The sequence below is a fragment of the Triturus cristatus genome, chromosome 12, assembly GCF_964204655.1.
Source record: "Triturus cristatus chromosome 12, aTriCri1.1, whole genome shotgun sequence".
NCBI classification, from domain to species: domain Eukaryota; kingdom Metazoa; phylum Chordata; class Amphibia; order Caudata; family Salamandridae; genus Triturus; species Triturus cristatus.
In genome coordinates, this window is record NC_140595.1 from 30,581,295 (window position 1) to 30,869,652 (window position 288,358).

The 288,358-nt window shown below is 46.8% G+C and overlaps 2 protein-coding genes across 2 annotated transcripts in view; both read left to right on the top strand.

Moving 5' to 3' along the window:
* Nucleotides 1-33,838: 33,838 nt before the first annotated feature.
* SIN3B (SIN3 transcription regulator family member B) lies at nt 33,839-156,168 on the top strand. The gene is made up of 20 exons (XM_085639548.1): nt 33,839-34,254; nt 41,179-41,651; nt 57,998-58,104; nt 61,177-61,330; nt 67,708-67,974; nt 69,571-69,714; nt 69,859-69,981; nt 78,690-78,779; nt 79,465-79,583; nt 84,810-85,020; nt 87,209-87,325; nt 88,342-88,580; nt 93,496-93,679; nt 106,311-106,944; nt 116,321-116,490; nt 117,334-117,507; nt 130,961-131,053; nt 134,989-135,083; nt 138,025-138,229; nt 154,536-156,168. The coding sequence occupies exons 2-20, from the start codon at nt 41,574-41,576 to the stop codon at nt 154,761-154,763; spliced, it is 3,432 nt and encodes a 1,143-aa protein (XP_085495674.1). The 5' UTR covers nt 33,839-34,254; nt 41,179-41,573; the 3' UTR covers nt 154,764-156,168.
* A 126,974-nt stretch (nt 156,169-283,142) lies between these two features.
* Nucleotides 283,143-288,358, top strand: part of F2RL3 (F2R like thrombin or trypsin receptor 3) — a 14,982-nt gene continuing 9,766 nt past the window's right edge. The window contains exon 1 of the mRNA XM_085637493.1: nt 283,143-283,311. Coding sequence (XP_085493619.1) covers nt 283,188-283,311 — 124 coding nt within the window. The 5' untranslated portion in view covers nt 283,143-283,187. The remainder of the gene's footprint in view (nt 283,312-288,358) is intronic.

The window sequence follows — 288,358 nt, forward strand, 5'->3', positions numbered from 1 at the left end:
AGGAAGAGAAAAGATGCTTCGTTGTGGACCAGCAAGGTCCTAGAGACTCCCCAAGCGATGGAGAGTCAGGGCATGTCTGGGGCAACCAGGTAAGCCCAATTAGAAGTAAAGTTGCCTTCACAGAGACCCACCAGTCAACGGACTAGGGATCGCAAAGGGACCTCGAGAGAAAACACAAAGGGCCAGCTCACGGAACACTCGTGGGGTGTAAGCGGGCAATCTTTGGTGCCAATGCTGCTCGGGGTCAGGGCTACAAGTAACCCAAAGCTCAGCTGCAGGAGTCGCTGGAAAGCTGATGCTTCTGCAATTGGTTGCGGTGTCCAGGCGTTCGGGTTGCACGGTCTTCCACGAGGGATACAGGCCTCAGAATTGCTGAGTGCACAGATTGACCTCAGAGACCACGGAAACCCACCTCCTGTGTTGCACAATTCTTCGGAGTTTGGCGGGAGCTTCGGAGGTGCAAACCGGACAGATGCGTCTTTGGTGCCTGCCTTGCAGGGGAGTAACTCCTTTACTCCAAGGGAGATTCTTCAGTCATCTAGTTCAATGTAGATCGTCGAAGTTCCAGGATTCAGTATCAGAGTTTCGTCCAGGTGTAATCTAAAGTCTTGTAGTCAGGGGTTCCTTCTTTATACCCAAGGAAGGGGTTGGACATACTCTGGGGACCCACCTATGGGAGGGTCAGGAAAGAGGGGTGGCTACACCCATTTCCTTTGTCCAGTTTTGCACCAGAGCAGCAGCTGGTAGCCCCTGCAACCGGTTTAAACTGGACTATGCACAGGGACACCAAATGTGCCCTCAGTGCTGAACTTCAAAGCACTCTTGGAGTGCACCCACCCAGCCCCAATACACTAAAGCCTGCCTGGGAGGTGGTGACCCCTCCCTGTGACAGGAAACCTACTGTCCAGGCCTCCCCAGCTGGAGTTTCGTCCAGCAGCAGGAGGGCAGACGCAGACTCGTGTCTGTGGCTAGCAGCATCCATTTTGTGATGCCAGGGCTCTGTTAGCTGGTACCGGGTATACCGGTGCTGTCATGTCTCTCCCTCTAGAAGGGTGGGATCATACTCCCACACCAGTTACTGCTGTGGGGGTATGATTCAAAGGCATTTGACACCAATCACGACATGTGTCCGTGCAGCCATCCCAAAATTAGCATTTACTGTTTGGTTATAATGCACTTAAGAGTATATGGTTTGGCTGCATCAAAAACAACCCCGGAATAAAGGTTCCGAAGGCTGCAGAGGGGCTCTGCTCATGCATGGGCACCCTCTCACATAAAACCCAGCACCCTGCCTTCAGGATTAGTAAGGCCCGTCATAGGGGTGACTGATAGGTTTATATGTGCAGTGATATTGAGAGATATAGTGAACCTATATCTCAGTAAGGGGTGCATGCACCACCTTACCCAGGCTGCTGTAGCAGTTCTGTGGTGTCATTATGGAAGGCTTCCCAGGGGTGGCATAATACATGCTGCAGCCCCTGGTAGGCCTCTGGGGTACCTATGCCCTGGGTACCTAGTATACCATATATTAGGGACTTATAAGGGTACCCCAAAATCCAATCTGGAGTGTACCTAAAGTACTGGGAATCATTTTAGAGAGGAAGCAGCTAGGCAGGGGTCCTGATTAGCAGGGCACCAGCCAGACTAAAGTCGAAAAACAGTGAAACATCAGCAAAAAGTGGGGCTAACTATAAGAAGCAGATCCTACTCTCCTACACAGAGAGACTGCGTCCATCAATCTGAAAGACATGCTTGCTGTGGTGTCGATACCAGGTGTTTTGTCTTCCCATCCCCTCTCATCCTCCTCCTCTTTTCCCCCAGGGTACAAGCCATGGACACCTATTTTCTCTCACGTGTTGGGGGTTGTTCTTAAAGGGTATTGGGGGAATTTTCTTTGCTCCTACAGATTCCAAGATTTGCAAGTCTTATGTTATGTTAAAAGGATGTAATCATCCTCAAAACAATATACCAAAGCAAGGCCAAAATAGACAGGGATGGTAATGTACATAGAGGAAAAGAATAAGAAAGTAGCAAGGACAAAAGCATAGAGGATTTAGTCTGGAAAAAGCCAGTTTTTAAGAAGTATCCTGAACTACATATAATTGGCCAGGATACGCAATTTCAGCAGAATGGCATTCCGCGTGATGGCAGCGAGATAAGTAAAAGAAGCCCCCCTCTTGTTCTTTTGATTCAACAGGTGCCAATAACTGTTCAATTGGCAAACCTAAGGGCCAAGGCTTGTTTATTGAAAGCTAGTAGTAAGAGCCTGCAGCAAACAAGGCTTCATGTGCATGGCGGAGCAGCTTAAAAATGGAACGCTTGTGAACCAGTAACCAATGGAGAGTTTTAAGGGGGATACTATCGCCAATCTGCTAGGAGTATTGCAATTCATGCAGGCAACAAGATCCTGAAAAGTTTTCAAACAAGAAGAAAATGATAGTCCGCCATGCCCACAGTCCAGGAGTCTAATAACAAATGCCCGGATAATGATTTTTTGACACTGAATGGGTATCCAGATGACGATTCAGCACCGGATGCGCAGGAGGCCATTGGATGAACCAAAAACAGAAGCAACCTTGTCTTTCATAGATAAAATGTTACTCAATTAACATCCCTAAGTTCCTGACAGTAGTTTGGGAGTGGAAGCAGGGCCAAGAATATCTGCTCACCATTATTCTGTGCAGATGGAATCTGACTGTAGTGTTGCCAGGTCATGGGTGAGTCTAAGTCTCCCAGTCCCACGGGGGGAGTAGCCGCGACCCCCATGTGCGTGATGAAAGTGGGCTGAACTGGCGTACACCAGTTCAGCGGGGAAAAAGGTCATAAAAAACCCAGGGCTCCGGGTGTGGCTTAGTTATCTGGCCACCACCACACTAAGGTCTCCGTGTGATTATTCGGGCGCGTACGACCAGGCCAAACGACAACACCACACTGGCGGGGAGGTGGCCACGGCCCCAGAGCGTGCCTAGCCACTCGCTCTCCCAGCAGCACCCGGGCAGCCCCACTCACCGCCGTCACCACCGATGTGTCGCTGCTGCCCCGCTGTCATTTTCCGGCCACTGCACAGGAGAACGCGACCCGCAGCCAGCACGCTCCAGAAACCCGACATGAGCAAGACCACCGGAGGAAAGCGTCCTCTACCTCCAGGTACCACTTCCTCCACCTGTCTTGAGTGGCGGAGTCCGCCTCACCTGCCGCAGCACACCCTACTGAAGCTGCACCAGCACTGCAGCACGGAGGGCTCCACTCTGCTATCCCCGACACCACGTGGAGCGCCTGCCTTCCCCGCTGGCACTGACCGCATGGGCCACCACTGCGGCATGCCAAAGAGAGGACAGACTGTCCAAAAGTCCTGCAGCACCATCAGACAGGCCTTCGCTTGGCCCGTGGTAGCCAAGGGATGCTGCATGCCCTACTCAGAGCTCTTCTGTAGACCTCAGCTACAGCCCACAACCCACAGCGATCAGTACCATCAGGGGAGTGCACAAACACAGCCACCTTTATTGCACACTAAGGCCCGTGCCACGGCCCCAGCCACATTTGCATCCAAAGCCTTGACAGCACAGTGCCCTTCTTGGCCACCTACCACTGCGGCCCACCACTCGTCATCATGGCATCAGGCCCGTCACTGGAGCCCTTCACCATCACTGGGCCCCCACCATCCCAAGCAGCGCGATGGAAAGTGTGGGTTGAGCACCTCGAAACGTACTTTGAGGCTGCAGAAATCCCAGCGCCATGCAGACACCCCTTGTTTCTCCACCTGGGAGGAGCCGACATCCACAAGCTTTCCAAAACGGTACGGGAGGCTGGTCCCCCACGAAATTACGCCACCATGCGAGATGCCATCACGGCGCACTTTGAGCCTTACGCCAACCCTGACTATAAGCGGTTTCTCCTCCGCTAAGCACGGCAGCTGCCAGACGAGTCAGTGGACATCTTCTACAGGCGACTGAAGGAGCTAGCCAGCACGTGTACTCTCCCAGACGAAGATGACGAAGTCGGAGAACAGTTCATCCAAAGATGCGCCTCTTCCAAGTTGCGCGAGTGCATCGTGCAAGAACACAACATGCCCATGAGAGACATTTTGACGCTTGGGCGTTCCAAAGAGTTATCCAAAGCCTGTGCAGCCCACATAGACCCCTATTCCTCCACTCCCATCAAAGAGGAACTGATCAATGCCATCCAAACTGAGACGCGCTGGAGCAGACTGAAGTTCACCAAACCATCCCCACACCCGGCCAAGCAAGGCCAACAGAGTAGCATGTGTTGCTGGTGCGGAAGCCCACACCCCCAAAACAGAACTTGCCCTGTGAGTGCAAAACGTGCAGTGCATGTAGTAAACAGAACCACATCTCCAAAGTGTGCAGCTCCTTGCAAAGAAAACGGCCCAAAGGCACACAGAAGCTAGTTTGTGCAGTAGATCTGCACCCAGAAGACACGCCCAGCAGTGACATGGACGAAGATGAAATAGCCACTGTCCACGTGGTGAGAACATTGGATACCCTCAAGGCTACCAGGCAGACCGCACCAATATGCAAGATCGGAGTGCAAGGCCAATCCATCGCCACGCTCATAGACACAGGAGCCACCATCAACCTCATGGCTGCAAACGTATACAGCAGCCTACCAAACCCGCCAGCACTTTGCAGCACCAACGTGCAATTTGCCATCCGCTCACCGCTGAAGATGTGCGGCATTTTTCAAGCAGATCTTTCTCATGACGCCACCCATCAAAGCGTGAAGGTTTACATGTCGCAAGGAGGGTCGGGATTCCTACTTAGCTGCCGCACAGCTCAGGACCTCAACCTAATCCAATTTGCATTTGACGTGCACGCACACGACCTCGACCAACTGCTACAGGACTTTACAAAGCTGTTCAAGGGAATTGGGCGTTTGAAAGGTCCAGCCATCCAGTTGCACACTGATAAGTCAGTAGCTCCAATAGCCCTCAGGCACAGAAGAATTGCTTTTAATCTCAGACCAAAAGTGGAGGCCAAACTCTGACTCCTAGAGGAAGCCAGCATCATGAAACGGGTGGTGTCCCCAATCGTAGTAGCAAAGAAGCCCAAACAGCACGACGCCGTGCACATCTGTGTAGATATGAGAGTCCCGAATTTGGTGATCAAGCGGGAACGCCACTTTACACCGACCGTAGACGACATAATCGATGAGCTGGCAGGCTCCAAATGGTTCTCCAAGATGGATATCCGGTCTGGCTACCATCAGATACCACTACACCCAGACACCCACCCTATTACCACCTTTTCGACTCACACAGGGCTCTGGAGATATAACAGGCTCAACTTCGGCATCTCCAGCACCGCCAAAGTCTTCCAGAACATTGTCAAAGGCGTGCTCCATGGGCTGCAAGGTGTACTCAAAGTGAGCGACGATATCTTGGAGCACGCTCCCACATTAGAAAAACATCTAATTCGCCTCCAGGCCATTTTCTCACATCTCATAGAGAGCGGACTCATGCTGCACCGAGAGAAGTGTGACTTCCTACGGAAAGATATCAGCTTCTTCGGCTACCGGTTCTCCGACAAGGGCATCGGCCCTGACCCCTACAAGGTGAAAGACATCCAAGAAGCATCCGCCCCAGTTTCAGTGTCCGGAGTCCACAGTTTCTTGGGTATGGTGACCTACTGCGGACGGTTCATCAAAAACCTATCAGACCTCACCGCCCCTCTCAGGGAACTGACCAAAGCAACCAGCCAGTGGGTACGGGGACCTGAGCAAGAAGAATCGCTCCAACAGACCAAAGCCGCCCTGTCCGCAGATACCACACTGGTGTACTTCAACCCCAGGAGAGAATTATAACTCGTAGTGGATGCCTGCCCCACCGCCCTAGGCTCAGTCCTAGCCCAGCGACAAGAATGTGGAGAATGGGCTCCGGTGGCCTACGCCAGCCACACACTGACACCAACGGAGCAGTGTTACTCACAAATCGAGCAGGAAGTTTGGGGTTGTCAACGCTTCTACGTCTACTTATACGGCCACCACTTTACTGTCATCACTGACCACAAGCCCCTAATCCCGCTGTTTCAAGGCTCTTCATTACGACCCCCTCCAAGGATAGAGAAATGGATCCTGCAACTGCAAGTATTCCAATTCTCCATCTTGTACCGACTCGGCACCTGAAATCCAGCCGACTTCCTGTCCAGGCATGCCCGGCCGGTCACGCTCCCTGAAGCTGCAAAAGGCTGCAGCCGCGGAAGATTATGTGAGGATGATCGTGGAGGGATCCAGGCCCCTTCCAATCTCCCTGGAAGATGTCATAGAGGCCACAAAGCGTGACGGCTGTTTACAGATCGCCATCCAGGCTGTCACTTCCGGTGACTGGACGACACTACAAACTCCAACAACACTCTGCACGGAGACGGCTCAGTCGATCCTGAAGGCCCTATATCAAGTTCGTCAAGTGCTGTCTCTGACCAACGATGGCTGTCTCCTTAGAGGCCCGCGACTCGTGCTGCCTGAAGACCTTGCACAGAAAGCTGCACTCATGGCGCTCGGAGCCCACAAAGGGGTCGTCAAGTCCAAGAACCAGCTACGAAGCAAGGTCTGGTTCCCAGGCCTGGACCAAAAGGTAGAAGCGATTGTGCAACACTGTCCTGTCTGCCTGGCCTCCAGCCCACCAGATCGGCCAGCACCAGTCATCACATAAGGAGCTCCGAATGTCCAGTGGAAAAGAGTGAGCGCAGACTTCGGTAGTCTCCTCGGAGGGAAACACATCCTAGTCGTAGTGGACGACTACTTGCGCTACCCAGAGGTGGAGATAATAGCAACAACCTCTGCAACAGAGGTAATTCCGAAGCTAGAGAAGCTCATAGCAACACACGGGCTCTTCGGAGAAATTTGTACTGATAATGGACCGCCATTCACCACCTTCGCACTAATGGACTATGCAACATCCCACAATATCAAGCATCGCCGGATAACCCCATGATGGCCCCAAGCCAATGGCGAGGTAGAGCGCCTGATGAGAACCCTCAACAAAACGATACAGATCGCATTGGCAGAGAACCGCATCCCGGAACAGGCATTATACCAGTTCTTAAGAGAATACCGGCTCACACCACACTGCACCACTGGCATCTCTCCGATCAAGCTAAGCTTCGGCAGGACTGTGACGGACACCATCCTGCATCACCCAGTGTAGGAAGAAACACCCAACTCTCTGAATCAATCAGACTCCCGGAGGGTCAGTAACAATGAAGAAGCCTCCCATAAAAGACACGCTTGAGAATGCCCTGTGCTAGTGGGTGACAAAGTACTAGTACAAGACCGCCATCCCGGAGGGAATATCCGACTGCCGTTTGAATTGGACCCGTGGGTAGTAGTGGAAGTCAAAGGCATAAAAGTAACAGCTCAAAGAGGCCAAGAGAGAGAGTGACACGTAACATAGCTCAATTCTAGAAAGTCCCAGAGGACAGTACTGATTAATTCCCGAAGGCTGGCCCGGCAGGAGGGGCGGCTGTGACAAACCCTCAAGGTACCAACAAGGAGTGAGACCTATCACCGAATCCAGATACCCTCGCGGAGAACTTATGTGCAATGTCCTCTCTCAGCACCTCCCAAGATTCAGAGTCTGTTCTCCCCGCTGCCAGCAGTGAGAGTTCTGGAACTAGAGAAGGCGAACAACCAAAAATGCTCTTGCCGACGCCCTCAATGAGGGGAAGCCAAGGACAGTAAGAGTTACGGTTGCACCCGAAGCCATACCAGAAGTATAAAAACTTTGTGTCCAGCTGATCCGAGAGACCGGCAAGTCTGCTGCTGCGAGCAGGTACTGGAGTATCCTGTGATCAAGTAAGAGAATGCCATGATAATTGTATCAGAACTGGGCTACCATGTGAAGTTGTTTAAGTTTTCAGTTATCCCTGTTGGGTTTTGTTGTTGTCATTTCCTGGTGAAGGAGGAATGTAGTGTTGCCAGGTCATGGGTGAGTTCAAGTCTCCCAGTCGCACAAGGGGGGGAGTAGCCGCAACCCCTATGTGCGTGATCAAAGTGGACCGAACTGGCGTATGCCAGTTCAGCGGGGAAAAAGTTAATAAAAAAGCTCAGTTAAGTGCTTTCCCATATTTACTTACATTTTCTACTGTGTATTTGATGTATTGCTGTGGCATTCTGATGTGCTTTGCGTGCTGTTGAGCATTCTTTTCGCTGCTTGGCATCTGCGACGCTTTGCGCTTCTTTGATTCGGCGCTCTGGCGTTTCCGCTGTTTCTTTCGTGTTGGGTGCATGTTTTCACCTCCCCTGACTCGGGCGCTTTGCGCCCGCGTTGTTTCCTGTTACTGTGGAGCGGCGAGAGCGGGGCTAGAGGACGCGCGTATGGTTATCACGCTGTCCTCTTTCTATTGTTAACAGGCGGCCGTTCCGCGTGTGCGCGGCTGCCATTTTCTTTGTTTATCCTGCGCATTTGCCGGCTTGCAGGTTTTGTTTAGCGCTGGTTTGCTCTGTGGCCCACGAGCCTGTCACAGCCCTAACCTACGCCCAAAGGTCCTAATTACGGCTTTGGGCTGTACAATTGTGCATAGGCTTTGCCTAGAGTGGTCATTGGCAAGCCCTCCCTCCACATTTAATTATTTTCAGTTTACAGTTACATTGTATCTGTATTGTTGGCTTGCCTGGGGTTATTCCACTCCCCCCTTATTTTTGCCGGTGGCATTTCACTGGTTTGCAGTGTTCCCTTCCTCCAGTGGGCTATAATTACACTTTCAGTGTTATCATGGATGAGTATTATGAGGAGGAAGGATATTACTATGATGAAGGGGCCTCTGGGTCCATGGAACAGAAGTTGGTTGAGGCACTGGATGTGGGTGTCCAACATTCTGTTAATAAAGCACTGGTCCGCGCTATTGAGCCATTAAAACGACATCTGTGTTCATATGCTGTAAAACAGGGCTGGCTGCCTTCTTCTTCTGGGTGTTCATCCTCGTCCTCTGCAAAAACGGTGAATCCTCAGAAATCTGATTTAGTTAAATTGGCCAAAGCTCTTTCCAGTGATCATTCCTATGGTCAGTCTTCCAAGGATATGCCAGACTCACGTTCTCGCCAGCATGACGATGAGGACACTACTTCTGATACGTCTTCAGATCATGACGTTTCTCCTCCCCCGGCTAAAAAGGCTTGTAAAGAGCATTTTGTTGATGCACCTACTCACCCACAACTCCTTACTTTTGATCCTAATGATATTGTGCATCCTAATTCGTCTTCCTGGCTCCCTTCTGCAGAGGTGGCTGATTATATCCAGTCCCATATTCGCCAGCCTCTAGACAAAGAGGTACGGACGCGTCTGCGTTCTGAATGTCCTCGGCCTGATCTTGCTGATAAATTGGCGGACACGCCTGAGGTAGACCCTTCCATGTTGACTTATCTCAAGAAATACACTAAAGATCCCAAAAAGGGATTTGATAGAGCGTGGAGTTCTGGTCAGGACAAGTTGTTAGACTTGCTTGGTCCCCTCACAAAGATTTTGGAACTGGGTTTCCGGGCTAAGGGGAGTCCGCTTCCGCCATCGATACTGATGAGTTGATTGGTTGGGCTCAGAGAGCCATTTGTCATCTGGGAAACGCCAATTGTGCCATGTCCTGCGAACGCAGGTGTTCCATTCTTTTGAAATTGGATCCAAAATTGGCGGAATTGTCCTCTTCTGAGTCTGGGCCGTTGGCTCAGTGGTTATTGGGCAACCTTTTCTAAAAGAATTGACCAAATTTGTTGCCACTTTCAGTGGTCTAGATAAAGCTCAGTCCTACCTTCGATGAGCTTTTCGCCAGGTTTTTGGACGGGCCTGACGATATAGGGGACAATCGTTCGGCCGTGGCCATAACCAGGGCACTCAGCGTGGTTCTCAGTCCCATTGTGAAGGTTATCAAGACTCCGGATATAACACCAATTCCTCCTTCTATCCCACTCGCAGAGCCCGCAACAGGTTCAGGAAGGGACGTTATGATGGAAATCAAGGAGGACATCACGATTCCTCAGCTGCAGGTGAGCTTGATCTCAGCTTCCGAAGTTTTGTTGGGGGGCAGGAATCAGTTTTTTCTCCCCAATTGGCAACAGATGTCGAGCGATGCTTGGGTTTTGGACACTGTGAAAGGTTACAAGATAGAGTTCTTCAGTTTTCCCATTCAGACTCTTCCTCCTTCGCCCCTAGTTTTTTCCCTCCATGATCAAGCTGTCATTTCCGCGGAAATAGACTCTCTTCTGAAAAAAGGGACCATAGTTCGGACCACCCGTCATCCTCAGGGTTTCTCCAGCAACATCTTTCTAGTTCAAAAGAAAGGGGGTGATTCCAGGCTAGTTCTCAACCTCAAAGACTTCAATGGCTGGGTCGTTTATCGACACTTCAAGATGGAAGGCATCCATCTTCTTCGGGATCTTCTTCAGGAAGGCGACTGGATGGTCCATCTAGATCTGAAGGATGTGTATCTGCCAATTCCCATTTACTTTCCTCATCGTCGGTTTCTGCAATTCCAGTGGCAGGGAGTCTGGTTCGAGTACAAGGTTCTCCCTTTCGGCCTCTCGTCAGCACCTTGGTGCTTCACGAAACTCTTGAGGCCTGTCGTAGAATCTCTGAGAGCCCGGGGTGTTCGTCTGATAATTTATTTGGACGACATTCTCATAATGACTTGTTGCCCTCTCTTGTTAATGACTCATTTGGAGTGGTCAATAGATCTTTTACAGTCACTCGGATTTCTAGTGAATCCACAGAAGTTAGTTTTCATCCCGTCTCAACCGATGGAATTCCTGGGTTTTCTGATCAATTCCCTCACTTGCCAGCTTCTCTTACCGAATCAGAAGATCAGATCTATCAAGAGGGAATTGAGATTGATTTTACACAAACAGATTGTATCATTGAGATCTGTAGCTCGGATACTCGGCCTTCTGGCATCCTCGATCCAAGCTATATTCCCAGGTCCTCTCCACTACCGAGCACTTCAGCGACTCAAAATCCGCCATCTCCAGAAAGGCCTCAGATATTCGGATCACATTCCTCTTTCAGAGGAGGCGAGGTGGGAGATGTTGTAGTGGTTGGAACACATGGAGTCTTGGAATGGTCGAGCCCTGTTCGGAATGTCTCGGGAGGTAGTGATAGAGTCCGACACCAGTCGATGGGGATGGGGAGCCCGTTGCGGTCAGGTAACTACGAGGGGCCGGTGGTCCCAGGAGGAGTTGTCTCTCCATATCAATTGTCTGGAGCTTCTGGCAGGGTCATTTGCGATTTGTTGCCTTTCTCCGCGCATGACGAATTATTGCATTCTTCTCCGCATGGACAATGTGTCAGCGGTTCGGTATGTCAACAAATTAGGGGGGACGAAGTCCAAGATTCTTGCGGAAATCGCCAAGGATTACTGGCACTTTTGTCTTCAGAAGAACATCACGGTGATTGCGGAATATCTTCCTGGGTGCAACAATCTGATTGCAGATTGGAACTCCCGTCATCTTTGGGATTTCAGCGATTGGAGGCTTCATCCTCATGTATTCAGGTTCCTAACTCGAGTTTGGGGTCAGTGCCAGATCGATCTGTTTGCCTCGCGACTCAACAGGCAACTTCCCATGTTTTTCAGTTGGCGTCCGGATCCGGAAGCTCTGGCCACGGATGCATTCCTGCAGGACTGGCCGTCTCACCTGTGTTATGCCTTTCCCCCATTTTTTTTTTTTTTTTAAAACATGTTTTTTATTGCAACATTTTCAGCAACATAACCATCGGGGCAACCGGCACCCCCTACAATCTCCGATCATATTCTTCGGTTTAGCAATGCACACGGCCATTCAGCCCACATCCCGGGGGCTGGGCGGCATATATAGACAGTTAAGCAATTGTAACACAACTATCGCCTCACAGCGGTGCCTGGATCATGCCCCATGGGAGCCTCTGCTTTTCTGTCCCAACAGCTACATTCCTCATCCAACTCAAAATAGCATTACCCTCCCACCTCAGGGAACTCCCCCCCCCTCCCATCCCACCCCCCAACTGCTGCTGTTGTGGGCCACTCCAGTGGTCCCTAACTCTCAGTCGTGCCATCCATCAGGGGGTACATCTATTGTCCTCAGCCTCAAGGACCTCCGTTCTCCTCACGCTCCCGTTCCGCCCGCTCGAGCCGGCAATCCTGCAGGGCCTGCTCGATCTGCTCCCATGCCCTTACCCACTCTAACCCCTTTTCATTGTCCGCCTTAATCGCTTGGCGCCGTCTGACTTCACTCTCGCATCTAGACCATTTTAATAACTCGGAGATCCACCGCCCGATTGATGGGCCCTCCCGGGACTTCCAGTGCCACGTAATCTCTCTCTGAGCCAGCATAAGCCCCAAGTCAATAAATGTACTCGACACTTTTGTCTTTGCTGTGTGAGGGAACCAGAGCAGCAGGCACGCCCCCATATCAAACTCGACCTCCCTGTCCGTCGCAGTATTCAAGATCTCTCCCACCTCAGTCCAGTACGACCCGAGCTTCGGGCACCCCCACAGCATATGTTCTAGTTCAGCTCCCAGTGTGAGGCAGCGCGGGCAAGCGGCCTCCTGTACCTTAAAGTGCCGGCTAATCTTTCCCGGGGTCAAATACGCCCTGTGAATGATGAAGAAGTGCACCTGCTGAAAGCGGGCATTCCCGCTACCCTTCCATGTCCTCCGCAAGATGTGGCTCCAGATCGTGTCCGGAATGGGTTTGCCTATGCTTTCCTCCCACCGCTCCTTCAATGCCGCAAGCGGCTCCAACCCCTCCTGCAGCAGTCTAGCCTGTAGGCATGTCACCGCCTTAATCGTGCCCGCCGCCATTGCCACGTACTGGCAGGTTAGTGCCACAGAGGGCTCCTCCAGCCCCTTTCTCCAGTGTTTTTGTATCGCCGCGCTCACCTCCGCGTGCAGGAGATAACTCCCATCCGGGAGGCCAAACTGCTCCTGCAGGGCCCCGAAGGGGGCTAGCACCCCATCTATATAGAGGTCCCCCACCATCTGCAACCCCAGCTCCTCCCACTCCGCTAGCGGGGACCAGTCGCCTCCATGCGGCAGCGCCGTCAGCATCCCCAGCGGGATCTCCTGTGCATAAGGTCTTACCGTCTTTGCTCTCCGCATGCCCCTCTGCCAGCATAGCCGGAGAGTCCGCTCCTCGATGGACAAATCTCTCAGGTCTAATTTCTGTTGCATGACTATGTAAGACAGGACATGTCTCTGGATGCCCGTCCCTCGTCCCAGCTCCGGGCCCCGGAATACCCTGGCCACATTCTGTGTCAGCACTTGTAGCTGCGCCGCCAGGTAGTATAATTCAAAATCGGGGACCGCCAGTCCCCCTTCTAGTTTAGGCCGCATCAGAACCGTCAGGGCTACCCGTCGCCGTGCCTTTCCCCCATTTGTGATGATCCCCAGGGTCTTGGCTCGCACGAAACATTATCAGTCGGAATTGATTCTGATCCCTCCTCTTTGGAGGGCTCAGGCTTGGTTCCCGGTTCTTCTGGAGATGATTTGTGCAGTGCCGCTCCTTCTTCCCCAGCATTGGAATCTGATGCTGGACCCTCTCGACAACCCGCATCCACTGATACAATCGGGTCAACTCCTTCTAGTGGCATGGCGGCTTTCGGGGATCGCTGGATAATCCCAGGCCTTTCGCGAGACGCTACCAGATTTATCAGTGAGGCTTGGTCTCCCAACACACACAAACGTTATTCCACAGCCTGGAAACAATGGTGTAGTTGGTTCGATCAACGGGAGGTGGATCCCGCTTCAGCAGATATCTCTTTGATCTTGAATTTTCTTGCATCAATTGCTTCTTCCGGTCTTGCTTATAGAACGGTTAATAATTTTCGCTCCGCCATTTCTGCTGGTCATATAATAATCAATGACAAACCTGCTGGTGAGCATCCATTGGTGTGCAAGTTACTCAGGGGTATTAGGTTGGTAAAACCGCCTTGCCCTAAATATGTTGAGTTATGGGATGTTTCTACTGTTTTACAATTCCTGGAGGCTTGGCCCTCCAATACTAATGTTTCCCGGAAACAGCTTTCAGCAAAATTAACTATGTTATTATGTTTAGTTTCTTGTAAGCGCGTCTCGGACATCCGTGCTCTGGATCTTGCAGGTCGTAGATTTTCACCGGACGGTGTCACTTTTGCTATCTCCAGACGCGCTAAGTGTAATACTGCCTCTATTACTTACCTGAGTTTTCCTGATAATCCAAAACTCTGTGTAGTGCAATGTATTAAGGATTATGAGGTAAGTACTGCTGGCTTTCGACAAGATATGCATGGTCAATTGTTGATTGCTTTGCAAAAACCTTTTCGCCCGGTGACCCCGGCTACATTGGCAAGATGGGTGAGATGGCTCATGGATGAGGCAGGAATTGATGTTACAAAATTTGGTGCACATTCAACCCGTGGAGCTATGGCTTCCATAGCATTTTCTATGGGAGTTAGTTTAATGGAGATTATGAAAGCAGCTGATTGGCCAACTGATTCTATGTTTAAGACTTTTTATTATAAACCGATTGTGGATATTGCATCCGTGGGGGTGGCTCAGCTTTGAACAAGCATAATCGGAGCCTCCGGTCCTGACATAGAATTCAAAATTTGCGAACATACGTGACAAGAATTTTCAATTCCATTAAGGACACGGAGGCGAGGATTATCCCACCCATGTTTTTCTATTCTCGTATGGTTGTTTTTCATGTTTATATTATATTCTTTTACTGCATATGGATATTTGTATTATGGATCTGTTCCTTATTTTCACACTCCCTTGTTACTGTAATTTTTCTGCCATGAGGGAATGGTGTATTACGACTCTATCTCCTTTCAGGTTCGGATTCTAAGTAAGGCGTGTTGCCCTGTCTCCATGGACTGTCTTCACAGACGTTGGACTGTGTTCTTCACTTTAACTGTTCTACTCACCAAAGAAAGAGGATGTGGTATTCTCTTGTGGACCTTTTATAGGGGATTCTCTATGCTTTATCAGGTGATACCCAGTGTGTTCATGGGTATTGTAGTGTTTATTTTTCTTTTCTGTAATCTGATTGGCTGCTGAGTTTTTCTTAGTAAAGAAATGAGAAGCATAATCCTCGCCTCCGTGTCCTTAATAGAATTAAAAATTTGCGAACATTCGTGACAAGAATTTTCAATTCTATTAGCTTTTAAACGAATTGCTTTTTGCACATTTAGCGCGCTGTTTTTAAAACTGTATTTTAAATTTACTCTGCATTGTGTCACTGTTGGGAACTGTGCACTGCCTTTCTCTCCTGAGGCGAAAAGCCGGGAGATCTCTTGCTGCAATCTTTCTTTCTTTGGTGTGGGGGACTCGGCTCTTACCTTGTGGGGCAGTGGTGTAGTTCGCTGCTGCTCTTGGGGCCACGCCGCTCTTCCCCTGCTTTCCTCTTGCTGTGCTTTCCGGGCGACCCTCTCTCTGCCGATTCGAGCAGCGGGACAGACGCACTGGGACGGCGGCCATCTTTGGTGAGGCAAGCTTGCTAGTCTGCGGACTAGGCTTGCTGCCTCACGGGCGGGAAGTATTAAGTAAGACGGGGATGGCTCCGCGCAGCGGACGCGCCTTTCCCGCGCCAAAGGAGCGCCTAAGGAAAGCCCGTCTGCGCCCTTCAGCGTCCCGGATGCGGACGGGTTGGGGACCCAAAGACAGTGTGCCACGGGGGAATCAAAGATTACACCGCCTTACAGCTATTAGCCTTAAGACCGCGTACAAATAGAGGCTGCAGTATCCATGACCTCTCCTTTCGGGGTAAATATCCTTGCACTGGCTGTGGGTGGTCATTAAAGGATGGGTGGTCGGAGACAGACCTCGCAAAGCCTGGGCATCATGTAATTTCAACAACGGGGCGGAGTCCAGCTGAACGTTTTTTCAGCTGCGCCCTTTTGAACACTCGGTCTGCAAGCAAACATGCTCAGGATCTGTTTAACTTTCTCTCTGATTTTAATCCCGCCTGCCTTTTCCTGACGGAAACTTGGCTTGGCGAAGCATCAGGCCCAGATGTAGCAAATGCCCTGCCCTCTAATTACTTTATGCTAAGGAAAGACCGGCGCAAAGGCAAAGGATGGGGAGTGGCACTGGTGATAGACAGACGCTTTGAGTGTTCCATCATACCCACTGAAGACATTCTTGGGGTTGAAGCATTGGGTTTTTGTCTAACACTTTCACCCGCTCAATCTTGCGTGGGTTTGTTGGTTTACAGACCCCCGTGTCCTATTGGATCGTTTAACGAGGAGTTGGACGCAGTGATCTCGGTAATGAGTGTTCAATTTATGCACTTCATTCTTCTGGGCGATTTCAACGTTCACTTTGATAATGCGGATGCTGCAGATACTATTAAAATTTTAGATATTACCACTCCTCTTGGCCTATCACCCTATGTAGTGTCGCCCACTCACAACAAAGGGCATACATTGGATCAGATTTTCTCTACCTCTTCTGTTACAGTTGCGCCCCCCCCTTCCAGTGTTATGGTCCCACCACCTACTGGTGACTTTTAATATCCAGTCCAAAACCACTGTGACTATTAGAGCCAACGGGTGCCAACCCCGGATGTCACGTGCCTTCCATCGAGTAACACCGGAAATGATTGATCAGTATCGACTAACTCACCCCTGCTCGCTTACGGGTGACTTAGAAGAGGACCTAGCCCGCTTTCAAGCATGGCTCGTGCAGTGTTTGGAGGCCTTGGCCCCACCTAGGCGGTCTTATAAGAAATCTACGCGAGCGTCTGCCCCATGGTTCACGCCTGTGCTTAATACCAGCAGAAGGCTCTGTAAGAAGGCCGAAAGAGCATGGCGAGCAAACTATCTGGATCCTTTGAGGGAGGCCTATAGGTGTTGCACCAAGGCCTATCATAAGGAAATCTATCTGGCCAAGAAAGCCTACTTTGCTCAAAGGATTGAGGAGGCCGCCAACACCAGCAAAGAAGTCTTCTTGATTGTGAAAGAATATTGGCTGCAAATTGTCCTTCACATCACCAGCCTCCATCACACCTAAGTGTTCTTTTTCGGAACCTTGGGTTTTGCAATTAGCCAGCTTTTTTGCCAATAAAATCAAAAGCATTCAGGCAACTTTTCCATCTTTTGCGCTGGGGGAGTGTCCTGTTGTGAAACCCAGTCCATTGTGTCTGACCCGGGACAGCCCAGTTTGACGAGTTTTCCACCTATTGAGCCTCAAGTCTCACTGGAATTTCTCTCTAAAATGAGATCCGGCTCTCCACTGGACCCCTGTCCCGCTAAGTTTCTAGCTAAAGTGGCTCATGCTATTAACCCTATGGTCAACCCAATTTTAAACTGCTCATTGGAAACGGGGATAGTGCCGCCTGCCTGGAAACAGGCGATGGCCATTCCTCTTCTGAAGAAGCCTTCTCTGGACCCTACCATCCATGCTAACTATCGACCTATCTCTTTGCTCCCTGCCCTGGCTAAAGTGGCAGAAAAGCATGTACAGTCCGTTCTCTCACATTTTGTTGAGTCCCACGGTGTCTTGCACTATACCCAATCCGGTTTCCGCGCGAATATGAGCACGGAAACGGCTCTGTTGGAGGTGGTTGAGGCCATTAAGGAAGTTCAGGACTCCGGGGGGAAGGCACTGCTGGTGTTACTTGATCTCTCGGCGGCGTTTGACACCGTTCCACACGTTCGCCTATTGGCGAGACTTGCGGAGATTGGTGTTGGGGGAACGGTGTTCAGATGGTTTAAGTCCTTTCTGGCCAACCGTCAACAGAGAGTCTGGGCTCCTCCGTACTCGGCGGCAGTGCCGCCCCTGGAAGTGGGAGTTCCTCAGGGGTCAATATTAAGCCCTACTCTCTTTAACATCTATATGTCCCCTTTGGCAGCGCTGGTTGAGTCTTTCGGCGCCCAGATTGTCTCATATGCTGATGACACCCAGCTTCTTTTCACATGTGGAAAAGACATGGACTTCAACGGAGATCGCATTAAAAGCTGCTTGGGTGCGGTTTTTACCTGGTTTCAATGCAACCAGCTTAAATGCAACTCGGATAAATCCGAGGTTCTTTTTTTCGGTTGTCCTCCTGATCCCTGTTGGATGTCCTGGTGGCCGACGGATATGTTTCCCCCTTCCGCTGTGGCCTCGGTGGCTAAAAATCTCGGTGTTAAGATGGACAATTGTCTTACTTTTAAACCACAGAGTATGAGCCTGGTTGGTCAATGCTTTGGGATTCTAAAAATGTTGAGGAAATTTCTTCTTTTCCTATCCATTGCCCATAGGAAAATTACGGTGCTGGCCATGATAGGATCTAGGCTGGACTATGCCAATATCCTTTATCTGAGTCTTCCGAAGTTCCTTCTTTCACGCCTACAGGTAGTGCAGAACTCGGCCACTCGGGCAATCTTTGGCCTCGGCCATCGCTCCCATGCTACGGGACTGTTGGAGTCTCTTCACTAGCTGCCAATTCAGAGGCGCATTGAATTCAAGGCGCTCACTATGGCATTTAAGGCCCTTTATGGCATTGGTCCCCTCTATTTGAGGAAGAGGATCGGTTTTCATCTGCCTGCCAGAGCCCTGCGTTCTGCGTCACTGTCTCTCACCACGGTCCCGGCAATTAGGCATGCCCGGATCGGGGGCGGTCCTTTAAATATCTTGCGCCCCGGGCCTGGAATGCCCTCCCACTGTCCTTAAGAAAGAGTGAGAGCTTAATGGCCTTCAGAAAGAAGCTCAAAACATGGCTGTTCGGCCAATAAGTCTTCTCTTCCCTGCTGGAGCTCTACGGTTATGGGTCTGATAGCGCCGGGACACTCTGCCTGAGTAGCTGAGCGCTTAACATAACCCCAGATAACATAACATAACAACGGAGGCGAGGATTATGCTTCTCATTTTCTTTGTTTTATTATAGCAGCCAATAAAAAACAATCTTTTTTTTTCAACATAAGCAGTGAACCACAAATCCCATGAGCACCTTGTACTCCCTAACCATAGAGACTGAGTCCATATAACATCTAACCGAGGCACACACGTCCTCTTTCTTTGCGAACTGCAACATGTAAGTCCCACATTGTCCATTTAACACCTTCTTGCACGCAGACCGTGATGAAACCTTTCAATAGAACGAAAGAGTCCGAAGACCAACAGGCAAACTTGGGATGCGACGGACCAACTCTTGTCCGATAACTCCGGTGAGGCAACACCATCTTCGCAGAAGAGAATCACTCTCCGTGACAGGTCGAAACCAGATTGAGCGAGCTTCACTTGCCATTGGAATCTGAAACAAAAGAAGAGAAAAAACCTTGTAATAACGGTTATCCCCGAACTATGTGCCAACAGCAAAATCATGCAATAGGGGGGGAAAGAATAATCCATGTAATATCACTAAGAATAAAACATACATTCATCGTACTTTTACTGTTATGAACCATATAAGTAAAAACATAACTGTCGGGTGGGATAATCCTCGCCTCCGTTGTCCTTAATAGAATTTAAAATTCTTGTCACAAATGTTCGCAAATGTTTAATTCTATGTCAGGACCGGAGGCTCCGATTATGCTTGTTTAAAGCCGAGCCACCACTACTGATGCAACATCCACAATTGGTTTGTAATAGAAAGACTTAAATGTAGATTCCGTGGACCAATCGGCCGCATTCATGATGTCAGAAAGGCTCACTCCCAGTGAAAAGGATTTGGAGGCCATTGCACCTCGGACAGAATGGGCACCGAATTTAGATATATCAATGCCCGCCTCATTCATGAGCTAACGCACCCATCTTGATAAGGTAGCAGGAGTCACAGGCCTGAAAGGATTTTGCAATGCAATAAACAATTGACCCTGCATGTCAGAACGAAATTCAGAGGTACTTACCCCGTACGCCTTTAGGCATTGCGCCACACATAATTTGGGATTGTCTGGAAACATTGGAAAGGACACCGAGGTAGAATTGCATTTGGTGCGTCTAGAAATAGTAAAAGTGACCCCCTCCGGGTAGAAACGATGTCCAGCTAGATCTAAAGCCCTGATGTCAGAAACTGTCTTGCAAGAGACTAGACATAAAAGCATAGCCAACTTGGCCGAAAGCTGCTTACGCTGCAGGTACCTGTTTGCCGGCCAAGCTTCTAGGAACCGAAGAACAATTGACACGTCCCATAGGAATTAATATTTTGGACATGGTGGCCTGGCCATCCTAATACCCCTGAGCAATTTACAAACCAAGGGATACTCTCCCACAGGCTTGCCCTCCAGATGAGCATGCCCTGTCGAAATCGCTGATCGAAAGGTATTGACTGTCCTATAAGCAGAGCCCGAGGAAGCTAAAGAGGCTAGGAAATTTACGACCCCGGAGACATCTGCTGTAGTGGGATCAATACCCCGTTGAACACACCAGCTACACCATCTGTTCCATGCTGAGGAATACCGCTTGTGGGTATTAGATGACCATGCCTGGCTGATGAATTCAGCAGCGTCTGCCGAAAGGCCAGGGACGCGCCATCTGTCCTGGAAACTCGCAAAGCCACTAGTGGTAACTGGCCCTTGTCCATTAAGGGGTGAGGAGTCTTGTGAGGGTCCAGCAACAAATTCCATCTGTGAGGGAGAAGGACCGGTACAGCACAAGACATTCCCAATACCATCGGGAACCATGCTTGCGCTCTCCATAAAGGCGTCACTATCACTAATTCCGCCCGTTGTCGCCTGACTTGGGCCAGGACCCTGGTAATCATGACAAAGGGCGGGAACGCCTAACAAAGTATTTCGGGCCATGTCTGGAGAAATGCATCCGAGGCCAGAGCCTCCGGATCTGGGCGCCAGCTGTAGAACCTCGGTAGTTGTTTGTTCAGATGCGATGCAAATAGGTCCAATTGACAAGGACCCCATAGGAGGTTCAGCATCCGGAAAACTCGGGGGTGTAGCCTCCAGTCGCTATAGTCCCATAGGTAACGGGAGTGCCAATCGGCTACCTCGTTCTTGCGCCCCGGGAGATACTGCGCCACCACTGACAGTCTGTGGTGCAGGCAGTGATGCCAAAAATCCTTGGCAATTTCCGCTAGAACACGGGACCTCGTACCCCCAGTTTGTTCACGTATCGCACCGCCGATACGTTGTCCATCCGCAAGAGGATGCAACAATCCGTCTTCTGTGGGGAAAGACTGCGGATGACGAACGACCCTGCTAGTAATTCCAGGCAATTGATATGGAGGGAGAGCTCCCCCGGGACCAGCGCCCCCCCGTCGAGATCGGACCGCAGCGGGCTCCCCAGCCCCACCGGCTGGCGTCCGACTCGATCACCACCTTGGGTTTCGAGCCGAAGATGGCTCTCCCATTTCACGACTCTATGTGATCTAACCACCACAACATCTCCCACCTCGCGTCCTCTGAAAGAGGAATCTGTTCGCCATAACCGAGGCCTTTGCGGAGATGCTGAATCTTCAAGCGTTGGTGCGCGCGGTAGTGAAGGGGGTCTGGGAAGATTGCTTGGATCGAAGAGGCCAGTAACCCCACTACTCGGGCAACTCTCTCTTGATCGCCCTGATCTTGTATGCGGGCAGGAGAAGTTGACAGCTGCGTGAATCCACCTGGAACCCCAGGAACTCTATGGATTGCACAGGGATCAGGACCGACTTCTGGGAGTTTACCACAAAACCCAGGATCTGAAGAAGAAGGATGGCCCATTCTAAATGCGTGACCGCCAGCTGAGGGGACTGCGCCATGAGAATGATGTTGTCTAGATAGACGATCAGACGCACCCCTCGCGCGCACAGGAATTTCACGACCGGTCGCAGGAGTTTCGTGAAGCACCAGGGTGCTGACGAAAGACCAAAGGGAAGGACCGTGTATTCGTAACACACCCCTTGCCAGAGAAACTGGAGGAAACGCCGATGCGGGGCGAAGATGGGAACGGACAAGTACGCGTCTTTTAGATCCAACCGGACCATCCAGTCCCCTTCCTGCAATAGATCGCGTAACAAGTGGATGCCCTCCATTTTGAAATGGCGGTAGACAATCCACCCATTGAACTCTTTGAGATTCAGGACTAACCTGGACCCGCCCCCTTTCTTCTCGACCAGGAATACATTGCTGAGAAATCCCTGAGGGTGACATTGTGTGATCGCAATCGCCCCCTTTTGCAGAAGGGCACTTATCTCTTCTGAGATAAAAGTCTGATCTAGTTGGGAAAAACACTGGGGAGGGGGGCGGAGAGATTGAGAAGGTGTCTTGTACATCTCCAGCTTGTACCCTTGCACCGTCTCTAAGATCCAAGGATCTTGTGAGAGGGCGTGCCATTGTTGCAGAAATAGTTGAACACGACCCCCCAAAACCACTTCTGAATATGGAATAATTCTCACCTGTAGATCCTGTCTCTTGGTGGTTTCCATGGTTGCCCCCAAAACATCCCCTGCGGAACCGGTTCCTGCCTCTGCGAGATGGGTAGAAGTTTGGGTTGTTTGAGTTGTCGTGGTAACCACCTCTGTGGTGTTGTTGGCCACGGGGGCGCCTTGGTTGCTTCCTCGGCCGAATGACCGCCCTCGACTTCGTCCGGCCCTGGTGAAACCCAGTTTAAAGGCTTTACGCAAAGACTCCTGAGCCTTGTCTAAACCACTAAAAGTGGCCACCAACTTGGTTAATTCTTTTAGAAACGGCTGGCCGAAGAGGAGACCCTGAGCCACCGGACCTGCCTCTGACGAGGAAAGTTCTGCCAACTTAGGGTCCAGCTTGAGCAGAATAGATCGTCTCCTCTCGCTGGACATGGCGCAATTGGCGTTGCCTAACAGGCACACCGCCCTTTGCGCCCAACCAATGCGGGCATCCGGACTAATCGGAGTCCCGGCTTCTTTGGCCTGATACCTCATTTCTAGGATCTTCATTAGGGGCCCTGAGAGATCCAATAACTTATCTTGGCATGACCGCCAAGCGCGGTCTATGCCTTTCTAAGGGTCCTTTACATATTTTTTGAGGTATGTAAGCATCGTCGGATCTACTTCCGGTGTTTCCGCGACCCGCGACGCCAGATCCGGTCTGGGACCCTCTGAACGCAGCCGGGCCCTGACATCTTTATCGAAAGGCTGGCGGAGATGGGACTGGACATAATCCGCCACTTCCCGCGGCGGGAGCCACGCCGTGGAGTTGGGGTGGATGATGTCTGTTGGCTCAAAGGTCAACACTTTGGGCGGTGATGGTTCCACATGGTGCTCCTTCCTGAGTTTCTTCGCGGGCTTTGGGCACATCTCCTCACCTGAATCTGTATCCGTGTTGGGGGAGGGTGAGGTATCACCTCGATCGCCCTGGGTAGACTCCGAGGGATCCGCTTTGGAGACATATGCATGGTCATTGGCAAAAGCTTTGGAAAGCCTTGCAAAATCCTCTGCGTGAGGGTTGGCCGCTTTGGCCTCTTTAGCCTTCTTGCGCCCGGACGCGGCCAGGAGCCATCCCTGCTGAATGGCATACTTATTGAGGTGCCGCTTAAGGGGAGCAATAGCCCGCACCAGGGCAGAATTCAGGGATTGCTGTACACCAGCGTCCAGGGCCTCCACAAGGTCCTGTTCAAAGGAGCCGGACGGCTCTTCATAGCACTCATCGTCCTCAAAGCAGTATTCCATGTTAAACTGTGTGTGATACTGTTGAACTGCTTTAATAACTACTGAGGAGTATGGGAGGAGAGGCACAATCCCAGGCAAGCCAGGCAATCAGCCAAAATGAAAAATTCAGGAGTGGAGGGAGGGCCTGCCTATACAAATGAACCTCTCTAGGCAGTGCCTATGCTTATATATATATATATATATTACCTACTGGCGGTCGCCAGTAGGTAGTTATAGTTAGGACCCCTTTTCCATAGGAAAACCTCAACATTCTATTTTGAATAACTTTGGCGCTGGTCGATGAATCCTCGCGAATTTCTCAAAATAGGTGGGGCGCTACGCTCCGCTCCTACCCTGAAAGTCTCGGGGGGATCCGTCAAGCGGGGGCTGAGATAAAAGGGGGGTCCCAAAACGCGTTTTCCCCATGCATTTTTCCATAGGACCTTTAGAACGAGCTACAGCCCGAACGGCTGAACAGAATTACTCGAAATTTGGCAGAGAGGTAGTCCCTAGGTCAAGGAAGTGCCTTTTGTAGGTTTGGTGTAAATCTGTTCAGTAGATTCTGAGAAAATAGCCTTTAAATCAATATATATATCTGAGCCCGCTTACGGTACGCTTACCGTACGCTTACCGTAAGCGTACGGTGGCGTGCGCGAGCGCGATTCTGATTGGCTCTTAGATCTTAGTAAACATTCGAATCGGCCGAAACCAGGAAGCGGCGGCCGCCATTTTGTGTATTTCACTCAGAAAAAAAAGAGTGAAAACAAGAAAAGGGGGCAATGAGGAGAGTTACAGACCCCCTTACATTTGTGAGGGGGTCAAAGAAGGACTGTAAAGTACAAAGAAAACATTTATTGATTTTAAAAAAAATCACGGGGTACGCGTACGGTAAGCTTACGGTAAGCGTACGGTAGAAAAAAAAAAAAAAAAAAAATGAAAATCAGATTTAAGTGTTTAGATATTAGGGGGCTCTAAAAAGAGCCGTTGTGTTTATGAAATGATTTTTTAGTGGTACCTACAAGTAAGTACCGATGCAGAGTCTAAGGTTCAAAAGGAAGACTCTGTTCCCTTCATCATTGAAGTGCACACCATCTCCTCTATAAATGTCTTGCATGTCATAACGCAAGTTGTTGTGGTAAATGGCACCCATACCATAGTCACGGAGGAAAGCAGAAACAGATTTGTTGACGTGCTTTCTTGCTTTGTCATCGCACCGCGTGCCCACCGTGCGTGCACGGCACTAACTGCGTAAAGTGGGCGCGCGGTGCGCGAAGCGCACCGCGTGCTCACTGTGAGCGCACGGTGCGCGAAGCGCACCGTGCGCGCACGGAACGAACTGCGTTAAGTGGGCGCGCACGCCACGAATGGCGTAAAGTAACTTAGCATTTAAAAAACCGTACAAATTCACTGAAAAAACCATAGGTTTCACACACGTTATAGTTAGGAATTAGCATTTAAAAAACCTTGCAAATTCACTGAAAAAACCATAGGTTTCACACATGTTATAGTTAGCGGAAATTTTACTGATAAAAAACCAATGAAATTCCCCCGTTATAGTTAGTGCAGGCAACTATAACTCACGCGACCGCAATCTTCTGCTGATGACATATGTGTCTTTATGAAAAAAAAATATTTGTAATATATGTATAGCTAAAAATGTATGGAAGAAGACATGGGCAAATAAGTGTCTAAATACAGTATTAGCATCAGCAGAGGATTGCGGTCGCGTGAGTTATAGTTGCCTGCACTAACTATAACGGGGGAATTTCATTGGTTTTTTATCAGTAAAATTTCCGCTAACTATAACATGTGTGAAACCTATGGTTTTTTCAGTGAATATATATATATATATATATATATACGTATTCAAATACGAGTGGTTTCCCGCTCTGATCGCTAACAAAGCGATTGCGGGGAAGTTTAGGCACTCAAAATGGCCGCCGCGCATGCGCGGAGGCAGCCTCCCAACAACAATAGAAATGGGACTTAGCGCGATACGAACGCGCAGTCCCTCAGCCCCAAAACTCCTGCTCCACTGGTCTAGAGACTCGGGCGACACGCGCCCTGTCGGGGAGGCTGACGCGCTCCCCTCCGATCGCGCCTCGAGCGGAGGCGGCACAGCGGTGAAAGCGAACAAGCGGGCTCAAGCTGCGGTACCATCAAGCTCAGGTACGCGTCAGCAGCGAGCCCGCCAGAGCGTTAAACGCGCGAAAAAACAAGCGCAGGCAATCTTAATACCACAGAAATAATAACAGCAATAACCATGAATAACATCCTCTAACCCACGCATAAGTGCGCAAACAAATCGCGGTGCCCTCACCCATACACCACATGCAAACACAAGTTGTAAGCGAGAGGCACTTAACTGGCTGCGGAGCAGCAAAGAAAGAGGACGTGTGTGCCTCGGTTAGATGTTATATGGACTCAGTCTCTATGGTTAGGGAGTACAAGGTGCGCATGGGATTTGTGGTTCACTGCTTATGTTTAATAAAAAAGATTGTTAGGTCTCGCCTTGCTATCGCGTAAGCGATCGCAAAGCGAGACTATAGTAAGGGGCATTTAAAAGTGCTCCGAAAAGCGGATTGCATGGCGAGCACGTGCAAAATTACGCGCATCGTGCCGCCATGCAATCCGTTTGGCATCGCACTTCAAAGCGCCCGCTCCCCCGCCTGGAATGCGCTTCCCCGCCCCCGCCAAGCGCGCGCACCACGCTCCGCCGGGCTTGTCCTACTTGGCTGCACACGACTGGAATTCCATGCCCTCTGCTGTCAACCCTGTCTCTGACTTTCCGTAAACAGCCCAGAACTTGGCTCTTCTCGCTGCCGGTTTAACGAGGCTCTTTGTTGATTTCCTCTTTAGGCTTCCGAGGGCAGTACAACCATGTTGGGTAACAATTGAACTAAAAAACATAATTTTGTTCACCATCGCATTCAGTTCAAATACTCCTCATTCCTAGTCGGCTGCTCTTGTTTTCCACTCTCTGCATTCCACCCAAGCGCCATCCTCCTCATCCTGCAGTGACGCCCTCTTTTCCCAATGTTTGTACAAGAGAGCTCTCTGCAGTGGCCGGGCCTGCACATAGCCCCGTGCACTGACAGGACTGCACGTTAACAGCAGTGTGTGTGCGCGCCGTTTTACACACGCACTAAGGAAAGGTTGTCACATTAACAGATGTATGCCCTGCATAAAGAGCTTACGTCCATCCCTGCACACAGGCATCTTCGACACAGGATGCCCTGTGAGTGGGTGCCGTGTGCACTTCAAGCCCTGTGCAATGGCAGCCTTACAAATAAAGATGTTCTCTGAGAACGCTCTGTTGGCAGTCCTACACAGAGAAAGAACCCTGTGAGTCGGCAGCCCTAGGGAGGGCAGCTCTTGTGCAGTCAGCCCTCCTAGTACACGTGCGCTCTGACAGGCACGTGCACAGGTAAACTGGGCACCAACCGCCAAGCTGATTCTCTGCGCATACAGTCCTAGTGAGCAGCCGTGCCTTTTTTTTTTTAAGGCAGATTTATATAGCTCTAACTCGACCCAAAGGTATTGGAGCGCTTTACATGAGCACCGGTTGCGTTACACATTCAGGCACGGGGAGATTAAGGGATTTGCCCAGAATCACAGGATGTGGACGCGACCCCGAGGCTCGAACCCTGGTTTCCAGCATCAAAGTCGGCAATCTAGCCGATGGACCACACCCTCTTCTGTAGCCATGCAGAACTTCATTATGCAGCAGAGAAGCCACATGCTGTCCACCAAGGCCTGAATCCGCTCTGTTCTGTAGGTGTGAACACTGCCAGTTCGGTCTACTGCCAACCCTGAACACTGGCAACCACAAAGTAGCCCATTTCTCAGACCGGTATGCAGTGCTCTGCCGCCTACCTGACACTCCTCACTTTTGCATACTACAAGGCTTTTTTTTTTTTGTTTGCATATTTATTTAGCGCGAACTCGACCCGAAGGTATTGGAGCGCTTTACATAGCACCGTATTTACATTACACATTCAGGCACGGGGAGATTAAGTGATTTGCCCAGAATCACAGGATATGGACGCGACCTCGAGGCTAGAACCCTGGTTTCCTGCACCAGAGGCAGCCAGCCCTGTGCTCTGCATGTTATCTATATATGGTACCAGTCCCACAGAGTGTCAGACCAGAATTCAGCCCAGTGCCTGCTTCCGATGTGCACTGCCAGCCCTGTGTTTCCCCTCACCAAGCACTGCCACCTTGCCCTCTGCCAGCTCAACGTCTAGACTCTAGAGTGGCTGTATCAGGCACGCGCCGAACTGCACTAAACATGATATTGTCAAAGTGAATAGTATAGAAGTGTCAAGAGAAACGACACATCGGGGTGCTGCCAAAAGGAACAAAGAAACAAGGCTAAGAGGGATCAATCTCGTTTATTTTGACTCAAGAAACAATTAATTTTCCCGGTAACAACTTATTTCTTATAAGAAACTATATTCATCATAATTTATCAGGGACGAATATCTCTTGGTGAACATCAGAGCACTTCAACACAAAATATATACAAATTTGCACAAACATGAAGCAAAACAACAACCTCTATTTACAATTTCATTAAATCATATGAAATGCAAATACACATACAATTTATGTACACAACAAACTATCAAATATCAATTCCCCTAATCATGGTTCCAAATCAATGGATACTAGTTATTTATAGTAATACATTTGGAGGAAATCCTTTTTGGCATCCGAGGTGTTACTCCTCTCCTATTGTTTTATGTGTCTGCCAAACAAAGATAATTCTTGAATCAACACACTTAGTGGATTCCTCCTACGTCAAAATGTCGACGCGTTCGCGTTTCAGCCTCCAACTATTTGGCCTCTTCAGGACGGGGATATCAAGCTATCTACAAAAGTGGTATGATAAAATGACAATGAATAAATAAATAACAACAACTAATATATGTCACAAGCTGTCCCAGATTAGCCCATGCAGTGCTCGAAAGGGCCACGCATGAAGGACTCAGCGGAAACACCGGGACACCACCTTAATCCCAGAAAAAACTGAAATGTGAAGTTTACTGGTTCAAACCCGGCTAAGTGCGACAGCGAAAATTTATAAGGAGTTGGGTGCGGGAGCGGTGGTGAAAAACCACCTAGAGAACGCGAGACCCACCACCACTCAAGGCACTCCCAGAATGATTAGTACCTGGTTCAAGTCTGGGCGGGTATTGCAGGGGCAGTACGTCAAACAAAGTCTTCTCAGTGTCTCAAAAGAGTTCGAATAATGCCTTGTACAGGTCCGGCTGGACCTCTCATATGGCGTAACGTAACTTCAATATCTTTTACATCTAAAGTGGAGTATACAATAAAACCACTTGGGTAAGAATGTACACTGAGTGCGTCAGAGAGCGTCTAAACTCATGTAGCGCGTAAGAAAGGGAAAATGGAGGTTACCTGGTCCATAGCCTCAGTATGAAAGAATCGCCATACGTCTTAATCAACAAGTTTCGGGGTCGCTTTAAAATTCTTCCACTCGATCCCCTCTCACTCACCCACTGGAGGAAACAACAAAGACAGGTCTAATTTCACTGTCTGCTCCAATGCTCACTAATGTTACACCCACAGATTCTACTGTTACCTTGATATATAGGTAAGGTGCGCTCAAACTAGTCGACTTATACAAAACATCTATACTCATGACGCTATTGCACTTGTGCTCTAAAACACTGACTCGAAACTATTCACGGGGTAGTATTATTAAAAATCCACTATCAGTCCTCCTCAGCACAAAGCCAAACGGCAACGGTCATACACACTTACATCTATACTCATGACGCTATTGCACTTGTGCTCATAGACACTGACTCGAAGCTATTAACGGGGTAGTATTATAACAATCAACTATCAGCCCTCCTCCGCACATAACCACACGACAACGGTCATACACACTTAACTGGTACGGGCTCGCGTACACGCCTCTGAATCCGCCGCTTCAATTTCACCAAATGAGACCGCACGGGTGACTGCGAAGGCGGATTGTTTATAAGCGTGTGCTTACGTGGGTGCGCCGCGAGCAGCGTGACGGAGACACGAAAGTGAGAGAGGACTGTTCTCCACCCAGGAGTAAAAGCGTCCCGTCTACCATCTTACACATCTCCGCGCTCATGTCAATTACATAGTTGGACGCAATAAAGAACAAATCGAAGCGCATGTCATGGCTCGGAATCTTATAAAAAAATGCTGGGAAAAAAATGCTGGGAAAAGAAGAGAGAGGGGACGGTACACACGTATTCCCTAATTCGTAGCCTGTTTGGAAATACACGCCTCACCGTGCTCATAGTTGAAAATACCGTAAAAATAAAAATGAATATAAAAAAAGTTCACACTTCGGTTATCTGCCACCATATGGCCAAGTGGCAGCAAGTGTCTCGCAGCGAAAGGGGACAGCATATGGGGGTCCCCATTCCCCTCCCACCTTTAGGTCACTGCATGAGCCAACCAGCAGGCTTACATTCTCAACATGTTTCTAGGTTAACGACACGTGTTATACTTGTTGTTCAAGCTAAATAAGCATCTTCCTAGCTTTCTTAACTGGAAATCTTAGATCAGAGCCCATAGTTCATCTCTCTCGTTAAGGCCCTTTATCACAGTGTGGTATCTTTCAATGAGGCGAGCTTCTATTCGGTTCAATCTCATCTCAAGTTCTCCCTTATTGTTTGCCTTAACTACAGCTAAGACTGTCCATTCAATGTCATTCTCGTTGTGACCTGCTTCGACATAGTGCTGTACCAGCGGTGCTCCCTGTGTTCTACACCGAATACGCGATTTGTGTTGTAAAATTCGCGATTTTACCATCTGTGTCGTCTGCCCGATGTACATTTTCCCACACGGACAGGTTATCGCATATACCACATTTTTGGTATTGCAATTGGAGAATGTTTGCATCACGTGTTCTTTGTCGTTAATCTGCAAACTTTTGGTATCAGTTGTATAGGTGCAGGCCACGCAGTTGTTACAGCGATAGTGACCTGTCACAGCCGGTAAACCCAATAGGGATCTGGTGTCATTTCTCTGCATTGGCTCCCTCATGGCTCTCACAAGATATTGCCGCAGGTTTTTGCCTTTCTTGAAGGCGAAGAGTGGTTTGGGTATGTTGAACTGTTCGATCAGCCTCCAATTTCTCTGAATGATTTTTTTAACTTTATTTGCTTTGGGGTTAAATGTAAGTACACAAGTCATGCATTCCTTATTCTCGTGTTTTTTTGGTATTAGTAGGTTCTCCCTCGGTGTAAACCAAGCCCTTTTAAGAGCTGCTCGGACCAATTTTTTCGGGTATCCTCTCGCACATAATTTCTCCTGTAATGTATTGGCATTCTCAAAATAGTCGTTCTTATTAGTACAATTTCGTCTAATTCTAAGAAACTGACCATAGGGCAGATTTTCTTTCAGGCTTCTAGGATGACCAGAGGAGAATTCTAAAAGGGTGTTTCTATCTGTAGGTTTCGTATACAGACTAACTTCCAGGTCTCCTTCGTTATCATAGATCCATACATCCAAAAAACTAATCTTAGTATTATTGACATCTTTTGTGAAATTTAAATCCGGTGTACGATTGTTCAGCCAATTATGGAAACAATCCAATTCTTCTGAGTTCCCACTCCAAATGAGAAAAATGTCGTCAATGAAACGGACCCATTTATTGATGTTATTAAAGAAGGGAGTGGTTTCATTGAAGATATATCGTTTCTCAAATTGGTCCATCACAAGGTTCGCTATTTCGGGCGCAAAACAGCAACCCATAGCCACGCCCTTTATTTGGAGGAACAACTCATTTTTAAATGCAAAGAAATTGTTTTTCAGACAGAGTTTAGCCAATTCTATTAGAAATTCTGTAGGTACTTGAAATGGTCTAGTTCTTTGATTGAGAATCAATTCCATCACTATGATGGCCTCATCTTGAGGTATGTTCGTGTATAGGCTTTCTATATCAAAAGAGACCAACAATTGTTGGTCTATATTGAAAGCCACATGTTCGATTTTAGAGATGAGGTCCATCGTATCCCTGACATACGCCTGCGTAGTACTCACAAATGGTTTGAGGAAGGTGTCTATGTACTTCGCCAGGGGTTCTAATATCGATCCACAAGAGGAGATAATAGGGCGACCTGGAGGGTTAATGGCATTCTTGTGTACTTTTGGGAGTATATAAATCAAAGGCATTTTTTGTTTGGTGGTATTTAAGTATTCATACTCCTTTTTGCATAAAAACCCGCTTTCTAGGGCTTTGGTCGTAAGATGTAGAATTTTAGCTTTTAGTGCCCTAGTCGGGTTATCAAGGACTTTTCGGTAATGCGAAGCATTGTTAAGTTGTCTATACACTTCACTGTCGTAGTCATCTTTATCCCAAACCACAATTCCACCTCCCTTATCAGCTGGTTTTATCACTGTTAAGGGATTATTCATAAGGTTTCTAAGTGCCTGATGTTCGAATTTAGAGAAATTATGTTTGAATGTAAGGCGCTTGCTGTTTAAGTTGTCAATTTCTTTAAGTACCTGATTTTCGAAAAACAGTATCTCATCGGGAATCATCTCACTCTCTGGGCAAAAGGAGGATTTGTTCTTAAGTCCACTAATATTGTATTCCTGCATTTCCTCAGTTTGGGAGAAGAATACTTTCAACCGGATCTTTCGTAAAAATTGTAGTATTTCGGTTTTTGTTTCTACTGGGTCTTGGAGGGCTACTGGAACAAAAGACAATCCCTTTTCCAGAACCCTCATTTCCCAGGGTGTTAGCGTGTGTTTAGATAGATTGTAAATAGGCATCAACAAGGTATTAGACTTCTCTACAAAATCATTATTGGTGCCTTCACTACCGTCTAGCGTCTGTACACTCGCTGGCGTGTTCGGAAGAAATTCTGTTCTGGCACTGGCTGATGCATGGGTGCCCTCCATCCCCCTCGAAATCCTCTCCCCCTGCGAGTGCCTCTGTCTAAAAAAGGTTGGGGAGCACTGGGGTATTGGTAGAATGACTGGTAGGGGTGATAGTAAGTTCCTGTTCCTTGGTCTGAGTCAGAAGATGAATCTGAAAACGTTACAAACCTAGCACGTGACCTCCCCTTATAGGGTAAATTTAAGGAGCTTGGATTATTGTTTTTAAAAAAATCTTCTTTACATCGGGGTGCTGCAGCACAATGACGAGCTACGCGATTCAAACAACTATGGTCATGCAAATAAGGCATTTATGCACTGTCTGTGTGCTTGTAAAAAGAGGCAGCTCCAAAGGTAATCTGTGGAAGTCTTTAATGAGCATCAAAGAGCGGCCAGTAGCCCTGGCAGGGATCAGCAACTGCCACCGTTCCAAAGGAAACATTCGAATACCACTTTTCTAATTCATGAACGTTCTAACATTCTATTCCCCTGGCATTAAGAACCCAGCCCCTTGGATGGGTGGGCACGAGAAGCGGCAGCCGGAAGGTGTTGGAGCAGCAGGCAGATCAGTGAATGGTCTGATCAGAGGAGTGGCTTCCCTCCCCTGCCCTGGATCCGGGCTGCCGATCCTTTCCTTGCCTCTCAGGAGCCAAGCAGGGTCAGATTGGATCACAATTTGGCCAGGGCACTGTCAAAACAAGCATTTGCAATGCAATAGGTCTCACATTTACGCAGGTTTAAGCTATTGGCATTGTAAATGACAATGCATTTTATTTATGTTTTGAAAACCAAAACATAAATAAAGGGCATTCTCATTTACAATGCCAATAGCTCAAACTGCGTAAATGCGAGACCTATTGCATTGCAAATGCTTGTTTTTATTGGCTGCTATAATAAAGCAAAGAAAATGAGAGGCATAATCGGAGCCTCCGGTCCTGACATAGAATTGAAAATTCTTGTCACGCATGTTCGCAAATTTTGAATCCTTCAATATAAAACCGTAACGTGAAATAAAACCATTCTGGGCTTGCAGGTTCAGCAGAACTGAGGCACCATTTACAGCCTCATAAACCCAGCTATGCCAGCATTCTCAATTACTGTTACCCCACAAGCTGTCCTTTGTAACTATCCATGTAACGACATACGTCTAATGTAAAGCGCTTTGGCACATTTGATTAATGTTCGTGCCATATAAAAACGCATAAATAAATAATCAAGCAAATATATAAATAGTTGTCATGGGTGTCAAAGCATAGCACTGACTAATTATGTGAAACTGAAACCACAGTCGGCACTCTACACTACTGTCTTTTAAAGAGGACAGACAAATTGGAGCTGTGTACAACAAATTAGGTAGGACGAATCCTACTCCCTAAGCGGTGGGACGTATGGTGGCCTTGGATTGGTGGCGAGGATTTGTATGCGCTTGCCCATTGGCCGGCAGGATGTTCCGGAGAGCGCACGTGCCACCGGCACAGAGTGCCAATTGACCCCTATCAGTGGGTGTTTGTCTGACCTTACAGGTCACACTCAGACTGTCGGTACCTAAGGGGCCCCAGCGACGGGAAGACCCCGGCAGCGCAACTTGTTCTAGCGTCTACCCTCTTCCTCATAGCCGGTCATTCTGGCTAGACTCCGTCGCAGCACGCCATCCGGCGCCGGGAGCCACCCGGGCTCACTGACGTCATCAGCAGGCGTCACCTCCTGCGTCCCCACTCCAGTCACACAGCTCCGATCTCCGGAGCACAGAGGCTTGTCGCCGGCCCGGGCACCCGTCAGCGCCGTCGCACCGTGGACACAGGGGCCCGCCCTCCGCCTGGACGTCATCAACCGCTGCAGCCTAGCTCGGGCCACTGCAGGGGGGTGAGTGTGACCCCTTCGGGCCACAGGGCTCGGCTGTCACCGCTGGTCCCGGGGAGGCTGGAGCTCGGTGCTGTCCAGACCTGCAGGTCCCAGAGCCGTGGTGCTGAAAGGAAGGGCTGGCTGGAAATGGAGCCAGTGTTACTCCCAGGGGGCTCCTTACTTGTAGGGTGTCCACCGACACCCCACGTCGTCACGCACACTGTCCAGCCCTGGGCTGACTCTTGATAACCTAGTGCTTCATGGGCATTGTAGTCTTGATATGTTTCTATTGACCTGATCAGTGTGAATTACAGGTGAGCTGCCAGCTCCGTGTTTTGGTGGCACATGCAAGCACTGCCTGCTTATTGGCCCAGGCCACTTTGTAAGTATGGGGCTGAAAGTCCCAACACCTCATTTTAAAGGAAGATGTGAAGGTCCCTGGCAGGGTGCTAAAGACAATAAGTCCAGCTCTGACTGAAAGCCTTGTTGACTCCATATCATGCATGAAACATGCAGCTAATCCTGGCACTTCGGCCGACTGCACTTTCCATGCTGGGGTTTTCAGCCCCGTTAATGCAAAACTACACGTTTTTAGAATGCAACGTGCTATTTAAACAGTTAATCGTGGCTCAGTGGTGAATGAGACGGGGCCACTCTGCACCTACAGACAAGGAAGTGTTAGCTGTCAGGGCTTTCAGTGGAATGAAAAAAGTGGGAGATGTCTAAAAGGTGCGTGGTCTGCGTAATTAAGGGCATGGCTTTAACATTGTAACACTTTATGTAATTCCCATTGCATACCATTCGACAGGTATTTTGGTTCCTCTCGGATATTTTGTATTGCATCCAGATATATAACACAGCTGACATAAATCTCTGCCCCGGATATGAAGCACTATGTATAACGCACTTTCTTTTTTTAACAGCTTACAGTCTCCTATTGCTTGCTAACTCCAAAAGCCATCTTCCACTATACTCCTAAATCTTGCTTGGAAAATTGACCGTAGCTTAGTCCTGCTTGATTTCTCTACTTTCTTCATAGTGACCTCCTTTCTACCTTTCATTCTCTTTATACTTGTTTCTGAGAATTGTCTTCCCTCTGTTAAATGCCTGCCTGCCTTCATCCTTCTTAATAGAAATTCAGCATTTTTTTATAACTCATTTCATAGATCAAAACCTCTCTTCTTACCCTATCCCTGCAATCTAACATTGCCTAATGTTCAGCAGACTTTCAATCTCACCAACTATTCACCTGAAACCACATAGACCCCACTAATGACTACACCTACCTGGTATTAATATACCGCAAAGCAACTGGAGTAAATGCATGCAACTTTTCTTTAGAGCACATGATTAATCGCACTAACCAGCAATAACGACTAGTTTAACCACTAACCTTGGGTTTCTGTGTAGTGTGCTACTTGCCGTAAAGCGCTTCCAACGCCTTCTCCGGGGTAGTAAGCGCTATATAAATCCCAATACAATTACAATACATCTAACACCAGCCAGAACTATTGCCTTTGCCAATGGTTGTTAGCTGTTTAAAATAATGATTTTGTTGTAAATACTTTTGAAAATGTTTCAATTTTTTTAAATTGAGACTGTGAATTAAACATTACTGAGGGCTGTTGAAGGGGTAGTGATCTTCAGAGTGTCTCAGTCACTTCAGTTATGTTATCTCCATGTTGGCAATCTTGGCCTGTTCTAAACATCTAGAGGCGACCTAAATCAAAGCATTCACTTAACAAGACTAATATGCTACACACATTTTTTTTTTTTTTTTTACAACACAACATCCTGGAAACAGCTTATTTAATCTTGCATTCCTTAACAGTGTTAAACATGTGAAATATGATCGGAAACCAAGTCGATGACCTGGATTACCATAACGTTATTTACATTCATCGCGGAGATATGTTTCAGTGTTTTCGCTAACAAGATTAAGGACCTCAATAAAGGGCCCGATAAGGACCCGTTTCAGTGTCTGTTTTTAATTGCTACTGGGTCTGAGACCCGCATAGACCCAGCCCACTTAAAGCTCTGGTCAGGGTCCACTTCTGCCAAGTGACTCTGTCAGACGTGACACCTTCAACCATTTCTTGATTTTTATATTAAACAGCAACTGGCATTCTTGGATTTTAAAGCCCTAAGTGGTAATGGTACAAGGAAAACCACAAGTCCCAAAGGGCAGAGTGTGCTTAGCTAGAAACGTTTCACATACAGCATGTTGCCACTATGATGGTTCTATAACATCCTTTGTTGCCAAGTTGCGGGATGACAAGTTTGACAAAGCTCTGGCACTACAGCCAATAATGCTTTGCATGCTGTTACAATTGGAAACTACTCTTAGCACGTTAATGGCGAAACTACACATCCCAAATAGCCCGTGGATGTAGTGCCAGGATTTTATGTAGATGTCGCAGGACTAGAGGCTACGTAGCAACAGGACACAGATGTAAAGGTGCTGGTTCCTGTCTTGGTCCACTGTTGAAAAACCTCTTCAGCTTTGTTGCATTCAAATATTCGTCTTGGAAAAGTATTGTCACATGGTAATTTGATCAATTTTGAAATCTATTGAATGTGCCTTGTCCCCAATTCGAATTTAGTCTTTTTGGGGTATTTGATTTTTATTTGGAGGTAAAACACCCTTTCTGGCAGTCTCTAGATTCAGCTACTTTGCTGCCAAGTGGCACAATGTCATGTCTGACTCCCAACATTGGTCCTGGTTTTTAGGTCTCGCCTGGCTATCGCGTAAGCCATCGCTCAGCGAGACTTATGTAGGGGCTTCAGAAAATGCTCCCAAAGGCTTCCCAGGCGGATCGGGTGGCGGTTACGCGAGCAACCACGCGCATTCCATTTGCCACCAGCTACTTCCTGCGCGTGCGCCGCCTCACGCATTCAGAGAGATTTAGTAAGGGGCACAAGACCGTAGGAATGCGGTTTATGGCCAGTGCATGTGAGGCATTCAAGCGCGAAGCTGGCATCTGGCATGGACTTGAAAGCAGCCATGGACTTGAAAGCAGCAGACTGCTTTCGCCAGCGCGCGCTCGGCCTCACTTCCTGCATCCCCTCTTACAACAATGAACTTTCGTTATAACTCACACCCCATATACTCGTTCCCTCCCACCCTTCCTTTGATGTCCGCTTTTCTTGTTGTTTACAAACCACGCCGCACACTGCTGCACGCCGCACACTGCTGCACGCCGCACACTGCCGCACGCCGCACACTGCTGCATTACACACTGCTGCATTACACACTGCTGCACACTGCTACACGAAACACTGCTGCACGCCACACACTGCTGCACGCCACACACTGCTGCACGCCACACACTGCTGCACGCCTCACACGGCTGCACGCCTCACACGGCTGCACGCCGCACACGGCTGCACGCCACACACTGCTGCATGCCACTGCACGCCGCACACTGCTGCACGTCGGACACTGCTGCACGCCGGACACTGCTGCACGCCGGACACTGCTGCACGCCACACACTGCTGCACGCCACACACTGCTGCACGCCGCACAATGCTACACGAAACACTGCTGCACGCCACACACTGCTGCATGCCACACACTGCTGCATGCCATACACTGCTGCACGCCGCACACTGCTGCATTACTCACTGCTGCATGCTGCACGCCGCACACTGCTGCACGCCACACACTGCTGCACGCCACACACTGCTGCACGCCACACACTGCTGCACGCCACACACTGCTGCACGCCATACACTGCTGCATGCCATACACTGCTGCACGCCGCACACTGCTGCATTACTCACTGCTGCATGCTGCACGCCGCACACTGCTGAACGCCGCACACCGCTGCACGCCGCTGCACGCCACACAGTGCTGCATGCCTCACACTGCTACACAAAACACTGCTGCATGCCACACGCTGCTGCACGCTGCACGCTGCTGCACGCCACACACTGCTGCATGCCGCTGCACGCCGCACACTGCTGCACGCCGCACACTGCTGCACGCCACACACTGCTGCACACCACACACTGCTGCACGCCACACACTGCTGCACACCACACACTGCTGCACACCACACACTGCTGCACGCCGCACACTGCTGCACGCCACACACTGCTGCACACTGCTGCATTACTCACTGCTGCACACTGCTGCATTACTCACTGCTGCATGCTGCACGCCGCACACTGCTGCACGCCACACAGTGCTGCATGCCTCACACTTCTACACGAAACACTGCTGCACGCCGCACACTGCTGCACTCCACACACTGCTTTTATGCGAGTTTATGCTACTGACATTGTAAATGACAATGCCTTTTATTTGTTTTAAAACCAAAACATAAATAAAAGGCATTGTAATTTTACAATGCCAATAGCTCAAACTCTTATAAATGCGAGACCTATTGCATTGCAAATGCTTGTTTAATTAACTGAGGGTTGCACTTTCGAGCGTTCAGTGCCACTTTTGACACCGGAAGTTGGAGCTAATTGGCAGCTATACCACTCTTGGCAGTGTCCTAGGAATTAAAACGTCCATACCCTTTTCACCTCTGATTGAATGGATACTTGATTTCTGAACTACCACCGTCACTGCATGCCATGATTCTTGAACCTCCTGTTTTGTAGAGTAGAGTAGAGTAGGGTTGGGTCCAAGGTGCTGGTACCACATGCAGTTATTTGCAGGTTCTGTCTTCAAACCTGTTCCTTACCTGCTCTCACTCAGGTCAGCTCTGAGACCATTTGTAGTGAACAGCGACATAAATAGCCCAGAGTAATAGCTCGCCTCCACACCTTTTTGTTTTAGTGCACAGGGAGGCACCCAAGCTTTGGAGCAGTAGACATATGTGGTTGAAAAAGAACCATTCTCGGAATGTATAACCTAATAAAATCACTCAAACATTTCCGCTCTGCCTTTTAATTTAGAATTGCAGGATAGAGTTGCTGTTTCGTGGCCCATTTTACAACTGTGACAGGTGAAGGCCATAAACACAGCTTCTGTGTATGTAACTATCACAAAGTACCTTCACTGCTATGCTAAGCTGATTTGCAAATCAAAGCAAGGTAGCACTGATAGGTTTCTAGTAACTCAGAACATGTTTTGCAGGGAAATGGAGACGAGGCCAAAAGAAACTCCCTCTGATCAGGATGCTTGAGTAGATTTACCTCTTCCATTTGGGTCTGTGGTCCAACCAGAGGTACTCCTGTGTTCTTTTCCAACAGGTGTAGATTGTCATGCTGTCAGAAAAACACTTCAAACTGGCACAAATATCCTCTCCCAAGCCAAACATTTCAAAGAGAGACACCGTCGCTGACCAAAAGTAAAACTGCACTGCATTTTCTTTGCCTACTACCTGCACCACCAAGCGGCGGCTGCACAATGCTTCCTACTATCAGGATTCACTGTGCCTCGGGTAGGTACAGAGGCAGACCATTTGGTGCTCAGTGCTGTACGGGGGGCTTTGCCTGCACTGGGGAACTTATTCTTGCCTATTGGCCCATTTGGTGAACTGGCATTTTCCCGATTTCTCAAATGGGGGGGGGGGGGTGGACTTTTGTGCTCTGACTTCCTTGGCTTCCAGTGCCTCCTCTTGAAACTCTGCTGGGGCTAAGTGATGATTTTGGGATTGCTCGAATGTCGAGCTTTTAGGTTAGTTGTCTCCAGTGGATTTCGGTACTAGAATGGAGATCTGTCAGTGGATCTCGCTTCCCATGTGGGTTTAGCCACAAAAATATCTGTTGGATGTCCATTGCAACAAGGATCTAACTGCATAGCTTTAAACCTCCGCAAGGCAGCAATATGCATCGTATTCTGTTAGTGGCACTTGTCCTGCAGTTTAGGATGTTGTGCAGTGATGAGTTAAAGACTCCGTTACAAAGAGACGGGAATTCTAATCCTGGCGTCCCCACTCGTTGTGATCTTTGACAGATAAGTTTCTCCCTTTTGTGTCTAACCCTTCTGCCAAGATTGTGAGTGCTTTGAATTTAGATTTATAGCACACTTGCATATAGATTATATGTTGCTGTTTTTCAAATCCACTTGTTAAAGCCACATTTTGCCAAATGAAGATCTGGCTTAGTGGCAGGTGCCAAGTGTACAGCACTCCCTTTTGCTATAGTCTTTGCCATTATTCTGTACCTCTGAGCTTATCATACTAATTGCTTTTTTAGTTCCTAATTGCAATCTCCTGGCTGCAGGGTATTCGTAGGAAGATCACTCCATCATCAAGGCCCAAACAATGTTTTCGGAAGTTCACAAAGTATTGAAAAAGTATTTTTTTCTTTGTTGCATTCGGTCAAAGCACACACGACAGGCTTTGACGTGCTCCAGTCTCCACTCCCATCGCCTCGTTATCAGTGACCCGAAGTTATCCTGGATTTGTATCCATTGCTTTATTGTTCCTTCCTCTGACTTCCTTTTTTTAGCAGTGTGAAATAGCTGCAAAGTGGATTGTATGCAACACAAAAAATAATTTGCTGAAACTAATCGAGAAGAGTTGTAATGTATTGTTGAAGAGGACGTCAAGAAACTTGTGTACGCTCGCGTTTAAGTATCTTACAGCATAATATACGGACCTTTATTTTAGACCCCTGCGCATAATTGGTTGATCTTTTGTGGAGATCTCTTTAAATTATAAGGAAAGCTGAAGCGACACGTATGCACATTGGGGAGGTGTGTATTCCTTCTGTAGGATGCCTGTGTGCAGACACATTTTAATGTAGGTTCGGCAATGAATGTTGTAGTGAGTAATCCCATGTTGAATTTGTTTTCTCACTGACAATCTCATCCTGGCATATGGTTTGCCTACTTCCCATTTCATTGAAAGTCATAAACATATCTGGGCTTCACATTTAATAAATTATTTCTTCCTCTCCAAAAGCAGATTTGGCGACTGCTTTAGACTAAGGGAGAGAAAAACTCCAAGTGACATTAATGCATTTTCTTTTTTGCTTTCTTTTAGCGTTTGGTCACCAAGCTCAATCTGCAACCCGTTCAATGAAGGAACCGGACATTAAGCTTTACAGTGAGGTCCTGCAGCAGAGTTGCATTGAACTCCACCGCCTTGGGTCTCTGGGGTTTTGTGAGCAACACCAGTGGCAACATCGATTGTCTAGCCTTCAGTTGTTAAAGTTGCAAGATCAATGGTTTCTTCTCACAAAGCTGATACGTCCCTTCAATGTCAGGAAGCCAGTTCCGGTTGAAGTTTGTTCCAAGCACCCTCTGACTATGTGAGACGCAGAACTGTACTTGCCTGTGAACTCCTGTGAGGTGAGGGGTTCCTTCTCACCAGTGTCTTGAGTTCTGCAGACTCGCCACGCAGCGGATGCGCCCTGTGGATTTGGTGACTGCTCCAACATGGCGAGTGGAGGTGGCAGCGGCTGTAAGCTGAGCTCAAACAGTTGGAGCAAGCCACAAGAGAAGCTACCGGTGCATGTAAGTATCACTGAGAGTGGAAAGGATTGACCTTTCTCACCTTGCCCCACCGGGCAGCATTGTCTAGAAGCCAGGATTAATTTCTATAAACATAATGAAGCTTGTTCCATGTATGTTTATGTATAATCATCCTCTAGACTATTCTTCATAAATATACTTTGTGTCTACCGGAATGGACGAATTCTATGATATTGTTTTATTATGTTTTTTGGGTCCATGCGGAGTTTTAAAATTATCTGAAAGTGCTTTGACCTAGACAGTGTGGTGCTATTAATCTTACTGACAAACCAATTATTCAGCCCTGATAGCGGAGGATGTGGCACTATATATATGTTAGGAGCTCCACTGTGTCTGCAAATGGAATGACCGAATCCTTGCTTACACCAAAATACTTTCAAGGTACAATTTAAATCTCATTTGGACTTCAAACATGAAGCAAATATGTTTGTGAGGTTTCCTAGATAAGAAAAAATTACTTGAGTCTTCCTTGTAACATCATTTTGAAGGACGTTTTTGAGAGCTCTGGTGCCACTATGATAACAAGGACACTGAATTGTCCAGTGGAAGAGCTTGCCAGGGACCTGGGGCGACCCTACAAAGCACTAACAGATTATTTTCGAACTACTCTTCATTCTAGATTCAAATTGATGATATGAGAAGATCATATTCGGCTGCTTTTCTGAAGAAAAAATGTAATACATATTTTCTGCAGTGCTTTTCACAGTGTCCATTGACTTTCAGTTCCCAGACAGCCTTACAAATATAGTTAGAAAATGTTGTGATGCGAGAGATCAGGGAAGTTGCAAAAGGCTGTGGCCACTGTGAAATTGGACTAGCTGCCATGCAATAGAATTTTCAGTGTTGTGTTGGTGAAGCAAAATGCAAAATTATTTGCAATGTAGAAACTTGTACTGTAGTTTATAAACCGGGCCAATGGAATTAAGCGATTATGTGGCCATGACTTTTTTTGGCATCATTATGCATTTGCCACATAATCCATCATCTGCTGCATAATCTGCAGTTTTTAACAAAAAATGTTTCTACCTCAAACGGATCAGAAGTCACTAAAATGTAGCAATATGTTTGCATGTAGTGGAAGGCCCTTTGCAAAGTTTAACGGGTCATCTTTCAGTTGTTTATTTCTGGATTTGGTTGTGCAACTGGTACTAATGAGGTGATATCTTTGCTCATACAGTATTACCATGTGTAAGAATGGCAAAATAATTATTGATATAACAAAAAGCGTTAATTTGCCTTTTATGATGGAATAATTCAATTAACCCTGCCAGATAATTCCAGTGCCCCTGCTTATAAGAACGTGCAAAACTGAAAAATCTATACATGTGTTTGCCGCACCAGAAATGCTTAAAAACATTTAAAGCAACATCTTTTGGCATCTTCAGTTTGTGATGTCAGTATTTAAATTATATTTTCTTGCTACTCACAACAACTCTTGTATATAGTATAGGAAAGTAGGCACTTAGCTTTCAAGAGCTTACCAGTGTAAATCAAGACCAAAACTTCTTCAGAGAATAAGGATGTTCTTGGAAGCTTTACCATCTTATGAGTCAATACAGGCTACCATACAAAGCATTGTTTTCACAGGTCACTCGCAGTTTAGATGCTGACTTATACATTTGGTTCTACCTGGCACAAGTTGTTTTTAGTAGCCAATTATAACATTTAAGATGGGCTCCGATGACTTGACTGTGGGTGTGGATATCATATAGCCTGACATCTATGTACTTATTATTTGGGATCAAGGACAACGCATTTTCATGTTTATTTTGCCCTTGGTACAAGTAGGCCCAACCTCCTGCAGCACACACCCTTTGGCTGCCAGTTTATTGTACCACATTATGGATCAGTCAGGGAGGAGCACTGTCTGCAGTTAATGTAACATTTGTTTCCATAAGTTAATGCTGTTCAAACTTGTTTTTATGGTTCATTAATGCAAAGCCTTTATTGTTAGGGTGAGGACTCTAACCGAAATGTAAGCTCGGACTGCACTGCTGACAGTGGACCTAGTATAAAAATGTGTACACACGTTTGCAAAGTTTAACTACATGAGGCTATGTATAATGCTCCCAGAATGCACTCTGAATAGATGCAAATATTTGCAGAAGCTTGAAATCAAGATTAACGATTCTTTGCTCTCAAAATAAAATGTTTACAAATAAATGCAACTGGGTTAAAACGTTTTGCTAAACTACTGTGAAATGTTAAGTACCATTTATTTGAATCATTTAGTAAAATGTGTTGATGCATGTTAGTATTTTCTAAATATTGATAATGGAAAATCAATGTAACCAGTTTCAACATCATTATGGGAACCATGAAAATAAACGAGCATTGGCAAAGCCAATAGGTCTGATGTTGGTGGTCAGCCGTTTGGTTTTGTCAATGCGTGTCTTGTTTTGACATGGTTTTTGTAAAACTTTACTGTTGTGCGAGCTGCCATTATAGCAAACATTGGCAAAAATATGTTTTGGTCTCAAAAAGCACACACTGCCACAGCAGTTCCTGCTGGCACTGGACAAAACTACTTGGTGTGCCCATATGCTTCTGGTGAAAGAGCGGAATGCTCTCACTCACAGCAAAGCCAGGCGATAGCTACAGAAACTTCATTTTAATAAAAACAAAAGGTCTTGGTTAACGCCAGCCCTAAATAGGGGCCCAATTCTTAGAGAAAGTGACAAAGGTGCACCCATGCTATAGGTCCTTGCATTAGTTCAGATTTACGACTTTCATGAATTCACAATAATTTACAGAAGTAGGGCAGGAAATATTTGTTGACTGCATTTTAGCATGAACAAATATGCATGTGTAGATTTGCTTTGTGAAAATTTGTAGATCACTAACAAGTTCACTTTACTTCAAACCACTTTTTTCCAAATCCTGGAAGATGTTTTTCTTCTGCCCTTGTCAGGAGTAAATTTTAACCTTTTTCTGTATGGGAAAAGGTTGGAGAAGAGAGTTGTGGAAAACCCCTTAAACATGCATGTTTTAGTAGGTTTGCACAGACTCAAAAGGGCATTCCAACCTTGGAACTATTGCTCACTGCTGCCTCCAGCCCCAGTATGTAGGTCTGCGAAAAGGTGGCAAAATAGGATGAGTTGCTAGTATTCCAACTCTATTATGGTCTGAGCCTTGAAATAATCATAGAGGCTATTATCAGAGTTCTTATATAATGTGATTGCTGACGTTTTTCGTCCACTACATGGCCCCAAAGACTCAAGATAATATGAAGCAACAACCTTCCCATGGACAAGTAGATATCTTATTAAATTCCACACCCCTGCTTGACTCCTATTATTGGTGGGTGCCAACATTTACTAGAGTGTCTGGAAATATCTAATATCGCCTCACATTAGGTTTAGGGTCATGTTTTTTTACTGTACTTAATTCACTTGATTTTTACTATTACAGTATACTCTGCTAATTGTGTGGTTTACTGTTTAAATTTCGTTAGTCTTGCCTGAATGGCTATTGTAGAATCTCAGTACATTTTTAGGTCTCGCCTGAGCCAGCGCATGCGCTGCGAGACATTTAGTAAGTGCCTTTTAAAAGTGCTGCCCCACGCTTTTGCTGGCCTACGGCCTGCGGTTACGTGCGCGAGCCCTCGACAGCTTTCAACGCCCGATCAGGTGCCATCTGGCTTTCCTTTATGGCCTTCCTTTGTCGCGCGCACCACTCGCAGGCTCACCTGCTTCCCCTCTCAGTTAACAGCCCTTCCCCCGCCACAGAGTGCGTCTCGCGGCCGCGCGTCTGTATTCCAACACTGCTTCGCTTCATTGTGACTCTACCTTCGCTCTCCACCTCCACAGCCTTTTTTGATCCCTGTGCCTCCTTCCCTGCCCATCTTTCTCTACCTCATTGCCCACCTCTTCTACCCGCGTCCCTATCGCTTGCTGTTGTCCTCTTTCTGGCCTCCGGTTTTCTCACTTTTCCGGGACGGGTTTTTTCCCTCTTGTCCCTTTCCTGGGGAGACCCTCCCTTGCTACTTCGTTAGCTTCTCAGGGCAAGGGTCAGAAGGGAGGAGTGTGCACACCCCACCCCGGGCTTTCATCCACCACTTTAGGGAATATTAGCCGTTAGTAAGCATTGCCAGGGCGTCACTTTCGTCCTCTGCACTCTTCTCCCCCCCCCCCCCTTGTTGTTTTGCGAATTAGGTCACCCTATCTCTCTAGTGTCGTGTATCCTAATTTTGCTGGTGTTAACAGCAGACCTTCTATAACCTTCTCCAAAAACATGCCCAGCCAGACGAAAGAGAGCGGGGATTCTGCAACCCGTGAGCTTTCCCGCGACGTGCGGTGCAAACCTCCAGCCCTGCAGGGGCTTTAAGTGCAGCATTCACCCCACACGCTCCCCACATCCTGTCCACAAAAATTAAAGGTCAATAAATGCGCTGCGCGCACCAGTCTTTAAGAAGGAAGAGAGCGTGGCGGCGTCGCCTTCAGCTCCTCGGGAGATCGCTGTTTTTTCCCCTTACAGCGCGCGCATACCACTCGTAATTTATATTAGGCATGTTTCCTGGGACTTGTTTATTTTTATTGTAGTCCGGCAACGCGTTTGGCTGGGGAAACGGGGCCCAATTACCGTCTCGTCAGTCCACATGCATTGTGTACAGAGAAAGGAGTGCAATAGCTAACAGGTTTACACACTCGCATGTTGACACTGGTGTCGTCCGCGTGGCAGGCACTCTGCTCGCACGTGACTAAGGGGATTGAGAAGATAAGAAATGAATCCATCTCCATATGCTCACTGTTTTTCTTCTAACCATTGGAGGAGCGTCCCGCCACTCACCGCACCGACCAAACCCTGCACAGTGTGTTCTTGTGCAACAGCTCGGGAAAGCACTCTGATCTGCAGGTGAGTCAGTGCCTTTTCTATGTGCTCAAGGACTTCAGGGGCTAGCAGAACCCGAGCCTCCCCTAAATTGGAGGGGTCCATCAGGCTGAGCTGAACTCGGGAACAGGCACTCCCTTTTGGGTCCGGATTTATTTTTCAGTCATCAGACTTTGACCCACAGCAAAAGAGAGAAGTGCATAAAGGGGGAAAAAGAGGGCGTGAAAAACAAGAAAAACACTATAAAGTGATAAACGAAAGTTAAAAGCACCCGCAAGAGTGAGGGGAAAAAAAGACAGGATGTTTTTGGTGGAGGTAGGAAGCATGAGGGGGAATCACGACTAGACAGTCTTTTTATGCGGCTTCCTTGGCATTCTACTGCGGCGGCGGAGGGCTCATGAGAAAAAAATGAGGACATGCAGTTATTTGATTTAATATACTTTAAGTACACTAAAGCCATGACTCCAAATCTTACTCTAACTGATGAAAATGCATAAAATGGCACTTCAGGGTCCGCAGGCCCCACAGAGGCACTCTCGGATAATCTGCCACGGTGTCTTGAAGAGCAGAGCCAACTTATTTTTAGTTGAAAAAAGCCAGACGCCACTTCCTCAGGCAAACTTGCTTTGAATACTTCCCCCACCCTTGACAAACAGCCCGACATTCCCTTCTGCCAGTCCCTTCTCTATGGTGCCACATTTGCCGCATATTACAGCAGACACTTCGAGTGTAAACAAGGGTGTCTGAAAATAAACCAGACGTAATCAGCAGCAGTAGCTTGCAGCATTGTTCTGCCAATGTGAAATTTTTCACATTTTAAAAGCTACAGAGGCAGTAATTAATAAATGCAAATGTGGAATGAATGTCACAATTGAATGAGCACATTAGCTTAAACGCTGCCCCATGCGTGAACTACAACACAATTTGAATAGTTCACAAACACACAAGAGCACGCGTCCTTAAGATACAGTAAAACGGTAATCAAAATTCAGCAGTACAACATTTATTGTAATTCCACTGATTTAAGCGTCAACTGGGCTGTGAGCAGGCAAAACAAGAGATGACATTAAAATGACCACTGCCTTTGCAAAGGCAGGTATTCCCATTCGAGACATTCCGAGTGGGCACACAAAGAACGCAAAGAAGGAAAAGCCCCAGTTGTGCAATATAGAAATCACCCACACTTGTAAGATCAAAGGGTCCCATGCTTATTTCAACAAGAACACAGCAGGAGTGCTTCAACACCACTATACCGCTCGCTATTTGCTCTGTAGACAGTGACGTCTAAGCATTAACCTGGAATCCTCCAGTCCCTCATCTCTCATGCAGCAGAAGCCCCTAGCCTATACTTTTCTCACTTCGCCCACCAAAACCTCCCCTCCTGAAATAAGCCGTCTAGTGATTTTCCACTGCTGCCCGTCAAGTTCTTCCACGACTACTTAGGTAATGGTGCATAATCAATACAATAAGCAGTCCCTGTTCAAGAAAACACAAATCATCCATTTATAATTTCTCCCTTCATTAAAATGAATGGCATTGTCAAGGAAATTAAAATTTGGCTGCCCTAGATCTCTTCTCTGACCCTCTTCTCTGACCCTATCGCTGTTACATTTACAAAGAACATACAATTTCACTTGGTGCCTACAGGAGGAACTGGTGACTGCATCATTTTTGTCGCGGCTCTCTTTCCAGACTGCCTCAAATTTAGACAGGTGAAGCTATTACCAAAAATCCATCCACAGACCTGGAAGACCTCAATAACTTCCGATCTGTAGCAGGCTTGTAGCTAAGCTTTTAGAGAGCGGTGCATATTCAACAACTTAAACATCCCTTTCTTGATAATGACTTCTGATCTGGTTTTACACCTGGTTGCAGCACAGATAGCCATGCCACAAATAATGGATGATGCTCTTTTAGTTACGAACACTGGAGAATCCTGCTTTCTGATACTCTTAAACATGTCTGCTGCTTCTGAAACGTTGAATCAAAAATTCTGCTCAATATACCAGGAGAACACAGACAGAGGAAAAAAGGTATAAAAGCTATTCACTTGGTTACTTTACTGAGCCTGTAAGCAAATTAAAAAATAATCTGAAACTCACTCATACAAAACAACATGTTCTAAGGTGGCATCATGAACGCATCATGGCCTAGACTCTATTTCACCTCAACTTTAATCCTCTTCTTCAGTTAATCTGTGACCTAGGGACACCATACCAACCATATGCTGATGACACCCAGTTCTACTAAAATATGTTCTCTGGATGATAACCAACACTTTGCCATAATCCTTCAGAATATCCAAGACTGGATGCCTTTCCGCCATCTAAAACTGAATCCCAAAAAGATGTCATACGGATCCCCTCATCACAGGTCAGTTTACCATCCAATCTTGGGAACTTGCTTTCTCTATTCTAGAGAACAAACCAGATTCTCAAGGACTCCCGAAAACTAACCTCCCACTTATGAAGGTTGCTCTATATGATGCATCATAGCTAGTTACCAAGGGTAAACGTTTTGACTATAACAAGCCTGTCCAAAGCAATTTCATGACCTTTTCAACACTGCATTCCACAGATGATCCTTTAATTAAGTTACACGTCCAAAAGTTACTGTAAAGAAATATCACGACCCCTCACTCCCCCTCCCCCCCCCTTATTTTTTAAAATAAATAATTACTTTTTACTATAGCCACAAATTTAATGTTGCACGTTTCTTCACTCCAGGCACTGAACATTCTTTCCCCATGTTTGCAAATGTTTTTTTTTTTGCTACAGCAAACAATGGTATATAATAAGGAATAATTAATAAGCATCGGCATAGCCAATAGGTCTCGCCTTTGGGACCTTATAAGTGTTTAGCCATGCAACAGTTGATGTTGCACCAAGAATATTGTGCTGCATATCTAAATACTTATAAGGTCCCAAAAGCAAGACCTATTGGCTTTTCCAATGCTTGTTGAGTTATGCACTGCGGTGTCTTGGCCTTTCTGACAATTCTATCAGGTGGTACAAAAGGGGGTGGTGATGGACGGAGCATCAGAACCAATCAAACACTCACACCCAGTCAACAGATCTGGGTTGGATCCATCACCGTTCTTTAGCCCACTCTGCCACCCCAGTTCAAACATGGCCATATGCAAATCAGTCTGACCCTGTGCCTCATGGGAACAGTCCAGCCCGAACTGCCAAGCCATGCCTTCCCTGGACCGGAAACAAGCTTCCTAGGACCGGTTTCTGGCATTTCAGCCAGGCTTGCTTGAATCCAGTGGCAAAGTGAGCAAGGGACTCACGTCTGAGCATACCCTGCCAACTTATGGCGAACAAAGCGGTACAAAAGGGGGTGGTGATGGACGGAGCATCAGAACCAATCAAACACTCACACCCAGTCAACAGATCTGGTTTGGATCCATCACCGTTCTTTAGCCCACTCTGCCACCCCAGTTCAAACATGGCCATATGCAAATCAGTCTGACCCTGTGCCTCATGGGAACAGTCCAGCCCGAACTGCCAAGCCATGCCTTCCCTGGACTGGAAACAAGCTTCCTAGGACCGGTTTCTGGCATTTCAGCCGTCTTCAGCCAGGCTTGCTTGAATCCAGTGGCAAAGTGAGCAAGGGACTCACGTCTGAGCATACCCTGCCAACTTATGGCGAACAAAGCGGTACAAAAGGGGGTGGTGATGGACGGAGCATCAGAACCAATCAAACTCACACCCAGTCAACAGATCTGGGTTGGATCCATCACCGTTCTTTAGCCCACTCTGCCACCCCAGTTCAAACATGGCCATATGCAAATCAGTCTGACCCTGTGCCTCATGGGAACAGTCCAGCCCGAACTGCCAAGCCATGCCTTCCCTGGACCGGAAACAAGCTTCCTAGGACCGGTTTCTGGCATTTCAGCCAGGCTTGCTTGAATCCAGTGGCAAAGTGAGCAAGGGACTCACGTCTGAGCATACCCTGCCAACTTATGGCGAACAAAGCGGTACAAAAGGGGGTGGTGATGGACGGAGCATCAGAACCAATCAAACACTCACACCCAGTCAACAGATCTGGTTTGGATCCATCACCGTTCTTTAGCCCACTCTGCCACCCCAGTTCAAACATGGCCATATGCAAATCAGTCTGACCCTGTGCCTCATGGGAACAGTCCAGCCCGAACTGCCAAGCCATGCCTTCCCTGGACTGGAAACAAGCTTCCTAGGACCGGTTTCTGGCATTTCAGCCGTCTTCAGCCAGGCTTGCTTGAATCCAGTGGCAAAGTGAGCAAGGGACTCACGTCTGAGCATACCCTGCCAACTTATGGCGAACAAAGCGGTACAAAAGGGGGTGGTGATGGACGGAGCATCAGAACCAATCAAACACTCACACCCAGTCAACAGATCTGGGTTGGATCCATCACCGTTCTTTAGCCCACTCTGCCACCCCAGTTCAAACATGGCCATATGCAAATCAGTCTGACCCTGTGCCTCATGGGAACAGTCCAGCCCGAACTGCCAAGCCATGCCTTCCCTGGACCGGAAACAAGCTTCCTAGGACCGGTTTCTGGCATTTCAGCCAGGCTTGCTTGAATCCAGTGGCAAAGTGAGCAAGGGACTCACGTCTGAGCATACCCTGCCAACTTATGGCGAACAAAGCGGTACAAAAGGGGGTGGTGATGGACGGAGCATCAGAACCAATCAAACACTCACACCCAGTCAACAGATCTGGTTTGGATCCATCACCGTTCTTTAGCCCACTCTGCCACCCCAGTTCAAACATGGCCATATGCAAATCAGTCTGACCCTGTGCCTCATGGGAACAGTCCAGCCCGAACTGCCAAGCCATGCCTTCCCTGGACTGGAAACAAGCTTCCTAGGACCGGTTTCTGGCATTTCAGCCGTCTTCAGCCAGGCTTGCTTGAATCCAGTGGCAAAGTGAGCAAGGGACTCACGTCTGAGCATACCCTGCCAACTTATGGCGAACAAAGCGGTACAAAAGGGGGTGGTGATGGACGGAGCATCAGAACCAATCAAACACTCACACCCAGTCAACAGATCTGGGTTGGATCCATCACCGTTCTTTAGCCCACTCTGCCACCCCAGTTCAAACATGGCCATATGCAAATCAGTCTGACCCTGTGCCTCATGGGAACAGTCCAGCCCGAACTGCCAAGCCATGCCTTCCCTGGACCGGAAACAAGCTTCCTAGGACCGGTTTCTGGCATTTCAGCCGTCTTCAACCAGGCTTGCTTGAATCCAGTGGCAAAGTGAGCAAGGGACTCACGTCTGAGCATACCCTGCCAACTTATGGCGAACAAAGCGGTACAAAAGGGGGTGGTGATGGACGGAGCATCAGAACCAATCAAACACTCACACCCAGTCAACAGATCTGGGTTGGATCCATCACCGCCACTGGATTCAAGCAAGCCTGGCTGAAGACGGCTGAAATGCCAGAAACCGGTCCTAGGAAGCTTGTTTCCGGTCCAGGGAAGGCATGGCTTGGCAGTTCGGGCTGGACTGTTCCCATGAGGCACAGGGTCAGACTGATTTGCATATGGCTATGTCTGAACTGGGGTGGCAGAGTGGGCTAAAGAACGGTGATGGATCAAACCCAGATCTGTTGACTGGATGTGAGTGTTTGATTGGTTCTGATGCTCCGTCCATCACCACCCCCTTTTGTACCGAATTCTATCAGGTTGACTAGAGCATCAAAGATCACTGTAAACATAGTAAAAGTGTTGATTAGTACTTACGTTTTCCAAATCTGCCGGAGCAAAGCCCTGCAATCTCTCGCCCTTTGATAGCAGGTTAGATAACTTTACATGCTTACTTGCGATGCTTCAAATGTATGGGAATGTGCAAGTACGCATTTTGTAAATCCAAGGAGGTCATGTAATCTTCACTGTTCAGCAAGTGGGGAATGTCGGAAAGAGTAATCCTATGGAAAGATTGTTTGCGCAGAAATTTGTGCAGTTTCCTGAGGTCTAGGATGGGTCTCCACTCTCCTTATTTCTTTCGTAGAAGGAAAAAACGGGAGTAGAATCCCATGCTTTCCTGAGAACAAGGAACCCTTTCTATTACACCATTGGCCAGCATTATTAGAGCTTCTTTCCCCAGTAAGTGAAGATTTGGGGTTTGGTTGTCTCAGCACAAACCCTAGGGTATGTCTATAGCTTACTAACTCCAACACCCCTTTGTCCCATTTTATCTTCTTCCATTGGAAGTAGTTGGAGATATTCGCGCCCACATGGGTGGAAGCAGTTGATGTAGCCGGTACCTGGTCCAGGTCACTGTTTGCAGCCTGTATCGCGTGTGTGTGTGGAGGGGTTGCTTCCAGCACGCACCTTGCTTGCTGTTGGTGGTAGCTGTGATGGCAGACGGGCCTATACTGAGATTGAGGTTGATAATGCTGAGGTCGTTAATAGCCCCCTCTGTTGGTAGAGAAACCTCTCCCTCTAGCATCCTGAAATTGCAACTTCTTAAACTGGAGACTGCCAAGAGACCTAGCCGTGCCAGTGTCCCTTTATAGCCAATAAGGTATCATTGATAAGTGTTTCGCCGTCATAAACCATGTCTAGATCTTTATTGGACCTATGGTCTAAAAGATGTAACCTTGAGCCATCCTTGGCATCTCAAGACTGCTGCTCTGGCCAACTGATGGAAACATTTGGAGGCGATGTTGAGAGCACAGTCTATAATTTGTGAGGAAGTACGTTCACCTTTCTGTAAGATCTTTTCTGCCTCTGCCTTCCTGTAGGGTATCGAATCGAGCAGACTGCTGACATCTGACCACCTCTGGCGTTGATGGCGGACATGAGTGAGAATCTCTTCCCTATGTTGTCCAAGCGCAGCCACTGCATTTCTTGTCTGGTGGAGCAGAGATTGGAGCGGAAGGGTTTTTTGTGCACCTTTGTGCTGCTTGCGAGATGAGAGTCCGTCTTGCAATTACTGGTGAGGCAAGCAGGGAATCATCTGTGACTTTGTATTTTTTTTGTCAAGATGAGGTGGTACTGGCTCTACCGTCATGATCTTTATCCCCTCATCCCAGACATGGTCTATAATGGGGATGGCTCTGACAGACGTTCTGGCTTGCTCTTTAAAATCATGAAGCAAGCAGTTCAGACTGCTTAACAGAAGTTGGAAGAAGGAATCGTGCTGCAGCTCGGTCCATCAGATTATGAAAACCCACAATATCGTATGGAGTCTTAAAGATGAGGCGGTGGAGGAGACTGAGTAGGGACTTGGTAGTCATTCCATTTGTCCCACGGAAGTTGAGAGTCCGGGATATTGCTTTCCTCTCTTTCGTCCTCTGAGTAGGAGTGGTCCTCCCTTGGAGGTGTCATCCTGGGTGTTATCAGCAGAGGGATATTCCTTGGCATGGAAGGAGAAGCAGTGTTCATAATGCCACCTAGGAGGGGCATAGTATGACTGATAGTACTTCGCCTCCTGGTATTTCATGTAGAGCTCTGAAGGATAGTGTGCATCCCCAAAAGGCTCGTCATTATTGGACTCTTTTATATCCAATACGTGATTGGGTAGCAAAGGTGAGACATTGCTTGGAGAGGTCACTTCAGGCCTTAAAGCAGTCTTAGTTATTTTTGTAATTTTAATCTTCGTAAACTGGGGCGTTGACGGTGTAGTAGTTCAACTATGTTGTCGACTGTGCTAAAGTTGATGGTGGTGCAGTCGATAGTGGTATTCAGCTGTATTGTTGTAGTCGAGGTCAACTCTGCCTTCGACAGTGACTTAGTGGAGGAGAGCGCCTTGGTCAAAGAAATGGGAGCATTCGCAACTCGACAACAATGGCTTTGTGGACGAGAAGGTGGTGACAGTCACCATTGTCGTCGATACCAGCATTGACTGTGTTCTGAGAGGATTTTTTGAAGTTAACGGTCCTGAGGAGGGAGAACGGTTTTGCTCCCCTTTCCTCACAGATGGAGTAGAGGGTGGTTGGGAGGAGGCCACCCCTGTGGAGATTAGTTTAAGTTTCACCTTTCTCAGAGGGTCCTTCTAATGTACCTTTAAGGCCTTTCCACTCTCCTCAAAAGCTCCATGGTCCTAGGATCTTGACCTTTTGTGGGGTCTGGCATGTGAATCGCTGTCCTCTTCAGAAGAGGTTGATTTTTGGGATTTACACTTCTGTAGCCACAGAAGTACCCTCCTCCTGTCTCAAGGTTTTAGAAAAAAAAGTGCGACAAATCTTGCACTCCTCTATCTGATGGGTAGAAGCAATAGAGATGGTCTCTGTGTGGATCATCCACATGTAGCATTTTCTTCTCACAGAACTTGCAGGATCTGAAGAGTCCTTTCTTAGACATTGTAGATGTAGAAAAGTTGGGATATAGAGGAAAAAAATTGAGCAGAGCTCGGGGAGACTCCCTTTACATAAGGTGCGGTAGAAAATCTGAGGGACTCGACCTCTGTTGGGAATGTTCTAGAGGGTGCAGTCGTCTGATTGCTTATAATTCAAGCTTGGTCCTTTTTTTAAAAAAGGGCATAAGCTATTAAACTGACTTTGCATTGCCATTATAGCCTATGATACTATTACATAGTGCTTTACTGTGGAACTCCCACTTCGACTGTGAATGATTTGAGCATGTGAATCTATGAACGATCCATTGCTGGAGAACGGCCTCTGAACTGGCACCAACGTCTGAGAGGGTCGATCCTCATCATCTGTCTATATAATATATATAAATGTGGGACCCGAGCGACCCCACTTTGTTCTAGTTACACGTTCTTCATGACCAAGGAAGGAAGTCCTCCGAAGAGTATTTGATGGACTGCAATGTGACTAAGGCAGGAGGGAGGTGGCATCGCCTAAAGTGTGCACCTTCTGCTGAAGTAGCTGAGGGTCTGCCTAGTGTCTAGGTGCTTGAGGACACGGACTTCAAGAGAGCGTAGTAAAGAGAGCCGAGTGCTGTAAAGGATATGCCATCTTTCTGCCGTCCTTTGTGAAAACTGCGAGAAGTCTACATGCTTCTGCACATTGGCCCAGTTGGTGCTACAACTGCTTTTGGTGTTTGCATCAGCTCCTGTAGAGTTACAACTACCTTGGTGCTCACATGAGCCCAGTCAGGGCTGCATCTGCCTCAGTCAGCAAGGTCGTCCAAGCAGAGTCACAGCTGCTGAACCAGCAAACTGTATGGTGGTGCCAGGGCAGCCGATTGAAACCAGTCTAACTTGGGCTGCTGTGTATTGCTAGACGTGAGCTGTGCCTGGCTCTGAGTAGCTGTATCTGATCATCGATTGCCTCTGCTAGCAGTGGGATCAGGATGCTGCGCATGCACTAGTTGAGCACAAAGGAGTAAGCAACTGAATTCCTACCTACTTCACCAGCAAGGATCAGAAATTGAGCAAATGGGTGAACTGATTTGCATATTTGACTTGTGGGGCACTAAAATCTGTGCCTAAGCCATAGTCCTGCTTTTACCATACATTACTATGGGATAGTATCATCTAGGGTCAAGCAGGTGGGAGGTAGAACTGAGGGATATAAGGCGTGTATCTCCACAAGAGTAGCGACCAGGACCACTATCCTGTATACTGGATTGAATTGTGTAATATAGAATACTACTGAGAGGTTAAAAAGAAGTACTTTTGCTGCTAAATAGACAAACAATGGGCTGGACATTGAAATTGCTGTGCCTGTTGGTTGATCGAGTTCTTTCCTCACTACCCCTATGAGAAGCATGTGTCTTTACACCCTCGATATGCTTAGAGTCATGTGTGGAAAGGTCTGAACTTGGTCCAATTGGAAGCGTTATAGTAGGATAGGCTTCAGGACACCAGTGGCGGACACCCTCAACTCCCACGGTTGGGCCAGTAGCCCATGTCTTCCTTGTGACCTCCTGAACCAGGTCTGACACCTCCAAATCCTCTATTATGTTTTTCTATAAGCATCAAGATTAAACAAACAACTTGCAAGTACAAATAAGTAATCCTCATAAGTAGTCGTTAGTAGACCAAAAGTAGCAGCCCTCATAATAGCAGAGTATTCTTTTTCTCTATAAATAATTTAAAAACTGGGAATTGCAGGTACTGCCACCGGAAGACTGGCGATGCTTGGGGATAACAGTGAATGACTGCAATACCTCAGTCTAGATTGGGGAAACTTGTGAAACCTCCCCTGATTCTGTGAAGCCTTGAATATATTCTGTGGTCTGGTACATTCTTTAATGGCCACAAGCAATTCATGTGTCATTCTATACAGATTGTGTAAGGTGATGGTGCAACCAGTACAGATGTAAGTGATAAAAAATGGGCAATTAAAAAAGTACAACCGTGGAAACTGTGGCAATAGCAAGAAATTACATTCTAAGAGTCACCCATGGGAAGAAACTATATTGAAAAAAAATGAACAGCTCTGTGGAGCATTCACAACTGTCTCCCTATGATAAGTTAAACTAGCCAGTGCAAAAAAGCCAGCCTCTAGGCTTTGACATAATAGTAGTAAACCATAAAATACTACTTACTTGAAGCCATGCTTTTTTAAATTGATAGGCTAATATTTGGATCCATACTGCATATTCCTTTAGTTATACAGATTGCTTTTAGCTGTTATTTTTAAGCAGTATAAACAACCTGCATCTAACCTTTTTCAAACAATCAATGGCCAGATGTATCAGATGGTGTTACCCATTCTGTTTCTATGAGAATATACTAAAGTATATAAGGCCCCAAGTTTCTTGGCTAATTCCTCAATAGCATTTTAGACCGATGTGCTTCAGCATGTGCTGTGTCCTGTCCAAGGTGCCCATGGCACAGGTAACTAATCTAGAGAACTGATCATTGATAACAGATCTAACAAGTATTCACACAACACAATTCAATAAAAATGTAAGCTCTCGGAGACCCACGATCAGTCAGTACAAGGCTGTTGCAGGACTCAATTAACAGAGCTCAGTCTACTGTAGTCAACTTATTGACTTGGTATATGTGCGCCACAGAGCAAACTTTTTCACCACTAGATTATGATCTCCGCCTGAGCTCCTGGTATAAAACATCCCTTTTATTGAAAGCTGATCCTCTATAGTATAGTGTAGTATGCTGGTCTGCCAGTGCTCTATATGATGAAGTTTCCTTCTGTTAATGCTTCAAAGGGGTAGTGTGGACTCTTGTTTAGCCCAGCACTGCAGGTGCCAGCTAATTTCATACATACCATGACCTCTTTTTGACATCTCAACTTGAAATTCAGATAAGAATCATCTGCCAGCAGATCTCCTGACCATCTATGAAGCATGTTTTTTTCACAATTGTTTTTTTTAAAGAAGCCACTGGTGACTTCCAAAATTTAGAGGTGCGAACATAAGCCTGTGTATGTGGAGTTGCAGGAGAGACAGCACGTTTAGATATTTGTTCTTCTGCGCTTTCCTGGTGCAGTAGATGGGTTTCCTCTACAAATGATTCAAACAGTATCTCTAAGAGAAGTGGGGGTGTGGCAGTGGGCTAGAGCGCCACAAGGCAACGCAGTGCTTTATTAGCCAGTTAATTGTCTCATACTTCTTTCTCCCACTATAGGTAGAAGATGCCTTGTCCTACCTGGACCAAGTAAAGATACGTTTTGGAAGCGACCCGGCCACCTACAATGGGTTTCTGGAAATCATGAAAGAATTTAAATCCCAGAGGTAACAGTGAAGGCAAATGTTTTAAAAACCATTTGGTCAAAAATTTGCTACATAAATTCACAATTGAGCTGTGTTTCCATTTGTGTTAAATTTCCGTCTGTCAGGGCTGCTGTGAAGATGAGCAGAGACAGATTCCGTAGCACTGTGGTTTAGAGCTCTCATTGCTACTGAGGGTGGTGGATACTGTGGAAACAGGACAGTACATTGGCAGGCCTGGAGCAGAGAAGGAAGGTATTTAGCAGTAGGGTTTTCTGATATGGCTGCCGTTGATGTTAGAGTAGAGGTTTTGTTTTTCCAAGGGTTTCATGTATTTACAATCATGGCAACAGTTGCACTTATCTGAGCCGTAGCTTGGAGATCTTGTAACAGATTGAGCCAGGCTCCCTATTAGTCCTAGTGAACCCATGACAGATATCACATTTCATTGAGGCTGCCTTTCAACCAGATTCCAGTGTTTTTATTCTTTTATTTACATCTACATGAGTAAACAATAGACCTTCATTAATCTGAAAATCTGCTCATCCTTCCAGTAGTGAAGTGTGTGTGTTTGTCCTATGAAGGATTGAGCGTGATTGGTATTTCAGACTCCATATTTTGCAGTGCGTAATTGCCTTGCTTTACTTTTCTTCACGTTATGCCGAAAGTAAAATACATGCTCTTGTGTTGTAGTCTTCCAAGGCTCTCTTTTCTTTTGTTCGGTAGTAGTTTTATATTTTGGTTTTTAGTGAATTAGAAGCAGCAGGTAACGGGCGGAGGACATAAGTCTTCGAGTCACTACTCCAATCCACCAGCATGAAGGGGACCTGTAGTACGTAGGTTGTCTTTTCTTGTAGGTAACCAGAGCACATACCTTGGAGTCCATGCCTGGTTCATATGAGTCCACTGTTTTTCTAACCCCTTCTGTGCCAATTCTCCAAGTATGTGCAGGTGGGCTACTATATAAAAGGTTGCCACATGTAGAATCCAAGACCACCGTTGTTTCTTGAGCCTTCACCATGGAGGCACAATGTCCCCTTGGCTTTAATTGTTAGGTACATTTCAGGGAGTCTCTCCGGAAATGTTCTAGAACATCTCTCTGTCCTCATAGGATGGGCTAGGAGCAATCATTATCGGCCTGGGACTATGTTCTTGACTGCAGACATGCAACCCCCACCGGAAAACAAACATATTCGCCCACCTTGATGTGTTTAATCTAATTACCTGCAAGAGAATAGATATGCTCACACCTTACATTCTACCAACTTCTGGGCCATATGTATGTACACGTACTTACCTGAATTTTCCAAAGTGGTAAAGGTAATGCATTTCACACTCTTAGCAGTATCTCCAAGGAGACCACTCTGATCATATTCCCTCAACTGTGTGGAGTGCCCCACTAGGTGGCAGTTGGAGGGGCATTGGATTAGGTAGCTTCCATGGTCGTGGTCCAATCCACACCACTATGGCTTTCTCTTTTTTTATTGATTTTATTTGTTAATACTTCTACAGTAAGTGTCTTACAATCTGAAATAAGGATGCCCATGTTCTAATCCTGCCTTAACACTTGCCCAGATGCGATGCTGTAAGCATGTTGTTATTTCTTTACGTTCACTTTTTACTGTACTTCTGGCTCTGCTTGAAAAACATACAACGTAGAAATGGCTTACTCAGTATTAACTGCTTTTAATGTACTGGGAGGAATTGTCAAAGTTTAGGATCGATTAAGCATTTGCCTAATTGTCAGCATTCCAGCTTAGTCTGTCCAAGCATTGAGAACAGTTTCCTTGACCTGATCTTTCCAACCAATGCAGATATTGGCAGAGTAACATAGCACTTCTGAATGCAATTTGCTGTTCACACTATTTTGTTACAATTAAACCAAGTCGAATTCACAGATTGGAAGCGACCTTGAGGAGGAATGAAGAAATCAAAATGTGTTGATGGACTATGATCTGCACTCTCTATTCCCCTTGCAGTATTGCTGCTGAGGTCTCTGAGCTTTCATGCTGCTACCTCCTGGAACAAGGTGTATTAAAGAATCCCGTCTGAAATCTATAAGGGAACAAACCTATTATGTTATCATACTTTCCTGAAAATTGCAAAGTTGCTTATTCTAAGGAAATAACGTCCCCTAAATTAACCACCCCTGACATGTCCCAGTATTTCTAAATAAGCTTTTTTGTACGTCAAAGATATTGTGCTGAGAAACATTTCTAAACCGAACAGTGGTTGGTATTTTGGCAATGGGGTACGCACCTCCAGATTGTTTGAGAAAGTGAACTAGTCCATTTATGTATTTGCAGAACTGAAATAATAATATTCTCTACAAGGTTCTTTAATTAAGCATGAGGCCTACTTTTACAAGTATGCATGAAGGTGGGCAGGTTTTTGTTTTAAGACCAGACTGGTAAAGTGTACATCTTGACCCCCTGTAGTTTTCAGTGTTAAATTTAAGCTTTTAAGAGTGCCACTTTTCACGTGATGTTAATTATTTAACACTTAAGACAATTGACAGGCGTTGCACATGGTACAGCAATCGATCAGTAACATTTGAAATTCAGAGACACCTTACAGATTAAAGACGGCTGGATATATCTAAATTTGCAATGTTTCTAAAGTGCTAGCAATTATGTTTCAACATTTGTAAGAAAATACCTTGGATTTGTATGAACAAATGCCTTTAAATGTTTGCTGCTAAATTTCTTAAGCTATGGGAATATGGGGTTTTAAATAGATGGTTGTTTAGCTCCAGCCCTGCTAACAGTGTAAGTCTTGAGACCTCTCATACCCCATACCTTCATTAACTGTAAATGGGTTGAACTTCAAAGCAATTTTAGAACATTTGTTTGAGTAGTTCAGGGATGCTTTGAAATGCCCTTGAAATGCAGAACAATACAGTCTGGGACAGTAGAACATTGCTTAAGCTCTAGTTGCAGTATGGGAAGCATTTGCCACTGAGGGAATATTTAAGTTGAATTGCTGTTTTTTCAGTCTCGTTCCATAGTGACCTAATTTGTTACCTGTTTGTAGTGTTTGAAACCGTTCATCTTGTCATATTAGTAATAAAATATATGTCCATGTTTATCTTGCTAGCATTGATACCCCGGGTGTGATCCGGCGTGTCTCGCAGCTCTTTCATGAACACCCAGACCTCATTCTAGGCTTCAATGCCTTCCTTCCTCTTGGGTACAAGATCGAACTGCCAAAGAACGGGAAACTGATCATCCAGACTGCGCTCCCTAATCAGGTTTGCAATAATTTGCTGTGGGTTTAAATGGCATGGGATAAGTGCGTGATATCTGATGTGGGCTCCCATCAATGGTATAACAGATGTTAAACAGTATTTAATGGTGATCATTTGTACATTAAGCACTGCAAATTAAACTGCCTTTTACCATTCTTAGGAGATTTGTCTTAACATGCTGTTCCTCCCATACTGAGCACTGCAGCCTTTGCATTAACCCGCTTAATTATCTTAATAATAAATGTTTAGCTGAGACCCCAACTTCCAATATCTGCATAACATCAAGATTAAATTGTATAGATGTAATTTTTATTATAATCTGAATTTCCTTGAATTTTATAAAAAGCTTTGGATCTCACGCATTAATTAATAATTATAAATATTAAACTTTAACATAAAGCACGGTTAAGTAAATTAAGATGTCTTGTCAAAAGTATACATTAAAAATGTATTGAAAGTTAAAATGGATAATAAAGAAAAAAATCTGAAACAATGAAGTGAATGTTCGTTATGCCCTAATCAACCTTGGTAAACATGCACAACTGTTGCATACATGTTGTTCTCAAGTATCCCTAACTCAGCTGTCGCATTTACTCACATTAATTTGAATTTGCATGCAAATCAAACCAGCTTGGCAACTTGATTTTCATCTGAAAGATTAAAGACTTCACCCTGCTTCTGACTTGAGAAACTGACTAATCTTTAGTCCTCTTGTGAACTAACTCTGGAAACTCCATACTTTCGGGCCTTCCGGCATCAGCACTGTCTCAACCAAAGATGTTTATGGGCGTTGCATTCAGGCTTAACCACAAGTGTCTGACACTTAGTCATATTACTTCAATATTGAGAACCTCACTGACTAACTTTGAAGGACAAAATAGCATGCCTGCCTCAAAAAGCCAGCCACAGTACCACTCTTTACCTAATCCTATGAGACGCAAGCACTCTGAGGAGTGACAGTAATCAAAGGCGTAAAAACCACAGACGGAGAGTGAAGATAGCTGTGCTGCACTGACTCAATATATAAGCCTCTCTGTACAAAATTATGGCTGCTGACTTTCAAAAAATGTTTCATAATCTTTCTCTTCCTCCAATATCTAGAGAAATGTTTTTTTTCTCTCTCATCTGTGCTCTCCCTATTTACTCCCTCGTCTGTCTGATGCATCCTTACACTATTTTCACCACAGCTTTATGTTTTCAGTTATCTTTTTAGAAAGATGCCAAAATGCACTACTTGTGTTGAAAAGTGCTGTGATGCTTGTGAGTCCTGTACATGATTTATAAAGCAAACAAGTCCGATCTAAATATGATTCAATTTCATGTTAATCATGGACAATCCCAGATATTATCGAAAGCATATTCAATGTTAAAAATGTCCATGACTGGAATGGTTTTCCCTTGATGCTTCCACCAAATTGTATAAGGTAATATCCATTTCTAACATAAATACATTGTATACCTCCTTTTCCTTGGTGGATCTTCTAACGTTTTTATTAAACTTTGAGTAGCCATTACATAAATCATATTTTTTTGGGAAAGGCAAAGAGAGTTTCTGTTTTATTTGCAAATCGCAATTGGAGATTTTTTTTTTAGTAGGGTTGTGTCCTCTTTCACTACTAGTGTAGAATATGAGCACCATACATCTCTTTGAAGTTTGAAAAAAGTTCAGGAGAACATCAGAAATACCAGTTATTCTTGTTTTGAAAAGAATGTAAAGAATTTTACCAAGGTACGTTTACTTAATTTTTCACTTTTGACATGTTAAAAAAAAAAAAATGACTTCCTGTGCCTTCAGTGTACAAAGAACAGGTTTAATACCTGTGGACCAATATGGCTTCATACGTGGGCCAAATGCCGCCATGAATATTCGTGGGGCGATTAAGACTCTTTGGAATCAGATATTTCTGCATCTTTTGAAACCAGGACAACGTTAACTCTGTGCTGGGAATGTTTTCTGGCATATTTGAAAAATGTAATTTAGGCTTGATCTGAAGATGAATCTCCTCACTATAAACTCGGGAGATTGCAGACAAGGCAGGTATGTTAAAAAAATCTAGGAATAGAAACCGGCTTGCGGCAAGGGTGCATAGCCGCCACTGATATCTGCATTTGGAATGAAATCACTGGCACAGAGATGCATTTTGAGAAGATAAAATGGAGTTAGGTTTGACGGATCCAAGCAGATTGCATTGTTATATGCAGAGGAGACTGTCTCACAGTCCACATGTCCTGTCTAGGGCATGTGGTCTGTAGCAATTCTCTATCCAGAAATGTGACGATAAGGCCTTTCAGAAGTACTTCTGCACTAGGTTCTCTCTCTCCTCTCTCCTCTCTCTTCTCTCTCTCCTCTCTCTCCCCCCCTTGAATATCCAATGGTGACAGCTGGCTGTAAAGAGAAGACAACCTTGCCTTCAACCCATCGATCACTGCTTGAACTAAACCCCTAGTTATTGCAACTAACTAGATTTAACCTCCTTAATGCCAGATGCCTTCGATCTTCTCTGCCAGATGCTGCCTCCGGTGTTCATACAAACACTGGAGTTGCACCCATTAACATTAGTAGTTCATAGCCATGACGACTTGCATATGTCCTAAGGGTGTACTTGGTATGCCTTGTAAGCCAAATGTGTAGGTTCGTAGTGCAATTAATGGGTATCTATATTCCCACATATATTGCTTGCCTACTTTCAGTTAAGATGACTGTTTAGGATTAGACACTTCATCCCAAAATTTAAAAAAGCACACGTTTTAGCTCTCTAGATTGGTTGATGGACACTCCTTTATAACTAACTGGCATACATAAAGCACATGCTGCACCTTTGTGGGCAGCCCTTAATTTTTAGGTTTTGCCTGTATAGCGTGCACTGGCAGCGAAAGCTATTGTAAATCTTTTTAACAGCTTAAAAAAGGGCTCACAGCCCGCCCCATACTTACCATTACTTACCACTGGATGGCTCCTGCATTGCTCTTATTTCCTTGATTATGATTGGTCAGAGCCTCCTTCTGCTTCCACTCTCTCTTTGGTGCTAGCTGACGTTCGGTTGCACATGGAGCTTGGACCAAGTACAGGTTCCTGTTTTTGCTGGCAGTGTCCTTCCACTGGCTGCAGCTTATACAGGTACTTTTTTTTTGTTTTTTCATTTTAATCAGGCACTCCTTTTGACTGCATGTTTGTAGGCTCCACCTACGCTTCTTAATCCCTTTCACCACCTCTCCCATGCTTGTTGTTTGCTCAGTCCCACCCCACCTACTTCGTTGTTGTCCCCCCCCCCCCATTACTACAAAAAAGCGCTATACTGCCCACGCCATTGGAGCTTTATTTTATTTACTTTAAGACGTCCTTAAAAAAAAAAAAACATCAAGAAAGCCAAATAGCTCACACACGCAGCACCGCAGCATAAAATAATAACAAACATTTATATGGGCAGTGTTGAAATATTACAATGACCAGGCAATCAGTCTCTCTGACATATCACTTTTCAGCAGTTACCTCTCATGAGTTGTTCCTCAAGAAAGGTTAGAGCGTCAGGAAGTTGCATGTTGTTGTTTCAATGTTTACAGCCAATTGCAAATACCTAGCTATTACGAAAGTGTTTTATGACTACAGGGTCCAAGTGGTCAACATTAATGGGTTAAGAAAAATGAAAGGGCATGAGCCCAGGGCACAACAAGGAAAAGTGCATCAGCTATTAGGCAAAAAGGGGGGGGGGTTACTGCAACAGAAACCCACTTTTTCACATACAGGTAGTCCAGAATGCAGCAGCAAGATTTATTGTTCATCTCGCTCCAAGAACACATATGACCCCACATCTGAGGGCACTGCACTGGCTGCCCATCAAAAATAGGATTCTTTTCATGACATTGGTCCTAGAACATAAAGCTCTCCATGCAAAAGGAGCCGTCCATCTGAGGAGGAGGATATGCGCATATGCCACCATCAGACAGCTGCGATCCTCATTCTGCTTTTTAGCCAGGATTCGTAAAAACAGCTGGGTTAAAACAGGTGGAAGATCGTTTTCTTATCTTGGCTCAAAGGCATGGAATAAACTCCCTAGGGAATTTTGTGCCATTTCAGAGCTTCCTTTCTTTAGGAAAAAAAAACCTGGCTGTTCCAACAAAATGAATACCACAAGCACTTTATGGGCAGATGGCAGGATCTCCTATGGTCAGGGCCGGGACACTCCTTGGAGTATGTGCGCGCTATACAAATGCCAATTTATTCATTCATACATCTCAATATTAGTTGAAACAAAATTCCACTTTTCATTGAATTTTGCAGTCATTGCTTATTGTGTAATAATGGTCCGTTGATTTTCTCTTAGTTTAATCTCAAGATTCCTCCAAGACCAGTCCATAGCTTCTGTCCTTAGATGGCATTTTCCTTCTGCTGTTTGTGGTTATTGTTAACCCTGGGCGTAGTTCGTGAAGTAGCACTACGTGAAGCTACGCAAAGTGCACTTCGCACTACGCGAGCTACGCGTAGCACTTCGCGAACTGCGTAGTACCCTGTTCGCACTGTGCAAGATGTCGTTTTCAATGATTGCACAGTGCGGACAAGCAACCGGCACTGTGCAATCATTGAAAACGGCATCTTGCACAGTGCGAGCTGTAGTTTTCTGCTGCTCGAGTAGATTTTTACTCGAGCAGCAGCTTTCACAACGCGGACTGGTAGTTTCTCATCGCGAGCGGTCGCGAGCATACGCGACCAGTCGCAATGAGCAACATGACCTCCTCGCGTTGAGCATCTCGCCGGGAGGTTTATTTTCCACGCTTGCGATCGCCAACTTGATGTTGCTGATCGCGAACGAGGAAAAAGTCTTGCCGGGATGTCATTTTGCTTGCTCGCGGTCGCCAACTTGACGTTGAGGACCGCGAGCAAGCAAAAAATGACCGCTGCACTACGCAACACTACGCTACGCGTGTTTGCACTGTGCTAGGTGCAATTCGCGTAGTGCGAAGTAGCGCAAACTTCGCAATCTACGCTAGCGTAGTGCTTTGCCCAGGCTTAGTTATTGTGCTCTGCCAAACTGTTTGTTTTAGCAAGTCCAGGGTATCTTTTTTTGTTGCAGTTCAGTAATCTTTATTAAAACTTTAGTTCCATATTTGTTCATTCTAGTTAAAATCCTTTTGGCTCATTTTCTCTTTGATTGTCCTTTATGTCACAGAAATCGTTTTATGCATCAAAATGCTTAACTGCTCCAGAGCAAAGGATCTTTTTGCCCAACCTTATCTTTTCAATTTTATTCATAATTTTTTTAATTGAGACTTTCTTCCTGTAGTAATCTGATGTCATCTCAGATGATTAAGTTGGTACTCCTTTTCCTGTTGCTGATGTTCTTAAATGATCTATTAACTTGTTCTCTTGCGATTATGGGTTGAATGAGGAGATCTCCCTTCAGAGATTTACCTTCTGATCCTGCTTTTCCTTTCTCGTCCCATCCCTTCCACTTAACCATGAATAGAGGCAAGTGTGAGGTGGCAGTTGAGAGAGGAGCTGGTTCTTTCATGGTGATTTGCCGTTACAGTTCCCTGTCTGCTGGCCTGTCATATTTCTATTGTTAAGAAGATGTAAAATCGCGGACTACAATCTTGTTTTATGTTTATATTTTGATTGGATGCACTCCTGGCTTGGGGGTCTGCTTTAAGTTAATCACTTTCTGAAGATAAATGTTCATAAAATATCTCATTACACAAATCTTTGAATCAGTTGTCTCCGCTGTAGAGTAGTCATTTCTGTGTGGGTGGGGAGGATGGTGGGGAGCAGAAAATCGTTCTGCGGTAAAGAAAAGGACAGGTCCCTGAGGGCGTGGGACAGACGGAGGCGGTACACACTTAGACGTCATGCACTGAGGACAGACGGTGGTGCGGACAAGGTGGGTGGTAATGGATTGAGGGGCGCTAAGATATTCTGGTTAGGATGTGGTGAGTGTGGAGGGTATGGAATGTAGTGGTACGGGGTGCTCCTGGACACTCACGCTCCAAGGTTGACACTGACGCATGGAACTGATGTGCCTGTTGGGCAGTGAAGTCAGCTCGTAGTCCCGGATTGTAGAGCTATCAGCAGGATTGATATCGGGACGGGCATGCTGGGAGTTGCCGCCGGACCTCCGGGGTTCGGTCAATTGGCTGTGTACAGGATGGATGGCGCCGCTGGAGATATGTCAATTGTAGCCAGCCCGTGAGGTTGTAGGCGTGAGATTGTAAGCCTGTGAAGTGTTATAATAAAGGTTTTGGAACTTTATAAAAAAAAAAAAAAAAAAGGTTGACGATTGTTCCGGGAAGAGGAGGTGGGAAAGCATTCATTGATTACCTAAGACCAGATCATAAAGTTGAATATGCCATCTAAGATCTGTTGTATTTTGTGTTTCATCTGCAAACAGGTGCCTTCCAGTTCGCCTCCAAGCACTTTTCCTGTTGGGGCGCCTGTGAAGCCCATTTGCCCGGAAAACTCCCATAACCACGTCAATGACTCTATGACAGCAATTCGGTCGGAGCAGACCATCAAAGAAGAGAAAGCACCAACCCCACCAGAGGCAGATTCGGTGGAGTTTAATAACGCAATTAGCTATGTTAACAAAATTAAAACCAGATTTCTGGATCGGCCAGAAATATATCGCTCATTCCTGGAAATCCTCCACACCTACCAGGTAATCAAGAATCTAGTCATTGTTAAATTCAGGAGTGGTTCGCTAAGTAATGTACAGTTGTTTGTTTTCTTCAGTAATTAATGTTTTATAAGTGCCTTTGAGTTTTTTTTTTTGTTCGACTCGAAACGTTAACACTTAACAGGAATAGAAAATAAGGAGAGTTACACTACGGCTCTTAGAGTATAGGGCAAACTTCAATAGTAATGCTCAGATACATGAATAACATAACCACAGATTACCACTGGATAGCAACAAGATGTCCTTGCTATTTAAGCATATAAAGTGGTAATTTGGCATATGTGTTTTCCTTTGCAACTTTTCTTTCGTTCTTTTTTCATTTTTTCATTTTTTTTAAAATATATAATATTAACACCAGCAAGAGGGTGGTGGCAACAGAAGCGGAGAGACATTCTCAATTACTTCATATATTAATTTGATTTTAAAGTAAAACCTGCACAACCTCAACCTAGAAGCCGGTTTGTCCTCAAACCCAATCAACAAGGCACTTTGAAAGAAGGCTCTAATGCTTACTAATTTGCTTTTACACGTCGTTATGCGTCGGTGTCTGTTGCAGTGCATTCATTTATTTATCTAAAATTGAAATTACAGCAAGGCTTTCTTTGAAATGTTGAGACTTTAATCTTCCGGTTTATCAGTTGTTGGCAAACAAAGATGTATGTTTATAAGATGCTGATGATTATAAAACAAAGTCCTGTGACATAACCATAATTTCAACACCTTTGTTTGCTCAGACGTTTCTGTAGTTTCTGTAGTAACAATTGAGTTTTAGGATAAAGCGTGATTGAGGTCTGGAAGCATCTCGGAAGGCCTTGTGTGTTTATACCTGTATTCAAGTGCTGCCTCTGTGAAATTAAATTTCAGTTCTAAACATTTGAAAAGCATAACTCCAAAACTGTTATTGTAAAGTTTATTTTATCTTCTCATTTTCTAATCTGAAAACACCCCATGTACCCATCTTTTTCCCCAATAATAGACCTATCCTGCTTCCCTGGTCTCCCTTCCAGATGATTCTGTGTGTCTCATGCACCCCCACTCAGTTTTCCATCCTTTCCTTCTGGAGAGCAAGAAGTTTTCTTTCTGGGTACATGACTACATGACTATAGTTCCTCTCGATTGTCATCCAGAGGTTTGGAGATTCAGACCTCTCTAGGTCGACTGCCTTCTCCATCCCATCTCCTCACGCCTGTCTTCAAAACCCCTTCAGTCATGATCCCCTTCAGCTGCTGTTGATCTTATGGCTGAAGTATTGGCGTGTTGCAGAAGCTGTCTCGCCATTTAAAGCTGAGCAGAGAACCTGAGAGGATCATCTATGGTTCAGGTCAAACAGCATAAAATGTGAGATGTTTATGAACTGAGCTATTGTTTTGTGCTGGTTGAAGATACAGTTTTCCACTGTTAACGCTACCGTATCTTTGCAGATACAACACCTACTTCATGTTGTCTGCGCCCTATTTGGTGGTTTCTTTTCCTTTAGTTGTTCTCTTTTACTAAATTAAAGAGGTGCTTTTTATTTGTATTGATTCTTACATTAACTTTTTTACTTGTTTTTATTTACGCATTCTCCAACATTGCTAGAAAGATCAGCTGAATCCCAAAAGCCGACCCTTTCGGGGTATGTCTGAAGAAGAAGTATTTACTGATGTGGCCAATCTCTTCAGAGGGCAGGAGGACCTCTTATCTGAATTTGGGCAGTTCCTTCCAGAAGCAAAAAGATCTTTGGTAAGGGCAAAGCTGTAAATAGTTTTTTTTTTTTTTACTTGGTGTTTGTCTACAATATCCATATTTCTAAATGAAAATCAAGGTCTACCTGCAGTATGTTGGTCAGTCTCTTCACTTACAAATTCAGACAATGTTTGTCTTTAGTTCACAGGTAACGGTCAGTGTGAAATGAGCAGTGCCCAGAAACATGCATTTGAAAAAAATTTGGAGCAAAGCAAAAAGCGTTCAAGGTCTTTGTTACTCCGTCCAGTCACCTGTCCAGCCAAGGTACTCGTCTGAAAAGACCTTCAATGAAAGCTCTTGTTGTTCTCTCCGGAAACTGTATTTTATGGTGTCTTCAAGGTCCACGTCACAAGTTATGACTTCAAGTCCTGAATTCTCAGTTGACATTCTGAATATTAGGACTGGCCACAATGGCATCCTATTAAATGCACTGTAAAAAAGTATAGACCTATATCCCATAGCTGCATATCATTTTTATGCAGTGAATGAAAGATAAAGGTATCTCCTAGAGCAGTTAGGCTTATCTTTTCTCACAATATTTCCTTTACAAGCAGTCTCCTTAAACAGTATTTTAATAGCTCGCGTTTCAGATTGCTTTAATAGCCCAAATGCCTCCCCTTTCTACGTGCAGCCCTCATACCTTTGTTCAACACATTAAAAGATGCATTTGTGTGCCAAACCAGGGATTCCTTTGCTGCCTAACCCAGGCACTTCAGTCCTTTCGTTATAGATGCTGTTTGGATAAAGTGATTTACTGCAGTCTGTAATCTATAGGGTAACTGTTGTATTGTTGCAGACTTTAAATCAACCTTCTACCCAGTGTTTTAAGTTGTGTTCCGCATGTGATGTGAAAAGTCCAAAATACCATGTTTAATGTAGCCTTCATATCTTATTTCCTTGAAAACGACATAAAAATACTAATATGCTTACTCGTGAAGATTCTGTCCTTAAAAAGAAAGTTCCGCAATATTTGGACAGAGTTTCAGTCCTATGCATTTGGAAATACTTGCTAATAGTTTAGACCACCCCTATGGAGGATAAGAAACTCCGGGTCAGTTCTGTGTGCACTGAAATGAAGATTGAAAGAATCCTCTTAAAAGGAATTGTATGTTCGAGGCATGTGAGCTGTAGATCACATGCTATGCATAGATCACCATCTAGTTTTGGTTCTGGATGTTTGCACTGTGTTTTTGTTCGAAGAAGTCTTTCCAGTCACGAGGTAGGTAACGCCTCCTTTCGGTGATAGGGTGCATGGGCATCGACTCCATCCTTAGATTGTTTTTTTTAGCTGTCTGGTTCGGATGTGTATTGCTGCGCTCCGGTTCAGCACCATTTCTCGGACCCCTTTGACGCGCCATCCATACCCTCGACCGTATTGTTATCGATCGCGGTTCCCCATTCATCGCGTATTATCTCAACTTTAAAATATTTGATCGGAAAACTCGTGGAAGGCCGTCGTGCCTACCCGCAACGACCGCTCTAGCAGTCGATGTAACTGACTTCCTTCAAGTTATGTCCCGGGTTTCATGCTAAATTTCCACGCATCGACTCGAACGAAGTGTTCAACCCTCTGTCTATCCCCAGAACATAACAAGAAAGACTGAGACATGTGCAGATCATTCCGATCGAAAGAGACTCTTCGTGATCGTCGGGCTCGACGTCACGAGATGCATCAGCAAAGCGGCTCTGCACTGGACACCTTCGGAGAGGATACCGACTCCGAACATCTGCCCAGGGAGCCGAAGAAGAAGAACACCTCTCCGTGTCCGAAGCCGACTCAGACATCGAAGAAGAGGAGCAAGATACTCCGGGTCAGCGTACCGTGAGTAAAGACAACCCCTTGCCCCTCCCAACAACCTAAAACAAAGGCTCCAGCCCTTCCTCTGCCTTCGGCCAAGGTTGGCACCGACAAAATGTTTCCGACTTCTGTCGGGGGATGTTTGTCCAAATTGCTCACTGTCTGGAACTCCATCACTTCAGACAAATGGGTACTACAAATTATCCAATATGGCTACTGCCTGGAACTTACAGCCAATCCCCCAAATATCCTTTCAAGACCACATGCAATGTCTCCGGAACATCTCTCACTCTTACATCAAGAGGTTCTCTCTCCTAGAAAAACAAGTTATAGAACCATTTCCATTACAATACCAAGGGACCCGGGTATACTCCCTGTACTTCTTAATTCCCAAAAAGGATGGCTCTCTAAGACCTATATTAGACCTCAGACAACTAAATCTCTACATCCAATCAGACCACTTTCACATGGTCACACTTAAACAGGTTCTCCTGCTCCTTCAGCAAGGCGACTTTCTGTCCACTCTGGATCTAAAGGACGCCTATTTCCATATTCCCATTTACCCAGCTCACCACAAATACATCAGGTTTATGGTCAATAGCCAACATTATCAATTCAAAGTCCTCCCATTCGGAGTAAGTACAGCACCCAGGGTTTTCACAAAGTGTCTAGCAGTAGTCGCGGCTCATCTAAGAAGACATCACATACACGTCTTCCCCTGTCTAGACGACTGGCTAATAAAAGCCAGATCGCAACAGAGCTGCCTACGCCACACTCTAAGAACAGTCCAACTACTTCACGACCTCGGGTTCATTGTAAACCTCACCAAGTCTCATCTCCAACCATCCAACACACAAGTGTATCTAGGAGCCACAATAGACACTCGGAAAGCTCTAGCGTGTCCCAACCCAGTCAGGATCTGCAGCATGCAGACTCTAATATCAAATTTTCAGCCTCAACACTCATTACCAGCTCGAGTGTGCATGCAACTGCTAGGGATGATGGCATCTTGCATTTTAATTGTTCCTTACGCAAGACTCCATATGTGTCCCCTACAGGAATGCTTAGCACAACAGTGGAACCAGGTTCAAGGTCAATTATCAGATCTAGTGTTGGTGGATGGCCGCACCCATCGCTTTGTGCAGTGGTGGAACATACAAAACCTTTCCAAGGGGTGGCCATTCGTCAACCCGGTTCCACATATGGTGCTAACCGCAGACGCATCGCTCACTGGTTGGGGAGCTCTTCTTCAAAACTATACCATTCAGGGCATGTGGACTCGGCAACAGAAACAACTCCACATAAACCATCTAGAACTTTTAGCAATTTTGAAAGCATTGAAAGCCTTTCAACTTCATCTAGTAGGCAAAGTTGTCCTGATTCGCACAGACAACACGACAGCAAGGTACTACATACAAAAACAGGGGGGGACACTCTCCAGCTAGCCCAGAGCAACTGGAGATGGGCCAGATTGCACATCTGCTCAGTCGCCAATGACCGCAGATCCACGAATGGGAACTCCACCCTCAAGTTCTCCTCCCATTTTTCCAAATGTGGGGCTTCCCAGAGATTGAACTGTTCGCCACCAACCTAAACGCAAAATGCCCAAACTTTGCATCCAGGTATCCACACCCATTGTCCAAAGGCAATGCTCTATGGATGAACTGGTCTAGGATATTTGCTTACGCTTTTCCGCCTATCCCATTCATTCCATTAGTGGTTCGGAAGCTCGGACAGCAGTCCCTGACACTAATCCTAGTTGCTGCTACATGGGCCCGTCAACGTTGGTTCACAACCCTGTTGGAGCTCTCAGTAGTTCCTCACCAAAAACACCTTACTCCCAATCTTCTCACTCAGAACAGTGGAGAGATAAGGCATCCAGATCCCAGTCATCTCAACCTTACGATCTGGCACCTGAAATCCTAGAGTTTGGTTATCTTAATCTTCCGCCAGACTGCATGCATATTATCAACGAGGCTAGACGTCCTACCACAAGAGCATGATATGCAGCAAAGTGGAAAAGGTTTGTCATTTACTGTAACAACAATAAAATCAATCCGCTAGATGCTTCAATTCAAAACTTAATTTGCTACCTACTACATCTACAGCGTTCCAATTTAGCGTACACATCTATAAGCTTACATTTTGCTACAATAGCTGCATATCTTCAAAACAGACATTTGTCTCTTTTTAGAGTGCCTGCTATTAAAGCATTTATGAAAGGACTTAAGAGTCATTCCACCCAGACTTCCACCTGCTCCTGTGTGGAATCTCAACACTGTTCTTACAAGGCTCATGGGTCTGCCTTTTGAGCCATTGCACAAATGTGAGCTACAATTTCTCGCATGGAAGGTAGCCTTCCTCATAGCCATGACCTCTCTGAGGAGAGTGGGTGAGCTTCAGGCACAAATCATAGAAGAGACATTTTTACAAACACACCAATACAGAGTGGTTCTAAGGACTAACCCCACATTTTTACCTAACTTAATTTCTACCTTTCATATCAACCAATCTGTTGAGTTGCCTGTGTTCTTCCTTCAACCAGATTCAGTGGCAGAACGTGCTCTTAACACCTTAGATGTCAAAAGAGCATTACTTTACTATATAGAAAGGACAAAAACTTTCAGAAAAACAATTAACTTTTTGTTGCTTTTGCTGCACTACATAAAGGCAATCCAATATCAAAATCAAGTATTGCAAGGTGGATAGTTAATTGCATTCAGATATGCTACATCAAAGCTAAACGCACATTAACAATTCCCCCTAGAGCGCATTCTACCTGCAAATTGGGGGCCTCTATGGCATTCTTAGGAAATATTCCCATAGATGCCATCTGCAGAGCTGCAACATGGTCTACACCAGGGGTGTCAAACTCAAATTCATCAGGGGCCGCATCAGCAGTTTGGTCACCCTCAAAGGGCCGGTTGTATCTGTAGGACTTTGTGTCCACTATTTATTATCATAAATTATTGTCACTGCATTCAATTATTACTGTTTTTTGTAATAATAACTAGCTCTGAAAGCAGAAACATAGTCAGAATAATGGCAAGTAGATATTCAAATGTACAATTATTGTACAATTTATTGAAAAATGATTTTTGGTAACAGACAGGAATTTGTTTTTTTTAAACATACAAATATTGCCAAACACTGTTTATTACACATATGGCAAACACAAGGCATTAACTTTTTAAAAACTTTTCTGACTAGATGGCTGACATCGTTTTCCTGAGGTCAGTCCATCGATGTCTGGCGTTAGGTCTTGTGCTGTAGCAATCCGCAAAACAGCATGGAGGTTATCATCAGTGATGCGTGATCTGAGCTTGGTCTTGTTCAGATTCATGACTGAAAACATCTGTTCACATAGATAGGTGCTCCCAAACATGGACAGAACACGTGCAGCTTGAAGTCGGAGCTGAGGCATCAAAGCAGGGGGGAGGAGACGGTAAAAGTCGTCGACTGTCGCATCCTGGAACTTCGCTTTCAGGCTGCTGTTGCACTGAAGTTCTATTAATTCCATTTGAAGGTGATGTGGTGCACTGTCAACATCGATGTTGAAGGGATTGGCAAAGCTGGTAAAGGTTAAGTTTTGTCCTTTAAAGTCAGAAAAGCGTCGATTGAATTCATCAATCAGCCGATTCACTTTGGTACCCAATCGAGCACATGAAAAAGTACCTGGGAATGAGGTTGAGATGCTCTGGCAGGTAGGAAAGTGGGCAAGACTGTCTTTTTCAAGCTGTGACTTCCATAGGCGCAGTTTCTCCTGGAAAGCTGTTATTGCCTCATACATTGAGGTTATGACTTGTTTGCGGCCCTGCAGCTTCAGATTCAGTTGGGCAAGATGCTCTGTTATGTCACACAACATGGCAAAATCGCACAGCCAGTTTGGATCTGACAGTTCTGACAAGGGCTTCCCTTTACTTTGCATAAAAAGAGTAATTTCTTCCAAAAGCTCAAAAAATCTCTTGAGAACGGAGCTCCTACTCAGCCACCTTACTTCTGTATGGTATGGCACATCTGTATGTATGCCCACCTCCTTCAAAAAATGTTGGAACTGACGATGATTCAGACCCCGTGCACGCAGAAAATTCACTGTTTTCGTGACTGTGGACATTATGTTATCCAGTTGCAGAACCTTGCCACACAGAGCTCCTTGGTGGATAATGCAGTGATAAGTTATCAGCGGCGTGTGGCAATTACTTTTTTTCATTTTCTCTTTTAACAGTCCAACCAAGCCATTTCTCTCTCTACACATTGCTGGAGCGCCATCAGTTGTAAGTCCCACCAACTTTTCCCACGGTAATTTCATTTTATTTACGGATTCCTCCACTGCATTGAAGATGTCCCTCCCAGTTGTTGTCCCATACATGGCGACCACATCCAAGAGCTCCTCACTGACAGACAAGTCTTCCTTCACACCTCTTACAAAAATAGCTAGATGAGCTGTATCAGTATTGTCAGTGCTTTCATCAACAGCTAATGAAAATGCCAGATAACTGCATGCCTCTTCAGCCAACTTTGTTTTAAGATTACAGGCTAGGTCCCTGACTCGGTCTGTGATGGTGTTTCTTGACAAGCTGATATTGCTAACAGCCTGTCTCTGCTCAGGGCACACCTGTTCACATACCTTCAGCATACACTGCTTTACAAATGCACCTTCTGAAAAGCACTTTGAAGCTCGCGCAATTTCTATAGCTGGCTTTCACTGCTGCATCATTTTTTGCTGTCATTTTTGCAAAAATATTCCGTTGAGAATGCAGGCTACCTTTTAATTCTTGGACCTTTTGTTGCTTTTCCTGGTGGCTAAGGTTAGCAAATTTGGCTCCATGTTTGGTCTCAAAGTGCCGGCGTAAATTGTATTCCTTCATCACTGCCACTGCCTCATAGCAAATAAGACATACCGGCTTGTCTCCATTAATCACAAACATGTATTCACTTTCCCATCTCTCCTGAAATTGCCTTCCCTCTGCATCAACTTTTCTTTTCTTGGACATTTTTGGGTTATTAATTTGATTGTAGTTTATGGTCCCTATACCACTGTAAAGTGACACGGAAGTGGTCAGTATATCCAAAGTTTTTGAAGCAGAATAATAAGCAGACCCCCCTCCCCCCCACATACATCATATGTACTTACAGTACAGGAGAGAAGGGTTCAGGCAGCCGTTGGATCTGTCACAGGATGGCAGGTTTCCTCAATGCATGTAATGTGGAGGTTTCCTGTAGAACGGCCGGCGGCGCTAGAAGGCAGACGTTCCCTGGCTTGTAGGCTGGCGCGCAATGCACTGAAGAGGCGGCCGCGCATGCGCTGAAGAGGGGGCCGCGCATGCGCTGAAGAGGAGGCTTTCGAGGAATAAGGTGAAGGCTTTCTTGTGTCAAAATAAAAGCTAGAATAAACGGTGAAGGCTGGCGGCCGGCGGCGGCTACACGGGCCACATGACGAGGTCTGGCGGGCCGGATTCGGCCCGCGGGCCTTGTGTTTGACACCGCTGGTCTACACCATACACATTCACAAAACACTATTGTGTAGATGTGTTAGCAAGACAACAAGCTAGTGTGGGCCAGGCAGTTTTAGGTACACTGTTTCAGACAGCTGCAACAGCTACAGGCTAGCCACCGCTTTGGGAGATAACTGCTATATAGTCTATGCATAGCATGTGATCTACAGCTCACATGCCTAGAATGGTATATGCTACTTACCACAGTATGCGTCTGTTCTTGGCATGTAGAACTGTGGAATCTCATGCGCCCGCCCGCCTCCCCAGGTACCTATACCTGTTGCAGTACTATCTTACTTGTATACAATATACGTGGACATCTCTCTTTACTACTCTTACTAACTCCATCACCCTCAGCGGCAACACAATCTAAGGGTGGAGTCGAGGCCCATGCGCACTATCACCGAAAGGAGGAGTCACTTACCTCGTGACTGGAAAGACTTCTTCGTACAAAACAAAGTGCAAACATCCGGACCCAACACTAGATGGCAATCAATGCAAAGCATGTGATATACAGCTTATACACCTTATATAATGCTTACTACCCCTGACAAGCTTCTACGCATTGTCAGGGGTAGTAGGCACTATATAAATACAATTACTCTACTGTGAGTAGCATGCTACTCCGGAATCCAAGGTAAGCAGTTAATCCATTGGTTATTGTGATTGTGCTCTTGAGAAACAAATTTGCATGCATTCACTCCAGTTACTTTGTGATATATGAATACCAGTTAGGTGTGATCATTAGTGGGGGCTCTGTGGTTTCAGGTGAATGGTTGTTTTGATAGGCTGGTGGAGATTAGTTAATGTTTCATTTCAGGGATAGGGATTTAAAGAGGCTGTGATGTGTGAAATGACTATGGCGCTGTCACTGCTTGAACCCTGTGTGAGTGAGGTGTTAAAGACTGTGACCACGTAGTTTAGTCCGTATTGTCCACAGTATTTGCACAGTCTTTCTGAACATGGGTCACTGAATGAAGCCTTGAAATTGTGTCACTTGCAGTTTTCGAGCATCTCGTGTGTACATTGGTAAAAGACTCAAGAAAGTACCTTTGCAAGGGTACCTTTTTCAGATGTTCTACAGATCTGAATAAATGTAGAGAGAACAACCTCCATATGGTAACAGACTGATGCTGTCTTCCACGCGTCTTGACTACTGTAATGTGTCAAAAACCTGAAGTTAAATGCTGAGAAGTAATAAAAGGTTCAAATATTGGAGATATGTGCAGGTTAAAACTGAATGAGATTTACAATTCACATGGAATATTTGGCCAAGCATTCCATTTGATAAACTTGCATATGTGTGTCTAATGTGCTACAAAGTTTGTTCTACAATACAATACTTAATTTGAATGGTGTTGTACTTAGGGTTGCTACTTACATGAAAGCACTTTAATCATACCATGTAGGATTCTTCTTGTCTAGTGAAACGGAATGTATGCTCTTGGGGGATGATGTGATTGTAATCCTTTGTTTTTTTATTTTATTTATGTTGGAATTGAGATCCAGAACGATTCCTTGATAAAATTCTGTATGCATTATTGGAAGTGCTTTTGCTTAAAGCTGTCATCTTAACATTTACTTAGCAGTGCACAATTAGCATGTGGTCAAATTACTTTACACTTGTTTGTGCGAGCCTGACTTTCTGTCCTGAAAAATTGTTTCTCCCTATTCTACAGAAGAAGATGAAATTGCGTGGCAGTAAGGACCCCTCTGTGTCTGGAGTGGGAAAATATGGGACACTTCAAGAGTTTGCTTTCTTCGACAAGGTCAGAGCGCTAACTTGCTAGAGCTTAGGAAGAAATGAACTATTTCCGGTCATGCTTTTTCCCCTTATTGCTGTTAATCAGCAACGCCTGGATGGCATATGTGTTTTGAGATTGCGTGGCTATAAGGTGGGGCAGCGGGATAGCATTGAATTGGCCTGTTTTAGTGGGGTAAGATAGCCAGCAGGCATATAATTGATTTTTGATGGAGGTCTGCCAGATGTAAAGGACCACAGTGAAAGTCCTATCAAGACACCCTTCTTCTGGGGTCAACTTATTGGAGGTCTAAAGGCCTTATGTTCATCTCACACAGTTGTTCCTGTGTCTCCTTAGCAGTTTTTAGTTACATACATAATCCAACAATATCATTTAAGTTTTATACAGTGAGTGGATAAGATATTTTGTCTTTATTCACTTTCCAGGAACTGTTTTACTATCTGTATCCAGTAATGTCCAGCATATCAACTGTGTACACTTTGCACGTTTTTTCAGACTCACTAACCCATCGGGTCACATGGGCTTTGATAAATATTTGAATAAAGTAGTTCCGCTACTTTTGTTTATAGTTCAGAATTGTAAAGCAGCACTTGCATTGTCAGATGGAAGGTAGCTAGTGTATGTAGGGTAGAGTGTGAAATAATCACAGTGAGAGAGTTCTTGCCTCATGTGTGTATATTTGTCTTTCAAGGTACGCAGGGTACTGAAGAGCCAAGAAGTGTATGAGAACTTTCTGCGCTGCATCGCCCTCTTCAATCAAGAGCTGGTGTCTGGATCAGAGCTCCTGCAACTGGTGACGCCATTCTTGGGGTGAGGACTTTAGGGAGTCTAACACTGGTCCACATTTGTAGTTTGTATTCTCATTTTTTTTCATAACAGTTTTGAAAGTCATGACTAGTAAAATACATTGAGAAAAAATAGGTTCTCTGTAGGGTACAATGGAATTTCAGTCTGCATGGTCACCTACACACCACTTGGACTTCCCTGCAACCAGTATTTGGGCATTTAACCAAAAATAAATGTTGCAAATTCACATAGTGATGTGTTCACTTTTGATTGAATTTTGATTTAGTGATTAAAGCAAAGGCATGCTTTACAAAAAATATTTTTGTGAAGTGATCTGAGTTTTACTTTTGTCAAACAACTATAAAAAGCATGTTATTTACCTTTGGTAACCCTCTTTCTGGTGAATATTCCAACTGCAGTGTAAGGAGGCTTGAGGGCAGAGTAGTGGTATAGAAGGACAAGCAGTCAGGTTATATGTCTATGAGAGGGATACTGTTTATTTGCCACAGTAAGAGAAAGACAGTCTATGTTACACCATAGGCTCAAAGGGAAATTAATAATCTCTTCCAAGAAGTTAGGATTGTCCTCTCCTTGTTTCAAAGGGGTATGGGTCCAGCCACCACTCTTTACTCTTGGTTGTCCTGGTCCTCCCTCCTCGGGTCTGGCTGTCTCCAGGGTTCTCCTCACCAGGGTTGAAAAACAAAGAACAGAAAACACTCGGGTTAGGCTTTACCCTTCCTATTCTTTAAGTTGTGCCACCTTCACCATAACGACGTGAGGGAGGGAATGGGGATGTCAGGGAGGAAACCTTCTAAAGGTTCGTGAGGGAATAGTGGGCTCCGGTAGGGTGTGTCTTCTAATAGGTATTCCAGCTACCCCACCAAAAAGACCCTCTAAGCGGCACTTGCCTGAGGCCACGACCCGTGTACCGGGCCGCGGCAGCCGGACCCGGGGCGTCGTCTCCTTCTCGTGAGCCGCCGGGCTTGAAAGCAGTAAACTCCTGTTCTGTCGTCGCTGTGGGCTCTGGGACACCTGCGCTGGGGTCTCCGTCCTTCTTCTGTCGTCCCGTCCTCTGTTGCTCTCCGGCAGCGCCTCCGGTCCTCCGTTCTGTAACTTCGCTGTCCTCCGCTCTGGATATCCGTTGCTCCGTTGTCCATTCACCTTCGATCCACTCGCTCCCCGTCCTGCTCCTCTCGACCTCCTTCCTGATTCCGCCCCTCTTGTGCTCCATTGGCGGCTGCGTCCTGACGTCACGCGTTCCAAGGGAGACTAGAACGCGGTTGATATCCGTTGTTTTCCCCATGGCTCCGTCCGGGTTTTCCGACTTCCGCTGAGCCGAGCCGTCCTCCCTCTTACATGCAGGTTCCTCATCTTAAAAATAATCCCAAATGCAGTCTGGGTAGTGGAGTCGCAACAAAAAGTCCTGTAGAGCCGAGTGGGTTGAATGGCCATCTCTACGGACTTGAATGTTGAGGGAGTAGTGCTTTGCGGATGTGTGCACCACACCCATGTTGCAGCTTAGCAGATGTTTTGGACTGGAATGCTTCTCGCCAACACTGTTGAGGCAGCTTATGCTCAGGTGGAGTGATCCCATAGGTCTTCTGGGGTTCCTTCTTGGCCAGACCGTAGCTTGTCTTATGCACAGGATGATCTACTTGGACATGATCTGTTTCTGTACCCCCTTCCTTTTCTTGGTCCTGAAAAAGCCCATGATGAGCTAGTCACCTACACAGTATTCTTAGTGCTTTGTATATAAAAACTGAGGTCTCTCCTCCGTTCCAGCCACTGATGCTTCAGGAAGAGAGGGCGGTGGCCTTACCCTTGTGATAGAGCAATGCAACCTTTGGCAGAAAGGAATCCAAAGGTCTTTGCACCAGTTTAGCAGGAAAAGAAGGGCTATATGGAGGTTGCACTCATGTCACTTGCAGCTTCCTTGTCACAGCGCACAGATGTAATGGCAGTAAGAAAAACGGTCTTGTAACAGTAGTAAAGAACAGTGCATTTGTTTGAAAACCTGGTATTGTCCGTGCGAATGAGGGATGATTTATGTTGAATGCTGGGAAGGAATGAGGCAAGACCCATTTACATGGTTTCCGCTCTGAAAAATGTGAAGTGCTGTATTGTTTCTGTAAGTGATGCACTGTGGCTGTAACAGAGGTCCATGTCTACATTACTTTCTTCCCTTCCATTCAGTTGTGATAGACTATAGGGGTACCTTTGAATGTCCTTCTAAGTAGTTCTCTGAAATCATTAGGAAAACAGACATCCTGTGACCTACTAAGGATTGGACAAATCTCTTAAGATGCTCTCTCAGTTAGGGAGTGACATTGAGCTCTATTGTGTTGTTGTGAGAATACCACTGAACGAGCTGTCAATGTGAATGTTAAGTAGGCTTTCTTAGATGACATGGTTGTCTAAGCGGTTCTTGTTGATTGAGGCCTCACCGACACTGGATTCCTCGACCATGAAAGTGACTAGCCCTGATAAAATACTCCCTTGGATTATGCTGGAAGGTAAAGAGTTTTTCCCCTGCCCACACTTCACAGAGACCAGAATTTTAAAACCAGGCTGCCATAGTATTTGGGTTGATTGAGGAATGTGAAATACAGACTGTGAGGATAAAAGAGCAGAGCACAGAAGAAATTCCTTGCGCAAAGTGCAGTAGAAGTCTGAACTATTATGACGTTTAGAGGTAGTAGAGTTTGGAGCACATTCACCTCCTTTACTGACATTTGGGTCATGTTTGAAGAGGTGCTTAGGCTGTTAATTTTCTAACTATTTGCTTACTTCTATGGCTAATCGTTCTACACTGCTCTTTTGTGTTACCAAAGGCTCCCACCTCGGCGACTGGGAATAATTCAAGCATGTGAAACCATGAAAGCTCGTATGCTAGTGAGCCAAACTCTGCATGGGTGTGGGAATGCAGATTGCTTTGTGAGGTTGGTCACTGTGGATAGGAGTGCCCCATTTGCACTTTGTGTGTATTGAGGCTTATGTGCTTGTCCTTGATGAGCAACGTTGCAGATACTCAACCACAGTGATTCTCTACTAAGTTGCTTCATTCCCTATTGGGCAGCTGGGCTTGGGAAATCCTGTAGATCCAGTGTGATTTCTCTCAATTTATCTGTCTCCATGCAGATCTCTTACATGAATACGTTTTCTGTTTCTTGTCAGACTGCATAAGTGCCTTAGCCCAGGCTTTCACGTCAGACCAGTTGTGACTAGTTCTAGGTGGGATGTGTGGGGGTTTGTTTGTTCTTGTTACCTTGAAACCTGGTCAGTGTAAGAAATCTGGATGGTTGAGTTAAACTCAGGGAAGGGAAACCTTATCCCGGGCAAAGTGTAATAAGCCGAGGACGTTCACCACATAGCAGATATAACTGGTTCAAAATGGAAGGGGCAATAGTAAAGGTGTATGCCCAAGATAAGCATATCCAGCTTCATCAAAGGAGGTGAACTCATGCACATCAGGCATACTGGTTTCTGATAGATGGATCATTTATTTGGGAGTGCCAGTAGGCAGCCTTCCCAGAGAGGTGTACTGTTAAATAAAAATAAAATCACATGGCCGGACGAAAATTGCCTTTCCACCATTGCTAGCCACCACACAGCCTTAGTTGAGGTGCTGCTGTCCCGTCACACAGAAAAGTGGGGTTTACTTTGGGTGTCCCTTTTCACATCAGAGCATACTTTTGATGTAGAACAGAACCAAAATGACTTTGAGTACCTACAGTGGGCTTGAATAAAAGTCAAGTCCAGTGGATGTGAAAAAAGAGAAGCCTAGAAGACCCAGCCTAACATGTACTATTTCAACTAACACCTTTTCACTCTCAACCCAGACCATTTATCTGATATGTCACTAAATTTCACATCATCGTCACTGTGCCTCCTACTCCTTATCCAGGACACTAATACTCTGACACTCTCCCAGCTTTCTACAATATACTCTTTCAAAAATCGATACATTTAGTTTATAATCGAAAAGTGACAGCCCTCGTCTTGAAAAGAATTGCAATGCTCCAACTATAAGTCCTTCAGATGTTTGCTTTTCAAATGCTGATAAACAAAAAGGATCCAAACAAGGGAAACCTGCTGGATCTGGAAGGTTGAGAGGGCTCTTTGGATGCGAAGGGGGTGGAGGGATACGTCCTCCCAAGATAAATCAATATAACCAAAAGGAATCCTGCCCGGGGTCATGGGGTTTATTGAAAAATATGCACGGGACACTGTGTAGAGGGGTGGGTCATCCCTCGTGCATATGCTTGCTCCGCATGACTTGTGCAAGGAAGGAAAAAATTCCTTTTTTAAGTAGGGTCTTAGGACCATAATAGTCCATATTACCCACAAGTTATTGTTTTAGTCTCCCCACCAGCTCCATTAATAAAGGGATACATAGGAGAAGGTGGGGGATTTTAATCTCTAGTTAAGCCCCCTGGTCACCCTTCTATTAAGTGCTCCCTGGAATACGGTGGAGCCCACCCTGACCTTTAAGAGTCAGGGTGAACTGATGATTAAGCATAACACTACTAGAGTGTGTAAGGGTTCTATATAAAAAAGGAATTTTTTCCTTCCCCGCACAAGTCATGCAGTGCTAGCATACCCACAAGGGGTGACTCGCCCCTCTGCACCGTGTCCCATGCATATTTTTCAATAAACCCCATGGCCCTGGGTGGGATACCTTTTGGTTATATTGCTTTTCAAAGGCACCACAGTCCCCCATCCATCTACACTACTGATTACCCACCAAAGAAATTATTACATTCCATCCCTGTAAATGTGGCATAACTCCTAATATAAAAGTGAATACTGTAGCTCTTGCACGCTTTAAACAATCTAAGTGGAAGATCTCTGTCTCCTTCTTTGGTGATTTTGCCAATTTACTCATGAGGCAGAGACAAGAGAACGTATTGTATAGAGTAGCCATAAACACAAGGGACATGCAACTTAACTCTCAATCTATTGGCAAGAACGGAGACCGAGGACTAACCACTCTGAAATCGAATAGCTACGGCTATGTGGTGGCTGGAATCACCAGAAATGTGGTTATTGCTATATTTTAGCCTCTCCAACTCATTCACCCAATGCGTCCCTTTTTTCATGTACGTACTTTGACTTTTATTTATGCCATTTTTACACAGCCTTCTTATCCTCAAACACTGATATTGTTTCATTTAAACGTTTAGTGGATAGATGAAAACTTCTTTATCATATGCATCACCGTTTATGTATGTCTTTGTTCACTTTCCAAAGGAAATTTCCTGAACTCTTTGCTCAGTTCAAATCTTTCTTGGGAGTGAAAGAACTTTCTTTTGTTGCTCCTATTCCGAATGACCGCTCCAATGATGGGATTGGCCGGGAAATTGATTATGCATCCTGCAAGCGCATCGGATCAAGTTACCGTGCACTACCCAAAACGTATCAACAGCCCAAATGTAGCGGACGGACGGCTATTTGCAAAGAGGTACTATTTGATTTAGTAATGGATACTTGTGACTTGTTGTGCTAGATATGTTTCTTGATACCGTGCAGCTTTTGATGGCACTGTATCTGCTTTGCCTACTGATTCTTGTGATTAATGCAAGGTTCCCAAAAACAAGTGTTCTTTGTATCCAAGATGTGATTTTATGAAGGTTATGTGGTCATAAATTCCTCTTGTATCTGGTCAAGATCAGTGTGACTGAGGCGAGGTGTACTAGGGGTCTTTGCCCTTCTTTAAGCCTGCCTCTTTCTTCATACCAAAAATATATTTTCTTTTTGTTTGTCCTCCCTTACGCATTCACACCATCCTATGTGTATTGACTCTTATAGGCACCAGCTGGAAATGTCTCTTCTCAAATGCGAACAGACTCCGCCACCTCGTTTCCTTTAGGGGCGTTCTTTACAGCAAAAAATTAGACAAATGATTCATTTGGGCTCTGTGAAGTAGCCGTCTGACGAAAGGGTATTATGAATGTCAACAAACACTACCCAGCAGCATCCCTTGGCTGCAGATCATGACACCTGAAAGTAACTTTTTATAAAATGACAGTGTTGCTAAAACAAACAACAGCTAAAGCTCAGTAGTTTTGCCATATTTTTCGGGCGTTCATCTGTCAGCAGGCCAGCTTCACCCTCTCTAAAACCCATGAGGCCTCCGAACCAAACCTCTGAAACCCTGCCATACCACTGTGCACTGCACTTTGTTCTTGCCAAGTTGTTCTCTGTTTTAACACTGACAATGTTCAAGGTGAATGTTTTCAATGCAGTGTTCTTACTATGCATGTACTCTCTGCAGTTCTCTTTTTAGTGACCCACGGACCATCTGTGGGCAGGATGGCGTGACTGAATTACCAGACATCGCTTGGTGGCACTTCTCAGCTCCCAGTCTGCTCCCTACGATCTTTTGTTTTTCTTCCAACTTCTTCTTGCATTAAAACATCACACCATCATCTGTTTGATGCCCCTACTTATGTGTGCACTGTTCTCTTTCTTTCATTGACCAGCACTGAAAACCGACTGCTCCTATCACCTCTCGTTTGGCATCCTTATCACGGGTTACTGTAGCAATGAACCTGGCTGTGTTATCGCACAATGTTTTATTGTTTGGCTGTTTTTTTCCATCCGTATCTGCAACCAGGGGAGGATTTCTGTTTTTTTCATTCACTAGAAAGAAATTCCTGACTATTGTGTAAATGGCACTTGCACAGATGGGTCCAATATTGACAATAGTTAATTGATGGTGCCTGCTCTGGCTGGAGCAACAGCTGAACAGGTAATGACTAGTTGGGCTGCTCTCTGCTCATATCCATAAAGGATTTCACAAAGCGTTTACTGTGGAAGGGCACCATTGCATTCTGTAGGCAATTTCCCAAAACTCTCATATCTTGTTATGTGATAATCTCATTAGTAATGAAGAAAAAAGACACGAGTTACAAATTGGAGTCGTACACGGACGCTTATTTCTGGTCTTTGAATTCAGAGCTGGTTTCCAAGTAGCTCAGTGATGGTATATTTCAAAGGTTCATAATTATTAGTCTGTTCTCTCTTGCTACCATCCCGTGTGGGTCTATCGCCTCATTTGGAAAGGGTTGAACTTGCAATTCAGTTTAGCTTTACTGAATATAAGTTTGAGAAGAAAAGGTTACTTGAGTGCAAAGTAGTTATCCATCAGCTATATTTTCATCAAATATGTAAAGAACTCTCCCTCTGCACTGGTTAAGAAGACCACATGGAAGCAGCAATTATAGGTTTTAATGTGTGTGCACCTCAGTAAGATGTCAAGATGAGTGGCCAGCTGAGACAGTAGTTTATCCTGGAACTCAGAGAGCTTTGCTTTGAAGTAACAGCACTGTTTTCCTCTATTTGCTCATGTACATCTATGAAAGGTTTCCTTTAATTTTCCCCATATGTGTAATCTATTTTGTTGTGGTGGATGTAAATGTGTTTTTAGTGAAAGATGGGATAAAAAACAAATGTCAACTTTGTACAGGTAAAATGTCGTTCATAGTTAAAAAATTAATTTTCTCTCTGATAAAATATAAAGTGTTGGTCGCGTACGTCATCTGACATATTCAGTGTTTATGGATTTAAACAACATCCCATGATGGAGATATTGAATGCTAAAGTTTAGTTTCCTCTGATAACTGTATTTATTTTCCCCCCTTATCCAGGTGTTGAATGATACGTGGGTCTCCTTCCCATCCTGGTCAGAGGATTCCACATTTGCCAGCTCAAAAAAGACTCCTTACGAGGAGCAGCTTCATCGCTGTGAGGATGAACGTTTTGAGGTGATTTTTTTGGGTCGTGTTCCTTATGGAAGGCACTTAGCTCTGCTGAGTACTTTGTCTGAAGACCAGGTTCTGGCTACCTTTCCAACAGAATGTGTATTTAGAGTAGAACTTTGTGCAGCTGCCCAATCGTGAGAATGCTCTGTATTGTGTGTTATTTTGGATTTCAAACCAGTAAACATCAGAGTAAACCTTCATTGGTGATCTTTGTGTGTAAATTATTGATCCACGTGTCTTGAAATCAGTCTGCTTCAGAAATTGACATGGTAGTGATAGACTCTCCATTTGCTGAAAAAGAGAAAGGAAGGTAGGCAGCGAAGGACCAGGTGTAGGTAGGAAACTGAAGGATACTTGTCACATTATGTAAGAATTAAACTTGTTCCAACTCTTCAAGATGCTTCTAGGCCACAACAGCTATTTATCACTTGGTAGCATAACTTAAATTAGATGTGTTTTTACTATGAGGGGCATAAATTAACTTGTGTGTGCACACCAATTGAGAGTATTTTGCTGCTAGTAATTTGTGTAATCTACAGTTTGTTAAAATTGAGGATTTGTTAATCAGGTCTGATAACTCTTTGTGTAAATAGGAATGTTTTTACAGTTCGTTTGGCGCATGAGCTTTAAATATTTACTGACGACAAGCAATCGGTTTCTGAAACTGAAACCAAACTGCATAGCTCAGTCATTGCCTTATCGTTACATGGTTTTGAATGATCACTGTTTTAATTAGCTGACTGTCCGTGTTATACACCAAGGCTTCCTACAACTGATATATTCTTCTAATATTGATCAGTAATAAAATATGGGCCAAACACTAAATTTTCTTTTGGAGCGCTTTAGAATAGGTATTATAAATACCAACCTTGATAGTTTGAATCCAATCAAGGCCGACTCTGTCTCCTCTTTTTACAGACCTGTGGTCTTTAGAATATATTCAGATGTCAGTAATAGGTGTTCAGACTATTAAACTATTGTACCATTTTTGGTTCTTTGACTCCATCTCCAATGAGCAGCTGGATGTTGTCTTGGAGACCAACTTAGCAACAATTCGCGTGTTGGAGAGTGTGCAGAAGAAGCTCTCGCGCTTGTCTCCTGAAGATCAAGAAAAATTCCGGTTGGACGAGTGCTTGGGTGGCACATCTGAGGTGATCCAGCGCAGGGCTATTTACCGCATATATGGTGACAAAGCACCAGAGATTATCGAGAGCCTCAAGAAGAACCCAGCGACTGCTGTACCTGTAGTGCTCAAGAGGTATTTGTTGCCGGTCTTTCTTTTTATTTCTTACTATTCTTTTTACTGACGTAGACCTATAGAAAGGGGTCACTGAGGCCAGCTGCACAAATTAGTTTGTCAGGTTTAAGGCGCATTTTGCACCTAATTAACAGTTCCTTGTGAAAGTAAAGTCACCTTAACATTGGTTTTACTCTTTTCGCGTGGAGAGTTATGACCAGGTAAATGCTGCTGGTGAATGGAGAAAGTTAACTTATGCTCGGCTATAGATGGGTGTAAGCGCTAAAGGAGCACACATACCATGTACAGACACTTAAACACTTAGGACCTCAATACGAGTTGGTGTATTTCATCCATAGCAATAACTAAATGAAATACCCCTAGTTGTAATTTGAAGAGTACCTGGGCCTAGAATTATCGGGCCTAAAAACTTGATCTGATCATTGCAGTTGGTGCCGGGCCCCTATCCACCCACTTCAGCAGTTCCAAGACGGCAAACAGTGCTCCCCCTCCAGACAGGCACAACCCTTCACCGCTTACCACTAGTTCCCCACATCCCACCACCACACTATTTGAGTCTTTCTGCTTGCTCAGAGCAGGTGAAACATTTATTAGTTTTTATTTTTTGTTGAAATGGGATAAACTGCCAGTTAATGTGCCCAGTAACTACAAGTCCGAGCTGCTGTTTACAGTTTCATGGGGGAAAACTCATAATGGCTGGACTTTGGTGTGGAGATACTGACTTGTCTTAGATTCAGACACCCCGGTGTATCTACACCGAAGTCTGGCCACCTCCATATAATGAGGGTCCTAGTCACGGATCTAAATAATAGCTGAAGCAGTTCATACACCGCATACACAAATTGAATGCAGTGGGTTTCTGACTTTCTATAATGTGTGTTAGTCCCATGTAGGTGACATTGATAAAATACCTCATGCTTGTTCTACAGAGAAGCTACTAGACAGAGCTTTATCTCCATTCCATTGAAGAAGTCTATACAGGTTCATATCATTCATAAATAAATGCTCACTTAGTGACAAGCCCTCTAATAGCCACCCCTAAATCCGCTGGTAATAATGATGCGGAGTGCACTTCCTCAATGACCCATAATGACATTGGCTGCACTATCGTACACCTTTCCACTAGTGCTGGAATAAGTGCTGCAGTCAGTCCACTGGGGAGGTTGGCTGCGACGCTTGATGGTGGGTGCTGCTGCTACACTTCTGGTTGCCCCCAGTGGCCCATGATTCATTAAGAGCCGCCTAAAATGGAGGAGCTATATGTTTTTTTTGTATTATGGTGGCAGTGTCTGTTCTCTAGACACCCTGGTATGGAACACCTTTTGTAGTGCCCAGATGAGGCATATGTAATATTTATTTATAAAGTTTTATATAGTGCCAACAAGATCCCGAGGGATATCAAAGCGCTTTACAATAGGATGGAAGGGAGGACATAAATGCAATATCGACGTCAGGTAAGGATAAGAAACAAGAATGAACGCATAATTACAGGACAATTGAGTCAAGGAGAGTAATACAATAACAAGGTATATAACGTGCTGTGAAGGGGGGAATGCGGTAAAGAAGAGCAGTATCAAATTATGGTACAATGGTTGTAGGATCAATGACTTCGAGCAGGTGAACCTAGCCCGATTAAGATAAGAATTTATTCATTAGGAATATTTTGGATTCCAGTTTGAAAGCAGTTGTTGAGGAGATTCTGCGTACTTCCGGTGGAAGAGAGTTCCATATCTTTGGGGTAGCACTGGAGAAGGCTCGGTGACAAGTTTTCTTTTTGCTAAGGATGAGTGGTTTCAAGAGGAACGTGTTAGTACTTCTTGAGGCTCTACCACCACAGGATAATTCAAGCTTTTGGCGCTAGGTACCTGGGAGTTTTGAAATGAAGGGCTTTGTGCGCCTGAACGGCAATTTTTTACTGAATTTGAGCTTTGTAGGGCAACCATTTAAGAGATTTTAGGACTGGGGATATATGCTCTTTTCGTTTGGTGCCTGTAACCACTCTGGCCGCAGCGTTAATTGATGCCCTTCGTGGAGCCAGGGTGTATTTGGGAAGGCCACAGAGCGTAGCGCTGCCGTAGTCAAGCATTGGCAAGACAAGCGCTTGGACCACCTGCTTGAAGTTAGTTTGTGGAAGGAATGGTTTGATGTTTCTAAGTGTCCTCATCAAGTGGTTAGCTCCCTTACACACATTGCTGATATGATTTTTCATATACTTTGGTGCTTGTCCAGGGTGATTACAAGAGATTTGGCTGAGTCTATGATGAGAGGGGGTGCAGTTAAAAGCAGTGAGGTGATTCAGCCAAAGGTCTAGCTTGGGGATGTGGTTCAGAGGACAGATGAGCAGGAATTCAGTTTCGGAGGTGTCGAGCTGGAGATGGTTCTCAGTTAACCAATTTTAGTAGACCTTACGGTAGTGTTGAGTGAGATGAGGTTATCCGGGGATGAGATTTTCAAATAGAGTTGCGCATCGTCCGCATACATATGGAAGAGAATGTTCAAGAAATTTTGTGAATTAGCTGCTGGTTCCAAGAAAAGGTTGAAGAGGGTAGGAGCTAGGGCGGACCCTTGGGGGACACCCATGAGTACTGGAGAGGGCTGGCAGAGAGAGTGGTTTGTGTTGACTCTTTGTGATCTGTGGCGGAGGAAGGACGAGAAGCATGGTAACACCTGACCAGAGAAACCCATCCTGTTCTTCAGAATGGATAGCAGGTTGTCGTGGTTAACTGTGTCCAATGCGGAGGAGAGGTCCAGGAGGATCAGTAGGCAGGACTCATTTTGGTCAAGCTTGTTTAAAATGTCATCCCTAACGTGAGAGAGACCATATGTTCAGACCCTTTTTTGAACACATCTGTTCAATCTGGTCGTGGAGATTTTACTATCTATTATCTCCCTTCTTTTTCAGATACAGCTTGGATGATTGTGGTATGAGTTTGAATGTATGTGAATGAGTCTTGTAGAATTGTTGCTTTTTTGTGTATTATCTAGGGGTTGTTTCTTTCTTTCTTTGATGATTAATACATTATATGTATTTGTTGTAGTAACAAGATTGACTTTATTGTGATGTATACACTTTATAAAAGTTTTAAAGATGAAAAAAGAAGAAAATAAAATTTTGTAAAAAATATATAAAAAAATGAAATAAATAATGAGAATCAAATGTTAGTGTTATTGAACTAATATAATTGTTTACTGAGCCCAGCTAAGATTTAGTCTTTGTGATAAAGGAAAGACAGGCCTCGAGGGAGCTTTTCACAGTGTATGTTGATTTTTCCCTTCTTCTCCCTGCCCTTAAATCAAGTTCTCTAGAGGGGGTCCCCTTTATGCAGTAGTGATCTTCCCAGCCAGCCTGAGACCTGTAGAGTTACATGTCCTCAGCTTGCTTGCATGGCCCATGCTTGACTAGCATTGAATTCTCCTGGCCATTATTCCTCAGGGGACCTGCCCCATAGCCCTGCTGGCCGCCTCGTTTCGTAGCCCAGTGCTTATGCATAACCCTAGCTCCCCCTTTTGCATGTGTGCTTTCTTTATGCTTCAGTGAAAAATGTCTCCTAATTCCCCTGCCCAGTGGTTCTCCCTCTCTCTCCTGCCTTTGGCTGAGGCCGTTTTACTTGCATCTCTTGCACTAGTAGTTTTTTTATCTTCCCGGTAGAACTCCAATTGCCCCAACCTTTTTCTTTACCACACCCCACTATACCAGTTCCTGCTTAATCTTCCTGCCAACACAATCTCCCTGTTTGTACCCCTCGATAACCTGCCTGGCAAAGCCTTTACTACAACCCATACTCCCTTCATACTCCATCTGTCTGCTGCAGCTCAGCTCACTACTTTCTGATGTAGAGTCAGTGTTTTATTTGCCATCTTGTCTATTCATGTTGTATCTATTAAAATGAATGTGTTAATTTGTTTAAAACAATATTGTACTTTGTATGTTCGTTTGCATTTCTCGTTCAAATCTGAGTGTCTTAAAAAGCTTACCCAGGTTTCGACCTCTCAGTACCACTAGGTATGTCCCTCTCCATCCACAAATTTCAAACAACATTTTTTGATGTGTATTTGTGGTATTTGTAGTTGTGTTTTATGTTTGTTTATACAAGGGATGTGGCTTCTGACACAAACCTCGACTATGTAACTCGGGGACCAGACCACTGTTCCCACCTGTCTCACTTAACATTATTTGTCATCTTGGTTAGATTATTGAAACTTGATTTGCCTCTGTTCCCTTCTGTATCAAAATTGGTAGTGATGAGATATAAGCTGCATGCTGATTTCTAAGCAGTATATTTAAAATGTGGAGCTTTACATGTTTCTATATAAAATTGTCTTTAGTGTATTTGAATTGCTGATGAATAGTAATATATCAGCTTTCAAGAAACAGTCCAGAGTCCTTATCCTCAAACTGATGACTATCCCTACACCTCTGTATTATGCTAGGCATCAATGCCTGCTAGTAGGAGTGAAGGTTGATGAGGGTATAAGTATGGCAGCTTCGTAGGAGATCTGAACTGAATTAAATACTTGGGCCCCTGGACCATGATTTACGTCTGGGACTGGGCAGTTCATTCTTGAACCTTTGCTTTTCCACCATACCGACACGAAAAGTTTCCTTAACGGAACAGTCGTCTTAGTGTTTGCCTGTGGTACTGTAGATATTGATTCCTAAGATGCAGTTGCACGTTATATAGACCTCTTAAGGCCACCATAAGTTTTGGTGGACATTGATTAGGTAGCCAAAGGCTGCTTGGCGAACAGCGGACCATATGTATGCATGTATTTTCATTTACTTTGTAGTTCTTACCGGCTGTGTGTGGTGTGTTGAATGGGAAATCTACTTGATATCTGGTCTTTTATGGCTGAAATGATCAAAATCCACCCACACCTTCATTTGTTTTATTTTTTATTTGTGTTTTCCATACAGGCTAAAGGCAAAGGAGGAGGAGTGGCGAGAAGCCCAGCAGGGTTTTAACAAGATCTGGCGGGAGCAGTATGAAAAGGCTTACCTTAAGTCATTAGACCACCAGGCGGTCAACTTCAAACAGAATGATACCAAAGCCTTGCGCTCAAAAAGCTTACTAAATGAAATTGAAAGTGTCTTTGACGAGGTGAGAACACTAGACTTGTGCATAATCCCAGCTCTGTGATGATGTATACCATGAATACATTGGTGGAGGAAATTAAATTCAATTAAGGGATCTCCACCCAAAGTGTGCCGTACTGGTTCATTATTTCTATTGCTTTTTGTATTAAGAAGTGCAAACAGAATGTACATGTTTCACAGAAAATAATTACACAGTTGTTCAAATTAGCTATCTTGGAGTGTGGTCCTTCATGGAAAAATCCAAGATTCTAGCTTTTTAGCAATTGCTGAAGATGATGTTGCCCAATAGAATGGAGTAGGAGGAGGCTGGGCAAGGCTGGGTGTGTGAGAAGAGTGGTCATGGCAAGGGTAGCAACTCAGTGTTCGTAGCGCTTTCCATCAGTGGACAGAAATATGGGGAAATCATTTTATGCTTAGCAGTTTGCCCAGTCTAATCACCCCCACCCCTTTCAACCTTTTTCCTGTCGGTCACTTCATTTAAAAGTATTCAGCCATACATCAGGGTGAGCTCTGTGTTTGAGTGCAGCTCTTAAAAACTACTTTAGGGGGAAGAACAGTGGGACGCGTACCAAGGTAAGTTGGTGCTTGGAGATATTTGAATAGGAAATTGCCTTATTATGTATTCACGAGGATCTAATAGGGTGTAGTGATAGTGGATGTGGTAAAAGAAAACTATGCTGTGGAATGCTCAAAAGGTTGGGTGAGTTGAGGCTTTTTTTCTTTTCTTTTATTTGTAATACATCTGCTCAAATTGGGTTATATCCTGAAGTGGCAGGTCCACTATAGATTATGTAAAACCTTAATTCAGTATATTTTCACTGATTTCTGGTTTATTAGATGTCAGTTGTCCAACTAAAACCTAATAAAAATGTCAGTGTAAAAAAATATTTTATTTCTTTGTTTGTATAAAGAAGTCAAAACGTAAAATATTATATAGCAATTGTTTAGACCCATGAGAAACCTTAAAAGTATTTCCCAAACAAGAAAAAATGAAAAACTGTGCTAAGTCACTGCACAGTCTTGTAAAAACTGCACTTTAACTCAGCCTGGTATATCAATGTGTTAGAGTGTATATAGTGGCACTGGAAAGGCTGTTGATTTTCAGCCATGTTTAATAGATTACTCAAGATTAAAACTCTTCTGAACTTGTGGCTAAACAATTGTCTCCGTCCCTATCTTAAAGACAATATTTGGTGTACCCATGGCACCCACTTTCAGCAGTTTTTTGTTGTTGTGGAAGATCAGTTTTGTATGTTTTTCACCCATGATGCTATTTTATGAGGCGTCCACATTATGTGTTGGAAACAGAAGCTGTGGTGAACATTTCATTAGCGCTTTGGTGCTGAGCAACGCCACACAAACTATAAACAGCTGATACTGTATCCTCTTTTTTTCAAAGGAGCACTGCCAGCTATTGTGGACACTGGAGATGCACAGATTAAATATTTTGTTAGCTGCACATTTAAGCAAAGGGATGAACTTTACGTATTTTGCTGAAATGGGCTATAATTAAAATATTTGTTCTGGGAATGCACAGGGTGTCGTGATTGCATCCCTCAATCACGGAGACAGTAAATTAAGGTTGGTAAGGACTCTTGGATTTATTAAGGACTTTGGGGCACTTTGAAGCATTTCGCCAGGAGAAAATCTGACGTCTCGCTTGACGCTTTCTGAGAGACTTGAGTTAAAGTGCATGTGTTGATAAACCACTACGCCTGCTCTCATCAGTTGGGACCTGAATATATCTTACAGATTACCAAGGCACGCATCCTCCCAGGCCTTCCCCCTTCACCCGCTTGTCATGAAAACCAAAGCTTAGAACTCGCAAATATCGGATCAGTGATAAGCAGGTTGTTTTTGGTGATCGCTAGGTCTTAAAAAATACACGATCAATGACTTTCTTTTACAACATGTAATGTGCTTATAGCATTTCTATTTATACACCATTCAAAGCTGTTAGGCCTGCTACGTGCCTATTATCGCATCTTGCAGTGATGATGTCTGACTGTAATTTATTTCTCTGTCAACTGGAAGCACTGAATGAGGAGGACTTTCAACCCATTCTAGTTTTTCTGTCACAGGCAGGCTGCATGTAGTACCAGTATGCAGTGCAGTTGTAAAAATGGTCTTCCATATTCCACTGTGTGTGTTCACTGAAAAAGCAGGAGTGGCTGAATGTCTACCTCATGACATGGCATCATCTTCCGTCTTTAGTCACTGAAATGTGCCACGTTTCCTGTGTCCAGTATCAAATCATGCCCACCCCTTGGCCAAACTCTGGTGTGTTGGTGGTACCTCTGGCCATATCAGGAAAATCCATAGCATGTTGTTGCCCTTCCTTGACAAAATGCTAGGTCCAGGATATTGCTGGTGAATTGTGCAATATTGAGTGAATCAACAAAATGATGGCCATCTCGTATTGCTTGATTCTTTGATTCTTGGCTTACTGATGCCATCGATAGCATTATTTTGCCATTCTTTTGATTGACGCGCTCACTGGCTTTGGGGTTCCCATTATACCGCTTTAAAAAGATTATCAGCTGTTACTGCATAGGAGCCCTTGGCATTTATGTTTTGTTCCCTGGAATCCATTCCAAAAGATTGCCAGCACAGCCACCAGGACAGCTAGAGATCTGGCTCAGTCTCATTCTCGGAATCCAGAAAGTTTGTTTACTTTGGTGTAGGTTTCCCGCAAACCATAAAGATTAAACATCAAGAGGGTTGCCATCAAATCAAGATTGGCTTCAAAGTCAGCTATAATGTCAGCTTCTGCTAGCAAGCTGCTTGGCCTCCATGCACCCCTTTTGAGACACTTGTAAAACCAAATTGTATAAAATCCTTCACTTTAAGAAACCACTATTTTTGAGGCATGTGAGCTGTAGATCACATGCTTTGCACAGGTCTGCCCTCTAGTGTTGGGTCCGGATGTTTGCACTTTGTTTTTCTTCAAAGAAGTAATTTCCAGTCACGAGTTAGGCGACTCCTCCTTTCGGTGATAGTGCGCATGGGTATCGACTCTATTGTTAGATTGTTTTTATCCACCATCGGGTTCGGACGTGAATTGCTGCGCTTCTGGTTCGACACCGTTTCTCGGATTCCCCTCTGTGCGCAATCCACTAACCTCAACAGTGTTGTTTCTCAATCGCGTTTCCCATTCTCCGCATATAGCTTAGGTTGAAATCTTCAATCGGAACACTCGTGGAGGGCCACCGGGCCCAACCGCGTTGGGTCAGCTTGCAGTCGATGGAACGGACTCCATTAAAATTCTGTCCCGGGTGTTGCGCTAAGTTTCCGCTCACCGACTTGCACGAAGTGTGCAACTTGTGTCTATCCCCGGAACACGACGAACATGACTTAAACGCATGCCAATCTTTTCGATCCAAATAGACGCTCCGTGACCGTCGTGCTCTACATCACGTAATGCATCAGCAAAGCGGGTCCGCACCGGATATCTATGGGTAAGATTCCAACCAGGAAGAATTCCATGCACAAGGAGCTGAAGAAGAGGAGGAACACATTTCCGTGTCCGAAGCAGACTCCGACATGGAAGAAGAAGTTCCACTGGGTCAGTGTACAGTGAGTACTGATACTACCCTGCCTCAAAATATGCCCCAAGGTATGCACCGAGAAACACACCAAAGCCTTTGGCTCGGGATCGAGTTGCCCCCGTTCGGGCACCGAACCGAAACCTTCGGCAACAAAATCTAAACACGTCATTGTGACCATCCCTTCGGTACCGAAACCTAAAGCTTCGGATCGGAAACTCTCGGCACCGAAAATTCTGGCGCCAAAAGACAAAACTAACTCCTCTTCCATCCAAGGAGCCTCGTTTCGACAGAAGGAACTGGTCATTAATCCAAAAACTGGACATACTCATGTAAAAATGCCAGTTAAAAGAAAACCAGAGTTACAAGAAGATTACCACATGCCACTTAAGAAGAAAAATGTGGGTACTAATCCTTCTACAATTGACCCAAATTTATTGATTACACCTAGAAATTTACAACCACAGTCACCTCACCAACAAGATGACGGGGATGGGGATAAGGACATACCACAGGACATTATTCCTGATCCATGGGAGGATTACTATACAGATCCTAATACTGACAATGATCTGGATCTATACCCTACCAAACCTTCACCACCAGACGGAAATATAGGGTGCATAGAGTTACTCAATAGGGCTGCTGAATATCATGGGGTACAACTTCATAAAGAGCCCCTTGAAGAGGATTTTCTTTTTGAGACTTTAAGTTCCTCTCAAAGAGCAACAAACTCACTACCTATGCTCAAGGGAATGCTCAAACACGCAGATGAGATTTTCAAAAACCCTGTGCGTGCCAGGATTGTCACACCCAGAGTAGACAAAAAGTATAAGGCAGCACCTACTGACCCTACCTACATCAAGTGTCAAGTTCCCCTAGACTCCCTAGTAGTCTCGAACTCTTGCAAGAGAGCAAACTCACAAACCAGAGGCGATGCCCCTCCTCCTGATAAGGAGTCCAAACTCATAGATGCCTCTGGCAAAAAGTCGCTGTACAGGCAGCCAATCACTGGCGTATTGCGAACACCCAAGCTCTTTTAGCACGCTGTGACAGAGCTCATTATGATGAGCTAGAAAAAGTTATAACATTTTTGCCAGATGAACAGAAGAATAAAGCCAACAACTTAATTCAAGAGGGGAAGTTAATTGCCAACACATCCATTAGATGCGCTTTAGATGCAGCTGATACTTCAGCTCACGCAGTTAATACTAGCGTTTTTTTGCGGAGACACGCTTGGCATAGAATTTCTGAGTTTAAACCCGAAGTCCAAGCCTCCATTTTAAATCTACCCTTCGACAAGCGGCACCTCTTCGGCTCTACAGTAGATACTACTTTAGACAAGATGAGGAAGGATACAGAGGTCGCAAAATCCATGGGGGCTTTGCAGTTCCTTTCTAATCGGGGCTCCTTTCACCGTTCCTTTTACAGAGGGGGCTAAAAAAAAGTATCTAAAGAAAACCCCTCCTCCTCTTAGAAAGCCAGTAACCGGTCACCCTCTTCATGAGGTTACTTTCGAGGAGGATTTAGGGTAATAATGGCAAAGGAAGTGGTAGAGGCAACTCAACACATACTTCCCCTGCAAATATTAAACAGTGACTTCCTTCCTCTACCCCCCAATCATTCCACTCCTCTCGGGGGATGCCTCTCTCAATTTCTACCCGTTTGGAATACAATAACTTCAGACAGATGGGTTCTACAAATTATCCAATCTGGTTATTGTCTGGAGCTTACCCACAATTCCCCAAACATTCCTCCAAGATCATACAAAATGTCACAAGAGCATTTTGACCTGCTCAAACAAGAAGTTCTCTTCCTATTACAAAAAGGAGCTATAGAGTCAGTCCCATTACAATATCAAGGGGCCGGCATATACTCCTTATACTTTCTAGTACCCAAAAAGGGCAGCTTTCTCAGGCCTATACTAGACCTCGGAGAACTAAATCTGTATATCCATTCAGACAATTTTCACATAGTAACAGTCCAACAAGTGCTCCCACTCCTTCAGCAAGGCGACTTTCTGTCTACTTTAGACTTAAAGGAGGGCTACTTCCATATTCCAATACATCCCGCTCATCGCAAATACCTCAGGTTTGTGGTAGCGGTACAACATTACCAGTTCAAAGTGCTTCCATTTAGAGTCACCACTGCTCCCAGAGTATTCACCAAAAGCCTGGCAGTAGTCGCAGCTCATCTATGAAGACAACACATTTACGTCTTCCCATACATATACAACTGGCTCATAAAAGCCAGTTCACAAGCAAAGTGTCTACAGTACACTTACAAAACAGTACAGCTGCTCCACAATCTCGGATTCACAATAAATCTGTCCCAAGTCCCATCTCCAACACGCAAATGTACTTGGGAGCCACTCTCGATACACAAAAAGCTCTAGCCTGTCCCAATCCAGCCAGAATCCTCAACATTCAGGCTCTAATTTCCCAGTTCCAGCCCCACCACTCATTGCCAGCTCGGGTATTCATGCAGTTACTGGTAATGATGGCGTCTTGCATCTTAATAATTTCCTATGCAAGACTTCAAAGCCGTCCCCTTCAGGAATGCTTAGCACGTCAGTGGAATCAGGGTCAGTTATCAGATCTAGTGTTGGTGGACGGCCACACATCGCTCTGTAGTGGTGGAATCCACAAAACCTTCCCAAACGGCGGCCCTTCATCGACCCAGTTCCACAGACAGTGCTAATAGCAGACGCATCACTTACTGACTGGGGAGCTCATCTCCAAACTCACACAGTTCAAGGTTTGTGGACCCACAAGCAAAATCAACTTCACATAAATCACCTAGAGCTACTAGCAGTATTTCTAGTGCTCAAAGCCTTTCAAGGTCACCTTGCAGGCAAAGCTGTCCTGATACCTACAGACAACATGACAGCCATGTATTATATACAGAAACAGGGGGGACACATTCTCTATAGCTGTCGCAACTTGCACAGGACATTTGGAGGCTTCCCAGACCTAGATCTGTTTGCCACAAACCAAAATGCCCAAGCTTCGCCTCCAGGTATTCACATCCATTGTCCAGGCAATGCACTATGGATGAACTGGTCAGGGATGTTTGCCTACGCTTTTCTGCCTCTCCCACTCATTCCACTACTGGTTCGGAAGCTCAGGCAAATGTCCCTCACACTCATCCTGGTAGCTCCCACATGGGCACGTCAGCCTTTGTTCACCACCCTGTTGGAGCTCTCAATGTTCCTAATCAAAAACTACATCTCGCATCCAACCTCCTCACACAGAGCCGTGGAGAGATCAGACATCCAGATTACAGACATCTCAACCTAGCGATCTGGCATCTAAAGTCAGAGTTTGGCTACCTCAATCTTCCGCCAGACTGTATGAAAATTATTAAAGAGGCTAGACGTCCTACTACAAGAGCTTGCTATTGTAAGAACGTGGGTTTCTGTTGCAGTAACCTCTCCCCCCCCCCCTTTTTTTTTGCCTGATAGCTGATGCACTTTTCCTTGTTGTGCCCTGGGTTCCTGCCAATCAGGTGCCCAGGGCCTGTGTTCCTTCCCTAAAAACTGCCTAACAGCCAAAACCCAAATTGGCAAACCCTGGCCACATGTCAGCCCCTGGTGAATGGTACCCTAGGTACCCAGGGCCTTGTGACCAGGGAAGGCCTCTAAGGGCTGCAGCTCTCATTGTGCCGCCCTTAGAGGCCCTGTACCCTAACACACACACACTGCTCTTGCAGGCTGAGTGTCTGGGTACAAGACAAAACAAAAAGACGACATGGCACACATCCCTGTGTGCCATGCCCACCACCCACACTGCCCTGGCATACATCAGCCACCCCTCTAGCTGGGTGCCCTATGCCAGTGGTGTGGGCACAGGAGCATGAGCCGTGTGCCCCTACAGTACCCAGGTCCATTCCTAGGCACTGTAAGTGCAGTGCTGCCATTTACGAGTACATGGTGCTGAGAGCTCGTCAAACACGAACTCCCCAGCACCATAATGGCAACACTGAAGACTCAGAAGTTTGGTATCAAACTTCTCAGCACATTAAACCCACACTGATGCCAGTGTGGGATTTAATGTACCAAGCACCCCAGAGGGCATCTTAGAGATGCCCCCTGAAACCTACCCTACAATCCACGTCTGGTCGGCTGCCTAGGCTGCCACACAGCAGACATGTTGCTTGACCCCTGGGTAGGAGAGCCCTCCTGGGCCTGCAACAATGCACACCCTGGGCGAGGTGCTAAATCTCCTCCCCCAGGATGGGCAGGGGGAAGCTTCAAAGGCATCCCCCAGCTTCCCCAGGCCACTGGGAGCCCCCACTCTGGCGGGCAGCCTGGCCGGAAACCCTAAATAAGGACCGGGGATGTGCCAGCATGCCAAACCCACCCCTCAGGTGGGGGAGGCGAGGTGAAGCACATCTCCGGGCGCTCGCCATCTTGAAGATGGGAATCCCTACCCAATCAGGACTAGGCTACTGCCCCCCTCCCACAGGAGAGAGGCAGTATAGGGGGTGTACCCACCCCAGTACAGGGACCCATTGGTCCCTGCCCTTCACCTACCTGTAACGCCCCTAAATCTAGTATTTAGGGACACCCTGAACCTTCCTTCCCCAGATTCCAGATTCCGAAATACAAAGAAGAGCAAGAAGAAAGAAGACCTGCCCTGCAGCTGCTAAGAAGAGGAAGACACCAACTGCTTTGGCCCCAGCCCTACCGGCCTGTCGACCCTCGAACCTGCTCCTGCTCCAACCCGGCAACTCTTGTGGCCAGCAACCTCACAAACCCCGGAGGACCTGGCTACCTTTTGACTCTAAGCACCTGGGACTCCCATGAGTAGAGGCTCTATTCAAACTCTACTTCTAATCCCAGGCACCAGCCCGGAACTGCGAACCCTTCACACTCTGCACCCGCCAAGCCTGGCCTGTGCCAGAGTGAACAAAAACCACGAGGACGACCCCACGGCGACTGTGACCCCGAGTCCGGCACCCAAGGACTTCCCTCAACGCTCCTGAAGACGCCTGCAGCCTCAGAACCAGGTGCCCCCCCAACCACGATCAACAGAGGGTAAGATTTCCCAACACCAAAAGGCACCCTTGCACCCGGCGCCCCGCGGTTTCTGTGACCAATCCCGGGGTACCTACCTATCCTCCAACTTACCTCTCGAAGTGGTGGTGGCACCTGAAGAATCTTACTCCCCGAGCTTGCAGTCTTTTTCTAAACCGGAGCTTTCCCATCAATTGAGCGCCCGAAGGCTCAAAAGCACCCTGCACCCAGCTGCCCATGTGGCCCTGGCAGTGCTACCTCTACACCTATCTACTTGCCCTGAGTAAGTGACCAGGAGCCCAGCTCCCACAGCCGCGTGGCCTGCTAGTCAGCAGCCACCAACCAAGGCCCCCCTACCTCTCATAGGATAACATTGGGCCTAACTCTCTCTGCACCCGGCCGCCGCTGTGCCGCTGAGGGAGGGTGAACCAACTGTACCTACCTGACACTGGGAGACCCCTGAGTCTATGCCCAGAACCTTAACTCTGCCAGTCGAGTACTTACCTTTAAACCGATAACTCTATTTTCTCCATAGGGTAACATTGACTGGTTTTTCCAGAAATTTCTTGTGTGGACTTTTCAAAACTTAAAATATTCACCAAAAACCAGCCGAGTAACGAAAACACTCACCTGCTATTAGGAGAGCTCCCGGTGCTGGATCTTGGTGCCCAGCACTGAAAAATATTCACAACCGTTCTTACCAGTAACCCAATTTTCTTCCATAGGAAACCATTGACTGTTTTTCTGTGAAATTTCTTGTGTCGATTTCTGCATACTTTAAATATTCTTTAAAAATTGTGAAAATGTAATTACTTACCTGATAAAGGTCCCAGTACTGAGTCTAGGCACCCAGTACTGCATTACAAAAGTAACAAGAACATACTATACCTGCAACTTGAATTTTCTTCCATAGGGAATCATTGACTGTTTTCTATGAAATATTTTCTAAGTGTCAACTTTTAAAATAGCAAAATATTGTCTAAAAATCATAACAGTAACTAAGTCGACTTTTATCACTTGTTTCTAAGTACTGTCCCAGGACTGAATCTAGGATCCAGTCCTGGAATCACAAAAGTATTCCTAAAAGTAATCTATTGCAAATAACTTGAAACTTCCATTGAACTCAATGTATTATTGTGTTTAGAATTGTGTTGCCTATTGCAACCACTTGTAATTATTTACAAACGACAATTGCATATTGCAAAAGTAATTATATAAAGCATCTCATTCTGAGAAAGTATATTTTAATGCCTATTGTTGGTTCTAAAATAAAACAAGCATATATTTTTTTTATATAAACCATTGGCCTAGAGTTCAGTTATTGAGTGTGTGAGACCATTTGCTGACTGAGTGTGTACAACAAAGTGCTTTACACTGTCCTCTGATACTGCCTTACTGCTCGACCAAGCTACCACTTTAGAGGGTAAGGTTATATCTAACTTTAGCCTCTGCCATACCTCTGTGGACTGTGGACTCTGTATACACTGTACCTATTTGGGATCAGTATATACAGAGCCACTTTCTCACAGCTATGTGGCAAAATGGAAGCGGTTTGTTATTTATTGTAATAACAACCATATCAACCCACTTGATGCTTCAGTTCAAAACATCATTTGTTATTTACTGCATTTACAACGCTCAAATTTAGCGTAGACATCCATACGCTCAGATCTCGTGGCAATAGCTGCATACCTTCAAAATAGACAACATCTGTCTGTTTTCAGAGTGCCTGTTATTAAGGCATTTATGGAAGGACTCAAAAGAGTTATTCCCCCAAGACGTCCACCTGCCCGAGTGTGGAATCTTAATATTGTTCTCACCAGACTGACGTTCCACCCTTTGAGCCATTGCATAAATGTGAACTGCAATTTCTCACTTCAAAAGTTGCTTTCCACATTGCGATCACATCACTGAGGAGAGTGGGTGAGCTTCAGCCACTAACCATAGAAGAACCATTTTTACAAGTACACCAATACAAAGTGGTTCTTCGTACTAATCCTAATTTTCTCCCCAAAGTAATTTCTGCCTTCCACATCAATCAATCTGTTGAGTTGCCCGTGTTCGTTCCTCAACCAGATTCTGTGGCAGAACGTGCTCTACACACCTTAGATGTTAAACGAGCATTAGTCTATTAGATAGAAAGGACAAAACCTTTCCTTTAAACTAAACAACTCTTTGTTGCTTTTGCTCCACCTCACAAGGGCAATCCTGTTTTTTAAATCAGGTATTACACAGTGGATAGTCAAATGTATTCAGACATGCTATGCAAAAGCAAAAAGAACTTAAACAATTCCCCCTAGGGTGCATTACACTTGCAAACTGGGGGCTTCTATGGCTTTCTTGGGAAACATCCCCATAGCTCACATCTGCAAAGCTGCAACATGGTCTACACCTCACTCATTCACAAAACATTATTATGTAGATGTGTTAGCAAGACAACAAGCTAATGTAGGCCAGGCAGTTCTACGTACACTCTTTCAAACTACTGCAATAGCTACAGGTTAGCCTCCGCTTTGGGAGATTACTGCTGTATAGTCTATGCAAAGCATGTGATCTATCGCTCACATGCCTCGAACGGAAAATGCTACCTACCCAGTATGCATCCGTTCTTGGCATGTAGAGATGTAGATTCACATGCACCCACCCGCCTCCCCGGGTACCTATACCTGTTGCAGAAATATCTTACTTGGACACATACCCATGGACGTCTCTATTCTTCTCTTACTAACTCCATTCTCACCCTCTGCGGGAAAACAATCCTAACAATGGAGTCGATGCCCATGCGCACTATCACCGAAAGGAGGAGTTCCCTATCTCGTGACAAGAAAACACTTCTTCGAAGAAAAACAAAGTGAAAACATCCGGACGCAACACTAGATGGCAGGCTTATGCAAAGCATGTGAATCTACAGCTCTGCATGCCAAGAGCAGATGCATACTGGGTAAGTAGCATTTTCCTTCAAGATTATTGTGGTCAGTGGGCAATTCTTTCCCCTCACTCCCAAAGTTCATGAGGATCAACATCCTTAACTGCCACCTCAGCTCGGGCAAGGCACACCTCAATAAAGGAACCTACATGGAAACGGAAACCTGCACCATCTATTCATGGTGGTCTGCGGAAAAGGGTGAAAACAGTCAAAAGAATAAGCCAAAGAAAAAGTTAAATCCAGCCATAGGTTATAGGCACACTACTCCAACTTTGATGAGCATACCCTGAATCTGCTCATTTCATTCCTCGCGTGGCTACGTACTCCCATAGACTTTCTGTTTGGGATACGTGTTCCCTACTTATGTCCTCACTATTTATCACAAAGTAATGACCGAAGGGGTACAAAACACAATATTGATTTCCCTTCTTTGAAAGCTAGATTGACACAATTTTCAAATCCCTGCTGCTTCAGTGCCTTTCAAAGTCTGTTATGCCTTTGGTTCCTGGTTCATTAGAAGTCACAGTGGATATGTGTTTGACTTTGGCAACCACAGAGGTTGTGCCCTTCTGTTTCAGTTTTGTTTAGGACATTTCAATAATTTTTTCTCTGATTCCATAAAAGCCCTGTAGCATGCACAAGAAAGCATACAAGCAGAAGTCTTCTGTGGATGTTAGCCTGATAAGAATTGTACTACAACTGTATAGTTAGCAGAAAGGTATAAAAGTCCTTCAGCTTGTTTTTTCAATACAGCCTTTTTCCATTGTAATATTTCATGGAGCTTACACATGCAGTCAACTTCTGTGTAGTTTTATTATTTTTATTCAATTCTGTTTGAGTTTGTCAGGAAATTTATATTCAAGCCTGTGAGTTTGAGTTGGAAATTTCCGGTTTTGGGTTAATAGAATGAAATCCTCATTAGATAGTGACATGGTAGGTGTTGAATATAGTGTTGGGAGACTCTGACCACTGATACTCTTTGTTGCTAGTAAAAATCTTTTAGCTACAGTTGTATATGGTGTTGGCAGTATCCCTTAACATTTTTCTACCTTCTTTAAATGAAGAGCCTTTACCCTTCCAGAATCAAAACTGTGAATTTAAGAAACTATAAAATAAATGAAAGTAATACGTTGTTTTTCTTTTGCAGCATCAAGAGCAGCACTCCGATGGTAGGCCGAGCGCTACAAATGAACCTCACCTGATCTTTGTGTATGAAGATAAGCAAATTTTGGAAGATGCAGCTGCACTTATCACCTACTACGTGAAACGGCAGCCCGCTATCCAGAAGGAGGACAAAGACACTATTTGGCAAATTATCCACCACTTTCTTCCTGAACTCTTTTTCTCCTGCCCATCTCAGTTTGGGGCATCTGATGAGTCTGCTGATGAAGAGCGGGAAACGACTTTAGAGACCAGTAGTGAGGTGGCTGACCACCGCAGGAAACCTGGGACTCCATCGCAGGCCAGCCCAAAATCTGAGCCACAGGAGGCCTGCCCGGCACCAGCTGAGCCCTCCCCTGTACCAGCCGAGGCACGCCCTACGCCGACCGAGGCACACACTCCAATGGAAGACGTGTATAGCCTCTTCTTTGCCAATAACAACTGGTATTTCTTTCTACGGCTGCATCAGACTTTGTGTGCGCGCTTGTTGAAAATTTACCGGCAGGCTCAGAAGCAGCTATTGGAATACCGAGCTGAAAAAGAACGAGAGAGAATACTGTGCGATGGACGGAAAGAAAAATCCACAGACCCAGCTATGGATCTCCGACTCAAGCAACCTAGTAAGAAACTCATTGCCTATTCAATCCTTTCACATGTCTAATGCCAAGTGTTTCTTTTGTGCCATCTGAGGCATAATGGCTGTTGTTCATTGCGATGCTCCATTGTTTCCCAATATAACCCAGCACTCACCTCAGGCCAGCATGTTTATGAAGGAGCAGATGCTATAAAATGCTCATTTATCAAATTCATGGTTTTTTGACACTGCTTCTTTTGATCAAAATGCAATTAATCCATGGTTCCTTATCTAGACCCTAGGCCACATTAGCCCAGCAATTTCCGTTATGCCTTTCACTATTCCTTTACTTCTAGAAAGCAGAATTTACCAATTACAAACCACCTTAAGATGTAGACAGTTCTACCATAATTAGCGCTGACAAAATGCTGTGGCATGTTGCAGTTTAAAATCCAAGTTGTCAGTCAATCATCTGCCACCTTCACTGTATCAAAGCGCTTGGATGCAGACTGCATATTATTTGAACTCCAAGGATGTAAGAAATCACTCTTTTCCTACCCCCTGATGAATGTCTTTAAATCCTATGTACGGGTGTCCTGTGAATTCCCACTGTCATGCTGCACAGGAGTCCTCTCAAAACTAGGTTCTTTCTCGATGCTTAAACTTAATATTGAGGGTTATTTTTTTTTTTCCACAAAATGTCCTGCTTAGTTCATATGAAACAAGTTACCTATAACTACAGTTCTGCAGCATTGGCATCTTATACATGCTTGGTTCAACATTTGCAATGAAATTATTGATTAGAAAACTGTGTATGACAGGGGGCAAGTTATAGTTACCTTAGGGCACGAGTTATAGTTACTAAAGGTAACTATAATAGGTGAGGTTCTATGGTTTTTAGAGTTTAAAATGTTACGATGTTAATGAACATTTCACCTAACTATAGTGTTACTTAAACCTTTGGTTTTTAGGTCTCGGCTTGCGAAAGCAGCGCGCATGTGCTGCTCTCATCATATGAGAGCTTCTTGGAATCAATACAGATTCCAAAGCTCTCAGAGGCGGAGTTGAAGCCCCGCCCATCTTCCTTATTCGTTGGCGTCATCCTGCATGCAAAACGCAGGCTCAGGATTGAAAAGGAGGCTTCTTAGTCCCTCCTTGTTGCCGCCTTGTCTCCTTTTAGCCCCGCCCACCGGGATTGGATCTCTCACTTGCGGCGTTACACACTCATTATCTGCTATGCACTATATTTTTCCCCAACGTCGACAGCTTTTTTTTTGCTAGGCACGGGTAGATTACTTGATTCGCCGAGACTCGAATCCCCACATCTCAACACCCCATCTCACCTAGAACGCAGTGCTCCACCACAGAGCACTTGTTTCCATGTGCATGGTGTGACTCAGTCCGAATGTTGGGAACCGTCAGATAACGACGCGGGATATTGTTTATGCTGATAATGCGAGTGAGTAAGATGGTGTGTCAGCCCCTCGCCCGCTCTCCTGGGCTTACTCGGGGTGAGTGGAGGGGAATGCCCGCTGTCTGCAGATCTGCAGTCTGTGTTTTCAGTCTTTTGATCCGCGCATACTTGCCAGTCTGGTCTCACTGCAGACTCCACTTTATCGAGCAGCCCTCTCTATCTGCGCGTCTTGGCTGCTTGCTGCCCGCGTCTCGCAGGTGCGTCGCCTGTGCCTGGTAGGTTATTCAGTTCGTCACTGGTCTTGGTTGACTGAGTCATGAGAAATGTAATGTTTGCGTGCAGGTGGCCAGACACCCTGCCCCAGTCCTGGCACTGAGGGGAGGGAGGACTAGGGTGAAGCGTGAACCCCGACTTAAGTTATATGCACGAGAAGGAGGGGGTCGGGATGTGCGAGAACTGAATTAGGGCAACTCGATGGTTGAAGAGCAGGTGGAAGGAATCGGGTTCTGGGCGCTAAAGGAAGGGGCGAGGTCAGTGCCAGTTAATGAGGGTGACTGCCGTCCCACTTTTATATTTGTTTACAGAGTGCATCACTACCCATGGGTTTCAAAGCGAAATAGGAATATAGCTCCCTCTGAGCTTAAAACAAGCAGGCCTTTATAAAGGACAACCGGTTTGGACATAAGCGCAGGCCATCCGGGACCTCTGTCCACATAATAGTAGCTTTGTGGGTGTAGCGCCGGCTCCCAGCTCGAGTGTGTTTTATTTTGTTAAAGGAAGAGCTTGTCACTTAATCTCGGGGTTCTGGTCAGAGGCAGGATTTGTAAGCGGTCTTTCAGATGTTCTGGGCACACACCATGTACCACATTGTGAACCATGATGAGCTGCTCTCTGGGTGATGGAGGCATGGTTAGTGGCTGTGTAGTATCGCCCTGTCTGCAGAGTTCCTTAAGGCCTACTGTCTTTTAAAATTATTTTAGAGGTCACTGTGTATAGGGCATTGCAATACAGTAACATTTTGGTGCCAGTGATAGCTCCACTTCTAGTGGTTCTATTGTTGCTTATTTAGCAGAAGTGTCATTGGTCTCATTCATTTCAGCTGCTAGCAAATGGACGATACCACTCAATGAATACGGCTATCCAGAGACACTTTACGTACCAGATGCCCAGTGTCTTGGCCTTGTACTTTGGTCTAACCTACCATGAGAGTATGCTGGTTTAGTTTGCTTATGTGGCCGGGAGTTCAGAACCAGAAACTTGTTTCTTTTTGTTGCGCTGAGACCATTGGTGTCGATGTTTTTCTGAATGATTCTAAACACCTCAACCACCTGGCCTTTGGCTTTGCAGTCTGCTTCAGATAGATTGAACACCACTTCGATGTAATCTGCGTTGTTGTGAAATTTGGTAAGTCAGCAAGTGCTCATGAAGAGTTTAATGTATATGTTTAAAAAGGAGGTGGAACAAACAAGACCCCATTGGCATCTCCTAGAATAGCATTTCTTGAGCAGATGACACTTTCCCCCCCCCCCCTATCCAGATGCAAGTTTTCCTTTCTTTCAGGAAGGCGAAACACATATTCTGTCTCTGTCACCCCACCACGCCTCTTTGTTTTTAGCTCCATGTGTTGGTGTTGAGTGGGTCGAAAACTTCCATGCGCAAGAGCGCAGTGTTTCCATTGTCCAGTATCTCTGTCTACACATTAGTTAAGGTTGGCACTGTGTGTCTATTGAGTCTAAAGCTTGACTGCCTCGTCCTAACTAAGTTAACTGCTTCAGTGTTCTCCTGTAGCTACAGGCCGACCACTTCCTCATAAAATTTCAAGATAAAAACGCTATAAGTTTATTGGCCTGTAATTTAAGGATCGTTTTCATCCAGTCTGTTTATTCAGGAATGGAGTATTATCCCGGTTTGAAGTGATTTGTTAACCTGGAAGATTATAGACTTGAAAAGGGCATTTGTACTTGCCTTAACTGTTTCGGATAGCAAGGGTCCCCAGAACATACTATAGAATCAAGGATGTTAACAATGGTGACACTCACTATTCGTACTTAGCTTGAATCTAAAAGTCTTCTGTAACTGTGTATGGTGGTACGGCCCATATTTTAACCTACTGGAGAATTGATGCAACCTCTCCTTTCTTCAGAAGCCTTGCCAAACACATGGCCCCATACAGATAAGAAACCTTTTACTTCAGAAGGAAAGCAGGCGAGGCCGTCCAAGTGGGACGGGCGAAAAAGCCAAAAGTCTACGTCAGCTGCCTGGCGAGCGCTTGTTGTTAGAGTGAAATCACAGTTTTGTACTGCATTTATTGCTTTGGCGCTGTTAAAGTTATGAAGAATGTACCCCTGGCCCCACGCCCCCTACACACACATGCAGTACTTAGCGGGGTTCATGTGCTGAAACAAGAGGAAGGTGAGGATAGCCCCCTGGCTACCGGCTGGAGGGAGAGAAGCCATGCCGTAGGTTGGTGGTGCGCTCGGGGGCTGGGTCTACAACCTCACGTCAAAAGAAGCTTCGTGGCTCCACATTTCATCACAAAACGGTGGGAGCAAGCCTTTGCCCAGGATACCTTCAAACTCTTGATCCGTTACGGGGTGGGGGTGCCCCGCGGGTGATAAATGAATTCCTTGTGGGTTAAAAGGACTGAGGGGCAAGAGGTCCCCAGGTGGCCAGCTCCTGCGTTCCCCGACGCTGCCTCAGAATGGCTGCCGCTGCCTCGCGCTCCCGATGGCGGCTCTGTTGCTTTCGGTTTCATATTCGAGCTTGGACTTTCCGTGATGACTGTGCTGGCGAGCTCAGTGCCCAAGGGAGGAAAGGTGTGATGATATCTCCTACTGGGCCGGGAGCTGTCAGGAAACTGTCTGTCATAATAGACGTCTTTCTAACTCTCGTTAAACGTGTTGTGCCAGAGAACAGGCAACCCACCTGTTCTGCTTGGGTTTTCGGATCAGATAGAACCCGCTCATCAGAGCCTCACTAACCCAGCCAGAACGTTACCCCCTCCCTAGAACCTATTTACAATCCTGCAACCACATATATCTATCACCTAAGGACAGGGGATTCCTACTATACATACCAAGACCTCTTACAATCGGCGGCCTCGCGATCCCATACGGATCCAGACCTCTCTGCCCATACGACAGTATCACAAGTGGCGGCCTCGCGGTCCCATACGAACCCAGACCTCTCTACCCAGACGGCAGTCTCAGCACAATCGGCGGCCTCGCGATCCCATACGGATCCAGACCTCTCTGCCCATACGACAGTATCACAAGTGGCGGCCTCGCGGTCCCATACGAACCCAGACCTCTCTACCCAGACGGCAGTCTCAGCACAATCGGCGGCCTCGCGATCCCATACGGATCCAGACCTCTCTGCCCATACGACAGTATCACAAGTGGCGGCCTCGCGATCCCACCCGGATCCAGACCTCTCTGCCCATACGACAGTATCACAAGTGGCGGCCTCGCGGTCCCATACGAACCCAGACCTCTCTACCCAGACGGCAGTCTCAGCACAATCGGCGGCCTCGCGATCCCATACGGATCCAGACCTCTCTGCCCATACGACAGTATCACAAGTGGCGGCCTCGCGGTCCCATACGAACCCAGACCTCTCTACCCAGACGGCAGTCTCAGCACAATCGGCGGCCTCGCGATCCCATACGGATCCAGACCTCTCTGCCCATACGACAGTATCACAAGTGGCGGCCTCGCGATCCTATACGAATCCAGACCTCTCTACCTAGACGGCAGTCTCATACGACAGTTCATCCTATGATCACCATAACATACAAAAAGGGAATCAGTCTCACTATTCATCAGATCACACAAGGATTGCCAGTTCGAGCATAGCCTGTTCTCAGGTTCGAGGGGCTCCTCTTTCCCTTATTCAGTTACCACTTACCTGATCAGGGTTAACATCTGTTCATGTAGCCGCAGCTGACTAGAAGAATAGGCTACCCTCTTATACAAGAACACGCAGCACATGTTGGTTCACTACAAACTGGATACTTTATTACTCATTACATACACAATCACATAACATTACGATATAACACATAACCTGCAAAGAAAAGTGAAAGATTAAGTTGTACACTCTAATAAGAAAGGGTCGACATCACCTTAGTAGTATGTAGCCTGCACTCAGTAGTCATCTAGGTTCCCTTCTCGTCTGTGCCTCGGCTCGCCTGGAATCACCCTTCTCCGAGTCACTGGGACCTCTTCCTTATCGGCTACTCTCTCCTCTCTGGCTATTCTGCTAGGAAAGCATCTGTCTCTCGGTTCTTCTCCGCCTTCAAGATGGCGTCTGTCTTCCCTGGAATAAGTAGTAGCTTTACTGCTAACTGCTAGATGCCGCCTACGGACTGAACATGTAACTGCCTCAGACTTTTACTAATATAGAGGTGCGTTTCCTCATGGAAAATTCCGGCCTGTAACCTGCCGCCCACCAAATTCTTGTACCTCCCCGTACCAAGGACACGTTCCCAGCCGGCCGGCCTGATGTAGTGTCTTCGGCATGAAGAAAAATACAATCCTTCGATAAGGGCCGGCCTGAACCGGTTCTCTCCAAGCTCATAACACCTCATAACTAAAACATTACGTTTGACCTAGAAGCATCCCAAGCTGCCGGAGCAGAAAGAAAGATGGAGTCTCTCCCGTTTGAGGCCTACCAGGCCTGAATTCAGCACAGCTCCGTGAAATACCCTCACTACAGGACAGGTTATCCCTAATACTAACAAATCTATCCCCTAGGCTATGTGTGCAAGCCCTGATCTATGGGGAAGAGCACAGAATCATGTCGAAGTGCCTAGTAAATAGGCTCCATTCACTACTCTAACCCTTAGACTTGAATGGTAAGAGACTGAAGTCACATTCAATTACTTTTCCTCACAAGAAGGCCGGGAAAATCGAGCAGAACACCACCCCATCTCATATGAAGGACTGAGCACGGAAAACAAACATACAAATAACCCCCCCAACCGTACGCAAAACAGTGGTGAGCCTTTCAAGTGATCAGCCACGCTGAGACTTCTCTGAGTGACTGGCACCTAAATAAGAGTTTATGGCATGGGCTATTTAGGTGAGAAAGGTCATGACCTCACAACAATCGATAAATCAGCACAACGTCCTGTGCAGTCACCACGCATTCCTCTAATGTTAGCAGCACTGCTACCTTCACAATGACGTGCCAGGCGTAGCAGCTGTTAGCGTGTGTGACGCTGGCTTACAGTTGCCAACAATTCACTGCCATGACTCACCCCTCCAAGTCCATTGAGCATTCTGCCCCAGCATGCACTTGGTGTTATTGTGGGAAGAAACTGAGGCCGACCTCACCAGTCTCTGTATTTTCAACGGTAAACCCTGATTAACCAGCCTTCCCCTCGTCGTTAGCAGAAAATTAACAGGCAGTCCCCCCCATCATATGTTGTATCACCAATGGCCCTTTCATTATTAACAGAAAGCTATTGTCACCATCGTCAACATCCCATCACCATCAATGGTTAACTATTGCCCCATCGCCAGCCTTCGATTAACAATAATTAACTATCGCTCCATCGCCAACATCCCATCATTAACAATAGTCTTTATCAATAGTAAACTGTAGCCCAAATTAACCTTCCATTACTATAAATAGTAAAACATTGCCCCATCGCCAACCTCCGGTGATTATCAATAGTAAACGATTGCCCCATCATCAACCTCCGGTGATTATCAATAGCATAACGTGTATTTGTAAAGCGCGCATTCGCCTGGAGGCATCTTGGCGCTGAATAACAGATGTTTGTTGTTACCCAACTCAATGGTACTCCTTTTTATCGACCTCAGATGGATGAAAGGCTGAGTAAACCCCCCCAGGATTTGAACCTGTGACAATGAGGTCGAACACAGGCCCCTGCAGTGGATGCATTATTCCACTGGGCCACCAGACCCGGCTAAACTATTGCTCCATCACCAGCCTCCCATCACTATCTCTAGTCACCTGTTGTCAGCCTCCCCATTATTAGTAGTAGTACACTATCTCTCGATAGTCACCCTCCCCATCAGTATTAGTAGCAAACTATTGCCTCATCACCAACCCCTCCATCATTATCAGCAGCAACATACTGTGCTATTGTCAACCTCGCCATCACTGTCAGTAATACACGATTGCTGCTTCTTCAGCTTCCCTGTTACCACCTGTTGTGAGCCAACCTCCCCATCATCAGTGGTAAACAATCAGCACATCACCACACCCCTTCACATTGCCATTTGTGTAAACTATAATGTAAACCGTCCCATCGTTGTTAATACTAAAATATTGCTTCATCTACAGCTTTCCCATCTTCATCAGTAGTAGCAAGCTCCCCATCATTGACAGTAGCAACATCTGCCCCATGACCAACCTCCCCATCATTGACAGTAGCAACATCTGCCCCATGACCAACCTCCCCATCATTGACAGTAGCAACAATTCCTTTATGGAAGGGTAACCAGTACATCATTAAGTCTGTGTTAGTTAAATCCAGTGCTTAATGTGAGCCGTGGTTGCCTGTAGGGTCCACCAGCACTCATTTCTGGGGTTCGGCACTTATTTTTCCTCATCACACATTTGCCTAGAGAAAGAAAAAAAGGAAGGGAAAGAAAGAGGAAAAGAAGGATGGAAAAAAGTTACAAAGAGAGAAAGCAGGACCCTGCAAAAGTGAGATGAAGTTGAAGGGTGTGCCTGGCAGTGGATAACATAGATTAACAAGCATTGAAAATGCAATAGGTCTCGCCTTTGATTAAGTTATTAAGTTATGGTATTGTATAGCCAAAGCAAATAGCTTTAACTTAATGAAAGGCGAGACCTATTGCATTTTTAATGCTTGTTAACTTTGAAGACTGCTTTCCTGGTTGCCATCACCTCCGCTAGGCGCGCGAGTGTGCTCCAGGCTCTGTCCTGTAAGCCTCTTTTCTGTTGGCTCATTCGGACAAGGTTGTGCTTCGCACTCGTCCTTCCTTCTTGCCAAAGGTTGTCACTGCCTTCCACATTGGGCAAACTATCACCTTGCCCACTTTCTTTTCGTCTCTGCACCCTTCCAGAGAGGAAGAGGAGAGGCTCCATCGTCTGGACCAAAAACGTGCGCTTTCATTTTATTTGATTCGCACACAACAGTTCTGGGTGGATGACCAGCTCTTTGTTGGCAGTTAGGCGCCATGAAAGGCCGAGCTGTACACAAGAGGACTATCTCCCGCTGGGTCGTTTTGTGTATCAAAGCCTGTTATTCTCCGGCTAAGAAGGAACCCCCGGTGGTGTTGCGCGCCCATTCTACCAGGGCGACAGCAGCTACTACTACATTGGGATGTGGTGTCCCCCTGCAAGACATCTGTCAGGCAGCCATGTAGGCCTCGCTGCACACTTTTACTAAGCATTATTGCCTTGACAGTCATGTCCGGAGAGACGGCGGCTTTGGCCGTTCTGTTCTCCGTGACTTTCTGGTGAGATCTTGGTTCGCAGACCCACCACCGGGGTTGGTATTGCTGGGGTATCTATTCTAAGGTAAGGAATCTATCACTAACGTGTCTCTTTCAGATGCACAAGTTACTTACTTGTGTAACGATATCTCTGTAAGAGACAGTTAGTGATAGATACCTTACCGCCCCACCCATCCTCCCCGTTCTGCAAACTGATTTCTAGGGTTGTCATCCCTTTCAGGGCCCTAGTTTCAATGCACCAGTGGTCAGTATCTTGCTTGGCTCTGCGTTCCTGGTGCGGAAAGGAGTGTACAGAACTGACGCACAGGGGTACTGCTGACGAAAACTTTTCGGATCCAGTCTGACGCTTGGGGATATTTCAAGGTAAGGAATCTATCACTAACTAATGTCTCTTACAGATATATCGTTACACAAGTAAGTAGCTTGTGCATCTTGTTTCGTGCTGTTTGACCAATTTAGGACAAAATACTGCCTATGTTGAATATTGCACTTTACTATACCTTTGTAAATAATCTAAACATTTTTACATCCTATTTGTTTGTTGATTGCAGGTGAAGTGGAGTTGGAAGAGTATTATCCTGCATTTCTAGACCTGGTTAGAAATTTGCTGGTCGGAAACATTGAACCTTCACAATATGAAGACAGCCTGCGGGAGATGTTCACAATCTATGCGTACATTGGCTTTACTGTGGACAAGCTCATCCAAAACATAACTCGACAGGTGTGTGCTCTGGAGCATGTTGTGAAAGGCTGGATCGTACCAATAGGTAGTAAACATCAACCATATACCTTCTATGAGGCACATACTGAGAGCACGAATAGTTCTTCCAAGTTGAGTTATGTGTTCTATTTAATGGTGATGAGAACCATCTTCGGCCCCTTCTGGCCTGCACGTGTTATGTTCTGCATTTCAAAGAGAAGTCTCATTTGACCCTTGAAAACCAAGGTTCATACTTAGAAGTGTGAGCTTTGTTTATCCTGACCATTTAACTATTTTTTACATTTGATCATTAACTGTGTTTACCTGCAAACAGCGTAGTAGGCATGTTGTTTTTAAAAGTGCTGGTCCCACTACCTCCAAACTCTTGTATGTCACAGCAATAGGCCAAGTAGCCCTGGAATGTCTTGGACAGCACAGTTGGTTTGAAAGGAGAGTGGTTTAAAAGGGAACCCGTTGGCTCTGCAGCCACAAGCAAACACTACTACCCAACAACCCTAACTCCTTCTTTTGGGGGTTGTCTGCTTTTTGCACAGCTTGTACTGCTGTGTGCCTAGTTTTCTTCAAACCCTCTGCTTCAGTGTGTGCCCTCCACCTCCCCTACTATGCTTCTAATGATTGGCATTAGGATACGTAGCTTATGCCTGTTTGAGTTAGCCAAAGCTCCCCAGTCCTCCATGTAATCTGAGCCAGAGAACCACCCTGTGCTGACGCCCAGGGTATTCTCAGCATTAATTCCTGTCTCCTGCATATCATCTTGACCTGGTCATGCTGTGTTATCTTCTTCAATCCATTGCTGTTAATGTGTCATTGGTTTCTTTAACAACTTTTCCTCTTTTCCAACAGCTTCACCATCTTGTGAGTGATGACATCTGCCTAAAGGTGGTAGAACTGTACCTGAGCGAGAAGAAAGCGGGGGCCGCAGGTGGGAACCTGGCATCACAGTGTGTCCGGGCAGCAAAGGAAACCAGCTACCAGTGGAGTGCAGAGCGCTGCATGTCTGATGAGAACTGCTTCAAGGTGAAAGGCAGGGGCCATGGCATTGATAGAAGCTTCATACATCCATATTTTCTGAAGTTGTGATATGGGACCCCAAAGAATATTTTTTAATATTATCAAAGCATTACATGTGTTTTGGGTGCATACTGGCACTGTGCAAAGGCAACCAGACGTGAAAGGCCCGAGTGAAACCCGTTTGGTACCCATTTCCATGTTCTGGTATTAGAAATCTGGAAAAGCTCAGAGCTGGGTCCACATTTGTGTAGGTTAAAATTTGATTTGGGTTTTCTCAGTTCTTCTATTTTCCTCACCATGAGGTATCTGTTAGGGGAAAATGTTGCATATGTTTAGTAATATTCTCTTGGTTGCTGTGCTCCCTGTGCGGAGTCTCGAGTGCCATTCATTTCCCTCTCATTCCTTGAATCTTCTGACACCAGCTGGGCTGGACAAATCAAGAAACTGAAGATGGGGAGTCGAAGCGCTCTATTAAAGGGCTTTGTGAGACACATAGGGCTCATTTATCTCCATTCATCGCTGTGACAATGCATACAAATAAATTGCAGTGGTGATTTTAAAGACTGAGGTTTTGCAGCGGGAGCTCAGTATTCATCAGAATCAACCGTATCGAAGTAAGCCTTAAAGTTAAATCAAATCCCTTTAGCTGTTAAACCTTCCAGCTTGAGATTGTATGCATAAGTCTCGAGCGTTATTTGTACAGGAATGAAATTGAAGAGCTGCTGCCCCTGCCAGTGTTCGCCCTAGTGCCTTGATCCAGATTTACTTTTTTGGCAAACACAGTATTTTCCCTTACCTCTGACCCATTACTACTCCATCCACAGTCCCAACGTCCATGCATTGGCAGACGTGACACAGGGTACGAGTGCCTCTATACATCTCATGATTGAGACGGGTGTGTGGAGTAGTGTTTTGGAATATGCTAGATATGTTGCAAGATCGAGAAGGGTGTGTCGGTAAAGGGTTTGTCATTCCTTACGTATGTTGTACGATAGAGACGGATGTGTGGTGAAGTGTTTGCCTGTCATACACCAGCTATGTCTGATGATTGAGTAGGATGTGTGGAGTACTGGTTTAATTGTCATATCTGCGGTATATTGCTTTATTGTCAGAGTTGTGGGGTCGTGGTTTGATTGCTGTATACTATACATGTTGCATAAATTAAAGGGATATGTGGAATAGTGGTTAAATTTCTGGCTTCAAGAACAAGAACCCCCAAGTACAATGCAGCGTCCCCACTTTAGCAGCTTCTATGAATTTGGGTAGGTACGAACCACAGGTCCTTTGGGATTGCTTAACAACTGGGCCATATTAAGCAAAGCCAGTAGTTTTTACCATTGGGACCTATTGGCTTTGCCAATTGCTTTTGGTGGTGTAGTGCAGCATTGTAAAAAAAAACAACAAAAAAACTAAAGAGGCGCTATGGCAGTCGCATCATTGCACTCATGCACATATGCGTCGGAACGCATGCACGTCAGCACATTGACATGGGCGCCATTTGATTACATTTATCAATCTGAGATGGGAAACAACACTTGGAAGATTTTTTGGCGCAGGAAGGCTCCAGATAAAAATAAAAAGGCTATATTTTTTGTGTTGGGGGGAGGAGCGATGGGGCGAACAGCACTACACAGAAGGCGAGTGGGGAGAAGCACGAGGGGAAGAACATCAGTGAAGCACATGAGTGAAAGCAAGACGGAGCATGGGGAGTGGGGGGAGAGAAGCACACGGATGAGAGAGCGTGACAAGGGAGAGCAGAGAAGCATTTCAACGAGCGCAACATGGAGCAGAAAGGGGTAGAGAAGCACACAAGGGGCACAGCTGGAAAACACATGCACTCACTTTGGGTGCATCAGCAAAATGAAACAAGCATTTGCAATGCAATAGGTCTCGCATTTGTGAGAGTTTGAGCTACTGGCTTTGTAAATGACAATGCTTTTTATTTAGGTGTTTCAAAAACCTGCAATAATAAAAGGCCTTGTCATTTACAGTGTACCAGTAGGTCAAAGTTTTGAAAATGCAAGACCTGTTGCATTGCAAATGCTTGTTATTGGTGGCAAAGAAATAGGGCGCCCATGTTGTTAATCCTAAAGCAGGCACCGTGATGAAAATGTAAAGCGTGGCGCCCAGGGGCGGGACGGAGATGAGGGGCTACGAGCCACGGGCATCATTAGTGAATTTGTGTTAATTTCGGCAGCCGTTAAGCGGCTGCCGTTCTCTAACCTGAAGGTGCCGCGTGCACATCTTAAAAGCCTTGCAGGAAAGTCGTGTCTGCAGTAGGACAAAAATAATTAAAGAAAATAGTGCTCAAGGACCAAGTAAACATACGGTGTAGCCACACAAGTAAAAAGTCCAGTCCTCATGGGAGGTTACAAATGCAGACAAGGTGTTACTAGGGTGGGACTAAAAAGTATATTAACCAATAAGTAGTAACCATTTAGAAAGCAACAGGAGCTAACTGAAAAGATGGGCGGAACTTCAAGTCTATACCAGAGTACAGCATGCCTCGCTGAGCAGCGCATGCTCTGCCCAGGCTTTACCTAAACAAGAAGTCAGGACTGTTGACATTGACAATGGTTGTTAAATGCATAAGATAAATAAACAATCAACTACGGCGACTTCGTTGAATATAATATTGAAAATGCTTCAGTTCTGACATGATGAAACTGTGAAAGAACTAAAAACGGGTCTCCTTGAAGTCACATAAAAGTTAGTAAGGCAAATGCTACTTACCAGTATGCATCTGTTCTTGGCATGTAGAGCTGCAGATCTACACACTGTGCATAGATCGCCATCTGGTGTTGGGCCCGGATGTTTGCAGTTGTTTTTCCTTTTGGAAAGTCTTTGGAATTCACGAGGTATGTGACTCCTCCTTTGGATCGTATTGCGCATGGGCTTCGGCTCCATCCTCAGATTGTTTTTCGCCAGCAGGGAAATGATGGAGCATAGTAATAAGCAGTGTGTTAGAAAAACACCCCCACACCGGAAGGGTGGTGGTGTTCTCCCAGACATACACTGTGGTAGCTTGGCTCGAGTGGTCAGGGATCAGGCACCGTGCTAAGCATACGTCATACCCACACAATAACCATGCGTGCATCCGTTCCAAAAACGACACTACACCTTAAAAATTATACTGAAAATATATCTCTTTATCTTCTTTTCTCTTAGTTGCTGATTAAATAAATAATAATACAATCACAGTACACAAGGCTTTTCCTGTGGAAGGGTAAGTCAAATAAATATTACTTCAACGATTCAATAAATAAGGTAGATCATAAATAATCAAGGCATAAATATAAGTGCATTACATAAAAGGCAATTAAATATTATGAGGCAATAAATACTGCGAGACAATAAATACTGTGAAACAATAAATACTGTGAAGCAATAAATAGGATGAATACAATAAATACAGTGCTCTCAATAAATAATAAAAGCCAATAGTGAGACTTGAAAATCAGTTCACATTCCTGAGGTATTATGGGATGATTTGGCCCAAACCCAGCTTGTAGAGTTTTGGATGACCTGAGGGGTGTACTACTTGGCTTGGACAAGGCTGAGGCCTAAACTGAGGTAGGTCAAGGGGGAATCTAGAGATCTGGCTCTCCCACACTACACAACCCCTCTGTATTAGTCTCAGCTCACCCCTGGCACTATCAAGCTGGTTCCAGCACCTCTCTAGCCTCTAGGATGGTCTCTTAGGGCTTCACAGGGCCTTAGGCGCCCTCTATTCCACTTACTGCCCTTTTTATGAAGCTCCGACGCCGCTGGAGTCGTGTCGACGCCGTGAGGCGGTTCCGGTTCGATGTCGGTGGCCTCGGCTCAATGACAGTTCTTGTCGACGCCGAGAGGCGGTTCCGGTTCGATGTCGGCGGCCTCGGTTCGATGACGTCGGGCAGTCTTGGCTCGATGTCGACTTCCGGCGGCTCCGGAGTGCGATCTCCACTCCCGACCTCCGGTGCTCCTTTCCTCAGGTTCCGGCGACTCCGGAGTGCGACCTCCACTCCCGACCTCCGGCACGATTCTCTTCAGGTTCCGGCGACTCCGGAGTGCGATCTCCACTCCCGACCTCCGGCACGCTTCACCTCGGTCTCCGGCGACTCCGGAGGGCGGACTTCACTCCCCCGTCGACGCCGCACACTCGACCTCAGGTGTCTTCCTCCTCGACCTCTGGTACTCTCCACGACCTTCGTCGGCGCCCTCTCTCGACCTCTGGCGGCTCCGGGTACGACGTCTGCTTTCCAGTCAGCGCCGCTTCTCCACCTCGGGCTCCAGGTCTCCAGGCTTCTCGACGTCGGACTTCAAGAAGTTACCAGTAACCAGGTCAGGAACTTGCTGTTCTTTACTTTTAAGGCCTGTTCCTGCTGTCCAGGTCCTTAAGATGGTTTCTCTTGCTTTCTCCCACACAGGGCTCCAGGCTGGGCTCAGTCAGTAGGGACTAGTATCAAGGGTGGGTTTATGGACCCCACTCCAGGCACAAGTTTCCACCCCTGCTGCCTCACTCCTTCCTCCTTCAGGTTTCTGCTCCTCTCTCTTCACCAGTCAGGTGCCAACTGCCAACTCCAACTGTCGACTTAGCTTACCAACATTCTAAACCGCCTTAAACTGTCACAGGGTTCCAGAATGTTGCAGAAGGTTGCAGAAGGTTCTAGTAGGTTCCAGTGATGTCACAGGTGACAATGGGTGGCCACCATTTTGTGTTTCCGGCCCTCAGACAGAAGTTCCAGGGGTAGATAAAATGGCTCCCTGAATCTGCATCAATACTAAAAAGTCTGGTGGTTCCCAAAAAGGGTAAATACTAACAGGGTTTGAGGCAAAAGTGGGACAAAATAAATAATGATGAGGAGGGACCACCCAAAGGGCTGACAGGTCTAACACTGTGCATATGCCCATGTGTGTTGTATCTAAATAAGATAAACTGGAAGAGATAAAGGTAGCCGGGGAGGCGGGTGGGCGTGTGTAGATATGCAGCTCTACATGCCAAGAACAGATGCATACTGGTAAGTAGCATTTGCCGTTCGAGGCATATGAGCTTCAGATTACACACTGTGCATAGATTATATAGCAGTACTCGCTCCTAGCGGCGACCACCAGTATCTGTTGCAGTGGTTTGAAATAATGTTTTGAGTACAGCCTGGCCCACACTAGCTTGTTGCTTTGCAGATATCATCTAAGGGGATGTTCCCTAAAAATGCCATGGAAGCCCCTATCTTACGTGTAGAGTGGGCTTTAGGGGGAACAGATAGCGTTCGTTTTGCTTTGTGGTAGCAAATTTGTATGCATTTAACAATCAACCTAGCTATCCCAGATTTAGAGATGGGATTGCCTTTGTGTGGTGGTGAGAAAGACACGAACAGCTGTTTGGTCTTACGAAAGGGTTGTGTTCTCTCGATGTAGTAGAGTAAGGCTCGTTTTTACATCTAGTGTGTGGAGAGCTCTTTCTGCAATGGTCTGTGGCTGCGAGAAGAATACGGGCAGTTCTACAGATTGGTTTAGGTGAAAGGGAGAAATGACTTTAGGGAGGAATTTTGGATTAGTGCGGAGAACAACCTTGTTATGGTGCATTTGCAGAAAGGGTTCTTGAATGGGGAGTGCTTGTATTTCACTGACCCTTCTGAGGGAAGTAATGGCTACAAGAAAGGCCGTTTTCCATGTTAGGAAATGAAGTTCACATTTGTGTAGAGGTTCAAAGGAAGGGCCCGTTAGTCTTGTGAGAACGATGTTTAGGTTCCACACAGGTGAGGGTGGCACTCTGGGGGGAATTATTCTTTTGAGGCCTTCCATAAAGGCTTTTATGGCAGGTACTCTAAAGAGTGATAGATGTTGCCTGTTTTGTAGATAAGCTGCTATGGCCGCAAGGTGCAGTCTAATAGACGTGTACGCTAGGTTGCATCTTTGTAGGTGTAGTAAATAGCCTATGATGTGTTGAATGGGCACATCTAGGGGATTGAAGTTATTGTTGTGACAATAGGTCACGAAACGTTTCCACTTTGCTGCGTAGCAAGCTCTAATGACGTTCATACAGTCAGGGGGAAGATTAAGATAACCGAATTCTAGGATTTCAGGAGCCAGATCGCAAGGTTGAGCTAAGCTGGTTCCGGGTGCCTGATCTCTCCATGGTTCTGGTTTAAGAGGCGTGGAGAGAGGTGTAACTTTTGGTGCGGTACTACAGATAGTTCCAGCAGTGTGGTGTACCATGGTTGTCTGGCCCAAGTTGGAGCTATTAGGATGAGAGTGAGGGAGTGTTGCTGTAGTTTGCGCACCACTAATGGAATTAGTGGGGTAGGCGGAAAGGCGTACGCAAATCTGCCTGACCAGTTCATCCATATCGCATTGCCTTTGGACAATGGGTGTGGATACATGGCGGCGAAGTTTGGGCATTTTGCGTTTTTGTGGGTGGCGAAGAGGTCTATCTGTGGATGCCCCCACATTTGAAAGTAGGGGTGAAGAACTTGTGGATGGAGTTCCCACTCGTGTTGTGTTTGTCTGCTCAGCAGATCGGCCATAGTGTTTTGGACTCCTGGGACATGTTGGGCTAGGAGAAAGATGTTTTGGGGTATGGCCCATCTCCATATGCTCTGTGCTAGCTGAGAGAGCTGCGGAGAGAGTGTGCCGCCTTGTTTTTGTATATAGTACATGGCTGTCATGTTGCCGGTGCGGACTAGGACGGCCTTGCCTGAGACGTGTTTGAAAGGCCTTTAGGGCTAAGAATATGGCTAGCAACTCCAGATGGTTGATGTGGAGTAACTTTTGTTGAGGTGTCCACCTGCCCTGCATGGTGTAATGTAGTAGGTGAGCTCCCCAGCCAGAGTGCGATGCGTCCGCTGTCAGTACTATCTGAGGAATCGGGTCCAGGAACGGTCGTCCTTTGGAAAGGTTTTTGGTGGTCCACCACTGCAGAGAGCGATGGGCACGACCGTCTACCAACACCAGATCTGTCAATTGACCCTGGGTCTGGTTCCATTGGCACGCTAAGCACTCTTGGAGAGGACGCATCTGGAGTCTTGCATGAGGTACTATGAATATGCAAGAGGCCATCATTCCTATAAGTTGCATTAACACTCGAGCTGGAAGAGAGTGTTCTGGTTGAAATTTGGCGCGTAGAGCCTGAATGCTTGCTATCCTGGCAGGACTGGGATAGGCTAGCGCTTTTGAGGTGTCTATGGTGGCACCGAGGTATTGTTTTACGTGGGGCGGTTGCAGATGGGACTTTGCATGGTTTACTGTGAAGCCCAGTTCGTAAAGTAGTTGGATAGTGGCGTGAGTGTGTTGTACGCACTGGTTGTATGAGCTGCCTCTTATGAGCCAGTCGTCTAGGTATGGGAAGACGTGGATGTGTTGTCTTCGCAGGTGTGCTGCCACTACCGCTAGGCACTTGGTAAACACCCGTGGTGCTGTGGTGACTCCGAATTGGAGCACTTTGAACTGATAGTGTTGACCGTCCACTACAAATCTGAGATTTGGCTCACAGGAATGTGGAAGTATGCGTCCTTGATGTCTAGGGTGGCAAGGATGTCGTTTTGGGAGAGCAGGGGAAGTACCTGCTGGAGTGTGACCATGTGGAAATGGTCTGAGTGTATATAGTGATTTAGGGGTCTGAGGTCCAGGATGGGTCTTAGTGTCGTCCCTTTTTGGTATGAAAAAATATAGGGAGTAAACTCCCATATTTTGTTGGTGGGTAGGAACTAGTTCTATCGCACTCTTTTGTAGGAGGGAGATTACCTCCTGTTTTAGAAGTGACAAATGTTCCTGTGACATTGGGCGTTATTTGGGTGGAATGTTTGGGGGGGTAGATATTAGTTCGAGGCAGTAGCCTGACCGAAATATTTGTGTTACCCATTTGTGTGATGTGATAGTAGTCCAGACAGGAAGGAAATTGTGGAGTCTGCCCCCGACCGGAGTGGGATGGTCTGGAGGGAGTGGAGGGAAGTCATTGGGTAGGGATGGAGACAGAGCGGGAGGTGTTAGTCTTGCCTCTGCCTTTATTATTGTTGCCCCTGTAGCCGCCTCTTTGGTAACCCCTTGTGAAGGTGGATTGGGTAGGGGCTTTATAGGAAGTAGAAGCGTTATCGAAGGAGTAGCCTCTAGAGGTGCTTCGAAAGGAAGAGCGGCGAAAGGAGCGCGCGACTGTTAGGCTTCCATAGACTTTGCCGTATCTGTGTCTTTTTTCATTTTTTCCAGGGCATCGTCAACGTTTGTTCCTGGTCAAAGGGGTGGTTCAGGATGGAAGCCTGCACCTCTGGTTTGAAACCTGAAATTCGTAGCCAGGCATGCCTACGGAGGAGGACGCTGGTGTTAATTGCCCTAGAGGCGGTGTCCGCTACATCTACGGCGCAGCGAACGGAGGTGTTGGTGATGGTTTTACCCTCCTGGATTAGCTCGTTGGTTCTATTTTTGTATTTGTCAGGGAGGTGTTGCATTATGGCTTCCAGTTCATCATAATGTGCCCTATCATATCTTGCCAAAAGCACTTGTGTGTTTGCGATGCGCCATATGTTGGCAGCCTGGGATGCAGTGCGCTTGCCAGAGGCGTCCAGGAGTTTGGACTCCTTATCAGGTGGTGGTGCCTCGCCTGATGCCTGGGAGTTTGCACGCTTTCTTGCAGTGGACACTACTAGGGAGTCTAGTGGTGCTGGCCCTCTGATGTAGGTGGGGTCTGTAGGGGCGGCCTTATACTTCTCGATGCAACAGTTGATGACCCTGGCCCTGACTGGGTCTTTAAAGACCTCCGGCGCGTGCTTGATAACCCCTTTAAGCATGGGCAGGGTGGAAGTGGCCCTGTGTGCTGCATCAAAGGTATCTAGCAGGAAGTCCTCCTCCACGGGGTCTGTATGGAGATCAACTCCGTGGTAGTGTACAGCCCTATGGAGTAGTTGGTTAAACCTCATTGTGTCTTCCGGGGGGGGGGCGGTCTTGAAGGGTAAAGGTCGTCTTGCGGGACGTTAGGGATGTCTGGAATGTTATAGTCGTCCCATGGGTCTGGGGAGCTTGCAGGAGTGGGATCCCCTGTGGGTTGGTCATGGGACTAGTCCCCTGTGTCATCGTAGACATCGTCATCATCCTCATCCGGAGAGGGTGTGGGGGAATGATGAGGTGGGGGAGGTGGCGGAGGAGGTGGAGGAGGAGGCGGAGGAGGGGGTGAAGGTATTTTCAAAGGGGAGGTAGCAAAGTCTTTCCTCTTTGGAGGTGGAGCTGGGGCAGGCTTGTCAAGCGGTCTCTTTTTGATGCTGAGCATCAACAGTCCAGTTTTAGGGTCTTTGACCAGTGTTTTTTATAGTGGATCAGGCCGAAATAGTTCTTCAGTGAGTGGCCGATCCGAAGGCGTCGGAGCCCTGGGTTTTTTGGTCTTGGAGTCAGCATCGGTTCGTTGTTTTGAACTGTGAGGCTTCGAGATGGCTGGTTGTTTTCTCGGATCCGAGATGACTTTCCGCTTCGAAGCGTGGGTGTCGATGGCTTTGGGTTTTTTGCTCGGTTCCAGGGACGGTGTTGGCACCGAGGAGCTGGTGCTTGTCTTCGGCGCCGAGTGCTTCGGTGTGGAGCTCGGCGCTGAGGAGGAGGATGCCATTTTCTTTTTCGGCGCCGGTGCGGAGGAGTGTTTCTCGGCACCGACGGCAGACTGGCTCGAGCCCGAGCGCCAGAGGGCTTGATAGGCTTCTTAACCGGGCCTGAAGGCGAGGTGTGGGAAGCAATGTCTTGGTGGTGCCTATGCCCAAGGGCGAAGGCGTGACCGAAGCCTTTTTCGATGCCTTGGGGGGTGGGGGTGGATGTTAGTACTCACGCCTCTCTGTGCCGGAGTGATGTCCTCGACATCTGAGTCGTCGGTTTTGGAGGCGCTGACAAGGCCCTCTTCGGTGTGCTGTTCTTGAACATCGACGCCTTCTCCGAAGATGTCGTCGGGGATCGCTGTCGACGAGTGTGCCATGGTTCTCCTCGCCCTTCGGTCTAGAATGGTCTTCTTGGACCGGAAGGATTTGCACACCGGACAGTCTCGAGCCTCGTGTTCAGGGGAGAGGGAGAGGTTGCACACCTCATGGAGATCGGTGTGGGGAAATTTGGACCCACATCGAGGACACTTCTTGAATGGAGTCCTTTCCATCAGCCAGGACCAGAGCTTAGGTAGGCCCGAAGGCCTTCGTCGACGACCGGAATCAAAGACTTTGAACGATGAGAGTCGCGTCAGGTGTGGAGATCGCGATCGAAAACAATACCGCGAAAAGGGGAGGATTGCGCGCCGATCAGAAGAACTGGAAACTGTTCGGAACCGGAGCGCAAAGAACACATCTGAGCTCAATGGCGGAAAAAAACAATCTGAGGATGGAGCCGAAGCCCATGCGCAATACGATCCAAAGGAGGAGTCACATACCTCGTGACTTCCAAAGACTTTCCAAAAGGAAAAACAACTGCAAACATCCGGGCCCAACACCAGATGGCGATCTATGCACAGTGTGTAATCTGCAGCTCATATGCCTCGAACAAGGCGTTACTGCTGCTGAGGTAAGATTTTTCTTATCACCCCGAGGGCAATAATAGAGCGCCCGATAGAAACCAGTCTCAGCACCTCCTTTTTAGAACTGCCGGTGATGAGCACCGGCAGGACCCGGACCACTTAAAGCTCTGGCTCTAACCCTCGCACATGCGAGACCGAGTGGCAAATGCTTGTTTGTCTTGATGTCGAAAGGTCGAACTATTGGGCACGTTCTTTATGTGTTTGTGGCTCTGTGAACGGGTCTGTGTATCTGAGCGTCTGTCTTGCCAGTTTGCATGTTATCCTGGATGCCCATGTGGCAGCGTCTCTGCCCCCCACTGTCTCTGGATGATGCCTGGATGTGCCCTTGGTCTGCAGCTGCAGGCGGAAGCTGGCGAGGGCAGCCGGAGGACCCACGGTTCCCTCACATGGCGGAAGGCCTGCTGGTGGGCAGGATGTCCTTCCTTTGTGAGGCCCAGCGAGAGAAGCCTCAACTTCCCCAGCGCAGAAAGATGCAAGGAAAGGGGCAGGCGGGAGGACACGGGGCACTTAAAGAAACCAGCGAGCAGGGACGGAAAGGGGGCACGGAAAGATGGCGGGAGGGAGGACACGGAGCTCAGAAAGAAGCCAGCGAGCAGGGACAGAGAGGGGGCGAGGAGAGATGGCAGGAGAGAGGACATGGAGCTCTGAAAGAAGCCAGCAAGCAGGGACAGAAAGGGGGCAAGGAGAGATGGTGGGAGTGAGGACACGGAGCTTTGAGCAACGTGAAGCCGAGGAGAGTGTGGCTGAAATGGGAAGGGAGGGGGCACAGATCACCCGTGAGGGAAATAGTGGGGTGAGTGCACACATACAGTTTGGGGGTAAGGCCTTATCACGGGGCCATGACGTTTTTTTTAGGTGTAAAGATATCACACACACTTACTTTTAGGCAGGCTTTCACCACACTGTACACTGGATGGCGTCATTTTGCATTATGTTGCTGTTTTGAGGAAAACGGAGGGGCATGGTTCCCAACATTGCACCAGGATCCGAGGGCGTTAGGGGATTACAGCACCTCTTGTATGGCTTTTACCACCCAACCGAGTGGTTCCTTCCCTCGCTTGCACCAGGACCTCACAGTTAAGAAAACAAAGCTGGGTCTGCGGGGTGTGCACCGGCCCCGAGAGGGTAGTAGAGCGGACTTGTGGCATATGGCTTCCCTCATACCACATGAAAAGTACCAGTGTCAGTGCTGGCCTGGTGCAGGGGGATGGGGGGGGGGGGGCACATGTGCAGTGTGTCAAGCGGCAACGCGTTCAGAATTCAGCCTAAACAGAAGCTACACTGACCCCCCACCAATCCCCTTCCAGCCCAACATGGAGACGTGGGTCTTCCCTCCCAGAAACTACAGAGGAAGCTTATAAGATAGCGCAGTGGGTTTGTGCGCTTACTGTGCGATGCCTGTGGACCGTTAAGTCTCGGCGCTGATTCAGCGTACAAGGGCTTCTGTGAGCTTGTTTATATTTGCACAAATTATTGCAGCCAGTGCCCGTGTGCTAATACTAAAAAATAAAATACAAGCACGCGAGTGGTGCGCGCGCGCGCCACACCGCTACCATGTTTCAATTATCGCGCCCGTGTCTGGCCACGATAATTGAAACCACATGGCAGCGGTGCGCGTAACAGACACCAATAGGCCATGGGCGGAGCAATGCGCCCGCCTTTGGCCAATTGCATGCTGTCTTTTATAAAAAGACGCATGCAGAGGCCAATAGCCTGGGCCAAAAGGAAAAGCACACGCACGAGCGTGTGCGATTCCTAGGTTCGTTTCCAAACCCCCTACAAGAGGTCTCTCGCTGCGCGAGCAGTGCTATGCACTGCAACGCTAGGCGCAAGAACTAAAAAAGTTTTTCCCTAAAAGTGAGCAGTGGAAGGACACAAGTAAAGAGACTATATTCAAGGGTGACATTCACAAGGTGGACCGGGTAAGCCATTGAATAAGAAGTAAAGAGATGTGACAAAGCCAACTAACAGTAAGCAGTGGGCGTGCTTTAAGCCCAGTGTAAGTTCTTGGTGAGTTAACATTAGGTGTTTTGCAACCAGACACCGTCTGGTAAGCGTAACTTTATTTAAAAAAAGAATAGAGTCCTGTACCAGCGAAGGTGCAGTGCACTCCATACTGCTAAACGTTAGGTAATCTGTTAACCCCCTCAAGTGCTAAGAACAAGAACTTGTGGCCACGCCTCGAACATCCTTGAATCTTTAGCAGTTCATGGGTATTCCAAATCCTTTAGCTTCCGTATACGTTTAGTCCACTACTTTTTCTTTTTTATTTCTACTTATTTATTCTTTTCGCTTTTTATATACATAACATTTGTACTGAAATATTTTGAAATAATTTCCATTATGTAACTATTTGTATAACTCTACTAGTATCTATCGCTTCCAACTTCATGCTTAGCTGGATCTCAATGGCTAGATGAGAGCCTCATTATCTTGGCACTACAAGTGCATCAGTTCTGCTCTGTCCTCCTCCCCATCCTATTCCCCTTTTTCTTTCCCTCTTACTTTACATCATTTGCCTTTCATCAAAGTTTTATCGGGCAAACGAAGACGCTAGCGAAACCCAGACATTTAATGAGAAAAGATGTTACAGTTGATACCATAGCCACAAGCTTGTAAATGTATTGAAAATCCATTTTATAATGAGCTGCATTGTTAAGTTTGTACTACCTGTCAACCTGTCAGCTTCTCACCAGCACCCTAAATTCTGTTAACAATATTAGCTTTCTGTTATTTGTATAGGGCTGGCTGCTGATAAGTTGCAATTTCTTAGGCCTGTAGTTAAACTATTGCCAACATCCAACATAATGTACTCTATGCATAGAATTCGGAAAGATGAGTTTGTTGTTCCTGACTGGATTCAGACCTGTGACCTGAAGTATGGACACAAATCTCAGCAGCAGGCTGTTCAGTCACGGAGCTGTCTCACAGGTGCTTGCGTTGTCTTTGCAGATAATGTTCTTGCAAAGGAAAGGGGATGTGATCATGACGATCGAACTGTTGGATACCGAAGAGAGCCAAATGGAAGATCCAGTCGAAGTTCAGGTGCGAGCCAAATGAACCCTTTACCCCTTCCTCAAAAGTTCTGTGCTAAACCCATCTTCTGGTTGTCAGTGCTCCTAATGTACCACTACAATACGCTCAGCTTGCAGATCAAAAACTTTAAAAGATTCATGGTCAAGAAAAAGTATCCTTTCATTATAATTCATAGAACAGACATTCTTATTTTCTTTGTGTGCACAGTGTAGATTTATAGTTGGAATATGCACCTTGAGCTTTCACAACTTATGATACCGCTATAAATGCCAAAAAGGGGTTTCATCCGTCCACTTTTTGTTACCATCGCAGTGGCGCCTGGTGTCCTCATGGCTGGTTTGGTCAGGATGGTGGGCCCACTTATTGGTATCCTTGTGGTGACTGGTAAGAGAGGAGTTGAGTGCTGGGTGGGTGGTTTAATAAGGGTGTCCAGGCCACCAGTGACTGGTGAGGTAAGGTATATAAACTGGCCCATTTGAAAATGGTATACTGTGGGGACCGGGTATCGTAAGGTGCCTGTTTTACTATGAGAACTGGTAGGAGAATGGTGGGGATTCGATATCTGGTGACTGTAGGGGGGGGGATTGTTGTTCTGTCTGCAACTGGGCTAGCGTGATGACTGGAATTGTGTGGTGGCTGGGTTCCCAGTGATTGGGCCCCTGGTGTGTGGGTGATTGGTGTCTGCTACAGCATGCGTGGTCAGACACATGGTGATCATTGTACTATTGCAGCTTACATATTGTTTGTGGCCGTGGCCTTGGCCACAGCATGGTTTAGCTATCAGAGTGTGGTACCAGAATGTTCAGGAGTACTTGAACTCATTTGGTTCAAGGTTTGCCACTGGAAAGGGTCCCTCAGTCCCGATCACTAGAAAAACTCTCCATGGTAACCTTTGAAAACCAAATTAGTTGAAACAGTTCTCCTTCCTCTGATCTCCAGCACTGAATTATCTTGGGCCTATTTTGAAGAGGCATCAGATACAATATATGGGTCTCATTTGGAGTATATCACTTTTTAGGTCTCTGCCTGGCGAAAGCAGCGCATGCGCTGCTCTGCCATGCAGAGGCTTCTTGGAATCGATACGATTCCAAAAGCCTCATCCCAGCTCCGCCTTCAGCTTTCATTCGTGCGCGTTGTTTGGCGTCACAAATTATGCCAAAGGCAGTGCAAGGATTGCACCGAAGGCATGTCAATCCCTCATTGTTGCCACCCTGTCTCCTTTTAGCCATGCCCACCGGGATTGGATCTTTTACCCATGGCGTTAGACTATGGCATATAATTAATGGGGAAGCACTATTTGTTTCCCCTTCCCTCTGTCTCCCCGAGCAGACCCTTCCCTGTGTCTTTTGCCTACGTAAAAGCTGTTGAAATTATGCGACATTTTATCTTGAATCCCAATGCGTTTGTTAAATAGCAGAAGAGCGCATCTGCATTCGCAAGCGCGTGGTCATTTAAGTAGCACAAAGCCTAGACTGTTGACGGCCATGTCAGAGCAGCTCTGGCTCGTATCTGAATTATCGTGAAACGTGATGTTAAACATTCTGGGGGGTTTAATGTGACCTAGGCGCGACCCAAAAAGAATGCTTGTTTTTGTATTGCTTTCTGACTACTTTGCATTAAATGCATCTTAGACTGTCTGTCCCAAGTGCTGTGTTTCATTTTACATTCTCCTGTAGGGTAGAGTGGGGTTTGCTTATGAAGCCTGCTTGGGTTGGAGAGGAGTCAGTCACGTCAGAGAATTTGGGAGATTTCTCACCATGCTAGAGTTTACCAGGAGTGCCTAGTTTGTGCTCCTGCCCTTTAAGCGCTACTGACCAATTCCCGCCGATGAGTGAATGATTGGCTCCTGCAGGGCCCCGTGTCCCCTCTGCCTGTCCTGCTCTCTTGGCCAGCACAGCTCTGTTATGTTAGGTGGCGCTGCTAAAGCGCCATGCAGCACCGAGAGCCCCCTGGTGAAGACTCCCGCTCCCTCATTAGCGGCAGAAACTCTCTTTGAAGCGGCGCAGGGGAGTGAATCAACCCATGATGGGGAGCACTGGAGCACAGAAGCCCTCATTGTGCCGCTCAGAGCTTCACTGAGGACCCAGGCATCGCCTAGATAAACTCGGGGATGCCCTGAAGGTGGGGGCAGAGAGGGGCGGGAGAGGGCTGGGGGCTGAGAGGAGCTGGGGCAGGCCTGGACCCAAGTATAATCTTCTTATGAGACTCTAGTAAGCTGGACCCTCGTGACAGGGGTCTGCATGTAACCTGCACGTCACAAGTGCATGGCTCTACAGCCACTGCTCAGCCTCTCATCCTTCCGACACCGATAAAACGAGTAACATTGAGTGCAGTGTTATGAACTGTGTTCTAACATATTTCTAGGTAAGATGGTCTCATGTGCTCTATTGAGAGGAACACGCTTGCGGGTTCTGTGACACTCCCTGCTACGCAAGAAGAATTCGAACTATGTTCATGTTTTCAATTGGATCCTAGTTTGGGATAAAACTAAGCCCTTTTCAGTGCCAAGAAATAATTCTCTCAGCGCTGCAGAGTCCACCTTTAATACAATTAGTGTCTTCTAGAGGAGGGTTCAAGCCGGAAGAGTGTGCCAGAGAAAGGTGGGTATGAGGGCTTCTAAAGAGGCCGGGTGGGCTGGGGCAGCCTCAGGCTTGCATGGCCACTGGCCTGTCAGCAGATATCCTAACCTCGCAGTTATGTCATGTACCTGACCCTTTCCCAGCCCAGCCAGCCTTGCAGACCTCTCACTCCTCCTGCAGACCAGGATGGCTGCCCTGGTCCTCGCCTCCACCCAAGCTCTTCCGACTCATCGGTTCTCACAACATTGCAACATTGCAACGGTGCGGGGAATGGCCTTGGTAGCAAGACGGGGTAAGGGGGATGGGGAATCCGGGCTTGCTCCAGCCTTGGCCCCGGCTCAACCTCCCGCCCCGCCATCGGGTGATGGAGGAACGATACAAACTGCGGCTCGTAGGGTTTGAGAAGGTAACAGAATATGGCCCTGCAAAAGCATAGTGCAGAAGGGTGGAGGGGGTGGGGTGAGGGGTCAGGGCACAGAGGCCTCACTACCACGAAGTGCAGAGTCTGTGGAAATGTACACACCGCCTCGCTAACCTCATTTCACCTCCCACCTCCTCTACGCACCCCTTCTGTGGCCTCCTGCACCAGGGCAGAAGTTGTACAACAAGAAGTAGGGTGGCCAATTAGCATATGCAGTGATGTCACGGGAGGGCACATTACACCACTCTAACGTTGCTCATGTGCGAGGCCCTCCTTCGCCTCAACTGAGAGGTACAGCCTGTCCTATATCCTGGAATGTAAATATATACATTTAGAAATAACCCTCTCCTGTGTATTATACGGATCCTGTAAGTCACCCAGGAGTCCCGTGACCTTGCAGACGAACCAGGCTGAAGGCTGAGCCCCTATAGGAGGTCCTGCAGCTCTGAGGTGTTGATGTACAGCAGGGAGTGTTTTATTCGTTATAGCTCATGATCACACAATCGCCCTTTACACAAACTGCTCAAATCCTCGGCATCTCGCCCTTTTCTATGAAAGAGATCGCATGGCTGGAGACGTGGAGAATAAAAGTGGAAACTGCAGTGAAATTTTAAACCCACAAAAGCAAAAGATTGGTCCAAAAACATTTTAGAATCAGTTTAATGTAAATCTAACTTTAAAACAAGCATTGAAAATGCAATAGGTCTCGCCTTTGATTAAGTTAAAGCCATTTGCTTTGCTAATGGTATTGTATAGCAAAGCTGGCTTGAACTTAAAGGCGAGACCTATTGCATTTTCAATGCTTGTTTACATTTTGCCAGCAAGGACGTTTCAAAAACAAACCACCAGAGACCGGTAAATGAGCAGCTTTGAAATGTGAGTCTGTTTGGCTTTTGCAGAGGTCATCTATAGTAACACTGCGATGCTTTGTTTCTTTCCTCTAGCACTTGTCCACCTACATGGATCAGTTCGTTGCGGCCGACGGAGAGCAGAGCAACCAAAATGCGCGTTTTCTATTCAAACCTGTCTTTTTACAGAGGTAACAAATGACCGTTCTCTTTTCATATGTGTGGGACCGACAGCCTGGGTGAAAGGAAGGATCTGCATGGTGCAACCCTTGAGGGCACAAGGCATGGGCTAAAGTTGTGGGGACAGAGCTCCCAAGCTCCCCCTTATCGCTGGGCGTTCTCAGTGAGGAAAGGCCTGCTTGCATGGGCAGTTTTGCGGGTGTGCTGCAGTTCGTCCCATGCTCATGCTGGGGGTAGCCTCTGAATGCTGCTCAATCCAGGGCATTTTTGTACTCTGTGGCTCATCACTATATCCAAAACACTCAAATGAAGAGTAAGGGCTTTGAGTAAAGCGTTTGTTGGTTGGCGGTCCAAAGATAAAGGGATTTGTGTAAAACATTTGTTGATTGGCGGTCCGAAGAGATAGCTGTTGATCGCATTCATCTGTGACCTGGTGTTCTTTAACCGCCTGCATTCTATGCAGCTGTCCATCTCTAAATAGTTAGGTTCCAACCTTTTTAAACACATTACATATACACATTTTCTTCACAATAGACTCTGGTATATGTGCCCAAAATCGTGAATGGGAGAAATACTTTTCCGTGCATCTTTTCAGGCTACTTTTTTTTTTGCATTTAATTAGTAAAATATGTACAGAAAAAAAAGCTGAGACTGCAGTGCATTCATATAATTCAGGCATTCCAGCTGCAGTTGACATTAATTTACAACATATACACACACTGCATCAGGCAACTGGTTTCCCCCTATAAACTTCTCTCTTCTGTACGCCTGTATTGGTGTCCCGAAAAGAGCAGCAAAACTCTACTCAAGAGTAGGGAAGAAATACCGCATAGCTGTTGAGGCAGTCGACCTTCAGAAGGTTTGGCTTGACAGCAGAGCTCTCAACTGACCGTGTGTGATCAAGATAAACTGAGCTCAGAAGTACCACTGAGAGGATCTTTGATTGCAGCCACACGTTGGCTTCCTTGAGTACAGCATGTGGTTGGGCTGCAGTTCTGTGTTTCAACTGAAAAGCAGAGCTTGTATTGCACTTTTTGCTTCATGGGAAATCTTTCATCAATGTAGCAGGACTGTTGGTTACGGTGGAAAGCCAGTTATCAGAGCTGTAGGCCAGGTCTGTTTATTATGAACAGTTATGATCATGGCAATAGGTTTGATGGATTTATTGTGAAAAGCATGTGTTACATTACATAAGGCATTTAAGGGAGATTATTACACTGCATTGAAGCCTGCAGAGAGGTTTTGAGTTACATGGAATCTCATCGATTACCACAGGAGGCAAGGATTTTGGTGTTGGCTACCATCTACCACACCGTTGGAATAGACGGTCTGCACTGTGATAATCATTGCGAGCCCCTCTTAAGAGACCATAGTATTTTGTTTTTCCACTGTCATTTTGTTTACATTTGTAGTTTTATGACTATACCCCTGATGGATGCTTTGTGGGAAAGTTTATGCTCAGTAGAACAGGTCGGTGTTTGGTTGTAATAAAGGTGATGGCCTAATTGGTTCACCGCGAAAAGCTATTTCTGATGCCTTAGGTCCGATCTGTTTATTATGAGAAGTTATGACGAAGGCTGTAGGCCTTTCACTGTGGACCGCGCTCGCACAGTTACAGGCTCTAGATATGTAGTTGGATGAAATCTCTTCGATTGCCGTAGCAGGAAAGGGTGATGATGATGATGTTGATACCCTGTGGCAAACCCTCGGGTTCGAAGATTTTCACTGTGATACTCCTTGTTAGGCCCTTTTGAAAGTGATTGTATATTGTTTTACCGAGTGTAATTTTATACATATGTAGTTGTATAATTGTGTACATGATGGTTGCCAGTTTATACACAATTCATTAGGCCTATGTAGATTATGATGTTAAGTCCATGGTAAAGGCAAAAGGCCTTATTGGGGGTCATTATTGCATCTGACATAACTTTTCGCAGTTTGATCTGCTGTATTTTGAAAGGGAACCTATAAAAGAAGAAAATGGAAAACTAAGAGCCCAGCCCACCAGTCATGGCACTGAAGAGCACTCATTTTCATGAAGAGGTGCACAAGTGATCAGACAAATGTCATCCCTCATAGGGCAATAGAGCCAATGGCCTCTGAACCAGGTTCCTCTAAAACCGGTGAACACCATGGAATGGTCTTGTCTGTAGTGTATCATTGCTTTAATAGCCCATAAGTTGGTTCTGAAAGTCGCAGGCATTCTGGAACTTTAATACAGCAACACGCTTTGTACAACACCATTGCAAGTCAGCCACACACTGGTATGTTTATTTTATTTATTACAAGCATGTGTACGTCATGTTTAGGCAGCAATTTGTGTATACTTTTATTCTAAATTTTGCACAAATTGTTGATTGAATTTGTGTTTTTGGGGTTGTGCAAGTGGGTGAATGCATGGATGGATGGATACATGAGTGCGAGGCAGAGTCATAGTTGCGTCTATTATGATTTAAATGCCGAAACCTACTATGACTGAAGAAGCACTTGTATTTAAGAAAAATATCTCGTACACTGCCAGTGTTTAGCATCTTGGCTGAAAACTGAGGTTACTCTCTGAGTGATTTTAATTATTTCTAAGCAGTATTATACAAATATTTCAGCGTGAAACATAACACAGTATGCTTCTTGCGGCAGAAGTGGGAGGGAGTCATGGGATGATCTGAAAATAACTTTTTTTGTGAGTATGCAGTTGGGTAGGAGTGGGTCAGGGGTCTCAATAGATCCCCAACCATACACAAAAAAGAGCTGCCAACAAAATAATTGGTTTCTCAGTGAAGGAATTGGATGATCACATAGGTCAGATTGACCATCTGAACACTGGCATTTATGACTGCTGTGCACATATGCGTTGTTGGTACTGTCTTCAAGATTCATCATCAGACTGCTGGTATGAACTCATTTTTTCAGCCGTACGAGTCTGCTGAAAATGTTTTTGTTTCTTCTCTAAAGGAATATTAACAAATTCCGGAAATGGCAGTGCAGACAAGTACGAGCGATGAAGAAGGAAGTCAAGAGCTCCTGGAAGAGGCTGATTGGCGTAGAGAGCGCGTGCAACATGGACTGCCGCTTCAAGCTCAACACCCACAAGATGATGTTCATTATGAACTCTGAGGATTACATGTACAGGTGCGGGGCCCTGCCCCGGGCCAAACAGGTACACCCACGGCCAGCGCTCGACTTGTCTTTCCTTTGCCTGCTCGGTCACATCATTGAGAAGGAAGGGGATTGTGATTTTGTGTGATGCTTGCAACCGCGAAACCCTTGCTTACAAAGCGTACATTGCCTCTGTCAAAAAAGTCTTATAAACGTTAATTGAGTGAAAGTGGAGATCAAATTGCTGTTATAAAAGGTTTTTCATGGTAGCAAATTCATTGGTAGCCCCTCATTTGATCTGGTAGTGGCTAAAAGCTTCAGCAGGCAAGAGAAGATGTATTCCTGTAAAGAGCGATCTCGCCTGTAGACTCTAGTGGCAGTGCGCTTCTGCGTCCTAGGATTCTCGTGCCATCCGTGGAGAGCCACCTCTGGAGAGTAGATCAACTAAGGAAGGAGGAGGATTGTTGTGCAGTGTGACTTTGTATGCCAGACAGTTTGAATACTGTCCTAGCTATTATGGGGAGCCAGTGATGATTTTGTAGTATATGGGTGTGAGATCATCAAATATGATTGAGGCGGTGAGCAGCCTGGCCACTAAGTTTAGAACAGCTTTAAGTGGCGTGATTGAGGCTTGGCAAGCCCCTGCTCTATGGCATGTGCAGAGTACCCTCTCCCCACTGTTGGAATAGGATATTGAACTATAATTAGCATCCTTTTTTAAGTATATATATATGTTCGAGGCATGTGGGCTGCTGAATTCATATCTGTGCATAGATCGCCGCCTAGTGTTGGGTCCGGATGATTGCACATTGTTGTCCTGGAAGAGTCTTCGAAGTATCACGAGATAGGTGACTCCTCCCCTGGACCACAGTGCGCATGGGCATCCTCTCCATCCTTAGATTGTTTTTTTCCGCCATTGGGTTCGGATGTGCTTATCTTAGCTCAAGTTAGGAAAATTCAGTTTAAGGCCAAAAGGCCTTTAGTTATCGTCGGTACTGTTCCCGTTCGGTGTCGATTAGTTTCTTTAGTGATTTAGCACCTTCTTCCAGCTTTTCGGATCCGCTTGGTCCGAACATCAAACTTCGATCGACGATGGAATCGAGGACTCTATTCAAAAGGTGTCCTTTATGCCACGCGAAATACCCACACATCGACGTCCACCCGGTATGCAACAAATGTCTCTCACCGGATCACGATGAGTCGAAATGTATGGCCTGTGCCCGATTCCGCTCGAAGAAGACTCTCCGGAATCGACGGGCAGCGAGATTGGAGGCGCAGCAATCGGCGCCTGCCCCGACCAACATCTTTAGCACCGAAGACGAGGACGCCGAGAGCGTGGAAGACGTAGACTCCAGCCCCGCTTCCGAACACGATTCCCGATCGGAAGACGACGATGAGGTGATCTTTCAGAGAGAAGAAGTCGTCGAAGAGGTAGGAGACTACGATGAGGCCTTTGGGGCCGAGGAAGATAGCTCCACCGAGGAGCTAGGCCCACCCGTCGATACGGAGGCCGAACAAATAAGTCGTCATAAGGCTCCGGTCGAGGGATCGCCTTCGGGCCTTACCCGAGATCAATCTCAAGGTTCTTCGGCCCCGCCTTCAGGCCCGGCCTCGAACATTTTGCAAGAGCCATTACTATCGAAGGCGACTGGATTCCATTCAGTGAAACCGAAACCATCCATCGCACCAGTTCCATCGAAAACGAAAGTGAAACTGGTTGTGATCGGCTCGAAGGCCTCGAAGCCCTCCACTCCTTCGACGCCGGCAAAGGTCATCGGCTCCGACCGCGCAAAAAGGGATTTCGGTGCCGAGCTCACCGCAGCGGATACGGGTGCCGAGCCAAAGAAAAAGGCCCTCGGTCCCCACAAGGCACCTCGCCCTCTGGCACCGAAGACATCGGCCCCGACCAACAAGTCTGCGTCGCTGTCTAAACCGGCGGCGCCTGCCAAGTCATTGACTCCAACAAGCGTCGATACCTCCCTTCGGATCGATGACCCCATGACTGCAAAAAAGTCGGGGGCCGCTTCGACGCCTACCTCCAAGGTGCCGACCGGCTCCAAAGAGCCATCTGCGTTCACCGTGCAACAGGTCTCGGCATCGTTGCAACGCATCAAAGAACGGGCAGCCCTCCACTCTACGTCGGGTCCCGACACGCACAAGGCTTCGAAGACACCCTCGGCGCCGACCAACATCACGTTTGGGTTGCCGCCGCCCACGGCGCCGAAACTGTTCGAGATTCGGACACATGTCCGCCAAACACAGTCCCCATCCACAGGACAAACAGATCTCGAGCCTTCACAGCCACGATTTATCGACGCCAACACTGGTAGGTTGATTATCCGCAAGCGGAAAATCACACCAGAGAAGGGATTGGACTCCTACAAAATTCCTCTCAAACACAAATTGCCAGCAGGGTCAAAGCCAGTGCTTCATGAACACTTTCAACCCTTCCATCAGGATCCACCGTCCTTTTCTCCTACGCCTTCAGAGGCGGACGCAGTAGAGGACTATGTAGGGGATGATACCACCTACCCTGGGGATATCGATCCTGACGATCACCTGCAAGACACAGATCAGGCATGGGATGACCCCACAGACCAGGGTACCGCACCAGATACCCATGACACGCAGCTTTATAACATAAAGACATCTCCCACAGAGGACACTGCTGCCTTTAATGCCCTCATAGAACGGGCTGCTGCCAATCATGGAGTAGAACTCCATTCGGACACTGTCGAAGAGGACTTCTTAATGGACATTTTCGCCTCTTCTGAAAGAAATGTCAAAACTCTGCCCATGTTAAAAGGAGTTCTCAAACCTGCAAAGGACATTTTTAAAGAAACAACAAGGGCACGGGTGCTAAACCCCAGGATTGAAAAAAAATACAAGCCTGCACCCGGAGACCCGATGTACATTAGGGGTCAGTTACCTTTGGACTCCATGGTGGTTGCTAATGCTTTCAAAAGAGCCCACTCACAAACAACAGGTGATGCTCCTCCCCCAGACAAGGAGTCCAAAGTGCTGGAGACATCAGGCAAACGGATTGCAGCGCAAGCAGCAAACATCTGGCGCATTGCCAACACACAGGCACTCCTGGCCCGTTATGATAGGTCCCACTATGACACACTAGAGTCACTACTCCAACATTTGCCAGATGAATATAAAGAGGCAGCGGAGCTCCTCATTAGAGAGGGACAACTCCTTACCAATGCATCCATCAAGTGCGCACTGGATGCAGCCGACACAGTGGCGAGGGCAATCAACACAAGCGTCATGTTGAGACGGCATGCATGGTTGAGAATCTCAGGCTTCAAGCCGGAGATTCAGAACAATATCCTAAATCAACCGGTCAACCCAGACTATTTATTTGGCCCTGAAGTTGACACTACCCTCGAGAAAATTAAAAAAGACACTGACACTGCGAAATCAATGGGGGCTCTGCAGACGCAGCAGTTTCGTAGTGGCTCCTTTCGTCGCCCCGGGAATAGAGGAGCAGCTAGAGGTAATGGGTCACAGCAGCAATACACTAAAGGAGGCACACAAAGTACCTATGATAAAACCAACAGAGGTGGATATCGTGGCTCCAGCACCAAGGGCAGAGGACGTGGTTACGGCAACACCAGGTCCTCCCCCAAAAACAAACAGTGACGCCCTCTCCCTGCCCCCGACCACATAACACCTGTAGGGGGGAGACTCCAACGGTTCCTGTCAGCGTGGAAAGCCATCACCACAGACAGATGGGTCAGGGACATTATCCAGCACGGTTACTGTCTCGAATTAACATCCACTCCACCCAACATACCGCCAAAGCACCGTCCTATGTCCGTAGAGCACTTGGCATTATTGCAGCAGGAAGTGCTAAGTATGCTGCAAAAAGGTGCAATAGATGTCATGCCCGTCAACCAGCAGGCGATAGGGGTGTACTCTCTGTACTTCTTAATCCCAAAAAAGGACGGGTCGCTCAGACCTATACTAGACCTGAGACCCCTCAACCGATACATTCTCTCAGAGCATTTCCATATGCTCACCCTACAGCAGGTTCTCCCGCTACTCAGTCAGGGAGACTTCCTAGCCACACTGGACCTAAAAGATGCGTATTTCCACATACCCATACACCCTTCACACAGGAAATATCTCAGGTTCACCATTCAGGGGCATCACTATCAGTTCAAAGTTCTCCCTTTCGGAGTAACAACAGCACCCAGGGTCTTTACCAAGTGCCTCGCAACAATGGCGGCACATCTACGAAGACAACACATTCACGTCTTCCCTTACCTGGACGACTGGCTTGTTCAGGCAAAGTCAGCCCAGCAATGTGCCAGCCACATGTCCCTCACCATTCACCTTCTTCACAGTCTGGGATTCTCACTAAATTACCCAAAATCACATCTCCAGCCCGCACACGTACAACAGTACCTGGGCGCGACCATAAACACTCTGGCAGCCACAGCTCAGCCGAATTTAGTGAGGATCAACAGCATGCAACTGCTGATCTCAAAGTTCAAACCTCAACACTCCCTTCCTGCGCGAGTGTTCATGCAGTTGATAGGCATGATGGCCTCCTGCATTTTCATAGTCCCGCACGCGAGACTACATATGCGCCCGCTTCAGGAGTGCTTAGCACGTCAATGGAATCAGGCTCACGGGCAATTAAAAGACCTAGGGCCAGATGCATCAAAGGGTTTTTCCCATTCTGTGTCTATGGAAAAATGTGTTGATGCATATGGCTCCTAGTGTTGGTGAGCGGTCGGGCATACAACTCTCTGCATTGGTGGACTCCACAAAACCTTTGCAAGGGCCGACCGTTCCAAGAGCCTGTTCCACAAATAATACTGACAGCGGACGCCTCTCTCCAGGGTTGGGGAGCTCATGTACTCACTTACACAGTGCAGGGACTATGGACAACGCAACAGAAGAAGATGCACATCAACGTTCTGGAACTGATGGCAATCTTCCTAGCCATGAAGGCATTCAAAGTACACTTGTGCAACAAAGGCGTGTTGATCCGGACGGACAACATGACTGCCATGTACTACATACAGAAACAGGGAGGAACACACTCTCCACAGTTGTCTCACCTGGCTCAGAGCATGTGGAAGTGGGCCATTCAGAGGAACATATTCCTCATGGCGGAACACCTCCCCGGCAAGGACAACCAGATGGCGGATCTGCTCAGCAGACACAGCCACCAAATGCACGAGTGGGAGCTACATCCGTCAGTTCTCCAACCGTACTTCCATCAGTGGTGTCATCCAGAGATAGACCTATTCGCCATACACGAAAACGCAAAATGCCAAAGCTTTGCCGCCAGGTTCCCACATCCACAGGGCAATGCGATATGGATGAACTGGTCCGGCAGATTTGCGTACGCTTTTCCCCCAGCGCCATTAATACCTCTAGTGGCACGCAAACTGCGACAACACTCACTAACACTCATCCTAGTTGCTCCCACATGGGCACGCCAACCATGGTACACCACCTTTCTAGAACTTTCCGTGGTGCCGCATCAAAGGCTGCGGATCAAACCCGCACTTTTAACGCAGAACCATGGCGAGATTCAGCACCCAGATCCGCAACAGCTGAACCTGGCAATCTGGCTCCTGAAGTCTTAGAGTTTGGCTACCTAAACCTGCCACCTGACTGTATGGATATCATCAAGGAGGCCAGGAGACCCACTACCAGAGCTTGCTATGCGGCTAAATGGAAGAGGTTTGTCATTTACTGCAACAACAATGACATTAACCCGCTGGACGCATCCATTCAAAATATCATCTGTTACCTCCTACACCTATACCGATGCAGTCTGGCATACAACTCAATACGTATCCATTTAACCGCGATAGCAGCCTATCTCCAAAACAGGCAGCACCTCTCTTTATTCAGAGTGCCTGCCATCAAAGCCTTCTTGGAGGGACTCAAACGAGTAATTCTCCCAAGACACCCACCGGCACCGGTGTGGAACCTCAATTTGGTCCTCACCAGATTAATGGGTCCACCCTTTGAACCTCTCCATCCTTGTGAGATTCAGTTCCTCACCTGGAAAGTGGCTTTCCTAGTGGCAATCACTTCGTTAAGAAGAGTTAGTGAACTCCAGGCACTAACCATTCAAGAGCCATTCATACAGGTTCACGCAAACAGGGTTGTACTACGTACCAACCCCAAATTCATGCCCAAAGTCATATCGCAGTTCCACATGAATCAAACTATCGAACTGCCTGTTTTCTTTCAAAATCCACATTATGTCGCAGAGAGAATGCTCCATACACTAGATGTAAAGAGGGCCCTCTAGTACTATATAGACAGAACTAAAGACTTTAGGAAAACAAAACAACTTTTCGTTGCCTTTTCTCCACAACACAAGGGCAACGCCATTTCCAAAGCAGGTATAGCCAGATGGATCGTTAAATGTATTCAGATTTGCTATCAAAAAGCTAAACGCACATTAACGATTCCCCCACGAGCCCACTCAACACGTAAGTTAGGGGCCTCCATGGCTTTCCTAGGAAACATTCCTTTACAGGAAATATGTAGAGCAGCCACATGGTCCACTATACATACATTTACCAAACACTACTGCGTAGATGTACACTCAAAACAGCAGGCAGCTGTAGGACAGGCTGTTCTCAAAACTCTTTTTCAGACTGCTGCAGCTGGCACGGGTAGCCGCCGCTAATGGAGGTACTGCTATTTATTCTATGCACAGATATGAATTCAGCAGCCCACATGCCTCGAACTGAATATGCTACTTACCAGTATGCATCTGTTCTTGGCATGTAGGGCTGCTGACATTCATATCGCCCACCCTCCTCCCCGGCGCCTGTAGCGGCTGCAGCACTCAGAATTCCTGTATAGCATGGTCATCACTTACTGTATCTACTCCATCACTGCCACAATGGCGAAAAACAATCTAAGGATGGAGAGGATGCCCATGCGCACTGTGGTCCAGGGGAGGAGTCACCTATCTCGTGATACTTCGAAGACTCTTCCAGGACAACAATGTGCAATCATCCGGACCCAACACTAGGCGGCGATCTATGCACAGATATGAATGTCAGCAGCCCTACATGCCAAGAACAGATGCATACTGGTAAGTAGCATATTCAATATATCTATATATCTATATCTTAGGTTTACCTATTTTTATCCCTTAGACATTTAAAACAATTGCCAACCCCAATCGTTCCACTACAGCAATTTGTGACAGGAGGGCCTCTGGATCCAGCAGTCATTTAAGATATATGCAGATTTGTGAAGCATCTGTCTTTTGAATGTCTAATTCATTTTTTCTGAATTTTTCCTCATGTGTTACCAAAAAAAACTGGCTCCTCAGATGGAAATATGCCACCATGCTTTTTGGTTTTTTTAAATTGATTTTTTCCCCCAGAATTGTAATTGCCCTATTTTTAATTCTGTCTTGTCTGTTCGGGGTTATAGGTACACAAGGTGAGACAAGTTGTAGGTGTCTCGCCAGTACCTTTCTCCGAAGAGACAACTCTAGTGAGAGATACACTGTAATGTGTCACCTTTGTCAGATGTTCTGTTTTCACTTCCTTGAAAAAGGAGCGAATTCCGCATTTTCCGCCTCTTGGATTTTCCCTTGAGGGGCACAAATGTCAAAAACACGTTGGCCTACAGCAGTACTGCCTCCGTACGAGAGGCATCTGGCATGGAGTGTCACAGTCCCCCCGCAGCTGGAATCCTGCAGTTCCCAAAACTAAACACCATGCTGCCTTGAAACAAGATCCACCACACCAACAAAGTCACAGGTATCCAATAAAACTAAAGTAACACATAATATTAATAGTATTTGAGGACAATAGCATTTCAAGTGACCTTAAGTAAACGTTGTGCACTCCCATTTCTGTTTTCACTAAGTCAGTTTGCTAGGCAGTTTTTTTCCCAAATTTGAGGCAAATATTTTCACCCGAATAAAAGTGGCTCTAAATAAACGAGTAGCCAAGAATATCATGTTTTGTAGTGTGAATCTTTTCTGGATTCACATGCTGTGCATTATTCCGCCATCTAGTGGTTTGGACCAGAATCTTCACCAAAACGTTTTTGTCCTTTTACTATTTTTTGTTGTTGTTGGTGGGCGTCGCCATATAACTCCATTTTGGTGCTTCCTCCGGAAACTCCGACCTTTGGTCGCCATCTTCAGATTCAAAACTTTCTTTATTTACTAAATTCATTTAATAGGTTTGACAGTCCATAAGCATTATGAATATTAGTCTTAAAATGTCATGGTTCTGCGCTTAGAAGACTAAGGGTGTCAGTTTGAGGCTGGCAGATGGTTCACCAGCCTGTCAGATTGGCGTTGCCCCTCTCCTATGCCTGACCCACCGGCCTGTGAAGGACTGTGTGTCACATTGGGTACCTGCTCCGCCAAGCCCTCCAATTTGAATACCATTGCCAGAAGCAGCTGTCATCCCACGTGCAGTTATGGCTTTTTGACTCCTGAATAAACAGGCCAAGTAGATCGATAAAATATCTCTTCATCCAATAATTCGAGTCGCAGATTAAGTTCACTCAGAATGTGCATTCCTTAGAGTGATAACTTACTCCGGATAACTTACTCCTGTTATTCATTAGTGCAGACTGCACACTGCTGTGGCCAGCAGATTGGAGAGAATAGATGGGTTAAACAGAGGGCCAACCTTGGAGAGACAGCAAAAATATTCTTAATAACACACTTTTCCCATTTGCTAGCGAATAATTTTTCCCTTGACATGCACTGATAACCCCAAGATCATCTTCAAACATAGAGTTCAGGACCTGATGGTAATGTGTTTACTGGAGGTTGTCTGAACAATTGCTCAAGAGGCAAATGTTGCAGTGGGAGCCATCCAACACACTGTGCCCACTGATGTGCAGTCTGTCTTTTATGTTTGTTGTTCTGCTTTGGATTCCTTTTATGAAAAATGTAGATGTAGCTTTGTGTGACATTATATTTTTTTAGATCTGTCCAATTCTTTAAGATATTGTACCTCGAAGAGGGCAGCAGTGGAACCACTCAAGGCTGACTTATAAGACGTCATATCAAGAAATTAATGGAGACATCCTTCCTTGTCTTTTAAGGTCTTGGCAGAGAATGTGAAGCAGAGCAGTAAATGCTTTCGCTGTGAGGGTCATCCGCAAAGGTGTTTTTAAACCATGTGAGGAACAGGGCCCTTAATTGGTATTTTATTCTCTTTCGAAAACTCATCTGTCATTAGACAGTAAGGCATTACGGTTTCCCCTGTCCTAAGACTCTGAAAACACTCCCTAGATGGTTGCCGGCTCTATCTCCCGGTATGTTGTCAATGAAGCCACATAGCATCATTAAGACGCACTGATGTCTGTTCTCTATCTTTCACACCTTTCAATGTGGATTTAGATCTGCTCTGTGATTTTTCATGTATAAAGATATTTTTTTACTTTGAAGTGCAGTTCTTAGAGGATGCCTTCCCCCATAAACGTTGGGCTTCAAGACTTGCCACACCTGCAGTGGATGAATGTGCCTTTCCAACCCCCATGAGGTTAGTCTGTGCTGCCTGGCACCGAAGCACGAATCTAAGTTGTGCAACAGATGTGGCTTGAGGCTCCATACCGGCAGAGGTCAACGTCTGCTTCATAGTCGCACTCCTCTCAGTCGTAGCCTTGAAGAGGAAACGCAGAAAGAGTAGACTGCCACAGGACAACTACATCCCTCAACATCTCTTAGGGTAGGTCATCTCCCTGCTCCGGAACTGCTGCCGCCTTTCCCATATGCCGTATTGGTGCCTATGCTGATCTGTACTGAGTTTCCAGCGCCATGGGCCAACCTAACTCAGTTGCTTAGTGCCATCATGGTATTATTCGGGCAGGCTGCGGCTCCCCTCCCTGTTTTGCCCTTTGCCCTCTAGCCCCATGAGTGCATTTGGGGCTTTGTTTGAATTTCTGCCAGCAGGCCTACCTCTGTGCCAATCAACCCCAGAGTACCCCATCAGGGAATGCCTTTGGCACCAATGACGGGGCCTTTGGCACTGCCCTATCTTTGGCACGGTTACCAATACCTCCCACTGCATCACGGGCACCAGAGCTTTGACAGGACAGACAACCAATGCCCTAACACTAAAACTACTTAAAAACGTCCAAGTAGGTAGGCCTGGAGAAAACAGATTAAAACCGTTTTCACACCCTTGGCCAACATCATGCCGTATTCGGATCTGACTCTGATCGTATCCAGCTGCCTGACTCAGTAACCTAGGGTGAGGATGACTGCAGTGAGTCGCCAAATTAGCTGCCTTCTAAGTCTTAGGACGCTGGAGACTACCTGACCTTGCAGATGGCAAAGGACTGGACAGTTCTCTTGAGGCAGAGAAGGAATGTCCTGTTAGTCCATCTCCGTCAGAAATTGTCATTCCATTCAGTTTTGAGGAAGGCAACAGAGATGAAGGAACTTCTCCTGCACACAGTGCAGGTCAGGTCCAGTATCCTGATGGAGGTCCTACAGGCTGCTTTGGCAGCTTCTTAGCCTCTGCTGACTTTTAATAAGGCATTGTTGGACCCTATCAAAGCATCATGATACAAGCCCATCTCAGCCCCAGCTATCAACCAGCTAATTGCCAGGCAGTAGACTCACCCCAGGAGATCCTGCTTTCCTTTGTGCCCATTCCTCTATTGTGAGAAAATGGCTCTGTACATACTGTTCCCAAATAGGTCCAGGGTGTACAGAGTCCACAGTCCCCAGAGGTTTGGCAGAGGTTAAAGTTAGATATAACCTTACTCTCTAAAGTGGTTGCTTGGTCGAGCAGTAAGGCAGTATCAGAGGACAGTGTAAAGCATTTGTTGCACACACTCAGTCAGCAAATGGTCTCACACACTCAATAACTGAACTCTAGGCCAATGGTTTTTATATAAAAAATATATGCTTGTTTTATTTTAGAACCAACAATAGGTATTAAAATATACTTTATCAGATATATAAATACTTTTGCAATATGCAATTGGCTTTTGTAGAAAGTTACAAGTGGTTGCAATAGGCAACACAATGTTAAACACAATAATGCATTGAGTTCAATGGAAGTTTCAAGTTATTTGCAATAGATTAATTTTAGGATTACTTTTGGGATTCCAGGACTGGATCCTAGATTCAGTCCTGGGTCAGTACTTAGAAACAAGTGATAAAAGTCGACTTAGATACGGTTGTGATTTTTAGACAATATTTTGCTAAGTTGACACTTAGAAAATATTGCATAGAAAACAATCAATGATTCCCTATGGACGAAAATTCAAGTTGCAGGTATAGTATGTTCTTGATACTTTTGTAATCCAGTACTGGGTGCCTAGACTCAGTACTGGGACCTTTATCCAAAACAGGTAAGTAAATACGTTTTCACAATTTATACGATTTTTAAAGAATATTTAAAGTTTGCAGAAATCGACACTTGAAAGAAATTTCACAGAAAAACAGTCAATGGTTTTCTATGGAAGAAAATTGGGTTACTGGTAAGTACGGTTGTGAATATTTTTCAGGGTCAGTGCTGAGCACCAAGATCCAGCACTGGGAGCTCACCTAATAGCAGGTGAGTATTTTCGTTTTAATTACTCGGCTGATTTTTGGCGAATATTTTAAGTTTTGAAAAGTCCACAGAAATTTCAGGAATAACTAGTCAATGTTACCCTATGGAGAAAATTGAGTTATCGACTTTCAGGTAAGTACTTGACTGGCAAAGTTAAGGTTCTGGGCACAGACTCGGGGGTCTCCAAGGGTCAGGTAGGTACAGTTGTTACACCCTCAGCGGCACAGGGACAGCCGGGTGCAGAGTGAGTTAGGCCCAATGTTAACCTATGGGAAGCAGGGGGGCCATGGTTGGTGGCTGCTGACTAGCGTGCAACGTGGCTGTGGGAGCTGGGCTCCTGGTCACTTGCTCAGGGCAAATGGGGAAGTAGATGGGTGCAAAGGTTACACTACCAGGGCCACTCGGGCGGCTGGGTGCAGGGTGCTTTTGAGCCTTCGGGCGCTCAATTGATTTCAATGGGAAAGCTCCGGTTTAGAAAAAGACTGCAAGCTCGGGGATGAAGATTCTTCAGGTGCCACCACCACTTCGAGAGGTAAGTTGGGTAATTGGAGGATAGGTAGGTACCCAGGAGTTGGGCACAGGGGGACACGAGGCGCCGGGCGCAGGGGTGCCTTTTGGTGTTGGGAAATCTTACCCTCTGTTGATCGCGGTTGGGGGGGGGGGGGGTACCTGGTTCTGAGGCTGTAGGCGTCGTCAGGAGCGTCGAGGGAAGTCCTTGGGTGCCGGACTCTGGGTCACAGTCACATTGGCGTCGTCCTCGTGGTCTTTGTTCACTCCAGCACAGGCCAGGCTTGGCTGGTGCAAAGTGTGTAGGGTTCGCGGTTCCGGGCTGATGCCAGGGATTAGAAGCTGATTTTGAGTAGAGCCTCTACTCATGGGAGTCCCAGGTGCTTAGAGCCAAAAGGTAGCCAGGTCCTCCGGGGTTTGTGAGGTTGCTGGCCAAAAGAGATGCCGGGTTGGAGCAGGAGCAGGTTCGAGGGTCGACAGGCCGGTAGGGCTGGGGCCAAAGCAGTTGGTGTCTTCCTCTTCTTAGCAGCTGCAGGGCAGGTCTTCTTTCTTCTTGCTCTTCTTTGTATTTCGGAATCTGGAATCTGGGGAAGGAAGGTTCAGGGTGCCCCTAAATACTAGATTTAGGGGCGTTACAGGTAGGTGAAGGGCAGGGACCAATGGGTCCCTGTCCTGGGGTGGGTACACCCCCTATCCTGCCTCTCTCCTGTGGGAGGGGGGCAGTAGCCTAGTCCTGATTGGGCAGGGCCTCCCATCTTCAAGATGGCGAGAGCCCGGAGAAGTGCTTCACCTCGCCTCCCCCACCTGAAGGATGGGGTTGGCAGGCTGGCACATCCCCTGTCCTTATTTGGGGTTTCCGGCCAGGCTTTCCGCCAGAGTGGGGGCTGCCAGTGGCCTGGGGAAGCTCACAGAGGCGGCATGCCTTTGAAGCTTCACCCTGCCCATCCTGGGGAGGAGATCTAGCACCTCGCCCAGGATGTGCATTGTTGCAGGCCCAGGAGAGCAGGGGCTCTCCTACCCAGGGGTCCAGCAACATGTCTGCTGTTTGGCAGCCTATGCATCCTCCCAGACCAGACGTGGATTGTAGGTTAGGTTTCAGGGGGCATCTCTAAGATGCCCTCTGGGGTGCTTGGTACATTAAATCCCACACTGGCATCAGTGCGGGTTTAATGTGCTGAGAAGTTTGATACCAAACTTCTCAGTCTTCAGTGTTGCCATTATGGTGCTGTGGAGTTCGTGTTTGACGAGCTCTCAGCACCATGTACTCTTAAATGGCAGCACTGCACTTACAGTGCCCAGGAATGGACCTGGGTACTGTAGGGGCACAGGGCTCATGCACTGGCATAGGGCACCCAGCTAAAGGGGTGGCTGATGTATGCCAGGGCAGTGTAGGTGGTGGGCATGGCACACAGGGATGTGTGCCATGTCGAATCTGTTTTGTCTTGTACCCAGACACTCATCCTGCAAGGGCAGTGTGTGTGTGTGTGTGTGTGTGTGTGTGTTAGGGTACAGGGCCTCTAAGGGTGGCACAATGAGTGCTGCAGCCCTTAGAGGCCTTCCCTGGTCACAAGGCCCTGGGTACCTAGGGTACCATTTACCAGGGGCTGACATGTGGCCAGGGTTTGCCAATTTGGGTTTTAGGTTTTTAGGGAAGGAACATAGGCCCTGGGCACCTGATTGGCAGGAGTCCAGGGCACACTCAGTCAACGTACATTCAGCAGTTCAGCAAAAATTGGGGGCATACCATGCAAGAAAGATGGCACTTTCTCACATCTACTTAAAGTGGGATGGTGATGGTATCATCTTTCACGAGGCAGAATCCAGGTGCATTTCCCACAGATCCATCCAGCAGGGAATCCAGGAAGTTGGAGGCGGTCTACAAGAAGTATTTCTTGGCCAATAGTTTGGCTTTCTGTACAATGAATGCGACTTGTCAGCATGTCCAAGCCCTGTGGGTTATGGTAACTTGGTGACTCCAAACCTAATGGACCATTTAAGAGATCATTTTGCTGCGATGGTGAGAGATAGTCAGTACCTCAGAAAATTATCAGAACAGGCCTGGACACAGTAGACTCTGTGGCCAGAGCCACAACTCCTCCATAGCCCTGAGGAGATGCACATGGTTCCTATCAGCCAGTTTTTCTAATATACCGTCAAGCCTCATGGACATGCTTTTCTATGGGGCTCACCTATTTGGAGACCAGGCTGACTTTGCCTTCGAAAGGTTTATGGCCAGAAGAGCCACCGATAAAATGCTTCTGCTACAATCCCTGGCCCAGGACTGTAGGTAGTTCTGAAGGTTCTGGCTTTTCCTATTGTCGGCGCCAGTCCTCCAAGCAGGCCAGGCAACAGACTGCTAAGCCAGTCCAGGGGCAAGGGCAATGGAAGGGCAGTGAGATCATGGACCCGATCAAGGCACATGTCATAGGTACTGCGTTTTGCTCTGTCACTCATCAATAAAGTTGTGCAGTGGGTACTGCCAAGAGTTGCGTCTCAGCATTTAGTAGTTTATCAGATCAGCTCTCCATGTTCAGTTCTGATTGTGGTCAGACTTTTGAAGCAGCTCACACATTTCCGCTAATACCTTTTGTGATGCCTCAGTGGGATCTGAATTTTGTTTTGCCTTTTTTAACGTGGGCTCCCTTTTGAACCACTTCACAGTTGCGAATTACATTTACTCACGTTTCAGATGGATTTTCTTGTGTCCATTATGTCGGCGAGACATGCCTGCAATATTCATACTCTGAGGGTCCTTCTGCTTCCTGCTCTTGGGACTTAGTCCGCTTTCCTACTCAAGTTGGTGTCCCTATTCCATTTAGGGCTATCCATTATGCTTCCCACCTTTTTCCCTTACTCCACGCTATCAAGTATGAGGGGATACACGGCTGGACCCACAGAGGGCAGTTACTATATCATTCTGGTAAACATCAGGTCTGAAGATCACCATTTTGCTATGCAGGTAACAAAAAGGACACGTTGATCCAGAAGAGGCCCTAGTCTTGCTGGATCGTTTTGTGCATCAAATTGTGCCGTGCTCTTGCCAAAAAGGAACCACCTGAGAGAATCCATGCACATTCCAGCCAAGCAAAGTCTTTGATATTGACACTTGTTGTGGGAGGTCTCTGTAGTAGAAACTTGTCATGTGGTGAATTTGGCATCTCTTCACACTTGTGAGGGGCATTTCTCACATTCAGCGCTCTGGGATTTCCTTGCTTGACCACCCCATCTCCTGTAAGGTAATCCTGCTTTGAATATATTCAAAACGTGAGAAGTTTTTCTGCTAGAGGTATCCATCCAAAGAAAGTTCCTTGCCTTTGGCTAACGATCTTTGTGGTGGATGCTCTATCTGCCTTCAGATAGTTTACGCGGTGATCCCACTCACCTCCCTGTTCTAAAGGATGGTCATATTCACTCAGGTTCCAAATGATGTTGTTGTACTGCACTCCGTCAAAATTACCGGTTGTTTGGTCTTCTCCGCCTCTAAGGGCATGGAAAAAATGATCAGAGGACTGAAGTCTGTTTTACAGGGGGCCCCTGTATGGCTTCAGTGACAGCATACCTTTTGCCCTGCCTGTGCTAAAAAGGAGCCAGGGCTATTTGCCAGCAGTGGGGAGCTAAGGAGACCTTTCCCCTTCCAGTGCCGAGAAGAAGAAGCCAGGGTTATTAGCCAGGGGAGCTATGGAAAGATTTCCAGATCCAGTCTAGCATCTGGGGGATTTTCAATAGGTTCAGAAGATGGAGGTAGATAAATTATGCACTAGATGGATAGTTATCACAGGTAATTCACTTTTTGTCTATAGACCTGTTGATTTCAATATTGTGTTGGTGCACTACATTACTTTTGTGTACTGCGTGTTTAGTGACTGAGGAACTTGATTGTTATTGGATACGCAAAAATAACTAGCATTTGATGCTGCATATTTCCAACAAGAATACATTTGTCCCTGTTTTTGTGATTCCCTTATTACTGGAGCCATGCTTCATAGATAGCATTGTTAATCCCAGAGACTAAGAAAGTTAATTCAACCTTCTAAAACACCACAGAGTTGCTTGCTTTGAAAGGAAGTGGCTCCATTAAAGTCAGGGTATTCGTAATGGTGGGATAGTGGAATAAGAGCAAAAATCCTCCACTTTAGCATCCTATGCAGTATACAAGTCTTTCACTGCATGTCTCCCTCCGGGTGATTTTTCTTAAATGCCGGTGTGTGTGAGGTTGGGAGTCATTTTATTCTGAAAAGGCGTGTCTTAGAAAGCAAAGGGGATTATTTGAATGGCACAGACCTGCTTTTCTGACTCATGTCGTTTATTTTGTTGCATTAGGTGCAGCCCCAGGTATTGTTGCAGCACCATCAGCAGTTTGAAGAATGGCACAGCCGGTGGCTGGAAGAGAATGTGACTGGGGAGGCAGCAGAGATGGTTCAGGACTGGCTCATGGGGGAGGATGATGAGGACTTGGTGCCATGTAAAACGAATTGCAAGACCATGAACATACACGGAGTAATGGTGAACCGCTACAGAGTACAGTACCATCGGCCTGATTCTCCCTAAGTTAATCATTGCCATAGACTTGCGCGAGGACAGCCATACCGCAAAAAAGGACGTGAAGTTCAGAGCTTTGTCAACGCAGAAGCTTCATAAAGCAACTTTGCAATGGGAATGCCAATGTATGTATTAATGTTTGTGACTGCATTTTACTTACCATTGGTTGAGGTTGTTTTTTTTTTCTTTTTTCTTTTTTTTAAATTTTCCGGCCACAACTAATGTCCATTTGTGCCAGATCTGCCATGTGTTAACAGAGCTGGTGAATCCATATCCTCTTGCAGGATATGGCTGAGGTAGAATCCGTTATGTATATGGATTGCAAGTACTTGGATAGACATTGCAGTTGTTTGTGGTCAGCAAAGGTGCAATAACCTCTCCAGTTGCGCCTCAGTAGAAAAGGGCTTTGAAGCGGTCTGGTTTCCTGCAAGCCATTCTGGAGATGGAAAAAAAAATCGGACCAGATCGAGGCACAGCCAGACCATGCACTTACGCTGACTTAATTTGCACCACTTGGGCACAGTTATAAACTGTCCAATTTGCTGCTCTGGACTTGCTAAACATTTTTTTGAACAGAAGATCCATGCATTTATTGAACTTGTTGAAACTCCAGTGTGATAGTTCTCAGCCTGTCCAGTTGCTCAGTCTGCATCCATCCATTTGAAGCCATTTCTAAAGTAAGCTTTAAGGTAATATGGGCACGTACCAGGGAATGTCGCTTCCTCCAATACATCCTACAGCATAAGCTGTGTGGGCAGTTTGACTCATCTGAGTGGAGTGTACAATATGTTCTTTCCTTGGCTTATGTTGGCTCGTGTTTGGTTACTATTCAGGTACGGCTGGCATGGTTTACCCATCTGGATCGGTAAACAATGCCCACATTAAGTAAATCTAGTGGTAGACATTTGGGACTTCAAAAAAAAATTAAAGGCTAAGGAAGCATCCCCGGCGACATTCTTCTTTCTTTGTTTACATGTAGGTTTGAAGCTACACACATGTAATCTGCGAGGATTAAGCTACCATTGGAACTTGTAAGAAATCGTGTAATGAGTGGTATGTGCACAAACTGGGCATAAACGCACAGGAGTCATGCGACTCCCCAATATATATATGTCTCATCAAAGTACAGTTTACTACATTGGAGCAGTATTTGGCATTTCAACTTTTCTTTCAGTGGCTTGAGATAAGATTCATTGGGAGGAGAGTGAGAGCCACAGAGAAACTGTGACTTGATTACAGTGAATTTGGGGATGAAAGTCTTCCCTGTATCAATTTATGATGATTTTTGTGGGAAAAGAGTAATTATTCAAATGATAAAAATGTACAGCGACGCTGAGACAGGGTTAACTCTATTGGTGTTTTTTATTATTTTTTTTTATAATGTATTGAAAAATAAATGCACACATTAACTATTGAGAAAGTGTAAGCTTATCTTTTGTTCATTCTAACCGTGGGTGATTATTACGTTAATTAATCCAGGCCAGATCCTCCTAGTCCTAAAGAAACACACACTAGACCCTGATGACCCTGCAAACTACCAGCACCTCACTCCCCTCCTATTCATCACCAAGATCCTTGAGAAAACAGTCTATGTCCAACGAGGTTCACATCAGTGTTTGCCATGTCTTGCAAAGTCTGGCCTCCGATCACGCTGCAGAGTGGAAATCGCTACCGTACACATCATAGACGATGCCCTCTTGACCACAGATAAAGAAGACCACTGCCTCTTGATTCTGCTCGATCTCTCAGCTGCCTTTGACACAGTTGACTATCCCACCCTCCTACACACCCTGGAATATAAAATTAGATTCTCCAATATGCTGATGATGCACAACTCAACTAGAAAGTAATCTCTGCTTCAGATATCCAATGCTTCAAACACAGGTTGCACATCATCCAGACCTGGATGTGCAGTGCCCACCTGAAGCTGAACCCAACCAAGACAGAATGCCTGTTACGTGCCAGAGGCTTGCACATGGGGCTCCACCCAGAGGAGGAAGTTCTTGGCCATCGGATGAGGCCGCTTATGTGTTTGAAGAGTCATGGTGGAAGTGTGGGGGTTGACTGTTCTTGCACGTCTGGGTGTGGACTTGGGACGAGGTCTGGGGTTAACTGAGGTAGATATGGCATCTTCGATCGCCTTGTCCTCCTCTGGGGCTCCTCCTCCTCTGACTCAGAGTAGTCCAATCCAATGATCTTGGGGCAGGGTTGACGGGCTAGGACACTGGATGGCTCCCTGTATTCCTGCTCTTCTGCATTGAGCGGATCTGTCTCACCGAAGATGTCCAGCGTTGCTGGCGATAAACAGTGCATCCTGTTATAGAAAAAGTAATTGTCTCTCCATGGCCAAAGGTTCTTCTTGCTCCTAAAAACAGATTACGAGCCATAGCTGGTGTCGTCATTAAGCCTAGGTTACAGACGGCATGGAGGTCGGCCCAATGATACTTCGAGTGGCACTGAGGGTATCTCTTGAAGGGCGTCCTTTCCATCAGTCTGCACGTTTTCATGCTCCACCATAGATAAAGAAGATGAACAGTGAGTCTTGTCCACTTTTTTCACCGAAATTTGGATGTGAAAATGCACTGCAATGGTTTTTCAGTGCTAGACAAAGACATTACATGTAATAAATGTTCATGCAGCACTAAGTAAAGAGAAAGATAGACCAATAACACTGAACTGATTAAAGCAGAAGGGAAAATGCCCTAAATTGTCAAAAGGTATGTCTTTTGAACTCTGGCAGTGGCATGATTAAGTAAGACTGGGCACCATCTTCACTAAGGATTTTAATGACAGTTTGGATATTTTCATAGTCTTGAATACTGGTAGGCCTACTTGGAAAAACATAGAAGCAACATTGCTATTCAACATTATCTGGAATTTGTGGTCAGGGAACTATTTGACAGTCATCCCCAAGCCATTAAATATTTTCTCAAGTAACTGACAAATGTACTGCCATTATGAGCAAATTCAGAAAGGTTTTAGGGAAATAATTAAAATACTGACCTAACAATTTGCAATGTGGCCGAATGAGCACAAAATTCAATCTTAAAAAAGCAGCAGGCTGGTTAATGTTCAGTGCAATGCACATACCAATTAATTCACCAACAGGATGGTCTTAAAACGTGACCAGGCATTATTACAAAGTCTGAAGCAATTTGGCCTTCCCCATGTTAGGTAGCAGGGATATTCATGGACCTGGATAAATTGACATAAATGTGGTCAAGCACAAATATTCCATGTTTAGGTTTGAGATCGTTCCGGTGCTTTTTTTATGGGTTAACCTCATGTTGAGGCATATATCCAGTTATTTGTACACCGCATCATAATAACCATCTCTGATGGATGCTTCTAATCGCAGATTCCTTACCTTTAGACTATCCCCAGGCACCACAATGAATCTGAATAGTTTAAACAGCATTTCTCCCACACAATGGTAGGTAGTGCTATGCGGCTCCACGTCTAATTTGTTACACCCAAGAGGTGGCGATCGAGCTACAAATAAGTGTGTCAACATCAATTCCTCTCTTTTTGCAACTTTATATGTTGATCTGAAGCATGCTCCCAACTTTTTCCTAGTCAGTTGGCAAGTTATTACAAAAGCTTTCCAGTGTCCATGGATACATTCCCCTCCTAAAAATGCAGAGTTTAAGCCGTATAGGGACTGTCACAAACAAATGTCCGTGACAGATAATAGTTTTAGGATTTGTTCTGATAATACATTGCGGATGCAGCCACTGGACACTAGAACCCCATGGTGGTATGGTCTAAAAGGAAGGTACCAGCAGTATATAACATGAGTAGTTTCGTAGAGGGCTTCTAACTGGCCAATGATATTGTTTGAGCACTACGAGTCTAGGAGTGGTTGAGTAAAGCAGGTGTCTAGGTAGTGAGCCTAAAATCCAGATGTAAGTAATAAGCACAATAAATGGGACATTAAGGATACCTGACCAGGTATGAATCCGAAGATGGGAGAGCCTTAATGGTTGTAGGTGGCTCACTAAAACTGTGTTCGTGGCATACGAGCTGTAGATCGTACACTGTTTGCAGAGATCGCCATCTGGTGTTGGGCTCGGATGTTTGCACTTGTTTTTGTCTTGGAAGAAGTCTTGGTGGTCATCGACTCAATCTCCAGATTGGTTTTTTATGCCATTGGGTTCGGATGTGAATTGCTGCGCTCCGGATCGGTGTCTTACTCGGTCCCCCTTCGTCATGCAATCCCTCACCGCTCGACGGTATTGTTTCGATTGCGTCTCCTTTCGACGCGACTCCGTGAATTTCTTCGATTCCAGTCATCGAAAACTTTCCATTCCAGTCCTTCACACGGGCCGTTGGGTCCATCTGAGCCATCAGGCCCTGCGGTCAATGGAAAGAGCTCCTTTTAAAAAATGCCCCCTGTGTGGTGCTAAATTTCCACACACGGCTCTCCACGAGGTCTGTAACTTTTGCCTCTCCCCAGAACACGAGGACAAAGATTGCGGGGCGTGTGCATCATTTCGATCGAAGAAGACCATACGTGATTGCCAAGCTCGGCGTCACATAATGTCTCTCTCAACTACCCCGGCGCCCGATGACATCTTCAACGCCGAGGTCCCAGAACATCAACCGGAGGATGAAGACATCATCATCTCCGAGGAAGACGACTCTGATGCCGATGATCAGCCGGTTACTCCAGGGCAACGGACCGTGAGTACCAACCTCGAAGCCCCTGCTCAATCTAAAACACAAGACAAGGCTCCGGTAACACTTTCGCCTTCGGGCTCAGGTGGACACCGAGATCATGCTTCCGTTGCCCCGCCCCCGAGCCCGGCTTCGAAGCCAAAAGAAAAGCCTTCGGGTGGTTCCGAACCGAGCCACCCACGTGCCGATACCCACAAACCGACTTCGGCACCGAAGCAAAAGCCAATGGACCCAGTGCCATACCCTGGTCCCTCGGCACCAAAAACCACTTTGCCGCCGAACACTTCGGCACCGAAACACGCAGAGGACAAGGCCTCGGCGCAGAAAAAGCCCCAAGCATCTTCAGAGCCGAAAAAACTTTCGGAGTCGAAAACTCCACACAAGCGGAAGGAGACCCCTCCTAAAAATACTGAAACTACGTTGAAGCACCGCTCAACGTCCAAATCACCGGCTCCGACAAAAAGGCAAGATCGCGATGAACTGTTTCTACCAGATCCACCGGTTCCGAAACAAAAAACCCTCTTCATTGACCCACATACCGGTCAGGTAACAGCTATCGCAATTAAGAAGATGAAATCGGACACATCAGAATTGCCTCCAATACCCATCAGGAAGGACATTGCCACCTCTCCTCTCAGACCCTCCTCCCCACCTCCTGCTCTTCCTGTTCCTCTAACTATACCATTATCTCCTTTACCTCCTCCTACACCTGCATCATAGGATGATGAGGATGACTTTGGGGGTGGGGATGGGGATGGGAATACAGACCTGCAAGGTAACGATGATGATGATGACATCGATACTATCCCACCTGACCCCTGGGACGATTATGGTAATGTCCCAGATACCCCTGAGCCTGACTCATGTCCCTCTAAACGATAATCTCCTGACGACCACATAGGGTTTTTGCAACTTATAGACAGAGCTGCCAGATATCATGGTGTACCCAGATCCCTCGGAGGAGGATTTTCTGGTGGAGACTTTTACACAATCCCAAAAATCCACCAGTATTCTGCCAATGTTAAAAGGGATCATTAAACATGCCCCTTATGTGTTTAAAGACCCTGTCGGGGCTAGAGTCCTTAACCCTAGGGTAAAAAATATAAGGCAGCCCCAAGTGATCCTGCTTATATCAAGGTGCAACTTCCTTCATTGTGACCAATGCCCGTAAACGGGCAAACTCACAAACAGGTGATGTCCCTCCGCCAGACAAAGAATCTAAACTATTAGACGCATCCGGGAAACGGGTTGCGTCACAGGTGACAAATTACTGGCGCATTGCCAACGCCCAAGCTTTGCTGGCCAGATACGACAGGGTGCATTATGATGAACTGGAGACATTAATGCAACCTCTCCCAGACCAATATAAGGCAAAAGCGAACGCCCTCATACAAGAAAGAAAGCTTAGCACAAACACCTCTATTAAATGTGCTCCGGATGCAGCAGACGCAGCATCCCGTGCAGTTAACACAAGCGTATTGCTGAGCAAACATGCATGGCTCTGTATATCTGATAGAGACTACTAGCCGCAGATTCCTTAACGTAGAATTATCCACAGGCGTGAGGCTGGACCCGGAAAACTTTCTTGCCCAGCATCCCTGCGCGCCGGGGGGGCTGCTGTACCACGCCCCTCCGCGAGCATGACATACGCGAGGTCACATAAGCCCCACCCCGGCGCGCTGACATCAGTTTTCTTCTTTTCCCCGTGCAACGCGGACCCGGATCGTGTTCCTGGCTTGTTTCAAGCCTTCTTTCCTGCTTTGGCCGTTTTTCCTGGGTACAGTGTGCGAATGCCTTCGGGCTTAAAGACGTGCTCGTCTTGCGCGGGCCAGATGTCGGCGACGGATCTTCACCCCATCTGCATGTGGTGTTTGGGGGAGCACCACGACTTCACAGATTGTGAGGCGTGTCAGCCAATGAAGCCGAAGTCCCGGCGGGAGCGCCGGATGAAGCTCCTTTTGGCGCGCATGTCCAGGTCGGCGGCGTCGCCGCGTCCGTCCCCCGCCGATGGCTTCAAGAACCACCGCCTCCGTCATCGTCCTTCTCCCAGATCGCAAGGGCGTCGCTCACCTGTTGGTAAGTGTCGCAGTTTGTCCCCGAGGGCCGGTCCCCGGCCTGTTGGGGGGGTGTATTCTCCACGGGTGGTGCGGCCCCGCGAGTCGCCATCCTATCCGCCGTTCCCTGGTGCGGGGGCGACCAGAGCCCAGATGGAGATCTATGCAACGGCCTTGCAGGCCTCTTTGGCTCTTCCTTACCCTCCTTCTCTTCCTTGGACGTCTGCGGATCCCTTGCCGCATGCGGGGACTTCTGCGGGGCCGCTGGCGGCTCCGGCCCCGGCGCCGACAGGTTCGGATCCAGGGTCGGAGGATGTGGGGCCGTCTGGGTGCGGCCCTTCGGGGTTCCTTCCTTCGGACCCGGGTGCCACCGCCTCGCCGCAAACCCCCATGGGGTCCCTGTCGTGTCGCTGGAGGTTGCCGGGGCTTGGGGCGTGTCCTCGAGTACCCCAGTCCCCCTCGGTCCTCTGGGCAGGTGGCGGCCTCGGCCGAGGTGACGCCGCTCAGGTGCCGGTGGCTGCAGGCCCTGGCAGTGCCGCAGGGGCCGGCTAGGGGTCGGGGCATGTCCTTGGGTCCCCCTCGTCCCTCCACGCAGGCGGCTGCATTGTCGGAGTTCGAGTCGACGCTTTTTCGGCGCCATTCCTTAGCCGCTCCGACCCAGCTCCGTGCTGTGACGTAGGTCGTTCCGGCGTCCCCTTCGGCGCCGGTCGACGTTGACCTGACGCCGGTCGCGGGCTCTACGGCGCCGGGCCGGCGTCAGGTCATTGAGTCGTCTTCGGATGCCCACTCTTCTCCAGAGGTTCGGCGATTGTTGGTTTCCTCTTCTCCGGAGACGGGCCGCCGCGTTGTGGAGTTTTCCTCGGCGTCTTCCAAGGACGGCTCATCGCCGTCGCCAAGCCCGCAGTCTTCAATGGAAGGGCCTCAGGTCCCCCATTCCTCGGCCCCCCTTCCTCCTTTCCGGTCTTGGCCTTTCCTTCCTCCGGTTGGCCTGGGGGCGGCCGCCTTAGCTTGCAGCCGTCCCCCACCGAGGAAATGCTTTCCCCACCGCGGGGCCCTACGGAGGCCGGTGCTGCCTTCGGGCTGTTTCCACGGTGGCAGGGGTCTTGCGCATGGGAGATCCAGCTGCCCATTTCCCCACGGATCATCTTCTGGAGGTCCTCCATCAGGGCTATGGGGGTCGGGAGCTGCTTCTTCCTTTTGAGGCTTTGCTCCACACGTCTCTTTTGGGGGCTTGGGGGTGCCCCGCCGCGGGGGACCGGGTGCCCCAGCCACTTCTGCACCGCCACCGTCCTGCGCCGCATGACCCGGTCTGTCTTTCCCTCCACCCCTCTACCAGGGGTGCTCTTTTGCAGACTGCCTTTCCCTCCCTACCATCGGTGTTGTCTCTCCCATCACGCGGGGGTCCCTGTGGTGTCGGGGGAGGTTGCCGGGCCTAGGGGCGTGTGCTCGAGTCCCCCTCGGTCCTCTGGGCAGGCGGCGGCCTTGTCCGCGGCTGAGGTGACGCCGCTCTACCAGGGGTCCTCTTTTACAGACTGCTTTTCCCTCCCTACCATCGGTGTTGTCACCTCCGTTGCGGGAAGCCCGCTGGTTAGATTCTTGGGGGCGCAATATCTTCCCCTCCACCAGCGCGGCTTTGCGGGCCCTTAACACTCTTTGTGTCTTGGCAAGGGCCACTTCTTGCTTGTGGGAATCGGCGGAGTCCCTTATGTCTGCCGCTTCTCAGGAGGGTGCCTGTGTTGATCTCCGGCACCATGTGTTGGATGGCCAGGAGCTGGCGGCCTTTATTCTTCGCTCGGCTCTGGACGTTTCGGACGTGCTTGGTCGTACCATGGCTTCTTCGGTGGCCCTTCGTCGACATGCCTGGCTACGGGATAGTGTGTTCCCTGGATAACGTGAGGGAATGGTTGGTGGACCTTCCTTTTGATGGCACTCTTTTGTTCCACGCCCCTGTGGATTCTGCCATTCAGAGGTTTCTTGCGGGGCTTCGTCCTCCTCCTCCTTCTCAGTGACCTGTGAGTCGGTCTGTGTTTTGGGAGGTGTTCTTCCGTTGTTTTCCTGGGGCCTTTTAGCGCGTCGCCCCGGTTGTGTGTTCTGTGTGGTTCATGCACCTTTAGGTCCTTTTGTTAGGACTTTGGTGCTGTTGGCTGCTGGTCTGGCCCTGTTTTGACTTGTGGTTTGGCTGCTAGTAAGCCGTGTAGGCCCTGAGATTAGGCCTTCTGTGTATTCTTTATTGGCAAGCCGTCTGCGGTTTTCTCCGCAGGTCTTTTTGTTGTCCTCTGCTGCGGAAACTTTTTCCTTAGTGGGTTCCCATGTTCTTGGGATGTAACATGCCTTATGTGGGGTAATGGTAGCTATGACATAGCTCTATCATGTGCTGGGGAGGTGTGGTCACCCTTTCGGCTTCTGCTCTCCGTGGCATCACGGTATATCGCAGGTGCGATCTTCTTGCTGATTGTTTTGGAGTGGCTTGCGTTGCGCCCCGGTCCGTCCTTCTCCTGGGTCGCTGTGTTGCTAGCCTAGTCTGGCCTGCTGTCTGCGGCATCGCGTTGTAGCGGTTTTGCACTTCTATCCAACTTGGTCATCTGTCTGGTGTTCCGGGGGGGGGGGGGGGGGCTGGGGGAGGCTGACTTCCCTGGTTTATGTGTTCTGGCGGACGGCTTGGCCCGTCCTCCGCCTCTTTCTTTCTGTCTGGTTCCACTTCATTTGTGGGTCAGCGTGTGCCGGACCCTCCCTTGGGGCGTGTCCTGGTCCTTCCTGGCCCTTCCTGGCCTCTACCTTCGGCTGGCGTCTAGCTTGTCCTGGGTGCACAGTTCTGCGGTCTTGTCTGCTACTGGCTGTGCATGCCAGTGCAGGCCTGTTTGTTCTAATACCCCATTGTGCCTTTCTCTTCTGTCTGCGCTTTTGGCGGTGACGCTGTTCCTGCCTTGTCCGCTGCTTGCGGCTGAGGTGTGTTCAGCTGTTTTCTGTCACTGTGTGTGTGTTCCTTAGGGCTTTTCGGGGTGTTGGGCAGTCTCCCTTGGTTGGGCTTAGGTTCTCCTGGCCTTTTCCTTCTTGTCCCTGTGACCTGTCCCCTGCTGGGGCCCTGTGTCTCTCCTGGTGGGGAGTCTCTCTCACTGGCCCTCCTCCCTTCTGGGTATGGCTAGGGTATTGTAGGAAGGTGGCTATCTGACTGGTTACCCCCAATTTTCTGCCTAGTGTCTAGCTGGTTTTTCGACTTAGTTGGCCTGAGATCCTGCCATTCAGGGTCTCAGGCTGTCTGCTCTCTCTTTAAAATGGATTCCATGTACCCTAGGTACATACCCAATTTGTAAGGATCACCTTATTGGACCCTGTACAGTGTACCCTAGGTACCCAGGGCAAAGGGGTACACTAGGCCTCCCAGGGGCTGCAGCATGTATTATGCCACCCCTGGCCTGGCCTTCCAATCAGACACAACTGGCTGATCACTCAGCTGGGGCAAGGTCGTGTAATCACCCCTTGCTTAGATATAGTATACCTATATCTACCCTTAAAATAGACACATGTGTACCTGTGAGCCACTCCTATGGCAGGCCTTAACAATCCTGGAGGCAGAGTGCTTGGTAACATGTGAGATGGTGCTCTAGCATGAGCTGAGCCTGTCTGCAGCTTTCGGAACCATGTCCTTATAGCTGTTCTATGATATCACCTACCATATACTCTTAAAGTGCCTTATAATCTTAAACGGTTATGGTAACTATGGTTTGGCTTTATCAAAACATGTCGTGTAAGGTGTCTAACACTTTGGAATAATACCCCCATACCATTTCTGGTGAGGAGGATATTATTTCCCCCTTCTAGAGGGAGAGACATGTTAAAATCCTACTTTGCTGTTTAACTCTCACCAAAGCCTCAGCATCACAAAATGGATGCTGCTGCCACAGACACGAGTCTGACCTCCTGCAGCTGGGAGCCCTCCCAGCCAGGGAGGCCTGGACAATAGGTTTCCTGCTTGGGGAGGTGCTAGCACCTCCCCAGACAGACTTTAGTGTATTGGGGCAGGGAGGGCTGAAAGGAATGAGACATGCCTGGGGCACACAAGGTGCTCCATGCATAGTCCAGTTCAAACCGGTGCTGGGGCACTCCAGCCCCAGCTCTGGCGCAAAACTGGACAAAGGAAAGGTGGTGTAGCCACCCCCCTTCCTGGTCCCACCCAAAGGAGGGACCTTGCAGGTAGCCCAGCCCACTAGCCCAGTATATCAGTAGGTAGCTGTGCCCTGCAGAATTAGATTATCCTGAATCTGCAACTCGAACAGAAACTCTGGACCTTCGACATTCGACCTCAGGAAGAAGCCTGAAGAATCTCCCTTGTGGCCAAGGAGTGACCACCCTGGGCAACCAGGCACCATCCAGCGACCGCTGCTTGCTTTGCGACTGATCCTACAAGAGACGACTGCAGAGACTGACCAGCGCCGAGACTTCCAGACACCTCTGAACCAGATCCACATCTACAGCAAAGCTGAGACCCGTGGATGCGACGAGGGACGTGGGACCGGCAACTTGGGAAAAGTGGCTAGTAACTGACTAGCGCGACTTCCGAGGCTTCCTCGAGGCTGTGCTTGGGGAATTGAGAAGCCCCCATCCCGAGCACCATCTGCAAAGAAGATCAGCTCCCCACACTTCACGTGTTCTGCGTGGGGCCCTTCTGCACCTGAGTTGCTTGACGTGTTGTCCGGTTGCTGGCCCATTGGCTAGTGACCTCTGTGATGACGAACCTTTGATTTCACCTTGCTGGTCCGGCTCCTCCAGACTGACACTCGTTCCTCTGTGAAAGAGAAGCACCCCAGACCTTCCTGGTCTGCACCAGAAGCAAGTCCTCCATTCTGTGTGGGTTCCGCTTGCCAAGGCTTGTTGGGTCCTAACTCGACATCGACGCCGCCGACAGCAAGAGCCTTCGTGGGACAGCTCGCCTCCTGGTCCTGGTCGTCCTCGACGTCTCCTGGTACCCGTGGCTGCTGCGACAAGCTTCACCTCTTCACCTGCATCTGCACGAGATCGCCTGGTTCCTTCCTGGCTCCTGGCTGGTGACCTAGACTCTGTCCCTTCTGCTTGCAGGTATTCTTCCTTCTGGATTCCATCCTTGGGATCCACCGGACTCTCTTCACTGACTGCCTGTCAGCAACTTTCCTTCAGGCATCCATAGGAGTCAACGACGAAACCCGACGCAAGTTCCCACCTATGCACCCGCAGCCCGTGGGCTAGGTAACTTGAGTACTCCGGTGCTCACATGGGTATTGACTATCCTAGGGTCTAGTTTCCAAGTCTCGAACTCCTAGCTATTCCAGAAGTGTCCTAAAACTCTTAATTTCTAATAACTACTATTTTGATTGACTTTTACGCATTACGCGTGAGTGTTTCCACTCTGCACCTGAATCCCGTGGGCCTCCCACTTCCTAACCTTTGGTAGTATAGTGTAGCCCCAGCGATTCCCTAGGCCTAGGCCTATCCTGTGTTCGTGACAGTATTTCTTATACCACTTACTTAGTATATGGTTTGCGTGGCCCCTAGGGCCTAACTGTATTACTTACCTGTGTGACTTATGTATGCTTAAATAAGACTGTGTTGTACTTACCTCGAATCTCATAAAGAGTGCTGAGGGTTTGACTAGAATAAATACACTTTATTTTATATATATATCTGTTGTGGTGTCCTTTCATTTGGTATTCAAGGGATTACAAATGGTATAACAGCTGGCTTCACATGCCATACAGAGTTTAGCCTAAGACTGCTCTTGTCCATGCTACCACTAGGATAGCTGGTCTATAAGGTTGACTTTACAACCAATCACCATAAGGGTTGTTTGGACTGATACAGGGTGTACACTAGAATTAGTGACATCATATATCAGGCCAACTTCTCACAGGTATCTATTCTATGTTAAGGAATCTGCGGCTAGTAGTCTCTATCAGATGTACAAGTTACTTACCTTCGGTAACGATGTATCTGGTATAGACGATTCTAGCCGCAGATTCCTTCACGACCCGCCATTCTGACCCTCTGCTTGGGTTTCTGCAGTCGCTTCCCTCTGGGTGGCTTATTTTCTTTGGGTGTCCTCTTCGTTTTCTTTTGGTCACTCATCCCTCCAGCTGGTTTCTCTCCAGCGTGAGGGCCTACTTTTGATCTGTTCCTCTGTTGTTCGAGTTTCTGATCCCCACCTGGTCTTCTTCGTTAGGGGTTCTTTTACCTGTCCTTTGACTTGCTCCTTTCAAGGGTTATGGCCTTCCTTGGCACTGTCGTCTGCGGATGGTTTACCTCTCCTCTGTCCTCCTCCTCCTCCTCCTTTCAGGAGGTGTGGCCATCCTTGGCAGTGTAGTTGGGGGGTGGATTGCTGTTGCTCCCCTGTTCCGAGCTTGTGGCTCTTTCCCTTGTGGTGATGGTTGCAGTCCCTCTCTTTCGGTCAGGGTGCTTTCACATGCTTGTGCCTCTGGGGTGGCTGTCGCCTTGGCTTGCGAGGTGGTTCCATGGAGTGGTGCTTGCGCTTTTCTTGCTCTGACTTTGCTGCTCTGACCTTCTGGTACTTTACTGCCACCTGGTGCTCTCGCCTGGGCTTGCGCAATTGTTCCTCAGAGTGGTACTCTGCTCTTTTTCTGCTCTGGCCCGCTGTTGTCACCTTCTGGTGCCTTGGTGCCACCTGGTGATGTTTTCTCACCTTTTGTTTTCCTCTATTTAGTTTCTCTGGTTTTTTCGCACACTGTTCCCATGCTCTCCTCAGTTTTGTTGTGATGGCTCCGCGTTGGGGCGCGGAAAAGTTCTCTGAAGCAAACTGATGTCAGCGTGCCGGGGTGGGGCTTATGTGACCTCGCTGATGTCACGCCCGCGGAGGACGTCTGGACGGAGTCGCGTGGTACAGCCCCCCCCCCGGAGCGCAGGGATGCTGGGGCAAGAAAGTTTTCCGGGTCCAGTCTCACGCCTGGGGATAATTCTACGTTAAGGAATCGGCGGCTAGAATCGTCTCTACCAGACACATCGTTACCGAAGGTAAGTAACTTGTACATCAGGGTTCAAACAAGAGGTACAGTCTCAAATCCTTAATCAACCTTTTGATCAGGAACATTTATTTGGCCCTACTGTTAACACTTCATTGGAAAACATGAAAAAAGATGCAGAAACAGTGAAGTCCATGGGGGCCTTACAGTTAACAACCAACAGAGTTTCTTTTCGTCGCTCCTTTTATAGGGGCACCTTCAAGGCCATTGGCATAGACAATACGTCTTCAGCCTACAAGAGCCCCACTCAAACTTCCTCTAATAGAGGATATTTTAGAGGGGGTTACAGAGGAAATAATAACAAAGGACGAGGTCGCGGCAATAACACCCGCACCTCCCCTACCACAAAACAGTGACTTACCACCACTTCCCCCTCGAACATTCCACTCCAGTCGGGGGAAGACTATCACAGTTCCTACCTGTCTGGAATTCTATCACCGCAGACAGGTGGGTGAGACGAATTATCCAATATGGTTACTGCCTGGAACTCACCTCTACTCCTCCACACATACCACCCTGACAGCGTCCCATGTCCTTGGAACATGCCGCGCTTCGGAAACAGGAGGTTCTCTCTCTCTTGCAGAAATATGCAATAGAACCGTTCCCCATACACCATCAAGGCACTGGGCTTTACTCACTTTACTTTCTCATCCCAAAGATGGACGGTACTCTCAGGCCAATATTAGACCTCAGACCGTTAAAACTGTAGAAACAATCCGACCACTTTCACATGGTCACTCTTCAACGGGTCCTCCCACTGCTTCAACAAGGCGATTTCCTTGCCACTCTCAATCTCAAGGACACCTAGATCAACATTCCTATTCACCCTGCGCACAGGAAATATCTACGGTTTGTAGTGGACGGTCAGCACTATCAATTCAAATTGCTCCCCTTTGGGGTAACTACAGCACCCAGGGTCTTCACAAAATGTCTCGCAGTAGTAGCAGCTCACTTGCGAAGACAGCATATTCATGTGTTTCCTTACCTCGACGACTGGCTCATAAAAGCCAAGTCACGCAGCGATTGTGTGCATCACACACACCAAACAATCCAACTGCTACACCGTTTAGGATTCACAATAAACCTCACCAAGTCACACCTTCAACCGTCCCACATTCACCAGTATCTGTGAGCTTCAGTAGACACTTCCAAAGCCCTTGCATACCCCAATCCAGTCAGGATAGCAGCCATGCAAACTCAACACACTACCAGCTTGAGTGTTTATGCAACTAATAGGGATGATGGCCTCTTGCATTTTAATCGTACCTTATGCAAGACTCCAAATGCGTCCTTTACAAGAGTGTCTAGCACATCAGTGGAACCAGGCTTAAGGTCAGCTTACAGATCTGGTGTTGGTGGACAGCCGCGCACTGCAGTGGTGGACACACAAAACCTTTCCAAAGGGCTGCCGTTCCTAGACCCGGTCCCACAGATGGTGCTCACAACAGATCTATCGCTCACCAGCTGGGGAGCTCATCTCTTAAACCACACTTTTCAGGGTATGTGGACCCCTCAGCAAAAATTTCTCCACATCAATCACCTCGAATTACTGGCGTTTTCCTTGCACTAAAATCATTCCAAGTACACCTCTCAGCCAAAGCTGTCCTCGTCCAGACGGACAATATGACAGCAATGTATTACATACAAAAACAGAGGGGACACACTCTCTACAGCTTTCACGCCTAGCGCAAAGCATATGGAGATGACATTCCTAAAAAAATACACCTCCTAGCAGAACATCTTCCAAGAGAACACAATCAAATTGTGGATCTGCTCAGTCGTCAGAGACAGCAGATCCACGAGTGGGAACTTCATCCGCAAGTTCTTCAATCTGTTTTTTCAGATGTGGGGCCACCCAGACATAGATCTGTTCGCCACACATTTAAGCGCAAAATGCCCAAGCTTCGCCTCCAGATATCCACACCCATTGTCCAAAGGCAATGCGATATGGATGAATTGGTCAGGCAGATTTGCATAAGCTTTTCCGCCTCTCCCGCTCATTCCATTACTGGTGTGCATGCTCAAACAGTCTCTCACAATGATTCTGGTTGCTCCCACATGGGCACGACAACCATGCTTCACAACCCTGCTAGAACTCTCAGTAGTTCCACATCAGAAGTTACACCTTTCTCCAAAGCTCCTCACACACAACCATGGAGAAATCAGGCATCCAGAGCCAGCTCAACTGAACCAAGCGATCTGGCTCCTGAAGTCTTAGAGCTTGGTTACCCCAACCTCCCGCCAGACTGTATGAATATCATTAAAGAGGCTAGACGTCCTACCACTAGTGCCTGCTACGCGGCTAAGTGGAAAAGATTTGTTATCTACTGTAATAACAACACCATCAACCCACTAGATTTTTCAATCCCAAACATTATTTGTTATCTCTTGCATCTACAGAAATGTGATCTAGTGTACACGTTTATACGATTACATCTTGCTGCCATAGCCGCTTACTTGCAAAACAGACAACACTTGTCATTGTTTAGGGTACCTGCCATCAAAGCATTCATGGAAGGCCTTAAAAGGATAATTCCTCTCAGAGTTCCTCCCTCTCCACAGTGGAACCTAAACATTGTCCTTACCAGGCTCATGGGTCCCCCATTTAAACCTTTACATAAATGTGAGTTGCAATTTCTCACATGAAAAGTAGCTTTCCTTGTAGCGATCACATCTCTCAGAAGAGTTAGTGAACTCCAGGCATTAACCATACAGGAACAATTTTTGCAAATACATCACAACAAAGTGGTTCTTAGGACAAACCCTAAATTCTTACCAAAAGTCGTTTCTTCTTTTCACCTTAACCAGTCTGTTGAGCTGCCAGTCTTCTTTCCTCAACCAAACTTAGTAGCAGAACGAGATCTCCATACGTTCGACGTCAAAAGAGCTCTCCTTTATTACATTGAACGAACAAAAACTTTCAGGAAAACTAAACAACTTTTTGTAGCTTTCTCACCACCACATAAAGGCAATCCCGTCTCAAAAGCAGGAATTGCTAAGTGGATTGTTAAATGCATCCAAATATGCTACCAAACAACAAAACCTACATTATCCATTGCCCCTAGGGCACATCCACACGCAAACTAGGGGCCTCTATGGCATTCCTGGGAAACATTTCCATGGATGATATTTGTAAAGCAGCAACATGGACAACTCTGCACACTTTCACAAACCATTATTGTGTAGATGTGCAAGCAAAGCAACAAGCTAATGTGGGCTAGGCTGTATTAAAAACACTTTTCAAACCACTGCAGCAGATACAGGTAGCCACCGCTAAGAAGGCAACTGCTGTACAGTCTATGCAAACAGTATACGATCTACAGCTCATATGCCTCGAACGGAAAATGCTACTTACCAGAATCCTTCTGTTCTTGGCATGTAGAGCTGTAGAGTCGTACACGCCTCCCCGGATACCTCAATCTGTTCCAGTACTATCTTACTTAGATACGTTACACATGGACATCTTTTCTATTTCTTTCTGACTCCATCCTCAGCCTACATGGCAAAACAATCTGGAGATTGAGTCGATGCCCATGCGCACTATTGTCCCAAGGAGGAGTCACCTATCTTGTGACCACAAAGACTTCTTCAAAGACAAAAACAAGTACAAACATCCGAGCCCTACACCAGACGGGGATCTATGTAAACAGGGTACGACTCTACAGCTCTACATGCCAAGAACAGATGCATACTGGTAAGTAGCATTTTCCTTCTCCTTCTTGCTAGAGGCCTGGAAGGCTTTAACTTTTAACCAGTTGGTCCTTGAGATCATAGAAAGGGGTATACCGTGCCCTTCCAGCAGACTACTCTGCCCACCAATCCCACTCCAATGTCCCTGTAGTCAGAGAGCCTTTTGCGAATACTGCACCAAGCTGTGGCAGCCCTACTGCGGAAAGGAGTTGATGCCAGGGCAGGAAATTGGACAGGAGTTCTAGTGTTGGTACTTCTTGGTTCCCGAGAAGGACAGCAGTCTTCACCTGACCTAGACATCAGGCTCTTTTACTTTTACCTATGCAAGGAGAAGTTGAGGATGCTGTCCATGACTCAGGTTTCTTCTGCTGGTGATAGTGGAAGATTTTATGGTGTCCCTCGACTTCCAGGAAGTATATGTTTGAGGCATGAGTGCTGTAGATACACATGCTTTGCATACTCCTGCCATCTAGTGTTGGGTCCGGATGTTTGCAAGTTGTTTTTCTTCGAAGAAGTCTTTCCTAGTCACGAGGTAAGGTGACTCCACCTTTCGGTGATAGTGCACATGGTCATGTTAGATTGTTTTTTTCCACCATCGGTGTTTTGACGTGTATTGCGGCCCTCCGGTTCGAAACCGTTCTTCGGGTTCCCCCAGACGCACATTCCTCTCTACCCTCGACGATGTTGTTTCATACGCGATTCCCACTTCTCCGCGTATTGATTGGTCAACGGAATCTACTTTTTGATTGGAAAGCTTCAGTCGATGGAACGGACACTGTTTAAATTCTGCCCTCAGTGCCACATGACATATTCGCGCACTGATTCACACAAAGTGTGTAACTTGTGCTTGTCTTCAGATCACAAAGAAGACTGCGACGCTTGCAGATGGTTTTGATCGAAGAAAACTCTTCGCGATCGTCAGGGCCGACGTTGAGAGATGCGCATCAAAGCATCGAAAACACGCCGGACATATTTAGTGAAGACTCCGGTCAAGAAGACGCTCGTGCATCAGCGGCAGATGAGGAGGAAGTCTTCTCCGTGCATGACTCTGATTTTGAGCTCGAGATAGACCTCGACGCCGAAGAATTGCCGCAGGTACAAGGTGACGTGAGTACGGAAGACCCCTTGCCCCACCAACTCACCCACAAAAAACATAAGGCTTCGACACCACCTCTGCCTTCTGGCCAAGGTCGGCATCGAGATGACATTTCCGACGCCCCACCTCAAGGCCCTGCTCCAAAACACCCAGTCAAGCCTTCCAGCTCGGTACCGAGTCGGCAAAAATCGGTGTCGGAACTGAAGCCTGCCGGTTCCAAACAGAAATCCGTCTCAGAGCTGAAACCTTCCATGGCGAAAGTTAAGCAGCCTTCGGAGTCAAAATCTTCCGTACCGAAAGGCCAGCCCATGCCAGCACCGAAACCGAAAGATGTCCCTTTGGATCCGAAATTAGATATTGGTCCACTGAAAACAGATCCCAAACAAGAGACTGTATATTAACCCTGAAACAGGTCATATTCATACTAAGCTAACTCAGAAACACAAACTTCCTGATGAGGACACTCATAAGATTCCTTTAAAAAAGAAATCTGTTGCTACCAGTCCTTTTCAGGATTTTTTTGTTCGAGACTTTAACATCCACACATAGGTCGTCAAAAACACTTCCTATGCTAAAGGGCATGATGAGAGAGGCTGACTAAATTTTTAAAGACCCTGTGCGTGCACGCATCTTGACTCCTAGAGTTGACAAGAAGTAGAAGACCTCTCCAACCGATCCAGTATATATCAAGGGCCAGTTGCCACTAGATCTAACAATTTATTCCAAACACACCATGTGCTTAGAAACATCTTTATGGTCCAGAGGTTGATCAAGCATTAGAAAAAATGAAAAATGACAGAGGTGGCCAAATCTATGGGAACGCTCCAGTTTCCTTCAAACAGAGGCTCCTTTTATCGAGCGAGCTCCAAACCACACCCTCAGACCAGAATACCTCCAAGGGTAATAACCAGTCCTCTCCCTCAAGAGGCTTTTTTGAGGAGGTTATAGAAGGAACAACCCTAAAGATAGAAGAAAGGGCAACACACCCCATAGCTCCTCTTCCACTAATAAGCAGTGACTTACCCACACTTCCACCCCGACCATACCACACCTGTCGGGGGAAGACTCCAACAATTTCTCCCCATTTGGCAGTCTGTAACCACCAACAAATGGGTGATTGGAATTATCCAATGTGGTTATTGCCTGGAGATTACCAGCAATCCTCCAAACATTCCACCTCGCTCTCACAAATTGTCTTCAGAACACCTGCAATTGCTCAAACAGGAAGTGCAATCTCGCTTTCTAAAAGGAACTATAGAACCTGTTTCAATACAGTACCAAGGTTCAGGGGTTTACTCTCTGTATTTTCTCATTGCCAAAAAGGACAGTTCCCTAAGACCTATTCTGGATCTCAGAAAGTTAAACCACTATATACTGACAGAACACTTTCACATGGTGACCCTTCAACAGGTACTTCCACTTTTACAGAAGGCAGATTTTATGTCTACTCTAGACTTCGCAAATACCTCAGATTTGTGATAGCAGGCAAGCATTACCAATTCAAAGTACTTCCCTTTGGAGTGTCTACAGCGCCCAGAGTATTTACCAAATGTCTGGCAGTAGTGGCGGCTCATTTCATTTAGAGACAGCATGTTCACGTCATCCCCTAACTAGACGACTGGCTCATCAAAGCGAGCACTTACCAAAACTGTCTCAGACATACTCAAATGACAATAGACCTACTTAACCAACTGGGCTTTACAATCCTTGCACAAAAATCTCACCTGCATACTTCGCAGATGCAATTTTACCTACGAGCCACTATAGACATAGTCCAAGCGCTAGCCTATCCCAATGTAGCCAGAATTGACAACATTGAGTCCTACTAGTTTCAGTCCAACCAAACTAGCAAGAGTGGTCATGCAACTGATAGGAATGATGGCATCTTGCATCGCAATTGTACCCCATGCAAGACTTCACATGCGTCCCCTACAACAGTGCTTGGCACGTCAGTGGAATCAGTTGGAGGGTCAATGTACACGTTACTTACCTTCGGTAACGATGTTTCTGGTAGAGACGATTGTAGCCGCAGATTCCTTAACGTAGAATTATCCACAGGCGTGAGACTGGATCCGGAAAATCTTTGCCACAGCATCTCTGCGCGCCGGGGGTGGTACCGCGCGAACCCGCCCTGACGTCGTCCGCGGACGTGACGTCAGCAAGGTCACATAAGTCCCACCCCGGCGCGCTGACGTCAGTTTTCTTTGGAGAACTTTTCCACGCCACAACGCGGAGCCATCCCAAACAAAACTGTGAGAGTATGGGAACAGTGTGCGAAAAAATCAGTAAAACAAAAAGGGAAGAAGCGAATGGTGAGGAACAGGACCATTAGGGACAGTGTCAAGCACTGCGTTACTGAAAGTCATGGAAAGGAGAGAACAGAGCACTGTTGTGAGAAGCAACCCTGCAAAGCGAAGGCGATAACCTCCTTGGAGGCAGAAAAAACATGTTAAAAATGACGTGGCAGACGACAAAGTCTGCAACCACAATCTATAACAGGGAAGTGCAACAAGTCCGGAACAGAGGAGTAACAACAAAGCACACCAAGACAACACCATCAAGGAGTGTCATATCCCCTGTAAAAAGCTACGGACTGAGGCACAGCCAAGAACCCCCAACCCAGAGGATTGCGGAAGAGATTATGAATCGGCCCCACACTGGAAGAACCAGGGTGCAGGGATGCAAAAGTACTCATGAACCTACCGTCCAATCACCAGAAAAGGAGTGGGACAATTAAACAGAACGAAGCATACCGCCAGGAAGGAAGAGAACGAGAGCACCCGCAGAAGACAAATGCCACCCGAAGGGAGGCGAGTGCAGAACACCAAGCTGAAGGGCCCTCGCAGAACAGGGAGGAAGGGCGGGTCGTAAAGGAATCTGCAGCTAGAATCGTCTCTACCAGATACATCGTTACCGAAGGTAAGTAACTTGTACATCTGATAGAGAATACTAGCTGCAGATTCCTTAACGTAGAATAGCCCTAGCCATACCCAAAGGGGAGGAGGGTCTGCGAGAGAACCTCACCAGCTTGGAAGTACACAGGGCCCCAACAGGGGATGTGTCATGGAGACAGAAAGGACGGCCCAGCCCCCACCATGCACAAGTAAGCAAGAACAAGGAGAAGGGAAGGCCAGGATACCACAAGCCTACCCGAGGAGCAAAGGGCGTCTGCCAGAAAACCCGGAGGGGCAGAAGGCACCCCGGGAGTACCAGAGGAAGAAAATCACCACCCTCAAAGCCAGGGAAAAGAGAAGGGACGGAGGCAGAGGCTGCCCCCGGAGAACACACACACAGCGAAGGGCACAGCTGGATGGGTGCCTACCCCGGAACAGGGAACAAGGCCGGAACGGTTCCACAGTCGAGAAGCACAGACGTGAGAAAGAAGACACATATGCGCAAAGCTCCAACAAACAAGGGACAGGAGCACACGCTGACACGGCGAGGTCCACGGAGGGGGACCAAAACTACCAGGCACGCGCAGCAAACAGCTGGCAAATACTATGAAGCAGCGGCTTAAAACAAGGCGAGCGCAAGACGAAGACAGACAGGCCCCAGCCGAAACGGCGGAGAACTAGGTGGAAACACCAAGACACGACGCTGTAATCAGCATGACAAGGGTCGGTCCGATGATCCAGAGGCTAAGAGGGAAGGAACCTCATAGAAGAAGGATAGAAACATAAAAGAGAGACCGCACCAAGCGATATACTGTGACGCCAGGAAAACGAGAGGAACCTGAGAAGGTATCCACGTTCGCCTAGCTTAAGACAGGGCTATACAATAGCCAACAAATACCCCACCTAGGCTATGAATCGTCCCTGAACAAAAACAGGGAAGCACCTCTTAGGGAATCCCGCAGCAGAGGTCAAGCACCGAAAACACCTGTGGGAACACCACAGACGGCTTACGAAGCAGCCAAACACCTCTCAGGGAAACCCGCAGCAGAGGCCAAGCACCGAAAAGACCTGTGGAAAACAAATACGGCTTACTAATCAGCCAAAAAAGACACAAAGGGCACAACCGGAGGACCTATACAGCTGCACTTAACAGCAAAAAACACACACCACAAGCTGAAGGGCTGAACCAGCAGCCAAAAGAATAGAGGGGCCAACTGAAAGACCCTGAAGGCAGTCAAAGCCGCACACAGCACGCAATGGGCCAACCAAAACCTAAGGCCCCAAAGAGAAAGGAGGGATAACGCCTCCCATAAGGCGCCGGAGGGCCGAGCTTACGGAGGGGGAGGAGGACGGAGCCCCGCAAGGAGTCTCTGAATAGCGGAGTCTGCGTGGGTGTGAAACAGAGTTCCATCAAATGATAAATCCACAAGATGCTCCCGAACATTCTCTGGAAAGACACCATCCCGCAGCCAAGCATGGCGGCGGAGGGCCACAGAACTCGCCATAGCACGGCCGAGGGAATCAGAGACGTTCAAGGCCGAACGGAGAATGAAAGAAGCTAACTCCCGACCATCCCGCACATGGTGCCGCAGATCAGCGTGGGCACCCTCTTGGGAGGCGCAAGACAGAAGGGACTCCGCGGAATCCCACAGATTGAAAGTAGCCCTGGCCAACACACAAAGAGTGGTGAGTGCACGCAGAGCAGCGCTAGTTGAGGCGAAAATGTTACGGCCCCAGGAGTCCAGCCACCGAGCCTCCCGTGACGGCAGAAGCAGCACTGAAGACAAGGAAGGAAAAGCAGCCCGCAGGACAGGGCCCTGGGTCGAGGGGTGGGAAAAAAGGCAAACTGGATCATGCGGAGCAGGACGGTGGTGGTGAAGGAGCGGTTGAGGCAGGGCGCCCCCAGAAGAGAGTTATGGAGCGACGCTTCAAAAGGGAGAAGCGGCTCCCCTCCACCAGAGCCCTGGTGGAGAACCTCTAACAAGTTGTCCGTAGGGAGCGGGGCAACTGGATTGCCCATCTGCAGAATGCCAGTGGCCATGGAAATGGCCCGAATAAAGGCCACACTCGCCCCCGTAGGGCGTCGTGGGGGTAAAGCAACTCCTCCGTGGGCGAAGGCTGCAAACTAAGACACCCGTCCCGTGCCCCGCTGGAGGGAGAAAAGACCAGCCCCTGTAGGATGGGAAACCCACGGACGAGTGGGAGAACCTGAGGGGTCTCTGAAGAGGGCGGAGGGCCTGCAGGGAACGGAAGAGCGAGTCTGGGGGCGGAGGACGTGGAGACGGCGTAGAACCCGCCCTGGAATCCACCGGAGAAAAGGCCACGACGCGGCGCCCAGTCTCCGGTGAATAGGAGACGAGGAGACAACAACCCTCTGGAGAGGAAGAGACATCCGGAGAAGAGTTGACGATCCGACGTCTGGACGGCGCCGGGGAGTCCACCACAGGCACCGATGGATCCTTGACCGGCACTGAAGTGTCCACCAGCGGCGCCGGGTCGACGACCACCACCCCGTGCCGCATTGGAGAGGAGGGCGGGGTCAGAGCCGAAGTGGCCAATGAACGTCACCGAAAAGGCACCGGCTCGGCCCCTGACACCTGACACCACACCTCCAAGCCCTGAAGCCGAACTCGTTCACCCCCGGTGAGTCCGCAGAAGGCTCCGTGCACGGCGAGGAATCTAGGGACATCGCAGGAAGAGGAGGAGGAGGGCTCAAGGAAGCCTGCAGAGCTGTAGCGTAGGCTTACATCTGCGCCCTCGTCGCCCCAACGCTGGGAAACGGCAGATAGGGTGGCGACGGACGAGGGTGCATGTCCCGGGAGGGACCGGCACCCTCTGCCGAAGGAGGACAGGGCCTCGGGGGCAAGCTGCAAGACATACCGTCGGGCGAACGACGCCCATGGGGCCTCAGCGAAGGACGATGCCGCCGTTGGAAACGGCGGCCCCTGGAACCGCCCGAGGTAGGAGACGGATGCTGCGACGACACCGATCTGGACAAGCGGGCCGACAGAAACTTCATCTGGCGCCCACGCCGGGACTTCGGCTTGAGATGCTGACAAGCCTCGCAGTCCGTAGTCATGGTGCTCGCCCAAGCACCACATACATATAGTGTGAGGGTCCGTCGCCGACATCTGACGCGCACAAGAAGAGCACGTCTTGAAGCCCGAAGGCATGGTACACTGTTCCCAACTCAAGGAGCTAAAGAGGCCAGAAAACAGGCCAAGGAGCACACTCCGGATCCACATTGCACACGGAAAAGAAGGAAAACTGACGTCAGCGTGCCGGGGTGGGACTTACGTGACCTCGCTGACGTCACGTCTGCGGACGATGTCAGGGCGGGGTCACGTGGTACCCCGGCACGCAGATATGCTGTGGCAAAGATTTTCCGGATCCAGTCTCACGCCTGGGGATGATTCTACGTTAAGGAATCTGCGGCTAGTAGTCTCTATCAGATTAACCAATCTAGTGTTGGTAGACGGTCGTCCCAATCGCTCTCTTCAGTGGTGGAACCCGCAAAATTTATCAAAAGGATGGCTTTTCATCTACCCTATTCCACAGATTGTGCTCACAGCAGACTCATCTCTGACAGGTTGTGGTGCCCAACTCCTGTTATATTCCATATAGGTACCATGATATAGGCCCAGGTAACTTTGTAACCCTTCACCTATATTCTTCCCTACATTACACTTATAACTGTTTACAGGGACTGACCTTTTACCTAGATACATACATTATGCATGAGGGTTCTTGGAAGCGCAGCAGGAGTAACATCTTCTGTATAATATCTATGTACAAAGTTCATTCCCAACGTCATCCTAAGTCCGACACAGTAATACAGCGAGGTAGGACCCCTGGGGAGACCTTTGGATATATATACATCACATCTTGCTAAGATAGACAGAAGAGAGCAGGACTTCCCGGCCGACAAACTGACCAGAGACGCTGAGGTTCCTGCATGCAGATACTCCAGCTCGCAGTGGTCTAACATCCCTTGCCGGGTGTACAACCTGAAACCAAGACTGGGTCCCACAGTCTCTCACTTCAGGTAACGGGGTTGACTTTATCCTAGAGGGATTCTTGGCTTAACATCTACACACATGCTAGGTACATTTAGGTACATCTAGTTAGGGAGACATCGTAGGAGTACGCATCTTTATATTATCATGTATTTTATATACTTGTATGTATTCATGATTACTGCAAGATGGTAGAGCTTTACCCTCCGTTTACTTTCATAGTGCTTCTAATCCTTTTATATCTGCTTCTGTCTAACGGTTGTTGCAGCTCATCTATTTTACACCAGACTAACAACTGTTCAATAAATATTTATTGAAAACGCCCAGCCTGTTTATTCTGTGTATCTCTCTAAGACAGACAAAGTAAGCACGAATGACTGAGCGAAAAGTAGTATATAGTTTCCACGGTCCTGAGGGATCAGGGTTGTCATGTTTGATGGTTGCAAAGAACTGTTCTCTCCTTGGTAAGAGGAGATCCTAGTGGCACTGTGAGCTAGCTGGTACGAAAGGCCAACGTACCCGGTGGGGGTGTTTAGAATCAGTCTAACACCAATCCTACAGTGTATGCTGTCCAAACGTGCAGGTCCTATGTATATATATGGTTTTATAGGAACTACACAACACTCCAAGATTACACAATACAAGGCATGTGGAGCAACAAGAAAAAGAGTCTCCACATAAACTTTATAGAGCTTCTAGCAGTTTTTCTAGCGCTCAAAGCTTTTCAAACACATCTAATAGGCAAATCCGTCCTAGTCCGAACAGACAACATGACAGCAATGTATTATGTGCAAAAGCAGGGAGGGACGCACTCTCCAACTGTGACAACTTGCTCAGACCATTTGGAGATGGGAAATCCATCACCGTATTTATCTTCTGGTAGAACACCTCCCAGGAGTAAAGTCAGATTGCCGACCTTCTCAGCAGAAGGAGACAGCAAATTCATGAGTAGTAACTTCATCCCCAAGTTCTCCTTCTATACTTTGAACAATGGGGATTCCCACAAATAAACTTGTTGGCCACAGCCAACAATGCAAAATGCCCAAGCTGAGAACTCCAGGTTCCCACACCCGCTCTCCAAAAGCTCCCTATGGATGAACTGGTCAGGAATATTTGCCTACACTTTTCCACCTCTCCCACTCATTCCGTGTCTGGTTCGGAAGCTCAGACAAACATCCCTCACACTAATTCTAGTAGCTCCCACATGGGCCCATCAACCATGGTTACACCACTCTGTTGGAGTTGTCACTAGTTCCACATCAAAAGCTGCACCTCACCTCCAGGCTTCTCACACAGAACATGGAGAAATCAGACATCCAAATCCCAAAGAACTGAACTTAGAGATCTGGCTCCTGAATGTGAGAAAGTGGTTCTGTATATACTGTTCCCAAATAGGTACAGTGTGTACAGAGTCCACAGTCCCTAGAGGTTTGGCAGAGGCTAAAGTTAGATATAACCTTACTCTCTAAAGTGGTAGCTTGGTCGAGCAGTAAGGCAGTATCAGAGGACCGTGTAAAGCATTTGTTGTACACACTCAGTCAGCAAATGGTCTCACACACTCAAGAACTGAACTCTAGGCCAATGGTTTATATAAAAAATATATGTCTGTTTTATTTTAGAACCAACAATAGGTATTAAAATATACTTTCTCAGAATGAGATGCTTTAGGTAAATACTTTTGCCATATGTAATTGACTTTTGTAAATACTGGTTACAGGTTGTTGCAATAGGCAACACAATTTCAAACACAATAATGCATTGAGCTCAATGGAAATTATAAGTTATTTGCAATAGATTACATTCAGGATTACTTTTGTAACTCCAGGACTGGCTCCTAGATTCAGTACTGGGACAGTTCTTAGAAACAAGTGATAAAAGTCGACTTAGTTACTGTTGTGATTTTTAGGAAATATTTAGCTATTTTAAAAATTGAACAGAAGAAATTTCATTGAAAAACAGTCAATGATTCCCTATGGAAGAAAATTCAAGTTGCAGGTAAAGTAGGTTCTCGTTACTTTTGTAATCCAGTACTGGGCTCCTAGACTCAGTACTGGGATCTCTATCTAAAACAGGTAAGTAATTGCGTTTTCACAATTAGCATGATTTTTAAAGAATATTTAAAATTTGAAAAAATCGACAGAAGAAATTTCACAGAAAAACAGTCAATGGTTTCCTATGGAAGAAAATTGGGTTACTGGTAAGTACGGTTGCGAATATTTTTTAGGGTCAGTGCTGGGCACCAAGATCCAGCACTGGGATCTCTCCTAAAAGCAGGTGTGTATTTTCATTTTCATTACTTGGCTGATTTTTGGTGAATATTTTAAGTTTTAGAAACTCCACACTTAGAGAGTCCAGTCAATGTTACCATATGGAGAAATTGAGTTATCGGCTGTTGGCTAAGTACTCGACTAGCAAAGTTAAGGTTCTGGGCACAGACTCAGGGTTCTCCCAGGGTCAGGTAGGTACAGTTGTTACACCCTCAGCGGCGCTGGGGCAGCCGGGTGCAGGGTGAGTTAGGCCCAATGTTATCCTATGGGAGGCAGGGGGGCCTTGGTTGGTGGCTGCTGACTAGCAGGCCACGCGGCTGTGGGAGCTGTGCTCTTGGTCACTTGCTCAGGGCAAATGGGGAAGTAGATAGGTGTAGAGGTTACACTGCCAGGGCCACTCGGGCGGCTGGGTGCAGGGTGTTTTTGAGCCTTCGGGCGTTCAATTGATTTCAATGGGAAAGCTCCTGGTTGGAAAAAGGCTGCAAGCTCGTGGACGAAGATTCATCAGGTGCCACTACCACTTCGAGAGGTAAGTTGGGTAGTTGGAGGATAGGTAGGTACCCAGGAGTTGGGCACAGGGGGCCGCAGGGTGCCGGGTGCAGGGGTGCATTTTGGTGTCGGGAAATCTTACCCTCTGTTGATCGCGGTTGGGGGGGTACCTGGTTCTGAGGCTGCAGGCGTCGTCAGGAGCGTCGAGGGAAGTCCTTGGGTGCCGGACTCGGGGTCACAGTCGTCGGGGGATCGTCCTTGTGGTCTTTGTTCACTCCGGCACAGGCCAGGCTTGGCGGGTGCAGAGTGTGCAGGGTTCGCGGTTCCGGGCTGATGCCAGGGATTAGAAGCTGATTTTGAGCAGAGCCTCTGCTCATGGGAGTCCCGGGTGCTTAGAGCCAAAGGGTAGCCAGGTCCTCCGGGGTTTGTGAGGTTGCTTGCCACAAGAGGTGCCGTGTTGTAGCAGGAGCAGGTCCGAAGGTCGACAGGCCGGTAGGGTTGGGGCCAAAGCAGTTGGTGTCTTCCTCTTCTTAGCAGCTGCACGGCAGGTCTTCTTTCTTCTTGCTCTTCTTTATATTTTTGGAATCTGGAATCTGGGTAAGGAAGGTTCAGGGTGCCCCTAAATACTAGATTTAAGGGCATTACAGGTAGGTAAAGGGCAGGGACCAATGGGTCCCTGTCCTGGGGTGGGTGCACCCCCTATTCTGCCACTCTCCTATGGGAGGGGGGCAGTAGCCTAGTCCTGATTGGGTAGGGCCTCCCATCTTCAAGATGGCGAGCGCCCGGAGATGTGCTTCACCTCGCCTCCCCCACCTGAGGGGTGGGGTTGGCAGGCTGGCACATCCCCTGTCCTTATTTGGGGTTTACGGCCAGGCTTCCCACCAGAGTGGGGGCTGCAAGTGGCCTGGGGAAGCTCACAGAGGCGGCATGCCTTTGAAGCTTCCCCCTGTCCATCCTGGGGGAGGAGACCTAACACCTCGCCCAGGATGTGCATTGTTGCAGGCCCAGAAAAGCGGGGGCTCTCCTACCCAGGGGTCCAGCAACATGTCTGCTGTGTGGCAGCCTAGGCAGCCTCTCAGACCAGACGTGGATTGTAGGTTAGGTTTCAGGGGGCATCTCTAAGATGCCCTCTGTGGTGCTTGGTACATTAAATCCCACAATGGCATCTGTGCGGGTTTAATGTGCTGAGAAGTTTGATACCAAACTTCTCAGTCTTCAGTGTTGCCATTATGGTGCTGTGGAGTTCGTGTTTGACGAGCTCTCAGCACCATGTACTCTTAACTGGCAGCACTGCACTTACAGGGCCAGGAATGGACCTGGGTACTGTAGGGGCCCAGGGCTCATGCTCCTGTGCCCACACCACTGGCATAGGGTACCCAGCTAGAGGGGTGGCTGATGTATGCCAGGGCAGTGTAGGTGGTGGGCATGGAACACAGGGATGTGTGCCATGTTGACTCTGTGTTTTGTCTTGTACCCAGACACTCAGCCTGCAAGGGCAGCGTGTGTGTGTTAGGGTACAGGGCCTCTAAGGGTGGCACAATGAGTGCTGCAGCCCTTAGAGGCCTTCCCTGGTCACAAGGCCCTGGGTACCTAGGGTACCATTTACCAGGCACTGACATGTGGCCAGGGTTTGCCAATTTGGATTTGAGGTTTTTGTAGGGAAGGAACATAGGCCCTGGGCACCTGATTGGCAGGAGTCCAGGGCACACTCAGTCAAAGTACATTCAGCAATTCAGCAAAAAGTGGGGGCATACAATGCAAGAAAGATGGCACTTTCTCACACTGAAGTCATAGAGTTTGGTTATTTAAATCTACCACCAGACTGTATGAATATTCTAAAAGAGGCAAGAAAGCCTACCACCAGAGCCTGCTACGCAGCAAAGTGGAAAAGATTTGTTGTCTACTACAATAACAACAAAATCAATCCTATAGATGGTTCTATACAAAACATTATCTCTTACCTGTTATACTTACAGCAAACTGGACTAGCTTATACATCTATTCGTATGCATCTGACAGCGGTAACTGCGTATTTGCATAACAGGCACCATTTGGCACTTATCAGAGTTCCAGTAATCAAAGCCTTCATGGAAGGCTTGAAAAGGGTAATATCACTAAGGATTCCTCCTGCCCCAGTATGGAATCTCAACACTGCCCTTACAGGGCTCATGGGTCCACCTTTTGAACCATTGCACAAGTGCCCTTTGCATTTTCTCTCATGGAAAGTTGCTTGCCTCATCACAATCACCTCATTATGGAGAGTTGGTGAGCTACAGGCATTAACATTGGAAGAACCCTTCTTTCAGTTACACAAAGACAGGGTAGTTCTCCGCACTAACCCTAAATTCCTCCCCAAAGTGGTTTCTGACTTTAATATAAACCAAATCGGTTGAGTTACCTGTATTTTTTTCTCAACCTGATTCTGTAGCAGAATGCGCTCTTCACACGCTTGACGTAAAAAGAGGTTTATTGTACTATATAGATAGGACAAAAGACTTTCGCAAAACAACTGTTTGTTGCATTTGCTCCACCTCACAAAGGCAATCCCATTTCTAAATCTGGTATTGCAAGATGGATTGTTAAATGCATTCAAACATGCTGCTCTAAAGCTAAATAGGGGCTTCTGTGGCCTTTTTTAGATAACATTCCTCTAGTTGACAAATGTAAGGTAGCTACATGGTCTACACCACACACATTTACCAAAAACTATTGTGTAGTAGTGTTAGCACGTCAACAAGCTAATGTAGGCCGAGCAGTACTTAAAACACTATTTCAAACAATGGCAACATCTACAGGTTGGCTTTGGCTAACTGCCAAACATCTGGCCAGATCTCTGAACACAGAAACCGACCGCCTCAGTCAGCATCACCTTGCTGACTACGAGTACCACATCCAGCCAGACATCGGGTACCTCACAAATGGATCTCTTTGCCACTCCCAGCAGTGCCCAGTGCTGGCAGTTCTGTGCCCTCCAGTATCTGTTGCATGGAGTCTTGGGAGTCACATTTCAATTGAAGTGAAGCTTTCCACCTCACCAATTATTTCCTCCCATACCCTTAAATTTTTGGGTTCTGAGGAAGATTTGCCAAGACTGGACTCAAGTTATTTTCATTGCCCCAGGCTGGCTGAGACAGGTATGGTAAGCAGACCTGCGCCTCTTCTTGTGTCCACTGCTCCGCCTATCTCACAGGGCGGACCTCCTCTCCCACTGCATCCCAGTCTCCAGAGTCTACACCTTTATGCTTGGCGATTGAGCGAGAACACCTGATCTCCTTCCAGCTGCCACTGTAGAGGTCAATGTTATACTATTTTCTTATTGCTCCTCCACAAAATCAGTCTTTTCTTAGTGGCAATGAAAATGTGTTGCTTGGTCAACAGAGCAGAATGTACACCCTTTGAAGACATGCCTATGGGAGGTCCTTTGTTTCACCTTGTAGGTGGCTCGACAGGGTTGGGTATAGGGCACTATCAAGGGGTACATTGCCACCCTCCAAGACAAATGTCCCATTTTTGCATCCTCCATAATCCTCCATAATGCTCAGGTTGTTGAAGGAACTGACTCACATGTTTCCGCCCGTTCCTGTTGTGATGCCCCAATGGAACTTAAATATTGTTTTGATTGGTGCTCTTTTCTAGCTTTTTCCCAGTTGCCAGTTAGGTCTGTTAACTCTCAAAACAGTTTTTCTTGTGGCAATCACCTTGTTAAGGTTCATCAGTGAGTCGCAAATGCAGTGTTAACACACTTATCACATGTTTCTTCCTGAACAAATTAGTTCTCAAAACAAATGCAACTTTCTTTCCCAAGGCGGTAACCCCTTTCCATCTGGGGCTGCCTATCACCATTCCTACCTGTTATCCTCGACTCCATCCCATCAAGCAGGAAGAGAAATTATATTGGTTCGACCCTCAAAGGGCTGTCAGTTACTATTGATGGCATGAAGAACGGCAGGTCTTTTGACCAGCTCTTTGTGGGGATGCAGGCAGCAAGAACATCATATTGGTCCAGGTGAGGACCTATTCATGTCTAATCACCTTGTACCCTCATTCCACTTGAGTAAAGCCTTTGATTTGCCAGATGTGTTCTTGTGGTGGCAATTTGTCACAAAGAGACATGGGCGTCTCAGTATGCCTTCGCTAAGCATTATTGTTTGGATTTTGAAGTGAGAAGGAATGATCATTTTCATGCTCCGTGCTCCAGGATTTCCTAGTCTAACCATACCTTCAGACCCACTTCCTGGGGAAGATACAGCCTTGGAATTTATTCAACAGGTGAGGAATCTGCAGGTAGAAGTATTTATCAGAAGTAAAAATTAATTCACTTCTGCAACAATATTTCTTGTGGAAACACCATATACTTGCAGATTTCTCACTGATCCGACTAACTTCTCTCTTTTGAAGGATGGTCACAGGTCATCTCTACTAAGTTTCCAAATCTGAAAGAGACACGTTAGTGATAGATTCCTTACCTTAGAATATCCCCAGGCGTCCAGAAAGTTTTTCGTCAGCAGTACCTCTGCGCGTCGGTAGGTGGCATCGTGCGGCTCCGCGTCCGTCGTTGGCGTCGTGTACGCCGAGACGATGTCACGGAGACTACTTAGGCACCACCCATGCGCGCTGACTTCAGTTCTTTCTTTTTCTGCGCCAGCAAGCGCAGATCCGGTTAGAGCACGTCCCCTAGTCACTTTTTTACTAACTTTTTGAGACTTTTGTCTCTACTTCTTTTGAGTCTTTGACTCCTGGTGCCACGTAGGGATGCCTGGGTTTAAGCCCTGTGGGGCCTGCCGCCGTACGATGTCTGTGGCCGACCCCCATGGCGTCTGTCTCTACTGTCTGGAGCGCGACCATGACTCCCGGTCATATTCCGACTGTCTGACCATGGCTCCGAAGGCTTTGCGGGAGAGGTCCGGAAAGCTGCTGGAGGCCAGGCAGTCGTCTCCGCGCCATTCGAGGTCCAGGAGTCGCTCGAGGGACCGACCGCGGAGCATCATAATCGCTCCTCGGGGTCAAAGTCTTCACCCACGGAATCGGGTAAGAGACGTCACAAGAAAAAGTCAAAGAAGCGTGTTCGCTCTCCGACGTCCCCCCGTCGGTCTCCGGACGCGGACGAGGGGGCCTGGGAGTCCCGCAGCCTACCCACCTTATCCGGGTCCGTCGGGGACTCCACAGGCTGTGGAAGAGGGGGATGAGTGGGAGGGGTCGGAGGACCCTCTTGCACGGCAGTGCGAGTCTGAACATGAGTGGGTGGAGGACTCGGAGGACGCCGGTGGCCTTGACCTCTCCTCTGAGCCTGGTATCATGTCTCCTCCCACGGTCATGGAGGAAGGCGCCATTTATAAGGTGGTGTTCCGTAGAGCAGCGGAGACCCTTGACCTTGATCTGCCTACTATCACTCACAAGACCAACCTCCTTACTGAGGTGCTTCAGCCGGCAGCAAGTTCTATGGAACCTCTGCTCTCGTTTAATGAGGCCTTGACGGATGTTTTGATGGGCACCTGGTCTAGGCCAGCCACAGGGGTTCCTGTGGATAAGAATGTCATCGCCCGGCACCCGGTGACCCGGCCTTTCTGATAACAAATCCAACTCTGGAGAGACTGGTCATTCAGGCCTCCACCTCCCAAAGTGTGTTCCCTACCACCCGCCGGATAAGGAATCGAAAAAACTGGAGCAGTTTGGCAAGAGGTTATTTTCCTCTGCCAGCTTGGGGCTGCGGTCAGTCAACACCGCATGCCTCTTGGGCCGCTACTCTCACGCTGTGTGGGACACGGTGGCGCAGACACTACCCCAGTGTCCGGAAGAGGTTCGGGCTGTACTTTCCCAAGCTGTGGCAGGAGGGGAAGGATGCAGCGAAGTTTGCCATTCGTTGTCGGCTGGACACCGCGGACTCTTTAGGGAGAGCGATCTCCACTATAGTGGCCTTGCTTTGCCATGCCTGGCTGCGGTCCACTGGGTTTTCGGGAGATGTCCAGAGTTCCCTCATGGACATGCCTTTTGATGGTACTCGCCTGTTTGGCGATAAGGCAGACAGTGCGCTGGAGCGTTTCAAGGACTCTCGGGCTAAGGCCAAGTCCTTGGGTGTCTCCACCACACGCCCAGCCACGTCTACCTTTCGTGGCCACGGAAGGGTTGCCCCTACACGTAAGTTCAGCCAGAAGCCTGCGCAGAACCAGACTCAGCGCGGTTGTGGAGGCCGCTGTTGCGGCACAGGGGGCCAGTGGGCGGGTCAGTCCACCTCCGATCCCGCAGCATCTGCCTCAAAGCCTTCCTAGTCCAAGCTTTGGGGTGCACCCCACGCCACTGGGCGGCAGGATTCAGCATCACATCCCCCACTGGCGTTCTGTCACTTCGGACAGGTGGGTGCTGCAAATCGTCCGAAGGGGTTACTCCCTCCCCTTCGACTCTGCACCCCCCAGCCATGCCACCTCAGTTCCACCGCATATCGGGGGATCACTTTGCACTTCTCCAGCAGGAAGTCACGGCCCTCCTGGCCAAGGGGGCCATCGAGCGCATTCCTGGGCCAAAAGTAGGATGTGGTTGTTATTCCCACTACTTTCTGGTCCCCAAGAAGGACAAAGGGGGCCTGCGCCCCATCTTGGACCTCAGGAACGTCAATCGCTTCCTCCGGAAGGAGAAGTTCAAGATGTTGACTCTGGCTCCGGTCTTGGCTGCCCTCGACCCTGGAGACTGGATGGTAGCGTTGGACTTGCAGGTTGCATATTTTCACATCCCCGTCCTGCCAGCCCACCGGCGTTACCTGCGGTTCACGGTAGGCCACAAGCAATTTCAATTTGCCGTGCTCCCCTTCGGCCTTACCAGCGCCCCTCGGGTGTTCACCAAAGCGATGGCTGTGGTCGCAGCTCATCTGCGCAGGTCAGGGGTGTCAGTCTTCCCCTACCTCGACGACTGGTTGTTGAAGGCGGGCTCGCCCCAGACAGTCGTCAGCCACATTCAGACTACGGCCGACCTCCTGCATTTGCTGGGGTTCTCCATCAACGTGCCGAAGTCGCACCGGAGTCCCTCTCAGAAGCTCCCCTTCATTGGAGCGGTTCTGGATTCGACACAGTTTTGGGTTTATCCTCCCGAGCAGCGAGTCCGGGCTATTCAGGCTATGATTCCGATCTTTCAGCCTCTATCCCGGGTTTCAGTCAGGATGACCCTCCGGCTCCTGGGCCTGATGGCCTCCTGCATCCTACTGGTGCAACATGCCAGGTGGCATATGCGGGCTCTACAGTGGGACCTGAAGTTCCAGTGGGCACAGCATCAGGACAACCTGTCCGATCATGTCCAGATCTCGGAGGACACTACACGACAATTGCAGTGGTGGCTCACGAATTGCGATTGGGTCAATGGCAGGTCCCTCTCCCTTCCCCAACCAGAGCAAACAGTGGTGACGGATGCGTCCCTCCTGGACTGGGGAGGCCACTTGGGAGAGGCGGAGATCAGAGGCCTCTGGTCTCCGGCGGAGTCCTGGCTCCATTTCAACCTTTTGGAGCTTCGGGCGATCCATCTTGCACTGAAGGCGTTCCTTCCCTCTGTCCGGGGAAGTGTAGTGCAGGTGTTCACGGACAACACCACCGCCATGTGGTATTGCAACAAACAGGGCGGGGTGGGGTTGTGGACCCTACGTCAGGAGGCTCTGCGCCACTGGACATGGCTGGAACATCAAGGCATTACCTTGGTGGTTCAACACCTGGCAGGTTCTCTGAACGCCTGGGCCGACAAACTCAGCCTCAGGTGCTTGATGGATCCCAAATGGCGTCTGCACTCGGATGTGGCAGTGGGGAGAGCCTTGGTTAGATCTATTCGCCACCGAAGAGAACGCGCAATGTAGTTCTTCGCGTTGGAATTTCCAAGGCGGCACTTGCTCGGCGACGCTTTTCGTCGCGAGTGGAGTTGCGTTCTGTTGTACGCCTTTCCACCTATACCACTTCTGCCCAGAGTGCTTAAGAAGATTCGGCGCAACAGGGCCCAAGTCATCCTTGTGGCTCCGGATTGGGCACGAAGATACTGGTATCCCGAGCTACTCGGCATGGCGATCGATCCCCCGATCCGACTGCTGCTTCGGGAGGATCTTCTGTCGCAGCAGCAGGGGGCGGTCCTCCACCCGAACCTGTCCAGCCTCAACCTCCATGTGTGGAGATTGAGCGGCGACAGTTGACAGCATTTGATCTTCTCCCCCGAAGTCTGTGATGTCATTCTGGCAGCCAGGCGTTCCTCCACTAAGACGGTGTACGCCTGCAGGTGGAACAAGTTTGTGGCATGGTGCACAGCAAAGTCTGTGGATCCCCTTTCTTCCCCTCTTTCTGAGGTCCTTCTATTCCTACTATCCTTGGCGCAGCAGGGCTCTGCTCTGGGCATTATCAAAGGTTATCTTTCGGCCATCTCCGCCTTTCTAAGGCTTCCAGATCAGCCTTCTCTCTAAGTCCCCGGTTGTTAACCATTTCATGAAAGGCATTACGCACACGTTTCCTCCCGTGCCTTTCATAATGCCTCAATGGGACTTGAATCTTGTTTTGACCTATCTGATGTGCGCTCCTTTTGAGCCCCTTCATAATTGTCCTTTACGTCTTCTCACTCTAAAGACGGCTTTCCTGGTAGCTATCACCTGTGCCAGAAGAGTGAGTGAGCTCCAGGCTCTTTCTTCTAAACCTCCTTTCCTTTCTGTTCATCTGGACAAGGTGGTTTTAAGGACCCGGCCTGCTTTCTTGCCAAAGGTTGTCACGCCCTTCCACATCGGGCAGACCATCACTTTGCTCACCTTCTTTCTGCCTCCTTCAAAAGAGGTAGAGAGGCTCCAACGTCTGGAGCCAAAACGTGCGCTCTTGTTCTATCTGAAGCGCACACAACACAGTTCCGGGTGGCTGACCAGCTCTTTGTTGGCTACGTGTGTGCCAAAAAAGGTCGGGCCATGCACAAACGGACCATCTCTCGGTGGGTCGTTCTGTGCATCAAAGCGTGTTACTCGATGGCTAAGAAGGAGCCTCCTGTGGGGCTGCGTGCCCATTCTACCAGGGCGACGGCGGCCACTACTGCCTTGGGACGCGGCGTTCCCTTGCAGGATATTTGTCAGGCAGCTATGTGGGCTTCGCTGCACACGTTTACCAAGCACCACTGCCTTGACAGCCAAGTCCGGAGAGACGGCTTCTTTGGCCGTTCTGTTCTCCGTGACTTTCTGGTGTAATCTTATTCGCAGACCCTCCACCGGGGTTGGTATTGCTGGGGTATCTATTCTAAGGTAAGGAATCTATCACTAACGTGTCTCTTTCAGATGCACAAGTTACTACTTATTTAACATTATATCTGTAAGAGACATTAGTTAGTGATAGATTCCTTACCGCCCCACCCATCCTCCCCGTTCTTCGAACTGATTTCTAGGGTTAAGGTCATCCCTTTCAGGGCCCTAGTTTAATGGCACCAGTGGTCATTTTCTTGCATGGCTCTGCGTTCCTGGCACGGAAAGTCGTGTACAGAACTGACGTCAGTGTGCATGGGTGGCGCCTAAGTAGTCTCCGTGACGTCATCTCGGCACATACGACGCCAGCGACGGACGCGGAGCCACACGACGCCACCTACCGACGCGCAGGGGTACTGCTGACGAAAAACTTTCCGGACCCCTGGGGATATTCTAAGGTAAGGAATCTATCACTAACTAATGTCTCTTACAGATATATCGTTACACAAGTAGTAACTTGTGCATTAGGCTGTTATCTGCAGCCCTTCAAACTGATCAATTGCTTCCCCCTCTAAGGGCACAGAAAAAAAGTGGCAGAACAGACAACAGTGCATCAGAGCAGGGAAAAAACTAGTTACTTACCTGTACACTATGGTTCTCCAGTATTATCTTTCATAGATTGACATGCTTCGTCATGGTGGGAGTCTCACGGTAACAGAATGACTGCAGCAGTACTAGAAAAAACTGCTTAGCAAAATCCCATAGGGAATCATAATATTTGGTAACCAAACCTCATAATTATTTGGTCCAAGACTCAGCCAATCAGCTGCCAGCCCTGACATCACACTCCCCAGCAGAGCCATCCTACCTCTGATTTCCAGCCCCAAGTGAGAGACAAGGATATATCTAGAGATAAAGAGGTTCTACCTGAGAAATGGGGAGGCGGGCGGGCCGCATGTGAATCTATGAAAGATAATACTGGAGAACCATAGTGTACAGGTAAGTAACTAGTTTTTTCTCCAGTATTCAATCTTTCATAGATTCACATGCTTGTATCAGAATAGCGAGCAGTATTTATACCAAACTGCATTTCTAGGATAGAACCCCAAATAGTCTGTGGGCTCTGCTCTTCTGTTTAGAATATTTACATACATTACAGTTTTCAAAATATTCAAGAAAATAATCAGTTAAGAAGACATATATACATCTGCAATATGTATACCAGAACATTTATATATATATATATATATATATATATATATATATATATATATATATACATATATACATAATGTGATAAATACCTTATTGAAATAGATGACGGAGAACTGCCTGTCCCACTGCTGCATCCTTTTTCCATGCTGCATCTAGACAATAGTGTCTAGTGAAGGTGTGCGCATTTTTCCACGTCGCTGCTTTGCAAATGTCCGGCAAAGACACTCCTGCAAATAGAGCCATAGAAGTTGCCATTTTTCTTGTAGAATTCGCATGCACCTTGGCTTGTAAAGGTTTTCCAGCTTTGACATGACACAAGGAGATCGCCGAAGTTATCCACCTTGAAATACTGGATCTGGAGAGTGCCAGACCTTTCCTGGGACCAGAAAAGGCTACAAAAAGCTGGTTAGTTTTTCTGAAAGATTTTGTTTTATCGATGTAGAATTTCAAACACTGTTTAATGTCTAAAGAGTGTAGTGCTCTTTCTGCAGACGATGAAGGATCTTTAAAAAATGTAGGTAATACCACCGGTTCATTCAGATGGAAGTTGGAAGGGACCTTAGGAATTAACTTTGGATTCGTTCTAAGGATAACTCTATCTTGTCGAAATTGTAGAAAAGGTTCTGCAATTGAGAAGGCTTGGATCTCGCTGACCCTTCTTGCCGACGTGAGAGCTAATAATAAGGCCGTTTTCCATGAGATAAACTGTAAGTTATGTACTGGTTGAAACGGCGGTTTCATGAGCTGTGTAAGAACCATATTAAGCTGCCAAGCAACCACTGGGCGTTGCACCGGGGTAAACCTCCTGAAAAGCCCTTTTAGAAATTCTTTTATAACTCTTTGAGACCAAAGAGATGGGTGGTCAGGAACACTCGTATACCTTGAGATAGCGGCCAAATGTACTTTTATAGACATATGAGAAAGTCCAGATTTAGCCAAATTTAAAAGATATGGAAGAATTTGTTCCGAGGAGACGTGAAAAGGATGCAGATTTTTAGATGCACACCAATGACAAAATCTCTTCCATTTAGCTGAATATGTTTTATTTGTAGAGATTGCTCGAGATCGTGACAGAATATCCCGGCATTCCTGAGGAATATTCAAAAATTCGGAGAACCAAGCTTGTCTTGGCCATGCTGGGGCTACTAGAATCAAATGGCACGGTTCCGATTTCATCTTTCTCAAGACTTTAGATATTAGCGGAAATGGAGGGAATGCATACGCAAACGTCCCTGTCCAGCACATCTGAAGAGCATTGCACCATGAGCCTTTTTGTGCAAACCTGCTTACAAAGTGTTTGCATTTTGAGTTGTGGCGATCCGCGAACAGATCTACCGATGGAGTGCCCAATAGATTGAATACTCTGAGAAGCTGTCTTTGGTCCAATTCCCACTCGTGAGAAACATTGGACGATCTGCTCAGAACATCTGCTCTTGTGTTGTCCACTCCTGGAACGTGCTGGACTTGAAGTGATATGTTGTGAATCAGAAGCCACTTACAAATTTTCTGCGCTTGTTTCGACAGGATTTTTGATTTTGAACCCCCTTGTTTTAGAAGGTAAAACATCGATGTTGAACTGTCTGTCTTGAGAAGTACTGTTGAATCGTGAATACTGGGGAGAAATGCTTTTAGTCCCATGAAAATAGCTTTTAGCTGCAGCAAGTTGATGTGAAGCTGAGCTTCGCGTTTTGACCAGTGACCCTGAATTTCGAGTTCCTGGAGATGCGCTCCCCAACCTTGTAGTGAAGCATCCGTCATCATCACAAAACTGTGATTCTGCGGTTCGAAAGTCAGTCCTTCTGTCAAATGATCTTTGACCTTACACCATGACAGGGCCTTTAGGATCTGAGGAGTGATAACTATTCGATCTTCGAAGGATCCTTGAGACTGAATCCATTGCTTGTCTAGCAGTTCTTGAAGAGGCCTCATGTGAAGTCTGCAATTGGGAAGTAGGGGAATACAGGAAGACATCATCCCCAGCAATGATTTGTAGATTCTCACTGAAACGTACTTTATTTGCAAATGCGACGCCAGGTTTATGATTTTTTTAATACGCTCCTCTGAGGGATAAGCTTTCGCTTCCTTTGTGCGAATTATAGCTCCCAGAAATTGAAGGGACTGCGATGGCATGAGGTGCGAATTTTCTAGGTTGATTCTCAGACCTAGACGACTGAAAAGGTCCATGCAACATTGCAGAGATTGTTGGGTTTCCCTGAACGAAGTACCTTTTATGAGCCAATCGTCTAGATAATGGAAAATTTGGTGACCTTGAGGTCTTGGATGTGCCGCTACTGGCGCCATACATTTTGTAAAGATCCCTGGCGCCGACTTCAGACCGAAAAGCAATACTTTGAATTGATAATGGCGCCCCGCCACCATGAAACGAAGAAACTTTCTGTGATTTATATGAATTGGGACATGAAAATAAGCATCTAAGAGGTCCAGGGATGCCAAATAATCTCCCTTGCAGAAAAGAAGGAGTATTACCTGCAGGGATAACATTCGAAAAGATTTCTTTTTGATGAATTTGTTCAAACCTCTCAGGTCCATTACCTGCCTCCATTTCGATGTGTTTTTTCTTTATTAAGAAGAAATGCGAATAAAAGCCTTTCCCTCGTTGAAGGTGCGGAACCTCTTCTATTGCTTCCTTTTGTAGAAGGGATAACATTTCCGCCTTGAAGGCTGATAGGTGTTCTTGTTTCCTGCGTATAGGAGGCTTTTGTATGAACTCCAGGGTATGGCCTTGTTGAATCACATCCAAAACCCATCTGTCTGTTGTTATCGACAGCCAAGCCGGATAAAAGGAGGAAAGGTAATGATTCTTGACGTTTGAACATGTGGCGGGCGCCTCGACAGAGTCACTTTCGTCTATTAGATTGTTGCGATTTACCTTACGCAGATGACCTCCCTCTGGGCTGTTGCTGGTATGTGTTTGAGGATCGAAATTGTTGAGTATTGGAAAATTGGCGATACCCCTGCTGATTGTATGGCTGGTATCTATTGGATTGGTAAGAAGATCTTTGCATATATTGTCCTCTAGATCCTCTTCTCCGAAAGGACTGGAATCTGCCCTGCTGAAGAGACCCCAACGCACGCGCTGTGTCCGTGTCAGTTTTGATACTTTGGAGGGCATCATCTACATGTTTTCCAAAGAGGTTCTCTCCGTCAAATGGCATGTCCACTATTTTTGCTTGCACTTCTGGTCTAAAAGAAGTGGCTTCCATTTGGCCTACATGCCTTGGCACTCCTCCCCTCCCTAAGCCCCAGATAAAGAGCCTTGGAATTTGGCTTGACAGGGCGCTCGACTTCTCGGTCCAAGCTACCAAAACTGCCTCAACTTGTGCTGGTTTAATGAAAATGCTCCGCAAGGTTCTTCCTCTGCTCCCTTTCCAGGCGAGGAGAGTCATGGTTCAGGCCCTGATTCTCTCTCGCCTGGACTACGGGAACGCCTTATATTTAGGCGCCCCTGCAGCGGTGACCAAAAGGCTCCAAGTCACCCAAAACTGTGCCGCCCGGCTATTGTTTAATATTCCCTGTTGGCAATCAGCCAAGAAAGCCCTAAAGGAGCTTCATTGGCTTCCAATGACTGCCAGAGCACAATTTAAGGCCATGTGCATTGTGCACATATCTTTCCATCGAGCAGGCCCTGCCATCTTGTTCCCCTTTGTAGTGCCTTACGTCCCCCCCAGAGCCCTCCGCTCCGGCTCACTGCACCTAGCAACTACAACAAAGGTTATCAAAGCTCATTGGGGCGGCCGCTCCTTCTCACACACTGCCGCTAAACTATGGAATTCCCTTCCTTTGAGTATTAGACAGATTAACAATAGGCTGGCATTCAGGAAAGCCCTAAAAACTTATTTGTTTGCAAAAGCGTGCTAATGTACCTTGGAGCTCGTTATACTAATCTGCTGAAGCGCGACGAGGCCTCCGGGTAGTTACGCGCTATATAAATATAATTTTTCATTTCATTTCATTTAAGCCATCCTTGCCTTCGGAGGGCCACTGCACCCGCCATTTGCCTGAAAGCCACCGAAGACAAATCCATCGCAATGTCTATGGATTCCGAAGCCGCCCTAGCTCCATCTTGTAAAATGGCGGCCGCTTCCTCCTTCTTATCCTCTGGTAGATGAGCCAGCAAAGGTGCTATATCTGACCACATCTGCCTATTATATCTGCTAATAAGAGCTAACGCATTTGCAGCTTTAATGGAGGATGCTGCCATCACAGCAAAATGCTTTCCCGCACCATCCATTCGCCTCCCTTCTTTATCCGGGGGAGCTGTAGAAGTGGAAACCGGATTTTTGGAGTGTCTTTGAGCGGCTTGCATCACTACAGATTCCGGCCGCGGATGTCCAATTAAACAAGCAGGAGAAGATTCTGGGGCTCTATATTTCTTCTCTGTCTGGGGCACCGAGGCAGCAACCGAAGTCGGGTTCCTCATTATTTTTAATCCCTCCTCCTAAATGTGAGCAATAATTGGAATAGATCTAATGGATTTCCGAGAATCCTCTTTGAAATCATAGAGGAAACACTCAGCTTCTTGTACCGGAAGCGGAAGCTAAAATCTTCTCGATGCTTTTTCCATAATGTCATGGAAACCTCCATTATCTTGTGGTGGAGAGTTTGCCGGCGATGGTGATGGAGACTGCGTAGTGGGTAGAATGTACTGATCCCGTTCATCCCCAACCTGAGTATCCTGAAGAAGTTCCTCTTCTTCCGGTTGATCTGCATCACTCTCCTCTAAATCATCCCTATTTGTAACAATAGGAGGAGATTGAATTTTCTGAGTTGAAATGTTGGGAGAGGGTTGAGGTGGTTGAATTTGAGCAGGCGTAGATGAAGTTTTCGAGGTTTGAGTGTTAGCCTCAGGGAAACGTCGATAATAATCGTTTATCATAAGACGTAAGTCTGTTACTAGCGAAATTGGCATTGATATAGTGTCCTCTCTCATATCAGATTGAGGTTCTTTCTCCTCCTCGTAGTCATATGACTGCTGAAAAGACTCATATCTTTTTGATTTTTGCACAGGACGATCATAGAAAGAGAATACTTCCTGAACCTCCTGATATTCTTCATCGTCAGTCTCCTGGCTCTTTATCTGAAGTTGAGACGGACTATATGCCACTCCTGATGACTCTTCATCTTCTGACTGTAATTCCAGCAGATTAGATGGAGGAAGCTGAGAAATCTTTGTTCAGCCGGTAAAATCTGAAGATTTCTTCATCGTCGACGAGCCCGTCGACGATGGAATAGACTTTAATGAAAATTCCCGTCTTTGCCTTTGGAGATTTAAAAGATGCTGTCGACGGAGCTCCCGTCGACGGAGTTCTCGTCAATGAGGAAATATGAATTATCGTCGATGAGGTGGTCGTCGACGAAGTCAGCGTCGACAGAGTCGATGTCGCTGACGATGAAGTCGTAGACGAGGTCGTACCCGGTCTCCCCGTCGACGGGCCTTTCTTCGACGACCATGTCTTAGTCGTCGCCGTCGACGCAGCTGTCGTCGTCTACGGAGTCGTCATCGATGGAGCTGTCGACGTTTTCATTGAAATCAATGCCGGCGACGCCCCAGTCTTTGTCGACGGAGCTGAAGAAACTTCTCTAGACCCTGTAGATTTTTTAAGAGGAGAATGAGGAAGACGAAGAAGCCTCTTTGTCTTTCGTTTTCTACTTTTTAAGCTCTACCTTCTCCTCAGGAGCAGAAGATTTCCTCTTTTTAGATGATTGTGATTTAGTTTCCTCTTCAGAGTCAGAATCTGAAGTGACCTTCTTCTTTTGAAGCCACAACAGTAGCTGTGCCAACCTGCCACGCAGGGTTTTCGCAGAAAAAGTTCTGCAATGCTTACAGTCCTTGGGCACATGTTTAGGGTGAAGAGAATACAATCAGTCCTTGTGGGAATCTTCAGAAAACAGTCTAGGTTTCCCACAGGGCCTCTTTTTAGAGCTTTCAGCCATAGTAAGCAAAATATGAAACACAGTACCTCAAATCCAGTAGAAAGAACTTTCAGTTGAAAAGAGGTCAAAAGTTCACTTCAGGAACAAAACTGAGCAAGGCTCCGGGAGACTCCTCCTCACACGAAGGCGGTTGGAAATCTGAGGTAGGATGGCTCTGCTGGGGAGTGTGATGTCAGGGCTGGCAGCTGATTGGCTGAATCTTGGACCAAATAATGATGAGGTTTGGTTACCAAATATTATGATTCCCTATGGGATTTTGCTAAGCAGTTTTTTCTAGTACTGCTGTGGTCATTCTGTTACCGTGAGACTCCCACCATGATGACGGGGAAGATACAAGCATGTGAAACTATGAAAGATTGAACACTGGAGAATATATGGCTCCAAGAACGTTGCTTCTGGTGCTGAGATGGAGCTAGTGCCACCTACTGGCAGAGGAGAGCTATGCATTTGAGAATTTTAGACTGATGACAGTATCTTTAGGTGTATAGACAACACCAATGTCATTCTTTACTACCCAGCAGTTAAAGACTATACTACAAAATCCTCACCAATACAGATGTGGTCCTGGATAGCAGTAGAAAGAATTGTGATGGAGACAAGTGTGAAATACAGGCACGTGCCTTTAGCTTGCCCTTTGATCATCTACCTCCGGAAGAACCTTGATGTAACGCTACTGCATAGGAAGTTGAACATCTTGTTGAAATGGCAATGGCCCTTGTTATTACGAATCTCACCCATTTATTCAAAAAGGTCACTCCAGACTTGCATTCGATCCATCACAACAAATGTACCAAGATTAATAAATCAGGAAGCAAATCAAATGTTTAAAATAGGTTGTAGAAATGACCTAGACTTTTACTCCGACACTCCAAATGGTAGAAAGTTAAGACCGATTGCTGGATTTACAAGGTCCAACAAATTTTTGCAAAATGATGTAATGAATTTACCACAGATGTTAGGTAAACTTCAGGAAGATTATCCAATGGTGTCTGGTTTTAAAGACATCCATTTCCATGTCTGATTTTTCATTGTAGTGTTGCCTTTTAAAAAAAGTTTTTTTTATAGCTTTTCCATTTTGCTTAAGCTGTTTATGTAGCAAATTCTTTGTCAGTGCTAGATAAAGGGCATTACCATTATCCAGACGAAAAGAAAAAATGACTTACCTTCACAAATGCCTTACTTATAATAGATACTCTATCTAGCTGCAAATTTCTTACTTATAATTATTCCCAGGCTGCAGACAGGATCCAGATTTTTTTTCCTGAGCAGTATCCCTGCCTGCCGGTAGGTGGCGTTCTGGTATGCGTAGCATCATCAGTGCCAGAAGTGGCTTGCACAGTGACTATACAGGTGCCACCCTACCGTGCTGACATCAGTTTCTTTTCGCAACTTCTTACGCCAGAAGCGTGGAGCCACGAAGAATGCTGACAACTGGTGTATAAAACTAGGACCCTGAAAGGGGAAAAACCCTGCCTTAGAAATCCATTCGCAGAGTGGCGGGGATGGGTGTGTTGATAAGAAATGTGCAGCTAGATAAGAGTCTATACCAGATAAGGCATTACCGAAGGTAAGCAACTTGTTCTTCTGATAGAGATTTCTAGCCGCAAATTGCTAACCTTAGAATAGATACCCAAGCAATAATGCCCCAGATGTGGGCCTGCGAAACAATTTCACACCAAAACGTTTTGCAGAAACAAACTGGCAAATAGCCTATCCATATGAACATCAAATATCCAGGCAGCAGTGCTTTGTGAACCTGTGCAAAGAAGCCCACGTTGCTGCCTGGCAGATTTCCAAGCCAGGGAATCTGAGTGCTAACGTAGTGGTCGCAGCCTTTGCTCTGGTGGAATGAGCATGCATACCCTCTGGGAGTTCCTTCTTTGCCAATAGGATTTTAATGTAGAGTATGATTTATCGGGAGATGGTCCATTTCTGCATGCCCTTCCCTTTCTTGGCTCTGAAATACTCCATGAAGAGTTGGTTGTCGACCCATAACTTTCATGTGGTCAAGGTATATCGCCAAAGTTTTTTTCCGGTCGAGTTGGTGGAGTCACTCCTCTCCCTTAGAGAGATGTAGCGGAGCATAAAAGGGAGTGACTACCTTCAGAAGAGAGCCGTAGTACAAATGACCAGTTTGTCTGGGATGATGTTGAGGTACGGAGGCTTAGAAGACAAAGCCTGGAGCTCACAAACCCTCCCGGCAGATGTTATGGCCACCAGAAAGGCTCTTTTGATAATAAAGAGCCTGATAGGACAATTGTGTAGCAGCTCGAAGGGAGCGCACAGGAGAAAAGTGAATTCAAAATGTTGGTCTCACTGATGCATGGTAAAGGGTGAAGGAGGAAATGTATTTGGGACTTTTCAAAAACCTATGTACAGTAGGTGATTTCAACAGGGACTGCTGATCTGACAACTGTAGAAATGTTGAAGTGCAGAAAGATAGCCTTTTATGGTGTCCAAAGCAGACCCCTGCTGGGCAAGAGAAAGAATAAACAGAAGTACCTGAGAGGGGAGAGCAGAAAGGGGGATCAACCGGTTTCCCTGCACACCTTGCCACAAACTTGCTTCAAAGGTAGGCATGTACCATTTTGGTGGAGGGATGCCTGGCTGCCAAGATAACATTGTAGATTTCAGACGGAAGGTCGAAAGCGGCCAACTGACGCTGCTCAATCTCCACGCATTAAGAAGTAGTGTTGACTAGTAAGGGTGGAGGACACTCCCCTGTTGCTGCGACAGAACATTCTCCGGAAGAGGAAGCCCGATCAGAGGTCAGATGGCCATGCTCAACAGCTCGGTATACCAAACTCTCCGAGCCCAGTCCAGAGCCACAAGGATAATTTGGGCACAGGCATTCCTGATCTTCTTGAGAACTCTGGGCAGGAGTAGCATTGGCGGAAAGGCGTACAGGAGGCCTGAGCTCCAATTGAGACAAAAAGTGTCTTCGAGCGAGAGCCGCCATGGAAACTCCACCCCGCAAAATGGCTAACATTGTGCACTCTCCGCAGTGGCAAACGGATCTAACCAAGGCTCGCCTCAATGCTGAAAGAGCTAGTTCACCACATGTGGATGGAGAAGCCGTTCGTGATCCACTAGGCATCTGTGGCTTAGTTTGTCTGCCCAGGTGTTTTGAGAGCCTGCCAGGGATATGCCCTGATGTTCCAGCCATGTCCAGAGACGCAGGGCCTCTTGACAAAGGGTCCACAACGCCACTCCACCCTGCTTATTGCAGTACCACAAGGCAGTGGGGGTGTCCATGAACACCAGCACTAGCCTTCCCTTGATGGAGGGGTAGAAAGGCTTTCAATGCCAGATTGCTATCGGCTCCAGCAGGTTGATGTGGAGTCCAAATTCTGCTGGAGACCAGAGGCCTCTGATCTGCAGCTCTCCCAGATGGTCACCCCTTCCCAGGAGTGACACATCTGTTACTACTGTCAGATCTGGTTAGGGAATGGAGAGTGGTCTGCCGCTGACTCAATCGCTGTTTGTTATCCACCACTGCAGATCTTTTGCAGTACCAACAAGATCTGGACCCTGTCAGAGAGATTCCCCCTGAAGCTGCACCCACTGGAACTTCAGGTCCCACGGCAGAACCCACATATGCCAGCAGGAAGGTGACACAAGCAAGATGCAGGAGGCCATGAGGCCCAGCAGCCTCAGAGTCTTTCTCACCAAACCCAACAGTATCATAGCCTGAATATCGTGGACTCGCTGTTCAGAAAGATAAACCCGAAACTGCATTGTGTCCAACACAGCTCTGATGAAAGGGAGTGTCTGAGAGGGAGTCAGGTGTGACTCTGGCACGTTGATAGTGAACCCCAGCGAGTGCAGGAGGTCTTCCATAGTCTGAAGGTGGGAGACTGCCTGGGATTAGCCCCCTTCCAACAGCCAGTCATCGAGCTAGGGGGAAGACTGGCACCCCTGATCTCTTCAGAGGAGCTGCAACCACCGCCATCACCTTGGTGAACACCTGAGGGGTGCTGGTAAGGCCAAGAGGGAACACGGCAAACTGAAAGTGCTCATGGGCCACTGTGAACTGCAGGTAACGTCTATGGGCTGGCAGGACGTGAATATGGAAGTATGCGTCCTGCAATTCAAACGCTAATATCCAGTCTCCCGGGTCAAGTGCAGACATAACCTGAGCGAGCATGAGCATTTTGAATTTCTCCTTTTTCAGGAAGAAATTGAAGTCTAGGATAGGATAAAGGCCTTCGTTCTTCTTGGGCACCAGAAAGTTGCAGGAGTAACAGCCACGACCTCCTTCTTATGGTGCAACCTTGTCTATGGCTCCCTTGGCCAAGAGAGGCGCCACTTCCTGGTGGAGAAAGACGAAATGGTCCTCCATCAGCTAGTCGCAAGTGGGTGGCATGTGTGGAGGGGTGGTCACAAAGGGGAGGAAGTAGCCCTTTCTGACAATCTGGGGAACCCAGTGGTCGAATGTTCTCGCCATCCAGTGGTGCAGGTAATGGCGTATCCTGCCTCACACTGCTTGCCCATGATGGTTGGAGGGCAAACTAAAGATGCTTGGTAGCTGCCGCTGCCATGAGGGAGGAGGGGTGGACTGGCGTCTGGCTGCCTGACCCATGAGTTCTCTGGGTACCGTGTCTTCAGCCCCACAGGGGCTGGGAAGCTTGCATGCCATGGTGGGTGGGCAGGTAGGGATGTGGTTGGAAACTCCTTCTGTGGGCACGAGAGGAGCGAAAGGCGGACTGGGGTTGGCGAGGGGTTATGGACAGGCCCAAGGACCTGGCCTTAGCCCTGCTGTCCTCAAAGCGTTCCAGCACAGAGTCCACCTTGTCTCCGAAGAGATGGGAACCATCAGAGGGCATGTCCATTAGAAAAACTTGGATATCCCCTAAAAACCCGTCGTCCTCAGCCAGATGTGGTGCCGTAAGGGCACCAATTAAGAAACCATTCTGCCTTGCCAATCAGTCATCTCCAGCCCACATCTGACCATGAACTTAGCTGCATCTCTCCTGTCAGCCAAAGCTTCAGAGAATATGGCCGGGCTTCTTCCGGGACCATAGGCAGCACCTGCACAACCAAATCCCAGAGTGATTGGGAGTAAAGGCCCAAAAGGCATGCAGTGTTCACAGACCGCAGTGCCAGACTGGTGAAAGAAAACATTTCCTTGCCCAGGTGTCCAGCCTATTGGATTTCCTGTCAGGTGGGGTGGTAGGAAATGCACCAGGGTTTACTCGGGAGGTGGAGGCTTGGACCACCAAGCTCTTCGGGGTAGGGTGCTGGGTCCTCTGGGGCAGGGCAATGGCAGAGGGCAATTGTCCTGTTCACAGGAGCCCCTCTAAAGGGTTTGGACCAGGCCCCAAGCAGGACGCCCATGGGGGTTTTATTGAAAGGGAGAAGTGGTTCTGAGGAGGCTTGTCCTGGCTGAAGCAAGTCTGTCAAGACATTAGTCTTGACTGCCACTGAGGGCAGGTTGAGGTCCAAGACCTCTGCCGCCCTCTTCACCACTATAGCAAAAGAGACTCTCTCCTCCGGAGCCACTGTAGGAGGAGAGACCAAGCCAGAATCTGGGGAGGTGTCCAGTCCACTGGCTTCCACCAATTTCTCACATCATCTGCCCATTTGGTTCTAGGGACTGGTATTTATATGGGTCATGTGGCCCCTCTCAATCTTCCCATAGGTCAAGCCTGTAAGATTAGGGCTCTGACCTGGAGGGAAAGGCTCCAGTTAACACCAGAATCTGCATCCAGCTACAACCATCCAGCTACATGTGTTTGAGAATAGGGGTGGTGCTGCCTGAGGGGGCAGGTAATGCCGAGAGCGTCGGCAACAGGGCCAGCGCCGGTGAAGGTTGAGCACCAAGGAGCTTGAGGGGTCGCTACCTCAAGGTCTTGGGGGTGCATGACATGACAAATGACGCAGGTCTTGGCATTGTGGTCACACTCAAGACAAAAGAGGCAGGAGAGGTGCAGGTCCGTCGCCGTCATCTGCCGGTGACAGGCATCACAGGGCTTGAAATCCACCTTCCTTGTGGACATCCCTGCCACACTTGTAGACAATGTCTCAAATAACTTAGACAAAAGGGTCATAAAAAGGTCAGTCAGAAAGTGACAGGGGGTAGCTCTTCTCTGGATCTGCACTGCCGGGTGCAGAAAGAAAACAACTGACGTCAGCGTGCTGGGGTAGCACCTATATAGGCACCACACACATATCTTCTGCGAGGATGATGCCACCTACCGGCGTGCAGGGGTACTGCTCACAAATAATTTCCCTGATCCAACCTGACACCTGGGAATCATTCTAAGGTAAGAAATCTGTGGCTAGAACTGTATCAGATTTCAAGTTCAAAAATAAAGTTTATTTAGACCATTTGGTATTTAAACCACAGCTCATACATTATCATTTAAAAGAGTCTACACAAAGTCTTATTCTTAAGCAGTAAAAATCATATTATCCTTAAAACTTCATTCCTAGCAATTTTAAAACAGATAATTTCATTTTAGATTACAAAACACTTAGCTGCTATTAAGCCTCTAATGAAGCAGGGAACTTATATACACCCTGCATATATTTCCCAATGGCTATCGCAATATCTAAATTTTCCATATCAGCAAGAAGCTCCCATGCTTGTGAACGCGCCCTTACATCATACTTTTAAAAACCCAAAGGAATAATTTACGTACATTTAAAAAATTTCGGCAATCCAATAAAATGTGTAAAATATTACATTTCATCTCTATCTTACACATACATTTTCCATCTGGTTGCATATTACTCATACATTTTAGAGTCTTTCTCACTCAGATACTCTCAGTCTATTGCTCTAGACAATTCTTTTCCCTGCATTTTAAGTACACTCTTTGTTACATTGATTTGCAATGTCTTCGGATCTATTTTCACATTCAGGTGGTCACAAATGGTCTGGAGTTTACTTCTTGTGGCTTTAGCCCACTTTAGCTCACTAGATTGGATTTCTTTCATGCACCATTGAGACACCTTTGTGACCCCCCTAAGACCCAAACGATTACAGAATCTGAGTAGACTTAATTGCGCCTGAACATTCCACGCAATCCTGCCTAATTCCAATCTAATTGCCTGGATAATTACTAAGCTGGGGTGGGACAGTAAAGATTTTAAGCATTTCCCTTCATCTTTATCCCAGGAGCTTTTACCATCAATACAAAAAACTTCTGCACCATATTGGAGTTGCGGGGGAATCATTGCTTTATAGGCCGTCAGTAGTGGTTTATGGGACATATCACCATAACTATGATTGAATCTTTTTCGGCCCACATACCGCTAGATGTGCTTTTATTTTCTGTGCCTCCAAGTGCATGCCCCACTTCAAAGAATTTGTAAACCATATTCCGAGGTATTTGTATTCATTTACAATATCTAGTTTGGTTTGGCCCAAGTACCAGTTGAACTTCATATTCCTCTTCCCGAAGCACAACATTTTTGTTTTGTCCATCAGATTTCATTAGTAGGGTCCCATAAATAGTGGGTGGTAAAATGGCCCTCAACTGAAAAAGCTAATTAGACAGATTCATCCTAGGTTGTCGGGAGGTGAGGAGATTTAAGATCCGTACCTAGTTTTGTCCCATAATGTACACGCTTGAAAGTGGCTTTAAGGGTGCCATGGTGCTGGTGAAGTACTAGAGGCAGTATTACCTCATTTTTCATTACAACCATAATTCAGCAAATGTCTTCTCTCGCACTGTCAATACCATTTTAACTATTTTTTAACTGAAATTGAGCTAGACAACATCTGATCCAAGTGAAGCCAAATCTGGGTGTCAACCTCATAGGAATAAAACTATAACGGGCAAGTGCTTTTTTAAAATAGATTAAATGCCTGAGCCCCAGAGTATTTGGAATCCACTGCAGCTGGCACGCACACAGCTCATGCCACTGCTGCCAAATATTTGTGACAGCAGAGTACCTACATGCTAGTTTTCAGTTTTTGAAAAGTATATTAAATTGTTAGATTCTTGTGAGAAAGCGCCTCTTTTGCATGGCTAGCAACCCCACACAAACATTTTGCCAGGTTTTGATGTGGTTTCAAACCCCCAATTGGTACTTCTGCCCACTGTAAGTCCCTAGTAAATGGTACCTTGGGTACCTAGGGCCATGGTGCTGAAGAGGGTCCCTTGGGACCCCCCTCACTAGACAATGCCACTGCCCTTGCAGCCTGCATGCCCCTGTGAGGGAAAAAAGGACAAAGTCGACATGGCACCCTGCCTGGGTGCCATGCCAGCTACCACTGCCTGACCGCATTGGTCGCCCCTCTAGCAGGACTCACAGCCCTAAGGCAGGGTGCACTATACTACAGGTGAGGGCATATCTTCTTGAGCAGATATGCCCCTACAATACTGGGCCCCAGTGCCTAATATTGTATGTGCCAGTGTAGCCATAAGAGAGTACATGGGCTGGGTACTCGTCAACTCAAGTTCCATAGCACCATAATGGCTTCACTGAATACAGGAGTGTTTGGTACCAAGCTACTCCTTTCAATAAATCCACACTGATGCCAGTGTGGGATTTATTGTACCATGTACCCAGAGGGCACCTCAGAGGTGCCCCCTGAATTCCAATCAACAATGGTGTGGTCTCTGACCGGCTGTAGGCAGCCAGCCACCACCAGAAATGTTTCTGGACCCCTGGGTAGAGAGCCCTGGCTCTCTGGAACCAGAAACAATGCACCTCCTGGGCAGAGGTGTCATGCTTCCTCCTCCTCCGGGATGGCCCAGTGCTTGAAAAGGTGCAGCTTCAGAGACCTGTCGCCTTTGTAATGCGACCCGAGCTTCTGCTGCTAGGAGCGGATGGCAGCCCCTGGTGTACACCCCCACTTTTGGTGGGAAAACCGGTGGGAACATTTAACAAGCATTTGCAATGCAATAGGTCTCACATTACTGATAGTTTGAGGTATTGGCGTCGCAAATAATAATGCAACGCCAGTAGCTCATACTTTCAGTAATGCGAGACCTAGTGCATTGCAAATGGTTGCGTAGTGAGCTTGGAACCAGCATTGTATGTGCAGTACTGCAAGCTGCTCCTAGAGCTCCCTTTTGAGCAAGGCACCAGCACTGCATGTCTAGGTGCAGTACCACAAGCTGCTCCTAGAGGTCCCTAGCGAGCAAGGCACCAGCACTGCATGTCTAGGTGCAGTACCGCAAGCTGCTCCTAGAGCTCCCTAGCGAGCAAGGCACCAGCACTGCATGTCTAGGTGAAGTACCACAAGCTGCTCCTAGAGCTCCCTAGTGAGCAAGGCACCAGCACTGCATGTCTAGGTGCAGTACCACAAGCTGCTCCTAGAGGTCCCTATTGAGCAAGGCACCAGCACTGCTTGTCTAGGTGCAGTACCGCAAGCTGCTCCTAGAGGTCCCTAGTGAGCAAGTCACCAGCACTGCTTTTCTAGGTGCAGTGCCAGAAGTTGCACCGAGAGGTCCCTAGTGAGCATCATAAACTTTTGGTCACATATGGTACTGCACCCTGCAGAAGATAATGTAAATCCACCCTACTCATAATGCATTGCATGCAAGACAGTACCCCAGTACATTCAAATAGCTATGTCCATATATACAATTAATAGCTTTGAAATGTGACAAAACAATTATTATATTGATTCCGGATTAGGTTGTACTCTATGTGGAGCTGATGAAGGGAAATTTATGGAAGGTCTAATATAAATGTGAGATGTGGTAGGTGCAGTAACGCAAGCCCCTCCTAGAGGTCCCTAGTGAGCATCATCAACTTTGAAGATATGGTAAATCCACCCTACCCATAATGCATTGCATGCAAACAGTACCCCAGTCCATTCAAAAAGCTATGCCCATATATACAATTAGTAGCTTTGAAATGTGCAAAAGAATTATTATATTAATTCAGGATTAGATTCTACTCTATGTGGAGCTGATGAAGGTAAATTTATAGAAGGTCTAATATTAATGTGAAATGTGGTAGGTGCAGTAACGCAAGCTCCTCCTTGAGGTCCCTAGTGAGCATCATAAACTTTTGGTCACATATGCAAAATCCATCCAACTGATACAGGTTCTGCCCGAGAGGGTGCGCCATGGACGAGACGACATGCCATCTCTCCTGTGAGTGCACAAACACACAGGACCTGCTGAAGGCAGATAGGCAAGGAACTTAGGGCCTGGATACCCACTTCATGCATCACCACAGACTCTGTGATGTATGGTTTGTTCCCAGGGACACATGCACTAGGTGAAATCCAGGGCTGCTGGAGGCTCCTGTGCTGTTTTAAAGATGTTCTTCTGTTTTCCAGAAACAGCCTGGTAGAGAAGAAGGAGACATCGACCCTGGTGTGCCGTAAGATGATCCACAGCCTCCAGTGTGACTGCGCTGCACTAGCCAGATCAGATGACGATGGCGACTGAGGATCCAAAGAGATCCCCTTGTACCCTTGCACGGGGGGGCCCTGGAGGGGCCACTAACCTGTTTTTGTCCTTTTTTCTTTACCTCAGAAACCGCTTGGCGACAGGGGAGAGGAGAAGGCGGATGAAGACAGGTGGAGTAAATGTAGTTATTTACTGTATGTATTTGACTAACGTGACCTTTTCCCTTCACAGGTAAAAGGTCAATGGGATAGGTTACGCACTTGTTGCCAAGTTTGTTACCAACGACTGACGCATAAATAGGGTGTTGTGGAAGATGACGATTGACGTATCTGAACCAGAAACGAGGCCCCAGCAAGGGTTGATAAAAATAAAAAAAAATCTCCTTACCCATAATGCATTGCATGCAAGACAGTACATTCAAATAGCAATGTCCATATATACAATTAGTAGCTTTGAAATGTGACAATAGAATTATTATATTAATTCTGGATTAGGTTGTACTCTAAGTGGAGCTGATGAAGGGAAATTTATAGAAGGTCTAATATAAATGTGAGATGTGCTAGCGAGTAAAGTAACCACTGCTAATCTAGTTTAGGACCAAGTGCGTGTCCTGTCTGAAGGCCTTTAAAAAATAGTGTAGTGAGGCTGTAATTAAAATCAAAGGGCGTAACAACACATGTTACAGGGGGTGTCTTCACAGGAGGTTACAAGAAGAGACAACTAAGGTGGGACTACAAAGCCTAATGACCAATGAAAAGCCACAATTTACATAGAACAGGAACATGAGCCAATTAAAAAGATGGGTGGAAAGTAGGCAGATCTTTATGCACATATCCTGAATACAGCATGTCTCGAAGAGACAGCGCAAGCGCTGCCTAGGCGAGACCTAAAAAGATAGAATATTGTTTTTTCCCGTAGGATAACATTGGACTGTGTGAAAAAGTTTCAAAGTGTTGATTTTTCAAAGTAAAAAGGGTTTTTAATTAAAAACGTACTTATCTGATGTTGAAGACCTGGGTCTTAAAACAAAGTTTAATTTTTATAAAATTGGTCTGGATCTCCTTCTTGAGTTGTGTATCCATTATTGTGCAATAAGTCTCTTACACTCCTGTTAGGCCTAACTCTGCTCACTCACACTACCACTAATAGAGCACTTAGAGTTTTCCATTGAGCCCTGTACACTTTTGTGGAACCCCTCGACTCTGCACACGGTATTACCACCTAGTGGCAATATCATTACAGAGCCAGCTTCCTACATTTCTCAACTGATGAATCCTGTTTAAAAAAAAAAGACACAGCACCACCATGTGATGGATAAATAACTGCCGGTGCCAAGCACCGTCAAACACAGGCACAAATTAAGTACTGGAACTACAGTTGCCACCACTCCTGATTTATACCAGCATGACTGTATTTTAATGTTCCGGCCGGTACAAAAATTTGAAAAATAACTGAAAGCCAGTATTTTTTTTACCTAATTAGTACATACTTCAAGTTCAAGAAAAGGTTTATTGGAAAGATTATTATGATTATAAAAACAATACTTCATATATGCAGTTATTTGTTAATACATAAATACATGAAGGTGTAATAAAGAATAACGATATATAATATCCATTAAAATAGTAAAAGGATAATATAGAAGATGATATGAATACAAGCAAAGGTTCACAGAAATCGTAAATAACAGTACATCTCAAAAATACACAATTAAAATTAAAAAAATATATATATAGATATATATAATAGAAAATGATAAATTAAACATAATTATAAATAAACAATAGGAGGTCACGGAGGCTTGGTCACTTCTTGTTGTGAGGGAGCAGGTAAAGGAGTTTTCCTCACGATATCGTCTAGAAATTGTGTGAGTGGGCCCCAAAGGTGAGAACGTTTAGTAGCAAGAGAGATAGGATGAACGAGTGCTGTATCAAGGCGATGATTGTGACATACAGCATACCACCAAGCTAAATAGGACAATTTAGAGGAATCTTTCCAGTTTTTTGATATTTGCTGAAAAGCTACAGCTATTAACAAATCAATAAGTGGTAACTGAGATTGACTTGTTTTCCGGTCCGGTGTTAAACTACCTAGGAAAATGTTTGTAGGGGAGAGTGGAATTGTGGTGTGAAATATAGTGTTGATTTGGTGCCAGACCTGTTTCCAAAATATAAAAACATGTGGACATGTGAAAAGCATATGATGGAGATCAGCGTGAACCTGGGAACATGTCCAGTAAGTGTTGAGATTTGTGTTGTGTATTTTATGTAGGTATGTGGGGGTAAGAAACAATCTGTTGTAAATAAAGAAGAGTGTTTGTGTTGTGCTGGCCGCTCTGGATGATTTCCTAAGTTTTGTCCAAATTCTGTTCCAAAAAGAGATAGGCCAATTTGTTCCCAGATCGGATTCCCACGAGAGTTCCACTTTGGTTTTGTCTTGGATCTCAGGAGGTACCATTAAACGGAAATAAATGGTGGACGCTTTGGGCTTTATGTGCAAAAGGTTATGCCATGGGAAAAGGGGGTGGGAGGGTGAGGAAGGTGAAGATTTGAGTTTAGCATAAGTATCAAGTATTGCTTTCTGCAAGGTCAAAAATTTAGGTTTAAAGGAAGAAGCCAAATGATAAAGAGTTTGTAATTGCGTAAATTGAATGGGGGTGCCCTGATCTAAAAATTGATGAACCCAGAGTAGACCTTTATTTCTCCAAGCCTTCCAAAATATAGGTTTCCTATTGAGAAGGATTTGTTTATTGTGCCAAATTGTGGAATTGAGAAAAGTGTCTAAATTATGTACTACTAAGTGGGGTGCAGTGGATAGTAGTTTACAGGATTGCTTAATTATGGGAGTAGAGAGCTTTTGTGGTTTGCGAGTAAAGGAGAGATATTCCTGAAATGAAAAGGGAGCTAAAAACGAGGTCTCAAGATCCACCCAGAGAGGTTTATCTTCAGATTGATTAGTGATCCAATTTGATAGTTGTCGTAACTGAAAGGCTTTGTGATAATTGGAGAAATGGGGGAAATTGACAGCGCCTTCAGATTTTGGTCTTGTTAATTTCTGTAACGCCATTCTTGGTTTTTTAGCATTCCATAAAAAAGAAGTCAAAATAGAATTAATCTTTTGAAAGAATTTAGATGGAATGGAAAGTGGAATGTTAGAAAGGATATACAAAACTATCGGAGTCAACATCATTTTGATTGTGTCCAGACGACCCCACCAAGAAAGATGAAGGGGATGCCATCTTGCGACCAAAGTTTTAAGTTTGGCAGAACATTTGTCTATGTTTAAAGAGATAGATGTCTTTATAGAGGGAGAGAACCAGATACCAAGATATTTTATATGTTTAGGGCTCCAGGTAAAATTGGAGATCTTAAAATCATCCTTAAAGGTGTATTTGGTTAAGGGTAATATCTCACATTTTCCTCTATTCAGTTTATAGCCAGATACCAATCCATAGGCCTCCACCTCTCCCATGAAAGCTGTAAGTGAAGATTGTGGTTTGGAGAGAAAAACTAAAATATCGTCCGCATATGCTGCCAGCTTAATTTGTTGAGGATCCGAGACAAAACCTGTGATTGAGTTATTCTGGCGTATTCTTGAGAGAAAGCGTTCTAAGGCCAAATTGAAAAGAAAAGGGGACAAGAGGCATCCTTGGCGTACTCCTCGTTTAAGATTAAAGTAGGGGGAGATGAGGCCATTGGTAGATATGGCGGCCTTGGGCTCAGAGTAAAGTAGGGCTATTAAAGAAATGATTTTCGGTCCAAACCCAAACCACTTGAGCGCGTGGAAGATGAAAGGCCAGTAAACCCTATCAAAGGCCTTTTCTGCATCTAACGCAATTGCTGCCAAGGAGTCCGGATAATGTGATGATTTAGATAAAATGTCAAAGAATAAGCGTGTATTGTCAGTGATGTTGCGACCTTTGACAAAACCTGATTGTTCTTTACCAAGCAGCATGGGAAGATATGGTTCTAATCTTAGGGCTAGAGCTTTCGAGAAAATTTTATAATCTACGTTAACTAAGGATATAGGTCTATAATTCTTACAGTAACGTAAATCCTTATCAGCCTTTGGTATTAGACAGATCAAGGCTTCGGAAAAAGAGCCAGTGGAATTACGGGAAGAGATAAAGGAAGAAAGAAGAGTGTGTAAGTGTGGGAGTAATAGATGAACGAAATGTAAATAAAATTCCACTGTGAAGCCGTCTGGGCCTGGGGCCTTGTCTTTTTTAAGAGTTTTTAAAGCATTTAATAATTCTGTTTGTGTAAGTTCAGCTTCCAAAGAGGCTAAATCTAATTGGGGATTAATATGTTTTTGAATCGCGGAGAAATATTGGGATATGTCTGTATCTGAGGGTGTGTTTTCTGGTGTGTAAAGGGATTGATAGAAATGTACAAATTCTTGGAGTATTTCAGTGTCTTTGAATTTCGGTGCTTGGCTATCATCGATAATGGAATCAATATGAAGTTTCTGTTGTTTAATCTTTAGATAATTGGCTAGAAGTTTGCCTGATTTATTTTGGCCACCATAATACTTTGCTGAGGATATCAGTAAGTATAGGGAGGCCTGTTCGGTAGTGGACTTGTTAAAAGCGATTTTTGCAGTGATGAGATCTTTAAGGGAGTCCTTCGACTTGGAAGTGTGGAAGGAGTGCTCAAGTTTTTTAATCTTAGCAAGAAGTGTGTTATGTAATATGCGGGAAACTTTACGTTTATTTGACACAAATCTAATGATAAAATCCCGAGCGGTGGCCTTAAAGGCGTCCCACACTGTATGAAAGGAGACATCATTTGTTAAATTAATGTGAAAAAACTCTTGAGCGAAAGAGGTAAAAGATGAATTGAAATTAGGGTCAAGGAGTAAGGAATTATTGAAACGCCATCTTTTTGGCAATGTGGATTGATTTAAAATGTCTAATTGAATTGAAACAGGTGCATGATCCGAAATGAGTATAGGGCCTATGTCAGCAGAACGTAAGGATTGGGAAATGTTGCGGGAAACAAAAATATGGTCTATCCGAGATTGTGTTTGATGTGGAGAGGAAAAAAAGGAGTATTCTCTTGTGGATGGGTTGCAGAGGCGCCATGAGTCTAATAAGTTTCTTTGTTGAATAGTTTGTGTGAAAACTTTGTGTGGCGTGTTTGGGATAAAGGGGGATTTAGAATTTCTATCAATAAACGGGTCCATCACTTGGTTGCAGTCTCCTGCAAGAATAAAGTTTTCTGATGGGTACTTGAGCAATAATTGAGATATACGAGACCAAAACGTGGCATCACCGCTAGTAGGGGCATAAATGTTAAGCAAAGAGAGAGGGGTCTTCCCCAGCAGGAGGTTAGTGAGAATCCACCTACCCTCTGTGTCGGATTCTTGAGATACAAGCTTGGCATTCAGTGTTTTGTGACAAAGAGTTATAACCCCATTCCTTTTGCCATCTCCTGGTGAGAAAAAGATTTCACCAACCCAATTTCTTTTGAGTTTTAGTGATTCTCCTTCGGTAAGATGTGTTTCTTGCAGTAACGCAATATTAACATCTAATTTGGAGAGGTGAGATAAGACTCTCTGTCGCTTAATGGGGGAGTTCAAGACTCGGACGTTCCATGTGACAATTTTCAAAAACATTTGTGAGATGAAAGTAATAAAAACATAAGTGAACCAATAAAATCTCGTAAATTGTGAACGATAGTACATGTGAAAAATTCAGCAATAGAAACTATAAAAAACATTGAAGTAAACCTTATATTAGGTACGAAGATATCAAAAGTTAAAACCAATTGAGAGAAGCTGAAAAGGTGGGAAAGATGAAGAAAAGGAAGAAGCAAGATTGGAAAAAGAGGCAAATGATAGAAACATGTATGATAAGAAAGAAGAGGGAAAAAAGGAGAAGGGGTGAGAGCTGTAAAGAAGAATATAAGAAAAAGGATCATATCCACAAAGAAGTCAAAACAATGGAAGGATGTGGGGGGGGGAGACCACATGGAATGATGACATACCCAGACTCCATGAGGTAAGGCGAGGAAGACTTCGGGATGTAAACAACATTCAAAACTTAAAGGTCAAGCACATGAGGTTAGGTCCTGTGTAAAAAGAAACAACAAATAGTTAATACAAACAGGATGGAATATGTCACGACACATTATGAGGTCATAATGTGAAATGGAAGAAGATAGTGAGAACAAACAGACCATTATACCATGACAAAAACCATTCTAGAATTCTGTAAGTAAAACAACATATTGAAAAGCTAAACCCTATTCCAATATATAACAGAAGAAGAGCTATTTAGAGATTCATGAGATCAAACAAACCATTATACCATGGCAAAAGGTATATTAAACTTCTATAGTTAAAACAGCACACTGAGGATTTAATCCCTATTCAAATATATTCCAGACAAAAAACTATTTAAAGCGAGTGCTGGAAATGTCCATCTTTTCTGGGCATTGTGCATTGAGGAAACTCTTCAGCTTTGTTGGGTCCTCATAAGTTGTGGTGTTATTGTTGAGAGTGACTTTAAACAAGCAAGGATGAAGCAATCCGAAACGAGCTCCAATTGAACGCAACGCTGGACGCATATTGAGGAATTCTTTGCGTCTATCTGCTGTGGATTTGGCGTAGTCTTGCGAGAAGAACAGTTGATGACCTGAAAATGAAATACGCTTCAGGAGCCTAACTGCGGAAAGCACTTTGAGGAGGTCCGTATACTCAAGGAAATATAATATAACCCCTCTTGGTCTTTTCGTGCTTGAGGATGTTGAATGCAGTGGGCCCAGTCTATGAGCACGTTGTATATTGAGAATAGTGCCCTCCGGTAGATTTAGTACTGTCGGTAGAAATTTTTGAAAGAAGGAGATGGCATCCGATCCCTCCGTGCCTTCCGATAATCCATAAATGCGAAGGTTGTTGCGTCTGTTTCTATTTTCAAGGCTTTCAACCTGTTTTTGCAAGGATGTAATCTGGGAATGAAAGATGTAACATGCACTGAGAGTTTCAACATTATGTTCAACCTTGGTGACTCTTTCTTCCAATTTTTCCCAGCCATCGGTTAAGATTTGTATTTTAGAATTTGTCTCTTCAACAAATGGCCGCAGAGCTCGAATTTCCTCTAGAAGGAGATCCATGGAGATGGACGAAGAAGGCTTGGGTGGAGAGGGTGGATTTTGTTTAAGGCGTTTAGTTGTTATTTTAGTAAGAGAAGAGGAGCCATTAGTCGTATTCGAAGAAGCAGCTGTTTTGGGCGTCGATGTTTGAGAGTCCTCCATTTTAATGAAGTTCACACGTGACTTTGAATGGACAATAAATCTACGATGTGAAGATATTTGCGATGAAGATACTTTTTTTAACCTACCCATGCAATGGGGAGAGTTAAAACCTATAGAGACAAGATAATGTAAAACTGCAAGGTATAACTTACGTGCGTAAGTCCACCTAATAATAGTGGGCAAGGCACACTGTAACAGAATTTGTGTGCATTTGGCGCATGACAGAATATCAAAATATACATTTACCAATAAGCATGAAGTGAAATATAAAAGTGATATCTGTATGCTTAAATGGAATAGAATATATGTATGAAATGTAAGTCACCACAATACATTACAAGAGTGTGTCTATGCCCAAGCAAACCATACCACATGCTTAGCTTAATACCATATCCAATAAAGCCACTTTAAATAAAGAATCTCGTGGTACACTCATATAACATTGTAGGTTCTGAGAGAAACACAGCTAAGAAATGCAGATATATGCACATACACATATTAGCAACACAGGAACAAGGTTGCTGAAATGCCCATCTAAAGCCTGTTAATACAAGCGCAAGGGAGTAATGTCCAAATTCACTTTTCAATATGATTTCTAGTGTGAAACATCCATAATCAGTGAACCGGGGTCAGTAAATGAATAAAACATTGCTCCTTTCTGAAGAAATTCAGAGTGCGATGGAAATAATCTCCTCAGTGTGCAGACTGCTTTGAAGCCACATTTCTCATTCAGTTAGTCAAGAAGCCATGTGTTCCACAGAAAGGGCATTGCAGGGCAAAGTGAGGCAATAAATCACTGCAGAATTTAACTTTAGAGTTCTTCTCATGTTAGTTCAATTTGTTAACCTCCAGAAATCTATGCTGCCAGTGAAAATGCAAACTGAAAGGAAACTGGGCTCTCCCAGCACGTGAGCGGCAGTTAAGCAGCTGTCACAGATACCTCAGCTGTGAGCAGAAAGGTTAATAAAAGGTCAAAGCTTGCCAGAAAGAAGACGAAAATACTTCCATTTAGAGGCTCTTACATTCCGACCATAAATTATGCAGTTTTGCAGACCTTCAAGACTCCGGTAAAGCCAGAAAATCCCTCAGAAATCACCTCAAGCGAGTCACAGGAATGCCCCCATCTTCCTCGGGCTCAAGCCACGCCCCACCAATTAGTACATACTTCAAACAGTAAATATAAGAACAAAACACTTCAAAATGTGTTCAACAGCAGCTCTTATGACCTCTCACTGATAATTAAAGTAATCAAAATAAGAAAGACCATGTTAAAAATGTATAAAGACAATTTCATATCCGTTCTACTTAAGAATCCTGTCCAGTACTTTGCAGAGTGTTCAAAAGTGAATGTTCAGAAAGGAGGTAACCTTAACTGGAACCAATGAGTGTGAAGACAGAATTGGAATGTAAAAAAAAAAAAAAAAACATTTTTAAAAAAAATAACTGAGCATAAAGAGCTATGTGTCACATCACACTTAATAGTGTATTTTCTCAAAAAGAAGAGGGTGTTCAGAAAATCTGGCTCCATACTTTTTAGACTATCTTTGCTGACTGCATGGAGGAGGAAGGCTGATTTCGTGTTAGGTCTACCACCTCTTCCCTGAAACAGATCAACTTCCTTCACTTTACGTCACCAATCAGGTGATAAGCTGGTGTTTCATTCTTGGTACTCATTACAACCTACAAAGATACAAAGAAAAAACTGTAGGGAAACCAAAAGCAAACTAGAGGGGAAACTGAAAAAAGGCATTGGCAAAGCAAAGAGGACTGGCTTTTGTTATGGCATGTTTGTGGTAATAGTTGGGCGAGTTTGTATGTTTTGCCAACAGCTGTTCAAGAAAGGAAATATAGCAACATCTTGGGCTACGACAATATAGAAATTGGTAACAATGCCCCTTTGCTCAACAGTCTGCATTAAGAGAGTTAAGCTGTCTGATCAGAATTTTATGAAAATGTGTAGTATGTGGTGAACTAAAAAGGCGTCCATAGCGAAATATTGCTTCGCAAATACGTTTGACATCAGGGGCACAAGTCTTTACTTTGAACAAAAAAGCAATGATCCAATGATATGCAAAGGAGATTGGTAGAGAGCACTGTCTTTGAAGGGCTGAGGCATCGGAGCTGCACTGCAGTTCAAAAACCATAAAAAAGTCATACATGGGCAAATCACATGTTGCAAAGACAGTACAGAAAATACCAACAAAGAACAAACACTCGCTGACAAGTACAAGCTACACTGCATGACCTATCTGCTGTCTAAGAAAGGGCCACTTGATGGCCGGTAACCAAAACCTAATGCAAATGGAACAACGTGACCATCCACGAAATACCACGCCTAGATGGACAGCACTTCCAAGCAGGGGCAACCCATGAAGAAGACTGGAAGCCAATGGCTGAAGGGGCTGACTCACAACCCACTCTGTGTACTTACTGCCATTATAGTCTTTAAAAGATGACATGAAGTCTTAACACCTAAAAAGGGTGGTGGTGAGCAAGTAAGGCAGGCTTCAAATGGTAGCACAAGGGGACAAAAAGATCCAGATTGGAACACTAGATTATGAATGTCTATGACGGCTCCGCTATGCTGCAATATTGGACAGAGGTCTATCCTCTGGGCTGCTGTCCCATGGTCCAGGGTGGTACTGGCTTTGTCTCTGTAAGAGGTCCTTTTATACCTCCCAAGACTGTGGCTCAAGATCTTTGTTTGCCTCAGCTAAGATGTGCATTCTCCGCCACTGGCGTTCCCCCACCCTCTCTTCCCATCTTGATTGGTTCTTGTCAATGTACCGGACTGCCTCTTATGAGCGGGTCATCTACAACCTTCAGGACAGGGGGGAGGCCTTTCTTCACACCTGGCTGCCCTTCCTCCAGGAAGCTGCCCACTAGTCCTTAACTGTGTGCACACCCATGCCTAATGGGTTGGTTGTTTGCTGCACTGTGCCATATTGACATAGTCCTTGGGATCCTACCTGGTTATGACCCGTGCAGATGCATGCCTGTATTACTTTCTCTTTCTTTCTGCCTTCTCCAATTCTATCTTCCTTTTTGTTTTCATTTTTTTTATCTCTATATTTTCCTTCCTCTTTTCCCTGTTCTTTCCCCTCCCACCCCACTCCCGGGGATGTGTGGGTGTGGATGCAAGTATTAACCTCCTACTTATTTTTTGTTTCCCCCTTCGTTCTCCTCCATCATGTTTTCATCTTCCTTATGGTGCCCCCCCTCGATTATTTTGTATGGAATTGTGGGTCCACAAGCCCTCCTTGGCGTTGTCAATCAATCAATCAATTCATCTTTATTAGATCATGTTAAAAAAAAAATCAGAAAAGCACATATAAATAAATCACATTGAAATTATTTCGATATTCTATCTTTAAAATTACAAATATTTCATCACAATTCTAGGATAAAGATGAAGATACATAAAAAATTTACAAAAGAGAACCATTTCATATACTAAATCTAAATACTTGTATTATTGTTTTGCGAACTAAGTAATCTACGCGCTGTCCCTTTCCTCTTCCTCATAGAGGCCCATAGGAATGACACAACTGAATAACAGATCAAAGGGTCAGGGAGCGTTTTTAGAAAGTATAATGCTACCTGACACTGCTTAAAACTAATTTTCTTTAAAATTGGTTTGAGGTGGACATTCCTTTCCTTCTCGTATAGGCTGCAAAATAAAAATATATGCAATTCTGTTTGAGGTGATAGGTTATCACATGGACACGCACTTAGATCGGCGTGATTATATGTTTTTTCAGGATAACCTAACATAAAGGGAATCAGGTTAGTGCAAAACCTCAGTAATATGAATCTATGTTGCATCCTGTTTACATTTACTAGATAAGAGAAACCTCCTTCAATTAATGGTGGGATGAGGCCATATGCCCGGGCTGCGTGTTTCTCTTTATAGTATTCCTTGCGCTTATACTCGGCCATCAACATGAACATATCACTAACCCTCTGTTTAGAGGCCTTCCTACAGGACAGGGGGTCTTTAAAGAGTTTGTGGAGACCAATCTCCCATAGCACTGACTCTACGTAGCTAAGGCACCTAGACCTCTTTCACTTGTCCATTGCTAACCAGCTCCTTAATATTGATTGATTTAGTGGAACTGTATCACTCCTCCAGATTTAATGCCAGAGGAGAAGTTGGGCCAACTGTGTATAGTCTGAGATATAAGGCAGGCCCAATTCTGAGTGTAAGATACCATTTGTAAGAGAGGGAGGTAAACCCCCTACAGATTTAAAAAATGTATTCTCAATAGTTTGTAGTGGTGTCGATGCAACCATACCCCACACCCCAGCTCCATAGGTCGCTGCTGCTTTAACTCTAGCCTGGTAAATATTTTTTCGGTAATAAGGGTTTGGCACCCAATTTGCTAGCAAAGGATTTTATGGCAATAATACCCCTCTCCATCACCATCTTTCTTCCCTCCATCAATGTTGCCCATGATAGATCTTTATCAAAAAGGATGCCCAAGTAGGGAAAAGAGTCCACTACCTCAATTCTTTCTGCTTCTGCGCGAAAGTGCAGTACCTTTTCTTTTTTTCTAGCCCCTGCTATTAATACAAAAGACTTAGTTTGGTTCACTTTCAACTGAAGAGAATCCATAAAGGAGACATACGCGGTTATCAGCTTTTGTAGCCCAATCCCTGTTCTGGCGATTAAAAACACGTTGTCTGCGTAAGCCAGTAATGGTAGCGTTTGATTTTCAAAAAGGGGGACATCCCTAGTAGCCACTGTAAGTGCCTTTTCTACTCTGTTTGTATACAGAGAGAAGAGGAAAGGGTCAATACGCAATCCTGCCGTACTCCCCTAGAAATTTTAAAGGAACGTGCACAGTCTCCAGTTTTGGTGTAACGCACTGATGCCGTCGGGTTTGCGTACGATTGCCTGATGAAATTTAGTATAGCAGGTTCAACCCCCATCATCTCCATAATAGACCATAGCTTATATGGACCACGCAGTTGAACGCCGCGCTGAGGTCCATGAAGGTCATGTATAATTTCCCCCCCTTCATTCTAGTGTATTTTTCTATGATCAGTGCTAAATTCAAGCACTGATCCACAGTACCCCTTCCCTGTTGAAAGCCATCCTGGGCCTGGATCAAGATCTTGTTTTCTCTAGCCCATCCCTCTAGCCTAGAGAGGAGAAGGCGGGCCAGGAGCTTTGATATTGTATCCAGCAGGGAGATTGGTCTGTAATTGTTTGGGTTTGCCCTATCCCCTTTTTTATAGATAGGTACTATAACCCCTGAAGACCATGGGGGGGGGGAGCTACCAATACTATTCTATTAAGGACATTAGTTAGTAGTGGGATCCATAAATCTGGGTTAGCTTGGAAAAAGTCTATTGGAACTCCGTCCGGTCCTGGGGCCTTTCCCAAGCTACATGAGTCCAGCCCCGCTTTGACTTCGATAAGTGAAAATGAAAAGGGCACATGACGCATCTCCTGCGTTGCTACATAGTGGGTTGTTATACCAGGATTTGAAGAGAAAATGTTTTCGAAATGAGATACCCATGCCTCCTCGTCAACATTTGTGTCCAGTGTCGGGTCATTAGGGCTCTTAAAATATGGTGCATTTACCAGCTTCCAGAAATCAGAACTATTTCCAGAGCTGGCTGCCTTATCCAGATTGTCCCATAAGTCCTCCCTAATTTCCTTTTCTGTAATTTTCCTTGCTGATTTATATGAGGCCCGCAATGTTCTTATTTGATCATAATTTCTAGGCTTAGCCTTTAATGCATATAACAGAGCCTTCCTAGCTTTTGTGCAAAAAGGATCGAACCAGCCCCTGCCTTTGCCACTGTTTGGAGCTTTTGTTTTTGTTAGGGCTGATTTTATATTTTCCAAGATATTACAAAATGCTGGTACGACTTCCCTTGCTTTGGCTTCTGGGTCTAAGCATAGTTATGTCTTCTTGTGTGTTTACTATGATTTTTGGAACCAACTTTATTTTATCAATATGTGCCCATTTGAGCTGAACCCCGTTTTTTCTAGCCACAATTGGTGTTTCAACATTACTGCACTGTTGTCGCTCAGGTGCTAATATCTTCAGTTCCATTGAAACTATGGCGTGGTCACTAAAAGTCGTAAAGGAAGCGCCTACCTTAATAACCCTTGCGATGAGCAGAGCGGTCAAAAGTATATAGTCAATCGTTGACCCCACCCCTTTTCGTTGGAAAGTTTCCGGCAAAGTATCTGTTTTTAGGTCTGGGTCACAAATTATTTCCATATTTAAGGAGGCTGATAACTTATTTAGACCATTACCATAGTCACTATTTAAAAAGTGATGTATGAGATTTCCCCTCATGTCCTCTAGTCCACAAACAGGCAATATATTGTAATTACAGGGGTGTATATTAAAATCACCTAACCATATGATGTTTATATTCAAGGACTTATTACTGCATACAATGTCAGAGATAGCTTTGTCGACTTCCCCCCAAATCGTGTGCCTTTTTGGGCTAAATCTGTTGTTATAAACATGTATTAGAACCCATGTCCCTTCCTGTTGTGTCTCCATTACCAAACTGTGAAAATGTTGGTTTGGTTGTAAATTCATTTTTACTTTTACTGCTAAATCATTCCTGATTAGAGTCAAGATGCCCCCCTTTGCCGTCCCCGAAATAGATGGAGTTGCTTGGGTCTGAAAGGATCTATACCCGTTGATGAATACTGGGTCCGGGGCCCATGTTTCCTGGAAGCATACTATTTCCTGATCCTACCATAGCTGTAGCCAGGCGTGCAACACCCATTGGGCTCACCGGGCTTCAGCCCCCCCCGTCGTGTGTGGCAGCCCGGCTGAGACAGCCTCGCGGGCTGGCGTCCGTCTAATTGCAGCCGCACCAGAGTACTTCACGGGTCTTTAAAAGACCATCTACTCGTTAATGAGGCTTTTGTTGTGTTTTCACCCCTTCTTACAGCCACTCTGCCTATGGCTGGAAGACTTAGCCCCCCCCCCCCGAAACTTTTTCAGCCCCCCCCGAAATTTGGCTCTAGTTGCCCGCCTGGCTGTAGCCAGTTACTATCAGTCAGTTTATGGGCAAACCCAGCCACATTCCATGAGGCTATTTTCCATACATTTCTTTGTCTCTCCTGTTGTATAGCAAGTGGCTGTAGGCCCTCAATGTTAACCATAGTTTGGGGGGGGTTGTCTTTCATAGCTCCTTTGTGCGCTTGTGTATGCTGACTGTAGTCCATCACAAGCCTCAAGGTCGGACAGGGGCGCATATCTATTCTCGAGCCTCCGTTGTCATTCCGTGCCCTTCCAGCATCCCCGTTGTAGGAGAGTAGGGTCTGCTTTCTATGTTCACCCCCACTTTTTGCTTTTGCTTTACTGGTTTTCGACTTAGATGTGGCTGTGGGCCTGCTAATCAGACCCACAGCCCTGCTGTTCTCTCTCTAAATTAATACTATGTACTTTAGGTGCATAACCCATTTGGATAGGATCACCTTATTGGCCCCTGTACAGTGTACCCTAGGTACCCAGGGCATAGGTGTACCCTAGGCCTACCAGGGGCTGCAGCATGTATTATGCCACCCCTGGCCTGGCCTTCCATTTTGACACAACTGGCTGATCACTCAGCTGGGGCAAGGTCGTGTAATCACCCCTTGCTTAGGTGTAGTATTCCTATACCTAACTTACATATAGACACATGTGTACCTATCAGTCACTCCTATGGCAGGCCTTAACAATCCTGGAGGCAGAGTGCTTGGTAACATGTGAGATGGTGCTCTAGCATGAGCTGAGCCTGTCTGCAGCTTTCGGAACCTTGTCCTTATAGCTGTTCTATGATATGGCCTACCATATACTCTTAAAGTGCCTTATAATCTTAGACGGTTATGGTAACTATGGTTTGGCTTTATCGAAACATGTCGTGTAAGGTGTCTAACACTGTGGAATAATACCCCCATGCCATTTCTGGACATGAGAATATTATTCCCCCCTTCTAGAGGGAAAGACATGTTAAAATCATACTTCAACTGTTAGCCTCTGACCAAAGCCTCAGCATCACAAAATGGATGCTGCTGCCACGACACAAGTCTGACCTCCTGCAGCTGGGAGTGATCCCAGCCAGGGAGGCCTGGACAATAGGTTTCCTGCTTGGGGAGGTGCTAGCACCTCCCCAGACAGCCTTTAGTGTATTGGGGCAGGGTGGGCTGAAAGGAATGAGACATGCCTGGGGCACACAAGGTGTTCCTTGCATAGTCCAGTTCAAACCGGCGCTGGGGCACTCCAGCCCCAGCTCTGGCGCGAAACTGGACAAAGGGAAGTGGGTGTAACCACCCCCTCCCAGGTCCCACCCATAAGGCGTGACCTAGCAGGTATCCCAGCCCCCCAGATTAGTATAAGAGTGGGAGTTGGGCCTCAAGACTTTAGATTATCCTGAACCTGCAAAACTGAACAGAAACTCTGGACCTTCGACGAAAGAAGAAGACTGAAGAATCTCCCTTGTAGCCAAGGAGTGGCTACCCTGTGCAAACAGGCACCATCAAGAGACTACCCTTTGCTTTGCCCACGTTCTACGAGGAACCGACTGCAGAGCCTGACCAGAGCCTTGACTTCCAGACTTCTCCGACCCTGATCCACATCTACAGCAGAGCTGAGATCCGTGGAGGCGACGAGCGACGTGGGACCGGCTACCTGGAAAAAGTGGCTAGTAACTTAAAGCGCAGCTTCTGAGGTACCCTCGAAGTTGTGCACCGGGGATTGAGAAGCCCCAACCCCAAGCACCATCTGCACCGAAGATCAGCCCCCCACACTCCACGAGTCCTGCGTGGGGCCCTTCAGCATTTTCCTGCTTGCCGCGTCTGTCCGGTTGCTTGCCGCTGGCTAGTGGCCTTTGTGACGACGCACCCTGAAATCTTCTGCGCTGGTTTGGCTCCTCCAGACTGGCTCCCGCTTCTCTGCAAAGAAGAAGCACCCCAGACCTTCCTGGTCTGCACCAGAAGCAAGTCCTTCGTTCTTCGTGGGTTCCGCTTGCCAAGGCTTGGTGAGTCCTAGTCCAACTTCGACGACGCCGACAGCAAGAGCCTTCGTGGGACAGCTCGCCTCCTGGTCCTGGTCGTCCTCGACGCTTCCTGGTCCTCCTGGCTGCAGCGACAAGCTTCACCTTCACCTGCAATCTTCACGACATCGCCTGGTTCCTTCCTGGTTCCACGTGGTCACTGGCTAGTGACCTTGACTCTGTCCCTTCTGCTTGCAGGTTTCTTCTCTTCTTGATCCCAGCCTTGGGATCCACCGGACACTCTTCACTGACTGCCTGTCAGCATCTTTCTTCAGGCATCTATAGGAGTCGACGACGAAAACGACGCATCTTCACCCCTATGCACCCGCAGCCTGTGGGCTAGGTAACTTGGGTACTCCGGTGCTCATCAGGATAGTGACTATCCTAGTGTCTAGTTTTCAAGTCTCAACTTCCTAGCTACTCCGGAAGTGTCCTAAATCTACCGTTTTCTAAACTGTACTATTGCTATTGACTTTTACGCATTACGCGTGAGTGTTTCCACTCTGCACACGAATCCCGTGGGCCTCCCACTTCCTAACTAACGCTAGTGTAGTGTAGCCCCAGCGATTCCCTAGGCCTAGGCCTATTCTATTTCCGTGACAGTGGTTCTTATACCACTTACTTAGTATATGGTTTGCGTGGCCCCTAGGGCCTAACTGTATTACTTACCTGTGTGACTTAATGTATGCTTAAATAAGACTGTGTTGTACTTACCTCTAATCTCATAAAGAGTGCTGAGGGTTTGACTAGAATAAATACACTTTATTTTATATATATATCTGTTGTGGTGTCCTTTCATTTGGTATTCAAGGGATTATATATGGTATCACAGCTGGCTTCACATGCCTTTCAGAGTTTAGCCTAAGACTGCTCTTGTCCATGCTACCACTAGGATAGCTGGTCTATAAGGTTGACTTTACAACCAATCACCATAAGGGTATTTGGACTGATATAGGGTGTACACTAGAACTAGTGACATCATACATCAGGCCAACTTCTCACATTGGTGAGCAGCGGTTGGGATCTGAGCTTGCTGTTGTAATACCATTGTAATCTTGAGATACTAAATTGAAAGATCACACAGATATTGTCTAGGTACATATAACATAGATTATAATACTTAAGTCCTACTGGACTTTGTAGTTGTAGGCTGAAGGGAGTAACACACCCTGACTACAACTACTAGAGAGGTTTAGTAGATACAACTAGTGTAGGTAGGTGCACACACCACACCCTCACTAGATCATGTCTCTGAGAGGAGATCAAGTAGATGCTCCCTCAGGAGGATCAGGTCTGCAAAAGACCCCCTCTAGATATGATACCTTAACATTCCAGGAGATGAGACACTTGTGTACCTCCAGAGGAATAAAACAGGGTGCAAACCCTACCCTCCTTCAGTTAAGACAACTCCTAGAGGAGTATGACATTATTAGGGCATCTCAGGCAGGTACCCTAGGTACAGAGGAGGGTCTACCCACCACAGAGGAGTCAGAGGAGACTTCAGATGAAGAGGTAGACAGCCAGGGCCAAGTAGGAAGACTTAGCCAGGCTAACCTAAGCTTACATGGGAGTTTGAATGGGGTCCCCCCTTACAGACCCCCAAGTAGGCTTACACAGAGAAGCAGGAGGGACAGATCCCCTTCAAGGGAATCCATCCACTCCCATGTCTCTAACATCTCTAATGCTTCCTCTCACAGGGGAATGACTTCCCCTGAGAGAAAGGAGCATGAAGCCAGAATGAGGGAAGCTAATCTGAGGATTCAGAGGGAAGAACTTGCCCTTGCCAAAGAGAAGCTTGCTCTGGCTAGAGAACAAAAGTTGAGTGGGTCAGAACCCACTGGTGGCAGCAATATCCCTAAGGATAGAGACAGGCACTATGACAATAGAAACCTGAGCAAGATTGTCCCTCCCTACAAGTGTGGGGATGACATCCACAAATGGATAACTGCTTTAGAGAGAGCTTGCAAAGTACAGCAGGTACCCCAAAGTCAGTGGGCAGCTATCTTGTGGCTCTCCTTCTCTGAGAAAGGCAGAGGCAAGCTCCTCACAGTTAGTGATGAGGATGCAGATAATTACACTGTCCTGAAGAGTGCTCTGATTGATGGGTTTGGCCTAACCACTGAACAATACAGGTTGTTGTTCAGGGATACCCGGAAGACACAGACTCAGGACTGGACTGACTTTGTAGATTGTGCCACTAAGGCTCTGGAAGGCTGGCTAATGGGAAGTAAGGTTAAGGACTATACAGGATTGTATAATTTGATCATGAGAGAACAAATACTTAACAACTGTCAAATCCAGCTATTGCATCAACACCTGATTGATTCTGATCTGACTTCTCCCCAAGAATTGGGAAAGAAGGCAGATAGATGGGTCAGGACTAGAGTTAAGCAGAAAAACCAGAACCAGGGCGGTGATCAGAAAAAGGCAGACCAGAAGGGTAATGAGCAGAAACAAAAAGACCAGAAGTCTTCACCAGGCCCCCAAAAGGCTCAGGGGGAGGGTGGTCCCAAAAAGGATAAAAAGAAAGATGGCCAAAAGAAACCATGGTGCAACTATTGTAAGTCCAACTCACATTGGTTTAGTGAGTGCACCAAAAAGGATAAGCCCCCAGCCACCATTGCCCCTAAGGCAACTGTACCCCCTAGTTCAGCTGTAAGTGGTGGTTCCCAGCAAAAGGGTGTAGTAGGGTTAACCCTGGGAACTGAGGAGGATTCTGGCCTAGTCAGAGTACCTACTCAGGCTGTTCTGATCTGTGATGGGGACTTAGCTTTGTCCTCTACTGTAGGCCCCAGTAACCTGGGCAAGTACAGACAGACACCTTTTATCAACCAAAGAATGGCTCAGGCCTACAGGGACACTGGAGCTAGTGTCACAATGGACCCTGGACAGATCATACTAGGTGAGAATTACCTAGTGACCAACGCTAGCAATGCCACTACCTCCCATAGTGTGGCTATTGTTAACTTCTCCTGGGGAGGGGTAACTGGCCTCAAGAAAGTTGTTGTTAGTTCAGACCTTCCTGTAGAGTGTTTACTGGGCAATGATCTTGAAACTTCAGTTTGGTCTGAAGTGGAGTATAGGACCCATGCAGAAATGCTGGGGATAGATGCACATGTCCTTGCTGTGACCAGGTCACAGGCCAAAAAGTGCACCACTGAACAAGTGCTGGATCCTGAAACTATGGACCAGTCACAACCCAAGAGAAAGAGCAGTAGGGTTAAGGCTGTGCCTTCCCCCCTGCCTCAGGTGGTGGATCAGCCCTCCCAGGAGGATGATTCTGAGAGCCCTGAAGGAACTGTCCTAGAAGAACTTGAACCTGATCAGGTTGAGTTTCTTGGGACAGGGGGACCTTCAAGGGCAGATCTGAGGCAGGCTCAATTAGACTGCCCCTCTCTTGAACCCCTCAGACAGCTGGCTGCTGCTGAGGCTGCAGGGAATGCTCAAGGTACCCATGGAGTGTATTGGGATGAAGGGCTACTGTATTCAGAGGCTAGAGACCCCAAGCCTGGTGCATCCAGGAGGTTGGTCATACCACTGAAGTTCAGAGGCTTCCTTCTAACCTTGGCCCATGATATTCCCCTTGCAGGACATTTAGGCCAGAACAAGACTTGGGACAGGCTTGTCCCTCACTTTCACTGGCCCCATATGTCAGAAGATACTAAGGAGTTTTGTCGCTCCTGTGTCACCTGCCAAGCCAGTGGCAAATCAGGTGGCACCACAAAGGCCCCCCTCATACCACTACCTGTGGTGGGGGTCCCCTTTGAAAGAGTGGGCATAGATATTGTAGGACCAATGGACCCACAAACAGCATCTGGGCACAGATTCATACTGGTGATAGTGGACCATGCCACCAGGTACCCAGAAGCAATTCCCCTGAGGACCACAACAGCTCCTGTTGTGGCAAGGGCCCTGCTTGGAGTATTCTCCAGAGTGGGCTTTCCAAAGGAGGTCATTTCTGACAGAGGTACCAACTTCATGTCAGGATACTTGACTGCAATGTGGAAGGAGTGTGGTGTTAACTATAAGTTCACCACACCCTATCACCCACAGTGCAATGGGCTTGTTGAGAGATTCAACAAGACCCTAAAGGGAATGATAAAAGGATTACCAGACAAGCTTAGGCGAAGATGGGACATCCTTTTACCCTGCCTTCTGTTTGCTTACAGAGAGGTCCCACAAAAGGGGGTTGGCTACAGCCCTTTTGAGCTTTTGTTTGGGCATCCTGTAAGAGGACCCCTGTGTTTGGTGAAGGAAGGATGGGAGAGACCTCTCAGACAACCCAAACTAGACATAGTGGATTATGTACTTGGTCTCCGCTCCAGGATGGCAGAGTATATGAAGAAGGCTTCTAAAAACCTTGAGGCAAGCCAAGAACTCCAAAAAGCTTGGCATGACCAAAAGGCTGTACTGACTGTTTACCAGCCAGGACAGAAAGTGTGGGTGTTGGAGCCAGTGGCCCCAGCAGCACTCCAAGACAAATGGTCTGGACCCCACACTATTGTTGAGAAAAAGGGAGAAGTCACCTACTTGGTGGACCTTGGGACTCCCAGAAGCCCCCACAGGGTGCTTCATGTCAACAGATTGAAGGCATATGTTGACAGGGCAGACATGGGGCTACTCATGGCTACAGATGAGGGGCAGGAGGAAGAGAGTGACCCTCTCCCAGACCTGTTGACTCAGAACCCTGATGATGGCTCAGTTGATGGTGTGGTCTTTTCTGACAGCCTCACTGTCCATCAGCAACAGGACTGCAGACAGGTTCTGCAATCCTACAGACATATGTTCTCTCTGACCCCAAGTCAGACAAACTGGTGCACCCATGAGGTGGACACTGGTGACAGTCTGCCTGTGAAGAGTAAAATCTACAGGCAACCTGACCATGTCAGGGACTGCATAAAAGTTAAGGTACAAAAGATGTTGGAGCTGGGAGTCATTGAACCTTCAGAGAGCCCTTGGGCTAGTCCTGTAGTTCTTGTGCCAAAACCTCACACCCAAGATGGTAAGAGAGAGATGAGGTTTTGCGTGGATTACAGAGGTCTCAATGCTGTCACTAGGACAGATGCCCACCCAATACCTAGGGCAGATGAGCTCATTGACAGACTGGCAGCTGCTAAGTTTTTGAGCACATTTGACCTAACAGCAGGCTACTGGCAAATCAGACTAGCTGAGAGTGCAAAGGCCAAAACTGCTTTCTCAACCCCAGGAGGACATTATCAATTTGTGGTAATGCCCTTTGGTTTGAAGAATGCACCTGCCACTTTCCAAAGGCTGGTGAATCAAGTCCTTACTGGGTTGGATGATTATTGTGCAGCTTATCTTGATGATATTGCTGTCTTTAGCTCCACCTGGGAGGATCACCTGGTCCACCTGAGGAATGTTTTAGAGGCCCTGCAAAAGGCAGGCCTCACTATCAAGGCCACTAAGTGCCAGATAGGGCAGAGCAAGGTTGTATACCTGGGCCACCTAGTTGGTGGGGGTCAGGTTCAACCACTGGAGAGCAAGATCCAGACCATAAAGGACTGGGCTCCTCCAACTACCCAGACTCAGGTCAGAGCTTTCTTGGGCCTGACTGGGTACTACAGAAAGTTTGTTAAGAACTATGGGTCCATAGTGACACCACTTAATGACTTGACCTCCAAGAAGATGCCAAAGAAAGTTCAGTGGACAGTAAGCTGTCAAAAAGCATTTGATGACCTGAAGCAGGCCATGTGCAGTGCACCTATTCTGAAAAGTCCAGACTACTCTAAAGAGTTCATTGTCCAGACAGATGCTTCTGAGTTAGGTGTGGAAGCTGTTCTTTCACAACTGAATGTAGATGGTCAAGACCAGCCCATTGCTTTTATAAGTAGAAGGCTGACCCCTAGAGAGAAACGTTGGTCAGCTATTGAGAGGGAGGCCTTTGCTGTGGTTTGGGCCCTGAAGAAGCTGAGGCCATACTTGTTTGGCACTCACTTCAAGATTCAGACAGACCATAAGCCCCTCTTGTGGCTAAATCAGATGAAGGGTGAAAATCCCAAACTTCTTAGGTGGTCCATTTCCCTACAGGGGATGGACTTCACAGTGGAACATAGACCTGGGACTGACCATGCCAATGCAGATGGACTCTCCAGATATTTCCACTTAGAACATGAAGACTCAACTGGTCAAGGTTAGTTTAATGTCCCTAAGTTGGGGGGGGGGGGTTGTGTAGGAGAGTAGGGTCTGCTTTCTATGTTCACCCCCACTTTTTGCTTTTGCTTTACTGGTTTTCGACTTAGATGTGGCTGTGGGCCTGCTAATCAGACCCACAGCCCTGCTGTTCTCTCTCTAAATTAATACTATGTACTTTAGGTGCATAACCCATTTGGATAGGATCACCTTATTGGCCCCTGTACAGTGTACCCTAGGTACCCAGGGCATAGGTGTACCCTAGGCCTACCAGGGGCTGCAGCATGTATTATGCCACCCCTGGCCTGGCCTTCCATGTTGACACAACTGGCTGATCACTCAGCTGGGGCAAGGTCGTGTAATCACCCCTTGCTTAGGTGTAGTATTCCTATACCTAACTTACATATAGACACATGTGTACCTATCAGTCACTCCTATGGCAGGCCTTAACAATCCTGGAGGCAGAGTGCTTGGTAACATGTGAGATGGTGCTCTAGCATGAGCTGAGCCTGTCTGCAGCTTTCGGAACCTTGTCCTTATAGCTGTTCTATATTATAGCCTACCATATACTCTTAAAGTGCCTTATAATCTTAGACGGTTATGGTAACTATGGTTTGGCTTTATCGAAACATGTCGTGTAAGGTGTCTAACACTGTGGAATAATACCCCCATGCCATTTCTGGACATGAGAATATTATTCCCCCCTTCTAGAGGGAAAGACATGTTAAAATCATACTTCAACTGTTAGCCTCTGACCAAAGCCTCAGCATCACAAAATGGATGCTGCTGCCACGACACAAGTCTGACCTCCTGCAGCTGGGAGTGATCCCAGCCAGGGAGGCCTGGACAATAGGTTTCCTGCTTGGGGAGGTGCTAGCACCTCCCCAAACAGCCTTTAGTGTATTGGGGCAGGGTGGGCTGAAAGGAATGAGACATGCCTGGGGCACACAAGGTGTTCCTTGCATAGTCCAGTTCAAACCGGCGCTGGGGCACTCCAGCCCCAGCTCTGGCGCGAAACTGGACAAAGGGAAGTGGGTGTAACCACCCCCTCCCAGGTCCCACCCATAAGGCGTGACCTAGCAGGTATCCCAGCCCCCCAGATTAGTATAAGAGTGGGAGTTGGGCCTCAAGACTTTAGATTATCCTGAACCTGCAAAACTGAACAGAAACTCTGGACCTTCGACATTCGACGAAAGAAGAAGACTGAAGAATCTCCCTTGTAGCTAAGGAGTGGCTACCCTGTGCAAACAGGCACCATCAAGAGACTACCCTTTGCTTTGCCCACGTTCTACGAGGAACCGACTGCAGAGCCTGACCAGAGCCTTGACTTCCAGACTTCTCCGACCCTGATCCACATCTACAGCAGAGCTGAGATCCGTGGAGGCGACGAGCGACGTGGGACCGGCTACCTGGAAAAAGTGGCTAGTAACTTAAAGCGCAGCTTCTGAGGTACCCTCGAAGTTGTGCACCGGGGATTGAGAAGCCCCAACCCCAAGCACCATCTGCACCGAAGATCAGCCCCCCACACTCCACGAGTCCTGCGTGGGGCCCTTCAGCATTTTCCTGCTTGCCGCGTCTGTCCGGTTGCTTGCCGCTGGCTAGTGGCCTTTGTGACGACGCACCCTGAAATCTTCTGCGCTGGTTTGGCTCCTCCAGACTGGCTCCCGCTTCTCTGCAAAGAAGAAGCACCCCAGACCTTCCTGGTCTGCACCAGAAGCAAGTCCTTCGTTCTTCGTGGGTTCCGCTTGCCAAGGCTTGGTGAGTCCTAGTCCAACTTCGACGCCGCCGACAGCAAGAGCCTTCGTGGGACAGCTCGCCTCCTGGTCCTGGTCGTCCTCGACGCTTCCTGGTCCTCCTGGCTGCAGCGACAAGCTTCACCTTCACCTGCAATCTTCACGACATCGCCTGGTTCCTTCCTGGTTCCACGTGGTCACTGGCTAGTGACCTTGACTCTGTCCCTTCTGCTTGCAGGTTTCTTCTCTTCTTGATCCCAGCCTTGGGATCCACCGGACACTCTTCACTGACTGCCTGTCAGCATCTTTCTTCAGGCATCCATAGGAGTCGACGACGAAAACGACGCATCTTCACCCCTATGCACCCGCAGCCTGTGGGCTAGGTAACTTGGGTACTCCGGTGCTCATCAGGATAGTGACTATCCTAGTGTCTAGTTTTCAAGTCTCAACTTCCTAGCTACTCCGGAAGTGTCCTAAATCTACCGTTTTCTAAACTGTACTATTGCTATTGACTTTTACGCATTACGCGTGAGTGTTTCCACTCTGCACACGAATCCCGTGGGCCTCCCACTTCCTAACTAACGCTAGTGTAGTGTAGCCCCAGCGATTCCCTAGGCCTAGGCCTATTCTATTTCCGTGACAGTGGTTCTTATACCACTTACTTAGTATATGGTTTGCGTGGCCCCTAGGGCCTAACTGTATTACTTACCTGTGTGACTTAATGTATGCTTAAATAAGACTGTGTTGTACTTACCTCTAATCTCATAAAGAGTGCTGAGGGTTTGACTAGAATAAATACACTTTATTTTATATATATATCTGTTGTGGTGTCCTTTCATTTGGTATTCAAGGGATTATATATGGTATCACAGCTGGCTTCACATGCCATTCAGAGTTTAGCCTAAGACTGCTCTTGTCCATGCTACCACTAGGATAGCTGGTCTATAAGGTTGACTTTACAACCAATCACCATAAGGGTATTTGGACTGATATAGGGTGTACACTAGAACTAGTGACATCATACATCAGGCCAACTTCTCACACCCGTTCTGTGGGAACTCAGCATTTAATATGGTCAGTATTTTATTTCATTTTGTATTATATTCTTTCCTGCTGTATTATTGTCTCATGAATGGCAGCTCATGTTTACCGTCCCCTCCCCTTTTTATATTCTTTGCTCTGATTTCCCAATAAAGAATCACGAAACAAAAAAGACCTTTATTGAAGGACCATCTCTTTGATGGGGGCTATTCAACCTAACGAGTGATGAATTTCAAGTGGCGAGATATGCTTCTTGGGGTGGGGTTCTCGCCTCACATAACTAGAGTATCTGTGAGCTCGCTGAGATTGAAACCACGCATTACAAACCCTCTGGAGCTCAGCAATTAGTTTCGCCATCATGGCATTCCTTCAGCACAATTGTTAGTTCTGGCACTGTATTGTATGGATGATGGCGCGATAGCGGCTGAGCGCCATGGTCTTTTGCCACTCTACAAAAAGGTTTATGAAGGTTGTTGGACGAATTTGTTCACTCAACAGTCTTCGTCAATAGTTGCCTACATCAGGAAGTTCCATCAATCAATCAGTAGATTTGTAGAGCGCTACTTGTCACCCCTGAAGCTAAAAGTAAACCCTTTGTCAATCATCCACACTATTGCAGCTGCCTACAACTAAAGGTGACTCCAAAAATGCTCCTGTATTCTGGAGGGCAGAAACAAATTCGGGACAAATACCACACCCCAGTAGAATCTTCGTTTGCGAAATGAAGAATGCATCAGAAACGCATATTTTCATTTTAAGAAATGGGTGGATAGTACTCCTTTAATCCAAACAAGGGAACTGATGCCACAAGATGGCGGAGTTGCTCTGTTTTGAGGCGAAGGTCGACTTTCACTCCGCCTAGAATAGTAAAACTTCCAGATGCTGAAAAGCTACGCACGAGGGGGCCCGCGTGCGGGGCGGGGCGCGGGGGTGATCTAATAAAACGGAGTCACTGGACATCACGATGTTCTCCCTGCGCTATTGATTCATGGCAACAGTTTTTGAATGCATTTGTTTTCCTGTAGCTCTTCGTTGCAATGCCTCGTGACGGTCTCCCCGAGTAAATAAATGTCTGATTATTTCGAGTCTGGGCTTAAGAAACCTTTCCTGTGTAAGGCCTCGAGTCTTGTCCGTGCCACACGAGTGTTACACATATATAAAAGACATACATTCATGGAGCAGCGCAAAGTTGAGGTAGAAAATGCGGTAATATTATAGTTCATGATGCGAGATACGAGTAGGGTGCATAGAAATATAGCGCTTGGATACAGGCGGCTTTGCTGGGTAGGGTATGCAGCAACAAGTCGGAGAGGTTGTTCCAGAGTTCAGGAGCACAGACGGAAGATGTTTTCTGCTGGGACTGCAACCTCGCGCGCTTTCTCTGAATTTCCTGAAGGCAGCCGGTGATGGACATGTTCTTTGCCCAGTATTCTGTCATCCTAACATGAATTGCTTTGCATGTTGCAGTAAGTTTTGAACTGGAACAGGGAGCCAGGGCAGCTCCTGAAAGTGTGGGAGGTGTGTGTGTGAATGTCTTATGGCTTAAACGAGGCGGCCAGCAGTGTAGATAAGAGGCCTTCATCAGGATCACAGGTCTCTAGTGTTCCAATTTGAAGAGTGTTCCTCCTCTTGATGTGGTTGTATGTTTGACTTGGGCCTGGTGGCCGGAAGTTATGGATTGTACTTGTATAAAGGGCTACTATGAACGCATACTAGTAGTCTGGCTTGGAGGACGGCGGAACAGGAAGTATGCCCGTCCTGCAGATTATCCGCCTCATTGGGAGTCGGAGGCCAGACTCCTCGCCCGCCGGACATTCTCCAGCTTTGCCATTCCCCTTTCTTACATGTAGTTAATTCTGCAGATATGGTTATTTCTTTTTCTCTGTAGTTTGCACATTATCAAACTGGATGTTAAAGCGCTTTAAATCGAATGAGTACAGCTGTGAAGATGTAGCGGTCATGCATTGCAGTAGATCACAGGATGAGTGCACAACATGTTTACACTATACCACGTCGCTGGTTATATAGCCATGTCTGAGTGTACATTCAGGTTCCGAGCATAACGTTTCAGCTTGGTTGGGAGTAGATGGTTTCCCACCCGTGGTGAAGGTGGAGGCCCCTCTGGCGAACCCCATAGTTGGTGCTCTACACCTTGAAAGTAAAACCTGAGAAGAAGCACATGATTACTGAGATCCTGTTGCATCTAGGAGTAAAATGTTGGCTTTGCTGAGATGTCTACGTTTCCAAGAAGTTAAGAGGTTTTTCCTTTGGCAGTGAGTTGGTTTTATTTCATTGTTTTGAAAAGGAGGGATGCTGTTCTAAACGTACAAAGAGCCTGGGCAGGGGGTCCTTTGTGTTGAAATTAGGAATGCTGTTAATGTGCCCACCCACTATGCCGGCCACACACTTGACCCAGTTTTCTCCTCCAGCAACCACATCTCCTTCAGCCACACAACCAGACTACACTGGACAGACCACAACTGCGTCCACTTCAGCTTCAGGAAAACCATGACCCACCACCACCCGCATCAGGCCCCCCAAAGATGCTGGGGCAAGATCACCACTGACCAGCTCCCCACCTCCCTGAGCCAGAATCCCCCCAGCAACACAACGGACTCCAACGAAGCAGCCCGCAACCTCACACAGTGGCTCACCAACTGCGCCGATGCCCTTGCACCAATGAAGAATGCCCCCAGCAGACCAGGCAGCAACAAAGCCTCGTGGTTCACCAACAACCTCAAAATTTCCAAGAAATTCTGCCGTACCCTCGAGAAAGCCTGGCGCAACAACCAATCAGCAGAAAACATGACAGCCCTCAAGAACGCCACCCGCAAACACCACCAGCTGATCCGCACCACCAAAAAGACAGCATTCAAGGAACAGCTGGATAACAACACCCACAACAGCAAAGAACTCTTCAGCATCGTTAAAGATCTCTCCAACCCAAGAGCCAGCAACAACGACATCACGCCCTCGCAAGACCTCTGCGACTCACTCGCCTCATTCTTCCACCGCAAGATCGCCGACATACACAACAGCTTCGGCGCCCACACCACGCTCCCAACCACTGAACCAACACCCCCTACCACCACCCTCCGCACCTGGACCCCCGTCAGCACTGAAGACGCCACCCACGTGATGAACACCATCCACTCAGGCTCCCCAGCCGACCCCTGTCCACACCACATCTACAACAAAGCCGACTCCATCAGTGCACCCCAACTCCGGAACATCATTAACTCCTCCTTCGCATCTGCCACCTTCCCAGAAAGCTGGAAAAATGCGGAGATCAGCGCCCTCCTGAAGAAGCCCACCGAGGACCCCACGGACCTCAAGAACTTCCGCCCCATCTCGCTCCTCCCGTTCCCCGCCAAAGTCATCGAGAAGATCGTCAACAAACAACTAACTGCCTTCCTTGAGACAACAACTCCCTCGACCCATCACAGTCAGGTTTCCGAGCAAACCACAGCACCGAGACCGCCCTCATCGCAGCTACCGACGACATCAGGTCCATGCTCGACAACGGGGAAACGGCTGCCCTCATCCTCCTCGACCTATCGGCCGCATTCGACACTGTCTGCCACCGCACCCTAACTACACGCCTCCACCACGCCGGTATCCAAGAAAAAGCCCTGGAATGGATCACCTCCTTCCTCGCCGACAGATCCCAGCGAGTCCGCCTTTCTCCCTTCCACTCAGCAGCCACCAAGATCATCTGCGGCGTTCCTCAATGCTCCTCGCTCAGCCCCACCCTCTTCAACGTCTACATGAGCCCCCTCGCAGCCATCGCACGCCAACACAACCTCAACATCATCTCCTATGCTGACGACACCCAGCTGATCCTCTCCCTCACCAACGACCCCGCCACCGCCAGAGCCAGCCTCCAGGAAGGAAGGAAAGACGTCGCGGAATGGATGAAGCTCAGCCGTCTGAAGCTGAACTCGGACAAGATGGAAGTCCTCATCTTCGGACCATCCCCCTCCGCCTGGGATGACTCCTGGTGGCCCCCTGCTCTGGGCACCGCCCCCAAGCCCACGGACCACGCACGCAACCTGGGCTTCATCCTGGACGCCTCCCTCACGATGACCAAGCAAGTCAACGCCGTCTCATCATCCTGCTTCAACACCCTGCGCATGCTCCGAAAAATCTTCCGGTGGGTCCCCACCGAAACCAGAAAAACGGTCACCCGGGCCCTCGTCACCAGCCGACTGGACTACGGGAACGCCTTCTACGCAGGAACCACAGCCAAACTACAGAAAAGACTCCAGCGCATACAGAACGCCTCTGCACGACTTATCCTGGACATCCCCCGCCACAGCCACATCTCCGCCCATCTAAGAGACCTGCACTGGCTCCCCGTCAGCAAGAGGATCACGTTCAGGCTCCTCACCCACGCACACAAAGCCCTTCACGACATGGGCCCCAAATACCTCAACAACCAACTCACGATCTACATACCCACCCGCCAGTTCCGATCCACCAGTCTCGCCCTCGCCACTGTCCCACGGATTCGCAGAACCACCACCGGGGGAAGATCCTTCTCCTACCTAGCGGCCAAGACATGGAACTCCCTCCCCACCCAACTACGGCTGACCCAGGACCATCTCTCCTTCAGGAAGCAACTCAAGACCTGGCTCTTCGAGCAGTAGCAGCACCCCCCTCCCAGCGCCTTGAGACCCTAGCGGGTGAGCAGCGCGCTTTACAAACTCATTGATTGACTTAGCATATACGTGCAAGAGTTTTACGGGCGGCTCTTAGAGGGGCACTTCCTATTTGCATGGAGGCCCGTATGTAAGGTTATACCATATTCCAGTTTGATATAACTAATGCTTGAATTTCATCAGGTATAAAAATGTATTTATTGGAATTTTGCGTGCTTATTCTAATTCAGGGTTCTGAGGTTGTCTTGAGGGAATCCAGTTTTGTATGTTAGATATACAGTCTTTAATGTATTTAATAAATAAGCTATGATTGATTATTTTCTAAACCTGTATGTCTTCAGCATATTGGTGCCATGAAAGTCCAGGGGCGTTTACGACTCTACGCAGTGGATGCAGGGATAGATTGGGAGGAGGGGTGCAACTGACGAGCTCGAAGAGACACTGACATTGTTGTAAGGCTGAAGCCTAATCTCCAGGGCTTGGAAATATTCACTCAGATAAGATACAACCATGTGAATACTGTGTTGTGTCTCTCTCCCCCGAATACACAGGAGAAGAAAGCGCTCAGAAGTGTGAGAAGTTGGCCTGATGTATGATGTCACTAGTTCTAGTGTACACCTTATATCAGTCCAAACAACCCTTATGGTGATTGGTTGTAAAGTCAACCTTATAGACCAGCTATCCTAGTGGTAGCATGGACAAGAGCAGTCTTAGGCTAAACTCTGAATGGCATGTAAAGCCAGCTGTGATACCATATATAATCCCTTGAATACCAAATGAAATGACACCACAACAGATATATATATATAAAATAAAGTGTATTTATTCTAGTCAAACCCTCAGCACTCTTTATGAGATTAGAGGTAAGTACAACACAGTCTTATTTAAGCATACCTTAAGTCACACAGGTAAGTAATACAGTTAGGCCCTAGGGGCCACGCAAACCATATACTAAAGAAGTGGTATAAGGACCACTGTCACGGAAATAGGATAGGCCTAGGCCTAGGGAATCGCTGGGGCTACACTACACTAGCAACAGTTAGGAAGTGGGAGGCCCACGGGATTCAGGTGCAGAGTGGAAACACTCACGCGTAATGCGTAAAAGTCGATAGAATTACTAGCAGTTAGAATTTAACAGTTTAGGGACACTTCTGAAGCAGCTAGAGAGTCGAGACTCGGAAACTAGACCCTAGGATAGTCACTACCCTTGTGAGCACCGAAGTACCCAAGTTACCTAGCCCACAGGCTGCGGGTGCATAGGTGTGAACTTGCGTCGGGTTTCGTCGTGGACTTCTATGGATGCCTGAAGGAAAGATGCTGACAGGCAGTCAGTGAAGAGTGTCCGGTGGATCCCAAGGCTGGGATCAAGAAGAGAGGAGACCTGCAAGCAGAAGGGACAGAGTCAAGGTCACTAGCCAGTGACCACGTGGAACCAGGAAGGAACCAGGCGATGTCGTGAAGATTGCAGGTGAAGGTGAAGATTGTCGCTGCAGCCACGGGGACCAGGAAACGTCGAGGACGACCGGGACCAGGAGTCGAGCTGTCCCACGAAGGCTCTTGCTGTCGGCGGCGTCGAAGTTGGACTAGGACTCACCAAGCCTTGGCAAGCGGAACCCACGAAGAACGGAGGACTTGCTTCTGGTGCAGACCAGGAAGGTCTGGGGTGCTTCTCTTTTGCAAGGAAGCGGGAGCCAGTCTGGAGGAGCCAAACCAGCAGTGAAGATTTCTGGATGCGTCGTCACAAAGGCCACTAGCCAACGGGCAAGCAACCGGACAGACGCGGCAAGCAGGAAAATGCAGAAGGGCCCCACGCAGGACTCGTGGAGTGTGGGGGGCTGATCTTCGGTGCAGATGGTGCTTGGGGCTTCTCAATCCCCGGTGCACAACTTCGAGGGTGCCTCAGAAGCTGCGCTGGAAGATACTAGCCACTTTTCCCAGGTAGCCGGTCCCACGTCTGTCGTCCCTCCACGGATCTCAGCTCGGCTGTGGATGTGGATCAGGGTCGGAGAAGTCTGGAAGTCAAGGCTCTGGTCGGGCTCTGCAGTCGGTCCCTCGTAGAACTTTAGCAAAGCAAAGGGTAGTCTCTTGATGGTGCCTGTTTGCACAGGGTAGCCACTCCTTGGCCACAAGGGAGATTCTTCAGTCTTCTTCTTTCGTCGAATGTCGAAGGTCCAGAGTTTCTGTTCAAGTTGCAGGTTCAGGATAATCTAATCTCCTGGGGCCCAGCTACCACTCTTATCCAAATCTGGGGGGCTGGGTTACCTGCTAGGTCACGCCTTATGGGTGGGACCTGGGAGGGGGGTGGTTACACCCCCTTCCCTTTGTCCAGTTTCGCGCCAGGGCTGGGGCTGGAGTGCCCCAGCACCGGTTTGAACTGGACTATGCATGGGACACCTTGTGTGCCCCAGTCATGTCTCATTCCTTTCAGCCCTCCCTGCCCCAATACACTAAAGTCTGTCTGGGGAGGTGCTAGCACCTCCCCAAGCAGGAAACCTTTGTCCAAGCCTCCCTTGCCGGGATTACTCCCAGCAGCAGGAGGTCAGACTCGTGTCTGTGGCAGCAGCATCCATTTTGTGATGCTGAGGCTTTGGTTAGAGTTAAACAGCAAAGTAGGATTTTAACATGTCTCTGCCTCTAGAAGGGAGGAATAATATCCTCATCACCAGAAATGGTATGGGGGTATTATTCCAAAGTGTTAGACACCTTACACGACATGTTTTGATAAAGCCAAACCATAGTTACCATAACCGTTTAAGATTATAAGGCACTTTAAGAGTATATGGTAGGCTATATCATAGAACAGCTATAAGGACATGGTTCCGAAAGCTGCAGACAGGCTCAGCTCATGCTAGAGCACCATCTCACATGTTACCAAGCACTCTGCCTCCAGGATTGTTAAGGCCTGCCATAGGAGTGGCTGATAGGTACACATGTGTCTATATATAAGGTAGATATAGATATACTATATCTAAGCAAGGGGTGATTACACGACCTTGCCCCAGCTGAGTGATCAGCCAGTTATGTCTGATTGGAAGGCCAGACCAGGGGTGGCATAATACATGCTGCAGCCCCTGGGAGGCCTAGGGTACACCTATGCCCTGGGTACCTAGGGTACACTGTACAGGGTCCAATAAGGTGATCCTTACCAATTGTGTATGTACCTAGGGTACATGGAGTCCATTTTAAGGAGAGAGCAGACAGCCTGAGACCCTGAATGGCAGGATCTCAGGCCAACTAAGTCGAAAAACCAGCTAGACACTAGGCAAAAAGTTGGGGGTAACCATAGTCAGATATCCACCTTCCTACACAACCCCCCCCCCCCCCCCAAACGAAAGGAGATAAGGCTGGCCTTGACAAGGTAAGCCTCTATTGCCTAAGTGGCCATATAAGGAAGAACCAGCACTGGCATGGTTACCCCCTGTCTCATGGTCCACTAAGCAATCCCTCACCCTAAAGGTATCATAGGGTCTCCACCATAGGGAATCTCTACCTTTGGTGTGTCTTTGCAAAGTAAAAGGCTGGTGGTGAGATGGAGTACTGAAGTGAGTGTCCTCAAAGTGAGGCCTCAGCTTCCTCCAATCATCCTCCACCATGGATGCCTTTCTTTCTTTCACTCAGTTGCACTGTGCTCTCAGGGTCAGCCTCTGGCTACCTAAAGCTGGAGGCTGGGTCCCTTTTGTGGGCTTACTGGAGGGACAGGTCAGGTTTGGGGCCCTAAGGTCCCATGTTTGCCTGTGCCCAACAGAATCCCTCTGGGGGAGGTCCCTAACTACCTGTAAAGGAGATCCCTCAGGAATGTTTTTAACCATCACCTGGCTAGGGCTACTAGCCAGGCAATCCTCATTCTTTTGATGGGGGGGTTCTTGTGGACAGGGACCCTCTTGGGGTTCACTGGCCTCCCTGACCTCTGCAGCCCTGGGCTGACTGAGGCAGGGTAGAGAGAGGCAGGCTACCTGCACCAGACTGGGTCCCACCTTGGAAGGGGCCACTGACATCAGAGGCTCTGCCAGGCCAGGCCTGGCTACCTCTGGGGCAGTTCCTTCACAAGGGGTGAGGTCAGATCCCTGAGGAGGCTGACCTTTTCCTAATGTCTGGGGAGAGGGAGACTTTTCTTCCTCCCCACTACTCTCTGTTTGTGTGGAGTGATCCATAGTTTCAGGCTTCACTACACCTATGTCAGTCTGAGTATAGGCTGAGACCATAACAGCCTTGCCAACCTTTTCAGGGAGGCACTCAGTTTGGGTTTGAGCTGTGACTGTCACAGCTCTGCCAATCTCTACAGGGAAGTCTGTCTTTGCCTGGGCTGTGGCTACCACTGCCCTTCCAACCTTTTCAGGGAGGAAATGTACTTGGACAGGGGTTGTGGCTGGCACAACCCCACTACCCTTTTGTTAAAGGCCTACCATTTTAGAATGGGTGTCTTGTTCAACTCCAGCCCAAGCTGAGAGTTCTAAGTCATTCCCCAGTAAGCAGTCCACAGGCAAGGTTGGAGACACTGCCACCCTTTTAGGGCCAGTGACACCTCCCCAGCTGAGACATACCTCTGCCATGGGATGACTGTTCTGTTTGCCATCAATGTTAGTTACCTGGTATGAGAAACCAGGCAAAAGCTGCTCAGAGGGAACTAGCCTATGGGCCACCATAGTGATGCTAGCTCCAGTGTCTCTGTAGGCCTCAGCTTTTTTACCATTGATGTAGGGCTCCTATCTGTACCTACCCAAAGTGTTGGGACAGGCAGTGAAGTTGGCAAACCCCATGCCACCATCACAGACAAGAGTAGCTGCTGTAGGGGAATTGGCTAAGCCAGGGCCCCCCTGTGTTCCCCAAGAAAACCCAACCAAATTTTTGGGGGCACTCCCACCACCTGGGGGATTACTGCTGACAGTAATAGGTGGTGTGACAGGAGTAGTTGGAGGAACAGTTTTGTTTTTAGCCTTTGGGCAACTGCTGTCAGTTTTCCAATGCCCAGGAGTTTTACACTCATGGCAGTAAGGCTTTTTAACTGTGGTAGAGGAGGGAGCTTGGGACCCACCACCCTGTGTGGAGTTTTGGGGCCCTGAGGAAGATTTCTCTTTTGCTTTATCCCCACCCTTCTCTTGAGGCTTGGTGGTATCTTTCTTTTGGTCACCACCCTGATTTTTAGGCCTAATCCTGGTCCTGACCCATTTATCTGCCCTCTTTCCCAATTCTTGGGGAGAGGTCAAATCTGAGTCTACCAGGTGTTGATGGAGAAGCTGGTTCTGACAATTACTAAGGATCTGCTCCCTCATAATCAAGTTGAACAATCCTGTATAGTCCTGCACCTTGCTGCCAGTTAACCAACCTTCCAAAGCCTTAGTGGCACAATCCACAAAATCAGACCAGTCATGTGTCTGTGTCTTCTGGGTGTCTCTGAACAACAACCTATATTGCTCAGTGGTTAAGCCAAACCCATCTATCAGAGCACTCTTCAGGACTTTGTAATTGTTAGCATCCTCATCACTGACTGTGAGGAGCTTGTCTCTACCTTTGTCAGAAAAGGAGAGCCACAAGATAGCTGCCCACTGACTCTGGGGTACCTGCTGTACTTTGCAGGCCCTCTCCAAAGCAGTCATCCACTTGTGGATGTCATCCCCATTCTGATATGGGGGGACTATCTTGCTTAGGTTTCTATGGTCATAAGACCTATCCCTATCTCTATGAATGTTGCTGCCACCAGTGGGTTCTGACCCACACAAGTTTTGCTCTCTAGCCAGAGCAAGCTTCTCCTTGGCAAGGGCAAGTTCTTCCCTCTGAATCCTCAGATTAGCTTCCCTCATTCTGGCTTCATGCTCCTTTCTCTCAGGGGAAGTCATTCCCCTGTGAGAGGAAGCATTAGAGATGCTAGAGACATGGGAGTGGATGGATTCCCTTGAAGGGGATCTGTCTCTCCTGCTTCTCTGGTTAAGCCCACTTGGGGGTCTGTATGGGGGGACCCCATGCAAACTCCCATGTAAGCTTAGGTTAGCCTGGCTAAGTCTCCCTACTTGGCCCTGGCTGTCTACCTCTTCATCTGAAGTCCCATCTGACTCATCTGTGGTGGGTAGACCCTTATCTACAGCTATGGCACCATACTTGGCAGCTCTTTCAGCATCATAGGCCTCCAGAAGCTCCACTAGCTGTCTAAGGGTAGGGTTGGAACCCTGTTTTAATCTCCTGGAGGTACACAGTTGTCTCATCACCTGGAAAGTGAATGCATCATATCTAGAGGGAATCTGTCCAGGATTCTCCTCTCCTGAGGGAGTATCAGTGTGATCTCCATTCAGGGACATGATTCTAGTGAGGGTGTGGTGTGTGCACCTACCTACACTAGTTGTATCTACTAAACCTCTCTAGTAGTTGTAGTCAGGGTGTGTTACTCCCTTCAACCTACAACTACAAAGTCCAGTAGGACTTAAGTATTATAATCTATGTTATATGTACCTAAACAATATCTGTGTGATCTTTCAATTTAGTATCTCAAGATTACAATGGTATTACAACAGCAAGCTCAGATCCCACCGCTGCCACCAATGTGAGAAGTTGGCCTGATGTATGATGTCACTAGTTCTAGTGTACACCTTATATCAGTCCAAACAACCCTTATGGGATTGGTTGTAAAGTCAACCTTATAGACCAGCTATCCTAGTGGTAGCATGGACAAGAGCAGTCTTAGGCTAAACTCTGAATGGCATGTGAAGCCAGCTGTGATACCATATATAATCCCTTGAATACCAAATGAAAGGACACCACAACAGATATATATATATACTACTGACCTGGTGACGGGTCTCTGCTTCTGAGCTTGCCGTGAGGGGAACGGCTCGGTCCTCGGGTTCATCCGCTTGTCTTTCCGCTGCTACTGCTGTCACCATTGCCGTGAGGGAAACGGCTCCAGGAAACTACAACCCCCAGCGGCCTTTGCCCCGGGCGCACACTGCCGAGGTCATCGTTGCCCCCGGGCTGCACTTAAGCCTGCAGAGCAACCCGCGGCGCGGGACGCGCTACTGACCTGGTGACGGGTCTCTGCTTCTGAGCTTGCCGTGAGGGGAACGGCTCGGTCCTCGGGTTCATCCGCTTGTCTTTCCGCTGCTACTGCTGTCACCATTGCCGTGAGGGAAACGGCTCCAGGAAACTACAACCCCCAGCGGCCTTTGCCCCGGGCGCACACTGCCGAGGTCATCGTTGCGCCCGGGCTGCACTTAAGCCTGCAGAGGACCCCGCGGCGCGGGACGCGCGCGGGCAGCGCCCGGGCGAAGCCCGGGCCAAGGGCGGGCCCTCTGTGGCCCTCAGAGGCCCGAGGAGACCGGACTGGACCCGCCCCCTTCGTTTTCTTTGTGCTCGCAACAACCTGCGTGCTCAGTAAGTTACCAGCACATCTTATTGTAATTATTATTGGCTGCCAAGTTCTTACTATGTCTGTGGATGTCTTGAGTCCGACAAAAACGGGGGCCAACAGAGTGGGTATGTTACTGAATGGAACCCTGGACAATTTTATTGTCAGAACACCTTCGGGAGGCGCGTTAGATGGTCTGCTAGCAGAGCGCCGGGCTGACCGCCGACGCTCTATTGAAAACATTAAGAAAAGGGCATTATCTGAGCCTAATTTTGCAGCCATTTCTAATAATGAGCTAGTTTTAGATCTTGCAAATGATACTTTATCTACAGATGGTGTACCTTACCTGTTGAGAGATGGTGAAGTGCCTAGCACAAGTCATACTGGAACAGACATTCCCATATCTACAAACAATATTAACATTAATTGTATTTCCAGCACCCTTGGAGTTTCAACTGCTGTGTCACCCATCCCTCCAAAGTCAGTTCATTTGAGGCTCAAAAAATCTATACAAACTGCAAAGTACGGTCCACCTCCCATTAAGAGGAGAAGTAAAAGGATGGAGCCTAATAAACAGAAGCTCAGTTCGACCGATTTTGGGAAAAAAGCTACCCCCTCTTGTATCAATGCTGCAACTGCTGCAGTACTCAAGGATGTGATTGGAACGGTTGATGCTTCTGTGTCGCCGTTAACTTCTGTACTTACAGCGGGGGAACTTAGTACTAAACCTAGCCTAGAGGCCAATGGGTTTAATTCAATACACACCAATAACCTTTTGGATAGTATGGAACTAATTATGCGAACCTATACTTTAGCTATTGTGGAAAGACTGGAAAAAATGGAGAATAGGTTAGGGAAAATAGAAGTAGATTTGGGCATGAAGAGAAGTATTACAAGTGAAAAAGCCAACACAGAGCTCAATTTGGTCTCAGACCCTACCCCAGTGGATAACACCGCCATTAATTCCGAACCACCGTCCATTGGAATTGTCTCAGTATTAAATACAATTCCTAGCAATCCCCTAACGGATGCCCCGTCCTCTGGCAGACACCTTCTGAATGGGATAGTTCCTACCCCTAAACCTGCCCATATCAATCTTACTACTAACCAGATAAATACTTTTGCGAGCACTACAACAGTCAAAACTAACTGCCATCCATTAATTTCTGATAAAAAATCTTTCAGAAATCAGGGCAGTAGTCCGATTGGATTAGTGAGAAATGAGGAGGGAGGCCTCAGGCAGATACGGGGGGAACAGATTAGGAGACCGTTACCGGATCTCCCACCAGAGGCTGTACCATATGTAGTGATCCTTACAGGGGTACCAGAGCTCCCAGAAAACAAGAGAGAGAGCTTTTCCCAATTAAAGAATAAAATAACTCATTGGCTGACACTACATAGGCCAATTGCTAGTAATATAGATGGCAAAATATTATACGTACGCCGTCTACAGTGGCTGGGTGGAAGACCCAAAGACATTGGGGGAGACGTGGTTGTGGTCAATTTTAGAGATTGTAATGCTGTACGTTATATCCTGAATTGGCCCCAGATAAATCTTAATAGCAGCATTTTTCCACGCCCTCTGACCTATTTTTACCCAAGATCAGTAGTATTTCCCCTCCAACCTGCCCATGCCTACTCTCTTTCTACTACTAACTTCTCCTCTATGCTGAATAATAGGAACTCTGCTTCTGTTCATCATGTAGTTCCAGCAGTAACGCCTGGGTGGAATATAGTACCAACTAGGCCGGGCGCTGCTGTACATGCAGGCATGGATTGTCCAGTGCCATCTACTCCACTTGAGTTGTCAAATCGATTAGACGTCTTCAGCAGTCTGGACGCTTGCGATTGAAGTCTACAGATAGAAGGGGAGGAGATGGAGGGTACACACTCCCTAACTTCAGGTGGTTTGGATGAGGCTCCGGAAGAGAATGCACCCAATGCCCCAAGTATATCTGATGGAGTTCCTGAATCGATCAGTGTCACTGTTAATGTGCCAATTAATTTTGATAACTGTATGCAAACAGACAACCAAGGAAGTCACTTAAGTGATACATCAACTCATGGCTTAATAACAAATGAGGCTTTCCCTGGAGTTACGGGATATCTAGCATCTAGAGACCGGGCAGGGAAGGCTTATGAATTAGGCTATCAGGTGGAGGTCGGAGGATCAGAGACAGAGGGAGTGCAGGTTAGTAGTAGCACTGGAGTCACAACAAATGTTCACAATCTTCTAAGTAGAAATGTGGAGACCCAGTTCCTGGTTTCATGGAACGTGGCAGGTCTTAAAAATAAGATGGCATCCAGGGATTGGGCCTCCTTTATTGATCATTATATGATTGTCAACATGCAAGAAACATGGGCATTAGAACCCCAATATAAATCAGGGTATCTTCATTTTGCAATAGCTGCAACTAAAACAAACAAAGGAAGACCTAAGGGGGGTCTAACTACGTGGGTAAAACAGGTTGATGGATTCACAACCACCCAACTAGCTATTAATTCAAGGGATATTCTGGGGGTTAGGTTAAAATCTCCCTCATTTGGTGAACTCATCATTTTTAATGTGTACGCCAGGGGTAAGCCAGGAGGGAAATCATCAGAAGTTGTGGAGGCACTGGGCCACTATCTGAGTATCTGGAGGGGAGGTGCCAATATATTAATCTGCGGTGATTTCAACTGCTCCTATGAGCCTCTGGACCATATGGATCTAGAGATCACGGAGGCTGAGGATATCTGCTGGCAAATCCCCCCCCTTAGTATACCCCCCATCAAACGGTGGACTCAGGCAGCCCTTCAGCTTAAGACCTTTAGCTTAGAGCATGGGCTGAGAGCGGTGAACGGTAGGACACGAGGGGACGAGCAGGGCAATCCAACCTTTAATAATGGACTGAGTTCAAGCAGAATTGACTATATCTTGGTCAACCTTGAATTGTGGTCATCAATACGGGATATGACTGTAATTCATCGTATTGAAAGTGATCATAATCCTCTTAGTCTTGAGCTACAGCTTTATATAGGGCCAGGGTTAATTTCAGACGAAATAACAAACAATATCGTCCTAGCAAACGACACACGGCGGGTCAGATGGGCGGAGTGTCTGGGTAAACCCGAAAGCATTAGCGACATGAATGATCTGGTTAAAGAAGCAATCACTGAAATACAGGGGGAGTTAGATCATGAGGACTACTGTAGTAGGGTAGTTCATATCCACTCGACCCTTTTTTTTAAACTAAGCAAATATTTTAATATTCCAAGAAAGAGGAACGCTGGTAAGGGCAAAAGAAAACAGGAGTCATGGTATGATAAAAACTGCAGGACCGCATATAAATCCTTAGCAGACGCAGTGCGTTCTACTGATAGGGAGGCTATTCGGGCGGCAAGGAACCACTATAAATGGACACAAAATACAGCAAAAAAAGCATGGGACATCAAATATTGGGAGGAGTTATTGGCAGCCAGTAAGTTCAGAGATTCGAAGGACTTCTGGCATCTTGTGAGATGGGGCATAGGGAATCAAAAGCCAATCCCGGTTAATCATGTCCCGCCAGAACACTGGGTCAAACACTTTAAGTCCCAGTTTGCTAAAATAAACAATGCCCCAATATTTGCCCCAGCCTCCCCTAGCCGTCCCTTACTAGTAAATACGCTAGTGTTCACTAAGAAGGATGTTGAATGTGCCCTTAACTTAATACCTAAGGGCAGGGCCCCGGGCCTAGACAAACTTCCTGCAGATTTGTTTCTGCACAAAAAATCAGTCTGGGTCCCTTATATCGAACTATTGGCAAACACCATTGCCAAAGGTACCACGGTACCTGATATTTGGCGGGGAGCAGAAATCATACCAATATATAAGAAAGGTGACCGAGCGGACCCAGGAAACTACAGGCCAATTAGTTTAATAGCCTGCATACAGAAGGTTGTGGCTAGGATGGTTCTGCTCAGAGTCCAGAATTGGATTGAGGACTCGGGAGTCATGTCTACCTTACAGGCTGGCTTTCGACCCCTCACCAGTACGGTAGACCAAGTTTTTAGATTTTCCACTATATATTGGAAATGGGTAGTTCTGGGGGGTGGTACACTCTATGCAGCCTTTGTTGATTTAAAGGCTGCATTTGATTTAGTTCCAAGAGACAGGTTGTGGAGAGCGCTCCACGAGCAGGGTATCCCACCAGAAGAGCTCGCGGTTTTGATAAAACTACACGAAAATAACTATGCGCAGGTTAGATGGGGAAACCAGAGCCAGGTGACCGCCAGTTTTCCAACGGAAAGGGGTGTGCGGCAAGGGTGTGTGCTGGCACACACATTATTTACTCTATATATAAATAAAGTTACGGATTATTTCAAGGATTCCACTACTGATCCACCCAAACAGAACGGCATCCCCGTCCCCCTGCTAATGTTTGCCGACGATACCCTCCTACTGTCTAAAACTCAGGAAGGGCTTCAGAAGGCAATAGATTGCTTTGAAAAATTTTGTTATGACTATGGGCTCTCTGTTAATGTGTCCAAAACCAAATTTATGACTATGCATAGGTACAGGAACATTAGGGATAAAGTCCATATGAGCGGGGAACCATTAGAGCAGACTGATGATTGTTTTAGCTATCTGGGCATCATACTGTGCTCCAGGCTACAGTGGAAACCGCATGTGGCCCACTTAATTTCTAAACACGCACAACTAACAGGTGCCCTTTTAAGAGAATTTAAGAAGTCATCCACTAAACCTGTAGCTCCAGTAATAAAAATCTATGACTCTAAAGTTAGATCCTCTATGCTTTATGGAGCGGAATTGTGGGGGTCATCAAATATAGCGGGCTTACAAAAATCACATAATAAATTTCTCCGCTGTATAACAGGGCTTCCACCTTCCACACCACTTGTACCCTTGCGCATGGATTTGGGCTGTCAGAGTCTAGAAAATATATGCAGATTTAGACCAGTAGCCTACTGGAGAAGATTGTGGGTGACCCCAGAATTGCAACATTATGCGCTAGCGCTTCTGGAAACACGTGATATGGATACCGGGGGTAAAATTGTATGGCTTAGAAAGGTTAAAACTCTTCTTATGTCTTTAGGTCTGGGTGATCTTTGGGAAAATCCTCAGGAGGCACCGTTTCCAAACAAACAACAGCTAAAAGAGGTTTACTGGTCATTCATATCCCAGGAAGAGTTTCAGTCACACATTGCCCCATCATACACTAAGGCCTTCCTGGAGTTGAAACATACTCCTAGGTATGAGTTGTACTGGGATTTAATTACGCTGCCCCATGATAGGAAATTATTCCATCAGTTCCGAGTAGGTACTCTCCCACTGAACACGGTTACCTGTAAATGGGCATCAAGCAAGAATAATCAAATGTGCCCTTTCTGTACAATATACCCGGAATCCATAGCACACGTTTTGTTTATCTGCCCAGAATATAAAGTTCCCCGTCATAAATGGATTAGAGCTCTCTTTATTCAAAAGGGGATCATGACGGGGATTACTGCATTGAGAATACTTCAAACTGACTGTTCTGAAACAATGGTGATAGCGATAGCTAAATTTTTGAAATGTATGTGGATAATAAGAGTTGGGAAATTGAAAGGTCTTCAGTCGTCAAAAGCCAACCAAGTATAATAGTGGCATTCTTATTTTTATTATATAAATCTTAGTATGTTTTTATAGAAGACAGATATTTTTTTTTTTTAATCGGCCGAGAATGGATATTAACTACGTAGTGTACTCAAATCCTGCGGTTCTCTGTATTAGTGATATGCTCTCTGTGTATAACTTAAATATGCAGATTTCAATGTTGTGTTTGATGATGTATCGTGTTTTCTCTTTTTATCTATTTTATGATGAAATGTGTTTTAATTTGTCTTTTATGACATTTATGTCGAAATAAAGACTGAATAAAGTAAAGTATATAAAATAAAGTGTATTTATTCTAGTCAAACCCTCAGCACTCTTTATGAGATTAGAGGTAAGTACAACACAGTCTTATTTAAGCATACCTTAAGTCACACAGGTAAGTAATACAGTTAGGCCCTAGGGGCCACGCAAACCATATACTAAAGAAGTGGTATAAGGACCACTGTCACGGAAATAGGATAGGCCTAGGCCTAGGGAATCGCTGGGGCTACACTACACTAGCAACAGTTAGGAAGTGGGAGGCCCACGGGATTCAGGTGCAGAGTGGAAACACTCACGCGTAATGCGTAAAAGTCAATAGAATTACTAGCAGTTAGAATTTAACAGTTTAGGGACACTTCTGAAGCAGCTAGAGAGTCGAAACTCGGAAACTAGACCCTAGGATAGTCACTACCCTTGTGAGCACCGAAGTACCCAAGTTACCTAGCCCACAGGCTGCGGGTGCATAGGTGTGAACTTGCGTCGGGTTTCATCGTGGACTTCTATGGATGCCTGAAGGAAAGATGCTGACAGGCAGTCAGTGAAGAGTGTCCGGTGGATCCCAAGGCTGGGATCAAGAAGAGAGGAGACCTGCAAGCAGAAGGGATAGAGTCAAGGTCACTAGCAGGTGACCACGTGGAACCAGGAAGGAACCAGGCGATGTCGTGAAGATTGCAGGTGAAGGTGAAGCTTGTTGCTGCAGCCACGGGGACCAGGAAACGTCGAGGACGACCAGGACCAGGAGGCGAGCTGTCCCACGAAGGCTCTTGCTGTCGGCGGCGTTGAAGTTGGACTAGGACTCACCAAGCCCTGGCAAGCGGAACCCACGAAGAACGGAGGACTTGCTTCTGGTGCAGACCAGGAAGGTCTGGGGTGCTTCTCTTTTGCAAGGAAGCGGGAGCCAGTCTGGAGGAGCCAAACCAGCAGTGAAGATTTCTGGATGCGTCGTCACAAAGGCCACTAGCCAACGGGCAAGCAACCGGACAGACGCGGCAAGTAGGAAAATGCAGAAGGGCCCGTGGAGTGTGGGGGGCTGATCTTCGGTGCAGATGGTGCTTGGGGTTGGGGCTTCTCAATCCCCGGTGCACAACTTCGAGGGTGCCTCAGAAGCTGCGCTGGAAGATACTAGCCACTTTTCCCAGGTAGCCGGTCCCACGTCTCTCGTCGCCTCCACGGATCTCAGCTCGGCTGTGGATGTGGATCAGGGTCGGAGAAGTCTGGAAGTCAAGGCTCTGGTCGGGCTCTGCAGTCGGTCCCTCGTAGAACTTTAGCAAAGCAAAGGGTAGTCTCTTGATGGTGCCTGTTTGCACAGGGTAGCCACTCCTTGGCCACAAGGGAGATTCTTCAGTCTTCTTCTTTCGTCGAATGTCGAAGGTCCAGAGTTTCTGTTCAAGTTGCAGGTTCAGGATAATCTAATCTTCTGGGGCCCAGCTACCACTCTTATCCAAATCTGGGGGGCTGGGTTACCTGCTAGGTCACGCCTTATGGGTGGGACCTGGGAGGGGGGTGGTTACACCCCCTTCCCTTTGTCCAGTTTCGCGCCAGGGCTGGGGCTGGAGTGCCCCAGCACCGGTTTGAACTGGACTATGCATGGGACACCTTGTGGGCCCCAGGCATGTCTCATTCCTTTCAGCCCTCCCTGCCCCAATACACTAAAGTCTGTCTGGGGAGGTGCTAGCACCTCCCCAAGCAGGAAACCTATTGTCCAAGCCTCCCTTGCCGGGATTACTCCCAGCAGCAGGAGGTCAGACTCGTGTCTGTGGCAGCAGCATCCATTTTGTGATGCTGAGGCTTTGGTTAGAGTTAAACAGCAAAGTAGGATTTTAACATGTCTCTCCCTCTAGAAGGGAGGAATAATATCCTCATCACCAGAAATGGTATGGGGGTATTATTCCAAAGTGTTAGACACCTTAAACGACATGTTTTGATAAAGCCAAACCATAGTTACCATAACCGTTTAAGATTATAAGGCACTTTAAGAGTATATGGTAGCCTATATTATAGAACAGCTATAAGGACATGGTTCCGAAAGCTCATGCTAGAGCACCATCTCACATGTTACCAAGCACTCTGCCTCCAGGATTGTTAAGGCCTGCCATAGGAGTGGCTGATAGGTACACATGTGTCTATATATAAGGTAGATATAGATATACTATATCTAAGCAAGGGGTGATTACACAACCTTGCCCCAGCTGAGTGATCAGCCAGTTGTGTCTGATTGGAAGGCCAGACCAGGGGTGGCATAATACATGCTGCAGCCCCTGGGAGGCCTAGGGTACACCTATGCCCTGGGTACCTAGGGTACACTGTACAGGGTCCAATAAGGTGATCCTTACCAATTGTGTATGTACCTAGGGTACATGGAGTCCATTTTAAGGAGAGAGCAGACAGCCTGAGACCCTGAATGGCAGGATCTCAGGCCAACTAAGTCGAAAAACCAGCTAGACACTAGGCAAAAAGTTGGGGGTAACCATAGTCAGATATCCACCTTCCTACAAGAAGTAGGTCATGGTCAACCATATCAAGCACCGCTGGCAAATCCAGAAGTATCAGAAGATGCGTTCCCTTTGTGCAGTATTTCAAATCTGACATCAATAATAATGAGCGTAGCTTCAATTTAAAAGCGCGGAGCCTTTGATATCAATACAAAAACCCACCAGGCATCCAAGATATTCATGTAAGAGCTCTTATAATCCCCCGCGTGTCCTCCCACATCAAGAGAGAATCCTAGCTTCGAGAGCCCGTTGAAAACAGCCAAGTACCCTCTGAGCGACCGGACAGCTTTGAGAGCGGTCTGAAGAGCGTCAATAGCCGAAGGGCGCTCTACATTGCAATCATGGATTCTTTTTTTGTAAGGTACAAATTGTAAAGCAAAGGTTTTCTTTTTTGCTTTATTTGGAGTTTTTTTTAATCTCCTGTTTTAAGTTTTCGAGGCTCCCAGGCGTGGACGGGATTACTTCGTATTTATGAATATTAATACCGATCTCTTGATAGAGAACTGGTGTTACGAGAAGAGGACCTTTCCTTCTTGAGTAGGGGAATCTGCTTAACATTTATAGCCTTTAGGAATATCTATCCTTTTTTTTTGGAGCTAATAGTGGAGGAGGGAAGGACGCATCCACGAAAGAGCAATGGAACGGGTACATGCCTCTCCTTGTCTTTCGACTCAGACCCCGTTTGGCTGCTTTCAAGTCCATTGTTGCTCACTGCCACAACTGTTCTAAAATTATTCCATAGATTTACTCATTTTTCTTTTAATAGCTCGGATTAGTCAGCTTGAACTGGGCGCTGAGAGAATGACATAGATTCCAGATGTTTACTCCATGTCAGCTTCCAACATGCAGCTTGCAACGCAAGCGTACTTTCATATGGCATATTGTTTCAACAGTCATTTATTTTGTGATCTGTTACCATTAATATGTTCTAGCTGGCTGAAGAGTTCCCCCAGTGGACCCTATAATTCACATCACGGCGTCCCTGCCAAGTCCGCATCTGCTGAGGGGATTTCTTCCGTCCTCTGCGAGGGCACGTCCCTGCAGAGCTCAGTTCGCACAGTGCTCTCCTAGGCGTGTGCATCCCCCTAGCAGTGTGGTCCAACCTCACGTCAGGGCTGTTTCCAGTCATTTTTGATGCTCGGGAGACCAGGAAAAGCCAGCAAGCTTCTAAACATATAACGCAAGTAGTAACGAGTACCATGGGTTGAACTGTGTTTAAAACCTGACGTCCAGATTTGAAGCCTCTTACGTGTTCTTAACTGGTTGATGTCAATTTTAATTTCCCCTTGCTGTCTCCCCGAATCCCTCCTGTCATTCCTTCTGCTTAGTTTAGGACTTTTAGAAATCCTTTTGAGTGCTCTGCTATACCTCTGAACTGAAAACATCAGCCACGAGGATTCCGCTCAGCCGCTCCCATAACTATAGATTTCAATGGTCTCTGTTACTGTAGTCATTTACTTCCAAGATACCCTGCATGGAGGTAGCAAGGGTGAAACGAATCTCGGCAATCTTGTGCATAAAAGTGCAAGACTCCATCCAGCTCGAAGCTAATTGAAGTTCTGGGTGTTTCAAATGTGAGTCTTTGCAGAAACGTTGGTTAATATAAAGTGTATATTTACTCTGTCAGAGTACAGGTTACTGTTAAACTGCTGGTCAGCATCAAAATAACGAACTAACATTTAGGCAACCCTTTTATATTTACTTCCTTGCTGTCACAGTCCTAACATTATATAATGCCCACTGTGAGGCCTTTTCCAGGGATCCTGGGCAGTCAGAAGTACTTCTTTAGTGCTTGACTCTCTCAAGGTAGCAAGGTCGAGCAATTGGAGGCTTACTCAAGGACGTGTTACTCAATTAGATACTCAAAAGCGGGTTCAAATTGTGCACTGACCATTTGCCATCTGTAACTTATTTTCTGAACTGACCTACGTTCTAGTCGGTCGCTTCACCACATAAGGAATCGGAGGGGGGGGGGGCACAGAGCGAACCGCCTTATTCATATTCACTGGGAAGGTGACAAACTGAGACTCCCTCCGACTGGCTACCCTCAATGGATAGTGGCTTGGAAGGGAAAGTAGAGCCCTATCCCTATTAAATATTTAGAAATTGTTTTTTTAAACAGATGAAGTTGCTTAAAGGGAACAGGGAACACGGATGCTTTAAAAAGAATATAAAGATTTTCAGTTTTCAAAAACGTCATAGAGAGCAAGCAGTGGTCCACTGGACCACTGCCTACTACTCCCTCCGAAGTAGCCACCCTGATTACCAAAAGGAAGGGTGTGAGAAGTTGGCCTGGTATATGCTGTCCACTAGTTAAAGTGGGCACCTTGCACCAGTCCAAACTACCCTTATTGATGATACGGTTAAAGACAACCTTTATTGAAAGCTATCCTAGTGGTAGCTATGGAGAGCAGCCTTCAGGCTAAGGCTCGAAGGAATGTAAAGCAGCTTGGTTTACCAGATTATAACCTCCTGAATGACCAAATGAAAGGAGAACCACACAAGGAATATATAAAATAAATATATGTATTTATTACTAAACAATCTTTACTAACCTCTTTATGAGATTAGAGAACAAGGCACACAATATTAAGACACTAGAACGACAGTAAATATCACAATACACAGTGGGCCCCAGGGGGAGACCAAACCATATATTAAGAAAGTGGTATAACAACCACAACTTGACTAGACACAGTGCCTAGAGCACGTAGAATCGCTGGGACCCCAAGGAACCACCCAAGGTAGTGACACAGGGGACCCACGGGGGACACAGCCCGGAGCTCCGTACAATCCTATGGGAAAGTCACAGTTGGAATTTTAAAGATTAAGGACACTTAGGAGAGGACTTTGAGCAAACCCTTTCAAACTTAGAAGGTTCTAAGGCCATCGCCCATGGGAGCACCGGAGTACTCGTGTTACCTAACCCAGGGAAGCCGGATGCATAGGTGTCAAATGGTGTCAGGAATCTTCGTAGTTTTCAATGGAGAAGTGCTGCTGCCATGAAGAGGAAAAGTGTCTGGTGTGATCCAAGCCTGGATTGGAGCTGAGAAGAACCTGAAAGCAGAGGGGACAGAGTCTGGGTCACTTCAGGGTGACCAGGGACACGATAGACCAATGCCCACCAATGTCGGGTGTTTCAGGTGCGAAGAGGTGAAGCTTGACACTGCAGCCACGGGGACCAGGAGACGTCGACGATGACCAAAGTCCACAGGCGAGCTGTCCCACGAAGGATGTTGATTGCTGGGGGGTCAGTGTCCGGATTGGAGACCAACAAGCCTTGGCAACTGCAACCCACGCGGTCAGAGAAAAGATGCTTTGGTGTGGACCAGCAAGGTCCTGTGGACTCCCCAAGCAATGGAGAGTCAGTGCAGGTCTGCAGCAACCAGGAAAACCCACTGAAAGTAAAAGTACCCTTCTCAGGGACCGACAGGTCGACGGACCAGGGATCGCGAAGGGATCTCGAGAGGAATCACAAAATACCAGCCCACGGAACACTCATGGAGTGTAGGCCGGTAATCTTCAGTGGAATCACTACTCGGGGTCTGGACTACAAGTAGCCCAAAGCACAGCCACAGGAATCGCCAAAAAGCATATGCTGCTGCAAATGTGCACAGTGTCCAGGGGGTACGGGTTGCACGGTCCCCACGAGGGCTGCGGGTCTCAGGTTTGCTGAGAGCACTGGTCGGCCTCGGAGAAGCTTGGAAACCCACCTTCTGTGTTGCAAAATCTTCGGAATCCTTCAGGAGCTGCGTAGATGCAAACTGGTCAGATGTGTTTCAGGTACCTGCCTTGCAGGGGAGTAACTCCTTTACTCCAAGGGAGATTCTTCGGTCATCCAACGAAGTGTAGATAGTTGAAGTACTTGGTTTCTGTAGCAGAGTTTCGTCCAGGTAAATCTAAAGGCCTGTATCCAGGGGTTCCTACTTTATACCCAAGGAAGGGGTGGGACAAACTCTGGAGACCCACCTATGGGAGGGTCAGGACAGAGGGGTGGCTACACCCATGTCCTTTGTCCAGTTTTGCGCCAGAGCAGGGGCTGATAGCCCTGCAACCGGTTTGAGCTGGACTATGCACAGGGACACCAAATGTGCCCCCAGTGCAGACATCAAAGCACTCTCAGAATGCACCCACACAGCCCCAATACACTAAAGCCTTTCTGGGAGGTGGTCACACCTCCCTGTGATAGGAAACCTATTGTCCAGCCTTCCCCTACCAGAGTTTCGTCCAGCAGCAGGAGGGCTGACTCGTGTCTGTGGCTGGCAGCATCCATTTGTTTCCATGCAGCCGTTTTAAAGTTAGCATTTACCGCAAGGTTATAATGCACTTAAGTATATATGGTTGGCTGCATCACAAACAACCCCGGAATATAGGTTCCGAAAGCTGCAGAGGGGCTCTGCTCATGCATGGGCACCCTCTCACATAAAACCCAGCACCCTGCCTTCAGGATTGATAAGGCCTGCCATAGGGGTGACTGATAGGTTTATATGTGCAGTGGTTAGGACAGATATAGTGAACCTATATCTAAGTAAGGGGTGCATGCACCACCTTACACAGGGTGCTGTATCAGACCTGTTATGTCATTTTGAATGGTCTCCCAGGGATGGCATAATACATGCTGCAGCCCCTGTGCGGCCTCTGGGGTACCTATGCCCTAGGTACAAAGTATACCATATACTTGGGACTTATAAGGGTACCCCAGAATCCAATCTAGAGTGTACCTAAAGTACATGCAATCAATTTATAGGAGAAAGCAGCTAGGCTGGGGTCCTGGATAGCAGGCTCCCAGTCAGTCTAAGTCGAAAACAGTGAAACATCAGCAAAAAGTGGGGGGAACTATAAGAAGCAGATCCTACTCTCCTACAAAGGGGTCTAAATGGGAGCCTTCTCCATTGCGAATCAGTTATCACCCCAGCTTAGAAGTCTGCTAACTAGTCAATGGTTTGCGGCCAGAGCGATGGGACAATCTGAAAGTTGATCCATTATAATCACTTTTCAAATTGCGAATTGGAGGTAATTTATAAAACCTTTTCGAATCTCAAAATGGGATTAGTAAAACAAAAAGTGATTTTGCATTCACATAACCTGAAATTTTACGATTCGCAGGGTTTGCAATTGCTAAATCACTTCATATATCTGACAAGGTACCATAACCTGGCATGATAGTTTAGGGGCAGATTCGATATAGCTGCAGCACCTCGTGCGACTGGTTGGAACATGCTCTGGTGGAACGGGTATTGGCTCCAGACAGGAGCCCTTATCTTTTAGGAATGCACCTCAACCCTAAACTAGGGAGATCTGGACCTCACTCTTGCAGGGGAGCTGTGACTGACTCAAAAGGACTGGTGCACCACCTCTCCTCACCCACAGAGACAAATTGGGGCATATGTACAAGCCCCTATCACCACAGGAACGTCACTTTTTGTGACGTCTCAGTGGCGATAGGGGCTTTGCCTTATTTACAAGGCAGCTGCCTTGTAAAAAAGGCCCGCCTTTCATGCTATGCTTAGCGCGAAAGGGGTGGGTAGTGGGTACTGCAGTGGGAGTTCCACCGCAACACCCATTGATTTTGACGCTGCCCCCTATTTACAAAGGCAGCATACATAGGAGGCAGCGCCAAAATTAAGACCAAGGAAAACCTGGTCTTAAGTTGCCGAAACGAGGAGAAATGCTTTATTTCTCCTCGTTTTTGCTTTTTCCATGTGTGCTGCGTTGTGCAGCACACATGGAAAAAGCAAAAAGCCTTGGACAGTTTATGTACTAGAAGGTGACCCTTCCTGCACACACATAAACAATCTTTAAAAAAAAAAGAGACATTTTGTGACTTCCATGTGTGCTGCATTAAGCAGCACACATAGAAGTGACAAAGCGGCATTTCAAGATTGCTTATGTGCAGGAAGGGGGACCTTCCTGTACATAAACAATCTTCCCCTGCACGCAGACACCCTTGCACTATGGTACAAGGGTGCCTGTGTTGGCTCTACACTGCTAAGTGTAGCTCCAGCGCAGGGGGAAACAGAAGGCGGCACCATATTGTTATACATATGGTGCAGCCTTGTGTTTCTTAAGTGGCGGAATGAGGCGTTAAGCCATGACGGCTAACGCCTCACTCCTCCACTTCTGTTGTACATATCCCCCCATAGTTTTGAAAAGGGAGACAGGATACAGTGTGCGTGCAGGCTCCAGGTCCAATATAGACTCTGGGTAGTCTCACAAAATGCATACACCATCTTGAGAGGTACAAACATGGAGTCCAGTGGACTTCACTATTCGCCAGGCACACGTGTGAACCCATAAATGGACTCACATTGCCATAAGCATAGGTATATCGTATATGCAAACTCCATGTATGTCCCAGATATGATGGAGCAATGGATGGCAGTTGAGAGAATGACTTTACATGGAGAGCGCTGACAGTCTGTCCCACTCAGGGGTACAGGTATAGTAAGTACCCATACGCCTGACAAACAATCATGCTACCATCGCTCTCAGTATTTCACAGCCTGAGAGAGGGTACATAGTTACCTGTGTGTAGAATGGTGCCTATGTATGCCTACCCACTCCTCTGGCTCTGATGTCTCATAACAGTAAGGTTCACTCAGGCAACACTTCCACAGGACTGTCCTGTCAAACGGAGAGGGAGGTATCGCTTCCCAAATCCATGCAGAGGACTTTTGTCCCACCTATACATGTCTAGGACAAGGGCAGGTCGCAACACAAAAAACATTTTTCACCCATCACCTGAGCTATGACCTAACTTGCTCCTACCATCCACCCATAGCAGTTATGTGGTCCTGTCTATGTAGGCAGAGGTCCCTGCTCCCTTTCCTACTGTCTGTCTCCTCGTTCGACGGACTGCATCCTCGCATGGCAGGGAGCTGGGGGCACAGGTCCCTGCTCCTGTCCTACTGTCTGACTCCTCATTCAACGGACTGCCTCCTCGCCTGGCAGGGAGCTGGGGGCACAGGTCCCTGCTCCCTTTCCTAGTGTCTGACTCCTCATTCGACGGACTGCCTCCTCGCCTGGCAGGGAGCTGGGGGCACAGGTCTCTGCTCCTTTCCCTACTGTGTAACTCCTCGTTCGACGGACTGCCTCCTCGCCTGGCAGGGAGCTGGGGGCACAGGTCCCTGCTCCTTTCCTACTGTCTGACTCCTCATTCGACGGACTGCCTCCTCGCCTGGCAGGGAGCTGGGGGCACAGGTCTCTGCTCCTTTCCCTACTGTGTAACTCCTCGTTCGACGGACTGGCTCCTCGCCTGGCAGGGAGCTGGGGGCACAGGTCCCTGCTCCTTTCCTACTGTCTGACTCCTCATTCGACGGACTGCCTCCTCGCCTGGCAGGGAGCTGGGGGCACAGGTCCCTGCTCCTTTCCTACTGTCTGACTCCTCATTCGACGGACTGCCTCCTCGCCTGGCAGGGAGCTGGGGGCACAGGTCCCTGCTCCTTTCCTACTGTCTGACTCCTCATTCGACGGACTGCCTCCTCGCCTGGCAGGGAGCTGGGGGCGCAGGTCCCTGCTCCGTTTACTACTGTCTGCCTCCTTGCCTGGCAGGGAGCTGGGGGCACAGGTCCCTGCTCCCTTTCCTACTGTCTGTCTTCTCGTACGACGGAATGCCTCCTCGCCTGGCAGGGAGCTGGGGGCACAGGTCCCTGCTCCTTTCCTACTGTCTGACTCCTAATTTGACGGACTGCCTCCTCGCCTGGCAGGGAGCTGGGGGCACAGGTCCCTGCTCCCTTTCCTACTGTCTGTCTCCTCGTTCGACGGACTGCCTCCTCGCCTGGCAGGGAGCTGGGGGCACAGGTCCCTGCTCCTTTCCTACTGTCTGACTCCTCATTCGAAGGACTGCCTCCTCGCCTGGCAGGGAGCTGGGGGCACAGGTCCCTGCTCCTTTCCTACTGTCTGACTCCTGATTTGACGGACTGCCTCCTCGCCTGGCAGGGAGCTGGGGGCACAGGTCCCTGCTCCTTTCCTACTGTCTGACTCCTCGTTCGACGGACTGCCTCCTCCCCTGGCAGGGAGCTGGGGGCACAAGTCCCTGCTCCTTTCCTACTGTCTGACTCCTCATTCGACGAACTGCCTCCTCGCCTGGCAGGGAGCTGGGGGCACAAGTCCCTGCTCATTTCCTACAGTCTGACTCCTCGTTCGACGGACTGCCTCCTCGCCTGGCAGGGAGCTGGGGGCACAGGTCCCTGCTCCTTTCCTACAGTCTGACTCCTCGTTCGACGGACTGCCTCCTCGCCTGGCAGGGAGCCGGGGGCACAGGTCCCTGCTCCTTTCCTACTGTCTGACTCCTCGTTCGACGGACTGCCTCCTCGCCTGGCAGGGAGCTGGGGGCACAGGTCCCTGCTCCTTTCCTACAGTCTGACTCCTCGTTCGACGGACTGCCTCCTCGCCTGGCAGGGAGCTGGGGGCACAGGTCCCTGCTCCTTTCCTACAGTCTGACTCCTCGTTCGACGGACTGCCTCCTCGCCTGGCAGGGAGCTGGGGGCACAGGTCCCTGCTCCTTTCCTACTGTCAGACTCCTCATTCGACGGACTGCCTCCTCGCCTGGCAGGGTGCTTGGGGCACAGGTCCCTGCTCCTTTCCTACTGTCTGACTCATCGTTCGACGGACTGCCTCCTCGCCTGGCAGGGAGCTGGGGGCACAGGTCCCTGCTCCTTTCCTACTGTCTAACTCCTCGTTCGACGGACTGCCTCCTCGCCTGGCAGGGAGCTGGGGGCACAGGTCCCTGCTCCTTTCCTACTGTCTGACTCCTCGTTCGACGGACTGCCTCCTCACCTGGCAGGGAGCTGGGGGCACAGGTCCCTGCTCCTTTCCCTACTGTGTAACTCCTTGTTCGACGGACTGCCTCCTCGCCTGGCAGGGAGCTGGGGGCACAGGTCCCTGCTCCTTTCCTACTGTCTGACTCCTCATTCGATGGACTGCCTCCTCGCCTGGCAGGGAGCTGGGGGCACAGGTCCCTGCTCCTTTCCTACTGTCTGACTCCTCATTCGACGGACTGCCTCCTCGCCTGGCAGGGAGCTGGGGGCACAGGTCCCTGCTCCTTTCCTACTGTCTGACTCCTCATTCGACGGACTGCCTCCTCGCCTGGCAGGGAGCTGGGGGCACAGGTCCCTGCTCCTTTCCTACTGTCTGACTCCTCATTCGATGGACTGCCTCCTCGCCTGGCAGGGAACTGGGGGCACAGGTCCCTGCTCCTTTCCTACTGTCTGACTCCTCATTCGACGGACTGCCTCCTCACCTGGCAGGTAGCTGGGGGCACAGGTCCCTGCTCCTTTCTCTACTGTCTGACTTCTCGTACGACGGACTGCCTCCTCGCCTGGCAAGCGCACTTCACAAGAGGCTGCACTACAGCAGTTCACTTCACTTGCTGGCCCGAGCGGCTGCAGGTCTGCTGCAAAGCAAGACAAGGTAGCGCCAGATGCTGACTGTTGTGTGGGTAAAAGTACAGTGGGGAATGGAGAAAAGGAGGAACGAGTTGTCTTGAAGTCAGTGATGAAACATGAACGGGAGATGCGAAGGAGCAAGAGATAAAAGAATGAGTGCACAAAAAGGAGGAGCAGAAATACCAAGATGAATGTAGAAGTGGAGGAGCAAAGAGCACAGAGGTGAGTAGGACAGCAGGGGACATCGCTTCACCCCTATATACCATCAGTATCTTGAATGCTTGGCCTAACAAGATGCAGCCTGGCTAGTTGTAAGGTAGGCGTCACTTCCCTGATGGCATGGGAGCAGTTACATATTCAAAGCTAGAGTACAGTCGGAGTGGCTGAAGTCAGTTTTATGCACCAAACACTGTTCAATTGCACAGGCGGCTTGCTAGAGCCATGTTCAAAGCACCTGCCCTGGAACCTAGAATAAATCCGGTTCCATTAGAGATAAGCGTGCACATTTTAGGGAGTGAACAAGTTATTTTTTGAGTTGTAGAGCTGAAGCGTCCAGCATGCTGACTCCTGATTAAAAACAACAAGAGCCCTGCTCTGTAAACAGCCATGTTCAAACCAATCGCCATGGAACCTTGAAAAAAGGATCGCATGAGCGCATATAAGAGTAAACAGCCACGTTGAAAGCACCCGTCGTGAAACCTAGAAAAAAAAAACTATCGCCTGAGCACATATAAGCGCCTTGTACTCATAAACAAAACAAGCTGGAGCATGCAGTAAACATGAACACTTCTCACTACTCGAGTACAGTCATGCCAACAAAAAAAAGAGTGCTCCGAAAGTGTCGTAAATAACATGAAAAGAGCACATGAAACAGGGGCTCTTTATGCAAGGTTAGAAAAGTGAAAAAGGAGGGACTAGCCAGCTATTTCACCAATCAAAAGCTGGAATTTACAAAGGACAGTAAGAGAAACAAATGAAAAAGATGGGAGGTGCTTAAAACAGCATGTCTCAAAAAGACAGCACTCATGTGCTGCCTAGGCAAGACCTAAAAATGGCTAGAAGACAAAGTATTTTTTCTGTCTAAAAAAACCCCATATTGCCATAGGGGTCCCAAGAACTGAAAATAACTACTTTGTGTGAGAACGTACTCACTGTGAAAGGGCATAATGCTGTCCCCATGCTGTACGTTGAAGTGGTGTAAGAAAAATATGTGACACAATAAAAGACCACTGGATGAAGATGGCTGGCCCTTATAAGTATATTAAGCATTTCATTTTAGTAAAATCAAAAGGTCTCCGCTAGCGTCAAAATTAAAAGTAATTCTTTTAGCAAAATAGCTTAAGGTACATGACTTTTCAAACCCCTTATCTTTCTTTAGCAACTGTACGACAACCACTTAAGCTGTCCATAAATGAACTGTTAGGTTTGATAACATTACATAAAGATTGCACAAAATATAAATCACAGAACATGTACATGTAGGTGGGCTGTGTTAACTGAGTTAGCCGCTGGGCGACTGATTTACTAAATGCTCGACAGGAAATGTGGACATTTACTCCACTGCGTTATGTCTACAATTTTCCAACTTTGGTGTCTTTCTGGGAATTCACAAAGGAAAGAGATTCCCAGAAGCATTCACGTCAAAATGTTTACATAGAGAAAATTGTAGCAAGTGTAGCTTTCCTCAAGCAGAAGTAAAACACGAAGTGTAATTGTACTATTTTTTGTTTTTTCTCTGCATGAAAAACTCCTTTCCTATATTCCCTCCCTGCTGCCACCCTAGATACTGTGCTTCATGGAAGTAAATCTCTAATGGTACCCTTGTTGTGGAACTATGTGCAAAAGGTTTGTCAATAACTGCAACGTGCATGTTTGTGGGTGGTCACCACCTCTTGTAGGTGGACCCACTCTAGAACACCCAAAACACACTTCCGCAATACTGAATTCAAATGCGACTTGATGTCATGTAAGAGTGCAAATTCTCTTTTGTGGCTCACTAATTTGAATTTACACTTAAAAATGATGGTACTTGGGGAATGCACTGTTAAGTTAAGTTTCAGTTAAAAAAAAAAAAAAAAAAAAAAACTGTAAAAACGTAAGATTATTGATGTATCAGGCAGTGAGCATAGCACTGACACACAACTGGATACTATCTGATAACACGCCGCCGGTCCGCTGGATGTCGGCTGATGGGCTGTGTACAACTAGCACTGTTGCAGAAAACTGTGATTGCATGACGCCGGCCCGTTGCGGTTGTAGGCGAGCGCACTATAGGTGATTTTCGGTATGTTTTGTATGTGATAAAAAAAAGTGCAATAAAATTCTTACACCAAAAAAAAAAAAAAAAAAAAAAAAATGATGGTACTTGCGGGGTTTCATGTTTCCTTGGTCTGATGTTCGGCAGGCTATTGGGCTTTTGTATAATGTGTGCAGAGATATCATTTGACGCTCTTCCTTTGTGTATCTCTTGTTGGGTTCTGCCCATCTGGTACACTGAAAATTCAATAAAATCTGTTGTTAAAAAAACAAAATGATGGTACTTGGTACTTAAGTGCCCAATAACCACTCAAATATCTTTGTGGATTCGGCACTGGGAGAGAGAAGACAGCAGTTTCTCACATTTTCCAGTTTAAGTAGTCACTTACCAAATTATGAAGCGTTGCACCCCTACTAAGGAGAATCTTTGGGCTGAATTAAGAGTTTTGGTGCCAAATAAAAACCCTCCTGTTTCTAGGGGATGTTCTAAATAAGGAATCTAATCCTCTGGCTGATTTTCGTCCACAATACTAATTGTACTGTGGAGGAAATTCACATGGTGGATTCTACCGCATATATTGACTGCCCTCCCAAAAGTGGACTTTAATTTACCTCCTAACCCGGGTTATTTATCTTTGAGCAGATAGGCCGCCTGCATCAGAGGCCCCCACCTACACCAGCCTGGCACAGAATCACCCCCAGTGCTGGAATTGGGGAAAAAATACTCTGAGAACCTGCAAAATGGCAGTCAAGGTGTGGCAGAGGAAACGGGGTGGAGTCACGCGGGGTTTAGCTTAAAAAGCAGTCTGACAGTCAACATTTTTTTTTATTCTGTTACAACGAATTGGCAATAAAGACATATGTGACAGTAAATCTCTTCTAGATCACTGAATTGGTTACAAAAAGGCTAGTTTTTAAAACATCTTACTGGGTTAAGACACCTGCTGCAGAGATCGTTGTGTGCTCAGCAATTTTGAGTGCATTATAATAGTGGTAAGATAACTCTAGTGGTAAACAGAATCCTGGGAGAGTTCTACATTTTGTCCAGTGTCAGTTTTGACTCAGAAAGTAGCATAGGAGTGAATGTGCCTGCTGCAAAGCCCATCGTGTAATATGCAGATCACAGATTTGTATTTTATTTAGGTAAGTGGGCTACTCTTTTGGTGCTAAGACCATTTTTTGTTACTTTCATTTCATAAACTGCAAGCCTTCTACTTTAACACAGTGATGTATTTACGGGCATTAAGAAGCTGCATGCAAACTGAAAGTCATGGGTATAGACCCTTTTTGTGTTTTTTTCATGTGTTATTATTCCAAGATTGCAAAGAGGGGTTTCTTTGGGATGTAATAAAGTCTTGTTAGGCGTAAAGAAGGCAAGGGCCCCGTATAGAATATGAGTTCCTTAAGGCAGGGATCGGAAAGTAAGTGTAAAGTCCTAAGGCAACTCAAACCACTTTCATAAACTATGATAATAAGTACATTGAAGGAACCAAGATATACAAATGTACAAAATATATTTTATTATTATAAAACACTACAAAAACCTTGATAATCATATCAATTCCTGTGTTCAATAATTAAATCAATTCCCATGCTCGCTCCAGACGCATTTACATTCACTCGTTCACTTTCATACTTGGAATACATTCAAATTGATGATAGCCAAAAATAACAGATTCAAATAATGTTTTGAAAGTAAGAAAGTGAACGAGTGACCCCTTCCTGCATAAAAACAATCATTGATGACGTGTTTCTCCTTCTATGGGTGCTGCAGAATGCAACAAGCATAGAAAGAGCAAAAAACGACGAGAATAAAGGTATTTCTCCTTGTTACCCCACTTTAACACCTCCCCTGGGGCGACGTTAGAATCTGACGCATTCCCAGGTTTCAGAAACCTTGTAAATTTGGGAATGAGTCAGAATCCATGGGTGTTGCATGGGAACACCCACAGCAACACCCATGGAATGCCCCTTTCACGCAGAGTAATTCGTGAAAAAGGGCCATATTTAAAAGGCCATGAAAAGTGGCTTTGAGTGGCCTTGTAAATGTGGGCCAGCACACTGCACCACCAGAGCGTCAAAAACATGACGCTCCGGTCGTGTAAGGGGATTATAAATATGCCCCACTGTTTCATTCGCAGGAGTATCTAGCTCTGAACCTTTGTGCATCCAGCCCATGGTATTGCCAAGGTCAGAAGCTCAAACTAGATCTTTATTTATGACCTCAGAGTGCTCCGGACTGTGTTGTTTTTGGAAAACTGCTGATGTGCTTTGGGGTGGCAGGGGATGTGACAGGCAGGCTGGAATGCAGAGGAAGTGACTGCAGCAGGGATGATAAGCAGGGAAGCTTAGTTCAGCCTTAGTTTACAAAGCCTTCTCTATCTCCCGCTGCAGCTGGGAACTGTAGCCACAAGCCACTGACACCCTCTGCCACCTCTGAACTCCAACTACCCAGGAAGACAGTTCTGGTAACTGGGAGCCTGCTGCGAGTTCTGTGACAATCTGCCGATCACAGCATACATGCCAACATTTTACAACGGGAGAGTGGGACATTTTGAAAACAAATCGTGGGAATGTATTTTCGTCACTGACTTCTTTTAAAGCAGGGACAATTTCAGGCAGGAAACAGCTCCAATAAAGCCATTTTTTGGCTGTAAAAAATCAGGAGTCTCCGGTCTGAATCGGGACTTTTGACATGTGTTTCACAAGTTCAAACCTAGCAATGGCAGAAGGGCTGGGGCACCAAGCTGACAATGGAGGGTGGGAGATAGGGGATGGGGCAGCAAGCTCACAAGGGCAGGAGGCAGGGGCTGGGGAAGCACATTGGCAATACAGAGTGGGCAGGTTGGAGGGCCTGTGGAGCAAATGGACAAGGGAGTGATGGTGAAGCAAGAACGGTAAGGGAAGATGGGCGGGGAAGAGGGAGACATCTGGAAAGTACATGCATTCTCCCAGACTGCTTAAACAAGGAGAAAAATGTAGCAACTGCAAAACGAGCAGTGGTGGACACAAGTGGTGCACCCATGCTCTATGGGAGGGACAAACACAAGAGGAAGGAAAATGTACAGAAGGTGATGAATAACAAACACATTAGAGTGACGATGAAGCCATTGATTGGTAAGCAATGAGTGGGCTCTAAGCCCACTGTAAGCTCAAAAAATGTCTTGCAACAGGGCGCACATGCGTTGCCTTAGGTAGGATTAAAAAATGGCAAGCAATTTGGTTTGTTTTGGGGGCTCTGGGGTTTTTACTTTTCAGTGGAATGGGATTCTGGTGCTGTTCCCGTCAAACAAGGCCTTCTTGGCTGTGTCCTGTGGAAAAAAACGCTGTTTTTATTAACCTGGAAGTAAAAGCGTCACTTGGAATGAGGGTTCATGTGATCTCCCCCAATTGAAGATTTTCTCTACAGGTTACAAAATGTGTTTCTTCAATTTTAGTTGAACTTGTAATGAACAAATTCAATTTGTATTTGTATTATTAAAAATGTAATGCTCCTTGATGTACTTAGAAAAGTTTACACTTTCATTGGTGTTCATTGAAAATGTTTTCCAAAAAAACAACGGGGCACAAGGCATCTACTTCAGATACTTTCTGGTGAAGAAAAAAGACAAAGATGAATTCAGACCAATTCTCAACCTAAAAATAGCCAACAAATGGATTTGGCAACAGAAGTTTTGGATGCTGGCTTCACATCAAATGTAACCCCAACTACACCAGGGGGATTGGCTTTGCTCCATAGACCTTCAGGATGTGCCCATTGCCCAGAAACATTGCAAGTGCCTGACGTTTCTAGTGGGGCAAGACCATTACCAATACCAGGTCTTCCTTTCAGCCCCAAGTCAGCTCTCAGAACCTTCTCAAAGAAAGTGCATGGCAGTAGTTGCTGCCTATCTCAGGGGGCACTAAATCTTCATCTATCCCTATCTAGACAATTGGTTAATCAAGTCGCCAACTTCTCAGGAAGCCCAACAGCATTTCAGCTGGACATGCAATGTACTTCAATGGTTGGGTCTTCACATCAACCACACCAAGTCAATATCCACACAGGTTCAGATTATACAACACTTAGAGGCCACCACTGACACACAACAAGCAAAAGTGTATTCTTCTGGGTAGAGATTTAAATCAATCCGTCAGAAATGTTGCTCTCAAATGAAAGCATTGTATCCCACGGTGAGGTCAGTGTCCTCTCTTTTTGGCTTCATGGCCTCATGTATTTTCCTCACTCCGAATGCACGCCTCCACATACATCCCCTTCAGGATTGTCTGGAGGACCAGTGGGACCAAGCACAGACAACTGGGATGACAAGATCATTCTCCCCCCTCATGTAAAGCAATCTATGTTATGGTGGTGCTCGTCGACCAATCTAATTCAAGGCATGCCTTTCCACCAACAGGCTCCCTCTCAAACAATAGTAACGGATGTATTGTTACTGAGGTGGGGAGCCCACATGGATCATCTCCAAAGTCAAGGCACATGGTCTCAGAAGTAGTTGTCATATCACATCAATCTCCTCGAGGTCCGAGCAGTCCATCTGGGTCTGAAAGCCTTTCACCCATCTTTCAAGACTAAGTCCCTGCTTGTTCAAACGGACAACATGACCACCATGTATTACCTCAACAAGCAGAGGGGAACAAAGTCCAAACCTGTGTTCCACGAAGCCCAGGCCATTTGGAAATGGCTCATAGCCAGAAACCTGCGGATCATTACAACCCACTTAAGAGGTGTGCAAAATGTGCAAGCAGGCGCTCTCAGCAGGGTTCTGGAGAAAAATCACAAATGGGTCCTTCACGACGATGTTGTGCAAGACATCTTCTAGCTGTTAGGCTATCAGCACATCGACGTTTCGCCAGCGCAGGAAATAAAAAATGCCAAGACCTCGCCTTGGGGTTCTTCCAACTGGGGACTCTGGGGAATGCCCTGTGAATAGACTTGTCAGGCAAATTTCTTTATGCCTTAACACCAATACCTCTGATTCCAGCAGTCCTCCTCAAGCTGTCCCACTTGAGAACCAGACTCATCCTAATAGCCTAAAAGTGGCCATGTCAATGATGGTTCACTGACCTTCTTCACCGTTCACAGCGTCCACAGCTCAAATGCCATGCTGCCCAGACCTGCTAACAAAGTTTGGAGCCCAGATGGTGAACCCAAATCTCTCCTCTTTGAATTTGGGGGCAGGGCTCCTGAGCTAGTGCAGTATGGTCACTTGAATCTGCCACATGGCTGCATGGACATCCTTAAGGGAGCTAAATGGCCTTCCACCCTTTCAGCATATGCCTTCAAGTGCAAGTGATTTTGCATCTGGTGTTCCTCCAAAAACGTAGATCCTACTACTTGCCAAGAAGATGTTATCCTTCCCTATCTTCTCCATTTGGCAAAATCTGGCTTGCAATTCTTTTCCATACAAGTCCACTTGGCTGCTTACACTGCCTACAGGCAATGTCCTTCACAAATTTAATTTTTCAAAATCCTAGTAATTACTGACTTTCTTGAAGGGCTAAAGAAGGTTTTCCCTCCTATTATGCATCCTTGTTCTCCACGGGAATTAAACACAGTCCTTTCATGTCTTATGCAGGCCCCCTTTCTAACCTATTCATAAGGCGTCCCTACAGCATCTCTCCTGGAAAGCAGCTTTCCTTGTAGCAATTACATCAGCTTGTAGGATTAGTGAAATTCAGGCGTTATGCTCTTATGAGCCTTACACTGTCTTCCACTCTAACAAAGTATTTATCAGGACCCACCCTAAACTCCTTCTCTAAGTAGTCTCTGACTTTCATGTCAATCAAACAATTTATTTACCAACTTTCTTTCAGCAACGCCAAACTCTGGCTGAAAGAACTCTTCATTCCATGGATGTGAAGTGAGTCTTAACATTCTATCTAGACAAGACTCGTGACATACGCAGATCGGACCAGTTGTTTATAAATTATGGCCTGGTCCACACAGGTTTAGCTACTTCCAAGCAATCCATCTCTCGATGGATAGCGTCTTGCATGCTATTATGCTAATAAAAAGCTAACAAGTCCTTATCAGCTAAACCTAAGAACCACTCAACCAGAGGCAAAGCAGCTACTGAACCTTTGATGAGATTTAGCGGAGATCTGCAAAGAGGCTGCATGGAGGTCTGTTCACATATTGACCAAGCATTACTGCTTGGATTCGGAGGCCCAAGCAGATACTCAAATAGAACAAACCTCACTCAGAAATGTATTTGCTTAATTCAAACCCATTGTCTTTCCTCTGTCGTTTTCCACTACTCTTGGTGGGGATGGGCTTACTATTCTTTTCAAGCACTTATGACTATCAATGGAGATCCTCTACGAGAGAAAGATTAGTTTACTGCCTGTAACTGCAGTTCTCTCGTAGGGGAATCTCCACTGAAGTCATAAGCGACCCACCCACCTCCCCAGTGGATAGAACAGATGGGGCTACAATGTCCTTCATCTTCTACCTTTACAAAAAAGGTTCTGTGGAAGAGATTTAAGCTGTTTATGAAATTTTCACTTCAAAATTATATATCCTCAGGGGTATTTTCACCATTTTGTAAATGCAATCTGAAGTATTTCTCCAATGTAGCCTGTTTTCTAGGATACATATTCTGTTCTTTCTTAAGTGTTTCTGCAGACCCTCCTGAAAAAAGAACGTCTACACTTAGGAAGATATTCTAGGAAGTGCTCTGGGATCCCCACACATGGGTGGAACTATTCAAACGCTTATGACTTCAATGGAGATTCCCTACGAGAGAACTGGAGTAACAGGTAAGAAACTAATCCTTCAAGAGCAACTATACTGCTAGGTGTGCCAAAGTAGTATCAGAGTTTTTAAAGAACTAGTATCAGACTGGGTACTCATTGCATAGACCATGGAACCAGGATGAAAGGCTGAGCCAGGCCTACAGTGATTGATACCTTTAAGCTGCAGTTTGGGTGCAGATCTCAGTGGCCAGGCGCATTACCCGCTGACTGGTTGGAAGTCACCTGGTTAGCAATCTTGAAAATAAAACCATGGTCTGCTCAGGTGTTGTTGGGTGACCGTGAATACTGCGTCACATCCATCCCAGGGAACTTCATTCCACCCCACTATATTCACAGCTCAGTGCCTTTGAAAGTGTGGCTGGAGTGAGTACAGTCAGTCACGTATCAGCAAATGTTTCCATTTATTTCATTCCCCCTCTTCACTTCAGCCTTACCTCTAGCTAACACGCTCCTCGTCCATTCTGCACCATCCTGGCAATCCATTCTCATCTCCTCCCCCCTATCCCTACCGGCCACCCCCCTCCTTAGACCACCTCTCCTCCAGCCTTCTCCCCTAGTTAACTTTCCTTACGTTCCCCTTATTCCCTCCTCCTCTCTGCTTTTCCTCCCCATCCTCCCCTCACTATGTACCCTGATTTCCCCACAAATACATTCCATCTCTCTCCTTCCCCACACTCCTCCAGCAATGCTGTGCTACCCCCTTTCCCCCCCTGGTAAACCTTTCCCTCCCTCGGACCGATCAGAACCACTTCCTTTCTACAACTTCCCTATCTCTCAATCCCCCCCACTCTGCCTGATACCCGCTCCCTCACAGCCAACTCACCTAGCTGCCAGGACCTCTCCAACCCCCTCCCCTCTCTTTCTCCCAAACCTCCTTCATCCCTATAACCCCACACACTCCTCCCCTCTCCTTCCGCCCCACTGCCTCACTCCTCTCCTATCGCCCCCTTATTTTGTCCTTAACTCCTATCCTTCTTGCAACGCCAACAAAGACAACTCTCCTCCCACCCCTGGTGCACCAACTCCTGCTCTCATCCAAAACCTTTCCCCACCTCTGAACCCTATACCCCTACTCCCCTCCCGTTCCCCCACCTCTCCCTGCCTTCCACCGCCAAGTGCACCCCCTCCTGTTTCCATCGAGCCACCCAACATGCCGTGCTCTGCCTTACTCTCTCTGGAAAATAAGCTAGGCTCTCTAATCACCTCCATCTCCCAACTTGAAGCTACCATTTTAGTTTTAAGCTCCAAGATCTCGACTTTTCCATACACCTCAATTCCTTTGGAAAACACTCACCCTCCCACGAGTTGCACCTCGCCCCCACACCCCATAATAGCTAAGCATAGCCTGTTGTCTGCAAATTCACACAAGCACTCGAACGCCACCCTTCTTCTACTTTCACTTCCCAGTAACCCTGTTATCTACACTATTCCGACCATCTCCTCTGTCAGAACCACTCATCCACCTAAACCCTCCCGAGCGCCCTCATATAAGTACAATATCTCCATCACTCCTCATAGCCCAAGTACCCCGTCACCAAAACAGTCGCGACAGAGCTGCGCTGTATGCTCCACAACTGCAGATCTGCAATAAAACACAAACTTGAAATCTCCGATACCATCAACTTGCACAATATTGACATGCTCTTCCTCACAGAGACCTGGTTCAACGATACCTCTCACTCTATGTTTGATCTCCTTATACCCACAGGCTATTCTATAATTAGAAATGACAGAATTGACAAAGTTGGGGGAGGTGTTGCAGTCATCTTTAGAAACTCCCATCAACTTAAGGCTCTTCCTAACAGCTCCTTCCACACTTTTGAATGCCTATCTCTTGAGTTTCAATTGCACCACCGCTCACCTCTCAGATTCCATGTTATCTACCACCCACCTGGTAGCAACCCTTCGTTTATGGAGGAACTCACGGACTACATCAGTGACCAATACTCGCAAAATGACAATCAGATCTTCGTGGGTGACTTCAATGTCCACTGGGGCTCGCCTCAAGACAACAATGCGAATTTGCTGGCCACCTTCCTCTCTGCAAATGATCTTATCCAACACTGCACTGAAACAACACACTCTAAGGGCTCAACCCTGGACCTTGTTATTTCTAAAGCAGGCTTGCTGACCATCGCTACCCCTATTCATGTAGACTGGTCTGACCACCTCCTCATCCCATTCTCTCTTCACCTAACACACTCTATAAGTCTTGGCCAGCCTAAGAGGGCTACTTCCTGGTTCCGTGACACTAAAAATATTGACCTCAGTATCCTCTGTGATTCTGCCTTGCTATCACTTCCAAGGCTAGACCCGGACCTAGATGTTAACGAACTCACCTCCCAATGCCTTACAGTCCTTGCAGTCGAAATCAATAATGTCGCTCCTCTCCAAAGCAAAAAGAAAAGGCCCACTCCCTCAAATCCCTCTATGAAGAAAGGAAGTACCTAAGAGTCCTTGAGAAACAATGGAGACAAGCGCCCTCCACCGAAAATTTGGCCACGCTTCGTTCAGCAAGATCCAAGTACCACAAGCACATCTTTCTTGGAAAAGCGTCGCACTTCAAATCCCTCCTTGACTCAGCCAAAAATAGACCCAAAAAACTATTCGACCTCATCAAGAACCCAAACAGCTCTCCCCCAACCTCCAAATTGGAGGATTCCACAAAGAAAGCAGCGGAATTCGCTATATTCTTTGACGAAAAGGTGAAATCACTTGTAGATCAGGTCATTCAGCCTACCCCTACAGAGGAGCGCAAATCCTTAACCATTTGGCAAAACTTTGACCCTATCTCTGATGATGCCCTCCTTAAATGCATCCTCGATACAAAGCCCTCTAACCATTCTCTTGACCCAATCCCTAGTCCCATTGCCATTGACTTCTATACCCATTCTCTTTCCTATTGGACCACTCTGGTCAACCTCTCCCTCAGTCAAGGCTCCCTTCCTGTTTCCTTCAAAACTGGGCAGGTCACCCCTCTGCTTAAAAACCCACTGCTGATGCGAACGACCTCAACAACTACCGTCCCATCACTAACCTACCCTTTCTTGCGAAAATCACAGAAAAATGTGTAGCGTAACAACTCTCTCGCCATATCAAGGACAATGATCTTCTTGACAATTTCCAGTCCGGCTTCATTCAAAACTGCAGCACTGAAACAGCCCTGCTGCTAGTGATTGATGACGCGCTGCGGATACTCGATTCAGGGGAGTCTTGTCTTCTAATTCTTCTTGACCTTTCTGCAGCCTTTGACACTGTCAATCACAACACTCTCCTTAACACTCTTCAACAGAGAATGGGCATGGAGGGCACTGTGCTCAAATGGTTTGCCTCCTTCCTCTCTGATAGATCCCAAATGATCAAAATAGCGAACAGTCTTTCATCTCCTTTAGCGGTCAGTCAAGGTGTCCCTCAAGGCTCTATACTTGCACCCACACTGTTCAATCTCTATTTAGAACCGTTGGGAAATCTCCTGAGTAAATCCGGGATCCACTATCATCTATATGCGGACGACACTCAAATCTACCTTAAGGTGGCCTTCACTCACGATCTCTCCTTCCTAAGCTCTACTCTCGACTCCATTCAAAACTGGATGTTAACTCATCAACTGATCCTGAATCCCTCCAAAACTGAATTCCTCCTCCTCTCATCCTCACTTTCTCCTCCCCCAGTGCAATCATGGATGGATCAGATTAATCTACTGAACAATAAACCCATCATTGTCGAGAGCGCAAAATCCCTTGGTGTCATACTCGACAAAAAACTCAATCTACTCTCCCACATCGATTCCATTGCAAAGTCTGATCGATACCAACTGTGCCTTCTTTGGGGGATTCGTCGCTTCTTCCCGGAGCACGACCTTAAAACCCTGGTCCAATCGCTGGTTCTCTCCAGATTGGACTACTGCAATTCTCTTCTTGCTGGCCTCCCCAAAACCCACCTGTCCCCCCTGAAGTCTGTTCTCCATTCAGCAGCTCGTTTCATTTATGGGGCCAAAAGAAGCGACCACATCACACCCATTTTATCCACCCTCCGTTGGCTTCCCATAGAGGCAAGATCTGCCTGTATCACCCACAAAGCCTTGCACTCCTCCTCCCCTCGCTACCTGGCGAATAAACTGAAACTCTCTGGAGGCTCCAGACCATCACGTAATGCAGAAAATGTATTGCTTGAACATCCCACTTTCAAGAAGGAAAGATTGATGGCCCAATCCTTTTCAGGCAACGCGGTGAGAATCTGGAACTCACTTCCACCTCAGCTCCGGACCACCACCTCTTCCCAGGCCTTCAAAACTGACCTCAAAGCTCTCCTCCTTCAAAGACACTTCCAAATTTAATGCACGCCCTCTATTTTCTGAAGGAACTCCTTCCATTATAGGCAATTCTGTTCTCCATGCCTATAGAAGTGCCTTCCCAGTGTGTTTTTAGGTCTCGCCTAGCTATTGCGTTTACGCAATAGCTATGCGAGACTCTAGTATGAGGGGCATTTCAAAGTGCTCCCAAAAGTGGATTGCATGGCGAGCACGCGCACAATCACGTGCATCGTGCCGCCATGCAATCCGTTTGGGGAAGCGCTTCAGCCCACTGGCGCGTGCACGTGTAGCCACAGCCTCGGCATCACACTTCAAAGGGTCCGCTCCTCTGCCTGGAATGCGCTTCCCCGCCCCCGCCACAGCATGCCGAGAGATTGTTTCCTCATGGCGCCTCTCACAACTGTCCCTCCCCCACCACAGGGCTAGTCTCACGGACGCATTGCCATCCATCGATTTCACTCCCTAGTCTTTCCTACCGTCCTCCCTACCTCCTGCTCTTTCAACGCATACGTCAGGCCCAATACCAACACATTATTTACAATGGCAGATTCAATACACTACACCACACTTGCTATTAAGGAAATTAACACACATTGGCAAAAAACATGCTCTCAAACACTAATAGCTAACACATTCATACCTTACAACACCTCCACTTCTCACTAAAATCTGCATACTTTCACGCACCTTTCGCCTCTGTGCTACCAACAGAAACATGCAACACAAACACGATATCCACGTTAGCACATTCAATACTAAACACCACGCAAACATATCCGAATACAATTAACAGAACGATTAATACATAACATTTTGCTTACACATTTTTACATTTTTCACAAACTTGCTTGTATATTGATACGCAACACACACCCGCAACATAACTACACACAATAATAAGGCAGCAGGAAATATAACGTATTACGCACCACCCGCCAACAAAAAATACATTCACTACATTACAACACATACACTAATGCTCTTACCTGCCACTACATCCACTCCGCTCTACTCTCTGCTCCCGTACGTGCTCCATCCAGCTCTTCAATTACGTACGCTACAAACAATCGCATTCTTAACAACAGCACTTTCGATACACACCAGCACACTTTTTATTACACGCCATAAAAAACAGACACAACATTAAATAAACTAAAATACAGCAAATGTTAGATATAAGATTCAGTAATATTTTAACATCTTCGGAACCACACCTTAAAGGGGAAATTTATTTAAATGTAAGCTTTAGGACAAATACATATTACATCACTAGAAAAATAAAATTAACAACATTACAACACATACACTTCACACACACTAATAGCAAACACATTCTTACCTTCCAGCACCTCCACTGCTCACTAGTGTCTGCATGCTTTCACGATCCTTTCGCCTCTCTGCTACCAACGGGAACATGCAACAGAAAAACAAAATATACGTTAGCAGATTCAATACTAAACACAGTGCTAACTTATCCAACTATATTTACCAAAACAATTAATACATACCATTTTCCTTTACCATTTTTACATTTTTCGCAAACTGCCTTATATATTAATACGAAACACACACCAGCAACATACCAACACACAATAATAGGACAGCTGGAAATATAACGTATTACACACCACACAACACAAAGAATACATTCACTACATTACAACACATACACTAATACTCTTACCTGTCACTACATCCACTCCGCTTTACTCTCTGCTCCCGAACGCGCTCCATCCAGCTCTTCAATTACGTACGTAACAAACAAGCGCATTCTTAACAACAGCACTTTCGAAAGACACCGGCACACTTTTTATTACACAGCATAAAAAACAGCCACAACATTAAAGAAAACAAAAAAACAGGAAATATTGAATTTAAGATTCATTTATATTTTTTACATATTCGGAACAACACCTTAAAGGAAAATAAAATGTTTGTTTTATTTTTCAAAGGGATACATATTTACATCACTAGAAACACACCGAATACTCTTACCTGCCACTACATTCACTCCTCTCTACTCTCTGCTCCCGTACACTGCACTATATAAAACATAACTACATATACCACAAAATGCAACACAATTGCACGCCACAGATTTACACTGCACTAAATGCAACACACACTCCACACAATACCACTCAGCACCACATATTTATATGCTACATAATTACAATGCACACAATACGACAAACCCACAAAACAATAACACTCAATGCCATATAATTACACATCACAAAATTACACTGCACTAATTGCAAGATACACTCTTAACACCAGTAAATGCCACCTACTTACATGTGACATAATTACCCTACACTCAATGCAACATACAATCCAAATAGCACTCAGTTCCACATAATTACACTGCGCTCAATGCAACATACACTCCAAAAACAACTCAATGCCACATAATTACACGCAACATAACACTGCGCTCAATGCAACATACACTCCAAATACTACTCAGAGCCACATAATTAGACACAACGTAATTACACTGCACTCAATCCAATATACACTGCAAATCACACTCAGTGCAACATATTTACACGCCACATAATTACACTGCACTCAATGCAACATACACTCCAAATACCACACAGTGCCACATAATTACACACCACATAATTACACTGCACTAAATGTAACATACACTCCAAATAACACTCAGTGCCACATAATTACACACCACATTGTTACACTTCACTAGAGGCAACATACACTCCAAATACAACTCAGTGCCACATAATTACACGCCAAATAATTTCATTGCACTCAATTCAACATACACTGCAAATGCCACTTACTGCCACATAATTACACGCCACATATTTACACTCCACTGAATTCAACATACACCCCAAATACCACTCAGGGCCACATAATTACACAACAGATAATTGCATTGCACTCGATGCAACATACACTCCGAATGCCACTCAGAGCAACATAATTACATGCCACATAACTACAATGCACTCAATACAACAGACACTCCAAAAACCAATCAGTGCCACATAGTTACACACCACATAATTACACAGCGCTCAATGCCACATACACTTCAAATACCACTAGCGCCACATAATTACACACCACATAATTACACTACACTCAATGCCACATGCACTCCAAATAACTCTCAGTGCCAATTAATTACAATGCAAACAATGCAAGATACACTCAAAATAACACTCAATGCCACATAATTACACGCCACTAAAATCAACATACACTCCACACAAAACCACTCAGTGCCACATAATTATATTCTACATAATTACACTCTATCTATCTATCGCCCTCACTCTCTATCTATCTATCTATCTATCTATCTATCTATCTTATCTATCTATCTATCGGACTATTGCACTCTATCTATCGCATCACCACAGCATCACTTAGCACCACCACAGCATCACTCAAGGGCACCACTACATCACTATGCGCTACCACAGCATCAATTAACGCCACAGCATCACTCGACACCACTACAACATCATTCACCGCAACCACAGTATCAATCTGTACAACCATTCAACAACAACTGGCTCTAATATGTTCTCTCAATATTTAGGCTTTATTACAAATGGCACAAAAAAATGATAATATTTAACTTCTGTTCTTGGATTTTAGGCGCAATTAAATACACTAAACATAATCTTCACATAATTACACACCACATAATTACACTACACTCAATGCCACATGCACTCCAAATAACTCTCAGTGCCAATTAATTACAATGCAAACAATGCAAGATACACTCAAAATAACACTCAATGCCACATAATTACACGCCACTAAAATCAACATACACTCCACACAAAACCACTCAGTGCCACATAATTATATTCTACATAATTACACTCTATCTATCGCCCTCACTCTCTATCTATCTATCTATCTATCTATCTATCTTATCTATCTATCTATCTATCTATCTATCTATCTATCTATCTATCTATCGGACTATTGCACTCTGTCTATCTATCTATCGATCGTATCACCACAGCATCACTTAGCACCACCACAGCATCACTCAAGGGCACCACTACATCACTATGCGCTACCACAGCATCAATTAACGCCACAGCATCACTCGACACCACCACAACATCACTCACCGCCACCACAGTATCAATCTGTACAACCATTCAACAACAACTGGCTCTAATATGTTCTCTCAATATTTAGGCTTTATTACAAATGGCACAAAAAAATGATAATATTTAACTTCTGTTCTTGGATTTTAGGCGCAATTAAATACACTAAACATAATCTTCACAAGAGTTATTAACAAAAGTTTAAACGATTGCCATTATAATTTACATTAACTTTTATTTAAGTATTAATTATTTGCAAAAATTAAAAGCCATTGTTATTTGTAATATCAATACATCTAAATCACGTAAATACAACACATATTGCATTACAAATGCTATAGGTGTCACATTTGCAACAGTTAAAACTATTGACATTGTACATGAGAAAGCTAGTAATTTCAATATTTTCAATACCAACACATAAATAAAAAATTAGTCAATTTACAATACAAAAAGCTCAAACTTTCCTAATGCGAGACCTATTGCATTGCAAATGCTTGTTGTGTTTTGAGTGTCTGCCATTTAGTGCAGTATTATACCTCTACTTGTACTTTGTACTCTTTTGTAACATGCACATGTTACATGCACACGTCACCTCTCCTTTTGTAACGTATCATTTGCTACCTCTTGCATTTTGTTTGCTTTTGATACATGCATAACGGCCACCACTGCCTCAGGTAACGTAACTTTTGTTTTAGTGTTTTGAGTGTCTGCCATTTATTGCAACTTTTTACCTGTGTACTTTGTATGCTCTTGTAACCTGCACACGTCACTTTTTCCTTTTGTAACGTATCGTTTGCTACCTCTTGTATTTTGTTTGCTCCTGATACTTGCACAATTGTCACTATTGCCTCATGTAACGTGACGTTTGATTTTGTAACATGCTCACGTGTAATTTTTCTCCTTATGTATCATTACTGCTCCTATTGTGAAGCGCTCTGACACCTTCGGGTAAAGTCCGCGCTATATAAAAACGCATGAAATACATAAATACATAAATAAATAAATAAATAAAAATGCCAGCTCTGCTCCCTCTGTGCTGTTTACCAGGATGTCCCTCTGTGGTCCCCCGCCCCCACCCTAAAAAGACACACGACCGCTGACGTCAGACAGGAAAAGCTCCCTCTGCGGCTGCCTGTCTGCGAAAGTTAAGAGCCAGGAGGAGAGGAAAGCCCTAATCAGACCCATGCAGCGCCCTGGCCGGGGCCAGGCTGTGGGGATGGAGAGGCCCTGGGCGGCGCGCGCCTGCCGTGCGGCTTGCCTGCTGCTCTGCCTCGTGGGGCCCTGCCAGGGGGACCAGTACTATGATGGTATGTACTCCGCATGGTTTCTGCGTTTCTGGGCTGAGGCGGGGTGGGGCGGACGCCGTCGCTGCAGAAGATGCCTCGGAACTTTTCTTCCAGAGGAGATAGCCCGCCGGGTTCATGCATCATCTGCGCGGATCTGCGCGCGCCTGTTGAGATCCCAACTCCGAATCTGTCTGAGGCTGCCCGTCCTCTCATCCTTCTGGAGAGGGTACCGTGACCTATGGCATTCTACCACTTATTGTAAATGGATTGTTTTCGGAATGCGAGAAAAGCCCCTTTCACCCACAAATGTGGAGTGTTTTACAAGCCTGGGGAGGGCGTGGGCAGGCAGGAAGCAGATGCGTGATTTCACAAATAGATGTACATACATGGGCCTGCCTGCGGAGAGGCTGTTCGGCTTGAATGGCTTTCAGATGTCCCCTTTACCGCCGGACTGCTTTATAACAGAGGCGCTCGGGGCTTTATGGGGCGGTCATTGCAGACAAGCGGCGGGCGCCTTTTTAAAGGGCACAGAGGGGGGCACTGCCAGTCGTCTGTCTCCCGCAGCTCTTTCTATTGGCCAGTGCGGCATACGAGTGACTCTCTCCTTTCCCTTCCAACCTCTAGGCTGCACGGAGCGATCCCAGTCACTCGAAAACACCCCACGTTTCAGTGCAGTGACAGCCCCGTCAGTGCAGCTGTCTGACTCTAACAGCCTCCTAGGCTCGGCCTCGCCTCGGTCCCCCCGTGGGACAGGCTGGTATGTGACTACATCTGTCCTAGCTGCTGGGAACCAGCACCTCTCGACATCCCTAAAGGGCAGAGTGACTTGTCAGTGTCTCTGTGGCTGTGTCCTTCCAAGCAACCGGCCTCCCAGAGGTACCAGCTCACTCCCCGACAGCCACTGACTCTGTGCTAGCCACGGCCATCACAAATGGGCCAGCCCCCCCCCCCCAATCCCTGTAAGAAAGACAGGCTTGTTACTGACCCTGTCCTAGAAACCGGCCTACCAGAGACATTCCTGTCGGTGGCCCTCCAGGACAGGCTGGCTTGTCACAAACTCTGTCTCAGCTACTGACCTCTTACTAATATAAGCCTTCCATCTGACATTCCTATAGGACAGACTGGCTTGACACTGACCCAGTCCAAGCTACCGGCCTCCAAGAACCACCAGCCTACCTCCTGACAGCCCTATAGGACAAACTTGGCTTGACACTGACTCTTTCCTAGCTACCTACCTCAGAGAGCCACCAGCCCACCTCCTGATAGACCTATAGGACAGACTGACTTGACACTGACTCTGTCCTAGCTACGGGCCTCTCACTAATACAAGCCTATCTGGCATCCCTATAGGACAGACCAGCTACACACTGACTCCGTCCTAGCTACCGACCTGCGGGAGCCACCAGCCCACCTCCTGACAGCCCTATAGGACAGACTGGCTTGACACCGACTCTGTCTTATCTACCGGCCCGAGAGCCACCAGCCCACCCCCTGACAGCCCTATAGAACATACTGGATTGACACTGACTCTGTCCTAGCTACCGGCCTCCGTGAGACAGCAACCTACCTCCTGACAGCCCTATAGGACAGAGTGGCTTGACACCGACTCTGTACTATCTACCGGCCCAAGAGCCACCAGCCCACCTCCTGACAGCCCAATAGGACAGACTGGCTTGTCAGTGACTCTGTCCAAGCTAACGGCCTCCGATAGCCACCAGCCCACCTCCTGACAGCCTATTGGACAGACTGGTTTGTCAATGACTCTGTCCTAGCTACCGGCCTCCGAGGGCCACCAGCGTACCTCCTGACAACCCTATGGGACATTCTGGCTTGTCAGTGACTAGGTTCTAGCAGCACTTCCAGCGCCCTGGAGGTACAAGCGTATCTCCCAGGGTATCGATAAAGACTGGCAATTTACTTACCCCACCATGACCTCCGGCCACACTCAGGCAACTCTCCTAAGAACCACAAAAATTGGCTCATAGACCTGAAAGTAAGGAAGTGCTAGGGAATATTCTGAAAGACATGGGGTCAAATTTAGCAACATTTTGCACCGAACTTGCATCACAAAAGTGACGCAAACCAGAGCAAAGTGTTCATTTTCGGATTTAATTTCCAGCACAAAACATGCTTTGTGCTGGAAAGCATCTCCAAGGTGTCGCCTAAAACCTCTATACACTACTTTGTATAGTGGATCTGTACCAAGTGTGGATCATGGGCATTTTCATGTGACCACCCTTGGGCTTAAGGAAAGCTCTATTTACACTAGAAAGAGATTTGGGTCACCAGCTTATCGCCTTCTTGAGACACGCATTACGTTAGAAAGCCATTTTCTTTCCATCAATTTTTAGGTCTCGGCCTGACGTCAGCAGCGCATGCGCTGCTCTCGTCATACGAGACTTCTTGGAATCGATACGATTCCAGAAGCCTCGTCCCCGCACTGCCTTCAGCTTTCATTCGTGTGCGTCGTTTGGCATCACAAATTATGACAAAGGCAGTGCAATGATTGCACTGAAGGCATTCCAATCATTCCTTGTTGCACCCCTGTCTCCTTTTAGGCACGCCCACCGTGATTGGATCGTTTACGGGCGGATTTACACTCTTTCTTTTAAAGGACTCGAAGCACTATTTTTTTCTCATTTGCAGCGCCGTCCACATGCTTGTAATGGCCGCTGACAGCCTCTCCTGCTTCAGCCCCCCACCCTCGCAAAATGTGGAATTCTGCTGCATCATCAACGCACCTTATCTCTCTGGTGTTTAACTTTTTAAAGCAATCTATTCATGCATTCATTTGCGCATTATGATGAGCTGACGAGTATATTTCGTGTGAGGCGGGGTTGGACTACAAAGGTATGTTTGAATGGTCCTAATTAAGGATACAATGTATATTTGTAATACATGTTCTGGTTTGCGGACATGAACCCAGTGGTCTTTGGGGTAGTTAGCCAGGCCTTTGAAGAAACGTGGGCTCTTGTCACACAGGGAGTGCAGCGTCATCTTAGATCTTGCACGGCAAGGATGCAATGAGCCCCACTGGGACACTCACTGCTTAGAGGTGATGCAGACACACCACAGAATAAACACAAGTGCCTTTTGTGCACCCCGCATCTGCGTCTGTTGTGACTCCGCGCTTGTGCCCTGGTGCTGTGCATACGGAAGCAGGGCCGCGGGAACAGAGGCGCCTGGAGGGTACTCGGCCTTTGTGTACATTATCGTAACCCTCTGTCGGGCAGCATCTCAGTGCTGTATTTAACGATTGGAGGAGATGAGCCCTCCTGATGTACACACACTCGCTGTGCATCAAGAGGCAGAGAACCAGGTCAGCAGAGCTGCTGTAGTGCCAGAGAACCAGGTCAGCAGACCTGCTTTAGAGCCAGAGAACCAGGTCAGCAGAGCTGCTTTAGAGCCAGAGAACCAGGTCAGCAGAGCTGCTCTAGCTGACACTGACTGACTGACACTGACTGACTGACACTGCCTGACTGACACTGACTGACTGACTGACACTGACTGACACTGACCGACTGACACTGACTGACACTCACTGACTGACACAGATTGACACTGACTGACTGACACTGACTGACTGACTGAAACTGACTGACTGACACTGACTGACTGACACTGACTAACATTGACTGACTGACACTGACTAACATTGACTGACTGACTGACTGACTGACAATGACTGACTGACACTGACTGACTGACTGACACTGACTGACTGACACTGACTGACACTGATTGACACTTACTGACACTAACTGAGTGACACTGACTGAAACTGACTGACACTGCCTGACACTGACTGACTGACACTGACTGAACTGACACTGACTGACTGACACTGACTGACTGACTGACACTAACTAACTGACTGAGACTGACTGACAGACTGACTGACACTGACTGACTGACTGACACTGACTGACTGACACTGACTGACACTGACTGACACTGACTGACTGAAACTTACTGACACTGACTGACTGACACTGACTGGCTGACACTGACTGACTGACACTGACTGGCTGACACTGACTTACTGACTCACTGACTGACACTGACTCTGACTGACACTGGCTGACACTGTCTGACACTGTCTCTGACTGACTTACTGACACTGACTGACTGACAGACCGACACTGACTGACTGACAGACAGACTGACTGACACTGACTGACACTGACTGACATTGACTGACTGACACTGACTGACTGACACTGACTGACTGACACTGACTGACACTGACTGACACTTACTGACACTGACTGACTCTGACTGACTGACACTGACTGACTGACTGACACTTACTGACTGACACTGACTGACTGACACTGACTGGCTGACTGACACTGACTGACTGACAGACTGACTGACACTGACTGACTGACACTGACTGAAACTTACTGACACTGACCGACACTGACTGACTGACACTGACTGACTGACATTGACTGACTGACACTGGCTGACTGACACTGACTGAAACTGACTGACTGACATGACTGACACTGACTGACTGACACTGACTAACATTAGGTTTCGCCTTTAATTAAGTTAAAGCCATTTGCTTTGCTATACAATACCATTAGCAAAGCAAATGGCTTTAACTTAATCAAAGGCGAGACCTATTGCATTTTCAATGCTTGTTTTAACTAGGAAGTTGTCTTCGAAGCTACAGGTACAGGAATTATGAAAGGGATTGCAGTGTGACCACTCCATGAGACCACAATAGGATTTTCAGGATAGATGGAGCCGGATGTACTGAGAATGGGATCTAAAAGATGCCCTGCTGAGTGCAGAAGATGAGAGTTCATTATGGGAAGGATACAAGTCTCCAAGGTATAAATCACAGGTCTGCCCAATGGGCCACTCCAGCCAGAGAGTCAGGCCACACAAGACGATTTTATTATTTTACTTAATTACATATTTCTTCTGCAAATTTGGCCAACTTAGAAGTCGGTGTGTTAAGGGATTGGTAAATCAAACTAAAATGCCTCACATTACGGACTTAGCACGCAGAGGGTAATCGAATCAGATTCTGAGTGAAAAGATTCTGCCAAAAGGA

Coding starts and splice junctions, on each gene's coding strand:
- SIN3B (XM_085639548.1), top strand. CDS start 41,574: ATGGCGAGTGGAGGTGGCAGCGGCTGTAAGCTGAGCTCAAACAGTTGG. Junction 41,652..57,997: donor AAGAGAAGCTACCGGTGCAT/GTAAGTATCACT, acceptor CTCCCACTATAG/GTAGAAGATGCCTTGTCCTA. Junction 85,021..87,208: donor GGACGGCTATTTGCAAAGAG/GTACTATTTGAT, acceptor CCCCTTATCCAG/GTGTTGAATGATACGTGGGT.